The 288,358-nt window shown below is 47.0% G+C and overlaps 1 protein-coding gene across 2 annotated transcripts; it reads left to right on the top strand.

Annotated features, from left to right (window-relative positions):
* The first annotated feature begins 60,205 nt into the window (after positions 1-60,205).
* On the top strand, positions 60,206-271,701 carry LOC137536222 (membrane-spanning 4-domains subfamily A member 4A-like). Of its 2 annotated transcripts, XM_068258334.1 has the most exons (7): positions 60,206-60,253; positions 93,773-93,850; positions 163,062-163,169; positions 221,597-221,653; positions 242,072-242,227; positions 254,105-254,227; positions 271,349-271,701. In XM_068258334.1, the coding sequence occupies exons 2-7, from the start codon at positions 93,791-93,793 to the stop codon at positions 271,475-271,477; spliced, it is 633 nt and encodes a 210-aa protein (XP_068114435.1). In that variant the 5' UTR covers positions 60,206-60,253; positions 93,773-93,790; the 3' UTR covers positions 271,478-271,701. The 2 variants fall into 2 exon arrangements, with proteins under 2 accessions (XP_068114435.1, XP_068114436.1); XM_068258335.1 differs by lacking the exons at positions 60,206-60,253; positions 93,773-93,850 and adding an exon at positions 139,155-139,231.
* The last annotated feature ends 16,657 nt before the right edge of the window (positions 271,702-288,358 follow it).

The following is a 288,358-nucleotide window of genomic DNA, read 5'->3' as shown; positions in this document are numbered from 1 at the left end:
AAATCTATCACAGATGCCCTGCTGGACTCTCTTGCCTACAGGCCTAATAGATCCGCAGATGATGCCGTGAACATGTGTATGCATTATGTACTACAGCATCTAGACACCCCAGGAACCTACACCAGGATTTTATTTATAGATTACAGCTCTGCATTTAATACCATAATGCCATCTCAGCTACACAGCAAGCTCTCCCAGCTACACATACCTGAATCCATCTGCAAATGGATAACCGATTTCCTAACCGATAGGAGACAGCGTGTTAGACTTGGTAAACACACATCAAGCTCTCTGACCTTCAGTACTGGTGCATCCCAGGGCTGTGTGCTTTCCCCACTGCTCCACTCACTGTACACCAATGACTGCATCTCCACAGATCCATCTGTTAAGGTTCTGAAGTTTGCAGATGACACAACAGTAGTTGGTCTCATACAAAACGGGGATGAATCTGCATACAGGCAGGTGGTGGGACAGCTTTCCTCCTGGTGCAGCAGCAACAACTTGGAACTAAACGCTCTCAAAACCATGGAGTTGATAATAGACTTTAGGAGATCTCCCCCCCAGCACCTCCCCTTAACCATAAATGGATCCACAATAACCCAGGTAGAGTCATTCAAGTTTCTTGGGTCCACGATCTCACACAACCTAAAATGGGATAACAATACGGCCACTATTGTCAAGAAAGCGCAACAGAGGGTGTACCATCTACGGCAGCTGAAAAAGTTTGGCCTACCTCAAAATTTAATGGTGCAGTTCTACACTGCAATTATTGAATCCACCATAACATCATCTATGACTGTATGGTTCAGCTCCTGCTCAGCATTAGAAAAGGGGAGGCTGCAGCGCATCATCCGAACAGCGGAAAGGATAATTGGCTGTAGCTTACCTTCCCTGCAGGATCTTTACGCTAGCAGGTGCAGAAAGAGAGCGACCAAAATTGCCTCTGACCCCTCTCACCCAGCTCACTCCATCTTCCAGCGCATGTGTAGCAGGTAGAAAGAGGGGGGATCTATTTATTTTTATTCTTATATTATTACCTGGTCAGCAGCTTTAAATAGAGGCGCTGCTGACACAGGTTTGTTAAGTAAGGGCATTTTGCCCTTAGTTGTAATGTGTGGGTAGGCAGAGCTGATGGCTGAGGGAAGGTTGCTAAACAACCAGACACACAAGCAGGGGAGCCGTTAGGGAAGATATAACAGCTCTCTGTGGGGTTGAGTTGGCGGTTGGAGCGGACAGGAGAAGGGGAAAGATGCAGCAGGCACAGCTGAGGAGAAGCAGGCCAGACGATGCGACAGCTGCCATTTTGGGAGAAAATTACTGAGCCATGATGATTCCTCAATCCTCCATAAGATAAGCCAGCCATCAGTCCTGTAAAGCTGACAAGGAGTAGGAAAGCCAGGAGAGAGATTTCAGACAGAGGAAAGAGAGCCAGACAGATAATAGCCAGTGATTCTTGACACTGAAGTGCTGGAAAAGAAATCGTTCAAGATGACACGTATGAAATGTGATCAATGTGTTGATAAATCAGCATGCCACAAGAAAGATTTTTAAACATTTTTAATTACAGTAAATTTGGCTCTGGTAATATCCCCCACTTCTGAAGTGTAGTGTTAGGAGGCTGAGAATTCAGAATTATCCTCCCTACTGTGATGAATATAATCTCACTTGTATTTTGTTTTGATTTTTATAAGTGGCCTGAATGGTTGCTGTAAAGGGAAAACAGTTGTATTATGGAAGACAGAAACTGCATATTACCCATATACTAGGCCTGAGACTAAAGGCCCATACACACGTCGGATTTGCGCGAACGACGGGTCGTTTGAACGTTCCATCGTTCGCACGTTTCCGCATGAAATCCGGCGTGTGTACAGACTATCGTTCGGGAGATAAGACTGGTTACAAGCGATCTGCCCGGCGGATCGTTAGTAACCAGTCTTATCTCCCGAACGATAGTCTGTACACACGCCGGATTTCATGCGGAAACGTGCGAACGACGGAACGTTCAAACGACCCGTCGTTCGCGCAAATCCGACGTGTGTATGGGCCTTAAGAGATAGTGAGATTGTGAGGAAAGTGAATCTGCTTAAGGAAATGAGCTACTGTCCTGTCGGCTAGAGGCCTATCTTAACCTCTTATAGCTTACTGACTTTACCAAAGTAATAAATGCAAGAAGCCATTTTGTTTTGGTTATTTTATGTGTGGTGCACAAGATAGTGCGAAGTTATATTGGAAGAAATACTTACCTATGGGAAGAGTGGTCCGACTGGATTCCTGTGAAAGAAAGAAGAAATGATTAATATGTCAATTTACCAGTAGTGTTGAAACATTTAGAAGAAGTACCTGTTAATAGACTGTTTTTCTGGCAATAGACTGGTCCTGCAAAAGAACAGAAGAGATTACATACAGGAGCTGCAGAAGCTGAGATTTATAAAGAAACTGTTGTGTTTTTATTTTTCTGCTGTTTTTTGGGCAAGCATATTGAGAAGTTTTGCTCATAGGAACAAGTGACGGAGTTATTTTCTTCTTATTATTTAATTCTAGTAACCTTATTAATTTACTAAGAATTTAGTAATTCACTAACCAATTTTATTTCTTTTATTATTTATTATTAACTTATTAACCAACCAATTTATTAACTTCTAACCATCTAACTTATACATTTATTATTCTGGCTTTTCCTAAGAAACAGCTGAACTATTGAACAAGAAAAATAGCCAGAATAATTGATCAGCAAACTTAGAGGTTAAATTACTATATAATGGTCTTGTCAGTGAAGCATTAAACTGAAATTGCCTAAATCTGTTTATGGCGTCATCATTGACGAAACCGGTAGGGCGTGGCCTCAGGCGGAACAGCAGTGGAGACGCAGATGTGTTAGAGCGGAGGAGGACGTCCACTATTGATATGCGCATAAACTTTTCTACAATTGTGAGTGCACTCTTATATGTTTTAAGCTTTTAATAAACGGGATTATGCTATGGAATCTCTCTCTCTGAGTTTTTAAGGAGACACTTGGCCTGATCGAGATCCTTTGATGCGTGATACCGCAAACGCAGTTGCTGGTCTGTAGCCGGTCAGCCAATCCATCCGGTGAGCGTTTCTTGTACTAGCGGTGTGGGGTGCATGCTGACTGCACACACACGGAAGGTGTTTTTGGTCGAGCTAAACTTCACTGGTGGAGGGAGTTGATTGGAAGTTGTCTTTGATGCAGGATTACGCTATGTTTTTTCCCCTGTCTGCTTAGGGTATCTACAGAGGGAAGCTGCTGAGGACTCATGCTGTGTGAATATTAATGAAACGCGTTTGCTGATGTCTATATATGTCAGCCTCTGGACATTGGTGAGAGTATAATATTGTACATTAGCCCTGCGTATGTTGATGAAAAGCAAAGTGAAGTACTCATACAACTGAACTGTCATTTCTGGACTGTGTAGAAGAATTCTGTTATTATAGTCCACCTACAGTGGACAGTTAAATTCGGGACCTTAAACATATGTGTGTTATCAGGAGGGGAGGCTGAGATAGCGCCCACCTGTTACAGTATATACATCGTATACAGTCAGTGCCACACAGTGGGAGCGCTGTACGCACAGATTTAGGCAATCTTTTTAGGGAGGTGATACCCCCAGCGTACATAGCGATCTACTGGGGTGGAGTGTTGCTATTCTATTTACGTAAGCTGTAAAGTCTGATAGTCAAGAGGAGCGCCCATACCACAAAAGCAATAAATTAAACTGAAATTACTTTAGTACTCAGGGTTTAGGAAATCCAAATAAGGTCCATTTTTCATTAAAGTGGGTGGGAACGCTGAGAAAATACTTACCGGGTGGGAAGGTTATGTGTTATTGTTAACCAGTTGTTTTCCTCCTAGCTTCCGGAAGTGTTCTATAGAAAGAAGACCAGAAGATATTAAGAAGACTGTGATATTAGATTGTGTTGTTTGTAATTCTCATTGGTTACATGGAGTAGAAAGTGTAATTTTATTTTTTTATTTTTTAATAAACTTTTTGAATTTTACAACCTGCATTGGTGTTTGTGGAGTTCTCCTTCAGTTGGCAGTTGAAACAGTTTACATAATTTTGGTGTAGTCGGCAGGATGGAGGCAGAGTTACAATCAGAGGGCCAAGGCCCCACTCCAGGAACCAGTGCCGCTGCGAGGGAAAGATCCCACTTAACACCCTCTGCTTATCAGATGACACCTGTTGGGCTTCTGGCCACCTATTTGCCCAAATTTAATGGCAATAATATGTTGCTAAGAGACTGGATTGAACGGATTCGAAGTGCTGTTAAGGCTTATAAAGTTCCAGTGGAAATTCAACGAGAAATAGCTATCCTAGCTTTGGAGGGAGATGCACGGAAGACCGTAGTGACATCTGAATTTCCTGAACCTACCCCATTGGAGGCAATTATTGAAATTCTGGAGGAAATATATGGAGATCTAGCTGATCTACATATACTGCGTAAGAGATTTATTGATCGTATACAAAAACGAGAAGAGACTATTCCTCAATTCGCAAATGCCCTTAAAGAGCTGATGAATGCTCTGACTCAAAAGGAAATAGAGGAAAATGAGGTTTCTAATGTAGATGCTAAGGCTTGGTTAGTACACCAGTTTTTGCTGGGTTTGAGGAGTGGAACCACTCGACAACATCTTAAGGAAAAATTGGAAAGGGAACGGAAAATTGGATTTCATAAATTGCAAAGTTTAGCTGTAAAATACCAGCAAGAGGAAGAGGCCATGCAGACTACATCATTCCAAAGAAGTGTGCAGGTACCTACTTTACCATTTCAAGAGCCAAAAGAATTTAGGAAGGGGGAATTGGAGATATTGACTGGGGCCGTTCAACAGTTGACTGAGGAGATACAGAAATTGCAGAAAGAGAGGCCATCCTCGTCTAATGATGTTCCATCATCTAGGAACAATTATGAGAAGAAGCTTCCATTTGTTTGTTGGGATTGTGGGAGAGAAGGACACATGGCTAGAAACTGTACTAACCGTAGGCGGTTGGGGCGACGGCCATATTTAAACTGAAATATCCTACGGTGGAGGGTCACACGGTGGGAAGAAATGGAATGACCCCAGAAGAGGAAATAAACTATCAAATAGTAGGTCAATGTCCAAAAATTCGTGTTTTATTGGATGATCGCCTTGTTAACTGTTTAATTGATACGGGTTCTCAAGTGACTACAATGGAAGAGGATTTCTTTATTAAAACTTACCCAGAAAAAACAACTGGAATTCAAGACTCTTGGGTATCATTGACTGCTGCTAATCATTTACCTGTACCAGTCAAAGGAATAACGTGGATGACATTACAGATTGAAGGAGTTCAGTTACCCAAATGGGGAATTTTGATAGTTAAGAATAAGAAAGTATCAGCTGAACCAGTAATTTTGGGCATGAATATTCTTAAAGATTTAAATTTGCAACTCTTTAATTATTACCATCGAGACCGATTGGAAGTTCTTCCAAAATCACAACCAGATCGGATGGTGTATCAACAGTTAATAAAGATGGGAAAAGCTCAACCACATGTTGACGGTTGTCACGGAGAATTGGGACTCATACGATCCCCTTATAGCCGAGTCATAAGAGTCCCTGTCCAAGCCGAAAGAATATTTCAGTTATCAGTGGGAACGCATCAGCCCACTACTGGAGTCACAGTTATGATTGAACCTGAGATTAATAGGACCAGAGTCTTAATTGCTCGAACAATGGCGGTTATAAAAAAAGTAACCCTTCCAGTAAGGATAATGAATTGTAATAATGAAGACGTAATAGTACCGGCTGGGACGTTAATAGCTAGAGTTTATCCCATTGAAGTGGTATCTGCTGGAAACAAAGAGAATTGTTTATTTGAGTCCACCCAAGATTCTGCATGTACTCAGGACCAGGAACGCGCAGCGGTGGAGATAATTATTCAGGCTATAGCTCTTGATGGGGAATCTTTTACTTATAGTCAGAAAGCTGAAATTATGTATCTCATTAAAACCAACCTTGAAGTGTTTTCTCAGGGAGAAATGGACTTGGGATGTGCTGATCAGATCTCACACCGGATAAATACTGAGAATCATATGCCTATTCGAGAGCGTTATCGACATCTATCTCCTCTTCTCTATCAAGAAGTCAAAACCATGCTCCATGAGATGATCCAGACAGGGGTAGTGGAGGAAAGCAAGAGCCCATGGGCAGCCCCAATTGTCCTAGTTAAGCAAAAGGATGGAACCTTACGTTTCTGTGTGGATTATAGAAAACTGAATGCTGTAACTGTTCGGGATGCATACCCTCTTCCCCGAATTGATGATTCTTTAATGACATTTGGAAAGGCCCAATATTTTTCCACTCTTGACTTACATAGTGGATATTGGCAGATAGCCATGGAACCGAGAGATAAGGAGAAAACTGCTTTCATCACCCCTATGGGCCTATTTCAGTTCAACCGCACGCCGTTTGGATTAACAAATGCTCCTGCTACGTTCCAACGAGCAATGGAGGCATGTCTGGGAGATTTTAATTATGACCATTTATTAATTTATTTAGATGATATTATTGTTTTTTCTTCTTCTTTTTCTCAGCACATACAACATTTACAGTCAGTATTTCAACGGTTACAACAATTCGGATTCAAACTTAAGCCACAAAAGTGTCATTTGTTTAGACAAAAAGTTTATTTTTTGGGACATCAGATTACGAAAGTGGGAGTTCAACCTAGCCCAGATAAAGTGGAGGTCATTCAGAACTGGAAACCGCCCAAGAATGTCACCGAGGTACGATCCTTCTTAGGCATGGCTTGTTATTATTGGAAATTTATCCCGAAATTTGCACAACATGCTGGCCCATTACATTTACTTTTAAAAGGGGCTAAAGCCAAGTCCGGGAAAGAAGCAGTTTCTTGGGGCCCAGAGCAAGAAAAGGCATTCGAGTGGCTAAAAAAACAAATTACTACACCTTCATATATTGGCTTTTGCAGATTTCAGTGAACCTTTCAGAGTTTATACTGATGCAAGTATGAAAGGTTTAGGAGCTATACTTGCACAGATTCAAAATGGAAAAGAGCGAGTCATAGCTTTCGCCAGTAGGAGCTTAAGGGACACTGAAAGAAAAATGGAAAACTATAGTTCGTTCAAGCAGAGGCGGATCTGAGGGCGTGCACATAGGGCAGCTGCTATAGGTAGGGATGAGCGTAATGACCTAATTACGAATTTCCGAAATTTCGCGAAATTACTACAATTACGATTTTAGCAGTAATCGAAATTTCGTAATTTTCGCAAATTACGCAAATTTTCGTAATTACGATTACGAAATTTAGTATTTTAAAGTTTGCAAAGGTTTCTATCCCTCTAGATGCCTAAAATGAATAACCAACCAACTCCTCCTCCTCCTCCCTCTCTCTCTCTCTCCAGAGATTTGTAGTATTTCAAAACCATACTCACATTCATGACATGTCCAGGCAGGGATCAAACCCAGGCCAACCACATGGAAGACAGCTATGCTCACCACCATACCACCAAACACACACTAAATAGACTGCTAACCTAAATCTTACTTGTAGACAGTCATATGAGACACATGCTGGGTGCAGGGCTTTGTGATTGGACCATGCGATAGAGTGAGGTGCAAAAATGAAATCATGCCTAGCAGAGGATGGTTTCACAGTGCTAAATGCTAGGCTGGCTGTGGTGCAATTGGTTAGTGTGCCTGGCTGGTAACAGCAAGGTTACAGGTTCAATTCCATCCAGGCATGTCTTTTCCTTTTGCGTTCAACAGTTGTCAAAACAGAGCCAACAGAGCCCCAGATAGCCATGTAGAGTTAGGTCACAGCTAGCCTGGCTGTGGTGCAATTGGTTAGTGTGTCTGGCTGGTAACAGCAAGGTTACAGGTTCGATTCCATCCAGGCATGTCTTTTCCTTTTGCGTTCAACAGTTGTCCAAACAGAGCCAACAGAGCCCCAGATAGCCATGTAGAGTTAGGTCACAGCTAGCCTGGCTGTGGTGCAATTGGTTAGTGTGTCTGGCTGGTAACAGCAAGGTTACAGGTTCGATTCCATCCAGGCATGTCTTTTCCTTTTGCGTTCAACAGTTGTCCAAACAGAGCCAACAGAGCCCCAGATAGCCATGTAGAGTTAGGTCACAGCTAGCCTGGCTGTGGTGCAATTGGTTAGTGTGTCTGGCTGGTAACAGCAAGGTTACAGGTTTGATTCCATCCAGGCATGTCTTTTCCTTTTGCGTGCGCGCGCTGCGCCATTGAACCCCATGGGGTATTTTGCGTGCGTAAAACTTTACGCATGCAAAACTTTGTGCTCGGTGTTTGGACAACTGTTGAACTCAAAAGGAAAAGACATGCCTGGATGGAATCGAACCTGTAACCTTGCTGTTACCAGCCAGACACACTAACCGATTGCACCACAGCCAGGCTAGCTGTGACCTAACTCTACATGGCTATCTGGGGCTCTGTTGGCTCTGTTTGGACAACTGTTGAACGCAAAAGGAAAAGACATGCCTGGATGGAATCGAACCTGTAACCTTGCTGTTACCAGCCAGACGCACTAACCAATTGCACCACAGCCAGCCTAGCATTTAGCATTGTGAAACCATCCTCTGCTAGGCATGATTTCATTTTTGCACCTCACTCTATCGCATGGTCCATGGTCCAATCACAAAGCCCTGCACCCAGCATGTGTCTCATATGACTGTCTACAAGTAAGATTTAGGTTAGCAGTCTATTTAGTGTGTGTTTGGTGGTATGGTGGTGAGCATAGCTGTCTTCCATGTGGTTGGCCTGGGTTTGATCCCTGGACATGTCATGAATGTGAGTATGGTTTTGAAATACTACAGATCTCTGGAGAGAGAGGGAGAGGAGGAGGAGGAGGAGGAGGAGGAGGAGGTGGCTGGCTGTGCTATTCATTTTAGGCATCTAGAGGGATAGAAACCCTTACAAACCTGAAAAAGTAAAATTTCGGTTGGAGACACGAAATTCGTCATTACGGGAGTGAAATTTCGATTACGAAATTGTAAATTACGATTTGAAAATTAATTACGAAATTACGAATTTGGGTCGTAATGTTAAATTTCGCATTCGTAATAAAAGCAGTTCGAAATTTCGAAAATTTCGGCTCATCTCTAGCTATAGGCGCCCTTTGTCACTCACCTCCCAGGGGGGCGCATAATTTAGAAAATCCCTCTCCCTCCCAGCCAGGTCTGAGCACCTCCTGGCTCCTACCCATGGCGACGATTTAGCTGGTTGCCAGTGTCATACAGCAGAAAGAGACGCTTGTTACGTCCCATTCATCACCTCTCTGCTGCGTACGTCGCCCAGTAGGCAGTGGCACTGCTCACATCTCCCTCCTGATTGGCTGCGTGGAGCCCTGCTGCTGCCGCTGGGGCTGATGGGGGTGGGAGAGGAGAGGAGAACAAGAGTGCTGCAGCCTGCAGCCAATTGACACAACAGTGAGTGATTGTCTTCTTATGGCAGGAGAGGCAGGAGATGAGCACAGCTGTGGGGATGCTGATAGCCATGCATGTGTGTGAAGTTTCCGAAGCAGAGAGAGGCAGCTCCGGACAATATACACATGATTACTGCTGAATACTTCCTGTCCTCTTTCTGCTTCCAGCATGTGCTCTGTTTTCTCTGCCCTTTCTCTCTCCTGTACTGTGCAGCATGATTGTGGTGTGATGTTCCTGCCAAACGGGGCTGGTGTGATTTTTCCCTTTCCACACAGTCTGTTCCTCCACCTCTTTTATCTCCCACCCTTCCTTCTCACTCTCTTTTTTTTTGCCCTCTCTTGTGTCCACCTCCTGCCTTTTCCACACTTCTTACTGTCCTCCATTTCCCTAACTCACTCTGCTGCTTCTTTTAACCCCCCCCCCCCTCTCTCCCTCATTTGTTGTACCTCCCTTAAAAATGTACTTTGTAGGATGTGTGTGTGACACATTCACATTCCCATTGTTCCCGGACGATTTTTGGAGGTCCATTCAGTTAATTGTACCATCACTGGCCGCATTTATTTGCATTACCCCCCCTCCCTTTTCCTCCTTGACATCTCCTGCAGCACATTAGAGAGTACATAGCCATGTCACTGATTGTCCTCAGAGGGGCTCACAATCTAATCCTACCATAGTCTTAGTGTAATGTCCTACCATATTATTATTATGTATTTATATAGCACTGACATCTTCTGCAGCACATTACAGAGTACATAGTCATGTCACTGACTGTCCTCAGAGGAGCTCACACTCTAATCCTACCATAGTCATAGTGTAATGTCCTACCATATTATTATTATGTATTTATATAGTACTGACATCTTCTGCAGCACATTACAGAGTACATAGTCATGTCACTGACTGTCCTCAGAGGAGCTCACAATCTAATCCTACCATAGTCATAGTGTAATGTCCTAATATATTATTATTATGTATTTATATAGTACTGACATCTTCTGCAGCACATTACAGAGTACATAGTCATGTTACTGACTGTCCTCAGAGGAGCTCACACTCTAATCCTACCATAGTCATAGTCTAATGTCCTACCATATAATTATTATGTATTTCTATAGCACTGACATCTCCTGCAGCACATTACAGAGTACATAGTCATGTCACTGATTATCCTCAGAGGAGCTCACAATCTAATCCTACCATAGTCATAGTCTAATGTCCTACCATATTATTATTATGTATTTATATAGCACTGACATCTCCTGCAGCACATTACAGAGTACATAGTCATGTCACTGACTGTCCTCAGAGGGGCTCACAATCTAATCCTACCATAGTCATAGCCTAATGTCCTGTCATATTATTATTATGTATTTATATAGCACTGACATCCTCTGCAGCACATTACAGAGTACATAGTCATGTCACTGACTGTCCTCAGAGGAGCTCACACTCTAATCCTGCCATAGTCCTAGTCTAATGTCCTACCATATTATTATTATGTATTTTTATAGCAGTGACATCTTCTACAGCACATTACAGAGTACATAGTCATGTCACTGACTGTCCTCAGAGAAGCTCACACTCTAATCCTGCCATAGTCATAGTCTAATGTCCTACCATATTATTATTATGTATTTATATAGCACTGACATCTCCTGCAGCACATTACAGAGTACATAGTCATGTCACTGACTGTCCTCAGAGGGGCTCACAATCTAATCCTACCATAGTCATAGCCTAATGTCCTGTCATATTATTATTATGTATTTATATAGCACTGACATCCTCTGCAGCACATTACAGAGTACATAGTCATGTCACTGACTGTCCTCAGAGGAGCTCACACTCTAATCCTGCCATAGTCATAGTCTAATGTCCTACCATATTATTATTATGTATTTATATAGCAGTGACATCTTCTGCAGCACATTACAGAGTACGTAGTCATGTCACTGACTGTCCTCAGAGGAGCTCACACTCTAATCCTGCCATAGTCATAGTCTAATGTCCTACCATATTATTATTATGTATTTATATAGCAGTGACATCTTCTGCAGCACATTACAGAGTACGTAGTCATGTCACTGACTGTCCTCAGAGGGGCTCACAATCTAATCCTACCATAGTCATAGTCTAATGTCCTGCCATATTATTATTATGCATTTATATAGCACTGACATCTTCTGCAGCACATTACAGAGTACATAGCCATGTCACTGACTGTCCTCAGATGAGCTCACACTCTAATCCTACCATAGTCATAGCCTAATGTCCTACCATATTATTATTATGTATTTATATAGCACTGACATCTCCTGCAGCACATTACAGAGTACATAGCCATGTCACTGATTGTCCTCAGAGGAGCTCACAATCTAATCCTACCATAGTCATAGTGTAATGTTCTACCATATTATTATTATGTATTTATATAGTACTGACATCTTCTGCAGCACATTACAGAGTACATAGCCATGTCACTGACTGTCCTCAGAGGAGCTCACACTGTAATCCTACCATAGTCATAGACTAATATCCTACCATATTATTAATATGTATTCATATAGCACTGCCATCTCCTGCAGCACATTACAGAGTACATAATCATGTCACTGACTGTCCTCAGAAGAGCTCACACTCTAATCCTACCATAGTGTAATGTCCTACCATATTATTATTATGTATTTATATAGCACTGACATCTTCTGCAGCACATTACAGATCACATAGTCATGTCACTGACTGTCCTCAGAGGAGCTCACAATCTAATCCTACCGTAGTCATAGTGTAATGTTCTACCATATTATTATTATGTATTTATATAGTACTGACATCTTCTGCAGCACATTACAGAGTACATAGTCATGTCACTGACTGTCCTCAGAGGAGCTCACACTCTAATCCTACCATAGTCCTAGTCTAATGGCCTACCATATTATTATTATTATGTATTTATTTAGCACTGACATCTTCTGCAGCACATTACAGAGTGCATAGCCATGTCACTGACTGTCCTCAGAGGAGCTCACACTGTAATCCTACCATAGTCATAGTCTAATATCCTACCATATTATTATTATGTATTTATATAGCACTGACATCTCCTGCAGCACATTAGAGAGTACATAGTCATGTCACTGACTGTCCTCAGAGGAGCTCACACTCTAATCCTACCATAGTCATAGTCTAATGTCCTACCATATTATTATTATGTATTTATATAGCACTGACATCTTCTGCAGCACATTACAGAGTAGATAGCCATGTCACTGACTGTCCTCAGAGGAGCTCACAATCTAATGCTACCATAGTCATATGTCCTACCATATTATTATTATTATTATTATTATGTATTTATATAGCAGTGACATCTTCTGCAGCACATTACAGAGTACATAGTCATGTCACTGACTGTCCTCAGAGGAGCTCACAATCTAATCCTACCATAGTCTACTGTCCTACCATATTATTATTATGTATTTATATAGCCCTGACATATCCTGCAGCACTTTACAGAGTACATAGTCATGTCACTGACTGCCCTCAGAGGAGCTCACAATCTAATCCTACCATAGTCATAGTGTAATGTCCTACCATATAATTATTATGTATTCATATAGCACTGACATCTCCTGCAGCACATTACAGAGTACATAATCATGTCACTGACTGTCCTCAGAAGAGCTCACACTCTAACCCTACCATAGTCATAGTCTAATGTCCAACCATATTATTGATATTATGTATTCATATAGCACTGACATCTTCTGCAGAACATTACAGGGTACATAGTCATGTCACTGACTGTCCTCAGAGGAGCTCACAGTCTAATCCTACCATAGTCATAGTCTAATGTCCTACCATATTATTATTATTATGTATTTATATAGCACTGACATCTTCTGCAGCACTTTACAGAGTACAGTCACGTCAATAACTGTCCTTAGAGGAGCATTTTTCAAATGTGGGGTACACATATAACTACCTTATACTGATATCTAGAAGCACGTCTCTACTTCATTCGGTTGTTTGGGGAACATATCTACTCAAATTATGTATATAGGGGGCCATTTGCTACTTAATTATCTAGGCACACCTGGCTATTTAAGTTCTTTATCTTGAAGCACCTTGCAGCTTTTATTATGGGGGAATGAGACTCTGCTTTGGGGATGGAGATGGGGATGGGGGGGGGGGGGCGCAATTTAAGTGTTTGCCATAGGCGCTATTTTACCCAGATACGCCACTGCTTTCAAGTTGGAATTGTTAGCAGTAGTATGGGCTGTTACAGAAAAGCTTTCTGAGTATTTAAATGGGGCAAAATTTACGGTATATACCGATAACAACCCAGTTGCTTATCTACAAACCGCAAAATTAGGAGCTCTTGAACAGAGATGGGTAGCCAGATTAGCTAAATTTGATTTTGTGATCAAATATCAACCAGGAAAGGTGAATGGGTGTGCAGACGCTCTGTCCAGATATCCTTATGAAATTCCAGTTACAGATGTGGATTCGGAACTAGAGGAGGTGGAATTTACTCCAATAGGAAGAAAAGCAAAAACCGCAGTGGAGATCTTTCAACAAGTTCAGATTCAGAAAGAAGAATATGACTGGGTCAAATTTCAAGAAAAAGATCCCATTTTGAGTCCCCTTAAGAAGTGGGTGCAAGCTGGCAAGAAACCTCCTCCAAAAGTCCAGAAAACCCTGGATCTGGAACTAGTAAAGTTGTTGCGACAATGGACTCGTTTAAGCATACACCAGAATATATTATATCGGAAAGTGAAATTAAAGCACCAATTACAAACTACTAGACAAGTGGTGTTATCTCAGTCCTTAGCTGTCAAAATATTGCCTGAATTTCACCATCAACTAGGTCATTGGGGAACAGAGAAGACGTTACAATTATTTCAGACTAGATTCTATTGTAACAATGCTCGATGGTTTACAGAACAAGTGTGCCAACGGTGTCCTCAGTGTGCCATTAATAAAGGAGCTGAAGTTAAAGTGTCTCCATTGAAGTGGAACACCTCCGCGCCCCTGGAAGTACTAACCATAGATTTCCTAACTGTAGATACCTCAACAGACGGATTTAATCATATTCTGGTCATGGTGGATCATTTTACCAAATTTGCCATAGCTGTACCAACTCGAAAACAGACCGCGGAAGTAGCAGCTAAATGTGTGTGGCAGAAAGTTATCCAAAAGTATGGCTGCCCAGAACGAATCCATTCTGACCAGGGTCCCTGTTTTGAAAGCCATTTATTGAAAAGTTTGTGTAACTTATATGGAGTAAGTCGAACACATTCATCTCCTTATCACCCTCAAGGAAATGGAGCCTGTGAGCGGTTTAATAGAACCTTGATCCAGCTTTTAAGATCATTAGAGGAAGAAAAGAAAAGGAGATGGTCTCTGTATTTGCAGGAGTTGATTTGGATATACAACCATACTATCCATGAAGGTACTGGATTTACCCCGTATCAAATGATGTTTGAACGAGATGATGCGGGTCCTATTGATCTCAGGTTTGGACTTGTGGGAGAACACCATGACTATACCCCGGAAAATTGGGTCACTAATCACAGGAGAAGGATGTTGGAAGTGCAAGAACTAGTGTTAAAACGACAACAAAAGGAACAAAAAAAGAAGTTGGATAAGTACCCTCAGATTAAAGTGGGGGATGAAGTTTTACTGCGACGCAAGGGAGCTCATCAAAGAGGCAAGTTATTATCGTTGTGGCAACCAGAGCCCTGGATTGTTATAAGACAATTATTTCCAGATATTCCGGTGTTTGAGATACAACATAAAGATGGAACTAGAAAAATTAAATGAATTCATCGTTCCTTGTTGAAGTTATATAATTCCCAGGAGGGATGTACCGCGGAATTGCCGGAAAATGATAAGACTGCTTCATGTACAGTTGAGGAACCTCGAGCAGAGGAAATGTTAGAAGCATGGTGGATTCCCCCAAAGAGTGCTGAGTGTTCCACCCCAGAGGGTGGGCCTGTTGACTGTGGCTTCGCCTCCTGTTCCGATACTGCTTATGATTCTCCTGAGAGAATCCCAAATTTTGAACAAGAAGAGGTGGACGCTGCTTTGACTGGGGAGAATTCCATAGACCTCAATGAGGTGGGGGTGGAAAATTTAGACTGTATTAGAAAATCTACTCGAACTAACCAAGGAAAATTACCTGATAGGTATATGCAAGAAGAATTCCTTTGGTATTGATGTATGATTTTAGTGTATAATTGTGGAGGACTACAATATTTAAAGAAGGGTGGGATTGTAGCAGGTAGAAAGAGGGGGGATCTATTTATTTTTATTCTTATATTATTACCTGGTCAGCAGCTTTAAATAGAGGCGCTGCTGACACAGGTTTGTTAAGTAAGGGCATTTTGCCCTTAGTTGTAATGTGTAATGCGTGGGTAGGCAGAGCTGATGGCTGAGGGAAGGTTGCTAAACAACCAGACACACAAGCAGGGGAGCCGTTAGGGAAGATATAACAGCTCTCTGTGGGGTTGAGTTGGCAGTTGGAGCGGACAGGAGAAGGGGAAAGATGCAGCAGGCACAGCTGAGGAGAAGCAGGCCAGACGATGCGACAGCTGACATTTTGGGAGAAAATTACTAAGCCATGATGATTCTTCATTCCTCCATAAGATAAGCCAGCCATCAGTCCTGTAAAGCTGACAAGGAGTGGGAAAGCCAGGAGAGAGATTTCAGACAGAGGAAAGAGAGCCAGACAGATAATAGCCAGTGATTCTTGACACTGAAGTGCTGGAAAAGAAATCGTTCAAGATGACACGTATGAAATGTGATCAATGTGTTGATAAATCAGCATGCCACAAGAAAGATTTATAAACATTTTTAATTACAGTAAATTTGGCTCTGGTAATATCCCCCACTTCTGAAGTGTAGTGTTAGGAGGCTGAGAATTCAGAATTATCCTCCCTACTGTGATGAATATAATCTCACTTGTATTTTGTTTTGATTTTTATAAGTGGCCTGAATGGTTGCTGTAAAGGGAAAACAGTTGTATTATGGAAGACAGAAACTGCATATTACCCATATACTAGGCCTGAGACTAAGAGATAGTGAGATTGTGAGGAAAGTGAATCTGCTTAAGGAAATGAGCTACTGTCCTGTCGGCTAGAGGCCTATCTTAACCTCTTATAGCTTACTGACTTTACCAAAGTAATAAATGCAAGAAGCCATTTTGTTTTGGTTATTTTATGTGTGGTGCACAAGATAGTGCGAAGTTATATTGGAAGAAATACTTACCTATAGGAAGAATGGTCCGACTGGATTCCTGTGAAAGAAAGAAGAAATGATTAATATGTCAATTTACCAGTAGTGTTGAAAGATTTAGAAGAAGTATCTGTTAATAGACTGTTTTTCTGGCAATAGACTGGTCCTGCAAAAGAACAGAAGAGATTACATACAGGAGCTGCAGAAGCTGAGATTTATAAAGAAACTGTTGTGTTTTTATTTTTCTGCTGTTTTTTGGGCAAGCATATTGAGTAGTTTTGCTCATAGAAACAAGTGACGGAGTTATTTTCTTCTTCTTATTTAATTCTAGTAACCTTAATAAAGCGGAATATAACCCTGCATTTCAACTTTGCTCTAAAACATTATTTACAGCATATTATATGCAAAAAGCTATTTTTTTTTTACTAGACCAGCATTGGAAGGGTTAAACACAGAGGTTTTAAGTTCCGTGCAGACGTTCAGATAGTTACATTCTATTTAGTTATATGTATATATTTAGAAATGTTACACACTCTTTGGCTGTCCTCCAACTCCTTCTCAGTGAGAGAGATGAGTCACAATAAACACTTAGATACATTTGTATAAACAAAAAGTATCTAACTCAAGTTTGGATGCGTCTGCAAAAATTTCCAGGGACTTTAAAGCCCTGTGTAACCCTTCCAATGCTGGTCTAGTAAAAAAAAAAAGCTGGTTGCATATAATATACTGTAAATAATGTTTTAGAGCAAAGTTGAAATGCAGGGTTATATTCCGCTTTAATTTACTAAGAATTTAGTAATTCACTAACCAATTTTATTTCTTTTATTATTTATTATTAACTTATTAACCAACCAATTTATTAACTTCTAACCATCTAACTTATACATTTATTATTCTGGCTTTTCCTAAGAAACGGCTGAACTATTGAACAAGAAAAATATCCAGAATAATTGATCAGCAAACTTAGAGGTTAAATTACTATATAATGGTTGTGTCAGTGAAGCATTAAACTGAAATTACTTTAGTACTCAGGGTTTAGGAAATCCAAATAAGGTCCATTTTTCATTAAAGTGGGTGGGAACGCTGAGAAAATACTTACCGGGTGGGAAGGTTATGTGTTATTGTTAACCAGTTGTTTTCCTCCTAGCTCCCGGAAGTGTTCTATAGAAAGAAGACCAGAAGATAATAAGAAGACTGTGATATTAGATTGTGTTGTTTGTAATTCTCATTGGTTACATGGAGTAGAAAGTGTAATTTTATTTTTTTATTTTTTAATAAACTTTTTGAATTTTACAACCTGCATTGGTGTTTGTGGAGTTCTCCTTCAGTTGGCAGTTGAAACAGTTTACACATGCCTTCAGGAGTAAGATTCCGGTCAATCGCTACCAAAACCTCCAGACACAGGAACAGCTTTTTTCTTCAAGCGGTAGCCATACTTAATGCTGAACCACGTTAGAGCTGCTAGGACTTGATAGTAATCAGCACAGAACTGTAAATGAACAATTCTCACATTGCTTACTGCCACTATACTTATAATGTCCTTGACTTGTAATATACACACTGTCTGCCCTTGTATTGTTTTTGTTTGTGTTTGTGTTTGTTAGGCAACTGCCAAGACAAATTCCTTGTAGGTGCAAACTTACTTGGCGAAATAAAATTGATTCTGATTCTGATTCTGATGAAGCAATGACCGCCGGCTATATGAGTGTCTGGGGGGTTGGCACACCAAAGATAAAAAGGCCATTGCTTCATTGTGGTCAGACCAAATTTGATCAGCTGGACAGTCACTGCTCTGTCATTCAGCTACATCAGCCGGACGACCATATGGGCTGTAAAGCCACCATCACCTGCACTCTCGTCATGGTGCGCACCAGTCCAGCATGGCCATCACTACACAAACGGCTGTTTGCAGTCACTGCATACCTTTCACTGCATCTGTGACTGCACATTGTATTATACCTGGCAGTCAGTGCATACCTTTCACTTGAATAGATGGCAGACTTGCCCTCCAGAACAGAATCTCGTGAAAGGCAAGTGGTGTCATCTTTGTCCGCCATAACAGATTCTCGTTAAAAGATTTAAAGTTAATTCATTTCAAATACAGCAAGCCCTCGAAAGTCCTCCCGTATTGTTATTTTTGGTCACTACCTCGGGGCGGGCATGCTATGCCTGCTTCCTTACTTGCCAGGATTCCCCGGCCATTACCTGTGGTCACTCACAATGGCAGACTTGCCCTCCATAAAATATTCTCGCCTCCTTGAGGAGGAGACCAACCTGGTGAAGTGCAGTGAAGGCACCATCAGACTTGCCCTCCATAACAGATTCTCGTTAAAGGATTTAAAGTTAATTCATTTCACATACACAGCATGGCCTCGAAAGTCCTCCCGTATTGTTATTTTTGGTCACTAGCTCGGGGCGGGCATGCCATGCCTGCTGCCTTCCTTGCCTGGATGTATGGTGGTAGCCGTTTCTTAGGCTCCAACTCTGGAACAGAATAGAAACCGGATTCCGCAGCCATTACCCATGGTCAGTCACCATGGTACTGAGAAACTAGTACTATCGAAAGTTTCACACAGTTGAATGAATGGCAGACTTGCCCTCCATAAAACATTCTTGGCAAATGCTTTTGAGTTGGTTTGTCTTCCGCTGGGTCAAGGGTCCATCTGACCACAGATGCCCGGTCTGCAAAGCACGGTCAGGGCAGGTACAGCATGAGTCTCAGGCTCCCACTTCGGACCGGAATCGAACCTTGATTCCCCAGCCATTACCCGTGGTGACAATGGCAGACTTGCCCTCCATAACAGATTCTCGTTGCAGGTACTTAACAGCAAGTAGAAAATGTAATTTAAAAAAAATAGATGTAAGCTAAGCTTTAACAATGGTAGAAAAAGAACCATCGAAAGTTGATAAGGCAGTCAGACATTACCTGATATCACTGAGAAAGAGCAATCTCGCCATGTTGCGCACCAGTCCCGCACGGCCATCAGTACACAATCAGCTGTTTGCGGTGCGTTACACAGTGAGTTTGGTCTGTCAGTGTGAAACAGTACACTAATTACACTCCCTGATTGATGTATACACATGCAAGATGTTTTAAAGCACTCTAGGCCTGCAATTTAGCATTCAATGTGATTTCTGCCCTTAAAACGCTGCTTTGCGTCAAATCCAGATTTTTCCCTGGGACTTTTGGCATCTATCCCACTTATCCATGCCCCCCTCCAGGTGCTAGACCCCTTGAAACATCTTTTCCATCACTTTTGTGGCCAGCATGAGTGTTTCTAGTTTTCAAAGTTCGCTTCCCCATTGAAGTCTATTGCGGTTCGCGAAAGTTCGCGCAAACCGAACCTTCTGCGAAAGTTTGTGAACCTGGTTCGCGAACCAAAAATCGGAGGTTCAGCCCATCTCTACTTTTGACATCCTACAGATCCCTAAGCAAGCTCATTTTTCTCTTGGATATATCACAATGGTACATGCTAGGCTGGCTTCAGCATGTGGCATTGTAGTGTGTTGTGTTGGTTTTATAATGGTTAGGATAGCAGCCTACCGAGTGGTAGGCTTGGGTTTGATTTCTGGCTAATGTATGTGAGTTGGCTTTTGACATCCTACAAATCCTTAAGCAAGCTAATTTTTCTCTTGGATATATCATAATGGTACATGCTAGGCTGGCTTCAGCATGTAGTGTTGGAGGTGGTATAGCGGTGAGGAGAGCTGCCTACCAAGCACTAGACCTGGGTTCGATTCCCGGCCAATGTATGTGAGCTGGCTTTTGAAATCCTACAATTCCCTGGAAGACAAGATCCTCCTCCGGAGGAGGAGGGAGGATTACACTTCCTGATGTTGTAAAGCAGTGTAGGCCTGCAATCGAACATTCAATGAGATTTCTGACATTAAAACAGTGGTTTGTATCAAATCTAGGTTTTTTATTGAGACTTTTGACGTGTATCCCACTCAACCATGTCTCTGTCCAGGTTTTAGACCGTTTGAAACATCTTTTCCATCATTTTTCTGGCCACCATAACTCTTTCTAAATTTCTAAGTTCGCCTCTCCATTGAAGTCTATAGCGGTTTGCAAAAGTTTGCGTAAACCGAACTTTCGCGGTAGGTTCGCGAACCGGGTTCGCGAACCTAAAATCGGAGGTTCGGGCCATCTCTAATCTGCATAAGTCACTTATCAAAAAACATTATAAAGGCTTTTTTTCTGCACAGAACAACTTCTGAAGGAGGGGATGGATAAAAAAGGTCAATAGTTCATGGATTTTCACTCTTATGCAATTCACGTTATTTACAAAGTTTTCTCTTAGGAGATAATTTTTCATCTTCTGTTTTAAAGAGAAACTGAAGTCTCATAAAAATCATGTTTTTATATACAAACAAAATTTTCATCCTTATTTCTTCTATCCTAAAAGTTCCTATACCTGTTCTAATGTGCTCTGTCTAACTGCAGCCTTTCCTATTTGCACAGTGGCTGTATTATCTCTGTTATATGATCTAATCTTCTCTCCTCTGTCTGCTCTGTTGGTCTGAGGCTGGAATGTGTGGAATGTGCTGTGCTGCTTGTGATTGGCTAGAAGCTATACACACCCTCTCCAGGCCCCCTGCACACTCTGTATGACTCACACACTCAGCTCTTCTCAGCATATCACTTGCTATGTCTTTTGTTTGTAAACACTGGACAAAAATGGCAATTACAAGCCAGGATTGCAGCAGGGAGAGGCAGAAACAGCACTGAGGGGCCCAGGAGAACATAATGAATAGAATGGTATGCTTTTTATTGTAAGAATTTTAGAGTACAGATTCTCTTTAACATGATAGCCCTAACTAAAAAGCAGCATCCCCGCGGCTGAACTCTAACAAAATCCCCCAAACTCCCCGGGGCACATTTTGAAAGTAGCTCGTCCTCTACACGCATCTATCAGCGCGGAGTGCCCATTCTCCCTGCCCCTCTCAGTCTTCTTTCACTGAGAGGGGCGGGGGAGAGGAGGAGATATGCAGGGATTGATGCGCATGGAGGAAGAGCTGCAGCTGAAAGCTCTGCCTCCCAGGGCAGCAAAATTCATGACCCAGAAAGTTGTGGATTTTGTGGGGAGGGGGGTTAGGGGGGATTTAGTTAGAGTTCAGCCCTGGGGATGCAGCATTTTAGTTAGGGCTATCATGTTAGAGATTTTTTTACTTTCAAAAGGTTTTTATTGAACCTAACAAAGAAACATACAAAACATATGAAAAAGGTCATACAAGCATATCGTCTTACACTTATACTTACACATAGCAAATGTTAATAAAGGTGGCATATGTATTTTAGTGTGTACAGACATATTGTCGTTGTCTTTCAAGTACTTTCAATAGACCTTTCATCATTTTCCCTAGTACTTTATTCTACATCCTATCTAATACCAGATAATCTTGGTAGGGAGCTGCTCTCCTACCTTGACACCTATTTGTAGTCTGCCTTTCCGAGGAGTTTGCACTTCCCATCACTATTATTCTCTGGGGGGTCCAATAGGTTCCCTTTGCCCTCAAAAGGCTTTTAAAGATTGGGCCAAATGTGGGCCTAAGGGATGGTCTAGCCAGGGTTTCCAGATTTAAAAAAATTGTTGGTGCTATCCCATAGAAGGTCTGTTAAATATTCATTAGTGATCATAGAGTTAACTCTATTTATCCAGTTATCCCAGTTAATTTCTTTTTGAAGCCAATCTCTGGCTATCTGAGATCTGGCGGCTGTATTCAGCTTAGTTAGTAGCTTGTTTTCCTGGTTGGTTAGAGATTGAATTGGGATATTCAATAAGGCATTTTTAGGGCATTTCATAATTTGTTGCTTAAACAGGACTGAACCAATTTCATAAATCTTTTCCCAAAATGCCGATACCTTTGTACAATCCCACCAAGTATGTTTGAACGATCCCAAGAGGCCACACCCTCTAAAGCAGTTAGGTGATCTATTCTTAGAAAACCTGGCCAATCTCGCAGGAGTTAGGTATGTTCTGAACACCACTTTAATAGATGTCTCGGTTAAGGAGACGTTTCTCGAGCATTTGGCTGTTTTATTCCATATAGAGGTCCAATTCTCTTGGGACATATCGGTCCCTAGATCTTTTTCCCAGTCTAGCTGGTATTTTTTGTTTGGAGTCTAAATCTTCAGCTATGATACTATTATAAATAACCGATATCCCTTTTGAGAGAAGGCCAAGTTTTCTAAAAATTCTAATATTGGGCAATGGATTTGAGATTATCTTATATCTAAATTTTAGAGCGTTCCATAGTTTAAATGTGTCCTGAGTAATAGCCGAGGCTCTCTCCAGGATAGATTTCGGTATCTCAGACCACCAGATCTTCAATCTTAAATGGGTAGACCAATTCGTTTTCTAATTCCTTCCATTTTGAGCAGTAATCCTTAAATGACACACTTACTAACTGAGACAGCCTGGTTGCCTCTAGGTATTTTAGTAAATTAGGAACCCCTAGCCCCACCTTTTCCCTCTGTCTGAACATTATTTGTGCCTTTATCCTTGGCTTTTTAAGGCCCCATATGTATCTCAGAATTTCCTTCTGTAGGTGTTTTAATTGTGTTTTGGGGATATCAATTGGGATGGATCTAAATAGAGTTGGGCCGAACCTCCGATTTTAGGTTCGCGAACCGGGTTCGCGAACTTTCGCGGAACGTTCGGTTCGGGTTAAAGTTCGCGAACCGCAATAGACTTCAATGGGGATGCGAACTTTGAAAAAAAAAATAATTATGCTGGCCACAAAAGTGATGGAAAAGATGTTTCAAGGGGTCTAACACCTGGAGGGGGGCATGGCGGAGTGGGATAGATGCCAAAAGTCCCCGGGAAAAATCTGGATTTGACGCAAAGCAGCGTTTTAAGGGCAGAAATCACATTGAATGCTAAATGACAGGCCTAAAGTGCTTTAAAACATCTTGCATGTGTATACATCAATCAGGTAGTGTAATTAAGGTACTGCTTCACACTGACACACCAAACTCACCGTGTAACGCACCGCAAACAGCTGTTTGTGTAGTGACGGCCGTGCTGGACTGGTGCTCACCATGGCGAGAGTGCAGGTTTTGGTGGCTTTACAGCCCATATGGTCGGCCTGGCTGATGTAGCTGAATGACAGAACAGTGACTGTCCAGCTGATCAAATTTGGTCTGACCACAATGAAGCAACGACCTTATTATCTTTTGTGTGCCCCCCGAGACACTCATCTAGGCGCCGGTCATTGCTTCATTGTGATACGCAAGCCCCTTCACCACGGCAAGGTAATGATCACGAAGGGGAATGGGCGCATGTACATGCCTTTTCTTTTGTTGTTGCAGCTGCCCGCAGTGCAGCCAGAAAAATTAGGCAGTCATGTACACGCACCCGAAAAATTATTACAGCGGCCGCTGCTAGCAGCGGCCTAAAAAATTCAGCAATCCGCCTGGAGTCCCGGACCCTATTGGTGGTGGCGGAGAAGGTAGTGAAGCGGCCTGCAGGCAGACATGCTGTGTGGAGGGACTGGGAGCGACTTAGTCTTCTTGGGGCAGGCCAGGCAGCCAGTCACACGGCGTGCAGGCAGAGATGCTGTGTGTGCGGGGACTGACTTAGTCTTGGGGCGGACAGCAGCCCTCCGGGATCCATGCCTCATTCATTTTGATAAAGGTGAGGTACTTAACACTTTTGTGACTTAGGCGACTTCTCTTCTCTGTGACAATGCCTCCAGCTGCGCTGAAGGTCCTTTCTGAGAGGACGCTTGCGGCAGGGCAGGAGAGACGTTGGATGGCAAATTGGGACAGCTCTGGCCACAGGTCAAGCCTGCGCACCCAGTAGTTCAAGGGTTCCTCATCGCTGTTCACAGCAGTGTCTACATCCACACTTAAGGCCAGGTAGTCGGCTACCTGCCGGTCGAGGCGTTGGTGGAGGGTGGATCCGGAAGGGCTACGGCGAGGCGTTGGACTAAAGAACGTCCGCGGGTTCACAGAACAGGTATACAGTGGCGGGTCCACTGAACAGAACAGGTATACAGTGGCGGGTTCACAGAACAGGTATACAGTGGCGGGTCCACTGAACAGAACAGGTATACAGTGGCGGGTTTACAGAACAGGTATGCAGTGGCAGGTTCACTGAACACAACAGGTATGCAGTGGCGTGTTCACTAAACAGGTATACAGTGGAGGGTCCACTGAACAGAACAGGTATACAGTGGCGGGTTCACAGAACAGGTATACAGTGGCAGGATCACTGAACAGGTATGCAGTGGCAGGATCACTGAACAGGTATACAGTGGCGGGTCCACTGAACAGAACAGGTATACAGTGGCGGGTTCACAGAACAGGTATACAGTGGCGGGTCCACTGAACAGAACAGGTATACAGTGGCGGGTTCACAAAACAGGTATACAGTGGCAGGATCACTGAACAGGTATGCAGTGGCAGGATCACTGAACAGGTATGCAGTGGCAGGATCACTGAACAGGTATGCAGTGGCAGGATCACTGAACAGGTATGCACTGGCAGGATCACTGAACAGGTATGCACTGGCAGGATCACTGAACAGGTATGCAGTGGCAGGATCACTGAACAGGTATGCACTGGCAGGATCACTGAACAGGTATGCAGTGGCAGGATCACAGTACAGGTATGCAGTGGGCTGAGGGCTCACTGAACAGAACAGGTATGCAGCCAGGAAAAGCTAAGCCTAACTAATCTTTCCCTAGAGACAGACAGCAGCTCGCCCTACTCTCTCTAATGCAGGCACACGAGTGGCCGTAATGGCCGCCGCTGCCTGCCTTATATAAGGGGGGGGGTGGGGCTCCAGGGGCTAGTGTAGCCTAATTGGCTACACTGGGCCTGCTGACTGTGATGTAGAGGGTCAAAGTTGACCCTCAGGTGCATTATGGGGCGAACCGAACTTCCGCAAAACGTTCGCGTGCGGCAACCGCACGCGAACCACCTAAGTTCGCCCAAACCCGGTTCGCCGGCGAACCGTTCGGCCCAACTCTAGATCTAAATAGATATAGTAGTTTCGGGAGGAGGACCTTTTTTATAGAGTTCATTTTACCTATCCAGCTGAGGTTTAATTTGTTCCAAAAGTGTAGTTTTTGTAGGAGACTCTTTATCATGGGGGTATAGTTATTACTGTATAGCTCATGCAGATTTTTAGTTAGATATATCCCTAGATATTTTAAAGTTTTATTTTTCCATATAAAAGGAAAGTTAGCTCTTAATTTTCCTTCATCCTCTGGAGAGAATTGAATGGGGAGAGCCTCTGTTTTGTCATGGTTCCCTTTTAGGCCTGATCCTAGCCTAAATTCCTTGAGTAGCTTTAATACGTTTGGCAGAGATATTGTGGGTTCAACAAGAGTTAGCAATAGGTCGTCTGCAAAAGCAGAACATTTTGTCATTAGATGGTTGACTATGGGGCCCTTAATGGAAGTATCCATTCTTATTGCCTCTAATAAGGGTTTGAAAGCTAGGGCAAACAAGGCCGGGGATAAGGGCATCCCTGCCTTGTTCCCCTTTCAATATTAAAGAGCTCCAACTCCGTTCCAGCAGCTAACACACTAGCTGAGGGGTTTAAGTAAAGATGAGCAGATAGTGTTGCGCCTAATCGGAAGCAGCTAGTACTGTTAAGGAGTCCCAATTCCTCAGGTGTGCATCAAACAAATAATAGGTAACAGACTGCGCTAAAATGTCATTAAAACTTTAATGTTAAAATTATATAAAAACAATTCAGTGTGAGGTAAATAGGGGATTTGATTACTCCTTGTAATGAGAAGTGAATCTGCTGTTGCTTAAAGTGCGTGGTGCATAGCAGGATATTGCACAATATTGGCGTTAATCTGGCGTTTATCTGGCGTTAAGCTTGCAGTTGGTGTGTTGCAAATTGATTTCCTTATGGGGAATTGTGGTTCAAAGTAGTTTGTGGATAGGGGTCCTAGGCACAGTGCCCTTCAAATAGGATGAGCAGTTTGTATGTCATTGAATCCTGTCGGTATTATTTCAATAAGTCTCCGGCACTGTTAGTATACAAATAGGGTGGATCTCACCAATCCTGGAGCATAGATGCAAGATGGTCTTCCCGGGAGCCGCTCAATCTTACCCGCCCCGGCCGGCGACAAGGCAAGAGAGACTAGACGGCTGGACTGCGTCGGGCTGGTTAGCCCGGCTCCCCTAGAGGGCGGAGGTAGCCGGTGATGGTGCAATTCGGCGTACCTCCGCCCTCTAGGGGAGCCGGGCTAACCAGCCCGACGCAGTCCAGCCGTCTAGTCTCTCTTGCCTTGTCGCCGGCCGGGGCGGGTAAGATTGAGCGGCTCCCGGGAAGACCATCTTGCATCTATGCTCCAGGATTGGTGAGATCCACCCTATTTGTATACTAACAGTGCCGGAGACTTATTGAAATAATACCGACAGGATTCAATGACATACAAACTGCTCATCCTATTTGAAGGGCACTGTGCCTAGGACCCCTATCCACAAACTACTTTGAACCACAATTCCCCATAAGGAAATCAATTTGCAACACACCAACTGCAAGCTTAACGCCAGATAAACGCCTGGTTTAAGTAAAGAGTTTGCAATATAGATATAAATGGGCCAGAGAAGCCAAACCTATCTAAGGTTGCAAACAGGAATTGCCAATTGAGTGAGTCGAAAGCTTTCTCTATATCTATTGCTAAGAGCAATATTGGTAGTTTGAGACGCTGAGAAAGCCAAATCATGTTACATATCTTCCTGATGTTGACGGGACCTTGCCTTCTCTTGATGAACCCCACTTGGTCTCTGTTTATAATATTCGGGAGGAATGTGTTGATCCTATCTGCTAATATTGTGGTGAGTATTTTATGATCTATATTGATCAAAGAAATTGGTCTGTATTTTTTGCAAATGTTGGTATCCTTGTTTTCTTTGGGTAGGACTACTATAGTGGCCCTATTTGAATCTGTTGTTGGGGGGTTCCCCTCTCTTATGGATTGGTAGTATTTGGCTAAATGTGGGGACAAGGTTTCTCTGAATATTTTGTAATATATCGCCCTTAACACCTCTGGGCCTGGGGCTTTAGCGGGCTTGAGTTTTAAAATAGCTTTATTAATTTCTTCTGAGGAGATCTGGGCGTTCATCAACTCGTTTTGTTCTGTAGTTCTATTTGGGAGACTAATTTTATTGAGGACATTTTCTATGTTTGTTTTATTAGATGATTTATTATTTGTATATAAACTTTGATAAAACTCCCTGAACATTTTGGTTATTTTGATAGGGTTATGCGTAAGTCCTCCGTTGGGAAGTTTTAGAGGTAGGTGTTTAGAGGCTCTTTTCCTCCCAGATAATTTATTCGCTAGATTAGAGTTGGCTTTATTCGCCACTCGCCAGAAGGTAATTTTTTTGCCCCAGCCTTCTGTATGTATTGGCCACCTCTTCTGATAGAATGGCGTCAATTTGCTCTTTTATTGCTTGAATCTGTCTCAGTTTTTGCTTGGACACACACTGTGTGTGTGTTGACCTTAACTTTATTATTATTATTAATATTTATTTATTTAACTGTGCCTCCATAGCGAGTCTAGCTGCTGTTTTTTTTTTTTTTTTAAATATTGGAGGCGAGCTTTATCATATGTCCCCTTACTACAGATTTGTGGGCTTCTCACCAAACGCTAGTTGACATATCTTCTGGTTTATTAATGAGAAAATACTCGTCCAAAACGGCTTTACCTCCATATATATTATTTGGGTTAGATAAAATATATGGGGGTAATCTCCATTTTGGTTTACTCGGATTGGTGTTGGGATAAGAGAATGAGGTAAGTACTATAGAGTGGTCTGATAAGGGAGAATGTATTATTTTTGACCCCTTCATCCCCATTATTAATGCTTTTGATGCATATATGTAGTCTAGTCTGGAAGAGCTAAAATGTGGGTGGGAGAAGAACGTGTATTCCCGTCTACTAGGAAGGGCTTCTCTCCATGAGTCGATCATATGCAGTTCTTTCCACAAATAATAGTATGATTTAGGAGGAGTGAATCTGTCTCCTTTCTCCTTGCCCTTAGAGAAGTCCTTGCCGGATTTATTCACAGTATTCATATTCCCAGCTATAATAGCGTGTGTTACTCTAAATGTCCTCGTTTTTTCCAGTACCTCGGCAAAGAATTTCCTGTTCTCAACTGATGGAGCGTACATGCTGATCAATAATATTTCCCTCCCTTCAGTTTCTCCAAGTAAAATCACCATTCTACCCTCTTTATCTGTTATCTGTTCTTCTAAGATAAAAGGAAAATCCTTCTTGATGAGGATTGGCACTCCATTTTTCTTAGATGAGGGGTGATTTGACATATATACTGTTGGAAAATCTTTGTGAAAAATTTGGGGAATGATTTTTGGGAGAAATGAGTTTCTTGAATCATTACTATATCTGATCCTTTCTCTCTATAATAATTCAAACATTTTAAACGTTTCTGAGGGCTATTCAGTCCCTGGGCATTATGCGATAGAACTTTCATACTATGTTGAGTTTCATGTTAGAGATTTTTAATATGAAAACATTAATTTTATGAGACTTCAGAGTCTCTTTAACTAATTTTTTAGCACTCTGTAATTAAAAAACTACTAAATGATAAGTGAAAAAAGTACTGTCAAAATGATTTTAAGTATTTTTTTGCTTGTTGGTGGTTTAACCTCTTGAGGACCAGTGGTTTATACCCCCCCCCCCCCCCCCCAGTGACCAGGTGATTTTTTTTTTACAATTCAGCACTTCAGCACTTTGCCACTTTAATGGTTTATTGCTCGGTTATACAGCTTAGCACCCAAATTAATTTTACCTCCTTTTCTTGCCACAAATATAGCTTTCTTTTGGTAGTCTCTGATTGTTGCTGCAATTTTTTATCAATTAAAATTGACACTTTTTTTTAAAATAAAAAACCCTATTTCTTTTAATTAACCCTCCCCCCCTAAATTAGCCCTAGACAGTGATCCATACACTACACTACCCATACATAGGCATCAGTCTATGTATGGGATCAGGTTGTGAGCCATTGGAAGGGACAATTAAATTACAAGGCTGTCCCCTGTACAGCACTGCACTAGATCACAGCGCTGTACAAATGTTTATTGCTTTTTTAAAATCTTTATTTCAGCCTGCCAGTTACGATCTCGCAGCTGGCAGGCTAATTGCGTGGCCCCACAGTGGCATAACAATAGGGGTTGCAGAGGTAGTGACTGCATCAGGCCCCTGGGTCAAAAGGGCCCCAAGGGGCCCTATCTCAAGCACAATAGTTGCTCTCTAATGGTCCTGTGTTGGTAATAATCACTTCTATAGATGCTTTAAATAGTAGTAATCATAAACAAACAGTTTCTCATCCCCTTCTTGCACCTCTGACACTGTAGTTGTTATTGGCAGGATTTGGTGCACCGTATCAATTGTTATGTATAGAGTGCTTGGGGGGCCCAATGTAAAACTTGCATTGGCAGAGATTGGCAATTAACAAGCACTCGCTCGAGCCCATGTTCCCTGTTTTAAACAAAGCGGGGCCGCAGTGGTGTAGCTAAGGAGCTTACTTGTGTCTTACAACACATTGGCTTAAGACTTTACCGAATCCAATGCTCCAATATGGGGAAGCTTCTCTGTTTGCTGTTTTTTTTTTTTTAAGTGAGGTGTCACAGTTCACTCATCTCTTCAACTACAAGAAAGGCCCAGGAGTAGTCTTAGCTACTGTAATATCTATGTTACTGCAGGGCCCTTATTACACTTCCTCTTACAGGGCAATGGAAACCGTTTTGCCCATGCAATAAAGCAAGGCGCAAAAATGAAATCATGCTTAGCAGAGGCTGGTTTCAATCCATCAACCTCCGGGTTATGGGCTCAGCACGCTTCTGCTTTGCCACTCTGCTGCCATACAGCAGATGCTTCTTTGTAGGAAAAATGAGTGAGACCGCTTAGCCGTACGGAAAAATGGGCACTACTTCTTTCTGGCTTTTGTCATCATGAAAGGATCATAGAAATATATGTAGAAATTTGATATATTCAGGTTTTGTAACATAGATTGTAGTGTAACTATTTCAACTAATGTACCCTTCTTAAACTTGAAGACTGTATGCAAATGTAGGCAAAGTGGCGCAGTGGAAGTATGCTGGGCCCATAACCCAGAGGTTGATGGATCAAAACCAACCTCTGCTAGGCATAATTTCATTTTTGTACCTCACTTTATTGCATTGGCAAAATGATTTCCATAGCCCTGTAAGAGAAAGTGTAATAAGAGCCCTGCCGTAACATAGATATTATGGTAGCTAAGACTACTCCTGGGCCTTTCTTGTAGTTGAAGAGATGAGTGAACTGTGACACCACACTTAAAAAAAACAACAAAAAACAAACAAACAGCAAACAGAGAAGCTTCCCCATATTGGAGCATTGGATTTGGTAAAGTCGTAAGCCAATGTGTTGTAAGACACAAGTAAGCTTTAGGTTAGCAGGAATGGTTGCATGGCCACCTAGCTTTTCATCCTTCCCAGGCCAGCTAGGCTGGCTTCAGCCTGTAGCGTTGGTGGTATATTGGTGATCATAGCTGCCTTACAAGCAGTTGACCTGGGTTTGATTCCTGGCCAATGTATGTGAGCGTGCTTTTGACATCCCACAAATCCCTGGAAGACAAGATCCTCCGGAGGAGGAGGGAGTGCTATGCGGATTTCAGCCCAGGTATCTGGAATCCGAATCTGGTCAGATAGTGCTAAAAAGTTTGGATATCTGGGTAATCCGCATCCCTGGTCAGGGTTCCCCTCTGTGACTGGTTGCTGGGGCTTCTGCTGGGAGCCCTCTGATTGATGTCCTGGACCTTTTACAGTACCAGAATTTGCGATCATTCGACCGAATTTGAGAGACACTATTCGGGTAGCTTCGAATTCGCCAACAGCATTTGTATTCGACTTCGGCAACCATGAAAATTAACCCGAATTTTCGGGTACAAATTTGTAGAGCAACCCTCGGAGCTATGTCAACCCATTTTGGAGTCACATCCTCTCTGCTTAAAGGGATACTGTAGGGGGGTCGGGGGAAAATGAGTTGAACTTACCCATGGCTTCTAATGGTCCCCCGCAGACATCCTGTACCCGCACAGCCACTTGCCGATGCTCCGGCCCCACCTCCGGGTCACTTCTGGAATTTCAGACTTTAAAGTCGGAAAACCACTGTGCCTGCGTTGCCGTGTCCTCACTCCCGCTGATGTCACCAGGAGCGTACTGTGCAGGCCCAGACCATACTGGGCCTGTGCAGTACGCTCCTGGTGACATCAGCGGGAGCGAGGACACGGAAAATGCAGGCGCAGTGGTTTTCAGATTTTACAGTCTGAAATTCCAGAAGTGAACTGGAGGCGGAGCCAGAGCATCGGCGAGTGGCTGCACGGGCACAGGATGTCTGCGGGGGACCATTAGAAGCCCCAGCTAAGTTCAACTCATTTTCCCCTGACCCCCCTACAGTATCCCTTTAAGGTCTTGATTGGTATTATTATTATTATTATTATTATTATTATTATTATTATTTTAAGATGAAAATGTCACTGTCATTTTTTTCAGTTTTATAAGGAACTGAACTTATCAGTAGCATGGAACTCTTCTAAAGTTGTGGCCGCTAAAAAAGTTAGCTCTGCCTGTCCAACCAGACAGTGTGCGATTCTTACTCATAATGCACAGTGACAGGAGGTAAACCTCATATTTCATTTTCTGAGAACTAAGCTGTGGTTACAACATCTTATATAATGGTTACCACAGCTTACTTCTCTATTTTGCATCAAACCAGTTAACACGTAATTTGTTTGTTCATTCAAATTAATGTTATTAAAAAGGAGAAGCCATAGTGTGGGGATAAGAGCCCTTGCATCATTGATTAGATAAACAAGTATACATTTTTCCTATATATATATATATATATACAGTATATTAACTGGTAGAAGCGTACAATGTAGTAGCCCTATGATTTTGCAAAGGTTCAGAGAATAGATCCTATTGCTGATATGAAGGAGATTATTCTCACTTCCCAAGACAGACCAGATCTATCTATCTATCTATCTATCTATCTATCTATCTATCTATCTATCTATCTATCTATCTATCTATCTATCTATCAGGTCTGTCTTGGGTCGTTGTCTTGTTAAAAGTTCCAACCCCGGCCGGCTTCATCTTTGTCACTGATTCCTGGACATTGGTCTCCAGAATCTGCTGATACTGAGTGGAATCCATGCGTCCCTCAACTTTGACAAGATTCTCAGTCCCTTGCACTGGCCACACAGCCCCACAGCATGATGGAACCACCGCTGTATTTTACTGTAGGTAGCAGGGGTTTTTCTTGAAATGCTGTGTTCTTTTTCCTCCATGCATAACTCCCCTTGTTATGCCCAAATAACTCCAAAATGAAGCTGGCTTGTCTAAAAGTGCTTTAGCATACCTCAAGCGGCTCTGTTTGTGCTGTGTGTGGGAAAAAGGCTTCCTCTGCATCACTCTCGCATACAGCATCTCCTTGTATAAAGTGCGCCGAATGGTTGAACGATGCACAGTGACTCCATCTGCAGCAAGATGATGTTGTAGGTCTTTGGTGCTGGTCTGTGGGTTGACTCTGACTGTTCTCACCATTCGTTGCTTCTGTCTATCCGAGATTTTTCTTGGTCTGCCACTTCGAGCCTTAACTTGAACTGAACGTGTGGTCTTCTATTTCCTCAATATGTTCCTAACTGTGGAAACAGCTTAAAGAGAACCCGAGGTGTGTTTAAAGAATGTGATCTGCATAGTGAGGCTGGATCTGCCTATACAGCCCAGCCTCTGTTGTTATCCCAAACCCCACTAAGGTCCCCCTGCACTCTGCAATCCCTCATAAATCACTGCCGCGCTGTGTGGCTTTGTTTACATCTGTAGTGTCAGTCTCAGCTGCTCCCCTGCCTCCTGCATAGCTCCGGTCCCTGCCCCCGTCCTTTCCCTCCAATCAGCAGGGAGGGAAGGGATGCAGGCGGGGACCGGAGTTCTGCAGGAGGCGGGGAGAGCAGCAGACTGACACTATAGAGATAAACACAGCCAGCTCTGACAAGCTGTTTGTCAGCAGCGTGGCTGTGATTTATGAGGGATTGCAGAGTGCAGGGGGATCTTAGGGGGGTTTGGGATAGCAACAGTGGCTGCGCTGTATAGGCAGATCCATCCTCTGTATGCAGATAATATTCTTCAAACCCACCTCGGGTTCTCTTTAAATCTCTGAGACAGCTTTCTGTAGCCTTCCCCTAAACCATGATGGTGAACAATCTGTCTTCAGGTCATTTGAGAGTTGTTTTGAGACTCCTATGTTGCTACTCTTCAGAGTAAACTAAAAGAGGAGGGAAACTTGCAAATGACACCCTTAAATACTCTATCTCATAATTTAATTCATCTGTGTATGTGTCAGGATCTCTGATGTTGCATGTTCTGTCGGTTGCAGTGGAACTGCAACAGGGCAGTTCTGAATTATCTGCTTGCATTCAGTTGCTCAATTTGGATTGCATTCGCAATGGGTCTCATTGTCATTTGCAATCACTCTGCAGTTCATAACAGCTCAGAAAGCTGCCATAAATCCACCTATGGCTGGCTGCACTTGAATTTCAGTCAGACAGTTGTGGATTTCTTACATGCATGTGGTTGCATAATTTGGCATGTAAATAGTTACACTACAATCTATGTTACAGCAAGGCCCTAATGACACTTTCTCTTAAGGGGCTATGGCGGCCATAGCCCATTAAGAGAAAGTGTCATTATGGCCTTGCTGTAACATAGATTGTAGTGTAACTATTTCAACTAATGTACCCTTCTTAAACTTGAATATTAAACTTTTGTTTTTCTTTACAAATGTAAGCAGAGTGGTGCAGCAGAAGCGACCTGGCCCAATAACACAGAGGTTGATGGATCGAAAGCATCCGCTGCTAGGCCTGATTTCATTTTTGCACCCCGCTTTATCGCATAGGCAAAACGGTTTCCGTAGCCCTGTAAGAGAAAGTGTAATAAGGCCCCTGCCGTAACATAGATATTACGGTAGCTAAGACTACTCCTGGGCCTTTCTTGTAGTTGAAGAGATGAGTGAACTGTGACACCACACTTAAAAAAAAAAAAAAAAAAACAGCAAACAGAGAAGCTTCCCCATATTGGAGCATTGGATTTGGTAAAGTCTTAAGCCGGTGTGTTGTAAGACAAAAGTAAGCTTTAGGCTAGCAGGAATGGTTGCATGGCCACCTAGCTTTTCATCCTTCCCAGGCCAGCTAGGCTGGCATCAGCCTGTAGTATTGGTGGTATAGTGGTGAGCATAGCTGCCCTCCAAGCAGTTGACCTGGGTTTGATTCCTGGCCAATATATGTGAGCATGCTTTTGACATCCTACAAATCCCTGGAAGACAACATCCTCCTCTGGAGAAGAGGGAGGGGAGAAGGAGAAAGCTATTGTGGGGTGCTATTTAAGGAATAACAGTCAGCCAGGAGCAAGCTAACAAGCCTAACTAAGCTTTCCCTAGCAGAGTCTGTCAGCAGCTGTCCCTTCACTAATTACTGTAGGCAGACGAGTGAGTAAAACGGCCAGAGAACCTTGCCTTTTAGAAGGGGGGGTGGGGCTCCAGGAGTGAGTGTAGTCTGATTGGCAACAATGTGCCTGCTGACTGTGATGTAGAGGGTCAAAGTTGACCCTTATGGAGCATTATGGGGATGAACCGAACTTCCACAAAAGTTTGCCTTTGCCGGCGAACGCGAACCACCCAAAGTTCGCCTGGAACCATTCGTGGGTGAACCATTCGGGCCATCTCTACTCATTATACAATTTTTCATACCACGTATAATGTTGCTACTATTATGTTACTGTAGATGCAGGCTTCAGAATTGATGGAGCTTGACAGAGCTTTCTTTTTATTGACAATCACACTGCACATTCGTTTACTGTTTCAAAATCTACAAGAAACAAATGACACATTCAAGGTTAATCAATCTTTTTTTTTTAATATTAAACGCAAGGAATATAGTGTAATTATTTAGGTATTGTCTCTATTTAGGTATTGTCTCGTAAGCTGTAATTCAGGGTTCGCTCGCTCCACCACGCCACCGCATCCCACCACGCCGTCTGTGTTACTTCCACATGTGGCTCCTCCCTATCGATTTCATCATGAAATTACTCATTCAGGGGATCCCCTGAATGAGTCATTTCATGACGAAATCGATAGGGAGGAGCCACATGCGGAAGTAACACAGACGGCGTGGTGGGATGCGGTGGCGTGGTGGAGCGAGCAAACCCTGAATTACAGCTTGCGGCGGCCAGCCCGGGAGGCCGCACGGGGTGGAGCCTGTTCCTAAACTCCACAGGCTTACCATCTACCTGTATCATGTGAGTGGAACCTTTTAATAAATTTTTGATTTAATAAGATGCCTGCGCAATGATAGCGTATACTTCCGCATGTGGCTCCTCCCTATCGATTTTATCATGAAATGACTCATTCAGGGGATCCCCTGAATGAGTCATTTCATGACGAAATCGATAGGGAGGAGCCACATGCGGAAGTAACACAGACGGCGTGGTGGGATGCGGTGGCGTGGTGGAGCGAGCAAACCCTGAATTACAGCTTGCGGCGGCCAGCCCGGGAGGCCGCACGGGGTGGAGCCTGTTCCTAAACTCTATAGGCTTACCATCTACCTGTATCATGTGAGTGGAACCTTTTAATAAATTTTTGATTTAATAAGATGTCTGCGCAATGATAGTGTTTGTTTGCATTGAGGTGTACATTCAAGAAGAGACGAGCTGATATCTGAATAGCATTCGTTTACCATAAGGTGTGGGGAGCCTGGAAAATACCCCAGAGGCGAGATAAGGCCACTGTAACCACTGGCCCACCTTATTTGGTGAGTAAGGATCCTTTAGGGTGTTCCTGGTGGCGGTGATTGTTGCATAATGTCTATGGTGGAGCGCTGATCTGGAATAGAGACAATACTTATAACAAAGGACCAACTCAAGCCTTTTTCCCAGAAGCGTACCTGTAGAACTGTGTATAACATAAGGGACTATACACACTGTGCAAACATACCAGATTGGGGTGAGATTGCTATATATAATAAGCATATATGTTGTGGAGTTATTAATCATATTGATTGTATTCAACACATCCTTAAAGGGAAGGTTCAGGGAGGGTGGGTAAAAAATAAAAATCAATTTCCACTTACCTGGGGCTTCCTCCAGCCCGTGGCAGGCAGGAGGTGCCCTCGCCGCCGCTCCGCAGGCTCCCGGTGGTCTCCGGTGGCCGACCCGACCTGGCCAGGCCGGCTGCCAGGTCGGGCTCTTCTGCGCTCCAAGGCCCGGAACTTCTGCGTCCCACGCCGGCGCGCTGACGTCATCGGACATCCTCCGGGCTGTACTGCGCAGGCGCAGTAGTTCTGCGCCTGCGCAGCACAGCCCGGCGGACATCCGATGACGTCAGCGCGCCGGCGTGGGACGCAGAAGTTCCGGGCCTTGGAGCGCAGAAGAACCCGACCTGGCAGCCGGCCTGGCCAGGTCGGGTCGGCCACCGGAGACCACCGGGAGCCTGCGGAGCGGCGGCGAGGGCACCTCCTGCCTGCCACGGGCTGGAGGAAGCCCCAGGTAAGTGGAAATTGATTTTTATTTTTTACCCACCCTCCCTGAACCTTCCCTTTAAGCCATATTGGTTTTGGTAGATTTTTACGTCAGAGCGCTGTATAATTTAGTGTTTAATTATTTAGGTAACCCACTTGTTACTTTCAGCTGCACTATTTTTTCAGCCGTGCTATTTTTTCCTTGATAATATATTTTTGAGGTACTACAGGTCCCAGCATCACTTACATTAACTACATATTTGGTCTACTCTGAGTCTCAGCAAAGAGGAAAACTTAATATTTGGTCAAAAAGGAGGGATATTGGAATAATTCAATTTTATTTGGCTATTAATATATACTGAGATTGTTTTTAAAATCACTTCTCAAGTGGCAAGCACATAAAAAGCTGTACGACCCCCAAAATAATGCCACCCCACCCCATTACTGACCCACTGCCAAACCAGTCATGCTGGGGGATGTTGCAGGCAGCAGAACCTTCTCCACCGCATCCAGACTCTGTCACGTGCTCAGTGTGGACCTGCTTTCATCTGTGAAGAGCAAAGGGTGCCAGTGGCAAATTTGCCAATCTTGGTGTTCTCTGGCAAATGGCAAACAGAGTTGGGCTGTAAGCACATCCCTCACCTGCGAATGTCAGAATCTCATACCACCCTTATGAAGTCTGTTTCTGACCGTTTGAGCAGACACATGCATATTTGTGGCCCGCTGGAGGTCATTTTGCTCTGGCAGAGCTTCTCCTGTTCCTCCTTGCACAAAGGCGGAGGTAGGGGTCCTGCTGCTGGCTGGGTTGTTGCTTTCCTACGGCTTTCTCCATGTCTCCTGATGTACTGGTCTGTCTCCTGGTAGCGCATCCATGCTCTGGACATTATGCTGATAGACACAGCAAACACAGCCACAGCTCGCATTAATGTGCCATCCTGGATGAGTTGCACTACCTGAGCCACTTGTGTGGGTTGTAGACTCGTCTCATGCTACCACCAGAGTGAAAGAAATGCCAGAATTCAAAAGTGACTAAAACATCAGCCAGAAAGCACAGGAACTGAGAAGTGTTCTGTGGTCACCACCTGCAGAACCATTCCTTTATTGGGGATGTCTTGATAATTGCCTATAATTTCCACCTGTTGTCTATTCTATTTGCACAACAGCATATGATATTGATTGTCAATCAGTGTTGCTACCTAAAAGGACAGTTTTCACAGAAGTGTGATTGACTAGGCGTTGCATTGTGTTGTTTAAAATAATTTTTAAGTGTTTGTTTGTGCAGTGTATATAAGCCTAATACAAGACACCACACATCAAACAGCAATTTTATTTAAACAATTATTGCGCACTTTCTGTAAATCCAATAAACTTCATTTGACTTCTCAAATATCACTGTATGCGTCTCATGTATTACAGTATATATTTAACTGACATTTTTTATCGTAACAACCAACGATTTATACTGGAAAATCATGACGATAAACAAGGTTGCCCAAACTTTCGCATCCCACTTGTTTTGTTTTACCTGTATAAATCGTTGGTTGTTAACTAAAATTTAACTAAAGGTTAACTAAAATTATTTGCATCTCATTGACAATCTCTATGGATAACCTATGCTGTGGGCTATGTAACACTCTAATACTGGGAGGCAACTCTGGCTACCATGTTGCAACGGCATGCTCAAGTCTAAGGGGTTTGCACCCTAACCCTGGAAGCTATTTAGCCAAGAAACTGCCCTGGCTCTGTGAACAGTGTGAACTAGGGACTACAAAAGCTTTCTGATCTGTGGAAACAGTATTGCCTTGTGTGTGGGCACATGTAAGGCCCGCGCCTCTCTGAGAGGCGCCGCCCGGCTGCCGCTCATCCCCTCTGGCCGCCGCTCCCCCACTCTAGCCGCCTCTCCCCTCTCCCTCTCCCTCTAGCACATCAGACCTCGATCAGGCGGCGACCAATAGTGCGGGCGCTAGGACCTAGCACACCGCACTGATATGCGGAAGTGACACCACTTCCGCATATAGAGCAGGTGCAGCCGGCGCCCGCTCTTACTGGTCAGATAATCCACTGATCCTGAGGTCTGACGCTGGGCTGCTGCTGCTGGCTGCAAGGTGAGGGGGGAGCGGCGGCTACAGGGGGGGGGGGTCCCTGTTACTCAGTGCCTAAATGGGGGTCTTTGTCTCTCACTAGCTAAACTGGGCTCCCTGTCACTCACTACCTAAATGGGGTCCCTGTCACTCACTACCTAAACGGGGCCCCTGTCACTCACTACCTAAAGAGGGTCCCTGTCACTCACTACCTAAAGGGGGTCCCTTTCACTCACTACCTAAAGGGGGTCCCTGTCACTCACTACCTAAAGGGGGTCCCTGTCACTCAATACCTAAACGGGGGTCCCTGTCACTCACTACCTAAACGGGGGTCCCTGTCTCTCACTGCCTAAACGGGGGTCCCTGTCACTCACTGCCTAAACGGGGGTCCCTGTCTCTCACTACCTAAACGTGGGTCCCTGTCTCTTACTACCTAAACGGGGGTCCCTGTCACTCACTACCTAAACGGGGGTCCCTGTCACTCACTACCTAAACGGGAGTCCCTGTCACTCAATACCTAAACGGGGGTCCCTGTCTCTCACTGCCTAAACGGGGGTCCCTGTCTCTCACTGCCTAAACGCTGGTCCCTGTCTCTCACTACCTTAACGTGGGTCCCTGTCTCTCACTACCTAAACGGGGGTCCCTGTCACTCACTACCTAAACGGGGGTCCCTGTCACTCACTACCTAAACGGGGGACATGGGTGTGATTAGGCAGGACATGGGTGTGGTTATGTGGTTGGGCGCGGTTAATTTAACCACTCTCATAGGTGCCAGAGAAAATCTTGCACCCAGGTGCCAGGCACCCCAGGCTCACCCCTGGCACAGGTCCAGGTACTTATTTGCTACTGAGTTCTGCGATTGTTGGACTGGAGCAGAGGAGAAGGGGGCAAGGAGTAGGGGGCATTAACAGAGGAGAGAAGATGAAAGGGGGTCAGTTAAAAATGGCGCAGGTGAAAAAAAGGTGCACTGTTCCGCCAATAAATGTATCATAAAATGCCATTTTCCATTTTAATGTAAATGCATTAATACGGTAAATAGCATTTTATGATACAGTTATTGATGAAACGGTGCACAATTTTCAAGTACTGTTAATTAAGGCAGTGGGGGGAGGGGGGCAGCAGGACACTGATGTTAAGGCAGCAGGGGTCGGGGGAGGGAGGCAGCGGGACACTGGTCTTAAGGCAGCGGGGGTGGAGGGAGTAGGATTAGGTGGAGGGAGGATGTGTGCAAATGCATACTTACCTTGTCCCGGCCGGCAATCGCTCCTTAACTTCCTCAGTTAGTTTGCCATAGTCCTGCATCCAGCTTAACACCTTGTGGCTTCAATCCTCGCATGGTGATTGGCTGGCTGCAGGACTACAGCAAACTAACTGAGTAAGTGAAGGAGCAAACACCCGCCGGGACAAGGTAATGCATGCATATGCACACATCCTCCCTCCACCCCCACTACCTTAACCCTAGCCCCCCCACATGTGCAATTTTTTAGCCATTATAATGCTATTTAGCGTTATAAGTGTAAGCAGGGCAGCCATCAGGGGGGTACAAGAGGGACAGTAGTATGGGGCCCAGAAGGAGTCTGGGGCCCAAACAGTGGCAGTGCCACTCGAGCCTCTGCTGGCAATTCTACCAGAGTTGCGTGGTCATCTCCCTCTTCCCTGCAGAGGGGGGGGGGGGGGTGTTATGGGTGACAGGCAGGTTGCTTTAACTCTACCGCACATACCGTGGCTCTGCCCCCACACAATCTACCTATCAGTTTGTTTTTTGGCGTGAGGGGGGCCCTGTAGGTTTGCCAAGTATGGGGCTCAGAAAATTCTAATGGCGGCCCTGTAAGTCATCCTGCATGTGCCATTTTTTAACACTTATAACACTAAGTAGCGTTATCTAATATAAGTCAATGTGGTGCCATTTTTACATTCTCTGCGCTATGCACTATTTTTACCTGTCCCGTGATGAAAGCTGGAACAGGCATACAAAATGTAATAGTAGTTTAAAGTGGAAATCAAGAGAAGAGTTGATTTAGGACATTTAGTGGATGAAGAGGTGCCCTGGTTGTATAAAATATGTTAAAAACAACAAAAAAAAGAACAAGTGAGGGGGCTAACCTCAGAGACGAAATTCTTAGACAAAGAATTTTTAATAACAAAGCACAGGCAACGCGTTTCACGAGTCTGAGCCTGCTTCCTCAGGCCAATAAAAGTGCCTATAAACACAACAATCGAGACTCCTAAATAGTTACACTTTAAACACAGCAGATGTAATGCACATCAGTTAATCTGACAATAAATATACAGTAATTGATTACATATTAAAAAGTATTCTTTAGAGAAAAATACACAACATTTCCTAATAGCCATATACTGTATCCATATAGACATATACGTACACAACAGTCCAAAGGGGCAGAAATCATAGGTGTAAAGCCGTATATAAAAATAAATATGCAAAAATAGATATTCAAAAGGACACATGTGCATACACATATGTGTTGTATATCTGAGTTTGAAGCATATGGTGCTCTTTGTTATATGTAATTATATTTAGCGTGTTTTTTTACTCATATATGGATACATAAATTAAGTCCTTTTATAACATTGCTATACACCACATAAGGTCCAATATAATTAGATTCATCATATAACAAAGAGCACCATATGCTTCGAACCCAGATATACAACACATATGTGTATGCACATGTGACCTTTTGAATATCTATTTTTGCATATTTATTTTTATATATGGCTTTACACCTATGATTTTTGCCCCTTTGGACTGTTGTGTACATATATGTCTATATGGATACAGTATATGGCTATTAGGAAATTTTGTGTATTTTTCTCTAAAGAATACTTTTTAATATGTAATCAGTTACTGTATATTTATTGTCAGATTAACTGATGTGCATTATATCTGCTGTGTTTAAAGTGTAACTATTTAGGAGTCTCAATTGTTGTGTTTATAGGCACTTTTATTGGCCTGAGGAAGCAGGCTCAGACTCGTGAAACGCGTTGCCTGTGCTTTGTTATTAAAAATTCTTTTTCTGAGAATTTCGTCTCTGAGGTAAGCCACCTCACTTGTTCTTTTTTTATTGTTTTTAACGTATTTTATACAACCAGGGTGCCTCTTTATCTCCTATATGTGCTAAATCTACCCCTCAACGTCCCTCGTTGAAGGGGTATAAACATTAACCCACGGTGTTTTTATACGAGCCTATCGCTTCTTTTTATCAAGGAGAGTGACCAGTCGAGGTCCTGATGGACCACCCTGAGTGGAGTCGGGTTCATTGTCTCCACTGCCCCTAGCAACCCACCTTTGTGAGTAGACCTTTTGCTTAATTCTTTCCACATATTGTGTTACTTTGATATACTGCACCATTGGGCTCCCGTTTTCTCTCTTATATCTTTTGCACCAGGGTGCTCACACACCCCATCCACTTTGAGTTGATTTAGGAATCCAGATTCCCTGATCAAACAAGAACTGGACTCACTTTATACAAGCGAATAAGCATTCACCATTTTTTTTTTACACTAATATTCAAATAGCACTTTCTGTCTTCTTCTGACAAAGTAGACTATAATCTTATTTATGTCTAAGGGTGGATTAAATTCATTGTTCCCTGACATGTTAAATGCTAGATTACTCCTGATTCTTAGACGCACATGGACCTACATTGTAAAGTCACATTGTTGAACATTGTCATGAGCTAAATGGAATAAGGCCCGGTTCACATTAGCTTTTAGCTGCGGATCCAGTCGTACGGTTCTGGTTTTCGTTCCGCTGAATGAACAAAAAAATGCAGCAGGACCCAATTTTCCAGACCATTTCGCTCAGAGGAATAGAAACGGAAGGTTTTGCAGCAAAATAGGAACCAATGAAAACAGACGTTTTACAGCACACTGGCTGTAAAAACGGACCGTTTTCCCAGATCCAGATGGCCGAATCTGTACGGCCCGATCCGCAAAAAAACGCAGATGTGAACCTGGTCTAACTGCATAAACTACTCTCTAGTGCAATCTAAAACATGTTCATGGCAGCCAACTTCCTCCCCTTCAACCAACAGTACATCATAATCTGATGAGTATACGCTTTTAGCAGAAGCTAGCTTGGAAATTTCAGTACAACAGCAGTGGTCAGTGTGTGGCCAGATTTTTACATCTTGGTTTACACGGAAAGGAAAGCAGATGATCACCACATTTGCAGAAGTCCACTGAAGACCAGACACCGGGTTATTTATCTTTATTTAATGCTATATACGAGAAAGAACACTGCAAGCATTAACAAAACCACACAACTCAGCAGCCCCATGTCAATCACCAGTATATAACATAATCCAGACTAATTAATATACAACAAGAACATATGTATACAGCAAATATACAGAGATTCATAGAACATAAATCATCAGACAAGTAGAAAGGTCATAAAGCTATAGCAGGAAGCCAGGGAAAATAGACCCACAGAATGGGGACAGGAACAGAAGTAGGATTATCCAGTATTTGCAGCATTAGGAGCAAGTTACAAATAATTTGCCAGGGCCAGATTGATGGATAGGTGGTCCTTAAAGTGAACCTAAAGCCTAGAAAAAAAAATGAGATTAACTCACCTGGGGCTTCCCTCAGCCCCCTGCAGCCGATCGGTGCCCTCGCAGCTCCGGTCCGATGCTTCTAGACCCGCCGGCGACGACTTCCGGTTTCGCCGTCACCGGCCGACAGGCATGGGAACGCGAGTGATTGTTCGCGTTCCCAGCCTGTATATCGCCCCCTATGCTGCTATTGCTATATGCCGCAATAGCAGCATAGGGGGCGATATACAGGCTGGGTACGCGAACAATCACTCGCGTTCCCATGCCTGTCGGCCGGTGACGGCCACACCAGAAGTGTTCGCCGGCGGGTCCTGGAGCGTCAGAGCGGGGCTGCGAGGGCACCGATCGGCTGCAGGGGGCTGAGAGAAGCCCCAGGTGAGTTAATCTCATTTTTTTTTCTAGGTTTTAGGTTCACTTTAATAGGAAAGTCCCACCAGCTAAATTATTAATCTCAGGCTAAATTGGAACAGCTGGGAAATTATAAATCCATCCAGAGTCCAGACACTGCCGCAAGTGACAAAAAGCATAACAAAAGCTGGAAAGAACCAACGGCTAAGTTGGTGAACAGCAAAAGTCCACCAAGGTTCATTGGCAATATTGCCACCAGCATTTCGAAAGAGGCCCTGTTTCTGATATCTACTCACCAGCTCTGCCACACCTGAGATTTAAAGGAATACTTCAGTGAAAAATGAAGCAGTTAAAATCTGGCAGAACCAAGGGGCTTTGGACCAGTCTATCTTGTCATCAGGGATTTTCAGGGTTTTGTTTGATTTCAATATAATTTCAGTTTCAGTAAGTGCTTCTGAAAACAAAGAAAACCATGAGAATCCCCTATAAAGAGATGGACTAGTCCAAAACCTGTCGGTTCTGTCAACTTTTAGCTGCTTACCTTATTTGCTAGAGTGGTCGTTTAAAGAGAAACTGTAACCAAGAATTGAACTTCCAATCAGTAGCTGATACCCCCTTTCCTATGGGAAATCTATTCCTTTTCTCAAGCGGATCATCAGGGTCTCTGTATGGCTGATTTTGTGATGAAACCCCTCCCACAGTGTGATGTCAGCATCTTGCAGCTCTGAGGTCCTGATATCACTCTGCGGGAGCCTTGCTGCATTGTTGAAAATAACAGCTGTGTCCAGCTTCCAAAAAAGCAAGCAGCATCTCCTTCCAGAGACATTACCTGCCAGCAGTAAAAATGTCACCATGTGATAAATGTCTGAATGTAAATCTGGTAAAGGAAACATTTTACAATGAGCAAACACTGACTAAATCATTTATACATAATTATTGTAAACTAAACATCATTTATACAGAAAAACAGCTTGTATAATGGATAGTAAAGGGTTAAGAATTAGTTAAAAAATAAATCACACTACTGCTTACAAATTCATGACAGCCTGCATGAAAGGGACTCTTGCCAACAGAGGCTGTAATGGGGCTGCTAGCTGCGCAATGGCATTTCAGCTTGTTGTAAAACTGTCTCATGATGTTAGCCAGGCAGATACACACAGCCCCTAGTACAGTCTCCATTGGCAAGAGTCCCCCTCATGCACTCTGTCACAAATTTGTAAACAGCACAGCAGTGTGATTTATTTTTTTAACTAATTCCTTAACCCTTTACTATCCCTTTTACTAGCTTTCTCTCTAGTATAACTCATTTTTAGTTCTTTCTTGCACTGTTAATGGCACAAGGCTCAAACCCAGTACAGTTGGTCATTGGGTGACTGGGGTTCAAATTCAGAAAAGGGGGTGGGGCCACAAACAGCCAATCTGATTTGTTTCATTTCAATGCAAATTATTGATGTCAAAAGCCGCAAAGCTCACAAACTAGGTCATTGATTAATTGAGTAATTGTGTGTTAGGGTTAGAAAAAGTGGATGCAGCCAACACCAGCCAAATACATATCCGGGTAATGCCAAGTCATCAGTGGATGGAGACAAATACAAATTTCACTGGGAAAATGTAAACTGCAGCCATTCTTACACTGTTTATGGCAGGGCTCTCAAACTTTGCACAGTTGGTCACTGGGTGACTGGGACTAATATTCAGAAAAGTGGGTGGAGTCTACAAAAGCCAATCAAAATGTACCTATTGATTTTCCAATGAAATATTTTATTGCTGCCATTCTTGCACTGTTAGTGGCACAAGCCTCAAACCTGGTACAATTAGTCATTGGGTAACTGGGGTTCAAATTCAGAAATGGGGTGGAGCCACAAACAGCCAATCAGATTTGTTTATTTTTATTGAAATGTATTGATGACAAAGACCGCAAAGCTCACAAACTTGGCCATTGAGTAATTGAGTAATTGTGTGTTAGGGTTAGAAAAAGTGGGTGGAGCCAACACCAGCCAAACACTTACCTGGGCAATGCCGGGCCATCAGCTAGTTTTTTTTATAAATTTTGCAATAGTGGTCCATTAATCATTGATTTGGCTGTTTTATAGGAGTTAAATAATGCTCAATTACCTTCGTTTTTAACTGTTTTAATTATGTTAGCAACAATTTATAATAATAGAGGGTGCGGCAATTGCAGGGATAAAGTATCTGGGATAGTGATGGTGTGTATCTTGTGTCCTAGATTTCTCTTTTTTTGGTGTTTTCCCAGATAGAGGTGCTCAGGTGAGCATAAATTTGGTCTGTCCAAGCTGTCCTGCTCTGAGAACAATGTCATTGGTAGACTGAATAAAGTTGGTATCAGAGTTCTGTGCTGTCAAAGACTTGATTTTATTTTATGTTGTTTATGGTCTGTGACAAACAGTAGGTTTGCACCCAGTAAAGAGCATTTCTGTTCTTGCAGTTGCAGTTAATTGCTCATCTGGTAGTAAGATTTTTTATTTTATGTTTTTTTTGCTTTTCTGTATATATTGTTAATGGTGTAAATAGCCTGTAATAGCACAAATAAAGCACTGGTGTTGGTGAAATACAAAGACTAATATCCAACAGTGCTGGGCCGAAATTACGCATTAGCGTAATTACGCATCGTAATTCACTACAAATGCACCGTAAGCATTACGTGTAAGGTTACGATATTACACGTAATTAATTACGCATAGACCGTAGGTTACGTTATTACGCGTAACAAATTACGCGTAAGACAGTAAACTCCTATTGAAATTACACAGTCTGCCGTAATCGCGTAATATTACACTCCCGTATAATATAAAAAAGCCGCCGACTTTAAGGGTTATTAGCAAAGCCCCCTTAAGTGCCAAGAGCCTCAAATTTGGAGAATATATTAAGGAGATCAGAAGGAATAAGAAGAACTTTTTTTTTTCAAAAAGACCTTATAGTTTTTGAGAAAATCGATGTTAAAGTTTCAAAGGAAAAATATATACATTTAAAAACCCGCCGAATTTAACGGTTATTAGCAAAGCCTGCTTAAAATTTAGGAACACCAAATTCCCAGGGTATATTAAGGGGATCAGTGGGAATAAGAGGAAGTTTTTTTTTTTCAAAAAGACCTTATAGTTTTTGAGAAAATCGATTTTTAAGTTTCAAGGGCAAAAATGTCTTTTAAATGCAGAAAATGTCAGGTTTTTTTTGCACAGGTAACAATAGTGTATTATTTACATAGATTCCCCCAAGTGGGAAGAGTTTTACTTACTTCGTTCTGAGTGTGGGAAATATTAAAAAAAAAACGACGTGGGGTCCCCCCTCCCAGACCTCTTTAACCCCTTGTCCCCCATGCAGGCTGGGATAGCCAGAATGCGGAGCACCGGCCGCGTGGGGCTCCGCACCCTGACTATACTAGCCCGCATGGTCCATGGATTGGGGGGTCTCGGAAGGGGAGGGGCAGCCAAGCTTTCCCCTCCCCCTCCGAGCCCTTGTCCAATCCAAGGACAAGGGGGTCTTCTCCACCTCCGATGGGCGGTGGAGGTGGAGGCCACAATTTCCTGGGGGGGGGGGGGGGGTTCATGGTGGCATCTGGGAGTCCCCTTTAAAAAGGGGTCCCCCAGATGCCCACCCCCCCCTCCCAGGAGAAATGAGTATAGGTGTACTTGTACCTCTTACCCATTTCCTTTAAGAGTTAAAAGTAAATAAACACACAAACACTTAGAAAAAGTATTTTAATTGAACAAAAAACATAACCACGAAAAAAGTCCTTTAATATTCTTAATTAACCATTAATACTTACCTGTCCCTTTAAATAAATGATCCCTCGCTAGTGTTGGGCGAACATCTAGATGTTCGGGTTCGGGCCGAACAGGCCGAACATGGCCGCGATGTTCGGGTGTTCGACCCGAACTCCGAACATAATGGAAGTCAATGGGGACCCGAACTTTTGTGGTTTGTAAAGCCTCCTTACATGCTACATACCCCAAATTTACAGGGTATGTGCACCTTGGGAGTGGGTACAAGAGGAAAAAAATTTTTAGCAAAAAGAGCTTATAGTTTTTGAGAAAATCGATTTTAAAGTTTCAAAGGGAAAACTGTCTTTTAAATGCGGGAAATGTCTGTTTTCTTTGCACAGGTAACATGCTTTTTGTCGGCATGCAGTCATAAATGTAATACATATAAGAGGTTCCAGGAAAAGGGACCGGTAATGCTAACCCAGCAGCAGCACACGTGATGGAACAGGAGGAGGGTGGCGCAGGAGGAGAAGGCCACGCTTTGAGACACAACAACCCAGGCCTTGCATGAGGACAAGAAGCGTGCGGATAGCATGCTTTGTACCACCATGCAGTCATAAATGTAATAAAGATAAGTGGTTCAATAAACAGGGACCACGCGGCAACGCTAACCCAGCAGCAGCACACGTGATGGAACAGGAGGAGGCGCAGGAGGAGAAGGCCACGCTTTGTGAGACACAACAACCCAGGCCTTGCATGAGGACAAAAAGCGTGCGGATAGCATGCTTTGTACCGCCATGTAGTCATAAATGTAATAAAGATAAGAGGTTCCATAAACAGGGACCGGCAACGGTAACCCAGCAGCAGCAGCAGCAGCAGCAGCACACGTGATGGAACAGGAGGAGGCGCAGGAGGAGAAGGCCACGCTTTGTGAGACACAACAACCCAGGCCTTGCATGAGGACAAAAAGCGTGCGGATAGCATGCTTTGTACCGCCATGTAGTCATAAATGTAATAAAGATAAGAGGTTCCATAAACAGGGACCGGCAACGGTAACCCAGCAGCAGCAGCAGCAGCAGCAGCACACGTGATGGAACAGGAGGAGGCGCAGGAGGAGAAGGCCACGCTTTGTGAGACACAACAACCCAGGCCTTGCATGAGGACAAAAAGCGTGCGGATATAGCAGCAATGCTTTTTGCCGCCATGCAGTCATAAATGTAATACAGATGAGAGGTTCAATAAACAGGGACCGGAAACGCTAAACCATCCCAGATGTTCATCGGTCATGTTACTTGGTTGGGGTCCAGGAGTGTTGCGTAGTCCTTTCCAATCCAGGATTGATTCATTTTAATTTGAGTCAGACGGTCTGCATTTTCTGTGGAGAGGCGGATACGCCGATCTGTGATGATGCCTCCGGCAGCACTGAAACAGCGTTCCGACATAACGCTGGCTGCCGGGCAAGCCAGCACCTCTATTGCGTACATTGCCAGTTCGTGCCAGGTGTCTAGCTTCATGCCCGGTTTCAGGTCCAGCGGTGCCAGCCACAAATCCGTCTGTTCCTTTATTCCCCTCCAAATTTCCTCCCCTGTGTGCTGCTTATCCCCAAGGCAGATCAGCTTCAGCAACGCTTGCTGACGCATGCCAACAGCTGTGCTGCACTGCTTCCACGATCCTACTGCTGCTGGTGCTGGGTTAGCATTTCCGGATGAGGTACAGCTTTGAGATGCGTTGGAGGAGAAGGAGTCAGAGAGGTAGGTGCTGCTGTTGTTATCCAGCTGTTTGCGGCGTGGGCAACACCCGCGCCGTAGCAGGTGAGGAATCGCTGCCAGGCTCCACAAGGTTCACCCAGTGCGCGGTAAGGGAGATGTATCGACCCTGGCCGAACGCATTCGTCCAGGTGTCAGTGGTGAGGTGAACCTTGCAGGCAACGGCATTCTTCAAGCTTCGGGTTATTTAGCTGACCACGTGCTCATGCAACTCAGGCACTGCAGAGCGCGCAAAGTGGTAGCGGCTGGGAACCACGTAACGTGGGATGGCCACTGACATCATGCCCTTGAAGCTGTTTGTCTCCACCACTCGATATGGCAGCATTTCGCAGGCCAGAAGCTTGGCTATGCTGGCTGGCTGTTACTGCCACGGCCCGGGGGTCATTTGCTGGCAATTTCCTCTTGTGCTCAAACATCTCAGAGACAGACAACTCAACCGTAGCGCTGCACACCGAAGGGCTGTTGGTTGTTGTGTTTGATGAACACTGGGAGACCTCAAGAGCACTAGTCCGGAAAGTGACAGTGTCAGCATCGTCTGATGTTTGTGAATGTTGTGAACCACGCAATGGCTGGGCTACTGCTGCTGCTGAGGCGGGTCTGGTGGTGAGTCTGGTGAACCCAAGGGAGGCAGTGTTGCTGGTGGTACCCTGTCCTGCCGCGTTTGCCCACAGAGTGGGATGTTTGGATAGAATGTGGCGGCTCATGCTGGTGGTGGAGAGGTTGTTAATACTTTTCCCCCTGCTCAGGCGGGTCTTTCACACCTTGCAAATCGCCATGGTAACATCCTCAGTGCAGTCTTCAAAGAAAGCCCAGACTTTAACTGGCTGAGGACTCGGACCTCGTGCGTGATGTGCTGGTGCTGCTTAACCCACTGCTGGACGCTTGAGAGGTCATCCAAGTAATTATCTGGTCCTGTTCTTTTGGATCTGTGAGGGTTGTTGTCCTGGACAACATGGGCAGTATTGAGTGGGTTTTCTTGGGTGCTCCCCTGTGGCCTGTACGTGAACCGTCAGGGGAAACACCTCTTCCCTTGCCCCTCCCTCTTTCACCGGATTTCTTCCTCATTTCACTTATCCTTAAAGTACACGCTGACTGGCAGCAGTACAGTGGCAGTACAGAAATGCTATACAGTGGTGGGTGAGCGGTGTACCACTATTGTCAGCAGTGACACAGAGCACAATGCTATACAGTGGCGGGTGAGCGGTGTACTACTGTTCCCAGCAGACACAGAGTGGAAGTAAACACAATGCTATATAGTGTGGCTGAGCCGTGTACACAGAGTGGCATTAAACACAATGCTATATAGTCTGCTATATAGTCACCCCGAACAGGGTGATGTTCTGCAGAACCCGAACAGTGGCAAACACTGTTCGCCCAACACTACTGGGAGGGAACGCAGATTTTAGTACCTAAACACACGATACAACATGTTTTCCGGGGTCGGACTCTGAGGCACATACAGATGGTCCCGATCATCATCCTCATCATACAACTCTTCTCCTGAGTCTGACCCACCCACCACCTCTGCCACCCCAACATCCCCAGACACAGACCCCTCATCGTCCTCAACATTAACTTGGGATGCTGGCCTGAGCCAGACCTCCTCCTCCACATCAGGCCCCATCATCTCCTCAATGGCAGCCCTCATTAATCGCTCTGGCGACGGACTGATGGACACAACGTTCTCCTCCGGGGAGGGCTGCTGCTGACCACTGGCTGCTGGGGTGGATGTTATAGCTTGCGTGGGGCGTTGGCTGTTGCTGTTGTTGGGAGTGCTGCTCACAGCGGAGGTCTCTGGGGAACTCATGTTGAGCTCATATAGTGGTTGACGGTGAGTGGAGTATTACTGATCCCAGCAATATACACACTGACTGGCAGAGTACGCAATGCTATATAGTGTGGCTGAGCGGTGTACACAGAGTGGCAGTAAACACAATGCTATATAGTCTGGCTGAGCGAGCGGTGTACTACTGTTCCCAGCAGAATCAGAGTGGCAGTAAACAATGGTATATAGTCTGGCTGAGCGGTGTACACAGAGTGTCAGTAAACAATGGTATATAGTCTGGCTGAGCGAGCGGTGTACTACTGTTCCCAGCAGAATCAGAGTGGCAGTAAACAATGGTATATAGTCTGGCTGAGCGGTGTACACAGAGTGTCAGTAAACAATGGTATATAGTCTGGCTGAGCGGTGTACACACAATGCTATATAGTCTGCTATATAGTGTCAGTAAACAATGGTATATAGTCTGGCTGAGCGAGCGGTGTACTACTGTTCCCAGCAGAATCAGAGTGGCAGTAAACAATGGTATATAGTCTGGCTGAGCGGTGTACACAGAGTGTCAGTAAACAATGGTATATAGTCTGGCTGAGCGAGCGGTGTACTACTGTTCCCAGCAGAATCAGAGTGGCAGTAAACAATGGTATATAGTCTGGCTGAGCGGTGTACACAGAGTGTCAGTAAACAATGGTATATAGTCTGGCTGAGCGGTGTACACACAATGCTATATAGTCTGCTATATAGTGTCAGTAAACAATGGTATATAGTCTGGCTGAGCGAGCGGTGTACTACTGTTCCCAGCAGAATCAGAGTGGCAGTAAACAATGGTATATAGTCTGGCTGAGCGGTGTACACAGAGTGTCAGTAAACAATGGTATATAGTCTGGCTGAGCGAGCGGTGTACTACTGTTCCCAGCAGAATCAGAGTGGCAGTAAACAATGGTATATAGTCTGGCTGAGCGGTGTACACAGAGTGTCAGTAAACAATGGTATATAGTCTGGCTGAGCGGTGTACACACAATGCTATATAGTCTGCTATATAGTGTCAGTAAACAATGGTATATAGTCTGGCTGAGCGAGCGGTGTACTACTGTTCCCAGCAGAATCAGAGTGGCAGTAAACAATGGTATATAGTCTGGCTGAGCGGTGTACACAGAGTGTCAGTAAACAATGGTATATAGTCTGGCTGAGCGAGCGGTGTACTACTGTTCCCAGCAGAATCAGAGTGGCAGTAAACAATGGTATATAGTCTGGCTGAGCGGTGTACACAGAGTGTCAGTAAACAATGGTATATAGTCTGGCTGAGCGGTGTACACAGAGTGTCAGTAAACAATGGTATATAGTCTGGCTGAGCGGTGTACACAGAGTGGCAGTAAACACAATGCTATATACTCTGGCTGAGCGAGCGGTGTACTACTGTTCCCAGCAGACACAGAACAGTAAACAGAATGCTATATAGTGTGGCTGAGCGAGCGGTGTACCACTATTCCCAGCAGACACAGAACAGTAAACAGAATGCTATATAGTGTGGCTGAGCGAGCGGTGTACCACTATTCCCAGCAGACACAGAACAGTAAACAGAATGCTATATAGTGTGGCTGAGCGAGCGGTGTACCACTATTCCCAGCAGACACAGAACAGTGAACAGAATGCTATATAGTGTGGCTGAGCGAGCGGTGTACCACTATTCCCAGCAGACACAGAACAGTGAACAGAATGCTATATAGTGTGGCTGAGCGAGCGGTGTACCACTATTCCCAGCAGACACAGAACAGTGAACAGAATGCTATATAGTGTGGATGAGCGAGCGGTGTACCACTATTCCCAGCAGACACAGAACAGTAAACAGAATGCTATATAGTGTGGCTGAGCGAGCGGTGTACCACTATTCCCAGCAGACACAGAACAGTGAACAGAATGCTATATAGTGTGGCTGAGCGAGCGGTGTACCACTATTCCCAGCAGACACAGAACAGTGAACAGAATGCTATATAGTGTGGCTGAGCGAGCGGTGTACCACTATTCCCAGCAGACACAGAACAGTAAACAGAATGCTATATAGTGTGGCTGAGCGAGCGGTGTACCACTATTCCCAGCAGACACAGAACAGTAAACAGAATGCTATATAGTGTGGCTGAGCGAGCGGTGTACCACTATTCCAAGCAGACACAGAACAGTGAACAGAATGCTATATAGTGTGGCTGAGCGAGCGGTGTACCACTATTCCCAGCAGACACAGAGTGGCAGTAAACAGAATGCTATATAGTGTGGCTGAGCGAGGTACACAGAGTGGCAGTAAACAGAATGCTATATAGTGTGGCTGAGCAAGCGGTGTACTACTATTCCCAGCAGACACAGAGTGGCAGTAAACAGAATGCTATATAGTGTGGCTGAGCGAGGTACACAGAGTGGCAGTAAACAGAATGCTATATAGTGTGGCTGAGCAAGCGGTGTACTACTGTTCCCAGCAGTGACACAATGACAGGGGGGACCCTGGCTAGCGTGGCTGGAGCGCGAACTACCCTGCCTGCCTACCCAAAGCTAAACCCACAGACAAATGGCGGAGATATGACGTGGTTCGGGTATTTATTTACCCGAACCACGTGACAGTTCGGCCAATCAGAGCGCGTTCGGGTCCGAACCACGTGACCCGTTCGGCCAATCACAGCGCTAGCCGAACGTTCGGGGAACGTTCGGCCATGCGCTCTTAGTTCGGCCATATGGCCGAACGGTTTGGCCGAGCACCGTCAGGTGTTCGGCCGAACTCGAACATCACCCGAACAGGGTGATGTTCTGCAGAACCCGAACAGTGGCGAACACTGTTCGCCCAACACTATCCCTCGCAATAGCCTCGGAAATGTTCTATCAGTTACAATGTAACAAAGTTATTACAATGTAACAACTTTGTTACATTGTAACTACGCCGCACCCGACGTCACTCGCCGCTCAGCCGCCGCATACACTTACGCGTCCGTGCAGGACGCTAAGTCCCCGCCGGCTCCCGCTGTCCACCCCGCCCACATCTGTTACCCACATGTGGGTGACATGTGGGAGAGGCGGGGAGGGCAGCGGGAGCCGGCGGGGACTTAGCGTCCTGCACGGACCCGACAGAGCTCTGAGCTATATAGCATCTTTGAATTTGGGCTCCAAGGAGCCCCATTGGTCCTTAACAGACCAATGGGGTTCCTTAAAATCAGAAGGCTACCTAACATTGATCCATGCGTCAACTTTTCCGCTTGGGAGCATTGCCTTACGCATTAATTGCTAGTAGGAAATTATGCGTAAGGCAATAACGTAACAACCTGCATTACGGTATTCTTACGCGTAATTGCGTAAGGGCCATGCGTAATTACAGACATGAACCGTAGATAAATGTCTACGCCGTAAGCGTAATTCCGTAATGCGTAATAGCGTAAAATTATGCGTAATGATCCGTAAGCGTAGTTTTTTCCATTACGCCCAGCACTAATTATCCAAGAGAGGAGTCTGCACACAGACTTTCCAGGCAAAATATAGTTTTTATTGTCCCAATGAATACATATACAACATATCATTGTCACAGGATCACAGTCGTTGCGGGGCCTAGGACAGGTCCACTTTATCAAGGCCAAAACACATAGCCCGGAAAGTCTGTGTGTGGACCCCTCTCTTGGATACTGGACTGTCTGCTGCTATAGGTTCCTGCATCAGCACTGCTCCTCTACAGGTGTGCGGTTCTTGTGATTCTAATGCTATGTACACACATGCGACAACGATCGTTCATTGAGAACGACGAACAAACTTTTAATTGATGAAAGAACGACCTAAGTAAAGTTAGTTTTAAAAGGTGTGTAACGATCTGATTGTTAGAACGAACGTTACATCATGTAAAGCAACTATTGCGCCTGCGCATAAAAATGAGAAGTTTCACGGAGAAATTGTGAAATGCGCATGTCAAGCCTAGTACGAACGACCGTTTCCAACGATGTACTACTTTTGCAAACGATCGTCGTTGGTTAAAATCCGCCGAGACAGAACTTTCTTTTGTAGCGATTTGGCTCGTTCGTCGTTTGCCTTAATAGTCGGTGGTTCGTTTTTTGTAACGATCGTCGGTGGTAAAGATCGGGGAATGATTGTTACAAACGACTATAGTCGCATGTGTGTACGCACCTTAAGACATACAAAGACTGTCTCCAGACTTGCATTCACTGTGCTTGTCCCATAAGATAAAGGCTCCCACTACATATCCCCAGTGTAAAAGAGGGTATTATAGTTCAAACCAGCCAAACTCAGGCAAGTGTTTGCTCACAGCTCATTGCACCACCTTCTCTTGTGGCGTTATATACCTGCTTGTGGATTACTGTGTGTGGTTGGGTGGACTGAGTCTGCACTTTGCTTAGTCCAGTTTGGATGTTGTTGGGATTTGCTTTTGAGAAATTTCAGATGACCCCATCACATTAAAATTGACTGTTGATACCTCAGCTTCTCGGGAATGGAACATTATCAATTTAGTAATTTGCTACTCGCAGTGAACTTACTTTAATGATCATCTATTACTAGTTGCGCCATACCACCATCTATGCACTGTTATGATCCCAAGCAGAAGTTGAATATGTACAGTGAATGTCATGTCTATATGTAATGTATTGTCTCTTTTTTAGAATAATGATAATTTAAGTTTTCTTACATCTACTTGCTAGTGTGTGCTCATACAGGTCTACCCTTAAAGAGACTCTGCAACAAAATGTTCAGCCTTATTTCTTCTATCCTATAAGTTCCTATACCTGTTCTAATGTGGTCTGTCTTACTGCAGCCTTTCCTAGTTGCACAGTCACTGTAACATCTCCGTTATCTAATCTAATCTTCTTTACTCTGTCAGCTTTGTTGGCTCAAGCAAGAATGTGCTGCTCTGCTTGTGATAGGGAGAAGCTATACACACCCTCTTCACGCCCCTGCAGGCTCTGTGCCTAAAACTAGCAATTACAAGCCAGGATTGCAGCAGGGAGTGGCAGAAATGGCACAGAGGGGCCCAGGAGAACATAATGAATAGAATGGTATGCTTTTTATTGTAAGGATTTTAGAGTACAGATTCTCTTTAAAGTGAACCTCCGGACTAAAAATCGACTCAGCAGCACTGAAAAGGCTTGGTGTTTCTTTAACAGTTTCACAGCATCAGAACTTTGTTTGTCTTATACAAGCCTCATTTTTAGCTGCACAGTAGAAAACTGCCCGGGCTTTTTTCCCCTGATGCTGTGCAAAGCAAAGGGATTTCTGATTTTGTTGTTCTTGTTCTGCTGTTTTGGTGCAATTTTTTATTTTTTTTACATTTTGAATTTGACATTTGAAGCCTAGTGTGTGCAACTGTGAGGGGTTATCAGGACACAGGACAGTTGGAACTGTGTCTCCTGCTCCTTGTCACCTCCTTTCAACCTAAAAGATGGCTGCCCCCATGACAAAGATGGCAGCCCCCATGAATCACAAACATTTGTCTGTTCTTTTAAAACAGGGTGGGTAAGAGATTATATTACCTATCTATTCTTATTAACATAACTAATGTAACTTGATGACAGTATGTTTGTTTAGGCTGAAGTTCCCCTTTAAGTTTTCTCTTGCCTTTACAGCTATTATATTGCAGCCGGGCGTGGTGGAAATTAAATATCTGTCCTAGCTATGTGTGTGTTAAGTGATGTATTAACGTGCCCCCCCCCCCCCCCCAAAAAAAAAGGATCAAACAAATCAACCAGACAAACGTTATGCTGCCTCTAAAGACGACCTAAACACTGTGTAAGCCAAATTAAGTACTGGATGTTATAAAGATGCGGAACCACATGCAATGCCATGCAGCACCAGCTAAAGCAAATACAATTTTTGGATACACAAAAGGCCACAGCTGAAAACATTATATATATATATATATATATATATATATATATATATATATATATATATATATATATATATATATATACATATATATATATATATATATATATATATATATTTTGTACAGCTGGGCCATTACAGACCAGAATATTGAGAATATTGTCTTGAAAAAAACTAAAAGGTTCGGAACAATCAATACAGACCACATCTCATACAATGTCAGGATAATTAGCACAAAAATAGCACATGCCATATCACTCTAATGCTACACTTTTATGCAAAAATAACATATACCCTCATGACATAAATATTTAAAAAATTAAGTCCCTAGGTAACTATTTATGTCACTTTTTTTTTAAACAATTGTTTTATTTTGGTAACTGGGAGGAGGGTGGGGTAAGGTGTTAATTAATGATAGATTTATTATTATATATTTAATTTAATGTATGTGAGGTTTTTTTTTTCCAACTTGTTGGCCACCTGGTGACACCCCACTATATTCCTGTGTACTGTGAATAGTACACAGGAATTGATGTGTGTATACTTTTACTTCCACTTTGTGAATGACCACGGGCACATCACTGGATCATCTGGTTAATGCGTTTGCGTGAGACTATGGGAAACCCCTAGCCTATGGGACTTTCCAGAGGTTAAGCAGACATGCTTATTGCACTGTTTCCATAGGCAAACGCAGGTGGGAGGGGGATTACAGCTGCCCAGAATCCCCACTCAGACCAGGGTCGATGCAGTGTCTGGGGACAGGCACAAGTTAAGACACCAGAATATCTGCAGGCATCCTGCAGCTCACAGCACTGCCCCTTTCTGTCCCTGCTACAGTTAGTTGTCTTTGGATGTAGCAACAGTGTGTGTACAGAGCATGGAGAAGCTACATGTGTACAGAGCAAGGAGCAGCAGTGTGTGTACAGAGCATAGAGCAGCTCTGGGGAACTTAACAGAGTCAGGTATGAGCACAGCCCTGTGCCCTGCTGTGTGAATGCTTCACTTTCCCCTTCATTAACAATGTCGGCCGTCCTCATTATTATCTGTATCCAAACTGCTCCAGATCGATCCTGTTGTCTGTCAGACGGGAAATTGCATTGTGTGTGCACCTATATTATTATACTGTATTGTGCATGATTGAGGGAGACCTTACAGGAATCCCCCCTCCCTTTGAAAATCCGGGGTTTGCCCTGGTTTTCAGGTGTTTCCTTGTGGTGATCTCCCTTGATGCTACAATATTAGGTAATGTATTGATGCTTCATTCAATTTGTCTAACTATATTTCTACATGATTACATTTATTGACCTAAATGTTTTCGTGTATTAATAGAATTGCAGAATCTGCGATTGGCGCTGTCAATCACCGCCACGTGGGCCGGAGCGGACTGCGCTTGTTATAGTTAGTTTTTCATCTAATTTGTGAGATCCACGTTGGGTACAGTAGGGTTTTTTTCAACCTCCACAACTACCATATGTAACAGCACAGGGCCTTTTCTATAGCATAAAAGACAACTAATCAGACTCTCTGGGACAAATGTCAAATAAGACACTAAATTATGCTGCTTTTACAAGATTTTCCAGAATTCCTCAAGCAAAAACAATTCAAATTGAAATAACACTAATAGTTTATTGCTAGAACCGTGTATTTGGAACAAGCTGTAAATATAAGATGCCTGTTTAACTAGTTACAAAATAAAAAGGAGATGGGCCAAGATACGTCTGAATGAATAGAAATCACTGTACCGAAGGCTGGTACAGTAGCAATCTGTGTGGATTGTGTACATGTGTTGAATTGCTCATACTACTGTAGTCCAAATACTGCTGCTATTTTCTATGGATAGAGCATGCAAAGCTTTTTCCCGGATCCATGTGTGTCCCCTCAATAGCCATAGCAGCCATATCAGCTGCTATAGGGTCCTGCAGCATAGGGGGCCCAGGTGGTACTTAATGTATTCACCATTTTTTTTTGTGTTTCTCTCCCCTCTGACTTTGTCTTAGTACCCATGAACTGTGTGCAGTGTTGATTGCAAGATAATGTAAATTGGCCAATTAAATCATATTCATAGGGTAGGGGCAGGTAGCACTGCTTAACGCCTGGGGCAAGGTCAGGTTTTGGCACCTAAACTGCCATTCCCCATCCAAATTTTGCCACCTTTTTAAGAATTTAACAAACTGCGCCTGGGGCAAGAGACCCCCCCCCCCCAGATCCGTCTCTGCCTACATCTGAGGGCCCCATGACAGTTTTGCTATGGGGCTCCATGATCTGGCCCATACTCACGGGCAACTTTTTGGCCTGTCGCCAGCACACGTGAGCGTGTGCGCGACAGGCCGGCGACAGCTCGTCGCCAGGTCCCTCCGCATACACACGGCGGAGGGACCTGGCAACTGATGCGGCGGAAGCTGTCGCTGTTGCTCCTCCCCCCGCCGGAAGCCCAATGCATTTCTTATCTTGTTGCTGTCGCTAGTCCGCGTACTCACATGGACTAGCGACAGTTCCGGCGAAGTTGCGGCGGCGGCGACTGTCGCCAGGCGATTGAGCGGTTCAATCACCCGGCGACATCAGGGACGAGCGACGGTTCGGGGTGCGCACCCGTGCAACGCCGCACATTCACGGGTGACCTGTCGCTGCAACACGCGCGCGCCGTGTGTTGCGGCGACATTTGTAGCCCGTGAGTATGGGCCATAACAGTTCTTGCAGACAAAGAGTTGGTTGCCACTGTTTATCTTCAAAGAAATTCCTTTATTTCATCTTTCTCATTTAAACTTCCTCTATGGGCGTAACATAAATTCTAATGCTATTATAATATCTGAATAGGCAATGAAAAGGGAAATGTCTTGCAGTCACAGTAAGACAAACACTTCAAGCTTATCCTGAGGTCAGGAAACCAGATAAACAGTGAGTTGTCTCGAATTGAGAAAGATTCATCACCTCTTTAGAAAAGCATATTTGAACCATGTTTCCATTGCATTTTATGCCAATTATCCTGTAGCGCTGAAATAGGCTGCTTCTAGATGTGCGGATTCTCAGGGCTGAAAGTCACATGCCTGGAAAGAAAAAGATGATACTAACTTTCATTCATTTATTTTTTTTTTTATTAACAATTTGCCAAAAATGTAGTGGTTTTTTTTTTTTTTTTTTTTTTTTTTTTTACTTTACATCTATTGTATTCATTAATGTTATGAACTTTTAACTGTTTTAATTGAATGAAAAAAATTACTATTATTTTTACCACTTTTATTTTATTTATTTTTGATTGAACATTGTGATTTATTTTTATTTTATTGGAGGAGAGTCAACCATTTTCAGTCTCATTATTAAAAAAGAACATTTATATGAGATTGAATGTATGCGGGAAGCGTACATACAATCCCACTGCCAGGAGCGTTGTGAGCCTGCACAGTAGTTACGGGAGCGCACATGGCCAGGCACACGCATGACAAAGCATTACTCCATCAGAGTTCTGGCCATCCAGCGGGAGACAGGAGTGGCCCAGGGAGACCCAGAGGAACCGAGTGGCCTCAAGGGGACTGGAGGAAACCCCTGGTAAATATACAACCTGAGACTTTTTTGGTTTTAGGTACACTTATTAAGGCTAATTGAGTAAGGCTTTGTAAGATTTTCTGCCTTCACCTGGATCTTTGTCAGATTTTTGTCAGAAACATCTTATCTACATGTTTCTATGGGTCTGTGACAAAAGGTATTAGAATACTATTTGGAGGCTACATTATTATTTGTGTGTTCTCAATAAGGATGACAAATGTGTCCTTTCAGTAACCTAGGTATTAGGTAACATAGGTTGCACTAATTGTGCAATATGCACTTTCATTAGGTGCTCAAGTACCTGTAAAATTGATGTGTGCTGCCTGTGCATGGCAATTTTACTGCTGGTTTGTGAATACACCTTTGTAATCCAAGGAGAGTGAAAAGGTGTGTGCTTCTGACCAGTTTCACCTGACTTATATACTGGCTGCCTCAAGTCTAATGACTAATTCAAATTTAAACTGACTCTCGTCTAATTAAAATGGCAAAGCGTTGCAGGCTGCAATCGCCTACCAGATTGAGCAGGATCTAAGGCTACCTTCCTGACATTCCTGCAGGAGTTGGCCGACGCAAATTCTTGCATCTCAACAGGGGCGCCACGTGTAGGCCTCCTTGTACCCCCAAGAAATGAGGGGAGTGTTGCACCGGGGGGGGGGGGGTTTCTGCTCTCTAACCACCCCCCCCTCTCCCCATTGTCGGTGTGTTCGCTCCCAGGATGCGCATATACACAACAGGTAAGCAAAATACGCAAGAGTAGGGCATCTATCCTTTGGGGAAGCAGCATGGATGGTTCTCCCTAGGCGTAGGCCACATCTGGGGAGTACACCATTCGTGTGTTCTCACTCCCCCCCCCCCACTTTGGGGGGCAGCTGTGGCGCTCCCGGGCAGTGGTTGCTTTGTGAGGGTGCTTGCGCTGCCCCTCATTTCTTGGGGGTACAAGGAGGCCTACACGCGGCGCCCCTGTTGAGATGCAAGAATTTGGGTGGGCCAACTCCTGCAGGAATGTCAGGAAGGTAGCTTTAGATCCTGCACAATCTGGTAGGCGATTGCAGCCTGCAACGCTTTGCCATTTTAATTAGACGAGAGTCAGTTACAATTTGAATGAGTCATTAGACTTGAGGCAGCCAGTATATAAGTCAGGTGAAACTGGTCAGAAGCACACACCTTTTCACTCTCCTTGGATTACATTGAATACACCTTTGTGTGCCCTGTACTGAGACTTACAATGCTTGCATACGTTTAATAACTGCCAACCAGTGGTGCTCAGCAGAGCTCGAATATTCGAGTAGCTTGAATATTCGAGCTCTTTTTCAGCTATTCGAGCTCGAATACCGAGCTCGAATAGCTGCAGCTATTCGAATGGGCTATTCGAGTGAACTCGAATAGCCCACTCACTATTCGAGCTATTCGAGCAAACAGCGCTATTCGAGCTTGAATAACGAGCTCGAATAGCGTCATGGCCACGATTGATGTCCTTAGAGCCAATCAGAGGGCTCCCAGGCCCTCTGACGGCAGCCAATCACAGAGGGGGACCCTGGCCAGCCCCTACCCTATAAATAGCGGCCGCCATGTTCGGTTTTTCCGTCCTTGCCTGACTTGTACAGTAGGGAGAGATCTGCTCCTTTGTGCTTTGGCTTAGCAAGTGCTCTATAGTGGTCAATTACCTAGCGTTTTTGCTCACATACACCTGCTATATACACCTATATTGTTGTTAGCTAGAAAGAGATTGTATTTTAGTTAGTAGCTTGTGTGTTACATAGAGACAGCTGCTGCTGCAGGCAAGCTTACACAGCTTTAGGCCTCAGGGCCTTGCCTGTGTGGGCAGCTGTCCTCCTGTTCTCTGTTAGTTTATTTCTCATCTATACCAGTGTTTCTGCTGTGTATTCTACCCTGTCTTGTCCTTTACTTACTGAGTGATTATTGTATTTTGTAGTTATACTACTGTACTAGGGACACTCACTGTTACTGTTCATAGCTCCTGCGTGTGTGTGTGCGTGCACTGTCTGTAGTGTACACAGTACACAGTATTCCCTTCTACTGAATCATCTGATTACTACTAAATCTGATTATTGTATTTTCGAGTTGTACTTACTGTACTAGGGACACTCAGTCACTGTTCATAGGCTAGCTCCTGTGTGTGTGTGTGTGCGTGCACTGTCTGTAGTGTACACACACTCTATTTCCTTCTACTGAATCTGATTACTACTGATTATTGTATTTTCTAGTTAGTGTACTAGGGGACACACTCACTGTTCACTGTTCACACTTACTGATTACTGATTATTGTATTTTGTATTTGTACTGTACTAGTAATCACTTAGCGATCTAATCACTTAGTGATTAGTGTCATCTCACCCACCAACCCACTCCATTAAAGTACCCCACTTTTTCACCCGCCCTTTTAAAAAACTTTTTTGTTTATGCCCAAAACATCTAAGATGTCTGGAAGTGGCAGCCAGTGCGGTTTGAGCAAGGGGAAGGGCAGCAAGGGAATCAGGAGGAGAGGGAGCAGCATTGTGGCAAGCCGCGGCCGCTCCACCATGCACAGTTCCGCAGCAGCAGCAGCTGCGTCAGTGGCTAACATTCCGCCTATAGCCACTGGCCGTGGACGCCTTGGGCGCCCAGCAGGAGCATCTGCAACTCACTCTGCAGAGACACAGCAGCAGCAGCGTGTAGTACCTGCTCCTATTTTCCTCCAGCCGGGTCGGAAACGTCCCATTGAGGAAAAGGATGCAGCCACTGTGGTGCAACTGATGACGGAGGATGAGCAGCCCGCCATCAGCTCTGCATCCGAGGCCTCCACCCTCACCACCACCACCACCCCTGTTCGCAGCAGCCGCCCAGCAGGGCCTGGGGAGGAGGCCAGTTCACCGTCAGTTGGCGATCTGTCATTCAGCAGTCTTTTGACCCCAGGCATCATGAGTCAATTGTCTGCTGTTGTTGGCGATTTTGAGGAGGAGATGCTGATGGGCACTTTGGGGGAGGAGGGATTGGACAGCAAGACTGTGGCGACAGTCAAGCAGCCCATCCATGCATCAGGAGAGGAGTTTGGGGGGTCATCATCCCAGCAGGACATGTTTCAGGAGGGGGAGGATGATAATGATGATGATGACGTGGTGACAGACAAAGACTGGGTGCCGCCACCACCAGCACCTGGGGATGTCATCATCAGCAGCTCTGAGGAGGAGAAGGAGGATGCGCTTGTGGGCCTTGCAAGGAGGCGCATCATTGCAAGCATTGGCAGCAGTAGGCAGGTCCCACAGCCTGCTGGTGTCTCAGGCTCAGCAGCAGCAGCATCTGCCAGTACCACCACCAGCCGCACCCAATCCCCCCCCCCAACCACCACAGGGAGACAGGCAGCAGCGGCTCCAGGCCGTAGGGGGGTTTTCTTGTCACCAATCTGGCAATGTTTTACCATGCCCACAGTTTACAGCAAGTACGCCACTTGCAACCACTGTCAGCGGAAGTTGAGCAGAGGTGCAGACCCCTTAAAATTCAGCACCAGCTCTCTCATCAACCATCTTGCTGCTAAACATTACCACTAGCATGAGGAGTTCCAGAGGCTGAAGGCATCTGGTGCTGGCAGTGGCAACACACCCATCACTGCACAGCCTTCAGCAGCAGCAGCAGCAGCAACAGCGGCCACCCGCCCTCCTGCTCCTCCAGCACCACCAGCAGGAGTGCGGAAACGCACTGCTCCTCCCCCCTCTGCAACTCCTGCCGCCGACACTGAGGCCTGTTCTGGCAGCCAGTCCTCAGTGGCCTCCTCTGCTGTCTCCGCTGATTCCCGTGCTAGCAAAAGGCAACGCCAGAGCCTTTCGAGGGAGTCCTTCCAGGGGGTGGTTAGGGCTCTGCCTCCCAGCAGCCGTCGCGTGCGGCGGCTGAACGGCTTGCTGGCATGGGCCATGTGCTCCCAACTCCTGCGGTACACGCTCGTGCAGGAGGGGAGCGACATGCGTGCGCTGCTTGCTTGTGCAGCCCCAGACTGGCAGCTCCCCAGCAGACACTTCTTTGCCCGCCAGGTCATGCCTGCACTGCACCGCTTTGTCATGGCCAATGTGGAGCGAGGGCTGGAGCACGCGGTTGGTGAAAGGGTCCACGTCACCATGGACTCCTGGTGCAGCAGCTTCGGGACAGGCCGCTACCTGTCCTTCACTGTCCACTGGGTCAGCTTGGTGGAAGGGGGTGAGGATGGGAGAGCAGCAGCGGGCACAGCAGCAGCAGCAACACAGTGGGTGGTGCCACCCCGCAGGGTCAGGGGAACTGCAGCAGGTTCCTCCGATCCTCTGCCATCCTCCGGCACACCTGGCCAAACCCCCCACCTCAGCAGCAGCGTGAAGCCACGCCACTGCCAAGCGCTGCTGCAGTTGGTCAGCCTTGGGAAGACCAAACTGATGGCAACCCATGTGTTGGCCAAACTCCAGGAGCAGGTGAGGATTTAGCTGACCCCCAGAGGGCTCAGAGTCAGAGAGGTGGTGGCCGACAATGGGGCCAATCTGGTTGCCGCAATCGACAGGGGAAACCTGACCCACATCCCCTGTCTTGCCCACGTGCTGAACCTGGTGGTGCAGAAGTTCTTGCGCACCTACCAGGGGATGGGCGAACTGCTGGAAATGGCAAGGAATGTTGTGCGTCACTTCCGGCGCTCACCTGCAGCCTCTGCGAGCCTGGAAGACGTGCAAAAGGAGCTGGAGCTGCCACGCCATCGGCTGATCCTTGACGTTCCAACTCGCTGGAACTCCACCCTGGCGATGTTGGAGCGTCTGGTTGAACAGAAGCACGCTGTCAACCAGTACCTTGCCCTGGCCACTGTGTCCGCCGCTCAGAAAAGGGACAAGACCAGCAACATCCCGTCCATCGTCCCCGATGACGACTGGGGGCACATGCAGCAGGTGTGCTTAGTGCTGGCTCCCTTTCTGCAGGCCACCAACATGGTGAGCAGGGACCATGCTATGGTGTGCGAGTGGGTGCCCCTGGTTTGTCTGCTGAACAGGGCTCTCGATGCTTTGCTGGAACAGGGAGCGGCAGCCTTGGCCCAGCAGGTGCGGCATGCAGCTGCACAGTCCACCTCTGAGGGGGAGGAGGACTTGGTGGTGGAGGTCCCTGACCTTGCTGCTGATGAGGGGGATCAGCACAGTGCAGCTGAGTTGGTGCGGGGGTGGAGAGAGGATGAGGCGGCAGAGGAGGAGGATGAGGACAGCACTGCCGTCGATGTGCCAGCACACGTGGCCCGCCTCTTCCTAATGGCAGCGCACATGCTGACGTTCCTGCGCAAGGACCCCAGGGTGATCCAGATGAAGCAGAGGGAGGACATCTGGATCAGCATGATGTTGGACCCGCGCCTCAAGGGGAAGTTGAGCCAGTTCCTGCCTCCTGCAGGAGGAGACCCAGCACAACAAATAAGGAGCTTGCAGCAGGCCTTTGTTAAGCGCTTGGAGGAAGCCTTCCCCCAGCCTTCCACCCCCACTGTCCAGCCAGCACAGAGGCAGCAGCAGGTGCCTGCATCCAGCAGCAAGCGCCCCACAGACCTGCTGTCTCTCAGCAACAAGCTCTACAAGACTGTAGAGGCTCCAGCAGTGACTAGAGAGGAGGTGCATGCAGCAGCATCCTCCTCTGGTCACAGCCAGCGCCTGACCCACATGGTGGCTGACTACATGGGGTCCTACAGCGGGCTTGACAGCGATGCCCCTGTTGATCCCATGGAGTATTGGGTCAAGCGCCTGGAGATCTGGAGCGAGCTGGCGCAGTACGCCCTGGAAGTGCTGTCCTGTCCCCCTTCCAGCGTGCTGTCCGAGCGCTGCTTCAGTGCAGCTGGTGGCGTTGTCACCGAGAAACGCTCACGTCTGTCTCACAAGTCTGTGGACAGACTGACGTTTCTCAAGATGAACCAGGCGTGGGTGGAAGGCGAGTTCCTGGCCCCTGTTGTCGGCGAGAGGGGGGACATGAACTGGCTGCCGGAACCATCGTTAATATGCCTTACCACCCTTTACCACCTCCTGGCTCCTGCTCACTACTAAGCCAGCCTGGTTCAGTTTGACTATTACGTCGCCTGTAGCCACACATTTTACACCTACAGTGGGCCGCTGTGTACTGCCCTTCTGCTGTCTGTCTGTGTTTCCCACTGCCAGGGTACACAGATTTTACCTTCTGCTGCCACTCTGCCACCAGCTATTACGTCCAACAATAGCTATATGTGTAATTTGCTGTAAAAAAAAAAAAATATAAACCATTAAAAAAAAAAAGGTTTAATTTTTCTGAGGTGCCCGGGTTGAAAACTGTGTTGTCCCAGTTGTGTATTGGACACGATGTGGGCTGCACGACCGCTGTCTGGGACCTCCTGTTGTGTTTATTTACAGCCCTGGTATCACCGCTAGGTACCAGGGCTATGATGTCACGCTGCCTACCTACCTGCTGCCACACTCACACTACTCCTCCATTCCTCCTGCTGCTGCTGCTGTCTGTCTGCTGTGTTTCCCACTGCCAGGGTACACAGATTTTACCTTCCGCTGCCACTCTGCCACCAGCTATTACGTCCAACAATAGCTATATGTGTAATTTGCTGTAAAAAAAAAAAAAATATACACCATTAAAAAAAAAAAAAGGTTTAATTTTTCTGAGGTGCCTGGGTTGAAAACTGTGTTGTCCCAGTTGTGTATTGGACACGATGTGGGCTGCACGACCGTTGTCTGGGACCTCCTGACCCACATGGTGGCTGTCAGGCTGACTACATGGGGTCCTACAGCGGGCTTGACAGCGATGCCCCTGTTGATCCCATGGAGTATTGGGTCAAGCGCCTGGAGATCTGGAGCGAGCTGGCGCAGTACGCCCTGGAAGTGCTGTCCTGTCCCCCTTCCAGCGTGCTGTCCGAGCGCTGCTTCAGTGCAGCTGGTGGCGTTGTCACCGAGAAACGCTCACGTCTGTCTCACAAGTCTGTGGACAGACTGACGTTTCTCAAGATGAACCAGGCGTGGGTGGAATGCGAGTTCCTGGCCCCTGTTGTCGGCGAGAGGGGGGACATGAACTGGCTGCCAGAACCATCGTTAATATGCCTTACCACCCTTTACCACCTCCTGGCTCCTGCTCACTACTAAGCCAGCCTGGTTCAGTTTGACTATTACGTCGCCTGTAGCCACACATTTTACACCTACAGTGGGCCGCTGTGTACTGCCCTTCTGCTGTCTGTCTGTGTTTCCCACTGCCAGGGTACACAGATTTTACCTTCTGCTGCCACTCTGCCACCAGCTATTACGTCCAACAATAACTATATGTGTAATTTGCTGTAAAAAAAATAAATAAATAAACCATTAAAAAAAAAAAAAAAAAGGTTTAATTTTTCTGAGGTGCCTGGGTTGAAAACTGTGTTGTCCCAGTTGTGTATTGGACACGATGTGGGCTGCACGACCGCTGTCTGGGACCTCCTGTTGTGTTTATTTACAGCCCTGGTATCACCGCTAGGTACCAGGGCTATTATGTCACGCTGCCTACCTACCTGCTGCCACACTCACACTACTCCTCCATTCCTCCTGCTGCTGCTGCTGTCTGTCTGCTGTGTTTCCCACTGCCAGGGTACACAGATTTTACCTTCTGCTGCCACTCTGCCACCAGCTATTACGTCCAACAATAGCTATATGTGTAATTTGCTGTAAAAAAAAAAATATATATAAACCATAAAAAAAAAAAAAGGGTTTCATTTTTCTGAGGTGCCCGGGTTAAAAACTGTGTTGTCCCAGTTGTGTATTGGACACGATGTGGGCTGCACGACCGCTGTCTGGGACCTCCTGTTGTGTTTATTTACAGCCCTGGTATCACCGCTAGGTACCAGGGCTATTATGTCACGCTGCCTACCTACCTGCTGCCACACTCACACTACTCCTCCATTCCTCCTGTTGCTGCTGCTGTCTGTCTGCTGTGTTTCCCACTGCCAGGGTACACAGATTTACCTTCTGCTGCCACTCTGCCACCAGCTATTACATCCAACAATAGCTATATGTGTAATTTGATGTAAAAAAAAAATAAATAAACCATTAAAAAATAAAAAAGGTTTAATTTTTCTGAGGTGTCCGGGTTGAAAACTGTGTTGTCCCAGTTGTGTATTGGACACGATGTGGGCTTCACGACCGCTGTCTGGAACCTCATGCTGTGTATTTACGGCCTGGTACCACCGCTAGGTACCACAGCCTATTATGTCTCGCTGCCTGCCTCATTGACTGCCTGCTGCCACACAATCATCCTCCTCCTGCTGCTGCTGCTGAATTTACCTCCTGCTGTCTGTGTGTTTCCACTGCCAGGGAGCACATACAATGGCGCTTCCACCATGCGCCACCAGCTATTTATTACGCTCAAAAATAGCTGCATTTCTTTAAAAAAACAAAAAAAATATATACTTTTTAATACTTTGTGATATTATTTTTAGAGGTGTCCGGGTTGAAAACTGTGTTGTCCCAGTTGTGTATTGGACACGATGTGGGTTCACGACCTCTGTCTGGAACCTCATGCTGTGTATTTATGGTCTGGTACCACCGCTAGGTACCACAGCCTATTATGTCTCGCTGCCTGCCCCATTGACTGCCTGCTGCCACACAATCATCCTCCTCCTGCTGCTGCTGCAGAATTTACCTCCTGCTGTCTGTGTGTTTCCACTGCCAGGGAGCACATACAATGGCGCTTCCACCATGCGCCACCAGCTATTTATTACGCTCAAAAATAGCTGCATTTCTTTAAAAAAAAATAGAAGAGAAATAAGTGAAGAAGAAGAAGACGATATAGAAGAAGAAGAAGATATATAAAAAGAAGAAGAAGAAGGAGAAGAAAAAGAAGATATAGAAAAAGAAGAAGAAGAAATAGACAAAATAAGAAGAAGAAGATATAGAAAAAGAAGATATAGAAAAAGAAGATGAAGAAGAAGAAGATGAAGAAGAAGAAGATGAAGAAGAAGAAGATGCAGAAGAAGAAGATGAAGAAGAAGAAGATGAAGAAGAAGATGAAGAAGAAGAAGTATACAGTAGTACTGAACAGAATTTTGGACACAACTTCTCTTTCCACTTTTTTTTTTTTTTTTTTTAAGAAACATCCCCACATAATCACTTGCTGTTGTTACTTGGAAAAAAAGATGTTTCTTGCATCATTCACCCCCAAAACAAGTGTTGGAAGCTAATTAAGGCCAATTCGAATAGTCAGCTCGAATAATGAGCTCGAATACCGACTCGAATAGTGAGCTCGAATTTCGAGGTCGAATCGAGTAGTAAAAAATATTCGACTCGAATATTCGACCGACCTCGAAATTTACTATTCAAATTCGACCTAACTCGAATAATAAAAAGGGGTATCCGAGCATCCCTACTGCCAACCATATCAGTCAGATGCAATCACTAGGTTCAGGGCCCCTGTACAGATCAATTGCTCTGTTGTTGCCTAGTGATGCATCTGTACAGCATTGGAGGCCCAAAACTGTCACCCTACAATCAGATCTGATCACTATAGCTCAGTGATGGCTAACCTTTCAGAGGCCGAGAGCCCAAACTGCGACCTAACATCGACTTATTTATCTCCGAGTGCCAATGGGGGGGGGGGGGGTTGCGGCGTGGCCATGATATTGTATGGGCGGAGCTAACGTAATGATATAACAGCGAGGCATAAGAAAGCAGTGTCTCCGCCATGATGTGGTGAAACGAGGATTCGCATCATGGGTGTGCAGAAACTGTGTGATGCTATTTATTAGTATACCCGCCGTAACCCCAAAGCAGCAAATGTAGCCAACTATGACCATTAATTAACTGTCAGTTTTGACGCAACGCACATAATGTAAGATTCATATGGTTACATGAAAGTCAATAGACTTCCATGTTACCATTCACACTACAGGTGTGCGTTTCCATGCGTTACGTTGTAACGCATCTGGGAACATTTTAACGCACAACACATACGTTTCCCCGATGGGTACAGCTGCCGACGTCCACGCTTTAGCGCACCACAATGTGCATTCCGTGCGATCACTGTGCGTTGGCAGAGCATGCATGAAATTGCATTAGTGCATACGTTCTATAGTGTGAATGAGCCCTTAATAATAAATGCAGCAACAGTTACCCCAGACACCAGAAAATAAACGCAATGTGTGCAACATTGCAGCAGAAAATCATGCAATGTGGGCCACATTTCACCAGAAAACAAACGCAGTGGGCCACATTTCACCAGAAAATAGACGCAGTGGGCCACATTTCACCAGAAAATAGACGCTGTGGGCCACATTTCAAGAGAAAATAAACGCAGTGGGCCACATTACACCAGAAAACAAACGCAGCGGGCAGCATTTCACCAGAAAACAAACGCAGCAGGCAGCATTTCACCAGAAAACAAACGCAGCCGGCAGCATTTCACCAGAAAACAAACGCAGTGGGAAGCATTTCACTGTAAATAAACGCAGTGGGCCGCAATTCACCAGAAAATAAACGCAGTGGGCCACAATTCACCAGAAAACATACACAGTGGACCACATTTCACCAGAAAACATACGCAGTGGGCCACAATTCACCAGAAAACATACGCAGTTGGCAGCATTTCACTGTAAATAAACGCAGTGGGCCACAATTCACCAGAAAATAAACGCAGTGGGCCACAATTCACCAGAAAACATACGCAGTGGGCCACAATTCACCAGAAAACATACGCAGTGGGCAGCATTTCATAGTAAATAAACACAATGTGGGAAACATTTTAGCAGAAAACAACACAATGGGCAGCATTTCACCTGCAAAAAAAAGTAATGTACTCACCTGACAGAAGTCTTCCCTCTCGGCTGGGCTCTGGCGTGCATCTTTCCCGGATCTTCTGCAGCTGAGTCTCCCGCGCTGCCGCTGACAGGCAGAGTGCAGGGCTATGGGAAGATGGCTGCCGCTGAAGCCCTGTACTGGAGACACAAATAGTCTCCAGTACAGGGCTTCGGGACGGCAGCCATCTTGCCGTAGCCCTGGTCTGCCTCCCGGGAGACTGCGGGGCTGCGGGCTATGAACTGGCGCGGCGGCGTCTAGTAGACGCTGCGGCCAGTTCATAAGCAGCGGTGGCGTGCCAGCAAATTAGGCTACGCGTGCCGGGCCCGGCACGCGTGCCATAGGTTCGCCACCGCTGCTATAGCTTGTGTATAATGGGTCACTACATGCACTACTAGTAAGGAAATAAGGGGTATGTGGCATCATTTTAACCAGGAAGAGAAAAGTAGTGTTGCTCGCCACTTTAACCCATGATCACCAGCTGTTTTCCTGAACACGAGGTCGGATACCAAATTTGTGATCGCCTCTCGATCACGGATTCAATTCCAAATGCACTCGTGATTGTAGTCCAAATCCGACTCGTGATTACGGATTTAGTCGTGATCATTGCTGTGATTATTACCTGAAAACATGCTGGCTTTAGCAGTTAATAGCAAAGGGGCTTTCGCTATTAACCAAATGTGCAGGTATGTTAAGTAGAACAGTGGGAACAAGGGGAACATTTAAAGAAAAAAAAAACTTACAGTTTTTGAGAAAATCGATTATACATTTTTAAAGGAAAATAGTATACATTTAAATGCGGTAAATGACAGTTAATGTATTTACCGCATTTACAGGTATACTTTATTCCTTTTAAACTTCCTTTGAAACTTTAAAAACGGTTTTCTCAAAAACTATAAGGTCTTTTTGAAAAATGTTTTTCCTCTTGTTCTCACTGTTCTTCTTAACATATCCAGCAAATTTGGTGTTTCTGGCATGTAAGGGGGCTTTGCAATTAACTGCTAAAGTCGGCGGGTTTTGGCGGGTTTTTAATCACGAATACTTTTTTTCATTTGAAATATTAAAATCAATTTTCTCAAAAACTAAAAGTTCTTTTTGAATTTTTTTTAAAGTTGCAGCCACTGATCACCTTTATAATTCATGCAATTTTGGTGATTTTCGCATGTATGGGGGCTTTGCTATTAACGTTAAAGTCAAATCGGACATTAAAGTCAAATCTACATGTAGTCATGGCTAAAATCCGAGTCGAATTCGGAGCTCCGATTCAAATCTGGATGACGATCACGGCATATCCAGATTACGATTCTGCTGTGGCCGGATTTACTCGTGATTGGGGGTATCCAAGCATCACTGGAGATAAGGAATATATTTAGAGATTACAGTTACTAATGTAGCTGTAATCCACACAGTGTTATTTATAACATGCTCTTATTATTTATACCCAGATTAATTACAAGTTGATACACATGTTTTTGCATGCTTCATCTAGAAATGTGCTGTAGACTGAGTGTTATGTTAATGTGATGTATTGCAATGCAGAGAGGTGAACATGGTGACCACAGAGTTGTTTCTCCAAACCAATTAACTGATACTCATAAAGATATTGGCTTTAGTAACATTTTTAGCAATAAGTTTAAATGTGATACAAATCTCTTAACCAAATATTTATAGATTATGTTCTGTTAAGTTTTTTAAGTATATAGACTCTTCAATAATTTCATTTTTTTTGGGCAGTTCGACTGCATACGTATAAAATTGCCGCGGGAGACTTGGGGGCAGGATAGAGCCGGTATACGGCTTTTCCTGCTGCTGCACAAGTCCCAGTGGTTTTATTTACTATTCCCCCTCTAGGTCCACGTGGATACTGGATAGTGGGGAATGATGAAATTTGGCTTCCAGCTATTGCTGGCGGCTGAATTACAGTGTTTTAAAAGTAACTTCAGCTCTGTCTTCTGATGGCGTTAAAGTTACTCACAGTGCACCGCTATAGTCGTAATTCCTATTACGGCCCATGGTGGCACCCAAATCTCTTGCGTTGTTATAACTGCACTCGTGGTTGACCTCCTCAGTGTATCATGTAATAACGGCGCCTATTAAAACGGGTGCCCCATAGACATCAATGTTAAACTGTTTTCGTTAGGTGATAACTGTATAAAAAGTGTTAATTTAAAACAATTATAGTTTGTAAAATTGTTTGCCAAAATATAAAACATATATAAATATATCGTTTGTTGTGTTTAACTTTCATGTCCATACCAAATGTATTGATTACAGTAACCCATAATTTCACAAATAATCGTTTCTAAACTGTATAATTGTTTCTAAAACTGTTCCCTATGCTTTCTCAGAAAAAAAATTGTTTACATTTCAACTTTGTTTTTCAATGTTACAAGTTATTGGTTTTCAACAAATTAAGTTTAACTCACACATAAAGAAAACATGTATTTTTACTTTTGACTCCTCAATTATCTTTTTTTTTTAATTCTATGTTAAACTAAAACATAAACAATCATATACAAATGAATTTTACACAAACAAAATGGGGGATTAAAGTTAGGTGCCCTCCAGGGGGGAGTTAAGGTTAGGCACCACCAGGGGAGGCCTTAGGGTTAGGCATCACCGAGAGGACTTAGGGTTAGGCACCACCAGGGAGGGTCTGTCATCACTCGGCCTTTAGTATTGGTCGCTGCTCCAGAAAAATAGATCTGTCAGGAAATTTCCGACATCTATCTTCCCCTAAAGTTAGGGGTACTAGCTAGTTTTGGGGAAGGTTTGGAGGCGCCCAGTAGAAAATGATAGCATAAATTGTACTCTATATATATGGTATTGTCAATAGTAAGTATAACAAAGTGGTCCTACCTTGTAGGTGTCCCTTTTCGGGAAAATAAATAGGTAGATATGTGGTTAAAAGACAGTTTAATTTTATTGATGCAGAAGACAACGCATTTCACAGCCACAGCCGCTTCCTCAGGTCAATAGTAGTGCCTAAGCTGTATGGGATCAAAGTATTGAGGCGCCCGGATACTTTGATCCCGTACAGCTTAGGCACTACTTTGATCCCATACAGCTTAGGCCCCGGCTGAAGCTTTCCTTGTGGGCCCTTAGTGTCCCAGTCCAACCCTGGCCAGAATGCTGCACTCTACTCTTCTAGAGTTACAGATACCACTGTTGGACTCGGATAACTCTTGGGGGATCTGGACTTTCCCTTGGTATCTGAGGAAGCTAGACGGGAGCTGGAGAGAGAGAGAGAGAGAGAGAGATAGAGATAGAGAGAGAGAGAGAGAGAGAGAGAGAGATGAATCTAACTGGCTATCTGGGGTTCTCTTTGGACAACTGCTGAACACAAAAGGCAAGGCCATGCCTGGCTACAAATCCTTAAGCAGTGGCTGGATGGTGTAATGGTTAAGGGCTCTGCCTCTCACACAGGAGACCAGCGTTCAAATCTTGGCTCTGTCTGTTCAGTAAGCCAGCACCTATTCAGTAGGAGACCTTAGGCAAATCTTCCTAACATTGCTACTGCCTATAGAGCGTGCCCTAGTGGCTGCAGCTCTGGCGCTTTGAGTACGCCAGGAGAAAAGCACGATATAAATGTTATTTGTCTTGTCTAATTTTTTGTCTTGACAACTGTTGAACACAAAAGGAAAGGCCATGCCTGGCTACATATCCTTAAGCAGTGGCTGGATGGTGTAATGGTTAAGGGCTCTGCCTCTGACACAGGAGACCAGGGTTCAAATCTCAGCTCTGTCTGTTCAGTAAGCCAACTCCTATTCAGTAGGAGACCTTAGGCAAGTCTTCCTAACGCTGCTACTGCCTATAGAGCGTGCCCTAGTGGCTGCAGCTCTGGCGCTTTGAGTCTGCCAGGAGTAAAGTGTGATATAAATGTTATTTGTCTTGTCTAATTTTTCTCTTGGATTGAGCATAAATGGTACATGCTAGGCTAGTTTCAGCTAGTAGTGTTGGTGGTATAATGGATATGTTAGTTACCTACACATACACTGAGACCTGTGTTCAATCCCCAGCCACGGTATGTAAGCTGGTTTTTGAAATACTATAATTCCCTGGCAGATGAGACCCTCCTCCCTCCGGTAGGAGGGAAGAGGGTGGTCCTCCAGGTATTAGAACCCTTGAAACATGTTTTCTATCATTTTTCCAGCCAGTAGAAATTTTTCTAAATTTTGAAGTATGCCTCTCCATTGAAGTCTATTGCAGTTTGCGAACTTTTTCGCAAACCGAACTTTCCGCGGAGGTTCGCGAACAGGGTTCGCGAACTGAAAATCGGAGGTTCGCGCCATCACTAACCTAATCCCCCCCCCCCCTTCCTGTCAAACGATCAGATAGTGGATAGATTCAAATATCTTGGGATATGGCATCAGCTTTACCCGGTAAAGTTCCTTGAGTTCATCCTACAACCAGTTTTGGAATCTGTTGAGACTAAAGGCTCATACGCAGGTCAAATTTTTCCACGCGCCCGATTTAACATCCAAATGATCAGACGTTTGGACGTCCAAACGACCGGTTGTTTAGAAAACTCCAACGTGTGTATGAGCCATAAGCTAAAAAGTTGGTCCTCTCTCCCTTTAAATATATGTGGTAGCGTATGTATAATTAAAATGGTCGTGGCTCCAAAGCTTTTATATATCCTGTAGATGGATCCAACATGGATTCCTCGCTGTATGTTAAAGCACATTGTCTCTCTTATTACTTTGTTTATTTGGTCAAATTCGGTACCCAGAATTTCATTATCTGCGTTGCAACTACCCACTTCCCAAGGGGGACTTGCAGTTACTAATCTTTTCTTATACTTTTTAGCAGTGCAACTTGTACCTATTAACTATTAGCTGAGTGATTTCAGGCGAAACTCTTCGTTGGCATTGGAAGACGATATTACAAGCTCTTACGAGTCTTTATGCAGAGCCATCTACAGATATGGTGATTCAGGAGTGTGTAGAGGAACAGCCCTTATACAAAACACGTTTAAAATTTACAAAGTCACCCGCAAAATTTTATGTGAGCCTGTAACCCTGATATCTCTTAGTTCCCCAATATCGTACAATATCAGTCTTCCAGAGTTGCTCTCGGTGCCTGACCCCAGTTTTTGGAATCAGCTTAATGTAAAATATTTGCACCAGCTTTATGCTGATGAGAGGTTTAAAGACTTTTCACATTTCCGTGCGAAGTTTGTCTTCTCAGCTGTGCCTTATTCAGGTACTTTCAGCTCAAACACGCTGTGGGTGCCCAGATTGGTCTACACGATGTGGACTTGACACCTTTAGGTCTAGAACACTTATTTTTACAGAAGGATAGAACCAAACAAATCTCTAACTACTATAATTTTTTGCTGACATCCCACTGTTCCTCTAAATTTATATCTGTGCAGGAGCGGTGGTTGGACACTGAGAATAACATTAATGAAGATGATTGGAGGGATTTTATGGACTATTACCATTTATTTATTTATTATTTATTGTATTTATAAAGCACCAACATATTACGCAGCGCTGAACATTAATTTAGGTTACATACAATATTTAGGGGTGACATACAGCAATATGACAATACAGGAATACAAGAAAACCAGATCACACAGCACAGTATGAGTACCAGGTAATGCTTAGTCAGTCACTGGATGGAGCATGGAGATTAGGCAAGTTAGGTTCACTCAGATGCATAGCATGGGTTCACAGTAATGGAGGTGCATGATCAGATAGGACACAAAAGGAGGAGGACCCTGCCCAAAGGCTTACAATCTAGAGGGAGAGGTAAGGACACGAACGGTAGGGGACCAGAGTTCAGCTGTAGGTTTAGAGCACTTGTGAGGGGTAGTAGGCCAAAATGAAAAGGTGAGTTTTGAGGGCTTTCTTGAAGATGTTGAAGGAGGGGGCTGCCCTAATGGGTGGAGGTAGGGAGTTCCATAGTGTTGGAGCAGCTCTTGAGAAGTCCTGGAGGTGTGCATGGGACTGGGTGATGCGGGGGGCTGTTAGGCGAAGTTCATTGGAAGAGCGGAGTGAGCGGCTAGGTGTGTACCTCTGAGTAAGATTGGAAATGTAGGCTGGACAGGTTTTGTGGACAGATTTGTAGGTCAGACACAGTATCTTGAATCTGATTCTGGACTGGATAGGAAGCCAGTGGAGGGATTCTAGGATGGGATCTGCCATGGTGGAGCGATGGGAGCAGTGGATAATTCTGGCTGCCGCATTCATGATGGACTGCAGTGGGGCTGTTCGGGTCATAGGGAGACCAGACAGCAGGGCATTGCAGTAGTCAAGGAGGGAAATTATGAGGGCATGGATGAGGAGTTTGGTGGTGGCAGAGGTCAGGAAAGGGCGAATCTTACAGATGTTACGAAGGTGGAAGTTGCAGGACTTTGTGAGGTTTTGGATGTGGGAAGTGAAGGAGAGTGCGGAGTCCAGGGTGACACCCAGACAACGGGCTTGAGAGGTAGGGCAAATGGTAGTGTGGTTAACAGTGACATGCACATCTGGGAGGTTCGTGGATGGCCGGGGTGGGAAGATCATAAATTCAGTTTTGTCTAGATTTTGTTTCAGGAACCTAGCGGACATCCAGGAGGAGATGGCTGATAGGCAGGAGGAGACCTTGTCCATGGTAGTGGTGGATATGTCAGGGGTGTGGAGGTAGATCTGGGTGTCATCTGCATACCGATGATAGTTAAAACCCATGGAGGAGATAACCTTGCCAATGGAGGATGTGTATAGGGTGAACAGTAGGGGGCCAAGGACCGAACCTTGGGGGACTCCCACCGAGAGGTGGTTGGGGGTGGATGAGGACTCATTGAAGGCAGGTCGTGAAGGTGCGGTTGGAGAGGTAGGATGAAAGCCAGGACAGGGCGAGATCATGAATGCCCAAGGACTGGAGGGACTGGAGGAGTAGGGGATGATCTACTGTGTCAAAAGCTGTTGAAAGGTCAAGAAGGAGGAGAATGGAGTATTTACCTTCAGCTTTAGCTAAGGCAAGGCTAAAGCAAAGTTGTTGACCACTTTGGCAGTTATAAGGAAGTTATTGCCGCATATGATAAATTGGTCAATTTAACCACTTCACCCCCCCCCCCCCCCCCAGTGCTAAATTTCTCCGTCCCTCTGCGCACCGCTTCGCCCCCAGGGATGGAGAAAGGCGCACCTGTTTGTTTACTGGCTGGGAGTGGAACTCTTGCGCACACTCCAGCCAGCCCGCACAGCAGGTGACTAATTGGACGTTAGGAACAAGCATTCCTAAATCCAATTAGCCTCGCCGATTGCGAGTAGAATGAAAACGGCTTCAAACAGAAGCCGTCTTTGTAACAATTGTGGAATTCTCTCCGTGATCAGCGCACAAGACGTGCGCTGACACTGCGGAAATCCTCCACAAGCGTGTAATTTGAGGGAACCCAGCAAAAGGTGCAATGCACCTGTAGAGGGAAATTCCTGTCGACAGGTGGAGCTGTGGAGTGCAGAGGAACAGCTCCTCTGCCCTGCCACACATGCCAGACAGGAATTGCATGAAGGGAAGAAACGCAGGGCAAGATAGCCCTGAAAGAAAGAGATCAAAGCGACAGAGGGTATGTGTGTCCACCAAATTAGTCGCCACCCTGCGACGATGAACACACAACTATGAAGACAAAGTAAAAAGGCAATCGCCAGAGATGGCGATTGCTAACAGCAACACAAGACCAAATAAGTACAGATGAGGAATGTATGTATGTCCACCAATCTAGCTGCCAACCTGCGACGGTGGACACACAACAGCAGAAACCAAGTGAGAACGCAATCGCAAGAGAAGCGATTGAGGAAGAGAATGAGCATAGGGATTGATTGTATGTGTGTGCACCAAACTAGTCGCCAACCCGCGACGGTGCATACACAACAGCAGATATGAAGTAGGAACGCAATCGCGAGAGAGGCGACTGCCAGAGGTGACACAAGGCTACAGCAAGGCAGAGCATGAGAGTAGCAGAGGCACAGCAAATCATACAATGAGAAGATAAGGAAAATAACAAACGCTAGCTAAACGCGAACACCGCACTCATTCGCAACAGTGCACGCGTTTATGCGCAGTCTCCACGTGATAAGCACAACAGAGTCAAGCACGCCTAACTAACCACGGACAGACAAACATAAAACAGAGGACGCGAGCGCTTGCTTAACGGTTACCTCACCGAGCCTCCAGCAAGCGTTCATAGCAGACAAGACAGATACACGAAAACAGGAATAAGCGAGAGATAGGATCCACAGCACTAGCGCAAGAGGCTAGTGCGATCCAGGAAGACAGAACAGAAGAATCCACAGCACTAGCGCAAGAGGCTAGTGCGATCCAAGTATAGAAAGAGAGATGGAGATCAGACAGATCCACAGCACTAGCGCAAGGCGAGTGCGATCCTGGCAAGACAGAACAGATGAGATAGCTGGTAGCAACCGCTGCTCCAGCTATACTCCAAGAACAAAGATCAGAACGACTTCCTGTCTACCACCGCTGGGACAGGACAATCGCAACAGACAAACAAAACAGATATGCAATCCTAACTGCACTAGGGAATCTGCCTAGTGCAGTTCCAGGAATTACTCTAAACTAATATTCAAACAATGAGCAAGGCTGACACACTCCAGGAGTGTTACACAGGAACTAACCCTTATGACCAGCAAAGGACTCTGGGAAACATAGCTCTTTATACTGCCAGTCATCAAAGGAGGCAGGTAGGAGATTTGCATAACGAGTGTATGCAAATTCCTCAGCAGCAAGCTGCAATACTGACAAAAGGTCTCTCTTCCAGAGACCTGCAGAATGCAGACCTGAACAGTGGTTAAAAGGCTGCCTGCCTGCGCAGGCAGCCAAGCGGATCCTCACAGTCTTCATTCAAAACAATGTAAGATAAACAAACGTGCAGCGCGCGATCATGCGCCCCCGCGACCCGCGCGCGCACACAAACCCCCCGGCTAGTGTTGGGCGAACATCTAGATGTTCGGGTTCGGGCCGAACAGGCCGAACATGGCCGCGATGTTCGGGTGTTCGAGCCAAACTCCGAACATAATGGAAGTCAATGGGGACCCGAACTTTCGTGCTTTGTAAAGCCTCCTTACATGCTACATACCCCAAATTTACAGGGTATGTGCACCTTGGGAGTGGGTACAAGAGGAAAAAAAATTAGCAAAAAGAGCTTATAGTTTTTGCGAAAATCGTTTTTAAAGTTTCAAAGGGAAAACTGTCTTTTAAATGCGGGAAATGTCTGTTTTCTTTGCACAGGTAACATGCTTTTTGTCGGCATGCAGTCATAAATGTAATACAGATGAGAGGTTCCAGGAAAAGGGACCGGTAACGCTAACCCAGCAGCAACACACGTGATGGAACAGGAGGAGGGCGGCGCAGGAGGAGAAGGCCACGCTTTGAGACACAACAACCCAGGCCTTGCATGCGGACAAGAAGCGTGCGGATAGCAATTTGCTTTTTGTCGGCATGCAGTCATAAATGTAATACAGATGAGAGGTTCCAGGAAAAGGGACCGGTAACGCTAACCCAGCAGCAGCACACGTGATGGAACGGGAGGAGGGCGGCGCAGGAGGAGAAGGCCACGCTTTGAGACACAACAACCCAGGCCTTGCGTGGTGGGTGAGCGGTGTACTACTGTTCCCAGCAGAGACACAGAGCACAATGCTATACAGTGGTGGGTGAGCGGTGTACTACTGTTCCCAGCAGCGACACAGAGCACAATGCTATACAGTGGTGGGTGAGCGGTGTACTACTGTTCCCAGCAGCGACACAGAGCACAATGCAATACAGTGGTGGGTGAGCGGTGTACTACTGTTCCCAGCAGCGACACAGTGCACAATGCTATACAGTGGTGGGTGAGCGGTGTACTACTGTTCCCAGCAGCGACGCAGAGCACAATGCTATACAGTGGTGGGTGATCGGTGTACTACTGTTCCCAGCAGCGACACAGAGCACAATGCTATACAGTGGTGGGTGAGCGGTGTACTACTATTTCCAGCAGCGACACAGAGCACAATGCTATACAGTGGTGGGTGAGCGGTGTACTACTGTTCCCAGCAGAGACACAGAGTGGCAGTAAACACAATGCTATACAGTGGTGGGTGAGCGGTGTACTACTGTTCCCAGCAGCGACACAGAGCACAATGCTATACAGTGGTGGGTGAGTGGTGTACTACTGTTCCCAGCAGAGACACAGAGTGGCAGTAAACACAATGCTATACAGTGGTGGGTGAGCGGTGTACTACTATTCCCAGCAGCGACACAGAGCACAATGCTATACAGTGGTGGGTGAGCGGTGTACTACTGTTCCCAGCAGAGACACAGAGTGGCAGTAAACACAATGCTATACAGTGGTGGGTGAGCGGTGTACTACTATTCCCAGCAGCGAGACACAGAACACAATGCTATACAGTGGCGGGTGAGCGGTGTACTACTGTTCCCAGCAGAGACACAGAGTGGCAGTAAACACAATGCTATATAGTGTGGGTGAGCGGTGTACTACTGTTCCCAGCAGCGACACAATGACTGGGGGGACCCTGGCTAGCCTGGCTGGAGAGAGAACTACCCTGCCTGCCTACCCAAAGCTAAACCCACAGACAAATGGCGGAGAAATGACGTGGATCGGGTATTTATTTACCCGAACCACGTGACCCGTTCGGCCAATCACAGCGCTAGCCGAACGTTCGTGGAACGTTCGGCCATGCGCTCTTAGTTCGGCCATATGGCCGAACTCGAACATCACCCGAACAGGGTGATGTTCTGCAGAACCCGAACAGTGGCGAACACTGTTCGCCCAACACTAACCCCGGCTCTGCAGTACAATGATTGGTTATGGGGACTCCAGTCCCCAATAACCAATCATAGTACATAAATACTGAAATGGAAGCAGCGCTGAAAGGTAAAAATCGCGCTGGTGTTTCAGGGGTAAAACTCCTCAGTTGTGAAATGGTTAAAATGGTTCCACAAAGCCTACTTATCTCCTGTCCGATTGGGAAAGATGAGCACCCTTCATAATATTTGTTGCTTTAAGTGTGGACAGGACTGGGCTGACTTTCTGCACTGTGTGTGATTTTGTCCTCAGGTCAATAATTACTGGAAATCTGAAACCCATTTTCTGGGATACACTCTAGGTCTTCCTGATGTTTTCACATTCAAGGCATGTACAGTGGCTTGCAAAAGTATTTGGCCCCCTTGAAGTTTTCCACATTTTGTCATATTACTGACACAAACATGAATCAATTTTATTGAAATTCCATGTGAAAGACCAATACAAAGCGGTGTACACGTAAGAAGTGGAACGAAAATCATACACGATTCCAAACATTTAGGGCTGTTTCAGACGGGTGTTTTTGTGGCGTTTAACGCAGGGTTTCAGATGCAGCATTTTTTTGGGATCTACCGCCATGCCATGCAAGTGAATGGGAGCGTTTAGAGCTGGCTTTTGCAGGCTTTCATGAAAGCCTGGCGGTAGATCCCGGCATTGCGTCTAGTCTCGAAAGCAACATGCTGCTTTTAGAGGTGGTAAATACCAGGAACCAATAGCAGAGACCAGAACTGCTAGCCTTGACCGCTTCCCAAAAGCCTTCAAAAGCTAGCTTTTAAACGCTGGCGTTGGAACGCGATGCCAAGCAAAAGCTCCGCAGACACCCGTGTGAACCAGCCCTGAAAAAAAAAAATAACTGAACACACCATCCCCACTGTCAAATATGGTGGTGGCAGCATCATGCTCTGGGGGTGCTTCTCTTCAGCAGGGACAGGGAGGCTGGTCAGAGTTGATGGGAAGATGGATGGAGTCAAATACAGGGCAATCTTGGAAGAAAACATCTTGGAGTCTGCAAAAGACTTGAGACTGGGGCGGAGGTTCACCTTTCAGCAGGACAACTGCCCTAAACATAAAGCCAGGGCAACAATGGAATGGTTTAAAACAAAACATACCCATGTGTTAGAATGGCCCAGTCAAAGTCCAGATCTAAATCCAATCAAGAATCTGTGGTAAGATCTGAAAACTGCTGTTCACAAATGCTGTCCATCTAATCCGACTGAGCTGGAGCTGTTTTGCAAAGAAGAATGGGCAAGGATTTCAGTCTCTAGATATGCAAAGCTGGTAAAGACATACCCTAAAAGACTGGCAGCTGTAATTACAGCAAAAAGGTGGTTCTACCAAGTATTGATTGATTTAGGGGGCTGAATAATTACGCACACCCCACTTTGCAGTTATTTTTTTTATTTTTAATTTTTGGAATCATGTATGATTTTTGTTCCACTTCTCACGTGTACACCACTTTGTATTGGTCTTTCACGTGGAATTCCAATAAAATTGATTCATGTTTGTGGCAGTAATATGACAAAATGTGGAAAACTTCAAGGGGGCTGAATACTTTTGCAAGCCACTGTATGTTCGGTATGTTACAAGATGTCTCGTGTGGTCGCTGGAATGCTTCTGAGAATCCTATTATTTTACTCTAGGAAATCTCTTGTCCTTAAAGAGACACTGAAGTGAAAACAAAATGATATAATGATTTGTATGTGTAGTACAGCTAAGAAATAAAACATTAGGAGCAGAGACATAAGTATAATATTGTTTCCAGTACAGGAAGAGTTAAGAAACTCCAGTTGTTATCTATGGAGAAGACCCATTGAGCTCCACTACTTTCAAAGTCAGAGAGCTCTGTTTTCTGAAGCTTGTTATCTCAACTGTCATTAACTGAATGTTATTTTACTCTCCAGAGGACAGGTCAATAGTTCACTAACCTGCTCTGTAAAAACATTTAGAATGCTGAGTAGTGTGTAAACTGCAAATATTGGAGAATGATGCAATGTTATAAAAAAAACACTAAATAAAAATATGAGATTATTTTCTCTGCTACTAATGTTCTAGTAATTATCCGTACTACACAACCAATTCATTGTGTCATCATTTTTTTTTAAAAATCAATAAAAAAAAAAATCGCTTCAGTGTCTCTTTAAGTGGAAGACAAGTAATGTCCCCAGCAGGGTTGCTCAGCAGGACCCCGAATGCGAAGTTCCCCTGAAAAATTCGGGTGTTTTTTGGGTTTGCCGCATGCGAACCCGAACCTGAATGCTGCGATCAGAGCCGAAGCCTGCCGAATGTGCGCGCTCGAATTCGGCCGGATGGAGCTGTGGGTTCGGTTTCGGCTTCGGGATTCAGGGATGATGTGATTGGGCCAATCAGAAGTCCTCCTGCCGAGGACCTGGCAACCCTAGCAACCAATCAGAGGAGGGGAGCCTGGCCCTCCCCTCCTCTATATAAGGCGGCGGCCATGTTGCGGAGCCACGCACTTGTGTGACTGCTGCTGGTGCTGAGAGATTCTCCAGTGCTGTGCAGTGTCTGAGCAAGTGCTTTTCACTGCTAAACCTAGCGTTTTGCTTCCTAAACACCTCCTAAACACATTTATTGTTGTCTTATATAGTTAGCTAGTATTTTGATTGTTTTTAGTCAGCTAGTGTATAGTGTATACTGTGCTAGGCTAGTGTTAGTCTGTGAGCAGGCTAGGCCTGCTAGCCTAGGTAGCCTTCGCCTACTACTAGCTTAGGTAGGTTAGGGATTCTAGTTAGTTGTGTACTAGTAGTACTAGTTTAGTTAATTATTACTGATGTAGTCTGTTACTTTATTAGTTTCAGTACTGTGTTAGTTACTGACTGTGACAGGCCACCACCAGCATCCATTGTGAGTGACCTGACCTGTGACTGTCTGTCACCTCACCTGCCCGAGCCTATTGATTGATTGCGTCTGACCGTGTGTGATCGTTTGTAATTGTCACCGACTGTCTGCCGCACGACTTACTTGTATCGTAGTACGCTAGGTGTTTCTTAGTTACCTGCGTGCATGCATACTACTAGTGTCTACTACTGTACTACTAGTGTACTAGTACCCGTTCACTTATATTTTTTTTCACTTTTACTGTGTGATTTTATTATCATCCGTAGTGTGTGTGATAAATAAGAGTTACAACACATACAGGCCACCACCAGCATCCGTTGTGAGTGACCTGTGACTGTCTGTCGCCTGCCCGAGCCTATTGATTGGTTGCGTCTGACCGTGTGTGACCATTTGTAATTGTCACCGACTGTCTGCTGCACGACTTACTTGTAGCGTAGTACGCTAGGTGTTTCTTAGCTACCTGCGTGCGTACTACTACTGTCTACTACTACTACTAGTCACCACCAAGTCACCACCAACACAGACTTTATTAAAGTTTACACCCTTTCCCGCCCTCTTCTACTTATTTTTTTATACTGTATTTGTATAGTGCACAATGACTGGCAGAGGTAGAGGGTGAGGCACCACCAGGAGAGGAAGCGCCATTGCAGGAGCCACTGCCAGCAGCAGCAGGTCTGGGACTGGTCCGCCGCCAGCCACTGACCACAGGGAGAAGGGAGCAGAGGCGCAACAGCAGCGTGTTGCGCCCATCTTTGAGACGGGTCGTCGCCCACGGCCCATTGGGGAGAGTCAGGTGCAGGCTGTGCTGGAAATGATGGCGGGGCAGGAAGCCACCTTTTCCAGCCAGGCCTCCAGCACCAGCGAGACTAGTGCCACCAGCACCAGCACTCCTGTCCGCAGCAGGCCTCCATCAGCGCTTGAGGCCACGGTCACGGTGACCCCATCAACCAGCCTGCCCTCAATGAGCACGCTCTTCTCCCCTGAGACTGTGACCATGTACAGGGATGTTTTGGAGAAGTATGAGTTGGAGATGATGGGGCCAACCAAGGAGGAGGAGGAGGAGTTTGAGGTGCAGAAGTTTGTTGTTGGCACTGAGGAGGAGGGGCGTGATGCAGGGGATGTTGGGGTAGAGGAGTTGGTTGAGTCGGGCTCACAGAATTTGTTTGGGGTTGATGATGATGACTTGATAGATCCTTCCTATGTGCCACCAGTACCACAAGCACAGTTGGTTGAAGGCAGCTCGTCATCGGAGGAGGAGGCGTCTCTGGCGCAGAGGCACGGCAGCAGCAAGGCGGCCAGCACAGGGCGTGGAAGGCAGGAGCCACAGCCTGCTGCTTCAGTCGCTACCACCACCCGCAGCAAACCTCTAACTACAACCAAAAAGGCACAATCCTCCAAGGGCAACCAAAAACCCTAGCCCTCAAGCTCAAAGAGCAGGTTGAAGTCCCTAGTCTGGCGGTACTTCACCAAGTGCCCAGTGGACCCGACCCGTGCAATTTGCAACAGTTGCAATCTCAGTCTCAGCAGAGGTCACAAACTCGCGATATCCACAAATTGAGTACCTCGTGCCTGCAGACCCACTTACAGAGCAGACATTTTGAGGACTTTAATGAGTTGGAGAAGCTTATGCAAAGTCGTGCAGGCAGTGGTCCGAGCCAGACAGCCACTGCACAGATTTCAGCAGCAGCAGCAGCAGCCGACCCTCCTGCCCATCCAGCAGCAGCAGCAGCAGCAGCAGCAGCAGGAGCACAGCAGCAACTCACTCCCACCCCCCACCCCCCCCCCCCCCCCACGGACAGCCAGTCCTCAGTGGCCTCATCAGCTCCCTCCACAGTGGCCTCCTCATCCTCCCGTGCAGGCAAACGCTGCAAGACCCTGCTCAGCGAAGCATTCCCCGGTGTGACCAAGGTGCTGCCTCCCACCCACAGGCGCATCCGGTTGCTGAACGGGTTGCTTGCCCGGGCCATGTGCTCCCAGCTCCTGCCATATTCCTTTGTGCAAGAGGGGAGTGACATCAGAGCGCTGCTGCAGGTTGGGATCCCGGAGTGGCAAATCCCCAGCCGCCACTATTTCTCCCGCAGGGCGATCCCAGCACTGCACCGCTCTGCCATGGAGAACATGGGCTGCGCGCTGGATCACGCTGTCAGTGCGCGGATCCACATAATCATGGATTCCTGGAGCAGCCGGTTTGGGACAGGGCGCTATCTGTTCTTTATGGCCCACTGGGTCAGCCTGGTGGAAAGCCCGAGCGAGGAAGCAGCAGGTCCATCCTCGGGCGCAGCAGCACCAGTCGCCCACTACGTGGATCCACCGTGCGGGGTCAGGGGAGAAGCAGCAGCTCCCACCGCCAAGCAATCCCGTCTCTCCAGCAGCGTGAAGGCCCGCCACTGCCAAGCGCTGCTGGAGATGAAAAGCCTGGGGAAGAACTCCTTGACAGCATCCAATGTGCTCCGGTACCTCAGGGAGCAGGAGAGGACGTGGCTGACCCCCAGAGGTCTCACTGTGGGATTGGTGGTGTCTGACAATGCCGCCAACCTGCTGTCTGCCATCAGCAGTGGAGACTTTCTCCACGTCCCTTGCTTGGCCCACGTCCTGAACCTGGTGGTGCAAAAGTTCATGCGCACCTACCTGGGGATGGAGGAGCTGTTAGAAGCGGCGTGGAAAATTGTGCGCACTTTCCGCCGCTCAGCAGCTGCCGCAGCAAAACTGGCAGACTTCCAGCAGCAGGAGGGCCTGCCACGACACCGCCTCATCATAGATGTGCCAACTCGCTGGAACTCCACCCTGGCGATGTTGGAGCGGCTGGTTGAGCAGAGGAGGGCTGTCAACCGGTACATCTATGATGCCACTGTCGCCGGCACCGGCAGCAGAAGCAGCACCACACTCCAGCTCCTCACCAACGCGCAATGGGAGCAGATGCAGCAGGTCTGCTTGGTGTTGGCTCCCTTCCTGCAGAGAACCAACCTGGTAAGTGAACAACGGGCATCCCTCTTCCAGTGGGTGCCCTTTGTTTGTCTGCTGGACAGGGCACTTGGCGATTTGGTGGATTTGGGAGAGGAGGCCCTGAAGCAGCTGGAACAGCAGCCACCTGCGCAGTCCACTGCTCCGCAGGTATTTGAGTCCCTGGAGGAGAAGGAGGAGGAGATGGAGGTGCTGGACGTTGCTGCTGGGGGGGAACATCGGAGCGCAGGGTCAACGCTGACCCTGATGTCTCTGTTAGACGATCCACCCTGTTCCCCATGGCAGCGCACATGCTGCGCTGCCTGCGCACAGACCCCAGGGTCAAGCGGATGCAAGCGAGGGAGGACGCCTGCATCAGCATGATCCTGGACCCATGGCTGAGTGGGAGGTGGGATCAGTTTCTGCCTGCCAGAGACCGTGAGCAGCGTGCAAGGGAGTTGCAGGAGATCCTTGTTCGGCGATTGGAGGAAGCCTTCCCCCCACCTTCCATTCCCTCTGTCCCTGTCCAGCAGCCAGCAGCACAGCAGCAGGTGCCTGCGGCCAGCAGCAGCGTCAGGTGCCCAGGAACCCTGCTGTCATTGATGCAGGCGTTCTACATGAAGGTACAGCAGTCGAGAGAGGAGGTGCGGGCAGCAGCCACCTTCGGTGAGAGTCACAGCCAGCGCATGATCCGGATGGTGGCCGACTACATGGGATCCTTCAGTGGGCTTGACACCGGCAATGAAGAGCCTGTGGACCCCATGGAGTATTGGGTGGAGCGCTTGCACATCTGGAGGGAGCTTGCGCAGTATGCCCTGGAGGTATTGTCTTGCCCCCCTTCCAGCGTGCTGTCTGAGAGGTGCTTCAGTGTGGCCGATGGCATGGTCACCGAGAAGCACTCTCGTCTGTCCACAGAGGGCATGGACAGAATGACATTTTTGAAGATTAACCAGGCCTGGATAGAAGGCACGTTCCTGGCACCTGTTGTCGGCGAAAGGAGGACATGAGGTGCCTGCCTGGGAATTACAATACATTGTCTGCTGCCTGCCATACGTGACTCCTCCTCCTCCTCCTCCTGCTGGCCTGCTGCATTGATTTACCTATGAATTTATTTATGTATTTATTGTATTTCTACCGGACTCCTCCTGCTGCTGCTGGCCTGCTGCATTGATTTACCTATGAATTTATTTATGTATTTATTGTATTTCTACCGGACTCCTCCTGCTGCTGCTGGCCTGCTGCATTGATTTACCTATGAATTTATTTATGTATTTATTGTATTTCTAACAGACTCCTCCTGTTGCTGCTGGCCTGCTGCATTGATTTACCTATGAATTTATTTATGTATTTATTGTATGTCTACCGGACTCCTCCTGCTGCTGCTGGCCTGCTGCATTGATTTACCTATGAATTTATTTATGTATTTATTGTATTTCTACCGGACTCCTCCTGCTGCTGCTGGCCTGCTGCATTGATTTACCTATGAATTTATTTATGTATTTATTGTATTTATAAAGCAGCAACATATTACACCGCGCTCATTTTCATCCTGCTGCTGTCAGTGGTCCCACCGCCAGAGTCCACACTATGCATTGCCTTCTGCCAGTGCCACACGCAACTCCTCCTCCTACTGCTGCTGTTGTATTTATCCTGCTGCTTTCAGTAGTCCCACCGCCAGGGTCCACACTATGCATTGCCTGCTGTCAGTGCCACACGTCACTCCACCTCCTCCTCCTGCTGCTGTTGTATTTATCCTGCTGCTGTCAGTGGTCCCACCGCCAGAGTCCACACTATGCATTGCCTGCTGTCAGTGCCACACGCCACTCCTCCTCCTGCAGCTGCTGTTGTATTTATCCTGCTGCTGTCAGTGGTCCCACCGCCAGAGTCCACACTATGCATTGCCTGCTGTCAGTGCCACACGTCACTCCACCTCCTCCTCCTGCTGCTGTTGTATTTATCCTGCTGCTGTCAGTGGTCCCACCGCCAGAGTCCACACTATGCATTGCCTGCTGTCAGTGCCACACGTCACTCCACCTCCTCCTCCTGCTGCTGTTGTATTTATCCTGCTGCTGTCAGTGGTCCCACCACCAGAGTCCACACTATGCATTGCCTGCTGCCAGTGCCACACGCCACTCCTCCTCCTACTGTTGCTGTTGTATTTATCCTGCTGCTGTCAGTGGTCCCACCGCCAGAGTCCACAATATGCATTGCCTGCTGTCAGTGCCACATGTCACTCCACCTCCTCCTCCTGCTGCTGTTGTATTTATCCTGCTGCTGTCAGTGGTCCCACCGCCAGAGTCCACACTTTGCATTGCCTGCTGTCAGTGCCACACGTCACTCCACCTCCTCCTCCTGCTGCTGTTGTATTTATCCTGCTGCTGTCAGTGGTCCCACCGCCAGAGTCCACACTATGAATTGCCTGCTGTCAGTGCCACACGTCACTCCACCTCCTCCTCCTGCTGCTGTTGTATTTATCCTGCTGCTGTCAGTGGTCCCACCGCCAGAGTCCACACTATGCATTGCCTTCTGCCAGTGCCACACGCCACTCCTCCTCCTACTGCTGCTGTTGTATTTATCCTGCTGCTGTCAGTGGTCCCACCGCCAGAGTCCACACTATGCATTGCCTGCTGTCAGTGCCACACGTCACTCCACCTCCTCCTCCTGCTGCTGTTGTATTTATCCTGCTGCTGTCAGTGGTCCCACCGCCAGAGTCCACAATATACATTGCCTGCTGTCAGTGCCACATGTCACTCCACCTCCTCCTCCTCCTGCTGTTGTATTTATCCTGCTGCTGTCAGTGGTCCCACCGCCAGAGTCCACACTATGCATTGCCTGCTGTCAGTGCCACGCGTCACTCCACCTCCTCCTCCTGCTGCTGTTGTATTTATCCTGCTGCTGTCAGTGGTCCCACTGCCAGAGTCCACACTATGCATTGCCTTCTGCCAGTGCCACACGCCACTCCTCCTCCTACTGCTGCTGTTGTATTTATCCTGCTGCTGTCAGTGGTCCCACCGCCAGAGTCCACACTATGCATTGCCTGCTGTCAGGGCCACACGTCACTCCACCTCCTCCTCCTGCTGCTGTTGTATTTATCCTGCTGCTGTCAGTGGTCCCACCGCCAGAGTCCACACTATGCATTGCCTGCTGCCAGTGCCACACGCCACTCCTCCTCCTACTGCTGCTGTTGTATTTATCCTGCTGCTGTCAGTGGTCCCACCGCCAGAGTCCACAATATGCATTGCCTGCTGTCAGTGCCACATGTCACTCCACCTCCTCCTCCTGCTGCTGTTGTATTTATCCTGCTGCTGTCAGTGGTCCCACTGCCAGAGTCCACACTATGCATTGCCTTCTGTCAGTGCCACACGTCACTCCACCTCCTCCTCCTGCTGCTGTTGTATTTATTCTGCTGCTGTCAGTGGTCCCACCGCCAGAGTCCACACTATGCATTGCCTTCTGCCAGTGCCACACGCAACTCCTCCTCCTACTGCTGCTGCTGTATTTATCCTGCTGCTGTCAGTGGTCCCACAGCCAGGGTCCACACTATGCATTGCCTGCTGTCAGTGCCACACGTGACTCCACCTCCTCCTCCTGCTGCTGTTGTATTTATCCTGCTGCTGTCAGTGGTCCCGCCGCCAGAGTCCACACTATGCATTGCCTGCTGTCAGTGCCACACATCACTCCACCTCCTCCTCCTGCTGCTGTTGTATTTATCCTGCTGCTGTCAGAGGTCCCACCGTCAGGGTCCACACTATGCATTGCCTGCTGTCAGTGCCACACGTCACTCCACCTCCTCCTCCTGCTGCTGTTGTATTTATCCTGTTGCTTTCAGTGGTCCCACCGCCAGAGTCCACACTATGCATTGCCTGCTGTCAGTGCCACATGTCACTCCACCTCCTCCTCCTGCTGCTGTTGTATTTATCCTGCTGCTGTCAGTGGTCCCACCGCCAGAGTCCACACTATGCATTGCCTGCTGTCAGTGCCACACGTCACTCCACCTCCACCTCCTGCTGCTGTTGTATTTATTCTGCTGCTGTCAGTGGTCCCACCGCCAGAGTCCACACTATGCATTGCCTGCGGTCAGTGCCACACGTCACTCCTCCTCCTCCTCCTCCTGCTGCTGTTGTATTTATCCTGCTGTCAGTGGTCCCACCGCCAAAGTCCACACTATGCATTGCCTGCTGTCAGTGTCACACGTCACTCCACCTCCTCCTCCTGCTGCTGTTGTATTTATCCTCCTGCTGTCATCGGTCCCACCGCCAGGGTCAACACAATACATTGCCTGCTGCAAGTGCCACACGACACTCCTCCTCCTGCTGCTGCTGTATTTATCCTCCTGCTGCTGTATTTATTCTCCTGCTGTCAGTGGTCCCACCGCCAGGGTCCACACAATGCATTGCCTGCTGCCAGTGCCCCACACACGTCACTCCTCCTCCTCCTCCTGCTGCTGCTGCTGTTGTATTTATCCTCCTGCTGTCAGTGGTCCCACCGCCAGGGTCAACACAATACAGTGCCTGCTGCCAGTGCAACAACGTCACTCCTCCTCCTGCTGTATTTATCCTCCTGCTGCTGTATTTATCCTCCTGCTGTCAGGGTCCACACAATGCATTGCCTGCTGCCAGTGCCACACGTCACGATTTTAGTTGTTTTTTTTAAGTACACCTATTTCAATGTGAATTCCCTTTCAAAAAAACACACACAAAAAACCCAAATTCGCGAACACGAATTTTTACCGAATTTTGAGCCGTAACCCCGAACTGAATATGAATTTGAACCGAATTTCGTGGTCGAAGGCGAATTCGAATTCGAATGTCATGCGGACCCGAATTCGAATGTACCCGAACCGAATTTTGGTACATTTGAGCATGCCTGGTCCCCAGTTTATTGGATTGGAAGAGACTGGTGAACTTGGCTCTCCCTCTCTATAAGCTAACTTACCAGTCTCGCATTCAGTCCAACAAATTTAATAACATTTGGTCAGTGTGGGTCGATTCTTCAGACACGGTAATCCCAAATTTGGATATAAATATTTCAATTCAGGACCTTGCATCTTGATACTATGATTGTGTATGAACCTATGATATCATACTTGAACGATTTCACTCTGTCAATCACCTGCTGTTGTGATGATTTATTTATTTTCCCCTCGGTAACCTTATATTGTTTGAGTATACCATGCATACTTATCTGTCATTGACTTATACTATGCTTGATTTGATTCATGCCTTGGACTGTAACTTGTTTGTTTTTTGTTTTTGTTGTTTAACACTGTGATGATTTTAGCTCTATTGCTGGAGTTATTTGTTGAAAAATTTAATAAAAAACATAATGTAGACAATGAAGTGAACTACAATGTGATTTATATATAGAAATAATAATATTTATCCAGTTCATAAAGGGGATTCTTGTTTTTTGGTATTTTTATGGGGGGAGCTGAAGTTCTGTTTATTTTATCTAGATAGTTTAATAGTTGTAAGAGTGTCTCTTATAATCAGTATTTCCAATTTAAATTCACAGTATACAGTCATCGGTACAATGGCACCATCACTGAATTCTCCTCAAGAATTTTTGAGAGGGAAGCCAAAAGCTCTTGGGGTAAGTACCTGAGCTCCTTCCTGCATGACTGCAGTTAAAGGGAACCAGGGGGCCCAGAAAAAAAGATTCTATACATACCTGGGGCTTCCTCCAGCCACATACGCGCGGATCACTCCCACGCCGCCGTCCTCCGCTTCCTGTATCCGGCGGTACCGGGTCCCGTAGTTTCGACCAGTCGGCCAGTTGGCGGCAGCACGTGGACAATTGTCCGCAGCACAGGGGCTCCCGGCATACCCGTACGCGTGCAGCTGCATACTGCGCAGCCGCACGCATAAGGGTATGGAGGGAGCCCCTGCTCATGCGGACAATTGGCCGCGTCCGCTGGAAGTGACGGGACCCGGTGCCAGCGGATCCAGGAAGCGAAGGCCGGCAGCGTGGGAGCGATCCATGCATATGGGGCTGGAGGAAGCCCCAGGTATGTATAGAATCTTTTTTTCTGGGCCCTCTGGTTACCTTTAAGGTGCATCAGTTGTGTTGCAGAATGATTCTACATGTCATCTCACTGCCCGTACAATTCCATGAGCCTGTTCACATCTCTGTGTTGTCATGCATCTGGTCATTCTAACTTGCTGCATGCAAGCTTTGAATTAACATGTATAGTACAATGCGCACAGCGTCCATTGCAGTTCACATTATAATGCATGCATTTAGCAAAACGCACAGTGTGAATCCACCCTTAAAGCAATCCTGAACTGAGAAAAAATAGTCAAACAAACATAGACATGTCATACTAACCTCCTGCGAAGTCTGCCCATCAATCTTTTTCTCTTTTCCCACGCCCTGTTTGTCCTCTATAATCAATGGAATTCTCCAACCTTCATTTTAAAAATGGTAATGACCGCGTAACAGCTTCAGGGTGAGCACACTGTTAACCTGTATTATTTCTTGAGCCATATGGAAATGTGGACATTACTTTGCACATCAGTTGTCCTTTCAATTACAACATTAACAGCAACTGATATAGTGAAAAAGGGCACTAAGGCTTTCAGCTTCTTGAGAGAAAAGTCTGACAAGATCTAGTCAAAACTGGAAGGAATTGTTGTTAGAAGAAAATTGTGAGCTTCTGAGCAGAACTGATGGTGAGGTAAGTATATAATATGTATTTGCAGGTACATCATGTATTTATTTAAATAATTTTACTGTCGGGTTTACTTTAAAGGCATTGTTAATTTTTCTTAGTTTTACTATTGTTTATTGGGTTATCAATTTTCTCATTAGAAGCACAATGAAAACATTTGAAACCACCCATAATTAAAGCAGATGGGGAATGTCAGGAACCGGCCCGCGGCACGCCTGCGTATACGGTTCACGACTGCGGGTTTGACCAGATCAAGCAGGGAACAGCCTTATTCAAGCTACAAACAAGGCTGTGACCCCTAAAAAACTTCTAACTGCCACCACTAGCAGTTTGCTAGACACGTCCACTCGGCTGTTGAGTGCTCAGCACGCAATCCGCAAATGCCCCCCACACACAATGCAATTACAATCTCATACGGTAGGGTTGCCAAAACGTACAAACAGGCACGGACTTATACACAGTTACACTTCAGTTTCTTCTAGGCTATGAGTGCTGGACAATGAGGGCAGAGGTAATGTACATTTACATGCAGACTCACATTAGCCTTCAGTTTACTCTGGCCAGGTGATCAATTACTCCCAAGCACAATACACATCTGAGGTTTTACTCAGTAGACAGAAACAGGACAGACATATGTTCTGTTATTATCCTTAACATTATCAGCACCCCAATATATCACCACAGGGTAGACCATAATAACAGGTACAATGTCAAAAAGTATAAACAGAGAGGGTATCAGTAAAAAGGGAGAGAAAGAAAAATCAAAAGAAGTCCCTGGTAACATGTGATCTGGACAGAGGATGAAGGTAAGTCCAAAAGATAAAAGTTAAATAGACCAACAGATAGAAAAATAAATAATAGGGAAGTTATCCCATACCTAGACATAAGGGGTGGGGGGGGGGGGGAGAGGAGAGGCACATCAAAGGGTTGATATGAGAGATAGCATGGTCAGTGTATGAGAGGCTGAGGTTATATAAAACATTAAGAAAAAAAAAATGAGACCGTGGACTTAGTCATAAAAGGGTAATGATAAGAGCAAGTATAACTGCAAGGACCCAAATGTAGAATACAGTGACTAAGGCATCTAATAGGACCTGTGTCGGAAGGTAGTATCACATTTTTGATCACTGTGCCACGTCTATGGGTGTCTAGCCTGTTCTAGTGCAACAGGTTGGACCAGTATTTACGGGTTCCATGTGGTTTTTGCTACTACCTTCCGACACAGGCCCTATTAGGCTGTGGCTATCTTTCTTATTGCCTATCTTACCTCTTTGGCAATGTAACTACTGAGCCGATAATTACTGTCTCATTTTACATTTGCCGTATTACCTTTTATGCTATCCCTTTTCTCATCTATTATGGCTTTTAACCTTCTATATGCCCCTTTGGGTGTATTGACACTATATCTCTTTAGACATTGTGTGGAGACCCTGATTTTCATCACTTGTTTCTTGGAATTTCTTTGTAGGGTGTTGGTTTCTATATGTTGATACATTATATTAATGTTTTTAATTGGATCTCTTCGATTCTTTTGTAGAAAGTGCTTATATTTATGGCCTGATGAAGAGCATTGTCGTTGCCAATTAACATTTTTGCTGAATAAATTAAGCCTTTACTATGATTGATTATCAAGATTCCTGTTCTGGATGATTGTTTATGCTAATAAAGAGCCTACTGCAGAGACCTCCCTCTTTTTAAGAATTGTTGTATCTGTGTCAATAAAGATTTTTGATAGTTTTGTACCACAAGATTTTGCAAGACTCGATGCTTTATGTCCTTTCTATAAATGCAGAAAGTTGGAACACAGACAGCAGGAGGTAAAATACAGCAGCAGCAGCAGCAGCAGTAGGAGGAGTGACGTTTGGCAGCAGCGCATAATTCTGGGGGTCAGCCACGTCTTCTCCTGCTCCCTCAGGTAGCAGAGCACGTTGGCTGCCGTCAAGCTGTTCTTACCCAGGCTTGTCATCTCCAGCAGCGCTTGGCAATGGCGGGTCTTCACGCTGCTGTTGAGGCGGGTTCGCTTGGAGGCAGGAGCTGCTGCTTTTCCCCTGACCTCACGTGGTGGTACCACGTAGTGGGCGACTGGTGCCACTGATGCGCCCTAGGATGGACCTGCTGCTTCCTCGCTGGCGCATTCCACCAGGCTGACCCAGTGGGCCATGATGGACAGGTAGCGGTCTGTCCCGAAGCGGCTGCTCCATGAATCCATGGTGACGTGGATCTGCTTACTCATGGCGTGATCGAGTGTGTGGCCCACTCTGGGATCCCATACTGCAGGAGCGCTCTCATGTCACTCCCCTCCTGTGCAAAGGAGTACAGCAGGAGCTGGGAGCACATGGCCCGGGCAAGCAACCCATTCAGCACCCGGATGCACCTGTTGGTGGGAGTTAGCACCTTGGTCACACCGGGAAAGGACTCACTAAGAAGGGTCTGGCGGCGATTGCCTGCACAGGACAATGAGGAGGCCACTGTGGAGGGAGCTGATGGGGCCACTGAGGACTGGCTGCCTGGGGGGGAGGGGGGGCAGTGAGTTGCTGACTGCTGTGCTCCTGCTGCTGCTGCTGGATTGGCAGGAGGGTGGGATGCTGCTGCTGAAGTCTGTGCAGTGGCTGCCTGGCTCTGACCACTGCCTGCGCCACTGTCCTTCAGCTTCAAAAACTCACTGTACTCCTGAAAATGTTTGGTCTCTAAGTAGATCTGCAGGCACGAGGTACTCAACTTGTTGAGATCGATTTGTTACCTCTGCTCAGACTGACACCGCAACTGTGGCAAATTGCACGGGTCTTGTTGTCTTCGCACGTAGTGAAGAACTGCCAGACTGAGGATTTCAACTTGCCCTTCAAGCTTGAGGGCTGGGGATTTTTTTTGCCTTTGGAGGGTTGTGTTTTTTTCACTTTGCTTGGAGGAGGTTTGCTGCGGGTGGTGGTAGCAGCTGAAGCAGCAGGCTATGGCTCCTGCCTTCCACGACCTGTGCTGGCCGCCTTGCTGCTGCCGCGCCTCTGCGCCAGAGATGCCTCCTCCTCTGATGACGAGCTGCCTTCAACCTATTGTGCTGATGGTGGTGGCACATAGGGGCGATCCAGCAGGTCTTTACTATCATCCCCAAACTTCTCCTCTGAGCCCACCTCAACCAACTCCTCTACCCCAACATCCCCTGCATCACGCCCCTCCTCCTCAGCGCCAACAACAAACTCCTCCACCTCAAACTCCTCCTCCTTCTTGCATGCCCCCATCATCTCATCCTCAAACTGGTCCACGACATCCCTCAAATCGCACGCAGTCCCTGGAGTGAAGAGCGAGCTCAGTGAGGTCGCTGGGTTTGACGTGACCTCAAGCGGTGGTGAAGGCCTGCTGCGGACCAGAGTGCTGGTGGTGGTGGCACTGGTGTCGCTGGTGCTGGAGGTCTGGCTGGAAACGGTGTCTTGCTGCTCCGCCATCATTTCCACCACAGCCTGCACCTGACTCTCCGCAATGGGCTGGGGGCGATGACCCATCTCAAAGATGGGCGCAACTCGCTGCTGCTGCGCCTCTGCTCCCTCCTCCACAACTCTGTGATCAGTGGCTGGCGGCGGACCAGTCACAGACCTGCTGGTGCTGGGCCTGCTGGCATTGGCTGCTGCAATGGTGCTGCCTCTCCTGGTGGTGCCTCGCCGTCTACCTCTGCCAGTCATTGTACAAGTATACAAATACAATAAGAAAAAAAATATATGAGTAGAAAAGGGCGGGAAAGGGTGTAAACTTTAATAAAGAGTCTGGGTTGGTGGTGACTGGTGGAGAGTGACAACAAAAAATGAAAGTTTTTTTTTTTAAATAGTAGTAGTACTACTAACAGTAGTGTAGTCTACACTAACTAACAGTAGTGTAGTCTACATTAACTACGCTAACTAACTCGTGTGACAGACAGTGACAATCAAAGTCTGTGACACATGGACACAATCAATAGGGTCGGGCAGATGACAGTCACAGATCACAACAGATGCTGGCCTGTGAAGTAACTATTACACAGTACAGAAGCTAATAAACTCACAGACAGTAGAAATTAAGTAAACTAGTAGTAGTAGTGGTAGTAGTAGTACGCAACTAACTATAATCCCTTGTGTAGTACACGATAACTAAGTCATGTGGCAGACAGTGAGTGACAATTAACCTCCTTGCCGGTTATCCCAAGCTGAGCTCAGGGTAACCTGCGCAGGAGGATTGGTCAGGCCCCGCTGGGCCGATTTTCACAAATTTTTTTTATTACACGCAGCTAGCACTTTGCTAGCTGCGTGCATAAGTCGATCACTGCTGCTGCGCCGCGCCGCCCCAACCCCCCCAGACCGCTTGCGCAGCCTGGCCAATCAGTGCCAGGCAACGCTGAGGGGTGGATCGGGATTCCCTCTGACGTCCTGACATCCATGACATCGGTGACGTCATCCCGTCAAGTATGAAAAAAGTTAAATACCTTTTCATAATCCAGATCCAAGGAGGACACCATCCGCGCCCTCCCATTCATTCCGCCATGACACCCACAGTAATACCGGCCCCGGTCAGGTCCCAACCCCTCCGAACGGGTCGGATTCTCATTCCCCCATCAATATGGCCACCACAGATTGCCGCGGCTGCGCAGCCCGCATAGACGCGATTGCGGCTGCGCAGCTCTAGGGCCTCCTCCTGCCGCGTCATCAATATACGTGCATACATCAGATGCATTGGGAGGAGGCCCTAGAGCTGCACAGCCGTAATCGCGTCTATGTGGACTGTGCAGCCGCGGAAATCTGTGGCAGCCATATTGAGGGGGGAATGAGAACCCAACCGTTTCGGAGGGGTCGGGACCCGACCGGGGCCGGTATTACTGTGGGTGTAATGGCGGAATGAATGGGAGGGGGCGGATGGCGCCCTCCATGGATCTGGATTATGAAAAGGTATTTAACTTTTTTCACATTTGTGGCCTCGGAAGTCCTTTAAATATTGTTCCCTGCTATCTTTTTAACATATCCTGCAAATTTGGTGTTGCTAGGATGTAAGGGGCCTTTGCTATTAAATGCTAAAGTCGGCGGGTGATATAACCAACCAAAGTTACGGGGGTGAAAAAATGCTAAATTCCCCCATAGGCTTTCATTGGGCCTCCTATATCACTTTCCAAAATCTCAAATATTTTCAAAGGGCGATGGCTCAGCAGTGGCAAATTTTCTCGCATTGTAGGGACTCTTAGGGGGATCATGACTGGTGAGTTTTGGGCCCCTAGGCCAAAGAGGTCATAGCCCTAGGGTCACAAATACCTGTTTATTTGGGCAATGTTAATGGTGGAGATTCTGACGAATATAAGTCGCAGCCATGGCAAAGTCTGAATCTCACGACATGTTGCACACAGGTAGAAGGCATATTTTTGTACTTGTACTATGATGTTGGGTTCCCTAAATCTCTGCAAACCAGAGTTACGGGGGTGCAAAAATGCTAAATTCCCCCATAGGCTTTCATTGGGCTCACTACTTCACTTTCCAAAATCTCACATGTTTTCAAAGGACGATGGCTCAACAGTGGCAAATTTTCTAGCATTGTAGGGACACTTAGGGGATCATGACTGGTGAGTTTCGGGCCCCTAGGCCAAAGAGGTCATAGCCTAGGGTCACAAAAACCTGTTTATTTTGGCAATGTTAATGGTGGAGATTCTGACGAACATAAATCGCAGCCATGGCCGTTAGCAAAGTCTGAATCTCACGACATGTCTCACGCAGGTAGAAGGCATATTGTTGTACTTGCACTACAATGTTGGGTTCCCTAAATCTCTGCAAACCAGAGTTACGGGGGTGCAAAAATGCTAAATTCCCCCATAGGCTTTCATTGGGCTCCCTATTTCACTTTCCAAAATCTCACATGTTTTCAAAGGGCGAAGGCTCAGCAGTGGCAAATTTTCTAGCATTGTAGAGACTCTTAGGGAGATCATGACTGGTGAGTTTCAGGCCCCTAGGTCAAAGAGGTCATAGCCTAGGGTCACAAAAACCTGTTTATTTTGGCAATGTTAATGGTGGCGATTCTGATTTTACATAAATCGCAGCCATGGCCGTTAGCAACGTCTGAATCTCACGACATGTTGCATGCAGGTAGAAGGCATATTGTTGTAATTGCACTGCAATCTTGGGTTCCCTACATCTCTGCAAACCAGAGTTACGGGGGTGCAATAATGCTCAAATCCCCCATAGGCTGTAATTGGGGCCTAGGTTTTGTGGGTACAAAAGCGCAGGTTTCTGCTGAACGGTACTGCTGAGCAGCCCCACATTTTCAGGCTTTGTAGGGAAATTAAGGGGGCTCAGGGCTGGTGAGTTTCGGGCCCTTACCTTCCGTTCTGCAGAAACCTGCGCTTTTGTACCCTCAAAACCTAGGCCCTAATGAAAGCCTATGGGGATTTGAGCACATTTGCACCCCTGTAATTCTGGTTTGCAGAGATGTAGGGAACCCAACATTGGAGTGCAAGTACAACTATATGCCATCTACCTGCATGCAACATGTCGTGAGATTCATACTTTGCTAACGGCCATGGCTGCGATTTATGTTCGTCACCACAGTACCATTGCAAAAATAAACAGGTTTTTGTGACCCTAGGCTATGATTTCTTTGGGTCAGGGGCCCAAAACTCACCAGTCATGATCCCCCTAAGAGTCCCTACAATGCTAGAAAATTTGCCACTGCTGAGCCATCGTCCTTTGAAAAAATGTGAAATTTTGGAAAGTGAAATAGGAAGCTTAATGAAAGCCAATGGCAAAATTCTTTTGCACCACCATAACTCTGGTTGATTTATCACCCACCAACTTTAGAAGTTCATAACAAAGGCCCCTTACATCCTAGCAACACCAAATGTGCAGGATATGTTAAAGGGAAGGTTCACGGACCCAAAAAAAAATAATAATCCACTTACCTGGGGCTTCCTCCAGCCCGTGGCAGGCATGACGTGCCCTCGCCGCCTCTCCGGAGGCTCCCGGTCTTCTCCGATGGTGCACCCGACCTGTCCAGGTCGGGCTCTTGTGCGCTTCAACGTGCGTCTCACGCGGGCAGGTGACGTAATCGGACGTCCTCCAGGCTGTACTGCCCAGGTGCAGTAGTTTTGCGCCTGTGCAGTACAGTCTGTAGGACGTCTGATGACGTCAGCGCGCCCGCTTGAGACGCACCTTGGAGCCCAAGGAGAAGCCCGACCAGGAAGCCGGCCTGACCAGGTTGGGTGAGCCACCTGAGAAGACCGGGAGTCTCTGGAGCGGCGTCGAGGGCACGTCCTGCCTGCCATGGGCTGGAGGAAGCCCCAGGTAAGTGGATTTTTTTTTTAACCATGGATCTTCCCTTTAAAAAGATAGTGGGAATCAATGTTTCAAAAAAAAATTTAACATTTTTAATTTTGGGGAATGTTCTGTCTCAGTGTGGGAAATCTGAAAATAAAAATGAGGTGGGGTCCCCCCTCCTAAACCTCTGTAACCCTTCGCCCCCCATGCGGGCTGGGATATCCAGAATGCGGAGCCCCGGCCGACTGGGGCTTCACACCCAGAGCTACACCAGCCCGCATGGTCCATGGTATGGGGGGGGGGGCTCTGGGGGGGGAAGGCGGCCAAGCCTCCCCCTCCCCACCCGGAGCCCTTGTGCAATCCATGGACAAGGGGCTCTTCCCCACCTCCGGTGCGCCAGGAGAAGGTGGGGGCGACGACTCCCTGGGGGGGTTCATGGTGGCATCTGGGAGTCCCCTTTAAGAATGGGAATCCGGATGCCCACCCTCCTCCCAGGAGAAATGAGTATTGGGGTACAAAGTACCCCTTACCCATTTCCACAAAGGGTTCACCTCCCTGACGGTAAGCCCATGCTGAGCATGGGCTATGCCGCGCAGGAGGATTTCTCAGGCCCTGCTGGGCCGATTTGCATAATTTTTTTTTGGTACACACAGCTAGCACTTTGCTAGCTGCGTGTACTTCCCGATCGCCGCTGCTCCACGCCAATTCGCCGCTACCCACCGCACCGCGCCTCCCCCCCCCAGACCCCATGCTGAAGGGTGGATCGGGACTCCCTTTGACATCACGACGTTGACGACGGGGGAAGCCCTAATGGAAATCCCGTTCAGAACGGGATTTCTGGACAGACTTGATCGCCAGAGGCGATCGGAGAGGGTAGGGGGATGCCGCTGCACAGCGGCTGTCATGTAGCTAGTGCAAGGCTAGCTACATGATTTAAAAAAAAAAAAATTAAAAATAGTGCTGCGCTGCCCCCTGGCGGTTTTAATTGATCGCCAGGGAGGTTAAATGAAATAAAAACACAACAACTAGAAAAGTATTTTATTATTCTAAATTAACCAGAAATACTTACCTGTGCCTATAAGAAAATGTTCCTACGCCCACATCCTCAGCAAACGATCCAACGTTTACAGTATCCTCCAATCTTGCCATCTTTAACTAAGTTGATTGGAGTTCTCCCACGGCAATTAACTATACTATACCTTAGAATGCGCTCTGCTGACGCATAGCGCCAGCTCCCGCTGTCCTTCCCGCCTCCTCACCTGTCACCCTCACCTAACCTGGCTAGGGTGCCAGCCTAGGTGAGGGGTGACAGGTGCAGGCAGGTGGGGAGACAGCGGGAGACAGCGCTATATGTCCTGCACAGGACGCATTCTAAGGTATAGTAACTGGCTCATCAATGAGCCGGTTCTTTTTGTATTGAACCAAATGAATCGGCTCTGCACCGATTCATTTGATTCAATACAAAAAGAACTGCTATATTTAAATGGAAGGGGGGGGGAGCAGGTCTGCCTACCTATGAATTACTGGGGGGAGGAGGGAGAGGTCTGGCTACCTATGAGTTACTGGGGGGAGGGGGGAGAGGTCTGGCTACCTATGAGTTACTGGGGGTAGTAGGGACAGGTCTGGCTACCTATGAGTTACTGGGGGTAGTAGGGACAGGTCTGGCTACCTATGAATTCCTGGGGGGGGGCAGGTCTGACTACGTATATTTAACCACTTGCCGGCTGCCCACTACCTAAGGGCAGTGGCAAAGTGGCATGCCCAGGACCACGTAACGCCGATGGGTGTCGGGTCCTGGAACTCGTTCTGGTCGGGGACTGCACGCGCATCCGCCGGTAATAGGCTCCGCCCATATGCGACATCAACCCGCCGGCCGTTCGGAAGCGCCGGCGGGTTGTTAACTCCTCGATCACCGCGTTACAAGCATATAATACACTTTGCAATGTCTACAAAGCGTATTATACAGGCTGCCTCCTGCCCTGGTGGTCCCAGTGATCGAGGGACCACCAGGGCAGGCTGCAGCCCTCCCTGTCTGCACCCAAGCACACTGATCTGCCCCCCCTGCCCCCTGATCACCCACAGCACCCCTCAGACCCCCCCCCCAGCCCACCCCCCAGACCCCTGTTTGCACCCAATCACCCCCCTAATCACCCATCAATCACTCCCTGTCACTATCTGTCAACGCTATTTTTTAGATTAGGTCCTAAACTGCCCCCATGGGGGCTCCTTATCACCCCCCCACCCCCTCAGATCCTCCCCAGACCCCCCCAGACCCCTCGTGTACTGTATTCATATATTCCCCCCTTGTAATCACCTGTCAATCACCTGTCAATCACCTGTCAATCACAAATCAATCACCCCCTGTCACTGCCACCCATCAGCTCAGACCCTAACCTGCCCCTTGTGGGCACCTGATCACCCGCCTACACCCTCAGATTGCCCACAGACCCACCCTCAGATAACCTACGAAAGTGCATTGTTTACATCTGATCTCCCCTCTAATCACCCAGCGATCACCCATCAATCACCCATCAAACACCCCGTCACCACCTGTCACTGGTAGCCATCAGATCAGACCCTAATCTACCCCTTGCGGGCAACCAATCACCCGCCACACCCTCAAATAGCCCCCCAGACCCCCTCTGATCAACTCGCCAGTGCATTGCTTGCATATATTCTTCCTTGTAATTACCTACTGATCACCTATCAATCACCCCGTCACCCCCTGTCACCGCTACCCATCAGATTAGACCCTAATCTTCCCCTTGCGGGCACCCAATCACCCGCCCACACCCTCAGATAGCCCCGCAGACCCGTTCTGATCAACTCTCCAGTGCATTGCATGCATATATTCTCCCTTGTAATCACCTACTGATCACCTATCAATCACCCTGTCACCCCCTGTCACCACCTGTCACTGCTACCCATCAGATCGATCAGACCCTAATCTGTCCCTTGCGTAGTGTTGGGCAAACAGTGTTCGCCACTGTTTGGGTTCTGCAGAACATCACCCTGTTCGGGTGATGTTCGAGTTCGACCGAACACCTAATGGTGTTTGGCCAAACCGTTCGGCCATATGGCCGAACTAAGTGCGCATGGCCGAACGTTCCCCGAACGTTCGGCTAGCGCTGTGATTGGCCGAACGGGTCACGTGGTTCGGACCCGAACGTGCTCTGATTGGCCGAACGGGTCACGTGGTTCGGGTAAATAAATACCCGATCCACGTCATTTCTCCGCCATTTGTCTGTGGGTTTAGCTTTGGGTAGGCAGGCAGGGTAGTTCTCTCTCCAGCCAGGCTAGCCAGGGTCCCCCCAGTCATTGTGTCGCTGCTGGGAACAGTAGTACACCGCTCACCCACACTATATAGCATTGTGTTTACTGCCACTCTGTGTACACCGCTCACCCACCACTGTATAGCATTGTGTTTACTGCCACTCTGTGTCTCTGCTGGGAACAGTAGTACACCGCTCACCCGCCACTGTATAGCATTGTGCTCTGTGTCGCTGCTGGAAATAGTAGTACACCGCTCACCCACCACTGTATAGCATTGTGCTCTGTGTCGCTGCTGGGAACAGTAGTACACCGCTCACCCACCACTGTATAGCATTGTATTCTGTGTCGCTGCTGGGAATAGTAGTACACCGCTCACCCACCACTGTTTAGCATTGTGCTCTGTGTCGCTGCTGGGAATAGTAGTACACCGCTCACCCACCACTGTATAGCATTGTGCTCTGTGTCGCTGCTGGGAATAGTAGTACACCGCTCACCAACCACTGTATAGCATTGTGCTCTGTGTCGCTGCTGGGAACAGTAGTAAACCGCTCACCCGCCACTGTATAGCATTGTGCTCTGTGTCGCTGCTGGGAATAGTAGTACACCACTCACCCACCACTGTATAGCATTGTGCTCTGTGTCGCTGCTGGGAACAGTAGTACACCGCTCACCCACCACTGTATAGCATTGTACTCTGTGTCGCTGCTGGGAATAGTAGTACACCGCTCACCAACCACTGTATAGCATTGTGCTCTGTGTCACTGCTGGGAATAGTAGTACACCGCTCACCCACCACTATATAGCATTGTGCTCTGTGTCGCTGCTGGGAATAGTAGTACACCGCTCACCCACCAATGTATAGCATTGTGCTCTGTGTCGCTGCTGGGAATAGTAGTACACCGCTCACCCACCACTGTATAGCATTGTGCTCTGTGTCGCTGCTGGGAATAGTAGTACACCGCTCACCCACCACTGTATAGCATTGTGCTCTGTGTCGCTGCTGGGAATAGTAGTACACCGCTCACCCACCACTGTATAGCATTGTGCTCTGTGTCGCTGCTGGGAATAGTAGTACACCGCTCACCCACCACTGTATAGCATTGTGCTCTGTGTCGCTGCTGGGAATAGTAGTACACCGCTCACCCACCACTGTATAGCATTGTACTCTGTGTCGCTGCTGGGAATAGTAGTACACCGCTCACCCACCACTGTATAGCATTGTGCTCTGTGTCGCTGCTGGGAACAGTAGTACACCGCTCACCCACCACTGTATAGCATTGTGCTTGGTGTCGCTGCTGGGAATAGTAGTACACTGCTCACCCACCACTGTATAGCATTGTGCTCTGTGTCGCTGCTGGGAATAGTAGTACACCGCTCACCCACCACTGTATAGCATTGTGCTCTGTGTCGCTGCTGGGAATAGTAGTACACCGCTCACCCACCACTGTATAGCATTGTGCTCTGTGTCGCTGCTGGGAATAGCAGTACACCGCTCACCCACCACTGTATAGCATTGTGCTTGGTGTCGCTGCTGGGAATAGTAGTACACCGCTCACCCACCACTGTATAGCATTGTGCTCTGTGTCGCTGCTGGGAATAGTAGTACACCGCTCACCCACCACTGTATAGCATTTCTGTACTGCCACTGTACTGCTGCCAGTCAGCGTGTACTTTAAGGATAAGTGAAATGAAGAAGAAATCCTGTGAAAGAGGGAGGGGCAAGGGAAGAGGTGTTTCCCCTGACGGTTCACGTACAGGCCACAGTGGAGCACCGAAGAAAACCCACTCAATACCGCCCATGTTGTCCAGGAAATCAACCCTCACAAATCCAAAAGAACAGGACCAGATAATTAATTGGATGACCTCTCAAGCGTCCAGCAGTGGGTTAAGCAGCACCAGCACATCACGCACGAGGTCCGAGTCCTCAGCCAGTTACAAGGAGCCAGTGGGCACAAAGCTGACACAACCGGCAGCAACACCACGCACACAACTGCCAAATAACCAGTCCGAAGAATTTCCTCAGGACACAATGGGGTATTCGCAGGAGCTATTCCCAGCCCAACAAACTTCCACCTTTCAAAGGTCAATGGAACAGCCAGAAATGTTGTGCCCGGATTCACAACCATTTACTGTGGGAAATGCACCGCACACTGAAATGCAAGGCGAGTCCGAGGACTTTGAAACCCAAATCCCAGAGCAAGTTGGGCAGTGTAACGAAAAATCTGCAACGCCGGATGGATTGCGGAAATATGGTCGCATCCAATCCGGCAAGCGGACCTTCCAACGCGGGATGCGGAAATTCGTCCGCATCCGCTGCGCACACCCGTCCGAGCACTCTGCTCCAAACTCACCAACATGCTGTTCACCAGGGTTCTGCCATCTTGCCTCTAGGGGGTGCGGCCGCACACCAGACACGCCTTTATACTCTTAGAAAGCGTGTCAGCTGACCTGGAGGTCAGCTGACATTTTAGCCTGCTCTGATTGGTTGCTGCCTGGGGTGGAGACTTCTCTCCCAGGCAGTATATAAGGAAGTGCTTTTCAGTCACACTTTGTCTGTGTTTGCGATACCCTGTGTCAGCACTCAGACCTTAGACTAGATCCCAGGTGTTGAAACCAAGGACTTCACACCTAGACTAGGAGATTATTATTATTGTTATTGATTCTCTGTGTATGATTCTGTGCCTGTCTTGACTTCTCTTCTGCTTCCTGATTCTGTACTCTGCCAGCCCGTACCGTTAACGACTATTGGCTTGGTTCCTGACTATTCTCTCGTCTCACGTCTCTGTACTGTTGCCGCCTGTACTGTTGCCGAACCTCTTTCTGTCTGACCTTGCTCCCTTCAGTGGAACGTCTCCTACTGTTGGGTTATTATCTGAGGCTTGCCTCCCTGAGACGCCGGCCCTAGCAGACCGTTACTGCCAGAGGCCGAGATTCCTCCACTGCCACTTTGGGGGATCTCACACACGGGGTTCCCATTCAGAGGTAACCACACCTCTGAGGAATTGCCGTGTGGTGGATATTTCCACAACTTTGTGAATATTTACTGCTTTGTATATTTTCATGTTGTTCGTGTGTCCACTGCTTTACATCTACCCGCATTATTAGCAATTCCGCAGATTGCTATATAATCGGGTCTATCCTTGTATTATTGGCGATACTGCGGATCCCCAATAATCAAGGTTCGGGGTGTGACACTGGTCTGAGTAGATCATTTCAGGCACTTACCGTGTTAGTGAGCCTTCCGCTGATTTACCATCAGGAAGATACTTACTATTTCACTCTAACATATCTGCATTAGTGGTGATTCTGTATATCACCACTTAATCAGATATTTGTGCCTCTTGCTGACACCAATCGTTACAGAAACACAGACCATAAAGAAGTAAGATGGAGGGGGTGATAAACCAGCTTCAGACTGTAAGGGCAGAGTTAGAACAGCTGAAGATTACTGTAACTGCACAGCAGGCTCAGATTACTCAGTTAAATGAGACTGTCCAAAGGTTGCAATCACCACTTAACGTTCTACCTCCCCCGGCTCTTAGCGAGCCTAAAATGAACATTCCTGAGAAATTTTCAGGCACAAGGTCAGATTTCCAGAATTTCCGTCACAGAGTGCTGTCTTACTTTGAGATGAAACCTGTGTCCTCAGGAACCGAGGCTCAGAAGGTCACTCTTATCAAGACTCTATTGCATGCAGATTCCCAGACGTGGGCTTATGGCTTACCTGATGAGCATCCTGCTCTGTCTTCTGTCCAGGAGTTTTTTAAGGCCATGGCGGTCATCTACGATGATCCAGATAGTGCCGCCACGGCCGAACGTAAGCTCAAAAACCTTAGACAAGGACGCAGTACTGCTGAGGAGTATGCGTCAGAGTTTAGGAAGTGGGCTGTGTCCTCTAGATGGGAGCGATATGCACTCTTGGATAGATACCTAGATGGGTTGTCAGAAGCAGTAACTGACGTGATGGTTAGTCATCCGGAACCCAAAGATCTAGATGAGGCTATTACGCTGTCTATTAAAATAGATAGGCGTCTGAGGTACAACAAGAAGGGCAGGTACCCCATGTACTCTAGGACTTCTGGGGCCAGTAGCTCGGCAGCAGTTGAGACTGAGGAGCCGATGCAGTTAGGCCACGGGCGCCTCACGGAGGCGGAAAGGTCAAGAAGACGCAGAGAGGGTCTTTGCATGTACTGCGGGGAAAAGGGCCACATTGCACAAAACTGTGGTAGGAAGTCGGGAAACTCCTCGGCTTAGGTGTGGTAGGGGGTACCACCCTAAGCGGAATTGTTTTACCTCCAAAACAAGAAAAAATTTTATTGCCCTGTTCCCTAAATTGGGAAGGGAAGAACTTTCCTACCACAGCATTTGTAGATTCCGGGTCAACAGCTAACTTTTTAGATTTAAGCTTTGCTTTAAGTTTAAATATCCCTGTACTTCCGGTAGGAAGACATTTATATGTTACAGCGATTGATGACACTCCTTTGCAAGGAAAGTCCCCACTGTGTCAGACACCTCCCCTCTCGCTGCAAGTGGGAGCTCTGCACAGGGAGGTCATACAGTTTTTCGTTTTAAAGATGTCTACCTCTACGGTGATACTAGGGTTGCCCTGGTTACGATTACATTCTCCTCAGTTTGATTGGGGGAATGGGCAGTTGACTACTTGGTCGCCTTATTGTACACAACATTGTTTACAGAATGTAGTTTTGTGTTCTACTAAGATTCAAGTGGAAGGAGTACCTCCACAATATCAGGAATATGCTGATGTCTTTTGTCCTAGGGCAGCAGATCAATTACCCCCCCATAGACCTTTTGATTGCCCAATAGATTTGAAACCAGGAACCATGCCACCCAGGGGCCACCTATACAACCTCTCGTCCCCGGAAAAATTGGCCATGGACGAGTACATTCAGGAGAATTTGCAGAAGGGTTTCATCCGCCCTTCAAGATCTCCTGCAGGAGCGGGATTCTTTTTCGTTCAGAAAAAAGATGGTGGTTTGCGCCCCTGTATTGACTACAGGGGTCTAAATAAGATCACGATTAAGAATCGGTATCCACTACCGCTAATCGACGATTTATTTACACAGGTTCCCGGGGCTTCTGTTTTCACTAAGTTGGATCTAAGGGGGGCCTACAATTTGATCCGTATCAGGGAGGAAGATGAATGGAAGACGGCATTCAACACTCCCAAGGGGCATTACGAATACTTGGTGATGCCCTTTGGGTTGTGTAACGCTCCTGCAGTTTTTCAGGAGTTCGTCAACGAGATTTTTAGGGAGGTACTGGGTCGCTTTGTAATCGTCTACTTAGATGATATCTTAATATTTTCTAAAAATATCACGGAACACCGCCAACATGTGAAGTATGTGTTACAAAGACTCAGGGAGAATCAATTGTTTGCGAAATTAGAGAAATGTGTTTTTGAGGTAAAGGAGATTGCCTTTCTTGGTTACATTATCTCTACATCAGGGTTGTCCATGGATCCCAAAAAGGTCTCTGCTGTAAGGGATTGGCCACAACCATCTGGGCTTAAAGCACTACAGAGATTCTTGGGATTCGCAAATTATTATAGAAAATTTATCAAGGGGTTCTCTTCGGTGGTGTCTCCGCTTACTAATTTGACAAAAAAAGGGGCTGATGCCACTCATTGGTCAGAAGAAGCAGTTGTGGCATTTTCCTCTCTGAAAGAGGCATTCTGTTCTGCTCCCATATTACGTCATGTAGATGTTGCTTACCCATTTATAGTGGAGGTGGATGCCTCGGAGGTTGGAGTAGGAGCAGTATTGTCTCAACGTTCAGGACTTCAGGGCAAGCTTCATCCCTGTGCTTTTTTTTTCCAGAAAATTCTCTCCTGCCCAGAGAAATTATGATGTTGGAAACAGGGAATTATTAGCCATCAAGCTTGCTTTTGAGGAGTGGCGCCACTGGTTAGAGGGGGCGGAGCATGTAATTACTGTGTACACGGATCATAAAAATTTACAGTACATTGAAAAAGCTAAAAGACTCACCCCCAGACAGGCTAGATGGGCTCTCTTTTTCTGCCGTTTTAATTTTATAATTACATTCACACCAGGGAGTAAGAACGTTAAAGCGGACGCCCTTTCTCGTTGTTTTGAACCTGAAACTGCTCCATCTCCTTCCTCAGAAAGTATTCTGTCGAAAGAGATCATCCTGGCAGCCACTGAGATAGTTGAAGACCTTCCTAGCCTCTTAAGTCCTTTTCAATTAGAAGTGCCAGAAGGGAAACCAAGAGGGGTTCTTTATGTCCCTTGTACTTTACGTCCCAAAGTGCTGCAGTTGTTTCATGGACACAAGAATGCTGGACACCCTGGCATTACCCGAACCCAAGAATTGTTGTGTAGATCTGTCTGGTGGCCATCTCTACAACAAGATTGCAAGGAATTTGTTAAGACCTGTACCGTCTGTGCCAGGAGCAAACCCTCCCGACTGGCTCCAGTTGGAACTTTGCAGTCTCTGCCCTCCCCTCAGGAGCCATGGACACATATTTCCATGGACTTCGTGGGAGAACTTCCAGATTCCAATGGAAAGACTGTCATATGGGTGGTCACAGACAGGTTCAGTAAGATGGCCCACTTTGTGCCTTTGAGTGGTTTCCCTACTGCTCAAAAATTAGCAGATCTTTTTATTCAAAATATCTTTAAATTACACGGCATTCCAGAGAATGTTGGCTCAGACAGAGGGGTCCAGTTTGTCTCTAGGTTCTGGCGGGCCTTCTGTAAGGGGATGGGTATGTCGTTGTCCTTTTCATCAGGTTACCATCCACAGACCAACGGCCAGACAGAGAGGACCAATCAATCTTTGGAACAGTTCCTGAGATGTTATGTGGCGGACGCCCAACACCAGTGGGCGGAGTTTCTACCATTTGCTGAGTTCGCACATAACAATCTCAGGAATGAGTCCTCTGGTTATGCGCCTTTTCAAATTGTCAATGGGAAATCTCCCAAATTTTCTCCTTTGCCAGTGTCGACCTCTCCATTCCCTGTCCTGGAGGAGTGGCAGGAATCTTTCAAGAGGATTTGGGCTAATGTCGGAGAAAATTTAAAAAAGGCTTTCATCATACAGAAGAGGAAGGCAGATAAGAGACGGTCTGCGGAGTGGGAGTTTAAACCAGGAGACAGAGTTTGGATATCAACTCGTCATATAGCTCTGAGGCAGCCATCCGCGAAACTGGGGCCCAGGTATATTGGACCATATCCAATTTCCGAAAGGGTTAATCGTGTTACTTACAGAGTCAGGTTACCGCAGTCTCTAAAGGTGGGGAAAGCCTTTCATGTGTCACTCCTGAAACCAGCTGTTCAGGTGGATTCCCCCCCTCCTCACCCTGTCATGGTTGATGGTGAGCCTGAATGGGAGGTTGAGGAGATCTTGGACTCCAGACGAGTTCAGGGTTCAGTGCAGTATTTGGTGCATTGGAGAGGGTACGGTCTAGAGGAAAGATCCTGGGTCAAAGCAGGTGATTTACATGCTGATAAACTTAGGAGACGGTTCCATGAGCTCCATCCTGACAGGCCAGGTGGGACGTGTCCGGAGTCCACGCCTAGAGGGAGGGGTACTGTAACGAAAAATCTGCAACGCCGGATGGATTGCGGAAATATGGTCGCATCCAATCCGGCAAGCGGACCTTCCAACGCGGGATGCGGAAATTCGTCCGCATCCGCTGCGCACACCCGTCCGAGCACTCTGCTCCAAACTCACCAACATGCTGTTCACCAGGGTTCTGCCATCTTGCCTCTAGGGGGTGCGGCCGCACACCAGACACGCCTTTATACTCTTAGAAAGCGTGTCAGCTGACCTGGAGGTCAGCTGACATTTTAGCCTGCTCTGATTGGTTGCTGCCTGGGGTGGAGACTTCTCTCCCAGGCAGTATATAAGGAAGTGCTTTTCAGTCACACTTTGTCTGTGTTTGCGATACCCTGTGTCAGCACTCAGACCTTAGACTAGATCCCAGGTGTTGAAACCAAGGACTTCACACCTAGACTAGGAGATTATTATTATTGTTATTGATTCTCTGTGTATGATTCTGTGCCTGTCTTGACTTCTCTTCTGCTTCCTGATTCTGTACTCTGCCAGCCCGTACCGTTAACGACTATTGGCTTGGTTCCTGACTATTCTCTCGTCTCACGTCTCTGTACTGTTGCCGCCTGTACTGTTGCCGAACTTCTTTCTGTCTGACCTTGCTCCCTTCAGTGGAACGTCTCCTACTGTTGGGTTATTATCTGAGGCTTGCCTCCCTGAGACGCCGGCCCTAGCAGACCGTTACTGCCAGAGGCCGAGATTCCTCCACTGCCACTTTGGGGGATCTCACACACGGGGTTCCCATTCAGAGGTAACCACACCTCTGAGGAATTGCCGTGTGGTGGATATTTCCACAACTTTGTGAATATTTACTGCTTTGTATATTTTCATGTTGTTCGTGTGTCCACTGCTTTACATCTACCCGCATTATTAGCAATTCCGCAGATTGCTATATAATCGGGTCTATCCTTGTATTATTGGCGATACTGCGGATCCCCAATAATCAAGGTTCGGGGTGTGACACTGGTCTGAGTAGATCATTTCAGGCACTTACCGTGTTAGTGAGCCTTCCGCTGATTTACCATCAGGAAGATACTTACTATTTCACTCTAACATATCTGCATTAGTGGTGATTCTGTATATCACCACTTAATCAGATATTTGTGCCTCTTGCTGACACCAATCGTTACAGGCAGGAGGAGTTTCAATTGCAGGAGGTCGGCCGAGAAGATCTGGAAGACGACGTTGGAGTGAGCTGCGCAGAGGTTGTTCTGGGGAGCTCTACTCCACGGCGGCGGCCCACAATCACATATGACGAGTTTGAGGAGATGGAAGAGGATGGTTTGGACAATGTGGACACAGATCCAGATTTTGTATGTGAAGGAGAACATCGCCGTCGTAGCAGCACAGATGAGTCTGTTGAAGAACCCACTGCTGCACGAGTTCGCCTTGTGCCACAAGGTAGGCGGCGTGAAATTTCAGGCACCACAAGCGTGGAAGTTCAAGTGAGACGCAAAAGAGGTGCAAACAGAAATCGCCAGCAAGGCAGGTGCTCCAAAGTCTGGCCTTTCTTTGAAGACTGCAGTGAGGATGGTACCATGGTGATTTGCAAGGTGTGCAAGACCCGCCTGAGCAGGGGGAAAAATATTAACAACCTCTCCACCACCAGCATGACCCGCCACATGGTATCCAAACATCCCACTCTGTGGGCAAACGCGGCAGGACAGGGTACCAGCAACACTGCCTCCCTTGGGGTCACCAGACTCACCACCAGACCCTCCTCAGCAGCAGCAGTAGCTCAGCCATTGCGTGGTTCACAACAACATTCACAAACATCAGACGACGCTGACACTGTCACTTTCCGGAATAGTGCTCTTGAGGTCTCCCAGTCTTCATCAAACACAACAACCAACAGCCCTTCAGTGTGCAGCCCTACGGTTCAGTTGTCTGTCTCGGAGATGTTTGAGCGCAAGAGGAAATTGCCAGCAAATGACCCCCGGGCCGTGGCAGTAACAGCCAGCATAGCCAAGCTTCTGGCCTGCGAAATGCTGCCATATCAAGTGGTGGAGACAAACAGCTTCAAGGGCATGATGTCAGTGGCCATCCCACGTTACGTGGTTCCCAGCCGCTACCACTTTGCGCGCTCTGCAGTGCCTGAGTTGCATGAGCACGTGGTCAGCAAAATAACCCGAAGCTTGAAGAATGCCGTTGCCTGCAAGGTTCACCTCACCACTGACACATGGACGAGTGCGTTCGGCCAGGGTCAATACATCTCCCTTACCGCGCACTGGGTGAACCTTGTGGAGCCTGGCAGCGATTCCTCACCTGCTACGGCGCGGGTGTTGCCCACGCCGCAAACAGCTGCACCGCCGTCCCTCCCACTGGATAACAACAGCAGCACCTACCTCTCTGACTCCTTCTCCTCCAACGCATCTCAAAGCTGTGCCTCATCCGGAAACGCTAACCCAGCAGCAGTAGGATCGTGGAAGCAGTGCAGCACAGCTGTTGGAATGCGTCAGCAAGCGTTGCTGAAGCTGATCTGCCCTGGGGATAAGCAGCACACAGGGGAGGAAATTTGGAGGGGAATAAAGGAACAGACGGATTTGTGGCTAGCACCGCTGGACCTGAAACCGGGCATGGTTGTGTGTGATAATGGGAGTAATCTCATTCGCGCTTTAAGGTTGGCTAAGCTGACACACATCCCTTGCCTGGCGCACGTGATGAACCTAGTAGTTCAGCAGTTCCTGAGGACATACCCAGGCGTGGCCGATCTTCTGTTGAAGGTGCGACGAGTGGCCAAACATTGTAGAAATTCCAGTACTGCTTCGGGAGCACTCGCCAAGATGCAGGAGAGCTTCAATCTCCCCCACCATCGCTTGCTGTGTGATGTCCCTACGCGCTGGAACTCTACGCTGCACATGCTAGCCCGCTTTTGCGAGCAGAAGAGTGCAGTGGTCAAGTACATGACGGCACAGTACCGAGGCGCATCCGGACAGCTGTCAAGCTTCTGTGGATCCGATTGGGCCAACATGTTGGACCTCTTCCAAGTCCTCCAAAATTTTGAGCAATCCACGTTGCTTGTGAGCAGTGACAACTCTTCAGTCAGCATTACCATACCACTGCTGTGTTTACTGAAGAAGTCAATGTTGAAAATCAAGGAAACAGCTGTCATGATGCAACTGGGGGAATCTGAAGGAGAAAACGATCAGCGTGATAATACCAACATCAGGCCATCTGCCTCAGGAAACACTGGTCCCAGCAGCTATGACGAAGAAGAGGAGAAGGAACAGCTGGAGTTGGAGCAGGAATTTCATGCCACCACTGACGAGGGCCAGAGCGGTGCACGTTGGACTTCCACAATTCAGCGCGAATGGTCAGCAGAAGCAGACCAGGAAGAAGGTGACGACTATGATGCATTCTGGACAACACCAATTACTGGGTTTATACCCTTCTGGATCCACGGTACAAACACAATGTTCCAAAACTGCTTGAAGAAAGAGTCAGACAGGTCAAAATGGAAGAATACCAGCAGGCCCTTGTGGAGACTTTAGAGAGGAGATTGACATCCTCCCCCTCCTCTAGCCAGTTGTACGCCGACAGACTGACTTCCGCAAACCCAGGACGACCAGGAGGGCAGCAAACAACACAAGCCGCAGCTAGTGCCCAAAAGGGAATGGTATCGGCAGTGTCCTTGGAGTGGGAACATTTTCTGACACCCATGCAGCAGCCCACAGTACAGCAAGCGTGCAGATCCACCTCCAACACCGATCGCCTGGAGAAGATGGTCAAGGACTACATGTCAGATGGCGTAGCTGTGTTGAACAATCCATCTGCATCCTTCAACTATTGGGTATCGAAGCTAGACACCTGGCACGAACTGGCAATGTACGCAATAGAGGTGCTGGCTTGCCCGGCAGCCAGCGTTATGTCGGAACGCTGTTTCAGTGCTGCCGGAGGCATCGTCACAGATCGGCGTATCCGCCTCTTCACAGAAAATGCAGACCGTCTGACTCAAATTAAAATGAATCAATCCTGGATTGGAAACGACTACGCAACACTCCCGGACCCCAACCAAGTAACATGAACAATGAACATCTGTGATGGGTTAGCGTTTCCGGTCCCTGCTTATTGAACCTCTCATCTGTATTACATTTATGACTGCATGGCGACAAAATGCATTGCTATCCGCACGCTTCTTGTCCTCATGCAAGGCCTTGTTGTGTCTCAAAGCATGGCCTTCTCCTCCTGCGTCGCCCTCCTCCTGTTCCATCACGTGTGCTGCTGCTGGGTTAGCGTTACTGGTCCCTTTTCCTGGAACCTCTTATCTGTATTACATTTATGACTGCATGGCGACAAAAACATGTTACCTGTGCAAAGAAAAATGACATTTTCCGCATTGAAAAGACATTTTTTCCTTTGAAACTTTACAATCAATTTTCTCAAAAACTATAAGCTCTTTTTCAAATATTTTTTTTTCCTCTTGTACCCACTCCCAAGGTGCACATACCCTGCAAATTTGGGGTATGTAGCATGTAAGGAAGCTTTACAAAGCACGAAAGTTCGGGTCCCCATTGACTTCCATTATGTTCGGAGTTCGGCGCGAACACCCGAACATCGCGGCCATGTTCGGCGAACGTTCGCGAACCCGAACATCCAGGTGTTCGCCCAACACTACCCTTGCGGGCACCGAATCACTCACCCACACCCTGAGATAGCCCCCCAGACCCACTCTGATCAACTCGCCAGTGCATTGCTTGCATATATTCTTCCTTGTAATCACCTACTGATCACCTATCAATCACCCCGTCACCCCCTGTCACTACCTGTCACTGCTACCCATCAGATTAGACCCTAATCTGCCTCTTGTGAGCACCCAATCACCCGCCCACACCCTCAGATAGCCCCCCAGACCCGCTCTGATCAACTCGCCAGTGCATTGCTTGCATATATTCTTCCCTGTAATCACCTACTGATCACCTATCAATCACCCCGTCACCACCTGTCACTGCTACCCATTAGATTAGACCCTAATCTGCCCCTTGCAGGTACCCAATCACCCGCCCACACCCTCAGATAGCCCCCCAGACCCTCTCTGATCAACTCGCTGGTGCATTGCTTGCATATATTCTCCCCTGTAATCACTTACTGATCACCTATCAATCACCCCGTCACCCCCTGTCACTGCTACCCATCAGATCAGACCCTCATCTGCCCCTTGCGGGCACCCAATGACCGTCCCACACCCTCAGATCGCCCTCAGATACCCCTGATCACCTCCCCAGTGCATTGCTTGCATCTATTCCCCCCTCTATTCACACCCTGAGACACCCATCAATCACGCCCTGTCACCCCCTAGCACACCTACCCATCAAATCAGGCCCTAATTTGCCCCGTGTGGGCTCCTGATCACTCGGCCAAACCCTCAGATCCCCCTCAGACCCCCTTCCGATCACCTCCCCAGTGCATTGATTTCATCTATTTTCCCCTCTAATCACCCACTGAGACACCCATCAATCACCTCCTGTCACCATCTGTCACCCCCTAGCACTCCTATCCATCAGATCAGGCCCTAATCTGCCCCCCTGCGGGCTTCTGATCACCCGGCCAAACCCTCACCCGTCCCACTGCAGTGACAGAATTTTTTTTTTCTGATCGCTGCTGGTAGGACTTAATTGTGGCTGAGACCAACCGTTATGCCACACAATACGCAACCGCCAATCCAAGAAGCTACAATGCCCAGCCTTTTTGGTGGAAGCCACTCCAAGTTTCCGAATGTAACATTTTTTGGGGCCTTCTCCTTCACCTCCTTGCCGGTCTAATTCCCGCCGGTAAGGAGGCAGCGCAGCACTTGTTTTTTATTTTTATTTTTTTCAAATCATGTAGCGAGCCCAGGGCTCGCTACATGATAGCCGCTGAGCCACCCACTCCGATCGCCTCCAATCGGCCCAGCGGGGCCTGAGAAATCCTCCTGCGCAGGTTACCCCGAGCTGAGCTCGGGATAACCGGCAAGGAGGTTAACATGGGTCTAGTCAAAAAGAATGTATTGCGGTCTTATTGGTCTACGCACCCAATACATCACATGCCCATGTTCTCTGCTGCCATGTCCAGGTCACTATTTGAGAACATCCTGCTGCGCTTCCTGCACTTCAGTGCCAATACAACCTATCATCTAAGAGGCCACCCTGCTTATGACTGGTTCCACAAAATTCAGCTCCTCATAGACCACCTGTCATCAAAATGTGCAGATGCTTATACCCTTGAACAGTCATTTTAAGGCATTTGGTTTCTAGACTACTCCTCACGGTTTTGGGCCCCTAAAATGCCAGGGCTGTATAGGAACCCCACAAGTGACCCCATTTTAGAAAGAAGACTCCCCAAGGTATTCCTTTAGGAGTATGATGAGTTCATAGAAGATTTTATTTTTTGTCAAAATTTAGCAGAAATTGATTTTTATTGTTTTTTTTTCACAAAGTTTCATTTTCCACCAACTTGTGACAAATAATAAAATCTTCTATGAACTCACCATACACCTAACGGAATACCTTGGGGTGTCTTCTTTCTAAAATGGGGTCACTTGTGGGGTTCCTATACTGCCCTGGCATTTTAGGGGCCCTAAACCGTGAGGAGTAGTCTAGAAACCAAATGGGTCAGGACCCGCCAGTACTCAGTGCGCAGGATCCCCTGCACCTTCCTGACCACCACTTTCTTTGCTGCTGGAGCAGAGAGGTCATAGCAGCCTCTGGTGAATTCCTGAAAAATAAATATTACAGTACTATTAATGACCACTGTATTATACATTAATTAAGAATCTTCTTACTTACAGCATAATGTAAAAGATTAGAATATTATTCATAACGACAGTGTTCAAAAATTGTGGGTACCAACTAGTGTTGGGCGAACAGTGTTCGCCACTGTTCGGGTTCTGCAGAACATCACCCTGTTCGGGTGATGTTCGAGTTCGGCCGAACACCTGACGGTGCTCGGCCAAACCGTTCGGCCATATGGCCGAACTAAGAGCGCATGGCCGAACGTTCCCCGAACGTTCGGCTAGCGCTGTGATTGGCCGAACGGGTCACGTGGTTCGGACCCGAACGCGCTCTGATTGGCCGAACTGTCACGTGGTTCGGGTAAATAAATACCCGAACCACGTCATATCTCCGCCATTTGTCTGTGGGTTTAGCTTTGGGTAGGCAGGCAGGGTAGTTCGCGCTCCAGCCACGCTAGCCAGGGTCCCCCCCAGTCATTGTGTGTCACTGCTGGGAACAGTAGTACACCGCTCGTTCAGCCACACTATATAGCATTCTGTGTACTGTTCTGTGTCTGCTGGGAACAGTGGTACACCGCTCGTTCAGCCACACTATATAGCATTCTGTGTACTGTTCTGTGTCTGCTGGGAACAGTAGTACACCGCTCGTTCAGCCACACTATATAGCATTCTGTGTACTGTTCTGTGTCTGCTGGGAACAGTAGTACACCGCTCGTTCAGCCACACTATATAGCATTCTGTGTACTGTTCTGTGTCTGCTGGGAACAGTAGTACACCGCTCGTTCAGCCACACTATATAGCATTCTGTGTACTGTTCTGTGTCTGCTGGGAACAGTGGTACACCGCTCGTTCAGCCACACTATATAGCATTCTGTGTACTGTTCTGTGTCTGCTGGGAACAGTAGTACACCGCTCGTTCAGCCACACTATATAGCATTCTGTGTACTGTTCTGTGTCTGCTGGGAACAGTAGTACACCGCTCGTTCAGCCACACTATATAGCATTCTGTGTACTGTTCTGTGTCTGCTGGGAACAGTAGTACACCGCTCGTTCAGCCACACTATATAGCATTCTGTGTACTGTTCTGTGTCTGCTGGGAACAGTAGTACACCGCTCGTTCAGCCACACTATATAGCATTCTGTGTACTGTTCTGTGTCTGCTGGGAACAGTAGTACACCGCTCGTTCAGCCACACTATATAGCATTCTGTGTACTGTTCTGTGTCTGCTGGGAACAGTAGTACACCGCTCGTTCAGCCACACTATATAGCATTCTGTGTACTGTTCTGTGTCTGCTGGGAATAGTGGTACACCGCTCGTTCAGCCACACTATATAGCATTCTGTGTACTGTTCTGTGTCTGCTGGGAACAGTAGTACACCGCTCGTTCAGCCACACTATATAGCATTCTGTGTACTGTTCTGTGTCTGCTGGGAACAGTAGTACACCGCTCGTTCAGCCACACTATATAGCATTCTGTGTACTGTTCTGTGTCTGCTGGGAATAGTGGTACACCGCTCGTTCAGCCACACTATATAGCATTCTGTGTACTGTTCTGTGTCTGCTGGGAACAGTGGTACACCGCTCGTTCAGCCACACTATATAGCATTCTGTGTACTGTTCTGTGTCTGCTGGGAACAGTAGTACACCGCTCGTTCAGCCACACTATATAGCATTCTGTGTACTGTTCTGTGTCTGCTGGGAACAGTAGTACACCGCTCGTTCAGCCACACTATATAGCATTCTGTGTACTGTTCTGTGTCTGCTGGGAACAGTAGTACACCGCTCGTTCAGCCACACTATATAGCATTCTGTGTACTGTTCTGTGTCTGCTGGGAATAGTGGTACCCCGCTCGTTCAGCCACACTATATAGCATTCTGTGTACTGTTCTGTGTCTGCTGGGAACAGTAGTACACCGCTCGTTCAGCCACACTATATAGCATTCTGTGTACTGTTCTGTGTCTGCTGGGAACAGTAGTACACCGCTCGTTCAGCCACACTATATAGCATTCTGTGTACTGTTCTGTGTCTGCTGGGAATAGTGGTACACCGCTCGTTCAGCCACACTATATAGCATTCTGTGTACTGTTCTGTGTCTGCTGGGAATAGTGGTACACCGCTCGTTCGCCACTGTATAGCATTGTGCTCTGTGTCGCTGCTGGGAATAGTGGTACACCGCTCACCCGTCACTGTATAGCATTGTGCTCTGTGTCGCTGCTGGGAATAGTGGTACACCACTCACTCGTCACTGTATAGCATTGTGCTCTGTGTCGCTGCTGGGAATAGTGGTACACCGCTCACCCGTCACTGTATAGCATTGTGCTCTGTGTCGCTGCTGGGAATAGTGGTACTGTATAGCATTTCTGTACTGCCACTGTACTGCTGCCAGTCAGCGTGTACTGTAAGGATAAGTGAAATGAGGAAGAAATCCGGTGAAAGAGGGAGGGGCAAGGGAAGAGGTGTTTCCCCTGACGGTTCACGTACAGGCCACAGGGGAGCACCCAAGAAAACCCACTCAATACCGCCCATGTTGTCCAGGACAACAACCCTCACAAATCCAAAAGAACAGGACCAGATAATTACTTGGATGACCTCTCAAGCGTCCAGCAGTGGGTTAAGCAGCACCAGCACATCACGCACGAGGTCCGAGTCCTCAGCCAGTTACAAGGAGCCAGTGGGCACAAAGCTGACACAACCGGCAGCGACACCACGCACACAACTGCCAGATAACCAGTCCGATGAATTACCTCAGGACACAATGGGGTATTCGCAGGAGCTATTCCCAGCCCAACAAACTTCCACCTTTCAAAGGTCAATGGAGGAACAGCCAGAAATGTTGTGCCTGGATTCACAACCGTTAACTGTGGGAAATGCACCGCGCACTGAAATACAAGGCGAGTCCGAAGAGGACTCGGAAACCCAAATCCCAGAGCAATTTGGGCAGGAGGGGTTGCAATTGCAGGAGGTCGGCCGACAAGATCTGGAAGACGACGTTGGAGTGTGCTGCGCAGAGGTTGTTGTGGGGAGCTCTACTCCACGGCGGTGGCCCACAATGACATATGACGAGTTTGAGGAGATGGAAGAGGAGGGTATGGACAATGTGGACAGAGACCCAGATTTTGTTTGTGAACGAGAACATCGCCGTCGTAGCAGCAGCACAGATGAGTCTGTTGAAGAACACACTGCTGCACGAGTTCGCCTTGTGCCACAAGGTAGGCGGCGCGCAATTTCAGGCACCACAAGCGTGGAAGTTCAAGTGAGAGGCAAAAGAGGAGCAAACAGAAATCGCCAGCAAGGAGGCAGGTGCTCCAAAGTCTGGGCTTTCTTTGAAGACTGCACTGAGGATGTTACCATGGCGATTTGCAAGGTGTGCAAGACCCGCCTGAGCAGGGGGAAAAATATTAACAACCTCTCCACCACCAGCATGAGCCGTCACATGCTATCCAAACATCCCACTCTTTGGGCAAACGCGTCAGGACAGGGTACCAGAAACAACACTGCCTCCCTTGGGTTCACCAGACTCACCACCAGACCCGCCTCAGCAGCAGCAGTAGCCCAGCCATTGCGTGGTTCACAACATTCACAAACATCAGACGACGCTGACACTGTCACTTTCCGGAGTAGTGCTCTTGAGGTCTCCCAGTGTTCATCAAACACAACAACCAACAGCCCTTCCGTGTGCAGCGCTACGGTTCAGTTGTCTGTGTCGGAGATGTTTGAGCGCAAGAGGAAATTGCCAGCAAATGACCCCCGGGCCGTGGCAGTAACAGCCAGCATAGCCAAGCTTCTGGCCTGCGAAATGCTGCCATATCGATTGGTGGAGACAAACAGCTTCAAGGGCATGATGTCAGTGGCCATCCCACGTTACGTGGTTCCCAGCCGCTACCACTTTGCACGCTCTGCAGTGCCTGAGTTGCATGAGCACGTGGTCAGCAAAATAACCCGAAGCTTGAAGAATGCCGTTGCCTGCAAGGTTCACCTCACCACTGACACCTGGACGAGTGCGTTCGGCCAGGGTCGATACATCTCCCTTACCGCGCACTGGGTAAACCTTGTGGAGCCTGGCAGCGATTCCTCACCTGCTACGGCACGGGTGTTGCCCACGCCACAAACAGCTGCACCGCCGTCCCTCCCACTGGATAACAGCAGCACCTACCTCTCTGACTCCTTCTCCTCCAACGCATCTCAAAGCTGTACCTCATCCGGAAACGCTAACCCAGCAGCAGTAGGATCGTGGAAGCAGTGCAGCACAGCTGTTGGCATGCGTCAGCAAGCGTTGCTGAAGCTAATCTGCCTTGGGGATAAGCAGCACACAGGGGAGGAAATTTGGAGGGGAATAAAGGAACAGACGGATTTGTGGCTGGCACCGCTGGACCTGAAACCGGGCATGGTTGTGTGTGATAATGGGAGTAATCTCATTCGCGCTTTAAGGTTGGCTAAGCTGACACACATCCCTTGCCTGGCGCACGTGATGAACCTAGTAGTTCAGCGGTTCCTGAGGACATACCCAGGCGTGCCCGATCTGCTGTTGAAGGTGCGTCGAGTGTCCAAACATTGTAGAAATTCCAGTACTGCTTCGGGGGCACTCGCCAAGATGCAGGAGCGCTTCAATCTCCCCCACCATCGCTTGCTGTGTGATGTCCCTACGCGCTGGAATTCTACGCTGCACATGCTAGCCAGCTTTTGCGAGCAGAAGAGTGCAGTGGTCCAGTACATGACGGCGCAGTACCGAGGCGCATCCGGCCAGCTGCCAAGCTTCTGTGGATCCGATTGGGCCAACATGTTGGACCTCTGCCAAGTCCTCCAAAATTTTGAGCAATCCACGTTGCTTGTGAGCAGTGACAACTCTTCAGTCAGCATTACCATACCACTGCTGTGTTTACTGAAGAGGTCGATGTTAAAAATCAAGGAAACAGCTGTCATGATGCAACTGGGGGAATCTGAAGGAGAAAACGATCAGCGTGATGGTACCAACATCAGGCCATCCGCCTCAGGGAACGCTGGCCCCAGCAGCTATGACGAAGAAGAGGAGGAGGAACAGCTGGAGTTGGAGCAGGAATTTCATGCCACCACTGATGAGGGCCAGAGCGGTGCACGTTGGACTTCCACAATTCAACGCGAATGGTCAGCAGAAGCAGACCAGGAGGAAGGTGACGACTATGATGCATCACAACAACTATCACAACGCTCACAAGAGGATGATGAGGATTCTGGTAGGACTCTGGCACACATGGCTCAATTCATGCTAGACTGCATTGAACGTGACCCACGCATTGTGCGCATTCTGGACAACACCAATTACTGGGTTTATACCCTTCTGGATCCACGGTACAAACACAATGTTCCAAAACTGCTTGAAGAAAGAGTCAGACAGGTCAAAATGGAAGAATACCAGCAGGCCCTTGTGGAGACTTTAGAGAGGAGATTGACATCCTCCCCCTCCTCTAGCCAGTTGTACGCAGACAGACTGACTTCCGCAAACCCAGGATGACCAGGAGGGCAGCAAACAACGCAAGCCGCAGCTAGTACCCAAAAGGGAATGGTATCGGCAGTGTCCTTGGAGTGGGAAAATTTTCTGACACCCATGCAGCCGCAGCCCACTGAACAGCAAGCGTGCAGATCCACCTCCAACACCGATCGCCTGGAGAAGATGGTCAAGGACTACATGTCAGATGGCGTAGCTGTGTCGAACCATCCATCTGCACCCTTCAACTATTGGGTATCGAAGCTAGACACCTGGCACAAACTGGCAATGTACGCAATAGAGGTGCTGGCTTGCCCGGCAGCCAGCGTTATGTCGGAACGCTGTTTCAGTGCTGCCGGAGGCATCGTCACAGATCGGCGTATCCGCCTCTCTACAGAAAATGCAGACCGTCTGACTCAAATTAAAATGAATCAATCCTGGATTGGAAATGACTACGCAACACTCCAGGACCCCAACCAAGTAACATGACCAATGAACATCTGGGATGGTGTTGCGTTTCCGGGCCCTGTTTATTGAACCTCTCATCTGTATTACATTTATGACTGCATGGCGGCAAAAAGCATTGCTGCTATATCCGCACGCTTTTTGTCCACATGCAAGGCCTGGGTTGTTGTGTCTCACAAAGCGTGGCCTTCTCCTCCTGCGCCTGCTCCTGTTCCATCACGTCTGCTGCTGCTGGGTTAGCGTTGCCGCGTGGTCCCTGTTTATTGAACCACTTATCTTTATTACATTTATGACTGCATGGCGGTACAAAGCATGCTATCTGCACGCTTCTTGCCCTCATGCAAGGCCTGGGTTGTTGTGTCTCACAAAGCGTGGCCTTCTCCTCCTGCGCCTGCTCCTGTTCCATCACGTCTGCTGCTGCTGGGTTAGCGTTGCCGCGTGGTCCCTGTTTATTGAACCACTTATCTTTATTACATTTATGACTGCATGGCGGTACAAAGCCTGCTATCCGCACGCTTCTTGCCCTCATGCAAGGCCGGGGTTGTTGTGTCTCACAAAGCGTGGCCTTCTTCTCCTCCTGCGCCACCCTCCTCCTGTTCCATCACGTGTGCTGCTGCTGGGTTAGCGTTACCGGTCCCTTTTCCTGGAACCTCTTATATGTATTACATTTATGACTGCATGCCGACAAAAAACATGTTACCTGTGCAAAGAAAACAGACATTTCCCGCATTTAAAAGACAGTTTTCCCTTTGAAACTTTAAAATCGATTTTCTCAAAAACTATAAGCTCTTTTTGCTAATTTTTTTTTCCTCTTGTACCCACTCCCAAGGTGCACATACCCTGTAAATTTGGGGTATGTAGCATGTAAGGAGGCTTTACAAACCACAAAAGTTCGGGTCCCCATTGACTTCCATTATGTTCGGAGTTCGGGTCGAACACCCGAACATCGCGGCCATGTTCGGCCTGTTCGGCCCGAACCCGAACATCTAGATGTTCGCCCAACACTAGTACCAACCAACTATGACTTCGGGCAGATACTAGGTATCAACGATGACTAGTGCCACCTATAACTGCTGACATTGCTAGCCATAATAACTACATCATTTCATTTCATGTGTGATTTGACTGACAGAGAAGATCCTGTGACAGCAGGCCTCAAATATATAATTGAATGGAAATGTGAAGGGTGAACGGGACCACAAGGATCTGACTGAAATATTACCACCCCACTAGAATTATCTGGGGCAAAGCTGCACCATTTATGTGAATTGTCTGGGGAAACGTATGTTGACGCATTATATGTATTTTTCGGTGAAAAGCTGCCGCATTACATGTCTTCCTGACTAAAGGGTTCTGCCTGCTGTCCCTGTCACTTGTTTGTTGATGGGGGGGCACATTGTGTTATTACCTTTAGGGTCTCTTGCCTGTGTTTTGGGAGAAAACTAAGGCCCACTGTCTTTGCCTCACACTGTTACATTACAATTAGCTTCGCCCACATCTTTTCATGGTCACGCCCATCGGGGGCGCACTTGGGCACTTCAGCCTTTGTTGGTGGCGGAGCTTGGCCCTGGCCCTGGTTAACAGTACTATCTCTATGTATAAAATACAAGTGTCCCCCTGCATCCTGTCCCTGTGTCAGAGATTTTGTGCTACTGCGCATGTCCTGCACCGACAAAGCCGTTGGGACAGGATGCAGGACAGGGAAAGAGGCAGGACGGCCGAGAGGTTGCGCGCAGGCTTGGACAGGCCCACCGGGAGCTCAGGAATTTTCACGGTGGAAATCAACCAACTACCTGATTGCATTTTGTGTGGAAATCGGCCGACAATCTGATTGCATTTTGAGTGGAAATTGGCCGACAATCTAATTTCATTTTGGGTGGAATTCGGCCAACAATCTGATTGCTATTTGTGTGGAAATCGGCCGACAATCTGATTGCATTTTGTGTGGAAACAGTGTGAATGTGTCTCACTCTCTACTATTAACAACAGTACTGGTACAAGCAAAGTTAAATAAATAAACTAAAAACAATTCTCTACAACACCTATGATATCCTTTTAGATGGGACATATAAAGATTAAAAAAATGCAGTCAGAAAAGGTACCCCCAAAAATATGCATTTTGTTAAAATAGAAGATTGCTTACCTCAATGAGCATTCTTTTCATCCCCTGAGGCATCTTTGGAGGCATTGTTGCAGGTTGTAGACTCGTCAGTGCTGTCCAATGCGTACTTTTGCCGGGTTTGGACAACTTCCTGTTGTTTTTGTACGCATCAGCCAATCAGAACCGTGTTTGTGCCGTATGCGTGGTTTTACGTGTACGGACGAAAACTACGCATGCGCACTTACAACATTCACGTACCTGGTGCACGCGGACTTATTTCCGCATGGCAACTAGACATTACGCATAGAAACGGGTAAACGCGTGCGCAGTTCTAATTAAGTTAATGTGGAAAGTATTCCGCACGGGGACATGGTCTTATGCATACGACTACGTTTATTATACATTATTGCGTAGTTCAAGGCGTACTTGCGTAGGTGCTGTCGTAGCGTAGTTACTGTGCCGTAGGCGTAGTTGTACTACGCGTAGTTGTGGAAAACTACGCGTAGTTCCAGCGTAGCGAAGTTGGGTGACCACGACCATCCCTGCAATAAACTAACAGACTACAGCAGTACAAATTAACTAAACGAGTACTAGGACACAACTAACTATAATCCCTAAGCTACCTAAGCTAGTAGTAGGGTTAGGCTACCTAGGCTAGCAGGCCTAGCCTGCACACAGACCTAAAAACAATCAAATTACTAGCTATCTACAAATGAGTACAATAAATGTGTTCAGGAGGTGTTTAGGAATCAAAATGCTAAGTTTAGCAATGAAAAAGCACTTGCAATGACGGGCAGCAGCACTGGAGATGCTCTCAGTACCGCAGAGTCACTAGCATGGACGGGGCTCCTCAAGATGGCCGCCGCCTTATATAGAGGAGGGGAGGGCCAGGCTCCCCTCCTCTGATTGGTTGCTAGGGCCTCGGCTGAAGGCCTTCTGATTGGCCCAATGACGTCATCCCCTGGATACCGAAGACGAACTCGTGATCACTGCGTCATCCGGCCGAATTCGAGAGCGACTATTCGGGAACCTTCAAATTCGGTAACAGCAGGGCTTCGGCTTCGACTTCGGCAACCATGAAAGTCTACCCGATTATTCAGGTACATTCGAATTCGAAAGTCCTGATGAGCGCCCCTGCTTTTAAGAATAAATACATTGTATTTATTCTGCTCCAGGTCAAAGAGTTCACTTTCTGAGTGTCATCAGATAGAGAAAAAAAAATTGCCTTACAAAAGCGATTAACAAAGTGCAAATCGCTCTGAAAGCGCTAAGAAAAGCACTTTAAAAAGCGCTCACAAAAGCGCCCAGCACTTGCGATTGCGCTGGTGATATATAATACGAACAAGGCCTCAGAGTGTAGCAATGCATACATTTGAGAAATTATGCCCTCTGCTATCCTCTAAAGTCACATACAGTATATGTTCAAAGGGGGTAAAAGGGACCCCCCTAGTGAGTAGGGATGGTCGGAATTGCTGATTTCCGATTCCATGGAAATTCCGCATTCCGCCAATGCAGATTTCCACTACTGCTGTATTCTGACCGTATTTTGCAGTATTCCAAAGGTATTCCAATTTCCAAGGATTTCCCTTTTCCGTGAATAATTCCGCCTCCCTCTTACCGCACTTAAAATCTTCATTCTTTGATTGGCTTATTCATTTCTAGTCTTCTAATTGGCTTAAAATTACCGACTATTTGTATGGCGGATTTCTGCAGAAATTTCCGCTCTGATTGACTGATTCATCCCAACTCTTCTGATTGGCTTAAAATTACCAATTATCGGTATAGCTGACATTTCTGCAATTTCAGACGAATTCCGCATGCCGCACACTAATTTCTGCGTACCATTCCAATCGGAAATGCAGAAATTTCCATTTCGCAGAATCAGAATGAGCATCCCTGCTAGTGAGCATTGCTTGTTGATTACCTATACAGTATACAGAGAATCATATGAAAATGTTTTAGAACCCCTCTTAAGTTTTTTGTATATCAATGGCTGAGCTTTCAAAGCAGCTGATTCCTTTTAATATATGTTTTGTGATATAGAAACAGTATTTCTGCTGTGAAATAAAATTTTGTTTATAAACAGAAAATACTATATAATATGTATCATAACAAAATTAGACAGGTGCTAAAATTTGGGCACCCTAACAGATATATGAAATTAATACTTTGTTGAGCCAATACTGGCCGAACTGTCCAAGGGCAAAAAATCAGACTCAGATCAATCTTCATTTGTAGTGTTATTTGGAGGATTGGTAGGTCGAGGTTGTATAGGCCGTGATCCTTTTGGTGGAGCCCACTTGGGGCGAAGTCTAGGTTTGGTTGACAACAGGGTGTCCAGGCCATTTTGATTGGCTCCTTCTTGGAGCCACCACTATTTAAGGCTGATTGTGGCAGCATTAACTCAGAGGGCTTGTTGGCTTGATAAAGAGAGGAGGCTCTTCTCAAAACTGCATTAACTTGCCCTGTTTATATCTTTGATGCCTTAAAATGAAGAGCTTAAATACATTTAAAGACGGTGCTGGGTCTCTTCTCATGGGAATTCCATTTACTATTCCTGGAGGCAGAGGGACAATGACCAAAGCAAGTCACATGTATGGTTGGGTGCTGCCTACCACTGCTTGCCTACAATTGCTGCTGCCTCGTGGCAATTGCACCACCATGGAAACTATTGAAACTACATCTATCTCTGTGAATACTTTCATGTACTCAGATGTTGAGATCTCCAGGATCATTGCTGCCATAGACTCGGAGACTGGCTTTCTCCCTACTCCTGATGTAAAATATATCAAGCGGAATATCGAGAGGATTTCAAAACATGAAATCTCTTTTGAGTTGCATGCTGCTACTCTGGGAGAATATTATAAAAAACGAAAAATCCCTAGAGGTATTCGCTCTCATATGTTTCCTCGAGATGGGGACTTTTGTACAAGATGCGAGACGATTTGGAATAAGGCCGTCTTTAATTCCATGTTATTAACCATTGCATCGAGCGAATTCAAGTTGAACTGCCAAAACTTGATAATGAAATTTCTTCATTGAAAAATACCTTGGGGACTCTTTTAACATTGGAGGAGGACTCTATCTATGAGAGTTCTTTATCCAGGACTTTAGACAAGTACTGCAGGGAACTGGAAAATGTTAAATGCCAAAAATTCCAGCGGGTCTCACTTGATTATGAGAGTGGGTATGTCTACAGGTGGCAATAACAACCATCTATCAATCCACCTCGTGCATCAGGCAAACCTAGACCTCGCCCCAAGGGGGCTCCACTGAAAGGATCACAGTCTATACAACCTCTACCTACAAATCCTCCAACTACTACTACAGATGAAGTTCGATCTGAGTCTGATTTTTTGCCCTCGGCCAGTTCGGCCAGTATCCTGCCAGACGTATAAGGAGGGGCGGAAGAAAGTATCAACAAGCCAAAAGACACAAGGAAACGCGTCAAATCCTCGGGCTCCCAATTGACGTTTAGAAAATGCAGAGAATCATTAGACATTAACATTTTTTCGTATCCCTTGGACAATATCCAAATTATGGTTCTCAATCGAGGTTTATCCTTCAGTATTACTAAAGATGTGGACTCTCTCCAGCTGGACTACGATCTCTGGTCATTTGCAAGGGTATTGTAATTGAAATGTTTTTTCAGCAGTTTTTCTATGCCAATTCAGGCCCCTTTACCAGCTATGGGACCTTTAAACCTTAAAGATATGACATTGAGGAATAAGAGTACTTTTTGCCGGCCTTCGAAAAACAAGGAAGATCGGAAGGCTCTTAAAAGACTTAAGGCCGATACGGCCTTAACAATCAAGCCTGCTGCCAAGGGAGGCTTGGTTGTCGTTATGGACACTGTAAAATATTGTGCAGAGATTTTACGCCTTCAGGAAAATAGGGATGTTTACAAAAGATTAAATAGAGACCCAAATTTGGGAACTTAAACGATTGATGGATCATCTGCTGTTTGGATAACAACATCATTGATAGGGATCTAGCTATTTTCTGGTCCAGGATAGCCCTGTTACTCCTGTGATGTATATACTCCCATATATAGTACATAAACGATTGGTAGATCCACCTGGTCAACCAATCGTTGCGGGGGTCAATTCTATTTTTTCCCCAATAGTGAAATACTGTATCTGGATTGCATTTTAAGACCCATGGTGATAGCTTTTCTATCATACCTCAGGGACACACAGGTGAAATTTGATAGTCTTTGTGATGAGGATTTGTTATTTACAATTGATGTTGAGTCACTCTACACCTCCATCCGTGTGATGAGCGTGTGGAGGCAGTCTCACATTATTTGCAGACTTGTTCTTATGTTTTTAATAACCAGAGACCGTTTTTGATCGATCTGTTGGAGGTGAACTACTTTCTATTTGAAGATACGTTCTATGAACAGTGTAGGGGAACTGCCGTGGGGTCAAACGTGGCCCCTTCTTATGCCAATCTATATATAGGCCTGTATGAGGAGTATTTTGTTTACACAAATCAATTGTTTCTCAGCCACTCTAGGGGGTGGTGGAGATACATTGATGATGTATTTTTGAGGGTGGGGCCATGTTTGACCCTGGAACACTTTATTGAAGAATTGCATGGTTGCTTTCCTAGTACTACTCTTACGTAAACTTGTGATTTTTCATCGTGTCCTATTTGGATACGGTGGTTACTAAGATTAGAGGAAAATTAACCACCGATGTATTTAGGAAGGCTACTGACAGAAATGCATTACTCCACTATTGGAGTTTTCATCCTCCCCACATAGCGAATACCTAAAAAACAATTTGATTGGGTAGATAGAATAGTGTATGATCTTTCATTGAAGGATATACGTCTTAAAGCGGATCCGAGATGAAAAAATAACTACAGCAAGTAACTTGTCTATATATCTTATTTAAAGTTTATATCGTTTATACAGAAAATCTATCAGCAAACAGCTTCAATAGAATATAATTATTTATTACTGTGATACAATGACAGCAGCCATATTCTGATTGTCATCATTACAGCCATATTGTGATTGTCATCATTACACAGGTAAACTGCTCTGTATCTCCACCCCTCACCTGTATCACCACTCCTCTTGCCACCCCCTTCCCTCTGAAATCTCGTGCATGCTCAGAGATCTGCAGCCTGCTAACTGGGAAGAAAGGGTTAGCCAGTGCAGGGTTTTAGAAGCCAGGATTGGGGGAGAAATAAAAGTTCAAGAGGTAGTCAGGGACTACAGCAGAGAATACCCGACATCAGATCCTCCAGCTCCCTGCAGCGTGACTTCTCCATTTGTTTCCTTCACAGAGAAAGCACCATTGCGGGGGAGGGGAGGATCGAGAAAGCTGCTCTGGGAGCTCTGCTTTCACTCACTCTGAGCTCTGTTACAGCCAGTCCCAACAAGTTTAACACTCTCCCCTTGATTCATTGCTGTTTTTAAACCAGCGGCAGCTACAAGGGGGGGTGAGATAGTGAAAGTAGCTGCCGCAGCCCTCCTCCTCCCTTATTTGTCACGCTGTTCAGACTTGCTGAACACACACGCCGTGCTGTTGTGCTCCCAGCTCGACTCTAGTCACACACACATGCCACACTGGCCAATTACTGTGTGACGCCGGGAGACTGCAGAAGAGTGATAACTGTCACTAGGGGAAAGGCTGGAGCTGCTGAGGAGAACAGAAATGCGTCCTTATGGTGCTGCTCACGCAAGCATCGCGTGAGTTCAGCTGCTCCCTGACTGACAACGCCTACTCCTCCTCCAGCAAAAGCCTCCTCCTCCCCAGTCCGAGCTCCCATAAGCATTTGATTCGGAGCGCCGAGGCGCTGGAGAGCTGAGGGGGTGGGGGCTTCATTAGATTAATAAAAAATAAAGTACTTTTTAAAAAAATTAAGCATTTTGGAAGAAGATTGCCCTATGAAGTTTATGTAAGGGGCACATTTTATGAAAAGATCAAAACTTCACCTCGGATCCACTTTAAGGAAATGGCTCACAGATTTGTGCAGAGAGATTATCCATTATATTTATGTAACCCATCTGTTTATTCGTCTACTACCACTAGAAAGTCATGCTCCAATCAGATTGATCGAATGCCTTTGGCCATGACTTTTTCTAAACGTTCGAAACAAATTGAGACAGTAGTTAGAAAACATTGGTCTCTACTTAAACAAGGCTTTCCTTATATTAAAGAATTCCAGGAGTATCCTCTCATGTCGTACAGACGGGGCCCTACGATTGCTGATACCGTGGTGAGGGCAGATATTGGATCACGCATTACTTATTAACTACTTATAGAAAGGGAACTTTTCCCTGTCTGTCCTGTCTGTCCTGTCACATGTTTAATTCAATTGTGAAAGGGGATACCTTCACATACCCAGGAAAACCATTTCTATTAATGGGTATTACACATGTGAATCTACACACGTAGTTTATCTTCTTCGCTGCCCATGTGGACTGATTTAAGAGGGAATGACAATACAGATGCTTAAAGATTACATCTCAGCACACAAATCAGCTATCCACTCAGGCATGAGTGAACTAGCTGTTACTAGCCATTTTGTGGCCTCTTGCCATAGTGTCAGCCAGTTGAGGTTCCAAGTCATTGACTCTGTCCCTCCCCCATGAAGAGGGGGTCACAGGGTTAAATTATTGCTAAGACGTGAACTATTTTCTATTAGGAAGCTAGATGCACTAGGTCCTGGTGGTCTTAACTGTGAGTGCGAGATAGGTCTATGTATTTAAAGATAGATGTTTTGTTGTAATTTATTTGGTCTGGATGCCTGAGGCCTACTTTTTCAGACTGGTTCTGTTTGTTGTTGTTATTTTTTGTTTACTCTGTCCGGTTCGACTGGCCAACATTTGCTGGTGACCGCCAGTCGGAAGGGGATGGTGTTATATTTTTTTGGCCAGCCCAGACTGTCTAGCCATCATGTGCGGCCGCCAGTCTGGGAAGGCTTATTAACCATTTCAGCCCGCAGGGATTTTTCACTTTATGCAACAGAGCAATTTTCACCTTCCATTCATTCACTAATAACTTTATCACTACTTAAAACAACTAATTGATCTATATCTTGTTTTTTCCACCACCAATTAGGCTTTCTTTGGGTGGTACATTTTGCTAAGAAATATTTTTTTCTAAATGCATTGTCACAGGAATATTAAGAAAAAAAATGGAAAAAATTCATTATTTTTCAGTTTTTGGCCATTATAGCTTTAAAATAATACATGCTACCATAATTAAAACCTATGTATTTATTTGCCCATTTGTCTCGGTTATTACACCATTTAAATTTTGTCCCTATCACAATGTATGGCACCAATATTTTATTTGGAAACAAAGGTGCATTTTTTCAGTTTTGCGTCCATCACTATTTACAAGCTTATAATTTAAAAAATGTTCGTAATATACCTTCTTCACATGCATATTTAAAAAGTTTAGACCCTTAGGTAACTACTTATGTTTTTTTTTATTGTAATTTTGTTTTTCCATTAAAAATTTTATTTGGGTAATTTTTGGTGTGGGAAATAAACATATAGCTTTAAATGTAATAATGTGTGTTTTATGCATTGAAAAATATATGTAGATGTAGTTTTCCTATTTGGCCACAAGATGGCCAATTTGAGATTTTTTTTTTGTCCTTCTCACTTCCAGGAAGCGAGAAGAGGACAGGAAACTTTTTTTTTTTTTTTTTTAGAAAAACCGGGGCCTCTAATGAGAGGCCATCAGTTTTTCTACCGGGAACATAGATCAATGAACAGGAACCATGTTCCCATTCATTGATCTCCGGGCAACCGTGGGCGGCACGGGAGCATGCGGGCGTGCCCACAGGAACGTGCCGAAGCTCGTATCAGCAGTGCAGTAGCCGCCTGGATGTGAGGATCACGTCCAGACAGCATAAATGGTTAATACATTGTTTAATTTTTTGTTTACTCTATTCCTTTCCCGACTGGCTGCCATATTTTTTGTGGCCGCCAGTCAGGAAGGGATGGTAGTTGGTACACTTGGCCGGCCCAGACTGGTCTCCATTTGATGCGGGTGCCAGTTTGGGAAGGCAAGTCATTATGATTATTATTTTTGATGTTGATTGATGTCTGGCCGCTGTTCTGGGTGGCCGCCAGACAGCGAGACTTATTTTGTAATTTATTTAGAATTTTTTCAATGGTTATAGGTGGATCTGCATCTTTGTTATTATAGTGAAACTAGTGGCGGTATTATGTACATTTTGATCTTTAAATAACGTTTTTACGCGTTACCGGTATAGGCGATTGGATTGGAACGTCTGTGTTGATGACGATTCACACTTCAGGGTTTTGGACGCGTACGTTTTTATGCAATGCGTAAGTGTTAGACAAATGTGTGTTTCTATTGCGGATTTATGTGTACGTCGAAAATGAGATTTTTTATTTTTTTTTTTGCTTTTAGACATGCATTGCCCCCATTGTTCGACTTTCCAAATCATTTAAATTGATTGGACTATATTTTCAGATGCAATTCCCCATCAGGTCCTCCACTGAGTGGGAGGGCTTATAGGCAGGAACTTAGCCTGATTGGTTGGCAACAGGGCGTCCAGGCCATTTTGACTGGCTCTTTTGTGGAGCCACCACTATTTAAGACTGATTGTGACAGCATTAACTCAGAGGGCTTGTTGGCTTGATAAAGAGAGGAGGCTCCTTTCGAAACATTGCATTAACTTGCCCTGTTTATATCTTTGAAGCCTTAAAATAAAGAGCTTGAATACATTTGAAGACGGTGCTGGGTCTCTTCTCTTGGGAATTCCATTTGCTGCTCCTGGAGGGAGAGGGACAACGACCAAAGCACGTCGCATCTGGATGGTTGGGTGCTGCCTACCACTGCTTTCCTACTATGGGAAAGTGTAGGGCAGGTGCAAGTTGCCTGCATCGTTTGCGCTACTCGAAAGTATGCGAGTAGTGCACGTTCCCTGGAAACTGTTCACCATCACTGTTCTGCCATCACTACTCCGACACATGAGACCTGGGTTCAAATCTTGGCACTTTCTGTGCAGTAAGTCAGCAGCTATTTAGCAAGGTGTCCTTTGGCAATACTCCCTAACACTGCTACTGCCTACTGAGCATGCCCTAGTGACTATAGTTCTGGCGCTTTGAGTCTGCCAGGATAAAAGCGCAAAATAAATGTTATTTTTCTTGGATTGTCTAGTTTTGACTAGCATAAGAACGACACGGAAATGAACAAAGTCCTCACTCTACCCCTCTAATTATTTGCCTAGAGAGGGATCTTGGGCTGAACGGTTCGCCTGCGAATGGTTCCAGGCGAACTTTGGGTGGTTCGCCTCCGCAAGCGAAGGCGAACTTTCTTGGAAGTTCGATGTGCCCCATAATGCTCCATTAGGGTCAACATTGACCCTCTACATCACAGTCAGCAGGCACATTGTAGCCAATCAGGCTACACTCTCTCCTGGAGCCACTCCCCCCTGTATATAAGGCAGGCTCCGCCGGCTATTACACTCACTCGTGTGCCTGCTATAGTGAGAGTAGGGCGAGGTGCTGCAGACTGTTTCTCCTAGGGAAAGATTAGTTAGGCTCTTGGCTTGTTAGTTTGCTCCTGGCTGATTCTTATTGCTAAAATAGCACCCACAACAGCTCTTTTGAGAGCTAATCCTGTTCTTGTGATTTTTATTTTATTTTTCCTGTGTGTCACTGGCACTTGTGTTGCATTATAGACAGCCTTGATAATTCATACTGTGTTTGTGCCAGCCCAGGCCCAGCACAATCAGACAGTGAGTCAGTGACTACTGACACTGACTACCTGTGTCAGTCAGCTGCACATTGTGTAATACCCATTATTACTGCACTTGTGTTGCGGCGACAGCTTTTGTAATTCATACTGTGTGCAGTGTCACTGCCAGCCAGGCCCACCACATTCAGTGACTAACTGTATCAGCTGCACATTGTGTAATACCCATTATTACTGCACTTGTGTTGCGGCGACAGCTTTTGTAATTCATACTGTGTGCAATGTCACTGCCAGCCAGGCCCACCACATTCATTGACTAACTGTATCAGCTGCACATTGTGTAATACCCATTATTACTGCACTTGTGTTGCAGCGACAGCTTTTGTAATTCATACTGTGTGCAGTGTCACTGCCAGCCAGGCCCACCACATTCAGTGACTAACTGTATCAGCTGCACATTGTGTAATACCCATTATTACTGCACTTGTGTTGCAGTGACAGCTTTTGTAATTCATACTGTGTGCAGTGTCACTGCCAGCCAGGCCCACCACATTCAGTGACTAACTGTATCAGCTGCACATTGTGTAATACCCATTATTACTGCACTTGTGTTGCAGCGACAGCTTTTGTAATTCATACTGTGTGCAGTGCCACTGCCAGCCAGGCCCACCACATTCAGTGACTAACTGTATCAGCTGCACATTGTGTAATACCCATTATTACTGGACTTGTGTAGCGGCGACAGCTTTTGTAATTCATACTGTGTGCAGTGCCATTGCCAGGCAGCCAGGCCCACCACATTCAGTGACTAACTGTATCAGCTGCACATTGTGTAATACTAGGGTGACCAGGCGTCCTCTTTTCCCCGGACAGGTCCTCTTTTTCTGACCTGTCCGGGGCATCTGGCCGCTTTTTTGAAATGTCCGGGTAGTGAAGAGCCGTTTGGGAGCCAAACACCAGCCACCTCTTTAAAGGGAGCCGAGCGATGGAGCCAGAAGAGCCGATGCTTTCTAAAGAGTCGGAATTCCCATCACTAGACTGAGTCTCAGTCTACTTAGTCTCAGTCTAGTGATGGGAATTCCGGCTCTTTAAGCATCAGCTCTTCTGGCTCCGCCCTTCGGCTCCCAAAGAGCCGACTCGTTCAGCTCCCAAACAGCTCTTCACATGGGCATCCCAACGTTAAGCAAAATAGAGCATATGCCTTCAGCTGCCCCCTTTCCATCCAATCATTTACAGCCTTTTTGGAGTGGCATCTCTCTCCAACAAATGAAGAGAGAGACAGCCGAGCCAGCCCTGCCCCCAGAACGCACATCATCCGAGGCAGTGAAGAAGAAGTCTAGGAAGCGGCTATGCAGGGAACTAATGCTGAGCCTGAACACCATGTGGTGAGAGACTCCAGGGGCTGCGTGACACTGCCTCTGGGTCATCCTGTGTTCTTCCCCAGCCTTTCTCTGTCCAGCATGTCACACAGCACTGCAGCAGCCAGCTGAGCCAGGTAACATGTGTGGCTCAGCCTTACTCCGTCACTCAGATCAACCACTGCTCTCTGAAGTTAAAGAATGTGAGTGATAAAATGCTGGAATGGTCAGGATCAGTCATGGATGGAATGTGTGCCTCGGCCATTTACTTTATTCTCCTTGTCTCCAACCAGCAGCCTGTTACCCTAATCCATTAGCTTAGCGGCCAGAAGTAAACACTAGCTGCCAGTCCAGGAATGATCGAGGCTAAAGGGAGAAATAGAGCAGGAGTCAGAGGTAATTTTTTTTGTCAGAGTACTGTACATTTTCGCGCAGGGAGGGGGGAGCAGGCAAGCAGTGCACACAATGCTGCTTCTGTACCAGCTGTTATATTTGCTCAAGAAGGTAGTGACAGGTTGGCACTGCAGTATACTCACGAGCGTGGTGAGCTGTACACTAATGGCGTAACATAGATTCCTGCTTTTCAGCTTTCCTAGTGTGCTCAAGTAACCAGAAGAATGCATAAAGTAGATAGAAGAGATGTAAAGCTGGCACTGCTGTGGATGCTGATTTATTGGTACGAAAGTATAAAATGCACAAGTGCAGTCTTTCAACAATGGTTGTGCACATACCAGTAATGAGAGGAGGCAAAGTGATGGTGGTGGGTGCTGGCTACAGGATGCCTGAGGTTACCACCGTAGAAGCACAGCAGTGTGCAAAACAGCTGCCAGGCACCTGTAGCCAGCACCCACCCACCATCACTTTGCCTCCTCTCATGACTGGTATGTGCAAAACCATTTTGTGATTGTTGCAAGACTGATACAGACTGATACAGATTTTATACTTTTGTACTCATTGCATTTGTGGGGAAATATGCTGCCAATCTCATAGCATTTGTGGGGAAATCTGCTGCCAATCTCATAGCATTTGTGGGGAAATCTGCTGCCAATCTCATTGCATTTGTGGGGAAATCTGCTGCCAATCTCATTGCATTTGTCCGGAAATCTGCTGCCAAACTCATTGCATTTGTGGGGAAATATGCTGCCAATCTGATTCCATTTGTTGAGAAATCTGTTGCCAATCTCATTGCATTTTGTGAGGAAATCTTTTGCGAATCTGATTGCATTTTGTGGTCGGTCGGCCCTCCACCATGTGGTCTGGAAAAAAAAATAGCCCTCCATGCCTGCGAAGTTGGACAGCACACTGCTAAAGTCTTGTATATTTGGCCCCACCCATAACCACGCCCACATGCCATTGTGATCGTCCTCTTTTTTGGAAATCAAAGTATGGTCACCCTGGTAATACCCATTATTACTGCACTTGTGTTGCGGCAACAGCTTTTGTAATTCATACTGTGTGAAGTGTCACTGCCAGGCAGCCAGGCTCACCACATTCAGTGACTAACTGTATCAGCTGCACATTGTGTAATACCCATTATTACTGCACTTGTATTGCAGCTTTTGTAATTCATACTGTGTGCAGTGCCACTGCCAGCCAGGCCCAGCACATTCAGTCAGTGACTACCTGTGTCAGTCAGCTGCACATTGTGTAATACCCATTACTGCCCTTGTGTTGCGGCGACAGCTTTTGTAATTCATACTGTGTGCAGTGCCACTGCCAGCCCAGGCCCAGCACATTCAGTGACTACTGTACGTGTGTGTGTGTGATAGGCAGCTGCACATTGGAATACCCATTACTGCATATACCTACCTAGCTGTTGGGTGAACCCACCTACCTACGTGAGTGCACACAGTGTGATATACCACTCCGTGCATACATGTTAACTGCTGCACCTGTGTGACTGCACATTGTATTAGTCAAATCAGTGAATACCTTTCACTTCATCCCTCCTCTGATATGGACAAAACAGACAAACCAGGTCGTGGAAGAGGTAGCGGCAGACCCAGAGGAAGGCCACTTGGCAGGTGTGTGCATGGTCGTGTTGATGTGATTTTGTGCGGCCCTGGCCCAAAGTACAGTGCTCAGAAGAAGGCACGTGCCATCACCTCCCAAAATTGTCAGGACGTGGTTGACTATTTAACACAGAACACCTCATCTCCCGCAGCCACCAGCGCTACTACAAGCAGTGATGCTCATCTGAGCTAGGATATCCGAGTTACTCGGATATCCTAGCTCTTTTTTCACTATTCGAGCTCGAATACCGAGCTCCAATAGTATTAGCTATCCGGGCTGTGCTATCCGAGCGCACCCGGATAGCAATCAGATATCCGGAGATATCCTAGCTATCCGAGCTCGGATAGCGTCACGAGCTCGGATAGCGTCACGCCAGACGTCACCTCGAGTCCTCACAAGCGAATCAGAGGGCTCCCAGCCCTCTGACTGCAGCCAATCACAGAGAGGGAGCCTGGCCAAGCCCCCCTCTATAAATAGCGGACGCCATCTTGCCTCACTCGTCCTGCTTGCGACTTACTGACTGATTGTACTGAGAGAACAGCTCCAGTGCTTTTTGTCTGTGTGCAAGTGCATTGCTATTGTTCTAAACCTAGCGTTTTTACACTCCAACACTTGATCTTCAACTGTATTGCTTTGTATTGTAGATAGATTGTATTTTAGGCAGTTTAGTTTGTGTGATTAGGGACTAGGGAGGGAGACTGTCACTGGTGCTGCTGCAGGCCTGCAGCCAGCAGCTAGGCCCTGTGCCTAGGCAAGGCAGCCTGCCCTGCTCTGTGGTCTAGTCTCTACCTTAACTGTGCTCTCAATTGTCCTACTCTACTGTACTACTACTTCTGTGTTAGATAGATTATTGTACTATTTTGTAGATTCTTCTATTGTTTAGTTAGTACTCACTGTACTCTAGTCTGTGTTTAGGGACCGTCAGTCAGCGTCAGCTAGGGTCTTAGTGTGCGTGCGCAGTGCACATCTGCGCTGTCTGCACTCTCCATTTAGTGCTACACCCGTCCTCCTATTGTTTATATATATCACTACTTCTATTGTGTATTTGCTGAATTGTACTGTAGTCTGACACCGTCAGTCAGCGTCAGCTAGGGTCTTATTGTGCGCAGTGCGCACTCTCTCGTTAGCGCTACACCGATCTCTGCTGTAGAGTACAGTACACTTGTCCGTCACCTCACACACCAACCACCGCCAGTCCCACCCCCATTAAAGTAACCCACTTGTCCCACCCGCCTTTACATACATAAGTTTTTTTTTCATTTGTATAATATTAAAAATATACAATGTCTGGAACTGGCAGCCGCAGTTTGGGCAGGGGCAGCAAGGACAGCAAGGGCATCGCCAAGAGAGGAGGTCATGGGCGTGGCAGCCGCGCCACCACCATGCGCAGTTCTGCATCTGCACCAGTGGCTATTCCGCCATTAGCCACTTGCCGTGGACGCCTTGGCCGCCCAACAGCTGGGAGTCACGCTGCAGAGACACAGCAGCAGCAGCAGCAGCGTGTGGCCCAGATGTTCCTCCCACCGCCAGGTCGTAGCCGTCCTATTGAGGAGAAGGACGCAGACGCTGTGGTGGAACTGATGGTGGATGAGCAGGCCACCATTAGCTCTGGAACCGAGGTCCTCCACCCCCGCCACCACTCCTGTTAGCAAGAGCAGCAGCAGCCGCCCAGCACTGCCTGGGGGAGAGGAGGAGGAGTGCAGTTCTCCAGCCCCAGCGGGCGACACCAGCAGCCTGTCACTCAGCACCTTCCTATGGACCCCAAGCACAGAGAAGGTATGGAGTGCTGTTGCAGAAGAATTGGCAGAGGTAGGAATGCTGATGGGCACTTTGGGGGATGATGCTTTGGACAGTCAGACAGTGGTGACTGTCCATCCGCCCATGCATGCAGAAGGGGAGTTTGGGGGATCCCAGCAGGACATGTTTGCGGAGGGGGAGGATGATGATGACAGGGAGAAGGACTGACTTGCTCAGCTTTTGCTTGATTATCACTGCAGGCTAGGTGTATTATGTGTGCATTTCTCATTGGCTTATAAGCAGCCTGCAGGCTTTATAAAGCAGCAGAGAACTGTTTGGGAGTGAGGTTCTCCAATTGTGTGTTTAGGGAGAAGGACAAAGACTGGGTGCCAGGTCCTGGGAGTGGGGATGTCATCAGCTCTGAGGAGGAGGAGGATGCGTCTGTGGGCCTTGCTAGAAGGATCAGCATCGCAGGCATGGGCAGGATCACAAGTGGGCATGGTATGCAGGCCACACAGCGTGCTGATCAGGAGACGAGTTCTGCCAGTGCCACCACCAGCTGCACTAAGAAACCCCCCCCCCCCCCCCAACCCCTGAAACCACCACAGGGAGACCAGCGGCAGCATCACCTTCCAGCCGAAGGGGCAACTTCACCTCCCCAATATGGAATTTTTTCACCCTTCCATATTTGGAGTGCAAGTATGCCACCTGCAACCAGTGCCGCAAGCAGCTCAGCAGAGGGAAGGAGCCCTCTGCATTTGGCACCACCTCTCTGGTCAACCACCTTGCAGGGAAACACTTTCACGAGCATGAGGAGTTCGTGAAGTTGAAGGAAGCTGGCAGTGGCAGACCCGCCACCACTGAAAAGCCGTCGGCAGCAGGAGTGCGTCAGCAACGCACTGCTCCTCCTCCCTCTGCAACTCCTGCCGCCGACACTGAGGCCTGTTCTGGCAGCCAGTCCTCAATGGCCTCCTCTGCTCCCTCCACTGCTTCCCGTGCCAGCAAAAGGCCTCGCCAGACCCTGCTCAGCGACACCTTCCAGGGGGTGGTCAGGGTTCTGCCTCCCAGCAGCCGTCGCGTGCGGCAGCTGAACGGCTTGCTGGCACGGGCCATGTGCTCCCAACTCCTGCCTTATTCCCTTGTGCAGGAGGGGAGCGACATGCGTGCGCTCCTGATGTGTGCAGCCCCCGATTGGCCAATCCCCAGCCGACATTATTTTGCACGCACGGCCATCCCTGCACTTCACCGCTCTGTGATGGCCAATGTCGGGAGAGGGCTGGAGCACGCGGTGGGTCAACGGGTCCACGTCACCATGGACTCGTGGAGCAGCCGGTTTGGGACAGGCCGCTATCTGTCCTTCACCGCGCATTGGGTCAGCTTGGTGGAAGGGGGTGAGGAGGGGGGAGCAGCATCGGCCAGCACTGTCAGAGCAGCAGCAGCACCAATAACGCAGTGGGTGGTGCCACCATGCAGGGTCAGCGGAACAGAAGCAGGTTCCTCTGATCCGCTTCCATCCTCCGGCACACCAGCCCAAACCCCCCCGCCTCAGCAGCAGCTTGAAGCCCCGCCACTGCCAAGCGCTGCTGGAACTAGTCAGCCTGGGGAAGACCAAAATGACGGCGAACCACGTCCTGGCCAAACTCCGAGAGCAGGAGAGGAATTGGCTGACCCCCAGAGGCCTCAGAGTCGGAGAAGTGGTGTCCGACAATGGGGCAAACCTGGTTGCTGCAATCAGCAGGGGAGACCTGACCCACATCCCCTGCCTGGCGCACGTCCTAAACCTGGTAGTCCGAAAGTTCCTGCGGACCTACCAGGGGATGGACCGACTCCTTGAGGCGGCAAGGAAGGTTGTGCGTCACTCCCGGCACTCGCCTGCAGCCGTGGCGAGCCTGGAAGAGGTGCAGAAGGAGCTGCACCTGCTACAGCACCGGCTCATGCTCGATGTTCCAACTCGCTGGAACTCCACCCTGGCGATGTTGGAGTGTCTGGTTGAACAGAGGCAGGCTGTCCAGCCAGTACGTTGCACGAGCAACAGTTGCCTCCCTCACTGCAACTGGGCGTGCCGCCACCAACCTCCCATCCATCATCTCCACGGAGGACTGGGGGCACATGCAGCAGGTGTGCTCAGTCCAGGCACCCTTCCTGCAGGCCACCAACATGGTGAGCAGGGACAATGCAATCGTGTGCGAGTGGGTGCCCATGGTGTGTGTGCTGGACAGGGCCCTGTATGCACTGCTGGAAGAGGGAGCGGCAGCCTTGGACCAGCAGGAGCTGCAAGCAGCTTCACAGGCCACCTCTGAGGAGGAGGGCTCGGAGTTGGTGGAGGTCCCTGACCTTGCTGCTGATGAGGGGGAGCAGCAGAGCGCAGCTGGACTGGTGCAGGGGTGGAGAGAGGATGAGGTGGAGGGGGCAGAGGAAGAGGAGGACAGCACTCTCGGCTCTGGGGATGCCGATGATGTGCCAACAGACGTGGCCAGACTCTTCCCAATGGCAGTGCACATGCTGAGGTGCCTGCGCAAGGACTCAAGGGTGATCCAGATGAAGCAGAGGGAGGACATCTGGATCTGCATGATGCTGGACCCAAGTCTGAAGGGGAAGCTCAGCCAGTTCCTGCCTGCAGGAGGAGACCGTGCGCAACAAATGAGGGATTTGCAGCTGTCCCTTGTTGAGCGCTTGCTGGAAGCCTTCCCTGAGCCATCCACCCCCACTGTCCAGCCAGCACAGAGGCAGCAGCAGGTGCCTGCATCCACCAGCAGCAAGCGCACGCGCACCACAGACCTGCTGTCTCTGACCCAAGAGCTCTACATGAGTGTAGAGCTGCCAAGGACTAGAGAGGAGGTGCCTGCAGCAGCATCCTTCTCCAGTCACAGGCAGCACTTGACCCGCATGGTGGCTGACTACATGGGGTCCTTCAGTGGGCTTGACAGCGTGGCCCCTGTTGATCCCATGGAGCATTGGGTCAAACACCTGACGATCTGGAGCGAGCTTGCGCAGTACGCCCTGGAAGTGCTCTCCTGCCCCCCTTCCAGTGTACTGTCAGAGCGTTGCTTTAGTGCAGCCGGTGGAGTCGTCACTGAGAAGCGATCTCATCTGTCTCACAAGTCTGTGGACAGACTGACGTTTCTCAAAATGAACCAGGCTTGGGTGGAAGGCGAATTCATGGCCCCTGTTGTCGGCGAGAGGGGGACATGAAGTGACGACTGGCACACACACATACACCTGCTGCTGCTGCTGTTGTATTTCATCCTGCTGTCTGTGTCTCCACTGCCAGGGAAAACATTACAAGGTGCTGCTGCCCATGCACCACCAGCTATTACACTCAAAAATAGCTGCATTCAATTTGAAAAAAAAAATTGTAATTAATTTAGAGGTGTCCGGGTTGAAAACTGTGCTGTCCCAATTGTGTATTGGACACAATGTGGGCTTCACGACCGCTGTCTGGAACCTCCTGCTGTTCATTTACGGCCCTGTAACCACCGCTAGGACCCAGGGCCTACTATGTCTCGCTGCCTGCCCTCCTGCCTGCTGCCAAATGCCAGTCTGCCACACACACTCATCCTCCTCACGCTGCCTGCTGTTGTATTTCTTCCTGCTGTTTGTGTCTCCACTGCCAGGGAACACATTACAAGGTGCTGCTGCCCATGCACCACCAGCTATTACACTCAAAAATAGCTGCTTTTAATTTGAAAAAAAAAATTGTAATTAATTTAGAGGTGTCCGGGTTGAAAACTGTGCTTTCCCAATTGTGTATTGGACACAATGTGGGCTTCACGACCGCTGTCTGGAACCTCATGCTGTGTATTTACGGCCCTGGAACCACCGCTAGGAACCAGGGCCTACTATGTCTCGCTGCCTGCCCTCCTGCCTGCTGCCAAATGCCAGTCTGCCACACACTTATCCTCCTCACGCTGCCTGCTGTTATATTTCCTCCTGCTGTCTGTGTCTCCTCTCCACTGCCAGGGAACACATTACAAGGTGCTGCTGCCCATGCGCCACCAGCTATTACGCTCAACAATAGCTGCAATAATTTAAAAAAAAAAAATTGTAATTATTTTAGAGGTGTCCGGGTTGAAAACTGTGCTGTCCCAATTGTGTATTGGACACAATGTGGGCTTCACGACCGCTGTCTGGAACCTCATGATGTTCATTTACGGCCCTGGAACCACCGCTAGGAACCAGGGCCTATTATGTCAGTCACATCACACTGCCTGACACACATTACTCCCCTTCCTGTAGCTGCATTGAGCTTCTGCTGTCTGTGTGCTGCTACCACTGCCAGGGAGAACAGAACAATAACTATTTTCTGCTGCCACCTGCCCACCCACTCTCCTACAGAGTAACGACCGACTATTACCACACACCACACTACAAATAGCTGCAAGCCTGCAACTACTTCCTCCTCCTGCTCATGTCTGTGTTTTACCACCGCCAGGGTACACAGAAAAAGGGCTGTGGCTTGCAATGTGCCACTACCTACCTATTATGCCATCAACACAAATATAACTATGGTGTTATTAACATAAAATATTTCCACAAATGAAGTAAAAAAAATATTACAAAAGAAAGGAAAACTAAGACACATAATATAATGATAGAGAAGAAGAGGAAGAAGAAGAAGAGGAAGATGAAGATGAAGAAGAAGAAGAAGAAGATATAGAAGAAGAAGATGAAGACGACGTAAATGAAGAATTCCAACTTAAAACCATTTTGGACACACCTTCTCATGCAAACACTTTTCATGAAGTTAATTTACTATTTTTGATACCTTTTTTATAACTACTACATCACCACCTAATCACTTGATGCTTTTCTTCATAAAAAAGGTGGTTTCATGCATCATTGACCTCCAAACAAGTTTTACAAGCTATTTAAGGCCAGCTCGAATATTTTACTCGAATACAGACTCGGATAGTGATGTCGGATATCCGAGGCCGAATCGGATATTCGATTACATCGGATATTGAACTTCGAGTGAATTCGGATAGTATACTATCCGAATTCGACCAAACTCGAATAGGATGATGAGGTATCCGAGCAACACTAACTACAAGCACCACATCCGCTGCATTTGACACTTCGCAGGAGTTATTTGGTGGTGAAATCACTGATTCACACCCACTACTGCTACAACATTATGAAGGCGCTAAGCAAGTTACACCACTTCATATATGTGAGTTAGGCGACAATATGGACATAATGGAGGAGGATGATGATGATGAAATACCTGCTGTTGGTGCAGTTTTGGAGGTGTCTGAGGAAAGCGAAGCTGGGCAGGATGATTATGAAGATGATTATACGGATGCCACGTATGTTCCCAATAGAAGAGATGAACAGGGGGACAGTTCGGAGGGGGAGTCAGAGAGGAGTAGCAGGAGATGAGTTCCTGAAAGAAGCAGGGAGAGCTCATCCTCAGAAGCAGCTGGTGGCAGTGTCCGGCACCATGTAACGCCAGCTATGGACAGCCAGCCAACATGCCCTTCAACATCAGCTGCTGACTCTGAGGCCACCATAGTGCCATCACCCCAGGGTGGCTCAGCGGTGTGGACATTTCTTTATGTGTCTGCCTTAGATCGCAGTAAAGCCATCTGTTCTCTCTGTCTCCAAAAATTGAGCCATGGAAAGGCCAACACATAGGAACAAGTGCCTTACGAAGGCACCTGGAGAAAAGGCACAAACAGCAATGGGAAGAACAGCTGAGCAGAACCACACAAAAGAAAAGCCACCCTCCTTCTCCTCTTCCTCCTTCAGGTGCAGCATCCTAAGCCGCTTTCTCCCTTGCACCTTCACAGCCACCCTCCTCCACTCCGCCTCTGCCCTTGAGCGGTTCCTGCTCCTTTGCCCACAGCAGCCAGGTGACAGCTGGCGTTGGGGAACTATTAGCTTGCCAGCTATTATCATACAAGCTGGTGGACTCTGAGGCTTTCCATAAATTTGTGGCCATTGGGACACCACAGTGGAAGATACCAGACCGCATTTATTTTTCTAGAAAGGCGATACCCAAACTGTACCGTGAAGTTCAGAGGCAAGTGGTGTCATCTCTGGCGAACAGCGTTGGGTCAAGGGTCCACCTGACCACGGATGCCGGGTCTGCCAAGCACGGTCAAGGCCGCTACATTACTTACACAGCCCATTGGGTCAACTTGGTGAACGATGGCAAGCAGGGAGTTCATGGCTGCGCAGCGGACAAACTAGTGATGCCTCCACGGCTTGCAGGCAGGCCTCTTGCCACCTCCTCTCCTTCTCCTCCTATTCCTCCTGCTACATCCTCTTCACTGTCATCCTCCTCCTCCTCCTTGGCTGAGTGGCGGTTCAACTCTAGTGATGCTGCCATCTCCTCTCCCGCTACACAGCCCCATCTCCCCAGAGCCTATGCTGCATGCCAGGTACGACAGTGTCATGCCATCTTAGACATGTCTTGCCTTAAAGCGGAGAGTCACACTGGACCAGCTCTCCTGGCTGCTCTTAACAAAGAGGTGGAGCACTGGCTGACCCCGCACCAGCTGGAGATTGGCAACGTGGTGTGTGACAACGGCAGCAATCTCCTTTCCGCTTTGAATTTGGGAAAACTGACACATGTACCCTGCATGGCACATGTGTTGAATCTGGTCATTCAAAGATTTGTGTCAAAGTACCCAGGCTTAGAGGGCATCCTGAAGCAGGCCAGGAAGTTGTGTGGGCATTTCAGGCAGTCTTACACAGCCATGGCACGCTTTGCAGACATTCAGCGGAGAAACAACTTGCCGGTGAGACGCTTGATATGCGATAGCCCGACTCGCTGGAATTCGACCCTACTCATTTTCTCTCGCCTGCTAGACCAGAAGAAAGCCATCACCCAGTACATGTACAATTAAAGTAGAAGGACACAATCTGGGAAGATGGGGATGTTCTGGCCACCAAACTGGACACTGATGCATAATGCATGCAGGCTCATGCGGCCGTTTGAGGAGGTGACCAACCTGGTGAGTCGCACTGAAGGCACCATCAGCGACTTGATCTCCTACGCTTACTTCCTGGAGCGTGTCGTGCATAGAGTGGTGGATCAAGCTGTGGAGGAGCGTGAACAGGAACAGTTACGCAGGAAGAGTCGTGGGAGCAATTTTCATCGGAACCAGATGTCTCCTCAACACCTGCGGCAGCACAAAGGGGGGAGGAGGAGGAAGAAGAGGAGTCATGTGGGGAAGAAGAGGAGTCAGACTCGGATGATGAGGAAGGTGTTTCTGTGGAGGAGGAAGAGGCGGCGGCAAAAGAACTACAGCAGCAGCCGTCACAGGGGGCTTGTGCTGCTCCACATTCCCGTGGTATTGTTCGTGGCTGGGGGAGGAAGAGGACTTACGTAATGTCACTCAGGAAGAGCAAGAGGAGATGGATAGTACGCCTGGATCCGACTTTGTGCAGATGGCGTCTTTCATGCTTTCCAGCCTGTTGAGAGACCCCGTGTAAAAAAACTCAAGGAGAATGACCTGTACTGGGTGGCCACGCTACTAGACCCTTGGTACAGGCACAAAGTGGCGGACCTGTTACCAACTCACCTGAAGGCGGAAAGGATGCAGCACGTGCAGAACAAGCTGGCAACTATGCTTTACAATGCGTTTAAGGGTGATGTCACAGCACAACGCAATGAAGGTACCGCTGCCAGTAATCCTCCTCCCATGTCCACGCAGGCAAGGACAGGACGCTCCAGCGATCTCATGGTGATGTCGGACATGCATACATTCTTTAGTCCAACGCCTTGCCATAGCCCTTCGGGATCCACCAGCCACCAACGCCTGGACCAGCAGGTAGCCGACTACCTGGCCTTAAGTGCGGATGTAGACACTGTGAGCAGCGATGATGAACCCTTGGACTACTGGGTGCGCAGGCTTGACCTGTGGCCAGAGCTGTCCCAATTTGCCATCCAACTTCTGTCTTGCCTTGCCGCAAGCGTCCTGTCAGAAAGGACCTTCAGTGCAGCTGGAGGCATTGTCACTGAGAAGAGAAGTCGCCTAAGTCACAACAGTGTTCAGTACCTCACCTTTATCAAAATGAATGAGGCATGGATCCTGGAGGGCTACTGCCCGCACAAAGACTAAGTCTATAGTGATGCTCGGATACCCCTTTTTATTATTCGAGTTTGGTCGAATTCGAATAGTAAATTATTCGCGTTTGGTCGAATATTCGAATCGCATTTTTTTTACTATTCGATTCGACCTCGGACTTCGAGCTCACTATTCGAGTCGGTATTCGAGCTCATTATTCGAACTGACTATTCGAATTGGCCTTAAATAGCTTCCAACACTTGTTTTGAGGGTGAATGATGCAAGAAACAACTTTTTTTCCAAGTAACAACAGCAAGTGATTATGTGGGGATGTTCCTTTAAAAAAAAAAAAGGTGGAAAGAGAAGTTGTGTCCAAAATGTTGTTCAGTACTGTATATACTTCTTCTTCTTCTTTATCTTCTATATCTTCTTCTTCTTCTTCTATATCTTCTTCTTCTATATCTTCTTCTTCTATATCTTCTTCTATATCTTCTTCTTCTTCTTCTATATCGTCTTCTTCTTCTTCTTCTTCTTCTTCATCTTCTTCTTCTTTATCTTCTTCATCTTCTTCTTCTTCATCTTCTTCATCTTCTTCATCTTCTTCTTCATCTTCTTCTTCTTCTTCTTCTTCATGATCTTCTTCTTCTTCATCTTCTTCATCTTCTTCTTCTTCTTCTTCTTCTTCTTCTTCATCTTCTTCATCTTCTTCTTCTTCTTCTTCTTCTTCTTCTTCTTCTTCTTCTTCTTCTTCATCTTCTTCATCTTCTTCTTCATCTTCTTCTTCTTCTTCTTCTTCTTCTTCTTCTTCTTCTTCTTCTTCTTCTTCTTCTTCTTCTTCTTCTTCTTCTTCTTCTTCTCCTTCTTCTTCTTCTTCTCCTTCTTTTTCTATATCATCTTCCTCTTCTTCACTTATTTCTCTTTTATATATTTTTTTTTTTTAAGAAATGCAGCTATTTTTGAGCGTAATAAATAGCTGGTGGCGCACGCATGTTGGAAGCGCCATTGTATGTGCTCCCTGGCAGTGGAAACACACAGACAGCAGGAGGTAAATTCAGCAGCAGGAGGAGGAGGATGATTGTGTGGCAGCAGGCAGTCAATGAGGCAGGCAGCGAGACGAGACATAATAGGCTGTGGTACCTAGCGGTGGTACCAGGCCGTAAATACACAGCATGAGGTTCCAGACAGCGGTCGTGAAGCCCACATCATGTCCAATACACAACTGGGACAACACATTTTTCAACCCGGACACCTCTAAAAATAATATCACACAGTATTAATATAAAGTATATATAATTTTTTGGTTTTTTTAAAGAAATGCAGCTATTTTTGAGCGTACCAAATAGCTGGTGGCGCACGCATGTTGGAAGCGCCATTGTATGTGCTCCCTGGCAGTGGAAACACACAGACAGCAGGAGGTAAATTCAGCAGCAGGAGGAGGAGGATGAGTGTGTGGCAGCAGGCAGTCAATGAGGCAGGCAGCGTGACATAATAGCCCTGGTACCTAGCGGTGATACCAGGGCTGTAAATAAACACAGCAGGAGGTCCCAGACAGCGGTCGTGCAGCCCACATCGTGTCCAATACACAACTGGGACAACACAGTTTTCAACCCGGGCACCTCAGAAAAATTAAACCTTTTTTTTTTAATGGTTTATTTGTTTTGTTTTTACAACAAATTACACAGACAGATATAGCTATTGTTTGATGTAATAGCTGGTGGCAGAGTGGCAGCAGAAGGTAAATCTGTGTACCCTGGCAGTGGGAAACACAGACAGACAGCAGAAGGGCAGTACACAGCAGCCCACTGTAGGTGTAAAATGTGTGGCTGCAGGCGACGTAATAGTCAAAGTGAACCAGGCTGGCTTAGTGAGCAGGAGCCAGGAGGTGGTAAAGGGTGGTAAGGCACATTAACGATGGTTCTTCCGGTAGCCAGTTCATGTCCCCCTCTCGCCGACAACAGGGGCCAGGAACTCGCCTTCCACCCACGCCTGGTTCATCTTGAGAAACGTCAGTCTGTCCACAGACTTGTGAGACAGACGTGAGCGTTTCTCGGTGACCACGCCACCAGCTGCACTGAAGCAGCGCTCGGACAGCACGCTGGAAGGGGGACAGGACAGCACTTCCAGGGCGTACTGCGCCAGCTCGCTCCAGATCTCCAGGCGCTTGACCCAATACTCCATGGGATGAACAGGGGCATCGCTGTCAAGCCCGCTGTAGGACCCCATGTAGTCAGCCACCATTCGGGTCAGGCGCTGGCTGTGACCGGAGGAGGATGCTGCTGCATGCACCTCCTCTCTAGTCACTGCTGCCGGAGCCTCTACAGTCCTGTAGAGCTCGTTGCTGAGAGACAGCAGGTCTGTGGGGCGCTTGCTGCTGGATGCAGGCACCTGCTGCTGCCTCTGTGCTGGCTGGACAGTGGGGGTGGAAGGCTGGGGGAAGGCTTCCTCCAAGCGCTCAACAAGGGCCTGCTGCAAGCTCCTTATTTGTTGCGCTGGGTCTCCTCCTGCAGGCGGCAGGAACTGGCTCAACTTCCCCTTGAGGCGTGGGTCCAACATCATGCTGATCCAGATGTCCTCCCTCTGCTTCATCTGGATCACCCTGGGGTCCTTGCGCAGGCACGTCAGCATGTGCGCTGCCATTGGGAAGAGGCGGGCAACGTGTGCTGGCACATCGACGGCAGTGCTGTCCTCATCCTCCTCCTCTGCCTCCTCAGCCTCATCCTCTCTCCACCCCCGCACCAACTCAGCTGCGCTGTGCTGATCCCCCTCATCAGCAGCAAGGTCATGGACCTCCACCAAGTCCTCCTCCTCCTCCCCCTCAGAGGTGGACTGTGCAGCTGCATGACGCTCCTGCTGGTCCAAGGCTGCCGCTCCCTGTTCCAGCAAAGCATCGAGGGCCCTGTTCAGCAGACAAACCAGGGACACCCACTCGCAGACCATAGCATGGTCCCTGCTCACCATGTTAGTGGCCTGCAGAAAGGGAGCCAGCACTAAGCACACCTGCTGCATGTGCCTCCAGTCATCATCGGGGACGATGGACGGGATGTTGCTGGTCCTGTCCCTTCTCTGAGCGGCGGACACAGTGGCCAGGGCAAGGTACTGGTTGACAGCGTGCTTCTGTTCAACCAGACGCTCCAACATCGCCAGGGTGGAGTTCCAGCGAGTTGGAACGTCAAGGATCAGCCGATGGCGTGGCAGCTCCAGCTCCTTTTGCACGTCTTCCAGGCTCGCACAGGCTGCAGCCGAGCGCCGGAAGTGACGCACAACGTTCCTTGCTGTTTCCAGCAGTTCGCCCATCCCCTGGTAGGTGCGCAAGAACTTCTGCACCACCAGGTTCAGCATGTGGGCAAGACAGGGGATGTGGGTCAGGTTTCCCCTGTCTATTGCGGCAACCAGATTGGCCCCATTGTCGGCCACCACCTCTCCGACTCTGAGGCCTCTGGGGGTCAGCCAAATCCTCTCCTGCTCCTGGAGTTTGGCCAACACATGGGTTGCCGTCAGTTTGGTCTTCCCAAGGCTGACCAAGTGCAGCAGCGCTTGGCAGTGGCGGGCCTTCACGCTGCTGCTGAGGCGGGGGGTTTGGCCAGGTGTGCCGGAGGATGGCAGAGGATCGGAGGAACCTGCTGCAGTTCCCCTGACCCTGCGGGGTGGCACCACCCACTGTGTTGCTGCTGCTGCTGTGCCCGCTGCTGCTCTCCCATCCTCACCCCCTTCCACCAAGCTGACCCAGTGGACATGGAAGGACAGGTAGCGGCCTGTCCCGAAGCGGCTGCTCCAGGAGTCCATGGTGACGTGGACCCTTTCACCAACCGCGTGCTCCAGCCCTCGCTCCACATTGGCCATCACAAAGCGGTGCAGTGCAGGAATGGCCTTGCGGGCGAAGAAGTGTCTGCTGGGGAGCTGCCAGTCTGGGGCTGCACAAGCAAGCAGCGCACGCATGTCGCTCCCCTCCTGCACGAGCGTGTACGGCAGGAGTTGGGAGCACATGGCCCGTGCCAGCAAGCCGTTCAGCTGCCGCACGCGACGGCTGCTGGGAGGCAGAGCCCTAACCACCCCCTGGAAGGACTCGCTCAAAAGGCTCGGGCGTGGCCTTTTGCTTGCACGGGAATCAGCAGACACAGCAGAGGAGGCCACTGAGGACTGGCTGCCAGAACAGGCCTCAGTGTCGGTGGCAGGAGTTGCAGAGGGGGGAGGAGCAGTGCGTTTCCGCACTCCTGCTGGTGCTGCTGGAGGAGCAGGAGGGCGGGTGGCTGCTGTTGCTGCTGCTGCTGCTGCTGCTGAAGGCTGTGCAGTGATGGGTGTGGTGCCACTGCCAGCACCAGATGCCTTCAGCCTCTGGAACTCCTCATGCTGGTGGAAATGTTTCGCAGCAAGGTGGTTGATGAGTGAGCTGGTGCTGAACTTTAAGGGGTCTGCACCTCTGCTCAACTTCCGCTGACAGTGGTTGCAAGTGGCGTACTTGCTGTACACTGTGGGCATGGTGAAAAATCGCCAGATTGGTGACAAAAACAACCCCCTACGGCCTGGAGCCGCTGCTGCCTGTCTCCCTGTGGTGGTTGGGGCAGGGCTTGGGTGCAGCTGGTGGTGGTACTGACAGATGCTGCTGCTGCTGCTGCTGAGCCTGAGACACCAGCAGGCTGTGGGACCTGCCTACTGCTGCCAATGCTTGCAATGATGCGCCTCCTTGCAAGGCCCACAAGCGCATCCTCCTCCTCAGAGCTGCTGATGACGACATGCCCTGGAGCTGGTGGCACCCAGTCTTTGTCTGTCACCGTGTCATCATCATCCTCCCCCTCCTGAAACATGTCCTGCTGGGATGATGACCCCCCAAACTCCTCTCCTGATGCATGGATGGGCTGCTTGACTGTCGCCACAGTCTTGCTGTCCAATCCCTCCTCCCCCAAAGTGCCCATCAGCATCTCCTCCTCAAAATCGCCAACAACAGCAGACAATACCCTGATGGTGCCTGGGGTCAAAAGACTGCTGAGTGACAGGTCGGCGACTGACGGTGAACTGGCCTCCTCCACAGGCCCTGCTGGGCGGCTGCTGCGAACAGGGGTGGTGGTGAGGGTGGAGGCCTTGGATGCAGAGCTGATGGCGGGCTGCTCATCCTCCGTCATCAGTTGCACCACAGTGGCTGCATCCTTTTCCTCAATGGGACGTTTCCGACCCGACTGGAGGAAAATCGGAGCAGGTGCTACACGCTGCTGCTGCTGTGTCTCTGCAGCGTGAGTTGCAGATGCTCCTGCTGGGCGGCGCCCAAGGCGTCCACGGCCAGTGGCTATAGGAGGAATGTTAGCCACTGACGCTGCTGCTGCGGAACTGTGCATGGTGGCGCGGCCGCGGCTTGCCACAATGCTGCTCCCTCTCCTCCTGATTCCCTTGCTGCCCTTCCCCTTGCCCAAACCGCGCTGGCTGCCACTTCCAGACATCTTAGATGTTTTGGGCGTAAACACAAAAGTTTTTAAAAAGGGCGGGTGAAAAGTGGGGTACTTTAATGGAGTGGGTTGGTGGGTGAGGTCGGTGACACTAATCACTAAGTGATTAGATCGCTAACTGATTAGTACAGTACAAATACGAAATACAATAATCGGTAATCAGTAAGTGTGAACAGTGAACAGTGAGTGTGTCCCCTAGTACACTAACTAGAAAATACAATAATCAGTAGTAATCACTCAGATTCAGTAGAAGGAAATAGAGTGTGTGTACACTACAGACAGTGAGTGCACGCACGCGCACACACGCGCAGGAGCTAGCCTATGAACAATGACTGAGTGAGTGTCCCTAGTACAGTAAGTAAGTAGTAACAGTCAGGAAGTACAACTAGAAATTACAATAATCAGTAGTAATCACAAGGAAATAGAGTGTGTGTACACTACAGACAGTGAGTGCACGCACGCGCACACACGCGCAGGAGCTAGCCTATGAACAGTGAATGAGTGAGTGTCCCTAGTACAGTAAGTAAGTAGTAACAGTCAGGAAGTAAAACTAGAAATTACAATAATCAGTAGTAATCACAAGGAAATAGAGTGTGTGTACACTACAGACAGTGAGTGCACGCACGCGCACACACGCGCAGGAGCTAGCCTATGAACAGTGACTGAGTGAGTGTCCCTAGTACAGTAAGTAAGTAGTAACAGTCAGGAAGTACAACTAGAAATTACAATAATAAGTAGTAATCACAAGGAAATAGAGTGTGTGTACACTACAGACAGTGAGTATACGCACGTGCACACACACGCAGGAGCTAGCCTATGAACAGTGACTGAGTGAGTGTCCCTAGTACAGTAAGTAAGTAGTAACAGTCAGGAAGTACAACTAGAAATTACAATAATCAGTAGTAATCACAAGGAAATAGAGTGTGTGTACACTACAGACAGTGAGTGCACGCACGCGCACACACGCGCAGGAGCTAGCCTATGAACAGTGACTGAGTGAGTGTCCCTACCCTAGTACAGTAAGTAAGTAGTAACAGTCAGGAAGTACAACTAGAAATTACAATAATCAGATTCAGTAGTAATCACAAGGAAATAGAGTGTGTGTACACTACAGACAGTGCATGTGCACACACACGCAGGAGCTAGCCTATGAACAGTGACTGAGTGAGTGTCCCTAGTACAGTAAGTAAGTAGTAACAGTCAGGAAGTACAACTAGAAATTACAATAATCAGTAATCAGAAGGAAATAGAGTGTGTGTACACTACAGACAGTGCACGCACACACACACGGTCACACGCAGGAGCCATGAACAAACAGTGACAGTGAGTGTCCTAGTACAGTTATATAACTACAATACAAAATACAATCACTCAGTACTAGTAAAGGACAGCAGAAATACTGGTATAGATGAGAAATAAACTAACAGAGGACAGGAGAGAACAGCTGAGCTGCCCACACAGGCAGGCCCTGAGGCCTAAATTTGTGTAAGCTTGCCTGCAGCAGCTGGCTCTCTAGTAACACACAAGCTACTAACTAAAATACAATGTCTATCTAACTAACAACAATATAGGTGTATATAGGAGGTGTATGTGAGCAAAAACGCTAGGTGAATGACCACAATAAAGCTCTTGCTAAGCCAAAGCACAAAGGAGCAGATCTCTCTCTGTACAAAGTCAGGCAAGGACGAAAAAACCGAACATGGCGGCCGCTATTTATAGGGTAGGGGCTGGCCAGGGTCCCCCTCAGTGATTGGCTGCCGTCAGAGGGCCTGGGAGCCCTCTGATTGGCTCTGAGTACATCAATCTGGGCTATGACGCTATTCGAGCTCGGTATTCGAGCTCGAATAGCGCTGTTAGCTCGAATAGCGCGAATAGTGAATGTGCTATTCGAGTTTACTCGAATAGCCCATTCGAATATCTCCAGCTATTCGGAGCTCGAATACCGAGCTCAAATAGCTGAAAAAGAGCTCGAATATTCGAGCTACTCGAATATTCGAGCTCTGTTGAGCACCAACACACTGCATCTCTGCCTGCACGCCGTGTGACTGGCTGCCTGCCCCAAGACTAAGTCACTCCACCACACAGCACATCTGCCCGCCGGCCGCTTCCTGAATTTTTTAGGTCGCTGCTAGTAATTTTTCTGGGGCGTCTACATGCCTGTCTAATTTTTCTGGCTGCACTGCGGGCGGCTGCAACAACAAAACAAAAGGCATGTACATGTGCCCAACTGCCCATCCCCCTTCTGCGGTGAAGGGGCTTGCATAGCACAATGAAGCAATGACCGCCGGCTATATGAGTGTCTGGGGGGTTGGCACACCAAAGATAATAAGGTCGTTGCTTCATTGTGGTCAGACCAAATTTGATCAGCTGGACAGTCACTGTTCTGTCATTCAGCTACATCAGCCGGGCGACCATATGGGCTGTAAAGCCACCATCACCTGCACTCTCGTCATGGTGCGCACCAGTCCAGCACGGCCGTCACTACACAAACGGCTGTTTGCAGTCACTGCATACCTTTCACTGCATCTGTGACTGCACATTGCATTATACCTGGCAGTCAGTGCATACCTCTCCCTTGAATGGATGGCAGACTTGCCCTCCAGAACATATTCTCATAAAGGATGGTGATGATGGAATCATTGACCTCCATAACAGATTCTCGTTAAAGGATTTAAAGTTGATTCATTACATCAGGGCCTCGAAAGTCCTCCTGTATTGTTATTTTTTGTCACTACCTCGGGGCGGGCATGCCATGCCTGCTGCCTTCTAGAGATGGCCTGAACGGTTCGCCGGTGAACGGTTCCAGGCGAACTTTGGGTGGTTCGCCTTTGCCGGCGAAGGCGAACTTTCACGGACGTTCTATTCGCCTCATAATGCTCCATTAAGGTCAACTTTGAACCTCTACATCACAGTCAACAGGCACATTGTCTCCAATCAGACTACACTCACTCCTGGAGCATCACCCCCCCCCACCCACTTATAAAAGGCAGGGTTCTCCAGCCGTTTTACTCACTCGTCTGCCTACAGTAATTAGTTAAGGGACAGCTGCTGACAGACTCCGCTAGGGAAAGCTTAGTTAGGCTCTTGTAGGCTTGTTGCTCCTGGCTGATTGTTATTCCTTATATTGCACCCCACAACAGCTCCCTCCTCCTCCTCTGGAGGGTCTTGTCTTCCAGGGAATTGTAGGATTTCAAAAGCCAGCTCACATACATTGGCCAGGAATCGAACCCAGGTCTAGTGCTTCGTAGGCAGCTCTCCTCACCACTATACCACCACTACATGCTGAAGCCAGCCTAGCATGTACCATTATGATATATCCAAGTTAAAAATTAGCTTGCTTAGGGATTTGTAGGATTTCGAAAGCCAACTCATATACATTGGCCAGGAACCGAACCCAGGTCTACCACTTGGTAGGCTGCTATACTAACCATTATACCACCAACACAACACACTACAATGCTACATGCTGAAGCCAGCTTAGCATGTACAATTGTCATATATCCAAGAGAAAAATGAGTTTGCTTAGGGATTTGTAGGATGTCAAAAGCCAACTTACATACATTGGCCAGGAATCAATCCCAGGCCTACCACTTGGTAGGCTGCTATCCTAACCATTTTACCACCAACACAACACACTACAATGCTACATGCTGAAGGTAGCCTAGCATGTGCCATTGTGATATATCAAAGAGAAAAATGAGCTTGCTTGGGGATTTGTAGGATGTCAAAAGCCAACTTACATACATTGGCCAGGAATCTAACCCAGATCAACTGCTTGGAGGGCAGCTATGCTCACCACTATTCCACCAACACTACGGGCTGAAGTCAGCCTAGCTGGCCTGGGAAGGATGAAAAGCTAGGTGGCCATGCAACCATTCCTGCTAGCCTAAAGCTTACTTGTATCTTTTACAACACATTGGCTTAAGACTTTACCAAATCCAATGACCGCCAACAAAAACCAAAAAAAAACAAAAAAAAAAACAGCAAACAGAGAAGCTTCCCCATATTGGAACATTGGATTTGGTAAAGTCTTAAGTTAAGATAGCAACATACCAAGTGGTAGGCCTGGGTTTGATTTCTGGCCAATGTATGTGAGTTGGCTCTTGACATCCTACAAATCCCTAAGCAAGCTCATTTTACTCTTGTATATATCATAATGGTACATGCTAGGCTAGCTTCAGCATGTAGTGTTGGTGGTGGTATAGCGGTGAGGAGAGCTGCCTACTAAGCACTAGACTTGGGTTCGATCCTCGGCCAATGTATGTGAGCTTGCTTTTGAAATCCTACCCTGCAATTGAACATTCAATGAGATTTCTGACCTTAAAACAGTGATTTGTATCAAATCTAGGTTTTTTATTGAGACTTTTGACGTGTATCCCACTCAACCATGTCTCTGTCCAGGTATTAGACCATTTGAAACATCTTTTCCATCATTTTTCTGGCCACCATAACTCTTTCTAAATTTCTAAGTTCGCCTCCCCATTGAAGTCTATTGCGGTTTGGGAAAGTTCACGCGAACTGAACTTTCGCGGTAGGTTCGTGAATCTCCACTGCCTTCCTTGCCTGGATGTGAGGTGGTAGGCGTTTCTTAGGCTCCAACTCCGGAACGGAATACAACCAGGATTCCCCGGCCATTAGCTGTGGTCACTCACAATGGCAGACTTGCCCTCCATAAATGATTCTCGCCTCCTTGAGGAGGAGACCAACCTGGTGAATCGCAGTGAAGGCACCATCAGACTTGCCCTCCATAACAGATTCTCATTAAAGTATTTAAAGTTGATTCATTTCACATACACAACAGGGCCTCGAAAGTCCTCCCATATTGTTATTTTTGGTCACTACCTTGGGGCGGGCATGCCATGCCTGCTGTCTTCCTTGCCTGGATGTGTGGTGGTAGCCATTTCTTAGGCTCCAACTCCGGAACGGAATAGAAACCGGATTCCCCGGCCATTACCCGTGGTCAGTCACCATAGTACTGAGAAACTAGTACCATTGAAAGTTTTGCACAGTTGAATGAATGGCAGACTTGCCCTCCATAAAACATTCTTGGCAAATGCTTTCGAGTTGGTTTGTCTTCCGCTGGGTCAAGGGTCCATCTGACCACAGATGCCTGGTCTGCAAAGCACAGTCAGGGCAAGTACAGCATGGGTCTCAGGCTCCCACTTCGGACCGGAATCGAACCTTGATTCCCCAGCCATTACCCGTGGTGACAATGGCAGACTTGCCTTCCATAACAGATTCTCGTTGCAGGTACTGAACAGCAAGTAAAAAATATAATTAAAAAAAAAATAGATGTAAGGTAAGCTTTAACAATGGTAGAGAAAGAACCATCGAAAGTTGATAAGGCAGTCAGACATTACCTGATATCACTGAGAAAGAGCGATCTCGCCATGTTGCGCACCAGTCCAGCATGGCCGTCACTACACAATCAGCTGTTTGCGGTGCGTTACACAGTGAGTTTGGTCTGTAAGTGTGAAGCAGTACACTAATTACACTACCTGATTGATGTACACACATGCAAGATGTTTTAAAGCACTTTAGGCCTGCTATTTAGCATTTAGTGTGATTTCTGCCCTTAAAACGCTGCTTTGTGTCAAATCCAGATTTTTCCCCAGGACTTTTGGCATGTATCCCACACCGCCATGCCCCCCTCCAGGTGTTAGACCCCTTGAAACATCTTTTCCATCACTTTTCTGGCCAGCATAAGTGTTTCTAGTTTTCCAAGTTTGCCTCCCCATTGAAGACTATTGCGGTTCGCGAAAGTTTGCGCGAACCGAACCTTCCGAGGAAGTTCGCGAACCCGGTTCGCAAACCGAAAATCAGAGGTTCGGCCCATCTCTAATCACTTCCAATTAGCTCCTGGCCTTTGCAGTGACTCCTGGGAGCAAGGGGTTTGCTCCTGAAAATGTCAGAGGCCTTCCTCACAAAAATGCATGCCAAGTGAGAACTGCCCAATTTGACACAAAATCGAACATACAATTCTCACTCACTTACCCCTATTTTTACATAAATAATGCTGAACTCTAACTGCAAACATATTTTTTTCTGTTGTATTCATGGGCCTTCGCAGAAATGTTTCCGGTGGGGGGGGGGCAAAAAAGGGTGGGGCAAGCCAATGTGGCGTGCAGAAAATTGTGTTGTGCGCAGAAAAATGGGGGTATGAAAAAAAATGGGTGTGGCCATGGACAAGGATGTGGGTGGGGTCAGAGGTTACATAGTTACATAGTTATTTTGGCTGAAAAAAGACATACGTCCATCGAGGTGGAGCCAAATTTACATGAATTTAGCAATGGTAGCAATGGTGGGACATTAGACTAGGACTATGGTAGGGATTAGATTGTGAGAACCTTCGACACAGGTTCCCCCAGTTTTAGGTAGTGAAAGGGACCCCGCATGTTTAGTGACAAGGACTCCCCCCTCCCCCCCCCCCCAGTTTAGGTGGTGACAGTTGAACCTCTGGGTTAGGTAGTGTCAGGTGCCCCCCAGTTTAGGTAGTGACAGGTGCCCCCAGTGTAGGTAGTGACAAGTGCCCTCCCCCCCCGTTTAGGTAGTGACAGGTGCCCCCCCCCCCAATGTTTAATAGGGACCCCACTCACCGTCAGTCATCCCAGCAGCCAGCCTCAGACCTCAGAATCAGCCGGCGACCAGTGAGAGCAGGTACACAGTACCCCCATGGACACTGCACTGCATATGTGGAAGTGATGTCACTTCCACAATCCACATATCAGTGTGGTGTCCGCGAGTTCCTTGTGCCCGCTCTCACTGGTCGCTGACTGATTTTGAGGTCTGACGCTGGCTGCTGGGATGCAGCGGGGATGACCCCAGGGGGGACGATGACACACAACTGACAGCCAGGGAGGGGCAGCTGACGGTCGGGAGGGGGCATCTGCCCCATTTTGCCCCTATGTGCGGCCGCCCACAGTTGTACTGCTCAATTGCAGGCACAATTAGTACTTAGGACAATCCTTTAGCATCACTCAAAACAGTATGAAATTAAATTGACCATTCCTTTATTTCTCCTTTTAGATGTTGGTGGTTGTTACAGCTGTCTTGAAGATTATTTTCGATGTTGGCTGGTTCGCCAGTAGCTATTATTTTAGGACCAGTATTGTAGCAGTTTGGAGTTCCATATTTGTAAGTATCGCTGTCTCAAGTTATTTTCTGTTAAATTAAAGATTTTTGAGTAGAGCTTAGCCATGGACTAAAGTGGACGCATGTCGGGTTAGCTCCCTCACATAGCACCGATATAAGCTCTCCCTGATGTGGCATCCGACCTTCCTCTGCTTGCCTGCAGGAGACTTGAAGCGTGGACGTGCTGGGATGGGACCGAAGTGGCTCAGAGCCATCGATTCCGGACTTATTTTGCCTCACGTCTAATGGGAATCCTCCCCAAGATGGGTGCGGATCACACGAGGTAGGCCTCTCCTCCCGTGCTGCAGCTTCCCCAGTGCATAATTTAGAGCAGAAGTCAGCTACTAAAGGAGACTTACAGCAGCTCTTTAGCAAAATAGATAAACTGATTAAGGCTACAAACTGCAGCTGTAAAAGAGATCAGAACAGACTTAGCTGTCCTGGGACGAAGGATAGGAGAGGTGGAGGAGGGATTGGATGGAGTTAGGGATTATTGCACTCAAGTGGATGTGGACATAAGAGAAATTGAAGCTGGTCTTTCATTAGTAAAAGATTTTCAAGTAGAGCACGATAATTGTGATAAGTGAAGTAATCTTCGTATTTGGGGTATTGTAAAGGATCAAACAGACTTGGTAGACTACCTCGCAGCACTATTTCTTACTTTGTTGCCAGAAACTGTGGAATCTGAACTGAGGATGGACAGAGCACATTGGCTCCGTCCCTTACCTAAACAGGTTGACCCTCCCAGAGACGTGGTAACTAAGCTGCATTATTATACTATTAACGAAGCTATCCTCACGGGCTCTCATAATATGGTGGATCTAAAAGAAGAGAAATAAAGCCCCTAACTTCTGTGCTTATTAAGAATAAAATTCACTACATGTGGGGTTTCCCCTTCAAGCTACAGATTACATTTAATGGGAAACAGATTTCAATTGCTAATTCACAAAGGATTCTGGAACTTTTAAATGGGCCTTGATCAGGGTTCGAGTCCTGCGTGGACGCGGGTGGATGGTGTCCACCTCCTTTTTTCAGAGAGCGGACGCTGTCCACCCTGGCTTGTGTGGAGGGGAGCAGCACAGAGAAGGAGAGCTATGGGGACAGCGGGGAAGGGCGGACGTCCCCCCCCCCCTTCCCTCACCTTTGTGCTCCCCTTCCTGCCTCTCCCCTCCGGTGTTTTCAAATGTCGGGCCGGCGGCTAAAGTGGGCGGAGACTTACCGCATTCTTCCAGCTGCAAGGGACGCTCTGCTCTGTGTGCGGCTAGAAGACCAGACTAGCCGCACACAGAGCGGAGCGTCCCTTGTGGCTGGAACGTGGTAAGTCTCCACCCACTTTAGCCGCCGCACCGACATTTGAAAACATGGGAGGGGAGAGGCAGGAAGGGGAGCCCGAAGGTGAGGGAAGGGGGGGGGGGAGACTGCCCCCATAGCTCTCCTTCTCTGCGCTGCTCCCCTCCTGCTGGGGGCACACCTGGCTACCTGGGCACATATACCCCTGCCTACATATACTGGGGACATATCCCACTGGCTACATATACTGGGCACATATACTTCTGCCTATATATACTGGTCACATATCCCACTGGCTATATATACTGGGCACATATCCCACTGGCTATATATACTGGGCACATATACCCCTGCCTATATATACTGGGCACATATCCCACTGGCCACATATACTGGACACATATACCCCTGCCTACATATACTGGGGACATATCCCACTGGCTACATATACTGGGCACATATACCTCTGCCTATATATACTGGGCACATATCCCACTGGCTATATATACTGGGCACATATCCCACTGGGAATATATACTGGGCACATATACCCCTGCCTATATATACTGGGCACATATCCCACTGGCCACATATACTGGACACATATACCCCTGCCTACATATACTGGGGACATATCCCACTGGCTACATATACTGGGCACATATACCTCTGCCTATATATACTGGGCACATATCCCACTGGCTATATATACTGGGCACATATCCCACTGGGAATATATACTGGGCACATATCCCACTGGGTATATATACTGGGCACAAATCCCACTGGCCACATATACTGGACACATATACCCCTGCCTACATATACTGGGGACATATCCCACTGGCTACATATACTGGGCACATATACCTCTGCCTATATATACTGGGCACATATCCCACTGGCTATATATACTGGGCACATATCCCACTGGGTATATATACTGGGCACATATACCCCTGCCTATATATACTGGGCACATATCCCACTGGCCACATATACTGGACACATATACCCCTGCCTACATATACTGGGCACATATCCCACTGGCTACATATACTGGGCACATATACCTCTGCCTATATATACTGGGCACATATCCCACTGGCTATATATACTGGGCACATATCTCACTGGGTATATATACTGGGCACATATCCCACTGGCTTTATATACTGGGCACATATACCCCTGCCTATATATACTGGGCACATATACCCCTGTGTGAAGAAACGCGGAAAAGCCGCCGCATGGACGCAGGATGAGGCGGCTGTTTCCGCGGCTGGCATAGCGGAACACGGAAAAACCGCCACGTCTGACGCGGCGGTTTGCGCGCACAGGCCTGCTACTGACGGTCTGACCAGGCGCGGGGAGGCCACCGCATGTGCAGATAGCGGTGCGTCTCACCCCGCGTGCAGGCCAGCAAAGACATTGCAAAACGTGACTGGTGTGGCTGGGACTGATAGTCCACACAGGTTCAGAATGACGCGCGCGCGCTGAGTGGCAGAGCTTATATGACAGCCAGAAGAAGGTCAGCTGACCAAGCTGGTCAGCTGACATCTCCACCACTTTTCATTGGTCCAGCACTTAGGGTGGCGCTGGAGAGCGCTATAGTATATATACTGGGTGCTGGTCATTCTCTGGTTGTCTGTCGTTGCGATCACTACGTGGTAGCACTCAGGCCTTGTCTGTTTCTGTGTTCTAGCATAGTTTCCAAAGGTGTTGACATCAAGGAGTTCACACCTTAGCATTAGGAATATTGTATTGAATTATTTGTTATGACCTTCTGCCTGCCTGACTATTCCTCTGAACTCTGATCTTGTACCTTGCTATTTCTGATATCCTGGTGCCAATCTCTGCTCGTTCCTGGACTCTGTACCTGCCTCCTGATTCTGTACCTCGTTATTCTGATTCTCCGTTGCCTGACTCTGCCTGTTATTGGATTCCTTATCTGCCTTCTGATTCTGTACTTTATCTGTCTGTGTGTTGACGACCTGGCTTGGCCGGCCTCGAGAACTAGCCTTACTGTTAGAGGCAGTTCCCAGATCTGCTAGTGACACCCGCTCATTGGTGTCACTCACGCTCTGTCCTTCCCACATTCTGCTTAGCTCCTCCCCCGGGAGAGTCTAGGCTTACGGAAGGAGCTTTCTTCTGTGCAGTATTCCTTACTGCCACTGTACCTACTCCTTAGGTACAGTCCACTGTGTTACTGTTACACCCAATCACTCACTTGTTAACTCAGGTGTCCAGAGGTTAGTAGATATATCTGATTATCGGTGATACTGCAGATCACCAATAATCGGGTATATTCTGTATTCTCGGTGATACTGCAGTTTACCGGTAATCAGACCCTCTCTGTGTTACACCGATCGTTACACCCTGGCTATATATACTGGGCACATATACCCCTGCCTACATATACTGGGGAAATATCCCACTGGCTACATATACTGGACACATATCCCACTGGCTATATACAGGATCTTCTCAAAAAATTAGCATATTGTGATAAAGTTCATTATTTTCTGTAATGTACTGATAAACATTAGACTTTCATATATTTTAGATTCATTACACACAACTGAAGTAGTTCAAGCCTTTTATTGTTTTAATATTGATGATTTTGGCATACAGCTCATGAAAACCCAAAATTCCTATCTCAAAAAATTAGCATATTTCATCCGACCAATAAAAGAAAAGTGTTTTTAAAACAAAAAAAAGTCAACCTTCAAATAATTATGTTCAGTTATGCATTCAATACTTGGTTGGGAATCCTTTTGCAGAAATGACTGCTTCAATGCGGCGTGGCATGGCGGCAATCAGCCTGTGGCACTGCTCAGGTGTTATGGAGGCCCAGGATGCTTTGATAGTGGCGTTAAGCTCATCCAGAGTGTTGGGTCTTGCGTCTCTCAACTTCCTCTTCACAATATCCCACAGATTCTCTATGGGGTTCAGGTCAGGAGAGTTGGCAGGCCAATTGAGCACAGTAATACCATGGTCAGTAAACCATTTACCAGGGGTTTTGGCACTGTGAGCAGGTGCCAGGTCGTGCTGAAAAATGAAATCTTCATCTCCATAAAGCTTTTCAGCAGATGGAAGCATGAACCCATTTTTGAACCTGAAACATTGGCAGAAGCGCCTGACCTGGGCTACAGAGAAGCCGCACTGGACTGTTGCTCAGTGGTCCAAAGTACTTTTTTCGGATAAAAGCAACTTTTACATGTCATTTGGAAATCAAGGTGCCAGAGTCTGGAAGAAGACTGGGGAGAGGGAAATGCAAAAATGTCTAAAGTCCAGTGTCAAGTACCCACAGTCAGTGATGGTCTGGGGTGCCATGTCAGCTGCTGGTGTTGGTCCACTGTGTTTTATCAAGGGCAGGGTCAATGCAGCTAGCTATCAGGAGATTTTGGAGCACTTCATGCTTCCATCTGCTGAAAAGCTTTATGGAGATGAAGATTTCATTTTCAGCACGACCTGGCACCTGCTCACAGTGCCAAAACCACTGGTAAATGGTTTACTGACCATGGTATTACTGTGCTCAATTGGCCTGCCAACTCTCCTGACCTGAACCCCATAGAGAATCTATGGGATATTGTGAAGATAAAGTTGAGAGACGCAAGACCCAACACTCTGGATTAGCTTAAGGCCACTATCAAAGCATCCTGGGCCTCCATAACACCTGAGCAGTGCCACAGGCTGATTGCCTCCATGCCACGCCGCATTGAAGCAGTCATTTCTGCAAAAGGATTCCCAACCAAGTATTGAATGCATAACTGAACATAATTATTTGAAGGTTGACTTTTTTTTGTTTTAAAAACACTTTTCTTTTATTGGTCGGATGAAATATGCTAATTTTTTGAGATAGGAATTTGGGGTTTTCATGAGCTGTATGCCAAAATCATCAATATTAAAACAATAAAAGGCTTGAACTACTTCAGTTGTGTGTATTTGAATCTAAAATATATGAAAGTCTAATGTTTATCAGTACATTACAGAAAATAATGAACTTTATCACAATATGCTAATTTTTTGAGAAGATCCTGTATACTGGGCACATATCCCACTGGCTATATATACTGGGCACATATACCCCTGCCTATATATACTGGGCACATATACCCCTGCCTATATATACTGGGCACATATACCCCTGGCTATATATACTGGGCACATATACCCCTGGCTATATATACTGGGCACATATACCCCTGGCTACATATACTGGGCACATATACCTCTAGCTACATATACTGGGCACATATACCCCTGGCTATATACACTGGGCACATATACCTCTAGCTACATATACTGGGCACATATACCCCTGGCTACATATACTGGGACATTTACTGCGGACATATACTCCTGGCTACATATACTGGGCACATATACCTCTAGCTACATATACTGGGCACATATACCCCTGGCTATATATACTGGGCACATATACCCCTGGCTACATATACTGGGACATATACTGGGGACATATACCCCTGGCTACATATACTGGGCACATATACCCCTGGCTACATATACTAGGCAACTATACCTCTGGCTACATATACTGGGAACTACTATACTCATGGCTACTTATACTGGGGACACCTATAGACCTGGCTACCTATGCTGGGGGTACCTATTTTGGGGGAACTGCTGTCAGATTATCTGCATTTTTGTGGAACCGCTGTTATGTATTTTGGGGAACAGCTGCCAGATTATGTGTATGTTAGGGGAACGGCTGCTGCCAGATTACGTGTATTTTGGGGAACTGCTGCCAGATTGTGTATGTTTGGGGGACCACTACTGCCAGATTATACATCTTTTGGGTGTTACGTGTATTTTGGGTGATCCGCTGCCAGGTTTCGCGTATTTTGGGGAACTGCTTCTAAATTATGTGTATGTTGGGGGAACTGCTGCTGCCACATTGTCTATTTTGGGGGAACCACTTCCATATTATCTGTATTTTGGAGGAACTTCTACCAGATTATGTGTCTTTTTGGTGAAATGCTGTCAGGTTACATCTATTTTTGGGGGATACACTATGGCAGAGCTCAAACTTCCTCGGCAGACCTTTTACATCACTGCTAAGGTCATGTATATTTGGCCCCACCCATGACCACGCCCACGTTATGCTTGACCAGGCTCATTTTTTTCCAAGTGAGTCCACTCACTTCTTTTCCCAGGACTAGACCCCTGGCCTTGATACCCATTGGTGGCTCTAGCTTCGAATTTGGGGGGCATGATGGCTGGCTGGTGGGGACCATTTGGGTGATCAAAATCAATGTTTGTATAGTGAACTTTGATATGTTTTGCCTAACTGATAAAACAAAGGCTAACTAGGTCAGCAATGATAGGAACCAAATGTAAACATTACAAACAGAACTCAAAGGCTTTTGAGCAGAGCAGATTGTCCAACTGATGGTGCTCTTATTCAGGGGTGCAGCTAAGGGTTTTGTGGCCCCAAGCAGACTGTAGGAAGTGGCCCTAGGGCAAAAAATGGGTGTGGCTATCCCACATAAGTGGGCGTGGCCATGACATGTGGGTGGAGCGGGAGGGCGGATTGGGGCGGGGCTGTTTGCGGGGAAAAATGAATGTGGGAGTGATTGCGGCGCGCGCAACGCGCCGCACCAAAAGATGGGCGTGGCCATGACATTGTATGGGTGGAGCTTAACCTTAGCACAGCAAATATAGCCAACTATGACCATTAAATAATAAATGCAGCAACAGTTACCCCAGACACCAGAAAATAAATACGCAATTTGTGCAACATTTCAGCAGAAAACAAAGGCAATTTGTGCAACATTTTAACAGAAATCAAACGCAATTTGTGCCACATTTCAGCAGAAAACAAACGGAATTTGGGCCACATTTCAGCAGAAATCAAACGCAATTTGGGCCACATTTCAGCAGAAATCAAACACAATTTGGGCCACATTTCAGCAGAAATCAAATGCAATTTGGGCCACATTTCAGCAGAAATCAAACGCAATTTGGGCACATTTTCAGCAGAAATCAAACGCAATTTGGGCACAGTCCAGCAAAAATCAAACGCAATTAGGGCACATTTTCAGCAGAAATCAAACGCAATTAGGGCACATTTTCAGCAGAAATCAAATGCAATTAGGGCACATTTTCAGCAGAAATCAAACGCAATTTGGGCACATTTTCAGCAGATATCAAACGCAATTAGGGCTGCAAAAAGAAAATAATTTACTCACCTGGCACTGGCAGAAGTCTTCTCTCCCCATCTCCCGGCCGGCTCCTCAGGTGCGCAGATCCCACGGAGCTCCCTCCCTCCCTCCTCCAATCTCCCGCACTGATTGAATGCAGGGCTACGGGAAGATGGCCACCCGAAGCCCTGTACTGGAGACATAAATAGTCTCCAGAGCTGGGCTTCGGCGGCGGCCATCTTCCCATAGCCCTGCTCTGCTCTGCCAGCCCCGCGGGGCTGCGGGAAAACAGTAACAGCACGCCGACGTCACGGAGCCGCCGAGGCCTCTAAGACCTTGAGGCCCCAAGCGGCCGCTTGGTCTGCTTGGTGCCTCGCGGCGCCCCTGCTCTTATTGAAGAAAAGTTATCTACAGATGTACTTGGATAGTTCGCTGGCATGCTTTGAGTCTTACTTGCTAGAAAGCTGATCATTTGTAATCAGATCACAGAAAAATCATTCCAGCCGCAGCCAGTGTCTCATAACTTTACAAGCAAGTGGAGCGGGAAAAGGAAGGAGGGAGAGAGAACATTGTGTATGTTGTTCCTTATCTTAGTAGCTAAGCATTGCTGCAAAAAAAAAAACAGATTTTATTGCCTAATTTAAAAGAACAACTGTAAGCTTTCAGCTTGTAAGCCTTCTTCAAACTCTATTCCCGTTGACTGACAATGTTAGACCATACAATCAGAAGAAGGTAGAGAGATGTTTTGCAAATATAAGTATTATCTAGATACATTAAGTACAAGGGTTAGTGCAAGTATTGTGAGGTAATTATGGCAAATAGATAAGACCCTTGGTGTACTTACTGCATAGACTCAGGCTGACATGGAAAGCTTTTTACAGACTCTTTCTTCTTCACGGTATGCTGCAGGAACCTGGAAACAGTTAATTTTATGTTATTGAGTGAGGGTGGGGCACTCAGGAGGGCAGTGAGTTCCAGGAGGGGCCACTGCGTGCCCCAATGTAACGCCGCCCATGTTGAAACCTCAGTCTATTTGCCATCTATTCCTCTACCTTTACCATAGGAAGTTTCCTCCACATCCCACTTGGTCAAAGGTGGGCTCTGATAAACACAGAATGCTTAAAGAGAAACCGTGACCAAGAATTGAACTTCATCCCAATCAGTAGCTGATACCCACCCCCTTTTACATGAGAAATCTATTCCTTTTCACAAACGGATCATCAGGGGGCTCTGTATGGCTGATTGTAATGGATAGCGGAGATGCCGCCGCAGCGGTGAGCGGCATGGCGGTGGTCTCCGCGTCTCAGCCGGCGGCCTCCGCCGCGCTATTACATGGAGGAGTTTTGCCTGGTCCTTCAGTTGCACATAGACTGAGGGCTACGTGCGCGCGCGCCAGGCGACAGGACCTTTATGCGAATATAAGGGAAGTCAGCTGATCGGCCGGTCAGCTGACTCCAGCAGTTCTCCTGATTGGCTGAGTGACTGGGGCGGCGCTAATGGGCGCTCTCAGTATATATAGGACCTGCCTGTCAGTAGATCCTCGTCTGCTGTTCCAAATGCTACGTGTTAGCACTCAGACCTTAGTCAGATCCCAAAGTGTGCTAGAACCAGCAGGAGCTGGGGATCCACAGTCAGATTCTGTTGATAGCTAAAGTACTAATTGAATTGTATTATTTGTTATGACCTTCTGCTAGCCTTGACTACTCTTCTGCCTTCTGATTCTGTGCTTCTGCCTATCTGATCCTGTTGCCGACTCAGCCTGAACACTACTCTGATTTAGCCTTCTGTCTTTGTACCGTATCTGTCCGTGTGTTGCCGAATCTGCTTGTCTGACTTTCCTGCCCTCACCTGTGAGCCTAGTCTATGATGAGGGATTCTCTGTACAGCTTAATCACCTGCTCCTCAGGTGACCAGTAGCTGCAGTATAGTCTGAATCACCTGCTCCTCAGGTGATCAGTAGCTGCAGTACAGTCTGAATCACCTGCTCCACAGGTGATCAGTAGTTGCAGTACAGTCTGAATCACCTGCTCCTCAGGTAGCCAGAGCAGCGCTACACTCTTAGTCACCTGCTCCTCAGGTGATTAGGAGCTGCAGTACAGTGTTGATCTTCTGCCCCTCAGGTGATCACCGGCTGCAGTGCAGTCTGAATCATCCGCTCCTCGGGTGATCAATATACGTTGTATTACTGTTGCACCAAACACCTATCTTACATCTGGTTGTCCTGTGTCTCGCTATACTCGCATTATTGATGATTCTGCAGATCACTGCATAATCAGGTATAGCATCTGTATTATTGGTGATACTGCAGATCACCAATAATCAGAAAATCTGCTCTTGCTGACACCAATCATTACAGAACAGCAGACCAAACATTATGGATGCACTGCGTAGTCAGGTTGAAGTCCTGACCACCGCGGTAAACAATCTTACCGGGGTGATCAATACCCAACAGACTCAGATCACTCAACTGTCTGGAACAGTACAGGTACTTCAAACGACTATTGATACAGTGCGATCCCCTTCAGTCACGGACCTTCGTATGTCCGTACCCGAAAAGTTTTCGGGGCATAGATCTGACTTTCAGAATTTCAGAAACCGTGTGCTATCCTATTTTGAGCTGAAGCCCAATTTGTCAGGATCTGAGAACCAGAGGGTAACCTTCATAAAGACCCTTTTGTCAGGAGATTCACAAACATGGGCATATAGTCTTCACACAGGGCATGATGCATTATCCTCAGTTCAGGAGTTTTTTAAGGCTATGGCCGTTATATACGATGATCCGGATATTGCTATCACGGCTGAGAGGAAACTAAAGAACCTCAGGCAGGGTCGTAATCCAGTAGAGGTTTACGCCGCAGAATTTAGGAGGTGGGCTGTTTCAGCTAGATGGGGAAAGTATGCTTTATTAGACTGTTTCCTGTCAGGACTATCCGATGCAGTTTCTGATTTGATGTTGGGTCATCCTGAGCCTAAATCTCTAGACGAAGCAATTTAGTATTTATCCTGCTGCTGTCAGTGGTCCCACCGCCAGAGTCCACACTATGCATTGCCTGCTGTCAGTGCCACACGTCACTCCTCCTCCTACTGCTGCTGTTGTATTTATCCTGCTGCTGTCAGTGGTCCCACCGCCAGGGTCCACACAATGCATTGCCTGCTGCCAGTGCCACATGTCACTCCACCTCCTCCTACTGCTGCTGTTGTATTTATCCTGCTGCTGTCAGTGGTCCCACCGCCAGAGTCCACACTATGTATTGCCTGCTGTCAGTGCCACACGCCACTCCTCCTCCTACTGCTGCTGCTGTTGTATTTATCCTGCTGCTGTCAGTGTTCCCACCGCCAGGGTCCACACTATGCATTGCCTGCTGTCAGTGCCACACGTCACTCCTCCTCCTACTGCTGCTGTTGTATTTATCCTACTGCTGTCAGTGTTCCCACCGCCAGGGTCCACACTATGCATTGCCTGCTGTCAGTGCCACACGTCACTCCTCCTCCTACTGCTGCTGTTGTATTTATCCTACTGCTGTCAGTGGTCCCACCGTCAGGGTCCACACAATGCATTGCCTGCTGCCAGTGCCACACGTCACTCCACCTCCTCCTGCTGCTGCTGTTGTATTTATCCTGCTGCTGTCAGTGGTCCCATCAGTGGTCCCACCGCCAGGGTCCACACAATGCATTGCCTGCTGCCAGTGCTACACGTCATGTTTTTAGTTTTGTTTTTTAAGTACACCTATTTCAATGTGAATTCCCTTAAAAAAAAACACACAAAAAAACCCAGAATTCACGAATTTTAAGGCGTAACCACGAACCGAATATGAAGTTGAACCGAATTTCGTGGTCGAAGGCAAATTCGAATTCGAATGTCATGCGGACCCGAATTCGAATGTACCCGAACCGAATTTTGGTACATCTGAGCATGCCTGGCCAGGAATCGAACCCAGGTCTAGTGCTTGGAGGGCAGCTATGCTCCCCACTATACTACCAACAGCACTACATACTGAAACCAGCCTAGCATGTACCATTGTGATATACCCAGGGATGGCCTTGCATTTTGTGCTCAACAGTTGTCCGAAGAAAACTCCAGATAGCCATTTAGCCATTTTTCTTACAATGAAGCATTCCCTTTGTGGCAGCAGAGTGGTGCAGTGGAAGTGTGCTGGGCCCATAACCCAGAGGTTGATGGATCAAAACCATCCTCTGCTAGTTATGATTTCATTTTTGCACCTCACTTTATCACATGGGCAAATTGGTTTCCATAGCCCTGTAAGAGAAAGTTTAATAAGGGCCCTGCTGTAACATAGAGATTACGGTAGCTAAGACTACTCCTGGGCCTTTCTTGTAGTTGAAGGGATGAGTGAAATGGCTGGCTTCAGCCTGTAATGTTAGTTGACCTGGGTTTGATTCCCAGTCACTGGTGGTATAGTGGTGAGCATAGCTGTCTTCTAAGCAGTGGACCTGGGTTTGATTTCTGGCCAAGGTATGTAAGCGTGCTTTTGACATCCTACAAATCCCTGGAAGACAAGATCCGAGGAGGAAAAGGGGGAGCAGAGGTGGGTAAGAGGTAATGATTTTTAAATCAATTTAAAAGGTACTTCCGTTTTTTCTATCCGGATACCCGAATAGGTCGGGTACCCACGGGTAATTTGGTCGGATATCTGAATCAGATCCGGATATTCACAAGGTCGGATCTGGATACTCGAATCGGATCCAGGTATCTGGATACTCGGATCCGGATCCGGGCGGGTATTAAAAAGTACTACCCGAGCAACCCTGCTAGAGAAGATCATTCTCACTTGCGGACCAGATGATTAAAATATCATCAATGAAGCGGAAGTAGGCCATAGGAAGCATTGAGGTATTCCTCTTCAATTTTGGCCATGAAGAGATTTGCATACTGTGGTGCAAATTGTGAACCCATTGCCACGCCCATCTGCTGTAGATAGAGGTCTTGTCCAAAAGTGAAATAATTATGAGTGAGAATGAATTTGATCAGTCCAGCAATAGGCTTTACAGGTATGCCCTGACCCTGAATATATTTATGACAGGCCACAATGCCATAATCATGGGGGATGTTCGTGTACAGGGACTCCATGTCCATCGTGGCCAATATGGTTCCCTCAGGTACTGGGCTGATGGCTGCCAGTTTGTTCAGGAGGTGGGTGGAATCGTGTATGTAGCTGGGTCTTTTACAGACAAGAGGTTTTAAGATGTTTTCCAGCCACCCTAAGATGTTCTCTGTAAGAGTTCCACTCCCTGAGATGATGGGCCTCCCTGGGTTTCCCTCTTTGTGGATCTTGGGAAGCAAGTAAAAGCAGGCTGTTCTATGCTCTTCAAGGATAAGGGTCCTTGTATGTCCAGGGATAAGGGTCCTTACATGTTGTCTGATGTTTGCAGGCAATCTGTTAACCATCTTATAGAGTGCCATCCTGTAGCCTTTTGTAGGGTCCCCCTGTAATTTGGCATAGTAAGTGCGTACATCAAAAAAGGGCGTCGGGAAAAAAGGGCGCGTGGTGTAAACGATAAACAGTATTATCGTTTATAGAAATATTGTGTAGAATTTCGTTTACAAATAGTGTTTTAAGAATTTATAAATCACTAAATAATGTGTATGAGATCGGCAATTCTTAAAACGTTAATCTTCCCTGTTTGGTAACTGAAACGTATATTTACGTTTGTTAAAAACCCTCCCTGTACCTATCCCTAACCCCTAGACCCCCTGTTGGTGCCTAAACCTAAGACCCCCCAGTTGGTGCCTAAACCTAAGACCCCCCTGTTGGTGCCTAAACCTAAGACCCCACTGTTGGTGCCTAAACCTAAGACCCCCCAGTTGGTGCCTAAACCTAAGACCCCCCTGTTGGTGCCTAAACCTAAGACCCCACTGTTGGTGCCTAAACCTAAGACCCCCCAGTTGGTGCCTAAACCTAAGACCCCCCTGTTGGTGCCTAAACCTAAGACCCCCCTGTTGGTGCCTAAACCTAAGACCCCCCAGTTGGTGCCTAAACCTAAGACCCCCCTGTTGGTGCCTAAACCTAAGACCCCCTATGGATAAGAATGTTTTACAGACATTAATAAATAAAAAATGTAAATAAAAAAATGTAAATAAATTTTTTGGGTGGATAATAATGTTTTAGAAATGTTTTAGAAATAGTGATTTAGTATCTTTATAAACGTTATTCGTCACGGGCTCATTTTGTAAAGTTAAATCATCACAAACATAGTTATAAATCCTTAAAAATCTCCGGGCGCCGTTTGTTAAAACGTTAATAATCTCCGGCGCCTTTTTTCCCTGTTCGGCGCCCATTAAACGATATTTATAATGGGAGTGAATGGGGCGCCCTTTTTGTCCACTTGTCTCATGCGCCCAAATCTCCTGCTTCCATAGTAAGTGGTGTTGGATAACTGTCTTTGTGCCTCCTGAATGTAGCCACTGGTGTTCTTAGGACCTCGAGGTAAGGAGGTCTGACTTGGAGTACCTATCTAAGTTATAATTATTTCCCTATGACACATGGTGTATGGGAAATGATAGGTTCATCATTTGAATCAAAATTATATCTATATGTATATCTTTTGTCATCAGAAACCACACAAAAATAAGGGGAGATCTTTGCTGAAACTCTATGGGCTTGATTCACAAAAGAGTGCTAACTGTTAGCACGGCCGTTTTCACGCGAATTTCCGCATTGCGCGCGATAGCGAATTTTCACGTGAATCGATATCGTTTTTGCTCGCAAAGTTACATTTTCGCGCAAAAACGATATAGATTTTGCACGAAAATTCGTGTTTGCTCGTGAAAACTATATCGATTTGCGCAAAAAATTGCGATTGCGCGCAATGCGAAAATTTGCACGAAAACGCCCGTGCTAACAGTTAGCACGCTTTTGTGAATCAAGCCCTATATCCTTAAGGGGGAATGTTCTTTTCTGGAACCAGCCATCCTCATGTTGTGGAACAGATGTAACGTCTATTGATGAAAAGGAGATTCATTGATCTATATATGAAGGACTTTGCTGTTCATTTTATTATAATTACATTCTAAAGATTTAGGTCACAAAATAGCCTTTTTCTATTATCTATTACTTAGTCTTATTATCCTCTTAAAGAAACTTCTTGATTGTTCATATGTAAATATATATACTTTTGTATTTGTGAGATGTTGCCTTAATGGAAAGATTATTGTATTGTTGGGATGTATTGAGAAATATACTGTAATTTAATTATTGTACATGTATCATATCTCTCCACCACTAGATGTCAGTGGTGCTCTCTGCACCTATTTATTCTATTTTTTTACCACAGTACTTTACTCTTTCACCACTAGATGTCTCTATAGAGACGGATTTGCTTGCTCCAAAACTTCCTGGTATATACTGCAGCTTCTGTAGTTTAGAGGCTGACACGGCAGCACCGTTGCTATGGCGACAGTGGGCCTGGTCACGCCAATGATGCGTCCACGTCTGTAAGCGTATAGATAATATTTAAACTGTGCCATCCTGACAACACACTATCCCTGATGCAGCTTTGGCGTAACCGGAAGGATCTTTGACTGCCAGGCCCTTGTACATTACACATATCGGTAAGGTCCTCACCGCTCCTTGACATATATTATTGCCCTTTTTACATCCTATTTGATATTAATTGTTTCACTGATATTTTCCTTTCTGGTCAGGATCATACTTTTGGTCATCTTGGATCACACAGGGCACATCATTTTCTCTTCATATTGTCTTCACATGCTTTTCTTGGTGGTGATTGTTTTTCTCATTTTGCACGGGTGTATTTGATTTTGAACTTCATCTGCTTTTCATCTATTGGAGGTATTTCTATTGTTAAAACATGCTTGATGAGGGCAAGGCCTATCTGTTCCCAGACAACCAACCTGCATTGGTCCATGTTCCCCCTTTCCAATTAACCATCAACATCTTATCTATAAAGAAACGCTGGACACACAATTAAAGTGGTGTAAAAAGGCCAGAGCAGTCTTTTCCTTTATTAAGCCTTTAACAATATTGCAAACCATTTAAAGGGGGAGGGGGGGGGAAGAATCCAGAGGTCCACTTGTATACAAGCAGACAGCTACGTAACGCCCCCCCGCCGCAAACACCGGCTCAGGGACAGCTGCCTGCCAATCAGTAGGTGCTCATTGAAGACGAAGACCTTCAAGGATATATCCACACCGAGGTGAATTCCTCCATTCAATATTCGCTGACCTCTTCCGGATACCCTTCCTCTCCGGCTGCAATGACAAGAAAAACACAACCAAACCAAACAGCAAACAACTTACACCCATAAGGCAGGGAGGGAGGGAGCTTGTTCCCTAAGGATCCTGGCCGGGAAAGGGAATTCCGCCCTCCTTATATATTCCCTCCTTCACAAAATCCCTACCCACTTTACAAATCAATTGGCTCCTGCCCCCATGCTCCAACCCTCTGGCTCCTAACCCTGCCCCCTCTGTTCACCAAGGCCCACCCTATCATGTGAGCCCTCCCCAGGCTCCTTGATCCCCAGTACGGGCTCTGCTTGATGAGGGCAAGGCCTATCTGTTCCCAGACAACCAACCTGAATTGGTCCATGTTTCCCCTTTCCAATTAACCATCAACATCTTATCTATAAAGAAGGAGGGCAGCGGCAGCTAGCGCTAATGCGTCCGTATAGACGCACTCTCAGCTATACTTAGTATAGCTGAGAGCAGTGCGGCGGAGGCGGCGTGTGTGGCGTCGGGGTGGCGGAGATCTTCAATCAAGATGTATCAGAAGATCGCAAGATAGAGGATACTGTCGTGGGACCTGATTGGCGTGGGATTTTTTTCTTAAAGGTACAGGTAAGTATTTGTGGTTAATTTAGAACATTAAAGGACTTTTCTCGTGGTTGTGTTTTTATTTCATTTAACCCTTTGTGGAAATGGGTAAGGGGTACTTTGTACCTCTATACTCATTTCTCCTGGGAGGGGGGTGGGCATCTGGGGGTCCCCTTCTTAAAGGGGACTCCCAGATGCCACCATGAACCCCCCCCCAGGGAGTCGTCGCCCCCCGCCTCCACCTGGGGCAAGGGAGGCGGGGAAGAGCCCCTTGTCCATGGATTGGACAAGGGGCTTCGGGGGGAGGGGGAGGCTTGGCCGCCCCTCCCCCCCGGAGCCCCCCCATACCATGGACAATACGGGCTGGTATAGCTCAGGGTGCGAAGCCCCAGTCGGCCAGGGCTCCGCATTCTGGCTATCCCAGCCTGCATGGGGGACAAGGGGTTACAGAGGCCCGGGAGGGGGGACCCCACGTCGTTTTTTTTTTTTCATTTGATTCAATACAAAAATTCGATTCATTTGATTCAATACAAAAAGAACCGGCTCATCTATGAGCCGGTTACTATACCTTAGGATGCGTCCTGTGCGGACGTATAGCTGCCAGCTTCGCTGTCTCTCCCCGTCTGCCTGCACCTGTCACCCTCACCTAGGGTGGCACCCATGGGTGCACCAGGTGCCAGGCTAGGTGAGGGTGACAGGTGAGGAGGCGGGGAGGACAGCGGGAGCCGTGCTATGCGTCCCTACGCAGGACGCATTGTAAGGTATAGTATTTTAATTGGCGTGGGAGATCTTCAATCAAGGTAATTGAAGATCGGAAGATAAGAGGATATTGATATTCGTTGGAGCATTTCCGAGGATATATTGGCGTGGGAACATTTTTTTAAAGGTACAGGTAAGTATTTGTGGTTAATTAAGATTATTAAAATACTTTTCTCGTGGTTGTGTTTTTATTTCATTTAACCCTTTGTTGAAATGGGGAAGGGGTACTTTGTACCCTAATACTCATTTCTCCTGGGAGGGGGGTGGGCATCTGGTGGTCCCCTTCTTAAAGGGGACTCCCAGATGCCACCATGAACCCCCCCCCCCAGGGAGTCGTCGCCCCCACCTCCTCCTGGGGCACCTCCTGGGGCACCGGAGGTGGGGAAGAGCCCCTTGTCCATGGATTGGACAAGGGCTCCGGGGGGGAGGGGGAGGCTTGGCCGCCCCTCCCCCCCAGAGCCCCCCCCCATACCATGGACCATGCAGGCTGGTATAGCTCAGGGTGCGAAGCCCCAGTCGGCCGGGACTCCGCATTCTGGGGGGTGGGCATCTGGGGGTCCCCTTCTTAAAGGGGACTCCCAGATTCCACCATGAACCCCCCCCCCCCAGGGAGTCGTCGCCCCCCGCCTCCACCTGGGGCAAGGGAGGCGGGGAAGAGCCCCTTGTCCATGGATTGGACAAGGGCTCCGTTGGGGAGGGGAAGGCTTGGCCGCCCCTCCCCCCCGAAGCCCCCCCATACCATGGACCATGCTCCGGAGGTGGGGAAGAGCCCCTTGTCCATGGATTGGACAAGGGCTCCGGGGGGAGGGGGAGGCTTGGCCGCCCCTCCCCCCCAGAGCCCCCCCATACCATGGACCATGCTCCGGAGGTGGGGAAGAGCCCCTTGTCCATGGATTGGACAAGGGCTCCGGGGGGAGGGGGAGGCTTGGCCGCCCCTCCCCCCCAGAGCCTCCCCATACCATGGACCATGTTGGCTGGTATAGCTCAGGGTGCGAAGCCCCAGTCGGCCGGGGCTCCGCATTCTGGGGGAGGCTTGGCTGCCCCTCCCCCCCAGAGCCCCCCCATACCATGGACCATGCGGGCTGGTATAGCTCAGGGTGCGAAGCCCCAGTCGGCCGGGGCTCCGCATTCTGGCTATCCCAGCCTGCATGGGAGACAAGGGGTTACAGAGGCTTGGGAGGGGAGACCCCACGTCATTTTTTTCAAAAAATTTCCCACACTCTAAACATAATCCAAAAAATTTAAATAAAAAAAAAAATAAGTCACATTTTTCAATTTTTTTTTAAATATTGTTTCCCAGTATCTTTTGAACATATCCTGCAAATTTGGTGTTGCTAGGATTTAAGGGGACTTTGCTATTAACTGCTAAAGTCGGCGGGAATTGTTTCCGCCGCGGAAATGTCAGTACGTGATTTAAATAGATACATTTTCCTCTTTGAAGATTTAAAATCGATTTTCTCAAAAACTATAAGGTCTTTTTGAACAATTTTTTTTCTTCGTGTTCCCACTATTCTTCTTAACATTCCCTACACATTTGGTGTTTCTGGCATTTAAAGGGGCTTTGCTATTAACCGCTAAAGTCGGCGGGCGTTTAATTTTCCCACGGTCAGAAGAAGAATATTCAAAATCGATTTTCTCAAAAACTATAAGGTTTTTTTGAAAAAAAAAAATTTCCTCTTGTTCACAATTTTCTTCTTAACATTCCCTGCAAATTTGGTGTTTTTAGCTTTTAAGGGGGCTTTGCTATTAAACATTAAAGCCGGCGGGCAGATATTTTCCAAACGGCAGCAAAGCAAGGGTTAAAACGAAAAATATCGTTTGGGAGCCATACAAATATAAATATAAATGATAAATATCGTTTTTAAAGCCGGCGCCGTTTTTTAGCTGTCAAAAATGGCACTGCCTGTGCCATCCAACCCTCCATTACTCGAACGGAATTCGCCACAATGCTTCCGGACAGATCAGACCGTGCTGTTCGGGTCCCGGGGCCTCGCTCCGAAAACGATCCCACTGGAAATGAGAGAGGGCATCAGCCACATCATTAACCGTTCCAGGCAAATGCACAGTGAAAACAAACAGATTGAAGCGGAAACACGACAACACCAGGTAGCGTAACAGACGACCAGCTAGCGGGGAAGATGCCGACACTTTGTTAATTGCTATGACCACTCCTAGGTTGTCACAGTTAACCACTTGAGGACTGCAGGGCTAAACCCCCCTAGTGACCAGGCCATTTTTAGCAAAATTGGCCACTGCAGCTTTAAGGCCAAGCTGCAGGGCCGCACAACTCAGCACAGAAGTGATCCCCCCCCCCTTTTCTCCCCACCAACAGAGCTCTCTGTTGGTGGGGTCTGATCGCTCCCCCCATGTTTATTTTTTTTTAAATAAATATTATTGTTTGTTTGTTTTTTCTATAAAACCCCTGTTTCTTTAAATTTCTTCCCTCCCTCCCTCCCTCCCCACAGCCAGCCAATTATGGCGATCGGCTGTCATAGGCTTCTGCCTATGAGAGCCGATCGCTCTCTTGTCCCCCATGGGGACAGCCGTGTCACACGGCTGTCCCCAGTGCAGCGCTGCTGCTCATCGCAGCGCTGCACCTAGTAAATAGACAGCGTAATCGCCGTCTAACAGTCTCCTGAGCGGCAATAGCCGCTCGGAGACTGAAGGCGGGGCGGAGCTCTGCCCTCTGAGCATGAGATGCGCGCGCACCATGCGTGCGATCTCATGCAAAACAGAGCCCCAGGACTTTACGCCAATTGGCGTTAGGCGGTCCTGGGGCTTCCGCCGCGGCCGCGCCTACTGACGTGACGCGGGCGGCAGAAGGTTAAACCTGATCTTCTTATTCTTGAGTGCCGTGCCCCACAACTCAACCACCACCACTATTGGGAAAAGTTCCAGCAACAACAAATTCTTAGTGAAGCCGGCCTGAACCCATTCCATCGGCCAAGGAGCCGCACTCCACTGGCCCGCAAAGTAGGCCCCGTAGCCACAGGACCCCGATGCGTCCGTAAATAATTCTAAATCATGACTGCCGCAACTCTCGTCCATCCACACTGAACGCCCGTTAAAATCTGCCAAAAATGAAACCCAAACGGCTAAATCCGCCCGATGCTCCTTCGTCAAACGAAACTGATGATGCGGAGCTACTACCCCCGCTGTGGCATAGGCTAACCGCCTGCAAAAAACCCGCCCCATTGGCATGATCTGGAGGTGAAATTAAGCTTGCCAAGCAAGGATTGCAATTCCCGCAACGTAATCTTTTTCCTTGCCAAAACACCCCTTATAGTCTCCCTCAGGTCCACCACTTTGTCCTCCGGAAGACGACATTCCATGGCGACCGAGTCAATAACAATGCCCAAGAATTTGATAACCGTCTGTGGGCCCTCCGTTTTTTAGCCCGCAAGCGGAATGCCAAACAATTGGCACACCTGCTGCATAGTAGCCAAGAGGTACGCACATGATTGCGAATCCCCCGACCCCAAAAACAGGAAATTATCCAGGTAATGGATGACCGCTCCTAAACCTGACTCCTCCTTCACCACCCGTTCCACAAAAGAGCTAAATGTCTCGAAGTAATGGCAAGAGATGGAGCAGCCCATGGGCAAACATAAATCCACATAAAAACTGTCCTGCCAAAAACATCCCAACAGGCAAAAACTGTCGGGGTGAACCAGCAGCAAACGGAACGCGGATTCCACGTCTGTCTTTGCCATTAGGGCCCCCTGACCCAGTCGTTTGACCCACCGAATTGCCTGATCAAAGGATGTATATACCACTGATGACAATTCCGGGTCTATACCGTCGTTGACTGAGGAACCCTTTGGGTGAGAGAGGTGATGAATTAACCAGAATGAATCCGGCTCCTTCTTAGGGACCAAACCCAGAGGTGAAACAATGAGGTCCGGCAGAGGGGGTCCCCAAAAGGACCCGCCATGCGTCCCAGCGAAACCTCCTTGTCTAACTTCTGAGAGATCACTTCCAGATGCAAAGCCACAGACTTTAAATTGCGATATGGAGGGGGGGTCGATGGAGCCCCCACTCAGGGAATCACAAAACCGCTCTCGAAACCGTCCCTTAGCAAGGATGCGGCTGCCAAATCCGGATATCTATTTAGAAAACGCGACATCCTTTCCACCATCACTGGAGTCCTCCCTCTTACCTGAAGACTCCGAGGAACGGGCCTTACCTGCCTTATAGCATTTGGAAGAGGGATGACTCCCTCCGCATGACCCACACTTGTGTTTAAATTTGCAGGCTCCTGCAAATCTGCATGTCCCCTCATTTTACTGCCAGCACGCTCCCTTTTTCTTAGCGGCCAGCTGTTCTGTATTTCCGGAACCGCTGGCCCCTCCCTGAAAGGGCTGAGACCCGCGACTTGCCGGCATCATGATATTCATCCACAGGACTATGTCCTTGTGGTCCCACCGAATCGCGGGGCGGACGGCCTTACACTGACGGAATTGTTCATCATATCGTAACCAAGCAATCCCGCCATATGCCCGATACGCCTCTGCAATACTATCAAGGTAGCAGAAAAGCGCGGAGCAACACTCCGGATGCTTTTCCCCTATCACACTAGCCATAATGTTAAACGCCTAAAACCAATTGCGAAAAGTACGTGGAATCAACGGATAACGTCGGCGTTCCTCGTCCTCCTTTTTTCTACTATCAGGCTTAACCCTATCCAGGTTTAACTTCTCCAAGGGCAGTAATGAGTAAATTTCAATGTATTCCCCCCTCCAAATTTTTTCCTTCACCTCTAGCTTAAGATGAGTACCAAGGGGACCCTCAAAACACACATAGACTTCATTCTTGGCCGAATCCGCCAACCTGACTATGTCCACGGGAGCCGATGAAGCTGCCGCGACCGCCACCGGAGCCTCTGCCACTGGCAGGAGCGCTGGGGGAGCTACCGGGTTGGATAAAGCAGCAGTTACCAGCACCATCATAGGAGCGGGTAACACTACGGGGGGACCGCCGCACTGACGGCCGTTAGTGGGGCAGACCAGGTCAAACTTGGGGAACCCAGAGCCCCCTGACCCACCACATTACACCCCCCCACTCCCAGACTCACTCCACCCGTCCAAGCCGGGACCGGCGACGGCCCCACCGGGGAAGCTTGCGCCCCTTGTAACGCCTCCCTAAGCCCCAGCAATAACGAATTGACAATTGACAAGGCAGAAGCAGGAGGGGGAGAAACAACAGCCACATTAGCAGCAGCAGCAACAGCAGGAACAACAGCACCCCCGCCTCCCCTGGACACCCTCCCTCTATCTGTACCCACATTAACTCTAGCAGACGCACAACCCTCAATCTCACCTGGCTGCACCAAGCTTGGTCCCTGGTCAGCCGAAGCGCCGGATCCGCCTTGGATTCCATCATCGGATGCTTCTGCCTCCGAGGAGGAGCAAACGCTCTGCCTGGGGGAAGCCCCGGCGACTCCTCTAGGAGGGCTCGTCTCCCTGTCACTGACGTTCTGAGGCCTCTGGTTGCTTCTCCTGGTTCCTCGATTGCTATCGGAGGGAGGGGGTGATAAGGGGGCCTGCCCGTGGGTGCGAGCAGCCGTAGGGGCACCCGCCTGGACCTGCAGGGCCTGTCCGGAAGAAGCAGCCTGCCCACCATGTTGGGAAGCCGTGGAGGGCCCAGCCGAGCCATGCGATGAGGACCCAGAGGAAGAAGCCTGCCCACCGGAAGTGGCAGCCGCCGAACTGCGGGTGGAGGCCCCCGCTTCTGACTTTATTCCGCGCTGGGCAGTCCGACTCCCCGGGTGGGGAACCAACGCCAGGGAGGAACCGCATGACGCCGGCGGTGCTGCAGAGGGAGGTAGAAAGGAGGCACCGCCGGAAGAGCTCCGCCTAGGGAGAGGATTCCTCCCAGCCACCTTCTTGCCAGTAGCCTTGCGTTGCTTGGCAGGAGGAGCTGGAGGGTCCGCAGTGGGGCTCCTAACGCGGCGCTGAGCTCTGGGGGATGTGTCTGGACTAAGGCTCGGAGGACGAGACCTCCGAGCGTGTGTGGACACACCTGCTGCCACGGACGGGGGATCCAAAACATTCATCTGGCCCAAGACCCATCCTGGACCCCGAGCAGCCGCCTCTTCGCGCACCCTGCGCACTAAAGCTTCTATGTCAGCCATGAGGTAGGACAGCGCGCCGCTTCCAGCTTGTTCCCTAAGGATCCTGGCCGGGAAATGAAAGTCCGCCCCCCTTATATATCCCCTCCTTTACAAAATCCCTACCCCCTTTACAAAACAATTGGCTCCTGCCCCCGTGCTCCAACCCTCTGGCTCCTAACCCTGCCCCCTCTGTTCACCAAGGCCCACCCTATCATGTGAGCCCTTCCCAGGCTCCTTGATTCCCAGTACGGGCTCTGCTCTTCTGTCTTTTCAATAGGACCTCATTTTTGTATTGCTGCTACGTACAGGCACTTTATACTGAAATTGCACTATTTCCTTGCCAGATTGTATTTTATATGCAGGACATTTTTATTGTATATGAGTAACTATTTGTTGTTTGAACAGCAGTGTATTGACCCAATGTCTCACCATATTATTATATTGGTTGAATACTTGAGGTGAGACATTTCACTATTTGGGCCATTGCACTGCTGTTTGTGAGAACGGTGTATGGATGGACTAATATAATCAAAATCATTATGGGATCAGTGGGCTCGGGGGCCAATTTGTGTTTTTAAGTGTTTTTAATACAGCATTGTTGGTAAATAAAGATTTGTTCTATGTGAATGTTGCAGTGTTAGACCTCTTACTTTGATACTATATTCATAGTTTGGAGGAACTACTTTTTTCTTTTGTTTGCTAATACTATGTCAGCAAACATCAGGCCTGGAGGATAGGATAGACAATGTTACCAATGTTTGCGAAGGCAGTGAGGATGAGATGCCTAGCGTTCGTACTGAAGTCAAAACCCTACATGACCGCATGGAGGATGCGATCATGCGGAGAACAAAGCCCAGCATGGCAACATCTGCATTAGGGGGATCCTAGAAGCTCCATCACTGCCCTGCTACAGGAGCTTTTCCCCGATGTTCCAGCCGACTGCAAGAAAATGACTAGGGTCCACCAAGTCCTCCTCCACCCTAACCTCAATGGCCCACCACAGGACATAATAATTAATTTCCAGTCAGGAGCGTTGCTAGCACCAAAGATCAGTGGCACATGCCTTGGATCTATTCTAGGGTGCCTCACAGGCAGTGGGCAGCAGTACTCACCTCTGGCCGTTTGGTCTCCAAATTCTGCAGACGTCTTTTCTTTGGAGCCTCTATCCCTAGTGTCTGAGAATGAAGAGGATGCGAGAGCTCCTAGTGTCTGATTCTCGAACGCTAGGGGGAGAATTGCCAGCCACAGAGGATGTCTCCAGATTTGGAGAGCGGATGGAGGAGATGAGTAGTTCCTCCTGCTGTGCTACTTTGCTGTGGTGGTGGTGGTGGTGGTGGGGGGGGGGGTCGGGAGGAGTAACAGTGAGGACACACACACCTATGCATGCTCATTGCTCCCTATGGAGGCTCCAGGCACCACAGCTTCCAGAATGTCACCATAACACCCAGCATGCCCCATAGAGGCACCACAGCACCCATCATGGCACCACACAGTACCCAGCATGGCACCACAGCACCCATCATGCCTCATAGAGGCACCAACACACTTACCATGGCACCACACAGCACCCAGCATGCCCCATTAAGGAACCACAGCATCTAGCCTGGCACAACAGCACCCAGCATGGAACCACAGTACCCAGCATGCCCCATAGAGGCACCACACAGCACCCAGAATGGCACCACACAACACCCAGAATGCCATATAGAGGCACCACAGCACTCAGCATCAGTGATGATCGTAATCAGCTAATTACGATTACGCTAAATTTCTCGTAAATTTTTGCATTTATGCCTATACATAATTACAATTTGTAAATTCAATTGATTTCGTATAGTCATTTGTAATTTACTCAAAAAATTACGTAATTTTTGCGTAATTTTTTTGGGCAGTGAATAGCGAAGCCTCCATACATGCTATTTACACCACAATTGCTACATTTGTTAAAGAGAACCCAAGGTGGGTTTTAAGAATGCTTTTAGGACACAGAGGCTGGTCGTGCATACTATCACCAGCCTCTGTTACTATACTGTGCCCCCCCCAAGCCCCCCCCCCGCACTCTGCTGCCCCCCCCCTCCCCCCAAAAAAAATCCACCATGATAGCGACATGCAGCGTGTCGCTAGCAGGCTGTCTCTCTTCCCCGCCTATTCTATAGCGCCGCTCCCCGCCTGCGTCCCTTCCCGTCCTTGTAAGCTAATTAGAGGAGGTGGGGGAGTGGCAGAGAGTGACATCCTGGATTCAAACAGCCTGCAAGCGACACGCTGCATGCCGCTAGCATGGTGTTTTTTTTTTTGGAGGGGGGGGGACAGCAGAGCGCAGGGGTGGCCTGGGAGGGCACGGTTTAGTAACAGAGGCTGGTGAGAGTATGCACAACTAGCCTTTGTGTCCTAATAGCATTCTTAAAACCCACCATGGGTTCTCTTTAAGGAGACTAGTGGGTACAAGTCAGAAAAATAATTTTCCAAAAAGACCTTGTAGTTTTTGAGAAAATCAATTTTAAAAATGCCCCCAAAAAATGGTTTTTAAACTCAGAAAAAAGTTTAAAAACCATTTTTCTTTGCATTTTTTAAAATTGATTTGCTCAAGAACTACAAAGTCTTTTTGAAAAAATATTTTTTTTTACTTGTACCCACTATTCTGTTAAAGATATGTGGGGTAGATCAAGGGGTGGAAGCTGGGCACCCGGCAGTAATGAGGGTGAGCAACGCCCGCTCTAGTGTAACATATACAGGTCCTCACTTCTCTGGCCGCAACATGACATGCACAGTGACGTGCTACCAGTATGGAAGAAAGGAAGAAAGTTCTCAGTGTTACATGAAAACATAAAGAAGCAGAAACCGGGCACCGTCCTGTTACTGCATTTATTCACTGTCCGCAGCCAGATGACATGTGGTATTGAATAGTAAACATCAAACCTGTCAGCAGTTTTGCATCAAATATCGTGGATACATCCAGTGAGGCCTGCAGAGGGGTGTGGTGACCAGGGGGTGATGGATGTGCACAACAGCCGTTTCGAGCTCTGTAGCGCTTGCTCACGTGCGTATCCGGGCAAATGACGGTGCTTCTGAGTCTCGGATATCTTGACCCGAGACTCCGCCCGCAGCGCACGTCATTGGTCCGTAGGTAGAGGTCGTGTGAAGTGCTTCCTGTTGGAGTGCGAGAGGACTACAGTACTGGCGGAAGTAGCCCGCCGAAGAGTCCATGCGTGCGCCATTACTGGCAGGATATGCATAAAAATATAGATAAATTACCTAATTACCTTGACGGAATGGGTGTGCATGGGGTGATAGGAGGGAACTTGTCCCAATATATAGAACATGTGGGGGTGTTGAGTGAAGGGTCATACATCATTGTATCACATCTATTAAAACGTGAAACCACACACGACTGCTGCAGTCAACAAACTCTATATAACATGCTGGTAAGTGGATATGAATATAAATTAAAACCATTCCGTTTTATTATTAAATTACCTATTTCCTAAACTAAAAACACTTCGGGGAGTCTACTGTTCAAGGAGATAAAAATCAGGAAAATATCTCGATATGGCGCCTGACCATCGTCACTGCGGCATATTCTTCAAGAGAGTACACTTGTGGGAGCGGGACTACAGAGTTATATGTACAAAGAGATATTGCAACACAACTGGGTTGTCGCCCTGGGTCAGCCACCCAGGGCGACACTTGCCACCCGTTTTGCTGAATGGATACATGGCTCCAGCACATAAATACTATGTGCCTTTGCCACATTCTGCAACGAGGGGAGAGAAGGGCTGTGAAAATAGACAACCTGGCAGAAGGCTAGACGGACCAGCCAGCACTAAAGCCAGATACCTCTGCCTAGTTATGTTTAACCTCTTGACGACCAGCTAACGCCGAGTGGCGTAAACTGGTTGTCTGCGGGTTTCCATGGAAACGGCCACTCGAACGTTCGAGCGGCCTATCCATGTCCGTTCACGGAGGCTGTCTCCGTGAACAGCCGGAGAGCCGCCGATCACGGCTCGCCGGCGAAATGTAAACACGGGGGGAAGAAATCCCCGCTGTTTACATCATACGGCGCTGCTGCGCAGCAGCGCCGTAAGGCAGATCGGCGATCCCCGGCCTCTGATTGGCCGGGGATCGACGTCATTTGATAGGCTGAAGCCTATCCTACAATGCGCAGGACGGAAATCCGTCCTGCGCAGCTCAGAGAGGGAGGGAGAGGGAGGGAGGGGGACGGAGCGCCGAAAACGATGCGGAGGGGGGCTTTGAAGAGCCCCCCCCGCAAAGCGCAGACAGCCGGCGGCGATCAGACCCCCCCAGCAGGACATCCCCCTAGTGGGGAAAAAAGGGGGTAAGTCTGATCGCCCTGGCTAAAACCTGATCTGTGCTGCGGGCTGTAGAGCCTACGCAGCATAGATCATTCAGAAATCCACTGGTCGGCAAGTGGTTAAATGACACTGCCTAAACTCCTGGCCAATAGCAACATTGCATCCTAACGCCACCCTCATGGCCTCATCATTTCTCCTGCCTATCTGAAATTCAGAGGGACAAAGATACAAGAGATGGTTCAGTAAAAAAGCACTTTAGCGTCCGAAGCTGGCAGGTAATGAAGCAACTGAGGTGTCTGGTCTGCATTGCTTGTTCTGCCTGTATAGATTCACAGTCTCTGTGTGGCTGTAACGCATTGCTGCACTCCCTTGTGTCTGTGCGTAATAACTCACTCTGTCTCTCATGCGGTCATTCCTATCAGCATCTGCTGTATACCTTTAAGGGCTGCTGTTCTCCAGCACTTCCTCAGTAATAGTGGTGGGGGTGACAGATGGAATCCCAGGGCAGAGGTGCACACCTCTATGAAAGAAAAAGTATGTTTAACCTCTTCTGGGCATGAGAGCAGGGCCGGCGCTACCATTAAGGCAAAGGAGGCAGCTGCCCCAGGGCCGCAGAGCTTGTAGGGGCCTCCAGTGGCTACAAGAGGAAAATTTTTTTTTCAAATCGGCCTTATAGTTTTTGGGAAAATCGATTTTAAAGTTTCAAAGGAAAAAAAAAATACACATTTAAAAACCTGCCGACTTTTAGGGCTCGTTTCCACTATCGCGAATCTGCATGCGTCCAACGCATGCAGATCCGCACATGTAATACAAGTGGATGGGCCTGTTTCCACTGTAGCGTTGTTGAGGTGCGTTTTTTTCAGCGTGAAAAAAACGCACAAAAGAGCCAACGATTTCGCCTGCGTCGGGAATCCGTGCGAATCGCCGCTAATGTATTTAATAGTAAAAACGCATGCGTTTGTTACATGCGTTTTTACCCGCGATTTCGCGTGCGATTTCGCACCTTTTTCAATTTTATTTAGCCCTGGCAGTGTCATGGTTAATTTCGCATGGCAGGGTGCCATGCGAAATTAACCATGACACTGCCAGGGCTAAATAAAATTGAAAAAGGTGCGAAATCGCACGCGAAATCGCGGGTAAAAACGCATGTAACAAACGCATGCGCATGCGTTTTTACAAGCGTCGGAATGCGGCCGAAATCGCGTCGCAACAGTGGAAACAAGCCCTAATGGTTAATAGCAAATCCATCTTAAATGCTAGAAACCCTAAATGTGCAGGGTATGTTAAGGAGATCATTGGGAATAAGAGGAAAAAACAATTTTTCAAAAAGACCTTATGATTTTGAGAAAATCGATTTTAAAGTTTCGAAGGAAAAAAGTATACTTTTAAATGCGGTAAATGTCACTTTTAGTAGCAAACCTAACGGTAGTGTAATTTTACATGCATCAAACAAAAGCGCAATAAATTTCCTGACGGGGTTTCCAGGGGGTCTATATGCAGCCGCAGCGCTTTGGCCAGGGATCGCTATACAGCCGCAATATGGCTGTATGAAGATCCCTGGCATTTTTTCCTATTTTCCCAATTTTTTTTTATGTTTAGAGTGTGGGAATTTTTTTTTTTTTTTAATTATGTGGGGTCTCCCCTCCTGAAACATTTTAACCCCTTGTCCCCCATGCAGGCTGGGATAGCCAGAATGTGGAGCGCCGACCGATTGGGACTTCACACCCTGTTATACCAGCTGCAAAAAAGGTCCCCTAATGCCGATTTTTGTTCCGGGGTATATGTTGGGGGGCCCCCCAGGTTTATTTTGCCCTGGGGCCCCATTGTTGCTTAAACCGGCCCTGCATCAGAGGAGGCTGACAGGGCATTGAACTGCTCAGTTTCTGGTAAGAAGGAATCATGTTTGTGATATGCCTCAATAATAATGTTCAGTATATATATATATTAATATATATACACTCTCACCACTAGTCCTTTAGCAATAGTAACTAACCTGACTGTCAAGTCTTTTTCCCTTTTGATTCTGAGTTTAATTCACATAACATGCACCTAGTGCAAATACAGTGCTGCACAGCTGCAAAGCAGCGTGTCACACCCTCCACCGCGTACGTTAAAAAGGGGCGCTGGGAAAAAAGGGCGCAGGGTTTTAAACGATAAACATGGATAACGTTTGAAAATATAATGTACTATATTTCGTTTAAAAATAATGTTTTATAAAGTTATAAATCATTAAATAATGTGCATGAAATCGGCAATTGTGAAAACGTTAATGTTCCGTTTAAAAAGTGAAATGTATAATAACGTTTAAAAAAAATTAGTAAGTAACCCTCCCTGTACCTACCCCTAACCCCTAGACCCCCGTATTGGTGCCTAAACCTAAGACCCCCCTGGTGGTGCCTAAACCTAAGACCCCCCTGGTGGTGCCTAAACCTAAGACCCCCCTGGTGGTGCCTGAACCTAAGACTCCCCTGATGGTGTCTAAACCTAAGACCCCCCTGGTGGTGCCTAAAACTAAGACCCTCCTTAGTGATCACTGTATTGTGTGTAGAATAATGTTTTAGAAACAGTAAGGGAAAAAATATATTACAATTTACGTTACGTACTGATCGCTTTATTTTGTGAATAATAATGTTTTACAAACAGTAAGGGATAACATTTAAAATAATGTTTTATTGAAATAGGAAACGTAAATCATCACAAGCAGTTATAAAACATTAAAAATCTTCGGGCGCCGATGGAAAACGTTATTATTCTCGGGCGCCCTTTTTTCCTGTTCGGCGCCCAGTAAACAATATTTATTATGGGAGTGAATGGCGGCGCCCGATTTGTCCACTAGCCTCCTGCGCCCTTTTTTACTGTTTCCCCCTTCACCACCCTCTCCCTACATTCAGTGAGTAGCACAGTGGAACATGGTATTCTACCTATTCCAGTGGCAGCCAGGTGAGATCTAAACTCTCCTGTTCTTCATTGCAGCTAGGCACTTTTATACTGCACACTTTACTGTACAGCGTTTAGGTGTCCTTGCATGTCATGTGACATGTCAGGTGAGGTGCCATATAGAGGTATCCTACAGCATAACACCCCACTGCAGTGAAGGGGAGTGTGATCCTGACCCACCACTTAATTACTGAAAATAGCATGAGCATTCTCCTCTGCAATTTTATTTGAGCTGCAGCTACAGGGTAGCACTGGAGGGGGTGTTGATGACAGCAGTCCTTGGGTGGTAAAAAGTACAAACTCGGCCCTGCAAGTCACACTGGCCAGATGAAGGGAACTGGGCTCATACCTCTCAATTCTCTGAGACAAGAAGATCCCTTATCGCTGGGGCTTTCTTCTTCTGCTGATTTTTTCCACGCAACTAGAGATGGCTCGAACCTCAGATTTCTGCAAAAGTTCCCGAACCGGCGAACTCATTCAACCGCAACAGACTTCAATGGGCAGGGGAACTTAAAAAACTACAAACACTGTTTCTGGCCACAAAGTGATGGAAAAGATGTTTCAAGGGGTCTAACACCTGGAGGGGGTGCATGGCGGAGTGGGATACACGCCAAAAGTCCCGCAGAAAAATCAGGATTTGACACACAGCAGCGTTTTACGGGCAGAAATCACATTGCATTTCTAAATTGGAGGCATAAAGTGCTTGAAAACATCTTGCGTGCGCAGACATGGATCAGCAGGTAGTGTAAGTAGTATACTGCTTCACACTGACAGACCAAACTCCCAGTGTAACGCAATGCTAACAGCTGTTTGTGTAGTGATGGCCGTGCTGGACTGGTGCACACGATGGTGAGAGTGCAGGCGATGGCGGTTTTCAAGCCCATATGGTCGGGCTGATGTAGCTTAATGGCAGAACAACAGTGATTGTCCAGCTGATCGAATTTTGTCTGTCCACAATGAAGCAACGACCTTAATATTTTGGGTGTGCCCCCCAACACACTTATATAGGTCATTGCTTCATTGTGATACGCAAACACCTTCACCGCGGCAAGGTATCGATCACGAAGGAGAATTGACACATGCACATGCCTTTTGTTTTGTTGTTGCAGCAGCAGTGCAGCCAGGAAAAATAGGCAGGCATGTACACGCACCAGAAAAATTATTATTCATTCTGTTAGTGGCCGCAGCTAGCAGTGACCTTAAAAATTCAGGAATCCACCTGGAGTCCTGGACCCTGTCGGTGGTGGTGTAGAAGGCAGTCAAACGACCTGCTGCAGGCAGAGATGCTGTGTGGGGACTGACTTAGACTTGGGGCAGGCAGCAGCGGCCGGCAGGCAGAGATGCTGTGTGTGGGGACTGACTTAGTCTTCGGGCAGGCAGAGATGCTGTGTGTGGGGACTGACTTAGTCTTTGGGCAGGCAGAAATGCTGTGTGTGGGGGTTGACTTAGTCTTCGGGCAGGAAGTCATACGGCGTGCAGGCAGAGATGCTGTGTGTGGGGACTGACTTTGTCTTCGGGCAGGCAGTAGCCCTCCGGGATCCATGCCTCATTCATTTTGATAAAGGTGAGGTACTGAACATTTTTTTGATCTAGGCGACTTCTCTTCTCACTGACAATGACTCCAGCTGCGCTGAAGGTCCTCTCTGACAGGACGCTTGAGGTAGGGCTAGCCAGAAGTAGGATGGCAAATTGTGACAGCTCTGGCCACAGGTCAAGCCTGCGCACCCAGTAGTCCAGGGGTTCATCGCTGCTCAGAGTGTCTATATTTGCATTTAAGGCTAGGTGGTCAGCTACCTGCCAGATGAGGCATTGGTGGAGGGTGGATCCAGAAGGACTAAGGCGAGGCATTGGACTAAAGAATGTCCGCATGTCTGACATCACCACGAGATCGCTGGAGCATCCTGTCCTTGCCTGTGTGGACATGGAAGGAGGAGGAAGATTACTGACAGTGGCACCTTTATTCCGTTGTGCTGTGACATCACCTTTAAACGCACTGTAAAGCATACTTGCCAGCTTGTTGTGCAAGTGCTGCATCCTTTCTGCCTTCTGGTAATTTGGTAACATCTCTGCCACATTGTGCTTATACCGAGGGTCTAGTAGTGTTGCCACCCAGTACAGGTCATTCCCCTTGAGTTTTTTTATACAGGGGTCCCTCAACAGGCTGGACAGCATGAAAGACCCCATCTGCCCAAAGCCGGATGCCGACCTACTATCCATCTCCTCTTGCTCTTCCTCAGTGATGTCAGGTAAGTTCTCCTCCTCCCCCAGCCACGAACAATACCACAGGAAAGGTGAGCAGCACAAGCCCCCTGCAATACCTGCTGTGGTTGTTCTTCCACCTCCTCCTCAAAAAAAAACACCTTCCTCATCTGACTCCTCTTCCGCAGACGACTCCTCCTCCTCCCCCCTCCTCTGTGCTGCCGCAGATGTTGACAAAAAATCTGGTTCTGGTGGTGATGGTTCCCACAACTCCTACCCCTCTTCCTGTTCATGCTCCTCTACAGCTTGATCGACCACTCTACGCACGGCACACTCTTGGAAGAAAGCATATGGGATCAAGTCGCTAATGGCGTCTTCACTGCGACTCACCAGGTTTGTCACCTCCTCAATAGAGATGTCGCGAACCTCCGATTTTCGGTTCGCGAACCCTGTTCGCAAACCTTCGTGGAAAGTTCAGTTCGCGAACCGCAATTCACTTCCATGGGGAGGCGAACTTTAAAATTTAGAAAAAATTTTACTGGCTGAAAACTTGATGGAAAGCATGTTTCAAGATTTCTAACTTCTCCCTCCTACTGGAGGGAGGAGGGTCTCATCTGCCAGGGAATTCCAGTATTTCAAAAAACAGCTTGCATACCATGAATGGGATTTGAACCCAGGTCTTGGTGTATGGTAGGTAACTAACATATCCATTATACCACCAACACTACTAGCTGAAAGTAGCTGAAAGTAGCTGAAAGTAGCTGAAAGTAGCGGCTGGGTGGTGTAATGATTAAGGGCTCTGCCTCTGACACAGGAGACCAGAGTTCAAATCTCATCTCTGTCTGTTTACTAAGCCAGCACCTATTCAGTAGGAGACCTTAGGCAAGTCTTCCTAACACTGCTATCTTGTCTAATTTTTCTCTTGACAACTGTTGAACACAAAAGACAAGGCCATGTCTGGCTACATGTCCGTAAGAAGTGGTTGCATGGTGTAATGGTTAAGGGCTCTGCCTCTGACACAGGAGACCAGAGTTTGAATCTCATCTCTGTCTGTTCAGTAAGCCAGCACCTACTCAGTAGGAGACCTTAGGCAAGTCTTCCTAACACTGCTACTGCCTATAGAGTGTGCCCTAGTGGCTGCAGCTCAGGTGCTTTGAGTCTGCCAGGAGAGAAGTGTGATATAAATGTTATTTGTCTTGTCTAATTTTTCTCTTGGATTGAGCATAAATGGTACATGCTAGGCTACTTTCAGCTACTTTCAACTACTTTCAGCTACTTTCAGCTACTTTCAGCTACTTTCAGCTACTTTCAGCTACTTTCAGCTACTTTCAGCTACTTTCAGCTACTTTCAGCTAGTAGTGTTGGTGGTATAATGGATATGTTAGTTACCTACCATACACTGAGACCTGGGTTCAAATCCCAGTCACGGTATGTAAGCTGGTTTTTGAAATACTGGAATTCCCTGGCAGATGAGACCCTCTGGTAGGAGGGAAGAGGATACAACAGGCTAATTAAAATTTCCTTAGCAGAGTGTGTAGCAGCTGTCCCTTAATTAATTAGTATAAGCAGACGAGTCAAATGGCTCAAGGACCTTAAAGGGACACTTAAGTCAAACAAAAAAAATGAGTTTTACTCACCTAGGGCTTCCAATAGCCCCCTGCAGCTGACCGGTACCCTCGCCGTCTCCATCCGATCCTCCTGGCCCCGCTGGCAGCCACTTCCTGTTTCGGTGACAGGGGCTGACAGGCTGGGGACGCGAGTGATTCTTCGCGTTCCCAGACACATTAGCACCCTCTATGCTGCTATATGGTATATGATATATGCTATAGCAGCATAGATGACGCTATTGTGGCCAGGAACGCGAAGAATCACTCGCGTCCCCAGCCTGTCAGCTCCTGTCACCGAAACAGGAAGTGGCTGCCGGCGGGGCCAGAAGGATCGGAGGGAGACAGCGAGGGCACCGGACAGCTGCAGGGGGCTATTGGAAGCCCCAGGTGAGTAAAACTCATTTTGTTTTTGTTTGACTTAAGTGTCCCTTTAACTTGTATAAGGGGGGGTGGAGCTCCAGGCAGTCTGTTGCAGTCTGATTGGCAATAATATGCCTGCTGACTGTGATGTAGAGGGTCAAAGTTTCAAAAAAAAAAACTTCTTCTTTTTTTTTCTTGTATTAGAACCCCCCACATAAACAATTACTGTTTTTCTTTAAAAAAAAAACATGATGCTTCATGGATCATTTACTATAAAAGGCAGTCTGATTGGCAACAATATGCCTGCTGTCAAAGTTTTTCTCAATAGAACATTATGGGGCAAATCGAGCTTCCGGAAAAGTTCGCCATTGGTAGGCGAACGCGAACCACCGAAGTTCGCCTGGAACCGTTCGGGACATCTCTACTCCTCAAATGGACGCATGAGCCTGCAGGCATTACGCATGTTTCAGCCTGTGCTTCCCACCACCAGGGTCCACACACAACTATATCTTCTGCTGCCAGTCTACCACTGCCACCAGCTATTACGCCACTACAATAGCTGCATCTACCTACTCCTGCTGCGGTCTCAGCCTGTGTTTTCCACCGCCAGGGTCCAAACAGAACAAATCTTCTGATTCTACTGCTACTCTGCCACTACCAGCTATTACGCCACTACAGTAGCTGCGTTTACCTACTCGTGCTGCTGCCTCAGCCTGTGTTTCCCACCACCAGGGTCCACACACAACTATATCTTCTGCTGCCAGTCTGCCACTGCCACCAGCTATTACGCCACTACAATAGCTGCATCTACCTACTCCTCCTGCTGCTGCTGTCTGTGTTTCCCACCGCCAGGGTCCACACAGAACAAATCTTCTGCTGCCACTGCCAGTCTGCCACCACCAGCTATTACGCCGCTACAATAGCTGCATCTACTTATTCCTCCTGCTGCTGCTGTCTGTGTTACCCACTGCCAGGGTCCACACAGAAGTATATCTTCTGCTGCCAGTCTGCCACTGTCACCAGCTATTACGCCGCTACAATAGCTGTATTTTGTTGAAAAAAAAACTATTTAATTTTTTGGAGATTTCTGGGTTGAAAGCTGTGATGTCCCAGTTGTGCATTGGATACAATGTGGGCTGCACAACCGCTGTCTGGAACTTCCTGATGTTAATTTACAGCCATTTGGGGTTTTTTTTTGTTTTTTTCTTGTATTAGAACCCCCCACATAAACAATTACTGTTTTTCTTTTAAAAAAAAACATGATGCTTCATGGATCATTTACTATAAAAGGCGTTTTGGAAGCAATTTAAAGGCCACTTCCGGTTTTCAATCGGGATACCCGGATTTACCCAGATAATGGGTTTGGATATCTGGATCTATTCGGATTGCAGAACGGTTCGATTTCGGATATACGGATTTATCCAGATAGTTTACTATCCAGATCCGAATCAACCCAGATATCAAAAAGAGGTATCCGAGCACCACTGATCAGGATTCTTACTCTTGATGTTAGTGACATGTTCCTTAATACGTCTTCTGAAATCTCTTTCAGTCTTGCCAACATAAAATGCCCCACATGGACAGGTTAGCAAATATATGACAAGAATGGTGTCACAATTCACAAAATGTGGAAGGGTCCATGTCCTACCATCAGGCAGCACAACACTTTTGTCCACCACCAAATAGTGGCAGACTTTGCACCCCCCACAGCTATATGTTCCAGTGATGGCTCCCACACCCCAAAAATGACTGCTTACTAGCATATCTTTAAGGGAGGGAGCCCTAAGAAAAGAGAAGTTGGGAGATTCTGGAATTAAGGCACCCAGTTTTTGGTCTTTGCCTAATATGTACTAGTGTCGTTTTAAAATTTCTGCTATAAGACCATGCTGGACACAGAATTTTGTGCAAAATCGGAAATCATTGTTACTGTTTGTTCGAGGACCACGGGCACTGATCATCGAATCTCGATCAGAATGCAAAGCACGCTGATACGTGCATCGCAGATGGACATCGCGATAACCCTGCTCTCTGAATCTCTTATGTAAATGTTCAGGCTCCTGTTTAAAGGTTCCCAGGTCCGAACAGTTCCTCCGCACTCTTGAATACTGTCCTGGGGGAATTCCCCTGACAGAGAGGGGTGGAAACTGTCTGCCCTGAGAAGAGAGTTAGTGGCTGTATCCTTTCTATAGAGGGTGGTAATCACAAACCCCCCATCATCAATAGATAACCTGAGATCCAGAAACGGGATACTCGCTTCATCCATCTGAATTGTAAACAAATTCAGTAAGTAACTGACGCCCCTCCGTCCAAAACAGCAGGATGTCATCTATGTCCCTGTGCCACACCAAGACGTGGCACAGGTACTCCGACATTCTCATCCGAGAATATATGGCATTCCCACTCCCGCAGGTGCAGATTTGCATATGAGGGGGCACACGTGGTCCCCATCGTCGTGCCCTGCACCTGGAGGTAGTGGGTGCCCTCAAACATAAAGATGTTATTGTGTAACAAGAACTCAAGCAGGGATAATAGAAACATATTGTGAGCCACATGAGATAAACTTAACTCACTCAAAAAAATCCCCACGGCTTCTATGCCGTTCTGGTGAGGGATGCTGGAGTATAGGGCCTCCACATCGAGGGCCACAAGAAGAGTGCCAATGGGAACCTGCAAACCATTAAGAATTCTTAACAGATGAGAGGTGTCCCTGACATATGACAGGAGTGCCTGTACATGTGGTTGTCATCCCGTTTACTTAAACCAAAATGCTTGTACATTATTATTATTAGGGATGGGACGAATCCACAATTTCTTCGAATCCGAATCCGGATCCGAATCTAAAAAGGTTCTCGAATATCTCGAACCTTTCGAATCCCGAATCTAACGAATCCTGCACATAAAAATTGTGCGATCCGTGGTATAGTTGCCCGCAGTATAGGTACCCAGGCATAGGTAGCGAGGTAAAGGTGCCTTCAGTATAGCTAGCTAGGTATGGGTGCCTTCAATATTGGTAGCTTTCAGTATAGGTAGCAAGGTATAGGGGCCTTCAGTATAGGTAGCAGGGTTTATGGGCCTTCAGTATAGGTAGCAGGGTATATGGGCCTTCAGTATAGGTAGCAGGGTATATGGGCCTTCAGTATAGGTAGCAGGGTATATGGGCCTTCAGTATAGGTAGCAGGGTATATGGGCCTTCAGTATAGGTAGCAGGGTATATGTGCCTTCAGTATAGGTAGCAGGGTATATGTGCCTTCAGTATAGGTAGGTAGCTAGGTATAGGGGCCTTCAGTATAGGTAGTAAGGTACATGTGCCTTCAGTGTAGGTAGGTAGGTAGGTAAATGGACCTTCAGTATAGGTAGCAGGGTATAGGGCCTTAAGTATAGGTAGGTATGTAGGTAGGTAGGTAGGTAGGTATAGGGGCCTTTAGGTAGGTAGGTAGGTAATGGGACCTTCAGTATAGATAGCAGGGTATAGGGCCTTAAGTATAGGTAAGTATGTAGGTAGGCAGGTATAGGTGCCTTTAGGTAGGTAGGTACGTATAGGGGGCCTGTAGGTAGGTAGGTAGGTATTGAGGCCTGTAGGTAGGTATAGTGGCCTGTAGGTAGGTAGGTAGGTATAGGGGCCTTTAGGTAGGTAGGTAGGTATAGGGGCCTTTAGGTAGGTAGGTAGGTACATATAGGGGGCCTTTAGGTAGGTATAGGGGGCCTTTAGGTAGGTGGGTATAGCGGCCTGTAGGTAGGTAGGTAGGTAGGTAGGTATAGCAGCCTGTAGGTAGGTAAGGATAGTGGCCGGTAGGTAGGTAGGTAGGTAGGTATAGTGGCCTGTAGGTAGGTATAGTTGCCTGTAGGTAGGTAGGTATAGTGTCCGGTAGGTAGGTAGGTAGGTAGGTATAGGTGCCTTTAGGTAGGTAGGTATGTATAGGGGGCCTGTAGGTAGGTGGGTAGGTAGGTAGGTATTGAGGCCTGTAGGTAGGTATAGTGGCCTGTAGGTAGGTAGGTATAGGGGCCATTAGGTAGGTAGGTAGGTAGGTAGGTAGGTAGGTATAGGGGCCTTTAGGTAGGTAGGTATAGGGGCCTTTAGGTAGGCAGGTAGGTGCGTATAGGGGACCTTTAGGTAGGTATAGGGGCCTGTAGGTAAAGCGGCCTGTAGGTAGGTAGGTATAGCGGCCTGTAGGTAGGTAGGGATAGTGTTAGGTCGGTAGGTAGGTAGGTAGGTAGATAGAACCCCCCTCCCCCGCCAACCCCCCCACGGCCCCCTCCGTCCCCCGTGCCTCCTCCGCTCACCCCTGCATAATAATCTACTCACCTTTCCCATGGAGCGCAGAGCGGCAGACCTCTTCGTTACTTCCCTGTTCCCTCTAGTGGCCGGACCGGCTCTTACTGATGACGTCATTGTAAGAGCCGGTCACTAGGGGGAACCAGGAAGTCGGCGAGAGGTCTGCCGCTCTGTGCTCCGCTATGGATAGGTGAGTGGATGCGGGCAGGGGGGGCGAGCGGAGGAGGCGCGGGGGGGGTCGGATGAGGTCGAAGGAGGACGAGTGCGAGCAGCGGATGCGCGGCGATGCGGCGTCGGGATTCGGCGGATTCGTATAGTGATAAATGGCGTCGGGATTCGAATCCACGAATCTCGAATATTTCCTAATATTCGAGGGATTCGTGGATTCGCCGGATTCGTCGTCCCACCCCTAATTATTATTATTGATTTATATTGCACCAGCATCTTCCGCGGCGCTGTACAACAGCATACAGGGTATATGTAACGATCGGTGTCAGCACGCAGAGAGAATCTGATTATTGGTGATCTGCAGTATCACCAAGAATGCAGATATATACCTGATTATTGATGATCTGCAGAATCACCGATAATACAGATATATTGCTAACCTCTGGACACCTATGGATAAGTGAGTGTTTGGTGTAACAGTAATACTTTGAGTAATGTACCTGAAAAGCAGGTGGTATACAATATAGAGACACAGCTCTGGGAGAACAGGAACCTTCCAGCAGCCTGAGGCTCTCCGGGGGCAGGAGTCAGGCCGGAGACGGGAAGGACCTAGGAGTGAATGACACCTAAGATGGATGTCACTATCTGATCTGGAGACTATCTCTTTTAAGGGGAGAGATAGCTCTCGAGGTCGGGCACGCCGGGTCGGCAACACACTGACAGATAAAGTACAAAGACAGAACGCTGATTCGGTATCCAAGTTGAGCAGGGTCTGGCAACGGAATATCAGATATACGAGGTACCGAATCAGAAGACAGAGGAGTAGTCAGAAAAGCTATAAGTCATAACATATATCAAGCAATGCCTATTCTGGGTGCGAGGTCCTTGGTCTCAGCACCCCGGAACTAGTCTGAAGAATACACAGATGATAATACAGTATTCCCTAGACTGGGTGCGAGGTCCGTAGTCTCAGCACCCTGGAACTAGTCTGAAGTATAACACAGATGTTAACACCAGTGGTGCTTAGCAGAGCTCGAATATTCGAGTAGCTCGAATATTCGAGCTCTTTTTCAGCTATTCGAGCTCGGTATTCGAGCTCCGAATAGCTGGAGCTATTCGAATGGGCTATTCGAGTGAACTCGAATAGCCCATTCACTATTCGCGCTATTCGAGCTAACAGCGCTATTCGAGCTCGAATACCGAGCTCGAATAGCTTCATAGCCCAGATTCATGTCCTTAGAGCCAATCAGAGGGCTCCCAAGCCCTCTGACGGCAGCCAATCACAGAGGGGGACCCTGGCCAGCCCCTACCCTATAAATAGCGGCCGCCATGTTCCGTTTCTCCGTCCTTGCCTGACTTTGCACAGAGAGAGATCTGCTCCTTTGTGCGTTGGCTTAGCAAGAGCTTTATTGTGGTCATTTACCTAGCGTTTTTGCTCACATACACCTCCTATATACACCTATATTGTTGTTAGTTAGATAGACATTGTATTTTAGTTAGTAGCTTTTGTGTTACATAGAGAGAGACAGCTGCTGCAGGCTTACAGCTTTAGGCCTCACTCAGGGCCTGCCTGTGTGGGCAGCTGTTCTCTCCTGTCCTCTGTTTATTTCTCATCTATACCAGTATTTCTGCTGTCCTTTACTACTGATTGATTGTATTTTGTATTGTAGTTATATACTGTAACTGTACTAGGACACTCACTGTCACTGTTCATAGGCTAGCTCCTGCGTGTGCGTGCACTCACTGTCTGTGTACTGTACACACACTCTATTTCCTTCTGAATAGTTATATACTGTAACTGTACTAGGACACTCACTGTCACTGTTCATAGGCTACTAGCTCCTGCGTGTGCGTGCACTCACTGTCTGTGTACTGTACACACACTCTATTTCCTTCTGAATAGTTATATACTGTAACTGTACTAGGACACTCACTGTCACTGTTCATAGGCTAGCTCCTGCGTGTGCGTGCACTCACTCTCTGTGTACTGTACACACACTCTATTTCCTTCTGAATAGTTATATACTGTAACTGTACTAGGACACTCACTGTCACTGTTCATAGGCTACTAGCTCCTGCGTGTGCGTGCACTCACTGTCTGTGTACTGTAGTGTACACACACTCTATTTCCTTCTGAATAGTTATATACTGTAACTGTACTAGGACACTCACTGTCACTGTTCATAGGCTACTAGCTCCTGCGTGTGCGTGCACTCACTGTCTGTGTACTGTACACACACTCTATTTCCTTCTGAATAGTTATATACTGTAACTGTACTAGGACACGCACTGTCACTGTTCATAGGCTAGCTCCTGCGTGTGCGTGCACTCACTGTCTGTGTACTGTACACACACTCTATTTCCTTCTGAATAGTTATATACTGTAACTGTACTAGGACACTCACTGTCACTGTTCATAGGCTAGCTCCTGCGTGTGCGTGCACTCACTGTCTGTGTACTGTACACACACTCTATTTCCTTCTGAATAGTTATATACTGTAACTGTACAAGGACACTCACTGTCACTGTTCATAGGCTACTAGCTCCTGCGTGTGCGTGCACTCACTGTCTGTGTACTGTAGTGTACACACACTCTATTTCCTTCTGAATAGTTATATACTGTAACTGTACTAGGACACTCACTGTCACTGTTCATAGGCTACTAGCTCCTGCGTGTGCGTGCACTCACTGTCTCTGTACTGTACACACACTCTATTTCCTTCTGAATAGTTATATACTGTAACTGTACTAGGACACTCACTGTCACTGTTCATAGGCTACTAGCTCCTGCGTGTGCGTGCACTCACTGTCTCTGTACTGTACACACACTCTATTTCCTTCTGAATAGTTATATACTGTAACTGTACTAGGACACTCACTGTCACTGTTCAGCTCATGCGTGTGCGTGCACTCACTGTCTGTGTACTGTACACACACTCTATTTCCTTCTGAATAGTTATAACTGTAACTGTACTAGGACACTCACTGTCACTGTTCATAGGCTAGCTCCTGCGTGTGCGTGCACTCATTGTCTGTGTACTGTACACACACTCTATTTCCTTCTGATTACTGATTGATTATTGTAATTTCTAGTTGTACTTACTGTTACTACTTACTGTACTAGTAGAGACACTCAGTCACTGTTCATAGGCTAGCTCCTGCGTGTGCGTGCACTCACTCACTGTCTGTGTACACACACTCTATTTCCTTGTGATTATTACTACTGATTATTGTAACTTCTAGTTGTACTTCCTGACTGTTACTACTTACTTACTGTACTAGACACTCACTCAGTCACTGTTCATAGGCTAGCTCCTGCGCGTGTTTGCGCGTGCGTGCACTCACTGTCTGTAGTGTACACACACTCTATTTCCTTGTGATTACTACTGATTATTGTAACTGCTAGTTGTACTTCCTGACTGTTACTACTTACTTACTGTAGTAGGGACACTCACTCAGTCACTGTTCATAGGCTAGCTCCTGCGCGTGTTTGCGCGTGCGTGCACTCACTGTCTGTAGTGTACACACACTCTATTTCCTTGTGATTATTACTACTGATTATTGTAACTTCTAGTTGTACTTCCTGACTGTTACTACTTACTTACTGTACTAGACACTCACTCAGTCACCTCGCCCACCAACCCACTCCATTAAAGTACCCCACTTTTCACCCGCCCTTTTAAAAAACTTTTGTGTTTACGCCCAAAACATCGAAGATGTCTGGAAGTGGCAGCCAGCGCGGTTTGGGCAAGGGGAAGGGCAGCAAGGGAATCAGGAGGAGAGGGAGCAGCATTGTGGCAAGCCGCGGGCGCGGCCGCGCCACCATGCACAGTTCCGCAGCAGCAGCAGCGTCAGTGGCTAACATTCCTCCTATAGCCACTGGCCGTGGACGCCTTGGGCGCCGCCCAGCAGGAGCATCTGCAACTCACGCTGCAGAGACACAGCAGCAGCAGCGTGTAGCACCTGCTCCGATTTTCCTCCAGCCGGGTCGGAAACGTCCCATTGAGGAAACGGATGCAGACACTGTGGTGCAACTGATGACGGAGGATGAGCAGCCCGCCATCAGCTCTGCATCCGAGGCCTCCACCCTCACCACCACCACCACCACCCCTGTTCGCAGCAGCCGCCCAGCAGGGCCTGGGGAGGAGGCCAGTTCACCGTCAGTCGCCGACCTGTTACTCAGCAGTCTTTTGACCCCAGGCACCATCAGGGTATTGTCTGCTGTTGTTGGCGATTTGGAGGAGGAGATGCTGATGGGCACTTTGGGGGATGAGGGATTGGACAGCAAGACTGTGGCGACAGTCAAGCAGCCCATCCATGCATCAGGAGAGGAGTTTGGGGGGTCATCATCCCAGCAGGACATGTTTCAGGAGGGGGAGGATGATGATGACACGGGGACAGACAGAGACTGGGTGCCACCAGCTCCAGGGGATGTCGTCATCAGCAGCTCTGAGGAGGAGGAGGAGGATGCGCTTGTGGACCTTGCAAGGAGGCGCATCATTGCAAGCATTGGCAGCAGTAGGCAGGTCCATAAGCCTGCTGGTGTCTCAGGCTCAGCAGCAGCAGCAGCAGCAGCATCTGCCAGTACCACCACCAGCCGCTCCCAAGCCCCCCCCCCCCCCCAACCACCACAGGGAGACAGGCAGCAGCGGTTCCATGCCGTAGGGGGTTGTTTTTGTCACCAATCTGGCGCTTTTTCACCATGCCCACTGTGGACAGCAAGTACGCCACTTGCAACCACTGTCAGCGGAAGTTGAGCAGAGGTGCAGACCCCTTAAAGTTCAGCACCAGCTCGCTCATCAACCACCTTGCTGCGATACATTTCCACCAGCATGAGGAGTTCCAGAGGCTGAAGGCATCTGGTGCTGGCAGTGGCACCACACCCATCACTGCACAGCCTTCAGCAGCAGCAGCAGCAGCAACAGCAGCCACCCGCCCTCCTGCTCCTCCAGCAGCACCAGCAGGAGTGCGGAAACGCACTGCTCCTCCCCCCTCTGCAACTCCTGCCGCCGACACTGAGGCCTGTTCTGGCAGCCAGTCCTCAGTGGCCTCCTCTGCTGTGTCTGCTGATTCCCGTGCCAGCAAAAGGCCACGCCAGAGCCTTTTGAGCGAGTCCTTCCAGGGGGTGGTTAGGGCTCTGCCTCCCAGCAGCCGTCGCGTGCGGCAGCTGAACGGCTTGCTGGCACGGGCCATGTGCTCCCAACTCCTGCCGTACACGCTCGTGCAGGAGGGAGCGACATGCGTGCGCTGCTTGCTTGTGCAGCCCCAGACTGGCAGCTCCCCAGCAGACACTTCTTCGCCCGCAAGGCCATTCCTGCACTGCACCGCTTTGTGATGGCCAATGTGGAGCGAGGGCTGGAGCACGCGGTTGGTGAAAGGGTCCACGTCACCATGGACTCCTGGAGCAGCCGCTTCGGGACAGGCCGCTACCTGTCCTTCACTGTCCACTGGGTCAGCTTGGTGGAAGGGGGTGAGGATGGGAGAGCAGCAGCGGGCACAGCAGCAGCAGCAACACAGTGGGTGGTGCCACCCCGCAGGGTCGGGGGAACTGCAGCAGGTTCCTCCGATCCTCTGCCATCCTCCGGCACACCTGGCCAAACCCCCTGCCTCAGCAGCAGCGTGAAGGCCCGCCACTGCCAAGCATTGCTGCAGTTGGTCAGCCTTGGGAAGACCAAGCTGACGGCAACCCATGTGTTGGCCAAACTCCAGGAGCAGGAGAGGATTTGGCTGACCCCCAGAGGCCTCAGAGTCGGAGAGGTGGTGGCCGACAATGGGGCCAATCTGGTTTGCCGCAATAGACAGGGGAAACCTGACCCACATCCCCTGTCTTGCCCATGTGCTGAACCTGGTGGTGCAGAAGTTCTTGCGCACCTACCAGGGGATGGGCGAACTGCTGGAAACGGAAAAGAACGTTGTGCGTCACTTCCGGCGCTCGGCTGCAGCCTGTGCGAGCCTGGAAGACGTGCAAAAGGAGCTGGAGCTGCCACGCCATCGGCTGATCCTTGATGTTCCGACTCGCTGGAACTCCACCCTGGCGATGTTGGAGCGTCTGGTTGAACAGAAGCACGCTGTCAACCAGTACCTTGCCCTGGCCACTGTTTCCGCCGCTCAGAGAAGGGACAAGACCAGCAACATCCCGTCCATCGTCCCCGATGATGACTGGAGGCACATGCAGCAGGTGTGCTTAGTGCTGGCTCCCTTTCTGCAGGCCACTAACATGGTGAGCAGGGACCATGCTATGGTCTGCGAGTGGGTGCCCCTGGTTTGTCTGCTGAACAGGGCCCTCGATGCTTTGCTGGAACAGGGAGAGGCAGCCTTGGACCAGCAGGAGCGGCAAGCAGCTGCACAGTCCACCTCTGAGGGGGAGGAGGAGGAGGACTTGGTGGAGGTCCCTGACCTTATCCTAAAAAATCCGCGCTCATATGCCACAAGTAGACCTCAACAGTTTACCACAGTGCTCCAATAAAAGTTCAGTTCTTTCCCTCCAGTACACTGTGTTGCATCCACGCTGTTACCAGTATCACTTTAGGCCACACGTCATATGCAAAGAAAGGGAAGAAAAAACACATATAGTGTAATACTGCGATTGCCTTAGAGCCACCACCTCCCACGTGTGGTAATCGCCGTCACCTCACTCCAAACAACACCTAGTGCCAGGGACACCCCCCTCCATGCCCGCACTCACCCCTGAATCCTCCCAATTATCCGGAGGCAGGAATGATAGCTTTAGGGGGTCAGATGTTAAACTCCGTAGATAATATCCACTTTCTCCAGATGAGAACTCTAAAACTAAAAAGCGCCACAATAGTGTAAAATCTTCTTTTAATATAAAAAGTAAAGAATATTGCACTCACAAGCGGAGGTAGATCACAAGCATGTAAATACAGATATAGTTCCCGGGCAACCGCTCTGTAAGATGCCGTCCTGGATTCAACTCTCACGCTCGCGTCCTCCCCACTACTTCCTCCTTCCTTGTTTGCCAGTTACGAGTGCCGTAGCTCCGCCCTATGCATTTCGTCAGCTAGTGACTCATCAGGGGCTGACGGCACTCGGTAAACCGGCGGCTAAAAGCGTCATTAACTCCTCCCCCTCCACGGCGCATTGAAAAATCTTTATTAAAAATCGTAAGCAAAAGTATAACATTTAAAATTTAAAACGCAACGGCATTCCTCCAGAGCCGCTCCCCTTACATATATGCACCTATCCTAGTACATATCAACACTCCTAATCTAAATCATTATATAGCATCTCCCTTCGCATACTATTTGAAGTACCCCCAATCCACGTTAAACGATCAGTACCCTCCCCTCTCCAGTCTGTTATTGTAACCAATATACAGGTGAATTGATATTAGAAATACATACAAATTAAATAAACCCATCCTGAAATCAACCCTTCCCATACATATTCAGACTCATGCCGTACTGATAAAACAGTTTAAATCTAAATCCACATTTAACCCTTTAGGGGCCAATGTATCTAGTTTGTATATCCATTGCGTCTCTTTTTTAGATATTTCCCGAACTTTATTGCACCCCCTCCAGGCCGGAATTAGTTTATCCACACCACAAAAGAACATATGTGTAGGATCACATTGATGCACTCTCTTAAAATGTAGCGACACACTGTGCAATTCAAATCCTTTACGGATATTCACAATGTGCTCACCAATCCTGTCCTTCAGTGGCCTGGTGGTGCGGCCCACATATTGTAGGCCACAAGTACACCAGATCACATAAACGACATAGGAGGTAGAGCACGTAATAAAGTTCCTTAATTTAAATGGACAGCCACTCACGTTGGAGATTATTTCCTTTATCCTTACTCCTTTTGCTTCTCTGCAGCATTTGCATCCCTTACAAGGGAAAAAACCTTCTGATTGCCACCCAGTAAAACGTGACTGGGTAGGTGGTGACACACAACTCGGAGCTAGTTGGTTTTTCAAATTAGGGGCTCTTCTATATGTAAATGATGGTTTAGAGGGTAATACCCCCTTTAGGACATGATCCCCCCGTAAGATATCCCAATGTTTTCTGAATATAGATTCCACCTGTCTATGTTGTGAGGAAAAATTAGAGAAAAAAGAAAAACGATCCAATTCGTTTATACTCACCTCTTTCTGTGAATGTATCAAATCCCTCCGATCTAAATTTGCAACTTCCTGTTGTACCTCTCTTAACCAATCTCGACTGTACCCCTTCTCAATAAATCTCTCCTTCAAAATATCAGACTGTAAAACGTAGTCCCCCATGTTTGAACAGTTCCTCCGAACACGGGTGAACTGTCCCTTAGGGACTCCCCTTAACCAACTAGGGTGGTGACAACTCATTGTCTCTATATAACCATTCCTATCTGTTGGCTTAAAATGACATCTTGTGTCAAAGCCTGTTCCCTTTCTAGTAATCTCTAGGTCTAGGAAGTGTATACTCACCTTACTATGTTCAAAAGTTAGTTGAATGTTAGATCTCAGGTTATTCACATCGGACATAAATTGCATGAATGCCTCCTCATCTCCTTTCCAGAAGATGAGGAGGTCATCTATATACCTTTTCCATAGGACAATCTGGTCACCCCCTAATTCTATCGCCTCCTCCTTCCATAAGGCCATATAAAGATTAGCCAGGGAAGGGGCAAACGATGCCCCCATGGCACAGCCGTGTATCTGTCTAAAAAAATCCCCCTTATGCCAGAAAAAATTCTTTCTGAGGGCGAAATCTATCCGGGCTGTAGGGACTTCTACTTCCTGTGCCAAAAGGTCCCTAACTGCATCTATCCCCCCTTCGTGTGGGATGTTGGTATATAATGAACCAACATCTGCAGTGGCCATCAAGATATCACCTTCTATACAAAAGGAATCCAAAATTTGTAATACATGTTTGGTGTCCTTCAGAACCCTCGGCAGAGCCTGCACCACCGGCTGTAGATAACTGTCTATATATTTACCTAATCTGTGGGTCAGAGAACCCACTCCACTTAACCACTTCACCACTGAGGGGTTTTACCCCCTGAGCACCAGAGCAATTTTCACCTTTCAGCGCTCCTTCCATTCATTCGTCTATAACTTTATTATTACTTATCGCAATGAAATGAACTATATCTTGTTTTTTTCGCCACCAATTAGGCTTTCTTTAGGTGGGACATTATGCCAAGAATTATTTTTTTCTAAATGTGTTTTAATGGGAAAATAGGAAAAATGTGGGGAAAAAAATAATTATTTTTCAGTTTTCGGCCATTATAGTTTTTAAATAATGCATGCTACTGTAATTAAAACCCATGAAACGTATTTGCCCTTTTGTCCCGGTTATAAAACCATTTAAATTATGTCCCTATCACAATGTTTGGCGCCAATATTTTATTTGGAAATAAAGGTGCATTTTTTTCAGTTTTGCGTCCATCCCTAATTACAAGCCCATAGTTTATAAAGCAACAGTGTTATACCCTCTTGACATAAATATTTAAAAAGTTCAGTCCCTAAGGTAACTATTTATGTATTTTTTTTAATTGTAAATTTTTTATTTTTTTTTTAATTACAAAAAAAAAAAAATGGGGAGTGTGGGAGGTAATGAGTTAATTTTATGTGTAAAAGTCATTTATTTGTATGTGAAAAATGTGTAGGGTGTAGTTTACTATTTGGCCACAAGATGGCCACAGTAACTTTTTGTTTTAATGCGACCTCCAAGCTTCCTTCCGGAAGCTTGGAGGAAGTATAATGAGCATGGACACGTGAGTTTTTTCTCACAATGACCGCGCTGCCCATAGGAGAGCAGCTGATCATTGCGGGGCTTAGATCAACGAACGGGAATGGATTTTCCCGTTCATTGATCTCTGGGCGAGCGGGCGGCGGCGGTTTTACTAGCGGCGGGCGGCGTGTTTACGAGCGGGAGCGCGGGCAGCGTCGGGAACGCGGAAAGTACGTGTTTCTCTGTCCCTGGTTTTTAAAGGATGGAAAAAGGGGCGGAGAAATACGTACGCGCGGGGGTAAAGTGGTTAATATTGGTCGGCCAGGGGGGTTGACAGGGTCCTTGTGGACTTTGGGCAACTGATAGATGACGGGCACTCTCGGAGCGGAGGGAACGAGAAAATCACACTCCCTCTTCTCCAAAAGCCCCGCCATCATGCCCTCATCCAATAGGAGTGCCAATTCCCTTTTATATTGCACTGTTGGGTTACCCGGAAGCTTCTCATACGTAGACACATCATAGACTAATTTGTCCAGTTCTTGGAAATATTGTTCTTTCCTCAAGATCACCACCCCACCCCCCTTATCCGCAGATCTTACCACAAGGTCCTTTCCTTGCAACAAACCTTCCACCGTTTCATGAATATTATCAAACGTACCTGGTCTAATTTTTTTCACATCCTCCAACACCCTATCTTTAAAAATCTCCACTGTGTTCCGATTGGACATATCAGGAGGGTTAAATGTGGAAGCATTCTTAAACTTAGTAATTACTCCACCCCTATTTGCCCTATTAGTCGGGCCCTCCTCTTGTAAGAAATATTTCTTTAAATTAAGTTGTCTCGTATATTTATGTACATCAATAAAAACATCAAACTTATTCAGATTCTTCTTGGGGGCGTATTTAAGACCATGATCCAGTAATTTCAATTCCTTTCTATCTAATTCCACCCCACTTAGGTTAAAAATACCTGCTCCTACCACTGCTTTCTTCGCTTGTTCCCTCCTCCCAGCTCTACACCCCCTTCCACCCCTCTTTTTCTTGGACTTGGATATTGGTCCTCCCCGTATTCCCCTCCTCTCCAATCCTCCCTCCAATATCTCGGGCGCGGGGCCAAAAAAGCCGGTTGTTCGTAATCTCCATCTCTCAGAGGTTGAAATCTATTATATGTTGGAATCGGTTGGTTATATTGGAATTGATCATTCCTTCTATTACCATTCCATTGTAAATGTCCTCTATTTCCACCCCTATTGTTACTTCCACCTCTTTTATACTCACCCGAAACAGAAGACCTAGGTCCATTGTCCAGAGGGGCCTGGGGAACCACTGGGGGAGGTGGAGGTGGGGGTGGGGCCCTCTGCATTGTTACCTGACCCTCATTTATCACGTTAGTTTGATTACCCTGAATTCTCTCTTTCTTTTCTTTAATCCGTTTCTCCACAATTGGCTGCCATTTATAAGCTATTTTACGTTTATGTGCATCAAAATCCCTAGCAAATTTTCTCTGTTTGTCAACAATAATATTTTTCTCACTAATAGCTAGTTGTTCCTGTATTTTCTTACTCCTTGCTATATAGTGCTCCGTATTCTTATGTGGCTCTAACTTAGTTTTCATTAGGTCTATCTCACCCCCTAATCTCTCTAATCTAACTGTTTTTCTTTTAATTAATATTTCCATCAATCCCAACCCACTCTTTGTAAAAAAGGTTTCCCATTCCTCATTATTTTCTTCAGTATCCTCACCATCATCAGGAGTGAGGTCCCATCTGAGTTTTTTTGGTTCAATACCCTCTTTATGATATTTCTTTAAAGCTGCAATATCCCACCAAGTTTGTTGCTCTCTCCCTAACGTGGTGTGCAGTGTTCTGAAATCACTTTCTACATCAACTGACCCAGGTGCTGTTTCCTTAAAAATTTGGGGTGGAATTAGATAGAAAGGAATTGAAATTACTGGATCATGGTCTTAAATACGCCCCCAAGAAGAATCTGAATAAGTTTGATGTTTTTATTGATGTACATAAATATACGAGACAACTTAATTTAAAGAAATATTTCTTACAAAAGGAGGGCCCGACTAATAGGGCAAATAGGGGTGGAGTAATTACTAAGTTTAAGAATGCTTCCACATTTAACCCTCCTGATATGTCCAATCGGAACACAGTGGAGATTTTTAAAGATAGGGTGTTGGAGGATGTGAAAAAAATGAGACCAGGTACGTTTGATAATATTCATGAAACGGTGGAAGGTTTGTTGCAAGGAAAAGACCTTGTGGTAAGATCTGCGGATAAGGGGGGTGGGGTGGTGATCTTGAGGAAAGAACAATATTTCCAAGAACTGGACAAATTAGTCTATGATGTGTCTACGTATGAGAAGCTTCCGGGTAACCCAACAGTGCAATATAAAAGGGAATTGGCACTCCTATTGGATGAGGGCATGATGGCGGGGCTTTTGGAGAAGAGGGAGTGTGATTTTCTCGTTCCCTCCGCTCCGAGAGTGCCCGTCATCTATCAGTTGCCCAAAGTCCACAAGGACCCTGTCAACCCCCCTGGCCGACCAATATTAAGTGGAGTGGGTTCTCTGACCCACAGATTAGGTCAATATATAGACAGTTATCTACAGCCGGTGGTGCAGGCTCTGCCGAGGGTTCTGAAGGACACCAAACATGTATTACAAATTTTGGATTCCTTTTGTATAGAAGGTGATATCTTGATGGCCACTGCAGATGTTGGTTCATTATATACCAACATCCCACACGAAGGGGGGATAGATGCAGTTAGGGACCTTTTGGCACAGGAAGTAGAAGTCCCTACAGCCCGGATTAATTTTATCACTGAGCTTTTAGATTTCGCCCTCAGAAAGAATTTTTTCTGGCATAAGGGGGATTTTTTTAGACAGATACACGGCTGTGCCATGGGGGCATCGTTTGCCCCTTCCCTGGCTAATCTTTATATGGCCTTATGGGAGGAGGAGGCGATAGAATTAGGGGGTGACCAGATTGTCCTATGGAAAAGGTATATAGATGACCTCCTCATCTTCTGGAAAGGAGATGAGGAGGCATTCATGCAATTTATGTCCGATGTGAATAACCTGAGATCTAACATTCAACTAACTTTTGAACATAGTAAGGTGAGTATACACTTCCTAGACCTAGAGATTACTAGAAAGGGAACAGGCTTTGACACAAGATGTCATTTTAAGCCAACAGATAGGAATGGTTATATAGAGACAATGAGTTGTCACCACCCTAGTTGGTTAAGGGGAGTCCCTAAGGGACAGTTCACCCGTGTTCGGAGGAACTGTTCAAACATGGGGGACTACTTTTTACAGTCTGATATTTTGAAGGAGAGATTTATTGAGAAGGGGTACAGTCGAGATTGGTTAAGAGAGGTACAACAGGAAGTTGCAAATTTAGATCGGAGGGATTTGATACATTCACAGAAAGAGGTGAGTATAAACGAATTGGATCGTTTTTCTTTTTTCTCTAATTTTTCCTCACAACATAGACAGGTGGAATCTATATTCAGAAAACATTGGGATATCTTACGGGGGGATCATGTCCTAAAGGGGGTATTACCCTCTAAACCATCATTTACATATAGAAGAGCCCCTAATTTGAAAAACCAACTAGCTCTGAGTTGTGTGTCACCACCTACCCAGTCACGTTTTACTGGGTGGCAATCAGAAGGTTTTTTCCCTTGTAAGGGATGCAAATGCTGCAGAGAAGCAAAAGGAGTAAGGATAAAGGAAATAATCTCCAACGTGAGTGGCTGTCCATTTAAATTAAGGAACTTTATTACGTGCTCTACCTCCTATGTCGTTTATGTGATCTGGTGTACTTGTGGCCTACAATATGTGGGCCGCACCACCAGGCCACTGAAGGACAGGATTGGTGAGCACATTGTGAATATCCGTAAAGGATTTGAATTGCACAGTGTGTCGCTACATTTTAAGAGAGTGCATCAATGTGATCCTACACATATGTTCTTTTGTGGTGTGGATAAACTAATTCCGGCCTGGAGGGGGTGCAATAAAGTTCGGGAAATATCTAAAAAAGAGACGCAATGGATATACAAACTAGATACATTGGCCCCTAAAGGGTTAAATGTGGATTTAGATTTAAACTGTTTTATCAGTACGGCATGAGTCTGAATATGTATGGGAAGGGTTGATTTCAGGTTGGGTTTATTTAATTTGTATGTATTTCTAATATCAATTCACCTGTATATTGGTTACAATAACAGACTGGAGAGGGGAGGGTACTGATCGTTTAACGTGGATTGGGGGTACTTCAAATAGTATGCGAAGGGAGATGCTATATAATGATTTAGATTAGGAGTGTTGATATGTACTAGGATAGGTGCATATATGTAAGGGGAGCGGCTCTGGAGGAATGCCGTTGCGTTTTAAATTTTAAATTTTATACTTTTGCTTACGATTTTTAATAAAGATTTTTCAATGCGCCGTGGAGGGGGAGGAGTTAATGACGCTTTTAGCCGCCGGTTTACCGAGTGCCGTCAGCCCCTGATGAGTCACTAGCTGACGAAATGCATAGGGCGGAGCTACGGCACTCGTAACTGGCAAACAAGGAAGGAGGAAGTAGTGGGGAGGACGCGAGCGTGAGAGTTGAATCCAGGACGGCATCTTACAGAGCTGTTGCCCGGGAACTATATCTGTATTTACATGCTTGTGATCTACCTCCGCTTGTGAGTGCAATATTCTTTACTTTTTATATTAAAAGAAGATTTTACACTATTGTGGCGCTTTTTAGTTTTAGAGTTCTCATCTGGAGAAAGTGGATATTATCTACGGAGTTTAACATCTGACCCCCTAAAGCTATCATTCCTGCCTCCGGATAATTGGGAGGATTCAGGGGTGAGTGCGGGCACGGAGGGGGGTGTCCCTGGCACTAGGTGTTGTTTGGAGTGAGGTGACGGCGATTACCACACGTGGGAGGTGGTGGCTCTAAGGCAATCGCAGTATTACACTATATGTGTTTTTTCTTCCCTTTCTTTGCATATGACGTGTGGCCTAAAGTGATACTGGTAACAGCGTGGATGCAACACAGTGTACTGGAGGGAAAGAACTGAACTTTTATTGGAGCACTGTGGTAAACTGTTGAGGTCTACTTGTGGCATATGAGCGCGGATTTTTTAGGATAATTTTACTTATTGTTTACACAAACGATTTAAATACGCGAACCACGTCTGCAAAGTTTTAGTGTTGATCCTAAGCGCAATTTTGTGGATATATTAGGTCCCTGACCTTGCTGCTGATGAGGGGGATCAGCACAGCGCAGCTGAGTTGGTGCGGGGGTGGAGAGAGGATGAGGCGGCAGAGGAGGAGGATGAGGACAGCACTGCCGCCGATGTGCCAGCAGACGTGGCCCGCCTCTTCCCAATGGCAGTGCACATGCTGACGTGCCTGCGCAGGGACCCCAGGGTGATCCAGATGAAGCAGAGGGAGGACATCTGGATCAGCATGATGTTGGACCCGCGCCTCAAGGGGAAGTTGAGCCAGTTCCTGCCGCCTGCAGGAGGAGACCCAGCGCAACAAATAAGGAGCTTGCAGCAGGCCCTTGGTGAGCGCTTGGAGGAAGCCTTCCCCCAGCCTTCCACCCCCACTGTCCAGCCAGCACAGAGGCAGCAGCAGGTGCCTGCATCCAGCAGCAAGCGCCCCACAGACCTGCTGTCTCTCAGCCACGAGCTCTACAGGACTGTAGAGGCTCCGGCAGCAGTGACTAGAGAGGAGGTGCATGCAGCAGCATCCTCCTCCGGTCACAGCCAGCGCCTGACCCGCATGGTGGCTGACTACATGAGGTCCTACAGCGGGCTTGACAGCGATGCCCCTGTTGATCCCATGGAGTATTGGGTCAAGCGCCTGGAGATCTGGAGCAAGCTGGCGCAGTACGCCCTGGAAGTTCTGTCCTGCCCCCCTTCCAGCGTGCTGTCCGAGCGCTGCTTCAGTGCAGCTGGTGGCGTGGTCACCGAGAAACGCTCACGTCTGTCTCACAAGTCTGTGGACAGACTGACGTTTCTCAAGATGAACCAGGCGTGGGTGGAAGGCGAGTTCCTGGCCCCTGTTGTCGGCGAGAGGGGGACATGAACTGGCTGCCGGAACTTAGAACCATCGTTAATGTGCCTTACCACCCTTTACCACCTCCTGGCTCCTGCTCACTAAGCCAGCCTGGTTCACTTTGACTATTACGTCGCCTGCAGCCACACATTTTACAACTACAGTGGGCTGCTGTGTACTGCCTTTCTGCTGTCTGTCTGTGTTTCCCACTGCCAGGGTACACAGAATTACCTTCTGCTGCCACTCTGCCACCAGCTATTACGTCAAACAATAGCTGCTCACATTACTCCTCCATTCCTCCTGCTGCTGCTGCTGTCGGTCTGTGTTTCCCACTGTCAGGGTACACAGATTTACCTTCTGCTGCCACTCTGCCACCAGCTATTACGTCAAAAAATAGCTATATCTGTGTAATTGGTTGTAAAACCAAAACTACAAAACCATTAAAAAAAAAAAAAGGTTTAATTTTTCTGAGGTGCCCGGGTTGAAAACTGTGTTGTCCCAGTTGTGTATTGGACACGATGTGTTCTCCACGACCGCTGTCTGGGACCTCCTGCCTGCTATGTTTATTTACAGCCCTGGTATCACCGCTAGGTACCAGGGCTATTATGTCACGCTGCCTGCCTCATTGACTGCCTGCTGCCACACACTCATCCTCCTCCTCCTGCTGCTGAATTTACCTCCTGCTGTCTGTGTGTTTCCACTGCCAGGGAGCACATACAATGGCGCTTCCAACATGCGTGCGCCACCAGCTATTTGTTACGCTCAAAAATAGCTGCATTTCTTTAAAAAAAGCTGGGTGTGAGGTCCTTGGTCTCTACACCCTGGAACTAGTCTGAAGTATAACACAGATGATAACACAGTTCCCTAAGCTGGGTGTGAGGTCCTTGGTCTCTACACCCTGTAACTAGCTTAAAGAGACACTGAAGCGAAAAAAAAATGATGATATTATGATTTGTATGTGTAGTACAGCTAAGAAAAAAAACATTAAGATCAGATACATCAGTCTAATTGTTTCTAGTGCAGGAAGAGTTGAGAAACTCCAGTTGTTATCTCTATGCAAAAAAGCTATTAAGCTCTCCGACCAACTTGGTCATGGAGAGGGCTGTTATCTGACTTTTATTATCTCAACTGTAATTGAACTGTTTACTTTTCCTCTAGCAGAGGAGAGTTTATTACTTCACAGACTGCTCTGAAAGACTCATTTTGAATGCTGAGTGTTGTGTAATCTGGACATATTATAGAGTGATGCAATGTTAGAAAAAACACTATATACCTGAAAATAAAAATATGAGAATATTTTCTTTGCTGCTAATCTTCTAGTAATTATTCATAGTACACAACCAATTCATTATATCATATTTTTTTTTCGCTTCAGTGTCTCTTTAAGCATAAACAGAATACAATTCAAATAATCTGGCTAAGTGTGAATTCCCAGGTCCACCTGGTTCAAACACACTGAGGATCTGACTAGGTCTGAGTGCTTCCACGTAGTGATCGCACCGGCAGACAACTTGCAAGTGACCAGCAGGAACTATATATGGAGTAGTGCTCTCCAGCACCACCCCTAATTGCTCAACCAATAGTATCCCGCTCAGGAGTCAGCTGATCGGCGTGGTCAGCTGACTCTTCCTGCTTAGTATAAGAATTCTGCCTCTCAGCGCGCGCGCGTGTATTCCTAAGTCTATGTGCACTAACAGACTCAGCCACTAGACACACGCTGCCGCGTGCAAACCGCCGCGCTGGACGCGGAACCAGCTGCCTTACTGTTGTTGCATGTGGCGGCTTTTCCGCGTTCTGCCCTGCTACCAAACACACGATTCCGCGTGCAAACCGCCGCACTGGACGCGGAATCAGCCGCCTGCTCAGTAGCAACTGTGGCGGCTTTTCCGCGATCTCTCACAGTATAACAATACAAAATAAACAATACAACTGTTAATACAAGAAAAGTGTGGATAACAGCTAATGCAGCCAACAAATTAACTACATATTTATATACAGGGGTGGGAAGGAAGTACACCTATTACACAGCATTGTGAGACAAAAGGGGAGGAGAGCCATGACCAAAAGGTCTTACAGTCTAAAGGTTTAAGGTATAGGTATAGTCTAAAGGTTTAAGCAGCCTCCAAATTACTGATGCTTTCAATAAGTTTATTTACAACTTCCAAATACATACACATATTCTCAGAATCAGATTCAGCATCAGACCCTCTTTTTTGCCATTTTCATTAACTTTTTTTTGTTATGTATCCCTTCAGATAACATTCCTGCACTTTTTTATAAATTCTCTAATAACATTTTCTGGGTTTTCAGGATTGGATTTCAAAGATTCTGGCTTCCATGAACGGAAATAATTCGAATTCATTTTTAGCTTTTGTTTAAGAACAATTTTTCTTGAATTTTTTCTCATCCACAAAATTATTCTGATCTTGGGAAGATTCATGAGACTTCAAATCCATCAGGGAGGAAATCTTTGTGCCAGGCACCTTATAGGAGCCCATGTAGGGACTAATCCACTTCCCCACACACCAACCTAGGCAGTAGTTGGGTGGAGCAAGCATTACTGGAGCCCATGTAGGGACTAGTCCCACTTCCCCACTCACCAACCTGGACAGTAGTTGAGTAGAGCAGGCCTTACTGGTTCTAGACCTTAGGAGCTTACACAGATACTTCTTCACATCACCAGCAAACTTTGATTCTGCTGATACCTTTAATGACTATCTGTACATAGTTTATTACAAGCTTCCAAAATGTTAAGTTTTTCCTTCAGGCATTATACAGAACTGTATGGTTTGATTGTATGGTTCTTATACAGTTTTAGTGCTGCTCGGATACTCCTTTTCACTATCTGGATTGAATTCGGATTCGGATACCCAGATATCCGAACCGAATCGGATATCCGAGTTTGACATTTTGGAATCCGAATTGGAATCGGATATCCACCCCCAATATCCGGTCGGTTTTGAAAATCTGGAAAGAAAACCTGAAGTGGCCTTTAAATAGCTTAAAATCTCTCTCTCTCTCTCTCTCTCTCTCTCTCTCTCTCTCTCTCTCTCTCTCTCTCTCTCTCTCTCTCTCTCTCTCTCTCTCTCTCTCTCTCTCTCTCTCAGGGATTTTGGCCATTCAAGGTGATTTTTCTTTCTGGTCGGATATCTGAACAAACTATCCGCCCGGATTTCAGATTTCAGATGGGAAATCCGACTTTGCCCAGATAGTCTATTCGGGTTTTAAAAAATATCCGAATTGCTATTCAAATTTCGAATAGTGGAAAAAGTTTTTCATTATCTGGGTAACTCGGATATCCGAAATCTTGCTGAGCACCACTGCTGAAGATAGAAGAAAATTAACATTTTGAAAGTTTGAAAGTTAGTCATTAAAGGTATCACCAGAATCAACGTTTGTTGGTTTAATGTCTGCATTTCTGCTCCTTGACTAACACCGGACCATACTTCACTTGCCCTACATCATCAAAGCAGCATACTCACAGTCTCAGGGTCCACTGCCTCCCCCTGCTGCTGCAACTTTTCCTCACTACATTGATGCAACTTGTATGTACATTTTTGGGTGGCATTGCTGATGGACTCCATTCAGCTCATGTTTCCAGCTAGCAATGTGGTCCACTTGGGAGGAGTCATAACAGTGTATATATAAAACTTACAAAGAAATATAGATGATATATGTTATTTATTGTATGTTGTTTTACAGTGCATCATTGCTGGAGCTTTGACACTTGCAGCTGGGGTGAAATTCAACACCTGTTTGGTGAGTTCTGCTTGAAAATTGGAAATATTTGTACACAGAGGTCTGACTCCCATTTTGCATGCATATAATAGGAGCACATTGAAAAATGGGTGTTGGGTGAAGCCGATATAGCGCTAAATGATAAATACTGTTGGGAATTTTGTGCCAGATGAAAACAAAAGAATATTTACAATTGTAATGATGATAGTAAAAAACTGGTAGATTTTACTGATTATTTTACTACAGTTAAACCTAACTCTAGTCTCACACAGATCCCTCCCCCTCCGATGCCTAACACTAAAAACCTCCTCCCTGACGCCTAAACTTAAAGCCTCCTTCTTGAAGCCTAACCTTAAAACCCCCCTTTCTGACGTCTAACCCTAGACCCCACCTTCTTGACGCGTAACCCTAAAACCCCACTTCCTGGTGCCTAACCCTAAAAACCCTCTTTCTGATGACTAACACTAAAACTTCCTTTCCCAGTGGTGCCTAAACCATAAAACTTCAATATCTATAACTTTACTAATTCAATTTTAAAACAATCATTTTCAAATACATAAGATCAAAAATTTCAATAACTACAACTTTCTGGTTTTCAAAATGATAAAAACTTAAAAAAACTATAACATTTTATTGTTCTTAAAACAACATGAATTTCAAAAACTATAACGTTCTGGTTTTCAAAACGATATTTATCAAGCAATCACATTTCTGCTTTTGGCTCCAAATAGCCGATGTTTGCATTAGCGTCTATGGCAGCGCCCAAATCTTCCATTAGCTGCGGGCACTCAAATTTCCTGCTTCCCCAATTTAACCAAGTTACCCAAAGTAGGAAAGAAAGGCAGGTGAAGAATGAAGGGGGAATAAGGAAGGGGAGCAAGAAGATTTAAAAACAAAAAAGTAACCCAAAAATAAGAAAGAATAATTTGCAAAAAAGGCCCCTTGAAATTATAGTGAGGGAAATAAATATGTGATTCTTGCTGATTTTGCTTGTTTGCCCTCTGACCATGAAATTGGGTTTATTGCAGCTGTGAAAGACAGAATGACAACAAAAGAACCCCACAAAACTCAGGGCCCCTAAGTCAGAGCTTGATGTGCATTGTAATGAGTGAATAGTTTTTATCCCTTAGCAAAAGCTGATTTAGTACTTTGTGGAAACACTTTTGTTGTAAATAACAGAGGTCAGACATTTCTTGGACAGTAGTTAGCCACCAGGTTTTAACACATTGTAAGTGGAATTTCTGCGCACTCTTTTTTGCAGATCCTCTCCAAGTCAGTGAGGTTTTGAGGCTGATACTTGGTAATTCCAACCTTGATCTTGCTAAGGATATTCTGTTGGATTAAGGTTTTAAGACTGGCTATGCCACTCCAGAACCTCAATATGCTTCTTGAACCACTCCAATGTTGCCTTGGCTATGTGTTTTAGGTCATTGTTATGCCAGAATATCCAACCAGGACCCATTTTTTATTTCCTGACTTAAGGAAGCAGGTGCTCACCCAAGATTTGATGGTACATGGCCCCGTCTATTGTCCCTTCAATGCGATGAAGGTGTCCTGTCCCCTTAGCAGAAAAAAACCCCAATACTTTTACTTCATTTTCTTCTGGATCATCAAGATGCGCTTTGACATCCTGCACATGGGCTTGTACATGTGCATCCTTGAGTAGGGGGGCCTAGCGGGCTCTGCAAGATATGAGTTCTTTACTGCGTAGTGTGTTACCAATTGTTTTCATGGGGACTATGATCCTAGCTGCCCTGAGATCATTGACAAGTTCCCCCATGTAGTTCTGGGCTGTTTCACCACTATTCTAATGATCATTGCAACTCAATGAGGCGAGATCTTGCATGGAGCCCTAGACCAAGGGGGGTTGACAGGAATTTTGTTTCTTCCATTTGCGAATTACTGTGCCAACTGTTGGCAAATTGTCACCAAGCTGCTTGGTGATAGTCTTGTAGCCCAGTCCAGCCTTGTGCAGGTCTAGAATCGTGTCCCTGACATCCTTGGACAGCTCTTTGGCCTTGGCAATGGGGGCTAGTTTGAAATCTGATTGATTAGTTCTGTAGACAGGTGTCTTTTATTCAGTTCCTGTAACATACTGGGATTAGTTTGCACTCCCTGGTGCTCCTAATCTAAGCTTTATACCCGCATACAGTGTAGACAATAAGTGCCTAAAATATTGCTGGTTGATAGGGGATTAAATACTTATTTCACTCATATTTCACATATACTGGGGGCACCTATACCCCTGGCTAAATATACTGGGCACATACACCCCTGGCTACATATACTGGGGACATATACCCCTGGCTACATTTGGTGGGGGCACCTATACCCCTGGCTGCATATACTGGGCACATACAACCCTGGCTACATATACTGGGGACACATATACTCCTGGCTACATATACTGGGGACATATACCCATGGCTACATTTGGTGGGGACACCTATACCCCTGGCTACATATACTGGCAACACATATACCCCTGACTACATATACTGGGCATATACACCCCTGGCTACATATACTGGGGACATTTACCCCTAGCTACATATACTGGGGACACCTATACCCCTGGCTACATATACTGGGCACATATACCCCTGACTACATATACTGGGCACATATACCCCTGGCTACATATACTGGAGACATCTATACATCTGGCTACATATATTGGAGACATTTATAGACCTGGCTACATATACTGGGGACATCAATACCCCTGGCTACATATACTGCAGACACCTATACCCCTGGCTACATATACTGGGCAAATATACCCCTGGCTGCATATACTGGGGACATTTATAGACCTCACTACATATACTAGGGACATCTATACCCCTGGCTACATATACTGGGGACAACTATACCCTGGCTACATATATTGGGGACACCTATCCCCCTGGCTACATATACTGGTTACTACTATACCTCTGTCTACATATACTGGGGACATATACCCCTGGCTACATAAACTGGGGACACCTATATCCCTGGCTACATATACTGGGCACATATACCCCTGGCTACATATACTGGGGACACCTATACCCCTGTCTACATTATACTGGGGACATCTATACCCCTGGCTACATATACTGGGCACATATACCCCTGGCTACATATACTGGGGACTGCTATACACCTGTGTACATATACTGGGGACATATACCCCTGGCTACATATACTGGGGACATCTATACCCCTGGCTACATATACTGGTTACTACTATACCCCTGTCTACATATACTGGGGACATATACCCCTGGCTACATAAACTGGGGACTCCTATACCCCTGGCTACATATACTGGGCACATTTACCCCTGGCTACATATACTGGGGACACCTATACCCCTGGCTAGATTATACTGGGCAAAAGGTGGATCAGCGCAACACCAGGCCGCCTCCGAATGGCCTCCATCAGAGATGCGCTGAGCCCCCCAGGAACTACAAACGCACCTTGAACCCAAACAGAAGCTCTGCATATACACCAAAAGCATGGCTGTTAAGTGGGAGCAGCTGACCAAAAACGAATAACATTAGTACATAGCAAGGAAATGAGCAGCGCTACTTAAAAACAGACTAGTGCCTACCTGCAAAAGAGTGCAAGCCCCACTTGTGGGGTCGAATACACACCGAGCATACACATGACCTGTCTACCACTAGAGGAGGATGTTGGTTTCCATTAACAGCTTGCATGCAACCTATTAAGTACTCGTCCCTCCCACTGCGAAGAAGTCAATCCTCCATGGGAGGGGCCTAACACTAACTAAATCCTAACCTATGTATATGCATAGCCTGGGTGCGGCTAATCAAATAAAATCAAAAATTGAAAATTGCGCAAAAGGTGGATCAGCGCAACACCAGGCCGCCTCCAAATGGCCTCCATCAGAGATGCGCTGAGCCCCCCAGGAACTACAAACGCACCTTGAACCCAAACAGAAGCTCTGCATATACACCAAAAGCATGGCTGTTAAGTGGGAGCAGCTGACCAAAAACGAATAACATTAGTACATAGCAGGGAAATGAGCAGCGCTACTTAAAAACAGACTAGTGCCTACCTGCAAAAGAGTGCAAGCCCCACTTGTGGGGTCGAATACACACCGAGCATACACATGACCTGTCTACCACTAGAGGAGGATGTTGGTTTCCATTAACAGCTTGCATGCAACCTATTAAGTACTCGTCCCTCCCACTGCGAAGAAGTCAATCCTCCATGGGAGGGGCCTAACACTAACTAAATCCTAACCTATGTATATGCATAGCCTGGGTGCGGCTAATCAAATAAAATCAAAAATTGAAAATTGCGCAAAAGGTGGATCAGCGCAACACCAGGCCGCCTCCGAATGGCCTCCATCAGAGATGCGCTGAGCCCCCCAGGAACTACAAACGCACCTTGAACCCAAACAGAAGCTCTGCATATACACCAAAAGCATGGCTGTTAAGTGGGAGCAGCTGACCAAAAACAAATAACATTAGTACATAGCAAGGAAATGAGCAGCGCTACTTAAAAACAGACTAGTGCCTACCTGCAAAAGAGTGCAAGCCCCACTTGTGGGGTCGAATACACACCGAGCATACACATGACCTGTCTACCACTAGAGGAGGATGTTGGTTTCCATTAACAGCTTGCATGCAACCTATTAAGTACTCGTCCCTCCCACTGCGAAGAAGTCAATCCTCCATGGGAGGGGCCTAACACTAACTAAATCCTAACCTATGTATATGCATAGCCTGGGTGCGGCTAATCAAATAAAATCAAAAATTGAAAATTGCGCAAAAGGTGGATCAGCGCAACACCAGGCCGCCTCCGAATGGCCTCCATCAGAGATGCGCTGAGCCCCCCCAGGAACTACAAACGCACCTTGAACCCAAACAGAAGCTCTGCATATACACCAAAAGCATGGCTGTTAAGTGGGAGCAGCTGACCAAAAACGAATAACATTAGTACATAGCAAGGAAATGAGCAGCGCTACTTAAAAACAGACTAGTGCCTACCTGCAAAAGAGTGCAAGCCCCACTTGTGGGGTCGAATACACACCGAGCATACACATGACCTGTCTACCACTAGAGGAGGATGTTGGTTTCCATTAACAGCTTGCATGCAACCTATTAAGTACTCGTCCCTCCCACTGCGAAGAAGTCAATCCTCCATGGGAGGGGCCTAACACTAACTAAATCCTAACCTATGTATATGCATAGCCTGGGTGCGGCTAATCAAATAAAATCAAAAATTGAAAATTGCGCAAAAGGTGGATCAGCGCAACACCAGGCCGCCTCCGAATGGCCTCCATCAGAGATGCGCTGAGCCCCCCAGGAACTACAAACGCACCTTGAACCCAAACAGAAGCTCTGCATATACACCAAAAGCATGGCTGTTAAGTGGGAGCAGCTGACCAAAAACGAATAACATTAGTACATAGCAAGGAAATGAGCAGCGCTACTTAAAAACAGACTAGTGCCTACCTGCAAAAGAGTGCAAGCCCCACTTGTGGGGTCGAATACACACCGAGCATACACATGACCTGTCTACCACTAGAGGAGGATGTTGGTTTCCATTAACAGCTTGCATGCAACCTATTAAGTACTCGTCCCTCCCACTGCGAAGAAGTCAATCCTCCATGGGAGGGGCCTAACACTAACTAAATCCTAACCTATGTATATGCATAGCCTGGGTGCGGCTAATCAAATAAAATCAAAAATTGAAAATTGCGCAAAAGGTGGATCAGCGCAACACCAGGCCGCCTCCGAATGGCCTCCATCAGAGATGCGCTGAGCCCCCCAGGAACTACAAACGCACCTTGAACCCAAACAGAAGCTCTGCATATACACCAAAAGCATGGCTGTTAAGTGGGAGCAGCTGACCAAAAACGAATAACATTAGTACATAGCAAGGAAATGAGCAGCGCTACTTAAAAACAGACTAGTGCCTACCTGCAAAAGAGTGCAAGCCCCACTTGTGGGGTCGAATACACACCGAGCATACACATGACCTGTCTACCACTAGAGGAGGATGTTGGTTTCCATTAACAGCTTGCATGCAACCTATTAAGTACTCGTCCCTCCCACTGCGAAGAAGTCAATCCTCCATGGGAGGGGCCTAACACTAACTAAATCCTAACCTATGTATATGCATAGCCTGGGTGCGGCTAATCAAATAAAATCAAAAATTGAAAATTGCGCAAAAGGTGGATCAGCGCAACACCAGGCCGCCTCCGAATGGCCTCCATCAGAGATGCGCTGAGCCCCCCAGGAACTACAAACGCACCTTGAACCCAAACAGAAGCTCTGCATATACACCAAAAGCATGGCTGTTAAGTGGGAGCAGCTGACCAAAAACGAATAACATTAGTACATAGCAAGGAAATGAGCAGCGCTACTTAAAAACAGACTAGTGCCTACCTGCAAAAGAGTGCAAGCCCCACTTGTGGGGTCGAATACACACCGAGAATACACATGACCTGTCTACCACTAGAGGAGGATGTTGGTTTCCATTAACAGCTTGCATGCAACCTATTAAGTACTCGTCCCTCCCACTGCGAAGAAGTCAATCCTCCATGGGAGGGGCCTAACACTAACTAAATCCTAACCTATGTATATGCATAGCCTGGGTGCGGCTAATCAAATAAAATCAAAAATTGAAAATTGCGCAAAAGGTGGATCAGCGCAACACCAGGCCGCCTCCGAATGGCCTCCATCAGAGATGCGCTGAGCCCCCCAGGAACTACAAACGCACCTTGAACCCAAACAGAAGCTCTGCATATACACCAAAAGCATGGCTGTTAAGTGGGAGCAGCTGACCAAAAACCAATAACATTAGTACATAGCAAGGAAATGAGCAGCGCTACTTAAAAACAGACTAGTGCCTACCTGCAAAAGAGTGCAAGCCCCACTTGTGGGGTCGAATACACACCGAGCATACACATGACCTGTCTACCACTAGAGGAGGATGTTGGTTTCCATTAACAGCTTGCATGCAACCTATTAAGTACTCGTCCCTCCCACTGCGAAGAAGTCAATCCTCCATGGGAGGGGCCTAACACTAACTAAATCCTAACCTATGTATATGCATAGCCTGGGTGCGGCTAATCAAATAAAATCAAAAATTGAAAATTGCGCAAAAGGTGGATCAGCGCAACACCAGGCCGCCACCGAATGGCCTCCATCAGAGATGCGCTGAGCCCCCCAGGAACTACAAACGCACCTTGAACCCAAACAGAAGCTCTGCATATACACCAAAAGCATGGCTGTTAAGTGGGAGCAGCTGACCAAAAACAAATAACATTAGTACATAGCAAGGAAATGAGCAGCGCTACTTAAAAACAGACTAGTGCCTACCTGCAAAAGAGTGCAAGCCCCACTTGTGGGGTCGAATACACACCGAGCATACACATGACCTGTCTACCACTAGAGGAGGATGTTGGTTTCCATTAACAGCTTGCATGCAACCTATTAAGTACTCGTCCCTCCCACTGCGAAGAAGTCAATCCTCCATGGGAGGGGCCTAACACTAACTAAATCCTAACCTATGTATATGCATAGCCTGGGTGCGGCTAATCAAATAAAATCAAAAATTGAAAATTGCGCAAAAGGTGGATCAGCGCAACACCAGGCCGCCTCCGAATGGCCTCCATCAGAGATGCGCTGAGCCCCCCAGGAACTACAAACGCACCTTGAACCCAAACAGAAGCTCTGCATATACACCAAAAGCATGGCTGTTAAGTGGGAGCAGCTGACCAAAAACGAATAACATTAGTACATAGCAAGGAAATGAGCAGCGCTACTTAAAAACAGACTAGTGCCTACCTGCAAAAGAGTGCAAGCCCCACTTGTGGGGTCGAATACACACCGAGCATACACATGACCTGTCTACCACTAGAGGAGGATGTTGGTTTCCATTAACAGCTTGCATGCAACCTATTAAGTACTCGTCCCTCCCACTGCGAAGAAGTCAATCCTCCATGGGAGGGGCCTAACACTAACTAAATCCTAACCTATGTATATGCATAGCCTGGGTGCGGCTAATCAAATAAAATCAAAAATTGAAAATTGCGCAAAAGGTGGATCAGCGCAACACCAGGCCGCCTCCGAATGGCCTCCATCAGAGATGCGCTGAGCCCCCCAGGAACTACAAACGCACCTTGAACCCAAACAGAAGCTCTGCGCAATTTTCAATTTTTGATTTTATTTGATTAGCCGCACCCAGGCTATGCATATACATAGGTTAGGATTTAGTTAGTGTTAGGCCCCTCCCATGGAGGATTGACTTCTTCGCAGTGGGAGGGACGAGTACTTAATAGGTTGCATGCAAGCTGTTAATGGAAACCAACATCCTCCTCTAGTGGTAGACAGGTCATGTGTATGCTCGGTGTGTATTCGACCCCACAAGTGGGGCTTGCACTCTTTTGCAGGTAGGCACTAGTCTGTTTTTAAGTAGCGCTGCTCATTTCCTTGCTATGTACTAATGTTATTCGTTTTTGGTCAGCTGCTCCCACTTAACAGCCATGCTTTTGGTGTATATGCAGAGCTTCTGTTTGGGTTCAAGGTGCGTTTGTAGTTCCTGGGGGGCTCAGCGCATCTCTGATGGAGGCCATTCGGAGGCGGCCTGGTGTTGCGCTGATCCACCTTTTGCGCAATTTTCAATTTTTGATTTTATTTGATTAGCCGCACCCAGGCTATGCATATACATAGGTTAGGATTTAGTTAGTGTTAGGCCCCTCCCATGGAGGATTGACTTCTTCGCAGTGGGAGGGACGAGTACTTAATAGGTTGCATGCAAGCTGTTAATGGAAACCAACATCCTCCTCTAGTGGTAGACAGGTCATGTGTATGCTCGGTGTGTATTCGACCCCACAAGTGGGGCTTGCACTCTTTTGCAGGTAGGCACTAGTCTGTTTTTAAGTAGCGCTGCTCATTTCCTTGCTATGTACTAATGTTATTCGTTTTTGGTCAGCTGCTCCCACTTAACAGCCATTCTTTTGGTGTATATGCAGAGCTTCTGTTTGGGTTCAAGGTGCGTTTGTAGTTCCTGGGGGGCTCAGCGCATCTCTGATGGAGGCCATTCGGAGGCGGCCTGGTGTTGCGCTGATCCACCTTTTGCGCAATTTTCAATTTTTGATTTTATTTGATTAGCCGCACCCAGGCTATGCATATACATAGGTTAGGATTTAGTTAGTGTTAGGCCCCTCCCATGGAGGATTGACTTCTTCGCAGTGGGAGGGACGAGTACTTAATAGGTTGCATGCAAGCTGTTAATGGAAACCAACATCCTCCTCTAGTGGTAGACAGGTCATGTGTATGCTCGGTGTGTATTCGACCCCACAAGTGGGGCTTGCACTCTTTTGCAGGTAGGCACTAGTCTGTTTTTAAGTAGCGCTGCTCATTTCCTTGCTATGTACTAATGTTATTCGTTTTTGGTCAGCTGCTCCCACTTAACAGCCATGCTTTTGGTGTATATGCAGAGCTTCTGTTTGGGTTCAAGGTGCGTTTGTAGTTCCTGGGGGGCTCAGCGCATCTCTGATGGAGGCCATTCGGAGGCGGCCTGGTGTTGCGCTGATCCACCTTTTGCGCAATTTTCAATTTTTGATTTTATTTGATTAGCCGCACCCAGGCTATGCATATACATAGGTTAGGATTTAGTTAGTGTTAGGCCCCTCCCATGGAGGATTGACTTCTTCGCAGTGGGAGGGACGAGTACTTAATAGGTTGCATGCAAGCTGTTAATGGAAACCAACATCCTCCTCTAGTGGTAGACAGGTCATGTGTATGCTCGGTGTGTATTCGACCCCACAAGTGGGGCTTGCACTCTTTTGCAGGTAGGCACTAGTCTGTTTTTAAGTAGCGCTGCTCATTTCCTTGCTATGTACTAATGTTATTCGTTTTTGGTCAGCTGCTCCCACTTAACAGCCATGCTTTTGGTGTATATGCAGAGCTTCTGTTTGGGTTCAAGGTGCGTTTGTAGTTCCTGGGGGGCTCAGCGCATCTCTGATGGAGGCCATTCGGAGGCGGCCTGGTGTTGCGCTGATCCACCTTTTGCGCAATTTTCAATTTTTGATTTTATTTGACTAGCCGCACCCAGGCTATGCATATACATAGGTTAGGATTTAGTTAGTGTTAGGCCCCTCCCATGGAGGATTGACTTCTTCGCAGTGGGAGGGACGAGTACTTAATAGGTTGCATGCAAGCTGTTAATGGAAACCAACATCCTCCTCTAGTGGTAGACAGGTCATGTGTATGCTCGGTGTGTATTCGACCCCACAAGTGGGGCTTGCACTCTTTTGCAGGTAGGCACTAGTCTGTTTTTAAGTAGCGCTGCTCATTTCCTTGCTATGTACTAATGTTATTCGTTTTTGGTCAGCTGCTCCCACTTAACAGCCATGCTTTTGGTGTATATGCAGAGCTTCTGTTTGGGTTCAAGGTGCGTTTGTAGTTCCTGGGGGGCTCAGCGCATCTCTGATGGAGGCCATTCGGAGGCGGCCTGGTGTTGCGCTGATCCACCTTTTGCGCAATTTTCAATTTTTGATTTTATTTGATTAGCCGCACCCAGGCTATGCATATACATAGGTTAGGATTTAGTTAGTGTTAGGCCCCTCCCATGGAGGATTGACTTCTTCGCAGTGGGAGGGACGAGTACTTAATAGGTTGCATGCAAGCTGTTAATGGAAACCAACATCCTCCTCTAGTGGTAGACAGGTCATGTGTATGCTCGGTGTGTATTCGACCCCACAAGTGGGGCTTGCACTCTTTTGCAGGTAGGCACTAGTCTGTTTTTAAGTAGCGCTGCTCATTTCCTTGCTATGTACTAATGTTATTCGTTTTTGGTCAGCTGCTCCCACTTAACAGCCATGCTTTTAGTGTATATGCAGAGCTTCTGTTTGGGTTCAAGGTGCGTTTGTAGTTCCTGGGGGGCTCAGCGCATCTCTGATGGAGGCCATTCGGAGGCGGCCTGGTGTTGCGCTGATCCACCTTTTGCGCAATTTTCAATTTTTGATTTTATTTGATTAGCCGCACCCAGGCTATGCATATACATAGGTTAGGATTTAGTTAGTGTTAGGCCCCTCCCATGGAGGATTGACTTCTTCGCAGTGGGAGGGACGAGTACTTAATAGGTTGCATGCAAGCTGTTAATGGAAACCAACATCCTCCTCTAGTGGTAGACAGGTCATGTGTATGCTCGGTGTGTATTCGACCCCACAAGTGGTGCTTGCACTCTTTTGCAGGTAGGCACTAGTCTGTTTTTAAGTAGCGCTGCTCATTTCCTTGCTATGTACTAATGTTATTCGTTTTTGGTCAGCTGCTCCCACTTAACAGCCATGCTTTTGGTGTATATGCAGAGCTTCTGTTTGGGTTCAAGGTGCGTTTGTAGTTCCTGGGGGGCTCAGCGCATCTCTGATGGAGGCCATTCGGAGGCGGCCTGGTGTTGCGCTGATCCACCTTTTGCGCAATTTTCAATTTTTGATTTTATTTGATTAGCCGCACCCAGGCTATGCATATACATAGGTTAGGATTTAGTTAGTGTTAGGCCCCTCCCATGGAGGATTGACTTCTTCGCAGTGGGAGGGACGAGTACTTAATAGGTTGCATGCAAGCTGTTAATGGAAACCAACATCCTCCTCTAGTGGTAGACAGGTCATGTGTATGCTCGGTGTGTATTCGACCCCACAAGTGGGGCTTGCACTCTTTTGCAGGTAGGCACTAGTCTGTTTTTAAGTAGCGCTGCTCATTTCCTTGCTATGTACTAATGTTATTCGTTTTTGGTCAGCTGCTCCCACTTAACAGCCATGCTTTTGGTGTATATGCAGAGCTTCTGTTTGGGTTCAAGGTGCGTTTGTAGTTCCTGGGGGGCTCAGCGCATCTCTGATGGAGGCCATTCGGAGGCGGCCTGGTGTTGCGCTGATCCACCTTTTGCGCAATTTTCAATTTTTGATTTTATTTGATTAGCCGCACCCAGGCTATGCATATACATAGGTTAGGATTTAGTTAGTGTTAGGCCCCTCCCATGGAGGATTGACTTCTTCGCAGTGGGAGGGACGAGTACTTAATAGGTTGCATGCAAGCTGTTAATGGAAACCAACATCCTCCTCTAGTGGTAGACAGGTCATGTGTATGCTCGGTGTGTATTCGACCCCACAAGTGGTGCTTGCACTCTTTTGCAGGTAGGCACTAGTCTGTTTTTAAGTAGCGCTGCTCATTTCCTTGCTATGTACTAATGTTATTCGTTTTTGGTCAGCTGCTCCCACTTAACAGCCATGCTTTTGGTGTATATGCAGAGCTTCTGTTTGGGTTCAAGGTGCGTTTGTAGTTCCTGGGGGGCTCAGCGCATCTCTGATGGAGGCCATTCGGAGGCGGCCTGGTGTTGCGCTGATCCACCTTTTGCGCAATTTTCAATTTTTGATTTTATTTGATTAGCCGCACCCAGGCTATGCATATACATAGGTTAGGATTTAGTTAGTGTTAGGCCCCTCCCATGGAGGATTGACTTCTTCGCAGTGGGAGGGACGAGTACTTAATAGGTTGCATGCAAGCTGTTAATGGAAACCAACATCCTCCTCTAGTGGTAGACAGGTCATGTGTATGCTCGGTGTGTATTCGACCCCACAAGTGGGGCTTGCACTCTTTTGCAGGTAGGCACTAGTCTGTTTTTAAGTAGCGCTGCTCATTTCCTTGCTATGTACTAATGTTATTCGTTTTTGGTCAGCTGCTCCCACTTAACAGCCATGCTTTTGGTGTATATGCAGAGCTTCTGTTTGGGTTCAAGGTGCGTTTGTAGTTCCTGGGGGGCTCAGCGCATCTCTGATGGAGGCCATTCGGAGGCGGCCTGGTGTTGCGCTGATCCACCTTTTGCGCAATTTTCAATTTTTGATTTTATTTGATTAGCCGCACCCAGGCTATGCATATACATAGGTTAGGATTTAGTTAGTGTTAGGCCCCTCCCATGGAGGATTGACTTCTTCGCAGTGGGAGGGACGAGTACTTAATAGGTTGCATGCAAGCTGTTAATGGAAACCAACATCCTCCTCTAGTGGTAGACAGGTCATGTGTATGCTCGGTGTGTATTCGACCCCACAAGTGGGGCTTGCACTCTTTTGCAGGTAGGCACTAGTCTGTTTTTAAGTAGCGCTGCTCATTTCCTTGCTATAGATTATACTGGGGACCAGGGCCGGTTCAAGTAACAATGGGGCCCTAGGGCAAGATTAGCCTGGGGGCCCCCCAACAGACACCACCCTGACCAAAAAGCGTCATCAGAGGCCCTTTGTTGCAGCCAAATTTCCCTCCTGGGCCCCTGAGCTGGCTGCTGACCCTCCCCCAATCATCCCCCAACTTAACAGACTCTGCAGTGTCCCTGGGGAGCAACAGTTCAGATGGGGGAAGGACAACTTGGGGGCCCCTACAGGCTCTGGGGCAACTGCCTATTTTTTCCTATGGTAGCTCCGACCCTGCTGGGGACATCTATACCCCTGGCTACATATACTGGGCACATATACCCCTGGCTACATATACTGGGGACTGCTATACCCCTGTCTACATATACTGGGGACATATACCCCTGGCTACATATACTGGGGACATCTATACCCCTGACTACCTGTTCTGGCGACATTTATAGACCTAGCTACCTATTCTGGGGACATCTATACCCCTGGCTACCTATACTGGGGACATTTATACACCTGGCTACCTATTCTGGAGACTACTATAGACCTGCCTACTTATTCTGGGGACACCTATACACCTGGCTTCATATACTGTAGGACACATATACACCTGACTACATATACTGGGGACACATATACACCTGGCTGCATAAACTGGGGACATATATACACCTGGCTGCATATACTGGGAACATATATATACCTGGCTACCTATTCTGGGGACACCTACAGACCTTGTTACCTATACTGGGGGCACCTATTTTGGGGGAACTGCTGCCAGATTAACTGCACTTTTGGGGAACCGCTGCTGCCAGATTAAGAGTATTTTGGAGAACAGCTGCCAGATTAAATGTATGTTGGGGGAACCACTGCTGCCAGATTATGTCTATTTTGGGGGAACCATTGCCATATTATCTATATTTTGGAGGAACCTCTGCCAAATTACATGTATTTTTGGTGAAATGCTGTCAGATTACATGTATTTTGGAGGAAAACACTATGGCAGAGTTCAAACTTCCCTGGCAGACCTTTTACACCACTGCTAAAGTCATGTATATTTGGCCCCACCCATTACCACGCCCACATTCTGTTGCATGACCATGCCCCTTTTTGGTGCGACACGCTAACCGCGCAGCAGGTCCTTCCTTAGAGGATGCATTAATAGTCTTTGTCCCCTGGTGCTGGAAGCCCTAGCCATGCCTCTGCTTGGTGGGCTTATAGCTTGCTTAACAGGCCTGGCTGGAGTGCCTCTGTGGATTGACCAGACATACTGGCTGCAGCAGCTGTCCTTACTGACATAAGGCGAGGGTGACCTGACTCCCATTTCAGGTGGAGGTGGGGGGGGGGTCGCTGGGAGGTTGGTAGCTTCCACAGTGGACTGGCAGCTGGTGAACCTTGCCGCTCCTAGGTTTAAATTTTGTCCCAAGCTTGTGGCCTAGACTGGCGTGGTAGGTCGGGAGGCCTGGAGACCAAACAGACGGTGGCTGGAGGTGGATGGGACCTGGTAGAGAGAAAGCAGGGCTTCAGGAACCATGGTAGACTGCAGGGATTCATGCCTGCAGTGTAGGCCGGCATATCAAGCATGGTCTGTACGGAAATGCAGGCCGCTCTGTGCTGCTGATATGCTGGGACCAATGGAGGAGAGCAGTGGGCCTGAACTCTTGCACAGGACATCAGGAAAACAGGGAGAAATGCACCCTGGCCTGCGTGTCGTATGAGAGAAGAGTCTTTAAATTTCCCCATATTATGTAAGCACAGGACCGCATAGAGGTCGTGCTGAGCTGCTGTGGAGTGTATCTGTGGCTGCACTATGTTGTAGTCCCTAATCAGCTGGTGGCCGGGGGCACGTGGCATTGATCAGCTATTGCAAATTGGTGAGTCTGAGATGCCAGGGAATCTCTGGCTTAGTGTGGGGATTAGCTGAAACCTGTGCTGGTGAGTGGTGACAGACACAAGCATGGGCATCACTGTCAGTGGCATCGTAGTGATAAGCATCCCTGTCGGCGGCCTAGCATGGATCGGCAGCAGAGGTGTAGAAGGGAGCTGGCACATAGAAGCAGTGGTGGGAGCGGTGGTCAGGCACCAGCAGCGAAGTTGGATCAAAGAAGTTCAGTGAACATCCTGACTCCCTCACTTGTGCAGCGCTGTATCCAGGGCCTCCATCAGAAATTTGTGTGCCTCATACTGGGAAAACCTACTGGGCCCCTCTCAAGCCAATTCACAATCTGCAGAAAACTGCTCTTTAAATGCCTGAAAACATACCAACCAAGCGAGATCCCATGAAAATATACCACACCCCATAAAGTATTGAAAATATAGAAATGAGCTTTATTGTCATGTATAATTACAAATATATATATAAAAACAATTAAAACCAGGATTGTCCAGGGTATACACAATAAATTAATGAGGATAAAAATATCACAGTGTATAATCCATCCACTTCCTCATCCCTGAATATTACACATTGGTATAGTATAAGGAGAGTAAGATGCCCGTGCTCGGATCAGTGAATAATAGCGCACAGCGCCCATGCATAGAAATGGCGTTGCATTAAAAAGATACGCGTATCGCTATTTATCGTTAGTACTGCATAATAATGGCACACAGGGAAAAAAGAAGAAAAACGGCACACAGTAACGTTATTTATCAATAGTGCCGTTCATATGCCAAACAGCAGACGTTATTGTGCACAGTAACGTTATTTATCAATAGCGCCCTACATAAGCCAAACTGCAGACGTTATTTAACTGCAAAACAGTGAATGGATTTAATGTAACACTGTCAAGGTTATGGTTAGGCACCACCACTGGAGATTTAGGGTTAGGCACCACCAGGGAGGTCTTAGGGTTAGGCATAGGCAGCACCACCAGGTGGGTGCTTAGGGTTAGGCACCACCAGTGGGGTGGATAGGGTTAGGCACCACCAGGGGGTGGTTAGGGTTAGGCACCACCAGGGGGGTGGTTAGGGTTAGGCACCACCAGGGGGGTCTTGGGGTTAGGGATAGGTACAAAGAGGGTTTTGTGTGTTAACGCTAAATATCAATAAGGCATTAGCGTTAAATAGCGATAAGGCTTTAACGTTAAATAGCGATAAGCGTCAAACGAGTTAGCGGCAACACCGTGCGCCATTATTCGCAGGCGCCATTTTCAGATGGACCCGCCCGTGCTAGCAGCATAAATGCAATACAATGAGAAATTAAATGTGCAAACAGATGAATGTGAATGTGCAGTAGTAATGAAACAAACACCAAACAATTAAACCCTGGGAAGAGCCGGACCAATAAGAAAGATGGAAAAAGTGCCTGCAGTTAAGGGAGGTGTGAAGAAGCTCAGCTGAAGCCACGGTTGGCGGCGAATCGCGAAGGCTCCTTCCAGGGGACACCGCTCTTCCTCTCCCTCTTGCTGTATATGGTGAGCTTCTTCTTCACACCTCCCTTAACTGCAGGCACTTTTTCCATCTTTCTTGTTGGTCCGGCTGGACCTCTTCCCGGGGTTTAATTGTTTGATGGTTGTTTCATTACTACTGCACATTAACATTCATCTGTTTGTAACCATCTGTTTGCACAGCACCTGTGTCTATTTGCACGTTTCATTTCTCATTGTATTGCATTTATGCTGCTAGCACAGGCACCTTACTCCCCTTATACTATACCAGATGTACAATATTCAGGGATGAGGAAGTGGATAGATTATATACTTTAATATTTGTATCTTCATTAATTTATTGTGTATACCCTGGACAATCATGGTTTTAATTGTTTTTCTATATATATTTAAATTTATATTAAATTCTTCGCTTTATTAGAATAAAATCAATTAAACGAATAAAATTAACAGTAAAAAATGCTCAAAGATTTCTCTACCAATCATTAGAAAACACACCCTTAGCTGTCTAGCAAAATATCCTGCGAGCAATCTCACACCTCACCCACACCACCATACACACTGCGAGATCTCGCACAGATAATTGGATAGATCACAGGGATCACTCCTGCAATGTTCCTGTAGATAGAGCCTCCTTCTGGCTCCTAAATCAAGATAAAATGTATACAAACACCAATAGCCATAGACATCGAAATCCACTTATATTTTGGCAGTCCTAAATCGGATTCATATCTTGCACAGTTTATATACAGCAGCACAACAGCGGCATTCAATAGGAGTGTATCTCCTGGTACTCACGGCTCCACTCGATCAGCGTGTCTCACAGTCCAATAGCCGTGCTCCATTGATCAAACAATGTCCTAGTGGAGCTGCGGCATCTGTATGTGGGCAGGGGAGATGGAGAGATTCGATTCAGACCTACTCGACTGCTGCGGAGCCCCTGCTGGCAGCTTCCGTAGTCAGGAGTATAACAGTAGATTCAGTCTGTTGCTGTACTTACGGTCCATAAAAAGACCCAGAAGTTGCGCTGTGTGACATCACGGTGCCAACTACCCATCTCGCCTATGCATTTCCCTCTTGAAAAATACACTTTGGAGCAGTAGCAGTTGGTTGAGATGGCCCAAACGGTTCACCAGCTGACAGTTCCCACCAAAATTCAACTGTTCACGGCCACGGCGGGACGCAAACACATTCGACCCCCCCCATACCTCGTCATTGGGCTAAACTTTGACCCCCTACATCACAGTCAGCAGACATATGGCAGACAATCAGGCTGCATTCCCCATGGATCCCCCACCCCCTTATAAAAATGCAGCAGCGCCGGCCATGTTCTCAGTCTCTGGCTGCTGCTTTAGTGAGAGGAAGGGTTGCTGCAGAGACAGGGACAGTTATCTAGGCTGTTGTTTAGCTTGCTCCTAGCTGACATTTATTGCTGAAAGCACCCTAAAAAAATCACTTTTGATGGCTAATATTCTTCTGCTGTTTTTTTTTTTGGTTTTTTTTGTGTGTATGACACTGCATACAGCCCACAGTCACAGCTGGGGCTTGTAGTCCTGCCAGCACACTATTACCAGGGCATATCTTTTAACTGTATTTGTGATCAAAGTATAGCAAATCTGTGTGACATGCTGCATACAGCCCAGCCAACAGTCACAGCTGGGGCTTGTAGTTCCACCAGCCAGCCCCGTATCTATTAAGAGGCACCTGTGGGCACAGGCCCCTAGCAGCTCTTCAGAGGGGGCAGCCAGCTTGCTTGTTGGCATTTAAGTTTTTTGTTGTTAATTAGCCTCCTTGGCTGGGCATGGCATGGGGGAGCTGCCATCTGCGCCGGGGGAGGGGGGTGTGTATGTGTCTTACTGGGGACAGCTGTGTGACCCAAAATTTCTTATTCAGCCTATCACTACTGCCTCTCCCACCCACCTAGCACCACAGTGAATACCCCTATCCAGCTTCACCTTCCTTAACCCACCTTGCACTCTCATCCAGCCTCTCCACATGTACCCCATGCCCCAATCAGCCTCATCTGCCTTTCCTTATCCACTCAGCATGCTCACCCTCTTTTCTGCCCTCCCACCTCCATCTTTAGTCACCTTTACCTGTCTCTTCCCACTCACTCATACCTCAACCCCCTCACTCCACCCAGCACCCTTAGCCAGCCTCACCTCTCCCCACCTGTTCTGCAATCACAGGATTTCTCTCCCCCAAAGGTGTCCTAATAGTGGTAGAGGGTGCACAGGGTGTCACCATGAAAGGGTGACACCTGTGTTCAAGTGATCAAGGCTCTATTAGCATTAGGGAGTTTAGGGGGTGGGAGCAACATCCATCCTCCCTCCCCTCTCCATGGGCCCCCCTCCTTTTTCCCCTTGCAGACTAGGGCACAGTGGTGCGGCTTGTGTATGAACCATCCTGATGCATCTATGTTCCTCGGCAGCTGGCCTTAACCCTCCCTAACAAAGTTTGATAGGTGGGGGGTATTTGTGAATAATCAGCACCGGGTGTAATGCTGGGAATACACGTTACATTTTTTTGCGTTCGATTCGGCGCGCGGTCTTTTAGCCATTCGATTTTATGCTTGATTCTCTTATCTTCCATTCGTTTTTCTTATCTTTTTTCCGTTCACTTCTATCAGATATCGAGCGGAAAATAATTGTGCGGAACATCGGACATGTCGGAATTTTATCATCGCAGACATCTATCAGAACGATTATTAGCAAAAAACGTACCGTGTATTCCCAGCATGAAATACCCAAGCTATGCCACAATGTGTAAATACAGACCACACCCATATTTGCTTTTCTCGCAGGAGTGTTAAAGGAGAACTTTAGTGAGAGGTATGTGGAGGCTGCCATATTTATTTCCTTTTATGCAATACCAGTTGCCTGGCAGCCCTGCTGATCTATTTGGCTGAAGTAGTGGCATGAATCACACCAGAAACAAGCATGCAGCAAATCTTGTCATATCTGTCAAAATTGTCAGAAAGGCCTAGTGCACACCGGAGTGTTTCCGCTGCGGTTTGCGATCTGCTTGCGGCTGCGGATCAGCTTGGGTAATGTATTTCAATGGGCTGGTGCACACCAGAGCGGGAGGCGTTTTGCAGAAACGCATACTCCCGGGCTGCTGCAGATTTTGGATTGCGGATGCGTTTCTGCCTCAATGTTAAGTATAGGAAAACCGCAAACCGCTCTGAAAAACGGCACTTCAGAGCGGTTTGCCAGGCGTTTTTTGTTACAGTAGCTGTTCAGTAACAGCTTTACTGTAACAATACATGAAATCTACTACACCAAAACCACTACACAAAACCGCAAAACGCTAGCTAAAACGCTGCAGAAAAATAAGAAAAAGCGTTTCAAAATCTGCTAGCATTTTGCGGATCTGCTAGCGGTTTTTGGTGTGCACCAGGCCATACACCTGATCTGCTGCATGCTTGTTCAGGGCCTATGGCTGAAAGTATTAGAGGCAGAGGATTAGCAGGATAGCAAGGCAACTGGTATTGCTTAAATGGAAACAAATATGGCAGCCTCCATATACCTCTCACTACAGTTCTCCTTTAAGCTGCACAAAGCTTGAGGTCCTAATAGTAAGTTTCCACACCGAACTAATTGAGTGACTTGCACCTGCACAAACACCACAAGATGACAGACTGCGTTAAGATCCTTGTGGAGGGGCTCTTTTTGTTCAGAATCAGGAAAGGTAGTTTGATATATAATGTTTATCATCACAAGCAATTTATTAATTTGTAGAAATGAGCTGTAGGTATTGTTTATTTGCCAACAGTGGTAGAGTTCAGCTTTAACATGTCATATGTTTTGGCCAGCCTGATATATTTAGTATGACACTTTTGACTGTTACTGTTTTTGTTTTGGATTAGTAGTTTGCTTTGTTGTCTTACAGATCCAAGGCTCCCTTGCCCTGAACATTCTCAGCTCTATGGGCTGTGTTGTAGCCCTCATCTTTAATTGCATGGATTTAGCATTTTTTTACTGTTATGGTTACTACTATCCTTATGACAGAGATGATACATACATAACTCACTGCAGGAAAAGATATGTAAGTATTATTTTGTTTTTGTTTTTCTGGGGATTAGTGCAGAATAGATTGATCTGCTTTATTCAGGTATTTTAAGTGAATGTGATTAATTGATTGATTAACCTCTTGAGGACCATGGTGGTAAACCCCCCTAGTGACCAGCCTAATTTTACCTTAATTGGCCACTGCAGCTTTAAGGCCAAGCTGCAGGGCCGTATACCTCTGCACACAAGTGACTGCCCCCTTTTCTCCCCACCAACAGAGCTCTCTGTTGGTGAGGTCTGATCGCCCCCCCTGTGTTTATTTTTTTTTTTTTATAAATATTTGTTTTGTTTTTTTTGTAATATTTTTCTAAATCCCCTCCCTCCCCCCAGCCGGCCAATCACGGCGATCGGCTGTCATAGGCTTCTGCCTATGAGAGCCGATCGCTGTCTTGTACCCCAGAGGGACAGCCGTGTCACACGGCTGTCCCCAGTGCAGCGCTGCTGCTGATCGCAGCGCTGCACATGTAAATACATGGCGGTTTCGCCGTGTAACAGTCTCCCGAGCGGCGATCGCCGCTCGGAGACTGAAGGCGGAGCTCAGCTCCGCCCACCAAGCGGGAGATACTCGCGCAGCGTGCGCGCGATCTCCCGTAAACTGCTGCCCCAGGACTTTCCGCCAATTGGCGTTAGCTGGTCCTGGGGCTGCCGCCGCGTGACGCGGGCGGCAAGCGGTTAAAAGCAAAACAAAAATCATTAGAACGTACTGACATACTGTATGACATGATGAGATAAACATGGGTACATATTACTAAAATTTCACTACAGTGCTTGCTTAAACTTCCTGGTAATCCAAACGGAACATAACATAGTAAAACCAGTGAAACCAGTAGTAGTGAAACTAATTCTTTAACGGCATGCTGCTCAGCCCACAGAGATGTGAAGAAAAGAAAAAGGGGACCCTATAGTCTATTGGATCCAATGTGTTTTTTATCCAGATAGTGTGCCACAAAATACAAACCAAATTCACTGGAAAAAGTGTGGTGTAATCAGGTGGTTGCCCGGCAAAAAACGGAGCAGCTAATAGCTTCTTTTGCGTCAGCAGGATGCTTGTTCGCAGCTGTGCTGACCACCAGTGTGGAATGCTGTCATGGAGATGAAGACTCTAAGAGTATGGTGGCCTAATGGGCTCCAAGTGCAAAAGTGAACTAGGATACATTTATGTTGCACAAACAGTAAAAGTGTGTAGAGAGCAAATGTGTGTCAGTTACATAATTTAAAACCTTCCATGAAAGGAAGAGAAAGTGCAAAAGATGACAGAACACATCTAAGGAGCAGAAGTTTATCAGAGAAGGTGATAAAGCAGAAACGCAACACCCTCCCATCCTCCTCCCTTAAAGCAACACTAACCTCCTTGTTTAGAGTCAGCACAAAACAGGCTGACAAACATTACAATTAAGCATTAATAGCATAATTGTACACTTTGTCCAATTAACAATAAGAGGGAGAACCTACCATCACTGATGTTTATTAGTTGCAGGAGACCGTAATGTCACAGAAAGAAGTTCATGCAAGGCGATGGAAAATAATTAAAATAAAGATTGTGTGAATCTTCACGTAATAGCCGGGGTAAGGGAGGTCCCCATGACAACATCACAATGACTCATAGATTTTACAGGGCCAAAAAGGGGGCTATTGCATCTAATATAACATTTCATATCGGTGAAACAATCTGCACACAACAATGCATGGGGGTCTCCCTCTGGACAGAGCAGAAGGAGACAAAGCTCATGAAAGACAATAAAAAGAGAAACCAACAACTGCATATACCATTAACAATTTGAAAAGGTCTTGCTAAATTATTCATGAGAACAGACTAGAATGCATTGCAAAATATACAGTATATACAAAATGGACAAAAAAATAAGGACCCAAAAAAATGGGCAGGGTCAAGCCCCCATGGCATCTGCTGAAATAATAATTCATTCTGCCATTCCCAAAAGTATTTGGACTCGGTCCCTGCCATGATGTGGTCTTGGAACACATTTTAGGCCCATAAAACACAACTCACCTGCCTTACCATGATGTTCTTTTCTCACATGATCAATGAATCTGAGACAACCTTTTCCAGATTCTACGTCAGGCAAAAAAATAAAAAAATATTTTTATCTGGTAGACAAGTAATAAGGATGCTAACCAGGCAATCCAAAAATTAAAATCACTATTACTTTTCTTGTTGATAAATGATCATTCCCCAGTTTACCTGAATCTTATTGGTACACACAAAACTTGGTACACAAAAAGGAATTTGCAGGGCATCCTGGGTTGTCTGTTTTTGCTTCTGTACCTCCCCTCAGACTTAACTAATGCAGCCTGATTGGCTGAAACCTCTTTCTCTCCTGTTTTCCCCTCCCACACCTCTGTTCCTCTCTGATTGGCCAGTATTTTGCATGCTGAGACAATGCACTTTCTATAGTGAAGGGCGGGTGAATCAGGCAGAGGAGACTAAGGTAGGCACTGGCGTATCCAGACGGGGGTTCCGGATGTATGGAATACCCCCCTGAGACTCCTGTCCCTTTAAAAAAAATTCCCTGAAATCGCTGAAGCGGGCGAGCTGGTAAAGGCTTGCCTCCTGCAGGGATTGTGGGAAAAACTCAGCTCTTTCACTATTGTAAAGACTGCATGTAGACAGCTACAAAAGGTATTTCACAGGTTGAAAAGTTTTGACAGTCCCTAAACTCCAGGAGGGCTGCCTGCAGCTTGTGTGAGAGGCTGACCATCCCTTACATCCTCCACACCCCGATGGACGGTATACCTATATCCAGAGCCGGATTAAGGCTAAATGGGGCCCTAAGCAAAGTAACTGATTTGGGCCCCCCATCATGTCGTAATAGAATCAGAAGATGCAGCTGCACAGCAACATGCCGCACACACCGGGGCAGCTGAGCTACTGGTTGCTATGGGCAACAGTCCACTTTCTCTGTGGGAAGGGAGGGCGGAGTGGGCAGCGCCAGAGTGCACAGTACCAGGAGGGGGACCTAGGAGGAGAGCCTGGCTCTGAAGACAATCAGCAACGCACGGCATCATTTGACAAGACAAGACAAATAACATTTATATCGCGCTTTTCTCCTGGCAGACTCAAAGCGCCAGAGCTGCAGCCACTAGGACACGCCCTATAGGCAGTAGCAGTGTTAGAGAGACTTGCCTAAGGTCTCCTACTGAATAGGTGCTGGCTTACTGAACAGGCAGAGCCAAGATTCGAACCCTGGTCTCCTGTGTCAGAGGCAGAGCCCTTAAAGGGACTCCGAGCAGTGCCTGTGGGTATGCCTTTAAGCATACCCACAACTAATTAATTACATCCTCACACCTACCAGCATGATGTTTGTAATTATATCCCCCTGGGTTCCTTATATTTCATTGCATTGTGCTGAATCGAGCTGCCGACTTTGGAGAAAAGTCGTCCTGCGGCCGCGATTTCGATCGCAAAAATAGCGAAAACTAAAAGGCATAGGGCGGCTATTTATATATCACTGGAAAGAGGAGAAAGAGAGCTTTAAAATGATATGCATCTTTCCATAGTTACTGCACTGCCCAGAGTCCCTTTAACCATTATACCATCCAGCCACCGCTGACAGGATGGCGAGGGCTGGTTTGACTCTGAATGGGGCCCCAAGCGACTGCTTTTGTTGCCTGGTTGGTAATCCGGCCCTGCCTATATCATTCCCCTATTCCCACAATCCCCCCCACTATGTTGTTAATGTTTTGTTTTTGCTTTGGCAATGTTAAATGTATTTGGTCCTGCCAATAAAGCTTTTTTTGGATTTGGCTGGCAGGGACAGGAGACACATTACATGCAAGTAGCCTGTGTGATGTGGAACTGCAATACAGATACTCTCTCTGCATTCACTATTGTTTTCCTCCTTCCCCTAGTGCTGGCTGGAAGGGGGGCAATCTCCACCCAGGCAGCCTTTCACTCAGAGATTTGTGTCTGGTGTATTCAGGTGAAACACTAGGCTAGCTGATAAAAGTGCAATTAGAGGGCAGGCAAGCTGGTAAATATACACAGCATGATGCAGAGCTTGCCTGGAGGGCAAACATCTGTCTGGTCTCTCCTCATTGTTATAATGACTGCATGTGTGGATAAGGTGTTAAACAAGGTGAAACGTTTTTGACAGTCCCGAGACTCCAGGAGGGCTGCTTTCTGCAATACAGATAAGCTCTCTGCTCCATCTCAGGCTATTCTCAGTCTCTCTCCATTCCTCCTCTTACTGGGTTAATGCACGCCAAAATCACATAGCAATTGCTAGCAATTAGTGAGTGCAATTTTGTGAAGCGATTTTCAGAGCGATTTCTGAATGAATTGCTCAAAAAAATGCTACATGCAATATACCTGCGATTTTGAAAAAATCACAACGCTGCTGTGAGAACACCCTCATAGGGTAACATTAGCCAAGCGCTTTTCAAATCACTGTCCATTTGTAAAACGCTCAGAAGCCCTCTTGGTGTGCACCAGCCCTCCCTCATTCACCTTTGTTTCCCTCTTCCCCTAGTGTTGGGTGTTTGTGTCTTCTTGTCATACAGGAAAGCTAAATAAAAGTGCAATTCTGGTGAGGCAAAATATTATTATTTAGTATTTATATAGCGCCGCCATCTTCCGCAGATGCATATAACCCTGCATCATATGGCTATTGCTTGCGCTATGTGACACTATGTGGCATATTCCACTGAATTGTCCAAACTAAGTCTATCTACCGTTCCTCTCTCGGGGAGTTGTTCCATCGCTGTCCCCCGTTCAAATTTGCTGCTACCAGAAGCCCTCAGAAACACTCGTGTCCTTGAGTACTTCCAAAGATAGGCAGCTTCGTAATACGCCAGCGCACTTTTGTGCATGGGCAGTATGGAGCCACCTGTCTTCGGAAGCACTCGGGGACATAAGTGCTTCTGGACCTTTCAGGAATCCCCCCCTTAAAAATCCTGCGTTTGCCCCCCGTAGGAAATTACATCAGAATTGGCTTCAAAATAGCCACACTTAAAATGGGAAATGCTAAGAAGGATTTTCTCTTTTTTTTACTGTAGAATAATCATTAAAATCAAAATGTGGACAATGCAATACCTATGTTATGTAAGTAGAACAAGTATTTATCTACTTATATATGTGGGTTATTTTCTGAGATAGTATGGCAGACAGCTCTTCTTTAAAATAATCCAAAATATGTTTTCTCATCAAAACTGGCAAGAGCACAAAATTGCATAAGCAACATTAGGGTGCAATAAGTGACAAAGCCCTTCGTCTTAAAGGAAACTCCCCCTAAACAAATCATTTTCAATTTAAGAATTAGGGGATACAATTAATTTACAATAACCATATTTGTGGTACCCTAAATGGGATCTCTCTTTCAACCAGATTTTTTGTTTTTGGCGACAAAAACTTGCTTCTAACAAGTAGGTTGGATAATGTAGGTGACCTGCAAATAGTTATCCTCTGTGAGCCTCCAAACGTAGGATTTTCAGACATAAATGAACAGGTCTTATAACAATAACAACAATAACAATATTATTTATATAGCGCTTTTCTCCCTGGGGACTCAAAGCGCTGTGACCCTGCATTATGCAGTCTCAAAGGCTAGGGAAAAGAGGTGAGTTTTTAGCCTTTTTTTAAAGCTGTCCAGAGAAGGAGCCTCTCGTACTGACTGTGGAAGTGAGTTCCATAGAGTAGGGGCTGCATAGGAAAAGGCCCGGGCACCAAATGTTAAGTGTATCCTGGGAATAACCAGCTTCATCTTGTTGGCAGAGCGGAGCGTGCGTGGAGGGGCATAAAGTTCCAATAGATCCGCTATGTATTTGGGACTGATGTGGTGTAGAGCCTTGAATGTCAGCAGGCAGATCTTAAAATTGATTCTCCATTTTACTGGCAACCAGTGAAGAGTTTGCAGTATTGGGGTGATGTGTGTGCTGCGGGGGGCATTGTCTAGGAGTCTGGCTGCAGCATTCTGTACTAGCTCTAAGGGGCGCAGAACCTTATCTGTAGATCCGATGAACAGGGCGTTGCAGTAGTCTAGGCGGGAGGATACAAATGCATGAACCAGGGAAGGTAGGTCTTCAGCTGGGATAAGGTGTTTGATTTTCACTATATTTTTTAGATCGAAGAAGGAAGACTTGACGACAGCTGATACCTGCTGTCTGAGTTTTAGATTTCCATCCAGGATCACCCAAGGTTTCGCACAGATTTTTGTCCACCAAAGGAAAAAAAAGCTAAAGAAAAAATTACTCTAAACATTGTTTCTTCGCCCAGAGGATCTTGAAAGTAAAACCTTTCGGGTAAATTGTTTTGGTTTGTCCAGCGCTACACCTAAGTCCTTTGAATAATACCCACTTTTAATGAACCTTTGCTTCAGATTCTTTGCCTGCATCAAAAACATTTAGATGTTTCTATTGTTCTGCCTGAGACGCAAGAACTAACCATAGGGAATCGATTTGACGTGATGCAGATTATAGCTTCAGTGGTGAGGCTAGTGAAGTGTTTAATTTGCTAACAGCCAGACTCACTGGAAATCCACTTTAATGATGTTTGATCATCTGCTCCAACAACAACATGCCATAAATGAGTATCTGTCATGATATATGTTAGCACACAGAGAGAATCTGATTATTGGTGATCTGCAGAATCACCAAGAATGCAGATATATACCCGATTATTGGTGATCTGCAGAATCACCGATAATACAGATTTATTGCTAACCTCTGGGCACGACAGCAAAAGTAACCCAATAAAGACAGTAAAATAACAGAAGTGTGGAAATATCCACCTCACGGTAATTCCTCAGAGGTGTGGTTACCTCTGAATGGGAACCCTGTGAGCAGGGGAGGACTGGGACCTTTTGGCCTGGGGGGACAACACAAACTAGAGGCCCGTTTCACGGCATCCCCAGCCCAAAGCCATATACACACACACACACACGTACACACACACGTGTACACACACACGTGTACACACACACGTGTACACACACACACAATGTACCTGATGTCTAACCCCATTTCTCCGCACAATCTACCTGTCTGTGTCTGATGCCTAACCTTAAAGGAGTTATCAGGCTTTTTTTTTTAATGAAAATAAGTGCTACTTACCCAGGGCTCGTCCAGCCCCAAGCTCCCAGCATGTCCCTTGCCGCAGCTCTGCAGTCAGCTGTTCGCTGCCGCTGCCTCCCAGCCCCCGGCGATGACGTCAGGCCAACTGTGTCTGTGTGAGCGGCGCTGTCAATCACCGCCACATGGACCAGAGCGTACAGTGCAGACGCAGAACTACTGCGCCTGTGCAGTACACTCCGGTCCACGTGGCGGTGATTGACAGTGCTGCTCGCACAGGCGCAGTACAGGCCGACATCCAGGTCGGACTGGTGCCATCGCCGGGGACTGGGAGGCAGCGGCAGCGAATGGCTGACTGCAGAGCTGCAGCAAGGGACATGCTGGGAGCGTGGGGCTGGAGGAAGCCCCGGGTAAGTAGCACTTATTTCATTAAAAATGCCTGATAACTCCTTTAAACACCCCCCCCCCACACACACACACACACACACACACAAACCTACCTACCTGGTGATGCTTAACCCCACTCCTGCCCACCCACCATACAAACTACTTGTCTGACACCTACCCCCCCCCCCCTCCAACTACCTGTTTGACAGTGCCTAACTGCCTGCCTCCCCCGCTCCCCTGCCGCCAATCACACCACAAGAAGAAAAAACGTTCCCCCTCAGGCCAGGGTCAGAATGGGGATGATTATCACACAAAAAAAACCTCAGAGGGCACTGGCCTGGGCAGAGAATTGAATTTGACAGCAGTCAGACCTACACCTCCTCCTCCTCCACAGCAGCAAGCAGCTATAGGTGGCATCTCCGACTCCCAGCCCCCAGAGTGTCCGACTCCTCCAGCCAGGACAGCCAGCCACTCGTAGCCGCAGCTCCAGGCCCCCAGCCCCCCCCAGCACAGAAAGCTGAAGAGTGAGACAGCTCACTCCGACGACACCTCAGGCACAGCAACACGGGAGGACTGTGTCCGACTCCTCCAGCCAGCCACTCGTAGCTGCAGCTCCAGGCCCCCAGCCCCCCCAGCACAGAAAGCTGAAGAGTGAGACAGTTCACTCCGACGACACCTCAGGCACAGCAACACGGGAGGACTGTGTCCGACTCCTCCAGCCAGCCACTCGTAGCTGCAGCTCCAGGCCCCCAGCCCCCCCAGCACAGAAAGCTGAAGAGTGAGACAGTTCACTCCGACGACACCTCAGGCACAGCAGCACAGGGGAGGACTGTGTCCGACTCCTCCAGCCAACCACTCGTAGCCACAGCTCCAGGCCCCCAGCCCCCCCCAGCACAGAAAGCTGAAGAGTGAGACAGCTCACTCCGATGACACCGCAGGCACAGCAGCACGTTGCGGGTGGCAATGGCTCCAGGCAGGGTCAACCCACCTGGCCGGAGAGGACCTAAGCTATTTGTGTCCTTGTGCCGCTCACATCCACCGCAGGCGCAGCCACGCACAAGGGAACACCACGGCCGGCCGCCTCAGCCCCTTCTTTGATTGGATACTTCAACTTGCCGGGAAATATCGCGCGAGGTTGCGATCCCCACTGCGAACCTGTCACCTGTGGTATGTCTGCGGCCGCTGCGTATAGCAGTGGCCGGCCCTAATTACTTAAGATTCGGGCAGCCCGGGGGGCAATTGCCCCCCGTCCCCCTGGGCCAGTCCTCCCCTGCCTGTGAGTGAGATCCTCTAACCAGGCTGAGTGAGGAATCTCGACCCCTAGCAGTAATCGTCTGCTTGGGGCAGGCATCTCGGAGAGGCAAGCCTCAGAGATGACCCTCCAGTGGGAGACGTTCCACTGAAGGGAGAAGGGTCAGACAGGCAAGGGTTCGGCAACAGAGATTACGGCAACAGTACAGGAGCAGAAGACACAAGAGTCATCAGTAAACGGGCAGAGGTCGGCAACAAGGATCAGATAGGCAAAGGTACAAGACCAGCAAGAGATAGAGTAGTCAGGGATAGCCAGAGTCAAAACACAGATCAATACACAATAATATTCCTAAGCTAAGGTGTGAAATCCTTAGTATCAACACCAGGGCACTGCACTAAGGTCTGAGCGCTAACACAACAGTGTATTCACGACAGCAGACAACTTGCTACTGACAGGCAAGTTGTATTTGTAGCTAGAGAGCTACTCAGCGCCGCCCCAGAGGCCCAACCAATCTGGACACCTCCTGAGGTCAGCTGACTAGTGAGTCAGCTGAGCCTCCTACATAGGAGGTAAAAGTCCTGCCTCCTAGCGCGCGCGCATGCGACCCTTTGCCTCTGAGAAGAGGAGAGGCCAGGCCCCGGGTCCGCGTCCGCTTGCAGAGAAAATTCCGCCTGCCGCCATGCGAGACCCGCCACCGTGTCGCCAGTCGCGACGGCGGTGTCCCTCGCAGAGTGTGCCGGCTGCTCCGCACGAGTGACGGAGTCAGCCGGCTGGGAAGCGGAGACCGCCGCCATGCTGGCCAGCGCGGCGGCGGCGGTCCCGCTAGTTCTCACAGTATCTCCTTGACATTGGTGCCAGGACAGGCTCTGCTGAGCTTGGTATTTTTTTTCCGTGGGAATGGGTGCTCATATGCAATGCCTGCAGGCTTATGCATCCTTTTGAGGAGGTAACAAATCTGGTCAGTTGCACTGAAATCATCATCAGTGACCTTATACCATACCTTTTTCCTGGAACATGCCCTGCAAAAGGTGATTAATCAGGCCATAGATGAGCGTGAGCAGGAGTAGGAAGAGGACAATTTTTGGTTGGAATTACCAGAGGTAGCCTTGTCACCTGATGTACCTGCAGCAACGCAGAGAGAGGAGTCTGAAGAGGGGACACAGAAGGAATGTGGCTTTGTGGAGGAGAAAGACCAACAGAAGCAGGCTTCCCAGGGGGTGTTCCCATTTTGGGGACTGGTATTTTATTTGGCTGAGGAGAATGCTTAGTGAGAGCAGGTTCAGACTTGCTGCAGATAGGTAGGGAAAGCATTGGCTTGGCCTCTGTTCTTCTTCCTCAATTGCAGTGAAAGCACCCCAAACAGCCCTTTTGAGGGCTAGTACATCGGTCTCCTGTGTTTTTGTTTTTTTGTGTATAACACTCCACAGCCCACTGACACTCAGAGCTGTGCATAATGTGATTTCTGCCCTTTAGGGATTAAGATCCGACTCTGCGTCAAATCCATTTTGGTATAGATCCCCCTCCGGCATGTTACAGTCCAGATGTTAGACCCCTTGAAACAACTTTTCCATCACTTTTGTGACCAGAAGCAGTCTTTGTAGGTTCTAAAATTTGCCTGCACATTGAAGTGTATGGCGATTCGCCTGTTCGCGAATATTTGCGGAAGTTAGCGTTCGCTGTTCGGGAACAAACAATTCTATGTTTGCAACATCTCTACTTATAACATTTACAATCTGTCCCTAGCTCCTCATTCCCCTCATGGTGAAACACTTGCTTGTGTAGAAGAATTGTTGCAATCTTGATCATAACACCCTACCTGATGGTATTACATAGTTACATAGTTATTTTGGTTGAAAAAAGACATACGTCCTTCGAGTTCAACCAGTACAAAGTACAACTCCAGCCTGCTCCCTCACATATCCCTGTTGATCCAGGGATATAGGATATAGTATTGATATAGGATAATGTCCATACTGTTAAAAAAAACTACGAATGCAATTTTTTTCTTCTGTATTTATGGTTTTATTTACTTTTAGTAGTTAAACCAACTTTTAAAAGTTAATGATGAGAAATATGAGCTTTTGAAGGGACATGGGGGATTCATCTGCATGGACACAAACCATATTGCAACACAGACCTCAATGGATGAAAATGGATAACATCATAGGGGCCAACAGAAGTGGAAGCTGATGCCATAACACATTCATCAAAATGGATACCGCACCATTGTGTTGTGATCTCTAAAATGCAAATATGAGCATCGAAACAAACTAATTTGCATGCAGAATGGCACGGCTTTGTAAATGTTTTAGTGCATCAGGCCCATGTCTTTTTAGTTTCAGAACAAAGACGGTGTGGAAGTGTAGTGTTACCCTAGTTGGAGCGATCTGGCGTGAGCAGGCAACTTTCCATACCAGCATGGATATGTAAAACAAGAAAAAAAAGAGGAAAGCGCTCTAAGTCACAATTGATTAAATAATGAAGTCCCAGGGGCACTGGTCTCACCTGAAATTTTTGTGGCTGTGTCAGGTCAGCCTACACTCCCAGGTGCCCAACTTTCAGCAGCCGGGGACCAGGCTCCAGTTGCAGTCCTACTGGTGTGTAGTTCTCGTGAAATCCCAGTGGGTGATCTGATGACATGAATGATCTCCAGATGGCAGTCGTCTCATATACAGGTTCGTACGCTCTGACATTCCCGCTGCTATGTATCCACTTGCGGATGTCTATGCAGCATGGAGGTCTAGGAGAAGCCGCAGACCCGCTCCCCCCACTAATATGACTCACTGGAGGGAGCTGGGGAGCGGACGTCAGATGGAATGGGTTGTATGGGGAGCCGCTAACGTTGCCGCTGGAACACTGCACAACACATCAGGCACGGCTAAGTCAAAAACTACAGGACAGTGGGGATGGATTTTAAAAAGGTTTTATTAAGCTAAAAACCTTCTTTAGTCTCGGTTCTAGTGTCACCTTTCTGGGGGACAAGTGTATAGGAAAAATCATTTTTATAAAAAAAAATATGACAAAGGTTTTGAAGCATCCCAACACTGACTTAAAAAAAAAATGGTATTATCCCGTCTACCAAATGTGACTGCCTGCTGTTTAGATGATATTTACCTTTGGAATTAATTCATTATTTTTACCTTGTAAGTAAAAACTTTGCATTTAATGAAGGTCTTAATTTTGTACTGACAGGCTCATAATACAGCGTTTGCCACAGTTCTGATTATTGTAAATTTGCTGCTGCTCTCGGTGACAATTACCTCCTCTGTTTTTGGATGTCGATCCCTCTATAAATCATCGTCAGCTGCTCCACAGGTAAGAGAAACAGACAGGTAACAGTGCTATCCACTAAGTTCGAAACCCATGCATCTCTTCTTCTTATTATATTTAATTTTTTTTGTGAGTGTGTCATTAAGCCTTTACAGATTTTTCCTATTTTCTTGTGGAGAATCCAGTGTTGTGGGCTGGCCCCTGAAAGACAGCATGTACTGTACATAGGTACTGCAGTGCAGTTAGGCAAAGTTTCCTTGCTTTATTATAACATTATAACTATTATATCACTAGACATTAATGATTAGTGTTAGTCGAACAGTTCTCTATTTAATTTGCTGGCCGAATCCAAATGCAAATTGCATTTACGTCCAAGGCACACGTTTAGCACTTAGGGCTTGATTCACAAAGCGGTGCTAACCTACTTAGCACGTCTAAAGTCTTTAGACGCGCTAACCAGGGTGCTAAGTGGGTTAGCACCGGATTTCTCAAACAGATCGCGCGCTAACTTTGCGCGCACAAAGTTTTACGCGCGCAAGGTTTTGCGCGCGCCAAGTCCCATAGGCTTTAATGGGCACTTCGCGCGGAGCGCCCTGCGCTCTGTGCAGTACGCGCGTAAAGTTTTACGCGCATAAAGTTTTGCGCGCGTAAAGTTTTATGCGTGAAAAGCTTGTTTAGACGTGCTAAGGGGGTTTTCACAGGCGTGCTAACAGTTAGCACCGCTTTGTGAATCAAGCCCTTAATAGCAAAGCACCCATATATGCTACACTAAGCACATTTTCTAGATATATTAAAGAGAATCTGTATTGGTAAAATCGCACAAAAGTAAACATACCAGTGCGTTTTATTATTATTACCCTCTGTCACAATTTCGCCGCTCCTCGCTGCATTAAAAGTGGTTAAAAACACTTTTAAAAAGTTTGTTTATAAACAAACAAAATGGCCACCAAAACAGGAAGTAGGTTGATGTACAGTATGTCCACACATAGAAAATACATCCATACACAAGCAGGCTGTATACACCCTTCCTTTTGAATCTCAAGAGATCATTTGTGTGTTTCTTTCCCCCTGCAGCTATCTTCCACTGAAGTGTCAGGCTGTTTCTTCCTGCAGAGTGCAGACAGCTCTGCCTGTATGTAATTCTTCAGTATGTGAAAGCCCAGCCAGCTCAGAGGAGGATTTATCCAGCTTGTAAAAGCTAAGAGAGAAGAGAGAAGCTTCCCTAATCTAAATAATACACAGGCAGTGTGCAGAGAGGGGCCTGGAGGGGGGAGATGCATCACAGAACCACAACACTGAAGAACTTGGCAGCCTTCCAGACACAGGCTGACAAGTCTGACAGGGGAAAGATACATTGATTTATTACAGAGACTGTGATAGTAGAAAGTGCTGCAGTAAGCCAGAACACATTAGAATAGCTTTTGGAACTTGTAGGATGATAACAAACAGGATGCAATTTTTGTTACGGAGTCTCTTTAAGTATAATAGTGGGAAAAACAATTTTCAAAATGTAATTCAGAATGTACATATACTGTATGTCCTGAAACAGCTGTGAATTTCCTGCTGAGATTTCCTTTTAGGTAGTACACTGACAGTGTAATGCCCACCAGGAAATAGGGATGGTTAGAACAGCAGAATTCCAAATTCATCAACATTCCACTATACTGTATACCAGTAAATACCAGTAAATACCAGAGATGGTTGGAAATGCTGAATTCGGAATCCAACGGCAATCTGTATTCTGCCTGGTAATTCCGCTGCTTTCCAAATGGTATTCCTCAGAATTCTGACAGAAAATCCACCATTACATACAATATAGTCAATACCGTTGACTTCCGTGGTTAATTGTAAAGCCCCCATAAATGCAATCTTCACCAAATTTGCCAGATATCTTCGAGAGAATAGTGGGAAAAAGAGAAAAAATATATAGTTTTTGAGAAGATCAATTTTGAATACTTTAAAGAAAAAATGTTTTTTTAACCACTTGAGGACCGCAGTGTTAAACTCCTAAAGGCAAGACCATGTTTCATAAATTGGGCCACTGCAGCTTCAAGGCCTCGCGGCAGGGACGCACAATGTGATTTTTTTCAACTGTCAAATTCCAACTGTCAAATTTTAACTGTCATTTTCCAACTGTCATTTTTTCAACTGTCAAATTCCAACTGTCAAATTTTAAATGTCATTTTCCAACTGTCATTTTCCAACTGTCAATTTCTAACTGTCATTTTCCAACTGTCAAATTGTTACTGTCATTTTCCAACTGACACATTTTAATTGTCATTTTACAACTGTCAAATTTCAACTGTCATTTTCAGACTGTCAAATTTTAACTGTCATTTTCCAACTGTCAAAGTTTAACGGGCATTTTCCAACTGTAATTTTTCAACTGTCAAATTTTAACTGTCATTTTCCAACTGACATTTCCCAAATGACAAATTTTAACTGTCATTTTACAACTGTAATTTTACAACTGTCATATTTTAACTGTCATTTTACAACTGTCATTTTACAACGGTCAAATTCTAACTGTCATTTTACAACAATAATTTTCCAGCTGCCAAATTGTAACTGTCAATTTCCAACTGTCATTTTCCAACTGTCACATTTTAACTGTCATTTTCCAACTGTCAAAGTTTAACGGGCATTTTCCAACTGTAATTTTTCAACTGTCAAATTTTAACTGTCATTTTCCAACTGTCATTTCCCAAATGACAAATTTTAACTGTCATTTTACAACTGTCATTTTACAACTGTCATTTTACAACTGTCATATTTTAACTGTCATTTTACAACTGTCAAATTCTAACTGTCATTTTCCAGCTGGCTCTGAGATCCTCCCTCCAAGTAGATTAATATAAAAAAATAAAAAAAAATTTAGCAAACAGTCCTCCGTTTTTTAACATCACTGAAGCTAGAAGAGGGCCGTGAGGCTGGCTTTCTGAACCTGATCAAAGGATCACTCCATGTTGCTTGGATCTTCCACACAAAGGACATATTTCTTCCAAACTTTAAAGTGAACCTAAACTGAGAGAGATATGGATGTTTCTGTTTAAACAATACCGGTTGCCTGGTAGTGCTGCTGATCTCTTTGGGTGCAGTAGTGGCTGAAGTACACACCCGAAACAAGCATGCAGCTAATCCAGTGTGACTTCAGTCAGAGCACCTGATCTGCATGCTTGTTGTGGAGCTGTGACTGAAAGCATTAGAGACACAGGATGGTGTCACTGGTTGGTGTAGAGACACTGGATAGTAAATGGTTAAGGGCTCTGCCTCTGACACAGGAGACCTGGGTTCAAATCTCGGCTCTGCCTGTTCAGTAAGCCAGCACCTATTTCAGTAAGGAGTTTCTTGGGCAAGTCTCCTTAACACTGCTACTGCCTACTGAGTGCGCTCTAGTGGTTGCCTCGCAAGCGCTTTGAGTCCGACAGGAGAAAGGTGCTATACAAATACTGCCATTATTATTATTATTATCAGCAGGAGAGTCAGGCAACCAGTATTTTTTTAAAAGGAAAAATCCATATCCTTCTCAGTTTAGGTTCCCTTTAAGTATCCATTTTCTTTTGTTTTCCCTTTTATTTTATCTGGGCTACTCTGTCTCTATAATTGTTACTTTTAATAATTTTCTGTATATATTAATTATTTATATTGCATTTCCAATAAACAACTTAAGTCATTTTCTCAGCTGCATACCTGCTTTAACCTCCCTGGCGGTGAGCCCGAGCTGAGCTCGGGCTATGTCGCGCAGGGGGATTTCTCTGGGTCTGTTGGGGCGATTCGCCCCATTCAAAGTGCTGTGCTCTGCGGCGATCGCCCGCACGCAGTGGCGGAAGAGGCCCCCCCCCGCCAGAGCCCTGCGCTGCCCGGACCAATGAGTTCCGGGCAGCGTTATGGGCTGGATCGAGTGCGCCTGACGTCAGGACGTCGGCTGACGTTATGCCGATCGTCGCCATGGCGACAGGAGAAGCCAAACAGGGGAACGCGTTATATATGCGCTCCCCTGTTTGCTATTGATGCCGGCGACGATCGCACTAGAGGGCCACATGCGCCCTCTAGTGGTGTTTCATGTAGCTACCACTCTGGTAGCTTTACATGAAACAAAAAGAAAAAAATAAAAAAAAAAGGATTTTTACACATTTGTCAAAATAAATTAACCGCCAGGGAGGTTAAGCCACGCAGAAAGAATCCTAGCCTTTCTGAAGATTCGCTACCCAAGTTGTATTGTTTAGCCAGAGCCGAGTGTTTAAAGGGACTCCGAGCAGTGCAGAAACTATGGAAAGATACACATCATTTTAAAGCTCTCTTTCTCCTCTTTCTAATGATATATAAACTACGCCTTTTAGTTTTCGCTATTTTCGCGATTGAAATTGCCGCGGCCGCGATTTCGATCGCGAAAATAGAGAAAACTAAAAGGCGTAGGGCGACGATGTAGGTGTCGTCAGAAAGAGGAGAAAGAGAGCTTTAAAATGATATCCATCAAGCCATAGTTATATTGTATTACACAGGGCGACGTTTTGTCAAAGTCAGCAGCTGCATTCAGCAGAATGGAGCTGCTGACACTGGGGAAAGTGTCGTCCTGTGTAATACAATATAACTATGGCTTGATGGATATCATTTTAAAGCTCTCTTTCTCCTCTTTCTGGCGACACCTAAATCGTTGCCCTACACCTTTTAGTTTTCTCTATTTTCGCGATCGAAATCGCGGCCGCGGCAATTTCAATCGCGAAAATAGCGAAAACTAAAAGGCGTAGGGCGTCGGTTTATATATCATTGGAAAGAGGAGAAAGAGAGCTTTAAAATGATGTGCATCTTTCCATAGTTTCTGCACTGCTCGGAGTCCCTTTAACAATTTTCCTTTGCAGGTTTGCAATAGTCAGAAGGTTTATCTCAGCATGTAAATAAGAGTGGCGGCAGCCCTATACCTGAAATATTGTGTAGTAGAGTGTTTATGTTCTCTGTACATTGAGGTAGACCGGGCACTGTCACTTGTCACAACCTGATGGATCTGGTGCTGGGGTGCTGGGGATGGTGGTGACCATGGGAGAAAGGTGGACGACACAACAGCCGTTTCACGCCTAACTGGCGCTTGCTCACGTGTGTGTCCTGGACACACCAGGACACACACGTGAGCAAGCGCCAGTTAGGCATGAAACGGCTGTTGTGCCGTCCACCTTTCTCCCATGGTCACCACCATCCCCAGCACCCCAGCACCAGATCCATCAGGTTTGAATGATCCATTTCTTGTATGGCAGATGTATTGTACTTGTTACATGAAGACAATCTATGTGTATGGCTACAGAGGCAATAAAGCATACAAGTGACAGTGCCCGGTCTACCTCAATGTACAGAGATTTTGCTGAGTGTTTTCCGCTTATGTGTTCCCAGCTGCACGTCATTTGGCTTGTCCAATAAAGCCTCCATACAGGTGTTACATTGGAGTGCGAATCACGGAACCAATACAGGTGTTGTTTGACTTCCCCTCTCCCTCTGAAGACACTTCCTGAGTGCCGAGTGTAATTCAATTCTATAGTGTACTGGAGAGTGCTTATGTTGCTCGCAGGCTCTCTAATAGCCTGTCTGCTGCCCAGTTCCAGCCGTTTCAGCACATCAACTGCATCAACGAAGTTTGGACAATCTGTGGGTTGAAATAGTTTGGAAAGCATTGAGCGGTCTGGCCACTAGGGGACATGTGGCACCATGTTTCACCAGGATTCAGGGCACTGACTGTTAGAGTGGCCAAAATAAAACATAAGTTGCATCTTATACTGTGATGATATATACTGAAGGACACCGGTAGTGACCACTAGGAGGAGAATTCAGGAGTTTTATTAATCCACAAAACACCAGGACCTAGTACAACAGTTGATGTTCCAGGGAAACAAACTTCAATAACAACAGAAGAACATGGACAGAGTGAGAATTCTATTCAGTTCAAGAGGATCGCATCTAAAATCCAGGTGTTTTAGTCCAGCATCCCACATAGAGGTTTTAGTAAAATCCAGTGATCTTGGGAGAACAGTTCACAAAGTCCAACTGAGTCTATCCCAGGGCAGGCACCATCTACAGCATTGGATCCACTGCAGCCTGTTGGATCCCTCTCAGAACATCCAGTCTCACAGGCAAAGGAACACAGATCAAGAAAGTAGCTACTCCAGTAGCTCTGGATCCAGGGGGATGGAGAACCAGCGCCGTAGCCATGATAGTCCATCTGCATTTCCATGTTCTTTTCCTTTCCGGTGCTGTATAGTAAAGGAATATTGCTGCAGAGCTAGGCTCCAACGTAAAAGTTTACCATTCTCTCCAGAAACCCGCTGGAGCCAGCTCAAGGTATTGTGGTCTGTAAGAATGGTGAATTCTCGTCCATACAGATAGGGTTGTAATTTCTTTAGAGCCCAGACAATGGCAAGGCACTCTTTTTCCACTGTTGAATATGCCACTTCTCTGGGGAGCAGTTTCCGGCTAAGATAGATGATGGGGTGCTCCTCTCCTTGCTGATTTACTTGGGAAAGCACTGCTCCAATGCCATAGGTAGAGGCATCAGTTTGCACAATAAAACGTCTTGAGTAGTCTGGAGCCGTCAGAACCGGTGAATTGGCAAGTGCAGATTTTAAGGCAGTCATGGCATCCTCACATTCTGGAGTCCAGTGCACAATCCTGGGTTTCTTCTTGCTGGTCAAATCTGTTAAGGGTTTAGACAGAGTGCTATAGTTAGGAATGAATTTTCTGTAATAACCAGCAGTTCCTAGAAATGCTAACACTTGCTTCTGGGTTTGAGGAACTGGCCATTGTTGGATGGCCTCTACCTTGGCAGGTTCAGGTCTTAATTGCCCCCCTCCCACTCTGTGTCCAAGATATTGGACCTCACTCATTCCAAGTTGGCATTTGCTCGGTTTTAAAGTCAGACCAGCTGCTTTTATTCGTTCTAGCACTTGCTGAAGGTGTTGGAGGTGTTCCTCCCACGAGTTACTGAATACTGCTATATCATCTAAATAGGCCTGAGCAAAGTCATACATACCCTCTAGCAAGTGGTTGACAAGTCTCTGGAAGGTGGCAGGGGCATTTTTCATCTCAAAGGGCATGGTAGTAAAATGGAATAAGCCAAATGGGGTTGTGAAGGCAGATTTTTTTTTGGGCTTCCACAGCTAAGGGAATTTGCCAATAGCCTCGGCTGAGGTCAAAAGTAGAGAGGTAGTTAGCAGCCCCCAGGCGATCAAGCAGTTCATCAGTACGGGGCATGGGGTAAGCATCTGTCATTGTAATCTCATTTAGTCGTCTATAATCAACACAAAACCGAGTTGTCCCATCTTTCTTGGATACTACTGGGGAGGCCCACTAACTATAGGATGGGACAATGACCCCTAAGGCTAACATTTCACCAAGCTCCTTCTTCATCTCAACCTTTACCGATTCTGCTATGCGATATGCTGGGGTACGGAGGGGTGGGTGGTTCCCAGTGTCCACAGTATGAACAGTCCAGGTGGTACGGCCAGGATGATTGTTAAATGCGGTGGCTTGGGCCCTCAACAGGTTATTTAGTTGCTCAAGCTGTGACGATGTTAGCTGGTTACCTCGAGCAATATTGGACAAATCCTGAGCCTCCTGAGTGTCACTCAGAAGATCAGGAAGGGATGGGTCATCAGGGTCATCCAGTGGAATACTGCAAATAGCAGCTACTGGAAGCTCCCTCTCATAGTACGGTTTCATCATGTTAATATGTACACTTTTAGTAAGTTCAGAGTTTTCACCATGAGCCACTGTGTAGGTGGTGTCATTTACACGATGGATAACAATATAGGGGCCATCCCAAGATGCATGAAGTTTGTCCTGCCTGGTGGGGAGGAGTAGAAGGACCTTGTCCCCCTCTTGGAAGCACCTTTCTCTGGCATGTTGGTCATACCAGACTTCAGGGGAGGACTGGGACCTTTTGGCCTGGGGGGCAAACACAAACTAGAGGCCCGTTTCAACCATCACCAGCCCAAAGTTATATCTTTCTTGCGTGCAAATCTAATAATGGTAGCACGAAGACAATACATCAATCAGTTACATTGAAATATACACGTAGAAAACTACACTCTTTGTGAAAAAAAATCTTTTTTGCAAAACAAAATCTGATCAGATTGGTTAGATATCCTTCCGTTAGTGGCCCCAAACGATCATTTCCAATCAGTCATACAAATGATCAGAAATGAATCATCATTCAGCAAATTGTATTGTTAGTGGCCACCTTTAGTCCCTCCTGTCATCTCAATGCCTGGCAGCTCACAGTCACACACACAATTTAACATTGGCCTGCTATCACAGGCAGTTTTAAAGGGAAGATCCGCGCTACACATAAAAAACAAACTGCACTCACTTGGGGCTTCTTCCAGCTCCTGGCAGTCTATCGGTGCCCTTGTAGCAGCTCCTCTCCCTCCCGGCGTCCAGCGGAGAAGAAGCCGACTTCTCCAGGTTGGCTTCCGGGTTGGCGTCATGTGCGTTCCACGGCATGGGTCATCAGGTCTCTACTGCGCAGGCGCAGTAGTTCTGCGCCTGCGCAGTAGAGACCTGATGACGTCACTTACACCACGTGACCCCCTGCCGTGGAGCGCACAGAAGCCGACCTGGAAGCCGTCCTGGCGAGGTCGGCTTCTTTACCGCTAGACGCCGGGAGGGAGAGGAGCTGCTACAAGGGCACCGATAGACTGCCAGGAGCTGGAAGAAGCCCCACGTGAGTGCAGTTTGTTTTTTGTTTTTTTATGTGCAGCGTGAACCTTCCCTTTAAGTGTACCAGAGACGACAAGTAAAAACGATTTTTTACTTATAGAAATATATTTTGCCCCATAAGCACGTGAGAGTTCCTCTCTGTCCTCCACCGGTCTGCCATTCAGCAATCAGCCCCGGTAACTGATTCAGTCGCAGCGGTCGGGTCTTCTGCACAGTTACAGTGGCTGATTACCGCTGATCGGAGGCACGTGGGATGACGGCGAGGGACTCAAACGTGCTTATGGGGCTGTAGGAATCCCCAGGTAAGTAAAAAAAAATCTTTATGTGCTGTCTCTGGTTTCCTTTAAAGCAGTGCAGTAGTCTTTAATCTTGGATACCTGATAGTGACATAGCTATGAGCCATAGTGCAAGTTTTCCCACAAGCACTCTATACATAACAATTGATACGTCACACTAAAACCTGCCAAGGACAACCAGTGTCAGAGCTGCAAGAAGGGGATGGAGAACAGTTTGTTAATTACTACTATTCAAAGCATCTATAGAAGTGATTACCAGCACAAGACCAATAGAGCTAATACTGCTGTTGAGGGAGGGCTCCTCTGGCCCAGGAGCAGTCGCAACCTCTGCACCCCCTATTGCTACGCCACTGCTAGCTGGAGTCTGTGGTTTCATAAACTGAGGAGTCGGGTGGTTTTTGTACCAAGTTCACAGCCCTGGTTTAAAGGAAACCTGAGATGGTAATTAGTGCTGTATTTATACTTAACCTGGTGCATGAGGCGCATGGGCTCCTTCGCTGTCTCTCTTGCTATTCTCACCAGTAATCTGACCATTCACATTCAGTCATGCTCTTCCGCGCATGCACAGCGGCGAGCACACTCCTGTTGCAGCAGAAAGCATTCGGTGCCGCCACAGGTGCACATCACTGCACAGAAAAGCATGGCTGGTAGTGACTGCCCAGATTACCGACAGGGATAACGAGAGAATGGAGCGGCCGTGGAGACCATAAACGAGCCCATGCACTTCATAGGGTTGGAGGAAGCCCCATGTAATGTATAAAACACCACTAATTAATAGATCTGTTTCGAATAGATCCTCTTTTTCAACTTATCAGTTAGTTTGAATGTACAGAGTTTTCCAGATTTTTTTTATTGTACAGTGTATGGGCACCTTTAGCCATAGTGAAATATTTTTGCCATTACAGTGTAAAATATTGGAGTTAAATACCGATATGTTACTATGGCTAAGGTGCATATCCACGGTACAATAAAATAAATCTGTCAAAATCTGTATATTCAATCTAACGGATAAGTCGAACAAAAGGATCTATTCGAAAAAAAAGTTAAACAATTGTGGGCACCATAAGCCTAATCCCACACAGAATGCTTCCCCTGACACCTAACCATCCCTCCACAAGCTACCTACCTGATGCCTAACCCCAACCCCTGCACAAACTACCTACCTGATGCCTAACCCTAGCCCCCCTTGCACAAACTACATAACTGATGTCTAAACCCCCCACCCCAAAAACTACCTGCCTGATGTCTAACTTCATCCCCCTCCTCGCACACAGACTACCTGCCGCCTAACCCTAAACCTCTCCTTTATGATGACTAACAGCCCCCCCCCCCCCACCCCACACACACACACACACTACCCGATGCCTAACCCCCTCCTGCTCACCCATACAAACTACAGGTCTGACACCTAACACCCCACAACTACCTGCTTGATGCATGCCTGTCTCCCCCCTCCCCTGCTGCCAATCACACTGCAAGGGGAAAAAAAGTTCCCTCAGGCCAGCCAGGGTCAGAATTGCAATTTATGGGGGTCATTAACTACCACAAATAAAAACTCAGTCAGAGGGCACTGGGCAGATAATTGAAGAAAATCAACAGGCCAAGCCAGCAAACAACAAAGCAAGTGAGGAGAAGTAAAAAAAACAAAATCTATAAAAACCTCCTCTGGCGAGTGGCGACCTGGACTCTCGACCTCCTCTCCTCCTCCTGTCTCCTCCTCCACAGCTTACAGGTGGCGTCTCCCTCTCCCAGTCTATGAGGACTATGATCCCTCCGACTCTTCCAGGCTCCAGCCAGCCCAGCCCCAGCATGAAGGCTCACTCACTCTGACTGCAGATCAGTGAGCTGAGCGGCAATGGCTCCACGCGGGGGGGCGGAGTCAAGTCTTCAAGAGGCTACAAGTCCTGACCAAATAGCGTGACCAACACGCTCATGCGGCACGCAGGAGTCGACGCAGCTACGCACCAGGCCGCCTCAGCCCCCGATTGGATACTTGTCTTGGAGAGGCAGAGTCAGACCGGCCGGCGGAGCGCGTGCATCTTCAATCATCAGCCTCCAGCCGGCCCATAAGTAGTAAGTCTGTCTGACTCTGCTACTTACAGGGGGTGGGGGAGCAGGCAGGGGGCTGGCTTAGTGAGCAGCCGCGGCGCACAACTCTCTCTACTGTCTCATTCACTGGCTGCGGACCTGCGGTCTGGACTGGTCCTGTCCGCGCAGTGCGCACGCACACCGGCCCTAATTAATTCAGATTCGGGCGGCCCGGGGGGCAATTGCCCCCCGTCCCCCCGCCCCAGTCCGCCCCTGCCAGACTTTCTGTCTAGTCTGAGCGTCTGCCATGTTCTCTGCCACAAACTGAGTCAGTTGCTGCAACTTCTGACGAAACTTCAAGACATAATGCACAACTGGAATTGCATTGAGCTGCTGATCCCCCTCCCACTGTTCCTTAATTAAGTCCAGGGGGCCTCTCACTCTCCTTCCATATAACAGTTTCAAAAGGAGAAAATCCTGTTGATTCTTGTGGTACTTCTCGGTAAGCAAACAGCAGATGGGGAAGGTACTTCTCCCAGTCCCGGCCGCCAGACTCAACATAAGTACGAAGTAGTGATTTTAGGGTGCCATTAAACCTCTCACACAGCCCATTGGTTTGGGGATGATACGGAGTAGAATGTAAGGCTTTAACGCCACATTGTTGCCACAGACAGTGAAGCACTTGGGAAACAAACTGCGGTCCCTGGTCAGACAGAATTTCTCTAGGAAAGCCTACTCTGGTAAGAATAGGTATGAGGGCATCTGCAACAGCAGGAGCATCTGTTTTACGAAGTGCTACAGCTTCTGGGTATCGGGTGGCATAATTCACTACTGTTAGTATATATTGTTTCCCCGTTTGACTAGGTTTACTAAGGGGCCCAATAATGTCAACAGCTACTCGCTGAAATGGTTCTGATATCAAAGGTAGGGGATGCAGAGGGGCCTTGAATCGGGCTCCTCCCTTACCCACCCGCTGACAGGTGTCACAAGTTCGACAGTAGCGAGATACATCCTGGGACAGACCAGGCCAGTAAAAATTCTGGGTTAATCTTTTACGGGTACGAGTTATTCCTTGGTGGCCGGCCAGGGGGATGTCATGAGCAAGCTTGAGTAATTGGGTACGGAACTCCCGGGGGAACTATAAGCTGACTGATGGATTCCTTTAAACTCCCAGCAGGGCTAGCATTGACCCGATATAGCAGTCCATTTTTCAACTCTATCCTCTCTGTCAGTTCATCACCTTCTTCTCCCACACGAACTCGCAAACTGTGTAGGGAGGGATCTTGTCTTTGGGCCTCTTTAAATGTATTATATTGCACTACATCCAAAGTCTTTTCCCAAGCCCCCTCTGATGAAGTTCCTCTTACCTCAGTATTGGAAGCAGAGTCAGGCCGGTCATTCCGTGTGAGGCTGCATCTGAGAGTTCCGACATCATTCCCCAGAAGAACATCAGCTGGTAGCTGGTCCATTACACCCACAAGTTGTACAGTAGGGCCTTGTCCCCAGTCCAAGGTGACTTGGGCGACAGGGATTTCTGTCTTGACTCCTCCAGCAAGCACAACTTTGGCAGATCTTCCAGGAAGCACACAGCCAGCTGAGATGACATGAGGTTCAACCAAAGTGATGAAGGCCCCTGAATCTAAAAAACCTTCAGCACTTTTACCATTTACTGTTACAGGAACTATGTGGCTCTGTCTTTGAGAGGGGTCACTCCAGTTGGTCAGCATCACAACAAATTCTTCAGTATCCAAATGAGTGTTGTTTGGCTGTCCTCTATTAAAAACATTTTGTCGTGGGGTTTGAGAAACGGCACCTACTCTTCTGCTAGGAGCAGCTGGGATTGAAGATTTGACGTGAACTCCTTGCGGGCAAGCGGACAACAAATGTGTCAGAGAACCACATCGGTAGCAGGACTTTGTAATGGGAGGCTGTGAGGTGGAGATGGGATGATAATTACCACCCCTTCCCGCAGTTCTTGAATGTTCTGCAGTACCCACTCTAGGGCAGGAAGGAATGGCAGTCTGAATCTGAGCTTGATTTTCTACAAACTGGTCAGCCAGCTGGGTAGCCTCCCATATTGACTTGGGATTCTGATCCAGAACCCACCTTTTTATGTCTGGGGCGCAGCAATTTAGAAATTGTTCCTGAAGAAACAGTTCCTTCAAGTTCTCCATAGATTGTACCCCACTACCCTGAATCCATTGATTAAAAACATGGACTAATTTCATCCCAAACTCCGTGTGGGAATCCTGGGGTAATTTCGTTAAACTCCGGAAGGACTGCCGATAAGTCTCTGGTGTCTTAGTATAACGAGATAAAAGGACACGTTTTACCTCAGGATAATTAATCCTTTCAGAAAGAGGCAGTGACCTAAATGTTTCACTGGCTCGGCCAGTAAGTTTTCCCAAAAGGATGCGATGCCATTCAAGGACTGGCACAGCATGGGTTTCACATAACAGTTCAAATGTTTGTAGATATGCATCGATCTCCTCCTTACCTTCATCGAACACAGGAAACAATGTATACAGCTTAATAATATCCCAAGGCTGTTCCGATGTTTGGCTCGGAGCTGATGCTCCTTGCTGACGCATTGCCAAGTCACTGACTAGTCGCAAGAGGTTTTCATACATATCAGAAGTGGCAGGGCCTCTTGGCTGTGCCTCCGGCTGGAGTTCTGGAGTCTGTGTAAAAGATTCAGTTCCATCAACTCTCTCTGCCAAAAAACTCACAATGTCCTGGTTCTCATAGTGGTTCTGAGCTGACTCCAGTAACAGCTGAACCAGGGCTGCTTTCTTTAATCCTTCAGGGTTCAGTCCACGATTCCTGCACAGTTTACGAAGTGTTCCCAAGCGTAGTTCACAAAGTGTATCCTCCATAGTCTAGCAGTACCAGCGTCCTGGGTCCGACCACTTGCCACCAGATGTGATGATATATACTGAAGGACACCGGTAGTGACCACTAGGAGGAGAATTCAGGAGTTTTATTAATTCACAAAACACCAGGACCTAGTACAACAGTTGATGTTCCAGGGAAACAAACTTCAATAACAACAGAAGAACATGGACAGAGTGAGAATTCTATTCAGTCCAAGAGGATCGCATCTAAAATCCAGGTGTTTTAGTCCAGCATCCCACATAGAGGTTTTAGTAGAATCCAGTGATCTTGGGAGAACAGTTCACAAAGTCCAACTGAGTCTATCCCAGGGCAGGCACCATCTACAGCATTGGATCCACTGCAGCCTGTTGGATCCCTCTCAGAACATCCAGTCTCACAGGCAAAGGAACACAGATCAAGAAAGTAGCTACTCCAGTAGCTCTGGATCCAGGGGGATGGAGAACCAGCGCCGCAGCTTGCTGTCCCCTTGACTGACTCTCCCCCTCAGTAACTGACCCTCTTTTTAATGCACATGCTGAATGTTATCAGTCCAGCAGGGCCCAGTCCCCGGACCACTTAGTAGATAGTGAAAATGACCTTCTGTCGGTGCCTTGTGGTCTGGCAGAGAGGAGTCAGACAATTGTCTCTTGAGCAGATAAGAACAATCCTCCAGGTGCTGTGTTTGTCCAGCAAGGAACAGTCAACAATTGCCTTTTGGATAGATAATGAGAACACAAGTCCTCTCTGAGCTCTGTGAGGTGCAGCTACAATTTTACAGACAACATACACAGCAATGAACCATGTAACAATGAAATGAAAATATACATATATTTATAACAAATCTATCACATATACCCTTACAGTTTTTCTCCAAGTGCCCCAAATCCTGGCAACATAAACATTTCCCATATGTGCAAAATGACTCAATTATATTATCCGAGTCTTGTGATTGGTCTATAATTACCATGGCAATCCGATTTTCACAGAAAAATTATGCAATCTGTATTGTCTGATCCAATACTTTCAACTTGGACAATCAAAGAATTTGGAAGTATTTGGCCAATCAGGGAAAAAAGGTTGTTCTTTTTTATAATCATTTAACTTTATTAAATACATGACATAAAAAGACTTTCCTCAGAAATCGGTAATCAGATTTTAGAAATCCACAGAATTGTTGATCGGCATTGGCAGAAATCATAAAATTGTCGGAATCGGAAATCGGCATTTATGGAGTACAGGAACCACACAATGAGTCTGACATGTCTTCTAGACTAGTAACTAGGGATTAGTTACTAGAAGACATGCCGTACTCATTGTGTGGTTCCTGTAAATAAATTTTCTCCTCAGGTTCCAATTTATTTAACATCTGCAAATTTAACACTGGAGTAGTTGTGTCACAACCTCTTTGTATATCGTGAAACTCTGACTTCTTTCTCTTTTTATCTGCCTCCCCTCTTCCTTTTTGAACACTTTTGGTATTGCTACTTTCTGACCCCTTCAACCCTCTCTTTTCCCCAGATTATTTGCTCTTCTATTCCCCCTGCTTCACTTATCTTTATTACCTAATTCACTTAAATTTTCTACTCCCTTCCATTTGCCAGACATATTTCCATATTTTCTACTTGTCCCTTTCCACTGCATTTATAAAGCTTACTACTTGCTTCATTCCTAATCTCTCCTTTTCTACTAGTTTTCCTACCCTCTCCATTTTGTGTTTCTAACGTTAAGTACTCACCCTGCGATGCAGGGAGATGGATCTAGCGATGTCTCCCTGACGACAAGCACTCCGCCGATCCATCTTTCTTCATCTTCCAGCCAGCAGGTATTCGGGATGTTACACGACAGGTATGGCGACTTGGCGAGACTTTAAGTGACAGTGGTACTTAGTGTAGGAGTCATCGGGGTCGGGGATCTTACTGATCCGATCCGCTGTGACGGTTATTGCCGCACGACACTAAGCGACAGTTGTGTGATCATGCGGCTATACCCATGTCACGAGATTGTGTAAATGACTGCTCATTGCTCAAAAAATAGTTAGCCATCGGGAAGATCGTCGGAAGAGTCATGAGGTGGGTATGGGCTATAAAGGACCCTGGCTGAAATTGTTGAGACCACTTTTGCCACCTTTACCCTGGTAGACCCTTCATTCTTTAGAAAAGATATCTGCTGTCATCTCCCCTCATGATTTTTCTTTCATTTGCCCTACCTGGTTGAGCCTGCCAGGACCCTTTTGCATCTTTGCATATTAAACCTGGTTGACCTTGCTGTTTGCATCCCCTGCTGCAACCAAAATCTTCATGTGTGAACCAAAAATATTCACTCCAGCATTACACACCACAGCAGCTGCCATCTTGACTTGGGGTAAAACCTTTTGAGCCTGCTGCACATTTGGAGAGGCTTCCCACCCTGCTAACGCTAGGTACTCAGAAAAACATCTGGAAATCAGTATAAGCTCCAGCAGTGCTTAGTCTAGATTTGTCCACACTCCTTTCCCACAAGCAACTACAGGGGATTTTGTTACAGTGCATGGAGCATTGAGCTGACAAACAGCCTCTGCTCCTTAACCAGAAAAAGCTGTCTGCATCCATTGCCAACTAATCAGACTAGACACCAGGCCAGCAATGGACTTCACAGCAGGCATTGTCTGCAAAGCATTTAAACTAACATTATTTAGAGGTTCCACAGAGAAAACTTCATTTGGGTTATATGTTTTTCAGGGACCTCCACATCATGGACCATAGTTTAGTTTGGTGGAACCCCACAGTGTCTGGCTAAGCTTGTTCATACCAGCCTGCATGGGGATAAAGTGATAAAAGGCTTGAAGACTACAATGTTATTTTATGTTTTTTTATTCCTTTTTTTTCAGTTTTGTTTTATGACTCATCACTTAAAACAGAATTGAATAAGGGGAAAAGAATGTCCAAATAAGTTCTGTTTTTTCACACTGCCAAATGGACTAGTATTTGTCCAGAAGTGCAGAGTTATTTGAACAGGGTGTCTTCAGAATCACCTGTTTTTAACAATCCCAGAATTGCCAGCTCTTAACATTGGTAAGATGTGTAGGTTACTTGCATAGGGCCCATATTATTTATGAAAAAAATGGGAGAAGGTAAGTGCATTTCACCTTTTTTGAATACCATATAATTGTTATTAATAAACAAATGAAACCAAGCTCCAGTAAACTAAAGAAAGTGAATATTGCTGAGTGTGTTTGTGTGTATAAAATTACTTAGTAACCTTTGTTTTCATATTATTTTCTTTTTTTCAGATGCTCAATGTACCAGACAACGTTGTGATCCCCATGGATCCTAATACAATTCCGTTAAATGTTACCTTATATACCCAGGCATCAGCACCAACAACAACTCACACCAAAGCTGTGCCACATCATTACTGAAGAAAATCGGACACCTACACATTTTATGAAGTTTATTAGCTTTTTTGGGGGCTGTTGCCACTCCAGTGCGAATCAAAAAGCGTAGAAATAGAATACATGCAATGCAATATGAATTAAATGCTACTATATAATTGTGAGCTTTAATGCTATATTTCTGTAAGTGATTATCGCTTCTGTAAAAAGCGTTATCATGTTGCTTAATCTATTAAACCTCCTCAAGGACATTTATTGTCTTAATTATTTATTTACCTTTTGAACAAAATTTGCAGATATTAAAGGGATCCTGAGCAGAGGAATAAAAACAATTCTGAACTCACCTGGGGATTTCTTTAGCCCCCTGTAGCCCGCAAGGTCCCTTGGCAACCTCTGAATCCCCTATGTGGTCCCGCTGGTGGCTCCATTAGTTGTGCAACTTTGGCCAAAAGACTGAGCTATGCATGATCACGCGATTGAGTCGGTTGCACAGACTCCGAAGTAACACCTAACAAAACTGCCAGCGGGACCATGGAGGGGACCCAGAGGATGCCAAGGGACCTCATGAGCTACAGGGGGCTGGAAGAAGCCCCAGGTAAGTCCAAATTTGCTTTTTTTTCCCTTTACTCAGGGTCCCTTTAAAAACTAAGCAATTGTTTGCATTGACATTTTAAGTGGTAATTCCGCTGAAACATTGGACACATATTCTAAATACTCTTGTTGGAAAATGTTCCTATTCAATACAACATTTTTGCGAAGAAGTAAAGTCTCTCAAAAAATACGCTTGATTTCTGAAAGAAATGAAAAGTTTCACAAATTGCATTAAGTACTGTATATATATATTATTCACGGATAAGCTCATGTATAAGCCAAAGTATCAATTTTTGCCTCAAAAACCAGGAAAAAGTTATTCACTCACATATAAGCCTACTCCTCAGTATAGCCCCCTCCACAGTATAAATAGCCAGATGTGCCCCCACTATGAGATGGTCCACCCCCCTGTAGCCAGATGTGCCCCAAAGTCTTAGCCAGCCCCATCCCCATAGCCAGATATATCCCCTGTAGGCAGCATCCCTCCCCATAGCCAGCATTATACTAATTTCATTATTATTATTATCCACATTCCAAAAACATACGGATAAGTTAATTGGCTCCCCCTAAATTGGCCCTAGACTACAGTACTTACACTACATAATATAGACATAAGGCAATGGTAGGGATTAGATTGTGAGCTCCTTTGAGGGACAGTTAGTGACAATATATATATATATATATATATATATATATATATATATATATATATATATATATATATATATATATACTCTGTACAGCGCTGCGTAATATGTCGGCGCTATATAAATACTAAATAATAATAATAATAATAATAATTATTATTATCATTATTAGACTTTGCACAGAATTCTGCAGGACACTTCCATTGTATTCAGAAATTATTCAGATATGGGTGGCCTCAGCTGATAAAGCACAATGTGCAATTCAAGAACATGATGTAATTTCCAATAGGAAAGGAATGCATGAGAACATTCATGAAACAATGCATCATACGGTATGCAACCAGGTTGTTATAAATAAGAAAGTGTCAAACGCAACAGATTTTATGAGAAATTGTGCAAAACAATGCATCCAGTATCAGCCAAAGTAAAAATCATGATCAGATGTATAACTAATGAATAAAGTGCTAAGTGCAAGAAGCAAAAAATGTGCAGTGGAAAAAGAAGAGAAAAAGAAACACATCCATCAACAGAAAAAGAGTTAATTAAAAGACTGTGCACTCCGTGCAGAGCACAGCGAAAGGGAAAGTGTTGCCATGCAGACAAGGCGGCAAGACACTGTGAGATGTGACGCAGAACAAGGAAGGCAAGAGTGTGCAGGAGAGAGGGAGAGAATCACCCAATAAATCACCAAGTCTGTTCTCCTCTGTCTTGCTACCCGATCAGCTGTTCTCCTCTCCAGCCATCCGACTAACTGTTCTTCTCCCTGCGCTCTCCTTTGGTTATCCGATCCACTGTGCACTTCCCTCTGGCCATCCACTGCAGGGAAGCATGTTGCCACTGCAAGCCCGCTCAGCACCGGTGTCAGTACAGACACCGGCATCATTGCTGCACTCCTCCACACAGACACACCAAGTAGGTGCCTCGCATATAAGCCAAGAGGGTGACTTTCAGCACATTTTTTTTGTGCTGAAAAATTCAGCTTATACGCGAGTATATACCATATATTTAAAAAAAAAACATTCTGAAAATGCCTGTTTTTATTTTCCAATTTTCATGAAAATCCTATGTGGCATCAGGTACAGGGTATAAAAGTAAGTTGCTTTCTCGGCAACTTTGTCTTTCAGACTGGACCACTAGATTGGCTCATACAGGGTCAGAAGGCAATGCCGCTACACTGGACTTCCACACACCAGACATGTCCGCAACCTTTGGATCTAAAGGGGTCTTAACCCCAGTCTACATTTCAAAGCATATAAAAAAGGCAGTACAGTATTGTGTGTCAGCCTCTCCTATACAGACTTACATGCAGTAGCGTTCCTACAATAGGGCGCAGGGGGGCGTGGCGCACCGGGTGACAGCCAGCCAGGGGGGTGTCGCCACGACCCCCCATTGCAACAGTGCAGGAGGGGAAGAGCAGCGCTGGAAGGAGGGGTGACAGGGATAGCGGCGGGGAGGGGGGGAAAGATCCCCCCCCTCCCTCACCTGGGTCCCCTCCTTCCGCCTCTCTTCCCCTCCAAATGACAGCGGGCATTGCGGGCAACTTACAGGCAGGGCGGGCGGGCAGAGACTACTCACTTTACTTCTGCGTTCCAGCAGCTGGAACGCTGGGTCGCCGTCACGTGCCTCTTCTCCGCCTCCAATGCGTGTCACAGCATTGGAGGCGGAGAAGAGGCACGTGACGGCGACGGAGCGCTCCAGCTGCTGGAACGCAGAAGTAAAGTAAGTAGTCTCTGCCCGCCCGCCCTGCCTGTAAGTTGCCCGCAATGCCCGCTGTCATTTGGAGGGGGAGAGAGGCAGAAGGAGGGGACCCAGGTGAGGGAGGGGGGGGATCTTTCCCCCCCCCCCCCGCCGCTGCCCCCACTGCCCCTCCTTCTAGTGCTGCTTCACCCCTCCCGGAGCAGCTATACAGGGGCAACTAAACTAGCTATACTGGGGGCAACTAAACTAGCTATACTGGGGGCAACTAAACTAGCTATACTGGGGGCATCTATACTAGCTATACTGGTGGCATCTATACTAGCTATAGTGGGGGCAGCTATACTAGCTATACTGGGGCAACTAAACTAGCTATACTGGGGGCAACTAAACTAGCTATACTGGGGGCAACTAAACTAGCTATACTGGGGGCATCTATACTAGCTATACTGGTGGCATCTATACTAGCTATAGTGGGGGCAGCTATACTGGGGGCAACTATACTAGCTATACTGGGGCAACTATACTGGGGGCATCTATACTAGCTATACTGGGGCAACTATACTGGGGGCAGCTATACTGGGGCAACTAAACTAGCTATACTGGGGGCATCTATACTAGCTATACTGGTGGCATCTATACTAGCTATAGTGGGGGCAGCTATACTAGCTATACTGGGGGCAACTATACTAGCTATACTGGGGGCAGCTATACTGGGGGCAACTATACTAGCTATACTGGGGCAACTATACTGGGGGCAGCTATACTGGGGGCAGCTATACTGGGGCAACTAAACTAGCTATACTGGGGGCAACTAAACTAGCTATACTGGGGGCAACTAAACTAGCTATACTGGGGGCATCTATACTAGCTATACTGGTGGCATCTATACTAGCTATAGTGGGGGCAGCTATACTAGCTATACTGGGGGCAGCTATACTGGGGGCAACTATACTAGCTATACTGGGGCAACCAAACTGGGGGCATCTATACTAGCTATACTGGGGCAACTATACTGGCGGCAGCTATACTGTGGCAACTAAACTAGCTATACTGGGGCAACTAAACTAGCTATACTGGGGGCAACTAAACTAGCTATACTGGGGGCATCTATACTAGCTATACTGGTTGCATCTATACTAGCTATAGTGGGGGCAGCTATACTAGCTATACTGGGGCAACTATACTGGGGGCAGCTATACTGGGGCAACTATACTAGCTATACTGGGGGCATCTATACTAGCTATACTGGGGCAACTATACTGGGGGCAGCTATACTGGGGCAACTATACTAGCTATACTGGGGGCATCTATACTAGCTATAGTGGGGGCAGCTATACTAGCTATACTGGGGGCAACTATACTAGCTATAGTGGGGGCAACTATACTGGAGGCATCTATACTAGCTATACTGGGGCAACTATACTGGGGGCAACTAAACTAGCTATACTGGGGGCATCTATACTAGCTATACTGGGGCAACTATACTGGGGGCAGCTATACTGGGGCAACTATACTAGCTATACTGGGGGCATCTATACTAGCTATAGTGGGGGCAGCTATACTAGCTATACTGGGGGCAACTATACTAGCTATAGTGGGGGCAACTATACTGGGGGCATCTATACTAGCTATACTGGGGCAACTATACTGGGGGCAACGAAACTAGCTATACTGGGGCAACTATACTAACTATACTGGTGCAACTATACTACCTATACTGGGGCAACTATACTAGCTATACTGGGGGCAACTATACTAGCTATACTGCGGGCAACTATACTAGCTATACTGGGGCAACTATACTAGCTATACTGGGGCAGCTCTGGGGGCAGCTATACTAGCTATACTGGGGCAACTATACTAGCTATACTGGGGGCAGCTATACTGGGGCAACTATACTAGCTATACTGGGGCAGCTCTGGGGGCAGCTATACTAGCTATACTGGGGCAACTATACTAGCTATACTGGGGGCAACTGTACTAGCTATACTGGGGGCAACTATACTAGCTAATACTTTAAATTACAGTTAGCTCCGCCCTCATCCGGTCATGACCACGCCCAAATTTTTGCCTGTTGTGGCCACGCCCTTTTTTAAAGGGGGGGTGTCTTTTAATACCCAGCACCGGGTGCCAAATGCCTTAGGTACGCCACTGCTTACATGAATCTCCTCCTCTTCTCCTCCGTCTCAAGTGGCATGATAACTGAGAGAGAATGTTAGATAAAAGCCATACTATCTAAGAAAAAAAAACACATATATACAAGTAGATACATACTTGCTGTACTTACATAATATATGTATTGCACTATCCACATTTTGATTTTAGTCATTCTTCTACAGTAAAAAAAAAGAGAAAATCCTTTTTAGCATTTTAGCATTTCCATTTTAACTGTGACTATTTTGAAGCCAATCCTGATGTCATATATCCTCCCTTACTCTCCTCTGCCCAATTTGCCCACCCTTCACTATAGAAAGTGCATTGTCTCAGCATGAGAAATATTGGCCAATCAGAGAGGAACAGAGGTGTGGGCGGGAAAAACAGGAGGAAAAGAGAAAAAACGGCAACCCAGCATGCCCTGCAACTTCCTTTTTGTGCACCAAATTTTGGGTGTACCAAATAAGTGTCAGGTAAACTGGGAAATGATCATTTATCAACAAGAAAAGTAACAGTGATTTTAACTTTTGGATTGCCTAGTTAGCATCCTCATTACTTGTTTACTAGATACAAATCATTGATTTTTGATTTTATGCCTGACAGGGTGGCTGCAGGGGGCTTAGCGAAACAATTAAATCCTTAAATTAACGACTAAATTCTAAACTTGATTCACAAAGAGGAATGCAAGTGTTAACAACTCCAAAGTGTGTGAGGGAATTATCACCTGGCCTAAGCTGTCATCAAGTACAGAGTTAGGCCTCTTTCACAGTAGGATGTTGCGGTTTGATGCGACATTAAAGTCGCAACGCAAATTACAAAAATTGCAAAAGACACAATGCCCCCGAAAAGTCGCAATTCAACTTAATGCCCCGTTACGGTCGCATACAGTAGAGCATACAGGCAATGAAAAGTATGTTTCCAAGTCATTACTGAGCATGTGCAAACAGTCCAACGCAGCTAATAATGTGTATAACGCATTGCATGCAGTAATTTCACTTAAAGTGAACCTAAAGGCATAAAAAAAAATTAGATTAACTCACCTGGGGCTTCCCTCAGCCCCCTGCAGCCGATCGGTGCCCTCGCAGCTCCGCTCCGAAGCCTCTGGACGCGCCAGCGTCGACTTCCGGTTTCGCCGTCACCGGCCGACAGGCATGGGAACACGAGTGATTGTTCGCGTTCCCAGCCTGTATATCGCCCCCTATGCTGCTATTGCGGCCAGGAGCAGCAATAGCAGCATAGGGGGCGATATACAGGCTGGGAACGCGAACAATTACTCGCGTTCCCATGCCTGTCGGCCGGTGACGGCGAAACCGGAAGTCGTCGCCGGCGGGTCCAGAGGCATCGGAGCGGAGCTGCGAGGGCACCAATCGGCTGCAGGGGGCTGAGGGAAGCCCCAGGTGAGTTCATCTCATTTTTTTTTTTTTTGACTTAAAGAGAACCCGAGGTGGCATTGTATTACGTTAGTGGGGCACAGAGGCTGGTTGGGCACACTAACACCAGCCTCTGTTGCCCCATCGTGTGTCTCAAAGACCCCCCTGCTCGCCGCTATACCCCCGCAGTGCTGGCGACACGCAGCGTGTCGCCAGCACAATGTTTACCCTAGCGCTGTCTGTCAGCGCCGCTCCCCCGCCTCCTCCGCATCGCCGCTACCCGCCCTCGTCCCTTTCCTCCCGCTGATTGGAGGGAAGGGACGAGGGCGGGTAGCGGCGATGCGGAGGAGGCGGGGGAGCGGCGCTGACAGACAGCGCTAGAGTAAACATTGTGCTGGCGACGCGCTGCGTGTCGCCAGCACTGCGGGGAGTATAGCGGCGAGCAGGGGGGTCTTTGAGACACACGATGGGGCAACAGAGGCTGGTGTTAGTGTGCCCAACCAGCCTCTGTGCCCCACTATCGTAATACAATGCCACCTCAGGTCCTCTTTAAGGTTATCTTTAACGTGCAGCGCTAGTCACCAACACAACATGTGCACTGTGAATGGGTCATTGATTTTTCATTGCAGTGAGTTATTCTGCATTAAATGTTGTTTTAACGTGCGACTTTAACGTCCCACTGTGAAAGAGGCCTTACTGGAGACTGCAATGTAAAATAGAGGATTCAGAGCTGTCTGCTTTAGTTTTTAGTATTTTATAATAAAGGGGACTCTGTTTAGAGAGAAATACACAGCAGACACACAGAGAGGGAGGAAGAGAGAGACATCAAGTGTATGTACACACACACAGCCACATACACACACACACATACACACACAGCCACAGAAGGACACATAGAGACACAGCACTCTGTGTCTCTCATTTCCTGGCTGCCATTCACAGGATCGTGCACTTTCCATTCAATCCTATAATAGGGACACCGTAGCCTATAGTAATTTGTTTTGCAGATACCAACATAACATTCATAGGTTATATACAGAAATTATGTTGTTTCTCAAAATATCTCTATAAAGTATATACAAATTATTACTAGGATCAATACACTTCACTGCCCCAACCTCATGGAATCCATAAAACAAACACGTCATAGAATTGTTATAGGGGGTGTATAGTCACTTTATTAGAAAAAAAAAAAATGTTTATGTAGAGTCTTTACCATTCACAATATTGTCCTGAAAAATCCAAGTTTAATTAAACAAATCCAAGTTAAATATTACAACTTTAAAATTGATTTTCTCAAAAACTATAAGGTCTTTTTGAATGTTTTTTCCTCTTGTTTCCACTGTTCTTCTTAACATACCTGGCAAATTTGGTGTTCCTAGCATGTAAGGGGGCTTTGCTATTAACCGTTAAAGTAATCTATTTGACTCGTGATTCGTGATTACACGCAGTTATTCGACTCAAAACCCCACTTCAGTCGGATATCCCTTTCTACTCATGATCATGATCACAAGTCAATTCATAAGTTGGCGGAGTCCAATTCGTGATAAACTCGAATTTATGATTGGGGGTATCTGAGCACCACTGATAGTATAAATGAGGGGAGCAGGCATGTATATGAAGAAGTCCTCATGCCCACCGCTCCCCTGTTCTCCTCTGTCCCCCTTCTTTCTCCGGCAAATACCCCCCCCCATCTACTTCCTGGTCAGCTAGGTCAGGCATTAGTGTGCAGGCGCTGGCCTGGCTGTGTGCATCCTCGATAGCGCGCCAGTGGCCGGGAGCGCTCTGTGCATGTGTATGACGTAGTCGTGACGCCATGAGCATGCGCAGAGTGCCCCAGCTGTAGATGCGTAATTAAGGACTAATTAAATAAGGATTAATTAAATAATGCCTGACCCAGCCGACCAGTAGGTGGCTTTTGGGGGAATTTGCCGGAGAAAGGAGGGTGACGGAGGAGGACCGGGGAGTGGTGGACATGAGGATTGCTTTCCATATGTGCCTGCTCCCTCTGTTTTTACTATATGTTTCAGCTCGGGTATCTTTTAAAAGCAAATGGTGTGACATAAAAAGCTGTCTCTCTGTGTGTGGCAGGTGATATGTTTCACAGAGGAAAAAAAAAACATAAAAAAAAAATTCAAATGAGCTCTTTCTCTCATTGTCAGACATGCTATTTGATCAGCAGTGCAGTGCTAACACTTAAAGTGACACTGAAGCGAAAATACAAAAAAATGAAATAATGAATTGGTTGTGTATTACGGATAATTAATAGAACATTAGTAGCAAAGAAATGAATCTCATATTTTTTTTCAGTTATACCGCTTTTTTATAACATTGCGTCATTCTCTAATATTTTCAAATTACACACTACACTCAGCATTCTAAATGATTTCACACAGCAGGCTAATGACCTTTTAAACTCTTCTCTGCAGAAAAAAACAAAATACAGTGACAGACAGTTAAAATGATAAGCTTCAGAAGACAGAGCTCTCTGCGACTTTCAAAGCTGGAGAGCTCAATGCAGCTTTTTTGCATAAATAACAACTGGAGTTTCTTAACTCTTCCTGTACTGGAAACAATATTAGACTCAAATCTCTGCTGCTAATGTTTTATTTTTTAGCTTTACTACACATACAAATCATTATATCGTAAGTTTAGTTTCACTTCAGATTCCCTGCAATGCAAGCAAGTTTAGTAATTGCATATCCCTATGAATCTTAAGACCTATTTTACTTGCCAGAAAAGTATTCTTTGAGAATATCTCTAACTTGTTTTCTAGCATGCATAGGCAAACGCAAGCGGGGATTACAGCTGCCCAGAATCCCCCCTCAGACCAGGGCCGGTGCAGTGTCTGGGGACAGGCACAAGTTGAGGCACCAGAATATCTATAGGTATCCTGCAGCTCACAGCACTGTTCACTTTCATTCACTGCTACAGTTGACTTTGGATTGGATGTAGCAGCAGCGTGTGTACAGAGCATGGAGAGGCTCTGGAGAACGTAAGAGTCAGGTATGAGCACAGCCCTGTGCCCTGCTGTGTGAATGCTTCACTCTCCCCTTCGTTAGCAATGTCAGCAGTCCTCATTATTATCCATATCCAAACTGCTCCTGATCGATCCCATTGTCAATCGGGAGCTGATCGGACATTTAGGAAATGATTGTCAGATCAGAATCAGAATCTTTTATTTCGCCAAGCACGACTGGGTCATACCCGGAATTGGTTTTGGCAGGTACAGGGCTAATGTGAAAAACAAGACATACAATACCGACAATTTATAAAGAAGAATACAGCAGCAGATAGCATAACAAAAACATATCAAGTGTGAGGAGAGTCCATAGAGTTTAAAGAGTTGACAGCTGAAGGGAAGAAGCTGTTCCTGTGTCTTGTGGTCCTGGTGTAGATGGACCGGAATCTCCGGCCCGAGGGAAGTTGACTGTAAAAGCGGAACCCGGGGTGAGATCGGTCCTTGATGATCCTCAGAGCTCTGGAGCACAGTCTGGAGTTAAAAAGTTGATCCAGGGAGGGAAGAGGTTTGCCAATTATCCTTTCCGCTGATCTTATGACCCTCTGTAGTTTGAGTCTGTTGATGGGGGAGGAGCCGGCGTACCAGACCAAGATGGAGGAGCAGAGGACAGATTCAATTGTGGCGGTGTAGAAGCTCGTCAGAAGTTCATGGGCCATGCCGAACTTCTTCAGTTGGCGGAGGAAAAATAGTCTCTGCTGAGCTTTTTTCTGGGTGGAGGTCGTGTTGGCTTTCCAAGTCAGGTCCCTGGAGATTGTAGTTCCTAGGAGGTGCACACAGGGGACAATTCCGACTTCTGTGCCATCAATGCAGATTGGAGGTGGGGTGGGAGCGTGCCTTCTAAAGTCAACGATCAGCTCTACGGTTTTTCCAGTGTTGAGGACAAGCCCATTCTCCCTACACCACTGGCAAATTCTGTCAACCTGATGACGGTACTCCTGCTCATCATTCCCTGAGATGAGGCCCACTATAGTGGTATCATCAGCGAACTTGATAACCTTGACAGAGTTCGCCGTTAACCTGCAGTTGTTTGTATAGAGGGAGAACAGGAACGGCGACAGCACACATCCTTGAGGGCCCCTGTGTTGGTGGTCCTTGGTTGCGAGGTGATAGTGTCCAGCTTGACGGCCTGGGATCTGTTACTTAGGAAGTCCGTGATCCACAGGCGTAGGGTGGGGTGGACTTTGAGGGCAGTAAGGTTCTCTTGAAGAATTTGGGGGCTGATGGTGTTAAACGCCGAGCTAAAGTCAAGTAGAAGGATCCTAGCGTATGAGCCTGGCCTATCTAGGTGATCATTGACAAGCTCCAGGCAGATGTTTATGGCGTCATCAGTGGACCTGTTTGCTCTGTACGCAAACTGAAAAGGGTCCAGCATGACCTCAGTGGATAGTTTTAGGAGGGGCAGGACCATGCTTTCGAAGGTCTTCATGATGACAGTTGTGAGAGCCACTGGCCTGAAGTTGTTGAGGTCGGAAACTCCTTGTTTTTTAGGGACAGGGATGATAGTGGACCTCTTGAAGCAAGCAGGGACTTTGCCGACCTGAAGTGATTTATTGTAGATGGAGGAGAAAACAGGAGCGCATGTTTTCAGACAGGATGGTGACACGCCATCTGGGCCTGAGGCTTTACTTGTATTTAACCTTGACAGGTGCCGCAGAACATCCTCCTCGTTCACAGCCAGAGGTGGGGGGCCTGGAAGTGAGACATCTGTGTCAGAGGATGGGGCAGGAGACACTGGGGGCCCTGTGGGCGCAGCCTGGTTCTCAAATCTGCAATAGAAGTTGCTGAGGCTCTCTGCGAGCTCAGTGCTGGGAGTTGCATGATGGGGGGGGGCTTATAGTTCGTGGCAGCCTTGAGCCCCTTCAAGACAGCTTGTGAGTCTCTCGAGGAGAGGTTCTTTTCCAATTTTACAGCATAGTTCTTTTTGGCGACTTTCAGTTCTCGGTTTAGGTTGTTCTTTGCTCTTCTATAGTCCTCCCGGTCACCGGACCTGTATGCCATTTCCTTGCTCCTCCGCAGTTGCCAAAGTTTATTAGAGAACCATGGTTTGTCATTTGGGTAGTGCTTGCGGGTTTTTGTTGGGATACAGTTTTCCTCGCAGAAGTTGATGTACGAGGATATGTTGTCGGCCCACTCGTCAAGGTTTGGTGCTTCCAGGGCCTTCCAGTCCGTACAGTCGAAGCAGGCTTGAAGTTGTAGTTTAGCATCATCTGACCATACTTTTCTGGATTTCAGGACTGGTTTAGCAGTTTCCAGGCATCTTCTGTAGGTGGGTATCAGGTGGATGACGCAGTGGTAAGATGAGCCAAGCGCTGCCCACGGAGTGGCCTTGAATGCGTCTTTAAGGACCGTATAGCAGTGGTCCAGAGTGTTAGCGTTCCTAGTTGGGCAGGTGACGTGCTGATGGAAGCGTGGCAGCTCTTGACGGAGGTTGGCCCTGTTAAAGTCACCCAGGATAATAAACAACGAGTCCGGGAGGGATGTCTCCCACTGTGTGATGGTATCGCTGAGCTCGCGCAGGGCCGTTTTGACATCAGCGTCAGGTGGGATGTACACTCCCACAAAGACATAGGAGGAAAATTCCCTGGGCGAATATGTCGGTCTGCAGTTTACGAGCAGGAGTTCGATTTCTGGGGAGCATTTCTTGGCAAGTACGGAGGTGTTGGAGCACCAGGCAGAGCTGATGTAAAAACAGACGCCACCTCCTTTACATTTTCCAGAAAGGATGCTGTCACGATCTGCACGGATGATGTTGAAACCTGGAAGATAAAGGGCACTGTCAGGGATGTCGTCGTGTAGCCAGGTTTCTATGAAGCAGAAGACTGGGGTGTTGCTGCCAAGTTCTCTCTTGTTGCTGAGAAGCCGCAGTTCATCCAACTTGTTAGGGAGGGAGCATACATTTGCCAGGAGGACCGCGGGGATGGCTGATCGCAGTCCTTTCCTTCTCAGCCTCACCCGGACTCCGGCTCGGCAGCCCCTGTGTCGCTGACTCCTGCTGAGTCCTGGCACCTGCGCAGTGATTTTATGGACATGGCTCCAGACAGAGTCGGACAGGAGTGCGACCTCTGGGAGCTGGGCTGTGCTCGTTTCCCATTCTGAGAGCTGTGATCTTGTGTATGTGATGCGAGGGGTACAGTATAACAGTCCATTTTGGGGCCCCATCACGGTAACAGTGCAAAACAGTCCATATTGTGACAATCACATTACATCACTGAAAATTGTATTATGTGTACCCAGCATGCTGTCCTACCATATTATTATACTTTATTGTGAGTGTCTGAGGGAGACCTTTCAGGATTCCCCCCCCCCCCCCCCTTGAAAATCTTGGGTTTGCCCCTGGCATGCTTTGTGGAACTCCTCTTCCTGCTTTAGTATCCAGTGGTTTTGCATGAATAAGGGACTACCTCATTTTGGTTTACAATTTTGTCCTTGAGCTTTATAGGCCTATTAAACTTTCTTTGAATACAACTCAAAACAAATAAGGAACACAGCCCAGGAAGTCACGGCAGTTATAATGTTTAGTGTGTAATCTGCAACTTTACTGTATAAGGACGTGATGCTAACTAACATTAGAAAGCAAGTGTACTTCGGTCACTGTCCCGAGCTGCTGGGCTTGCATCTGTGGTAACAGGAAAAAAGGGGCGCCGGCAGCTAGTGGACAAAAAGGGAGCCGCCATTCACTCCCATAATAAATATTGTTTAATGGGCGCCGAACAGGAAAAAAGGGCGCCAGAGATTATTAACGTTTTACAAACGGCGCCCAGAGATTTTTAATGTTTTACAACTGTGCTTGTGATGGTTTAAGTTTAGAAAATGCGGCCGTGACGAATAACGTTTATAAAAATACTAAACATATTTATCGTATTTAACTAAAACGTTATTTAAAATGTTATCCCTTACTGTTTGTAAAACATTATTATTCACAAAATTAAGTGATCAGTACGTAACGTGAATTGCAACATATTTTTGACCATCACTATTTGTAAAACATTATTATCCACATAATAAAGTGATCAAAAATAGAATTGTTTAGGGTTAGGCACCACCAGGGGGGTCTTAGGGTTAGGCACCACCAAGGGGGGTACAGGGGTTAGGGATATACAGGGAGGGTTCTGTGTGAGAGTAGGTTTAGGTATAGTTACAGTACAATATACATCACCAGCGGCGTGGTTAGGGTTAGGCACCACCAGGGGGGGCCTTAGGGTTTGGCACCACCAGGGGGGTCTTAGGGTTAGGCACCACCAGTGGGGTGGTTAGGGTTAGGCACCACCAGGGGGGTCTTAGGGTTAGGCACCACCAGGGGGGGTTAGGGTTAGGCACCACCAGGGGCTGGTTAGGGTTAGGCACCACCAGGGGGGTCTTAGGGTTAAGCACCACCAGGGGGGTGGTTAGGGTTAGGCACCACCAGGGGGGTGGTTAGGGTTAGGTACCACCAGGGGGTTCTTAGGGTTAGGCACCACCAGGGGTGTCTTAGGGTTAGGCACCACCAGGGGGGTCTAGGGGTTAGGGATAGGTATAGGGAGGGTTCTGTGTGAGAGTAGGGTTAGGTATAGTTTTAGTAACATTTTAGTAATACTTATCAATGTTTTACAACACTTATTATGAACGTAATTCTATTTATATCATCGTTATAAACAATATTTTCACATTTTATTATAAGAAGAAACGATAAATGAAGGTAATTCACAATAATATACAATTATAACGATTAAACATATATTATCGTTCTTTTAACAAACGTAATTATGTTTCACTTTTGAGAAGAGGGCAGATTAACCTTTTCACAATTGCCGATTTCATACACATTTAATGATTTACAAACCTGTAAAACATTATTTGTAAACAAAATACAACACAATATTTTTATAAACGGTATTACTGCTTATCGTTTACACCCCACGCCCTTTTTTCCTGACGCCCTTTTTGTACGTATGCTGCATCTGTCCAGTTGTGGTGCCACACTCAGGGCCAGCGCTACCATAGAGGCAAGGGGGACCAATCGCCCCAGGGCCTCAGAGCCTGTGGGGGCCCCCAAGGTGTCTCCCCCTATCTTAAAGCATGTAATAAAATATCAGTTTTACTCACCTGGGGCTTCTACCAGCCCTCTGCATCCATCCCGTGCCCTTGCAGTCATTAATGGATCCTCTTGTCCCCACCACCAGCTAGTTTTGTTTTCGGCCGACAGGCTTACTGCTTCTGCGCAGGCCTGGCCAGGCGTCTCCTTCTTCAAGTTCCCATCTGCAATAGGGTCCAACGCAGGATGGTATTGCGGATGAGAACGCGAAGGAGGCTACGCATAGCCAGGCCTGTTAGAGAAACTAGCTTGCAGTGCAGTGACTGCGAGGGCACTGGACGGCTGCATGGGGATGGTAGAAGCCCCAGGTGAGTAAAACTGATTTTTTTATTACAAGCTTAAAGAGAAACAATAACCAAGAATTGAAAATCATCCCAATCAGTAGCTGATAGTGTTCGCCACTGTTCGGGTTCTGCAGAACATCACCCTGTTCGGGTGATGTTCGAGTTCGGCCGAACACCTGATGGTGTTTGGCCAAACCGTTCGGCCACATGGCCGAACTAAGAGCGCATGGCCGAACGTTCCCCGAACGTTCGGCTAGCGCTGTGATTGGCCGAACGGGTCACGTGGTTCGGACCCGAACGCGCTCTGATTGGCCGAACTGTCACGTGGTTCGGGTAAATAAATACCCGAACCACGTCATATCTCCGCCATTTGTCTGTGGGTTTAGCTTTGGGTAGGCAGGCAGGGTAGTTCGCGCTCCAGCCACGCTAGCCAGGGTCCCCCCAGTCATTGTGTCGCTGCTGGGAATAGTAGTACACCGCTCGCTCAGCCACACTATATAGCATTGTGTTTACTGCCACTCTGTGTACCTCGCTCAGCCACACTATATAGCATTGTGTTTACTGCCACTCTGTCTGCTGGGAATAGTAGTACACCGCTCGCTCAGCCACACTATATAGCATTGTGTTTACTGCCACTCTGTGTACTTCGCTCAGCCACACTATATAGCATTCTGTTTACTGCCACTCTGTGTACCTCGCTCAGCCACACTATATAGCATTGTGTTTTCTGCCACTCTGTGTCTGCTGGGAATAGTAGTACACCGCTCGCTCAGCCACACTATATAGCATTCTGTTTACTGCCACTCTGTGTACCTCGCTCAGCCACACTATATAGCATTGTGTTTACTGCCACTCTGTGTCTGCTGGCCTGGGAATAGTAGTACACCGCTCGCTCAGCCACACTATATAGCATTCTGTTTATTGCCACTCTGTGTACCTCGCTCAGCCACACTATATAGCATTGTATTTACTGCCACTCTGTGTCTGCTGGGAATAGTAGTACACCGCTCGCTCAGCCACACTATATAGCATTCTGTTTACTGCCACTCTGTGTACCTCGCTCAGTCACACTATATAACATTGTGTTTACTGCCACTTTGTGTCTGCTGGGAATAGTAGTACACCGCTCGCTCAGCCACACCATATAGCATTGTGTTTACTGCCACTCTGTGTACCTCGCTCAGCCACACTATATAGCATTGTGTTTACTGCCACTCTGTGTCTGCTGGCCTGGGAATAGTAGTACACCGCTCGCTCAGCCACACTATATAGCATTCTGTTTACTGCCACTCTGTGTACCTCGCTCAGCCACACTATATAGCATTGTGTTTACTGCCACTCTGTGTCTGCTGGCCTGGGAATAGTAGTACACCGCTCGCTCAGCCACACTATATAGCATTCTGTTTACTGCCACTCTGTGTACCTCGCTCAGCCACACTATATAGCATTGTGTTTACTGCCACTTTGTGTCTGCTGGGAATAGTAGTACACCGCTCACTCAGCCACACTATATAGCATTCTGTTTACTGCCACTCTGTGTCTGCTGGGAACAGTAGTACACCGCTCGCTCAGCCACACTATATAGCATTGTGTTTACTGCCACTCTGTGTACACCGCTCACCCAGCACACTATATAGCATTGTGTTTACTGCCACTCTGTGTCTGCTGGGAACAGTAGTACACCGCTCGCTCAGCCACACTATATAGCATTGTGTTTACTGCCACTCTGTGTACCTTGCTCAGCCACACTATATAGCATTGTGTTTACTGCCACTCTGTGTCTGCTGGGAACAGTAGTACACTGCTCACCCGCCACTGTATAGCATTGTGCTCTGTGTCGCTGCTGGGAATAGTGGTACACCGCTCACCCACCACTGTATAGCATTGTGCTCTGTGTCGCTGCTGGGAATAGTGGTACACCGCTCACCCACCACTGTATAGCATTTCTGTACTGCCACTGTACTACTGCCAGTCAGCGTGTACTTTAAGGATAAGTGAAATGAGGAAGAAATCCGGTGAAAGAGGGAGGGGCAAGGGAAGAGGTGTTTCCCCTGACGGTTCACGTACAGGC

The sequence above is a fragment of the Hyperolius riggenbachi genome, chromosome 10, assembly GCF_040937935.1.
Source record: "Hyperolius riggenbachi isolate aHypRig1 chromosome 10, aHypRig1.pri, whole genome shotgun sequence".
NCBI lineage: Eukaryota > Metazoa > Chordata > Amphibia > Anura > Hyperoliidae > Hyperolius > Hyperolius riggenbachi.
This window is presented reverse-complemented; position numbering and strand designations above follow the sequence as displayed.

Bases quoted from the DNA above. Each gene is read 5' to 3' on its own strand.
- LOC137536222 (XM_068258334.1), top strand. From the start codon at position 93,791: ATGGCACCATCACTGAATTCTCCTCAAGAATTTTTGAGAGGGAAGCCA. The intron at 93,851-163,061 runs GTAAGTACCTGA...TTCTCCTTTTAG, and splicing joins GGAAGCCAAAAGCTCTTGGG to ATGTTGGTGGTTGTTACAGC. The intron at 254,228-271,348 runs GTAAGAGAAACA...TCTTTTTTTCAG, and splicing joins CATCGTCAGCTGCTCCACAG to ATGCTCAATGTACCAGACAA.